Source organism: Brachycentrus maculatus, unplaced genomic scaffold, assembly GCF_059751285.1.
Source record: "Brachycentrus maculatus isolate JH-2025_06_01 unplaced genomic scaffold, ASM5975128v1 h1tg000013l, whole genome shotgun sequence".
NCBI lineage: Eukaryota > Metazoa > Arthropoda > Insecta > Trichoptera > Brachycentridae > Brachycentrus > Brachycentrus maculatus.
Window position 1 is genome coordinate 256,581 of NW_028280767.1, and position 288,358 is coordinate 544,938.

The window sequence follows — 288,358 nt, forward strand, 5'->3', positions numbered from 1 at the left end:
TCTAAAACTTGTATTTTCCTCAAAATTTTAAACTACCAATGGTTATGCAAGTTGAGAGGATGGTATCGTTATTCAATCGTTTATCCTTGTGTATTGATCTCCTAATCCCGCATTCATTGTTTTCCTGCATTCTTAGTTTATTTCAATAGGTCCCTTTATGGTGGGGACTGACCGGAGTGATTTTGTAGTAACGTAACATGTTACGATGTCAGCATTCGTAAAGTCAGTACAGCGAGCCGAGCTTGTTTGGAATACACCATCCGACGTTCGGATGCTCGCCGTGAATGTTACGTTATGCCAGTCAGTTCCCACCATTAAAAACGATAGATAGAGGTTACACTGTATATACTTATATGGTTTTTGTATTTGATTAACTATCCAGTAGATTGAGTTTGATGATTTTGAAGTAGGCTATCGTCCACTCCGGGATAGAATACTGCGTGTATTCGCGGCGGAAGCTGGCAAAGATTTCCAAAAACACGAGACCATCCGCCTGCTTGTGTGACACCCACTTGAGGGCCACAAACATCATATCCACATCACAGAACTTTTGATCTGAAATGTAACAAAAAAATACATATACGTAGATACATGCATTTATTTATTTATTGGATAATTTATACAGAGCTGTTTTTGTGTGAAATCACTATAAGGACGCATTACAATTTTAAACTAACTAACTAACCATCACGCCGCTTCTCCACAGGGGTAGGCAGAGAGAATAGAGCGCCACACCACTCTGTCCTTGCAAACATTCTTCGCCTCTTCCACGTTCATGCATCTCCTCATACATACCCGCCGATTGTTACGACTCCTAACCTGACCACTTTCAAGTATTTGCCATACCTGATCGTGCCATGTTTTTCTCGGTCTTCCTCTGCTTCTTTTCCCACTAACATTCGCCTCATAAATTTGTTTTACCGTTCTTTCCTCACTCATTCGTTCTACATGTCCAAACCATCTCAACACACCTTTCTTAATTTTATCGATAATGCTTATCTTAGCTTTGCATTCCTTCCTTATTTCACTATTCGCACATCTATCATACATCGTTTTATCGCACATTCTTCTGAGAGATCGCATTTCGACTGTGACTGATTGCATTTCGACTGGGACTGAACAATTTTAGCATTTAAAATGATATAACTAAAAACATACCACATTCTTCGCATCAATGTACCATATAAAATTTAATATAATACATCGTAGTCATACAGGAGAAAGTGACCAAGTGCATTTTGTACAAAAACGTGATAATTGACTATTTGATACCTTACAAGCTTTGTATTGCCCTGAAAAAATCCCAAAGCGACTTTAAACTTGGAAGTACAATATTGTAGTGGAAGTATTGACTTGTTAAAAATGACTAGCTGCATTGATTTTTATTTTCTTTCCAAGCAAAACTGACTTAAATGGCCCTTCTGAACTTTTTACGTTTTGGTAGTTGGTCACTTTCTCCTGTACGACTACGATATATACAGTATTATCATATAATAAAATTAAAACAATAAAATAAGAAATAAATCATAAAGAATTAGAGCAAATAGTGGCAAAAAATTTGGAGAGATAATGTGAGAAGATCAGCTCGCTGGCAGTTGCAACACTGCGCTCCAGTGCTGCCATATGTCCAGCCCCCATTTGTGTTCCACAAGCAGTTTTATGATGAGGTTAGAGATCTTCATTAGCCTGCCAGTCTATGTCTTACTAGCCCGTCCCAGTGTGTTACGTGTGCTGAAGCAAACATATTACCCGTGCTACGGTGTCGGGTTGACCTAACGAGGGCCCTGTATCCATTATTATCAATTCGTCAGCAAGAGGGATGAACAACATAAAACTTTCTTCTTCTTCTCCGCCTAAGTCCTCATTACTGAGGGTTGTGACCCTTGTTAAACCAATGACTCTTCTCCAGTTATCCCTTGACTGCACTGCACGTAGCGCTCTAACCACCAGGCGCCTGCTGCTGCCTTAACTTGATCAGTCTATTGTGTGTGTCCGCCTCCGTAGTGTAATGGTCAGCACGCTCGGCTACCGTTCTGGAGGTCCCGGGTTCGATTCCCAAGAGGAGTAAAATAAATATAAGTGATTTTTTCACTGTCATATTTATTCAATATTACCCTGGACTGGTACCTGAAGCGGAGGGCTAATCACCTTTCCTTCATGTGTAAACGATCAAAATAACACTGCGTTTATATGAAGCAGTGCCCTATGCACCACTGGGATGCGGATAAGGGTTTTATTATTATTTATTATTATTTATTATTATTGTGTGAGCATCTTCCTCTCCCTCTCTTTCCCTCCAGGCTACCGATCACAACCAGTCGTTCCAGGCTTCCTCATTTCCACGCGAAATATAAACATACCACTCATAAAACATACTTTAAAAAAAAGAGATAATTGCCCATAAGGTATGTTGTAAATGTTGGGTAGACGCTCGACTGCAAAACTGGTGTCGCGGGTCCGATTCCCGCCAAGTAAGGCAAAATAAATTCAAGAACAATTTATTTTTAATTAGTCTGGGTGTTTGTGATATATTTTTCACATTTACCTTCCCCATCCTTACTATCCTACTTGCAGACAAGCCCTTTAAAATAGAGGCTTTGCGGGTTATTCCTTTTTAAATAATCAAAAATGAAAAAACAGTACGTAGTACACTTGAACAAATATCCAGTGCTGATGCAAATGCAGGGCTTACCTCTTGTGTTAGTACAATGTTAGAAATGGGAGGAAGTTGCTGATGTACCTTCATACTTGAGGAATCGTATCCGCCTGGGGGCTGCCACCTTAATGTCTTCAGGCTGCAAAGCCAGGAGCAGGCGATAGTTTCCAAACTCCGGCTGAGCGAGGTCCGCCTCGAGAATAGACCGAGCAGAACGGGTCAGCAGCCCATTCAGCTCTTTCATGTCATTTTCTGCTACCAGCTGAGTCACCGCAGATATTGCCTTTAAAAGAAATGCGACTGTGAATTGGGTGCTTTGTTGAGGTAGTTATTTTCAATTAAATTCAATTCAATTTATTCAATAATTAATATATACAATACCAACTAACATTTTAGGCGTATACATTAAAAAAACAAATTAAAAGTAAGCAAGAAGACTCTTGTTAAATGTGTAGAAGAATCCCGCTTCGGAAAAATCCTTCGGACACATGGAACAGATCAATATCCAATGTGATATTGTTCAACATAGCGGTAGCTCTTCCTACAGGCATAACCATCGGCAGATTGGTCCTGTGTATAGGAATGTGAAACAATCTATGCCGACGCTGTCTTAGGTAACTATCGGGAACAAACAGACCAATGCTCCGGATAATTATATTCAACCCTTGAGTGCTGAGAATCAATGTACAAAATTTTAGTGAGATAGCAGTGTTTTTGCCTAGATTTTTTTTTAATAACATAAATTGTATACATTTATTTAAATCACAATTTTAAACATATTTAAAACAATTTTTTGCAGAGACCCACCAAGCCAAATTGTGTCTTGGTGGAGTTCTTTTTACATACATTTTTTTTTTGTTTTAACAATTTTAACCTAATATACACAGAAAAAAAGAAAGAAAAATCAGAGTATAAACATTTTACAATTTTCATAGAATTAACTCTTAATCATTCACCCATTCCTTTATTTTGCCTTTGTTTCATATTTTATTTTGACATTTTGACATTTTAACATCGGTCGGCAACAAATTAAAAATGTTCGGAACGATATATTGCAGTGTTCGACTCCCATATTTATTGTTAATTCTTGGGACTATCAAACCTTCGTTGTGTGTAAATCGTGTATCATGGTTGTGTACTTTCACACATGAAATACATTTAATTAATTAATAATTGTCCGCCTCCGCAGTGTAATGGTAAGCACGCTCAGCTACAGGTCTGGAGGTCCCGGGTTCGATTCCCAGGGGGTGTCGAAATAAATATAAGTGATTTTTTCACTCTAATATTTATTCAATATTACCCTGGACTGGTACCTGAAGCGGAGAGCTGATCACCTTTCCTTCATGTGTTAAAAATCAAGAAAACACTGTGTTTACATGATGCTGTGCCTTATGCACCACTGGGCCATATGCGGATAAGGGTCGAAAAAAAAAATTAATAACGTTTTCATTAAAAAAATCTCTTCATATTTAATTTAAATTTCACTTTGAAAATACCCCTTTTTCTTAAAATCTGTTATAACACGTGATTTGATGCATTTCGCATCAGTATACGATGTTTGAAAATGATGCGGGCTGCATTGTAATACTTGTCACAATATATTTTAAAATATAGTGGTATTTACCAACTAAAGTAAAAAAAAATTATGAACGGGTTGAAATATTAGTAATATACCTGTTTGGTGCCTTTTATGAAATCACACTGTTTAAACGTCGGATCCCACGCTTTCTCCAAAATCTTCAGATCAAATTTATTAACCATCCACGTGAACGGATTCTGGAAATAAAATATCCGGGGCAATGGCGGAGTTTCCGGCGTAGACGCGTTCCGGCTGGAATACCTCCTGACATAATGAAAGCGTCTCTTCTTCACAAATATCTCAATGCACTGAAATGTGGGCTTCACGCATTCTGGGTCTGGAGTACAAAGAGGCAGAGATCTTTGAGGTCGTAAGAAGTACGTTTGTTTTGCAAACTGCTTCTGAATGCGATCATTTAGACTTATGATTTGTTTGAGTTGAACATTGTACTTGCCAATGTTTTTGGCAGCCAATAGGAAAGTTAAAGCCATCTGAAACATGGTATCACCATCACATTGAAAGGTATTCTTAAGACAATCATGTTACACGGGTTATATTTTTTATGTTTTGAATATTGAAAGCATTCACTTTGTGGATCATATTGATATATTATTTCGAGAAATAAAAATACTTTGTGTTCTGATCCACTCACATTTTTATTTAACCAACTAGTTTCGGCAACAACCTGTTGCCCTCTTCAGGGTTACATTTATTACTAAATATATATATATAAAAAGAAACAGTGTGCAAGTTGTTGGGTTTCAAAAGGGTAGGGGTGGGGGTAATGGTGTTTTAAGGAGGGGTAAGAGCAAGGAAGGGGATAACTCTGTTTAGGTTGGGTTTGATTTTATGGGAAAAATATTAAAAATGGGACTTTGACTAATGTTTATTTGGTTATTAATTATATTTAATTTTTGTTTAACCGCTTTTTTTATTTCTAACACCTCTAAATTATTAATTTGGCTAGTTCTGTTATTTGGCGAGTTATCCCCTTCCTTGCTCTTACCCCTCCTTAAAACACCATTACCCCCACCCCTACCCTTTTGAAACCCAACAACTTGTACACTGTTTCTTTTTATATATATATATTTAGTAATAAATGTAACCCTGAAGAGGGCAACAGGTTGTTGCCGAAACTAGTTGGTTAAATAAAAATGTGAGTGGATCAGAACACAAAGTATTTTTATTTCTCGAAATAATATATATTTTTTTAATTAATTATTATTTTATCTTTATTTCAAATCTTCAGATGAAGTTAAGGTTGATATGAAATTTATAATCTAAATTTTTCGATTTTAAATTTCTATTTATTCAATAATACTTAACATATCGCAATCATACAGGAGAAGTGACCAAGTGCATTTTTTTACAAAAACGTCATCATTGACTATCAAGAAACAGCTACTACCCCCTCTTCAACCTTCAACGTCCCAAGGGCCCAACTCTAAAATTTAGAATTAGCTTCACAAACGGTGTTTGAAAATGATGCGGAATGCATCGAAACACGTGTCACAGTAGATTGTAAGAAATAGTGGTATTTACTAAGTAAAACATTAATTAAAAATTAATAGATTTTACCACAAAGTGACTGTCAAATCAATTAATGAAATTATTTGATATCTTACTAGTCTAATATTGCCTTGGAAAAATCCCAAAGGATTTTAAATTTGTAAGTATAATATATTGACTTGTTAAAAATGACTAACTGCATTGATGTTTATTTTCTTGCCAAGCAAAAGTGACTTAAATGGCCCTCCTGAACATTTTACATTTGGTTAGTTGGTCACTTTCTCCTGTACGACTACGATATACATTACAAACTAAAATTTAAAGCTATTTAATAAAATTTATCAAAACAAAAATTAGAAAGTAAGAAAGAAAACTCTTGTTAAAGATGTAGAAGAATCCCGCTTCGGAATATCCCCTCAGACACATGGAACACTCTTCCTACAGGCATAACCATCGGCAGGTTAGTCCTGTACATATGAATGGGAAACAATCTATACCGATGCTGTCTTAGCTAACTATCGGGAACATACAGACCAATGCTCCGGATAATTTCAGGATTATCCATCATACCGCGCAACAAACCATAAAAATGTGTAATCAAATACACATAATTATATGAATATAAAATTAATACTTACACTAAAATTTTGTGAACCATTGTTTAGTATTTTGTGATTTTGTTACGAAACGTTCATAATTTTGTGTTTATGTGACATACTGAGCTGTCACTTTCAAAATAAATTTATATTAGTAAAAACAATACCAGTTTATTGTAAATTTGAATAATTTTGAATTCTTTTCAAAAAATATTTTAAGCACCACAAATTAATAAATTTACTGTATTGTATTTACTATGGCTTTGGGCTTCTTCTTGTTATTACTCAATTATCTATAACCAAAGGTGCACAAGGCACTGAAACAGAATAATACTGTGTATTCTTAACAATGAATTGACTTGATTTCATTTCATATACAAATCGCTCACTCCTTTCAAGAACGTCACAAAAAACTAGATTTTTCGGGAGAACGTTTTTAAAGTTTAAAAATATAACACAATGTATTAAAAATAAATATTGAGCCACTTAATAAACTTTTTACTATGCAACAGATTCTTTTAGGTAAAACTCTAAGGTTCTTTCTCCATTTGAAAAATATTTAGTATATTTTAAAAAATAATTAAACAATGCCTTTTCTTCAAAATGCAAAAACAACAGTTTCAACGTCATATATTAAAAAAAAACTTTATTTTTCAGGAGAACGATTTTAAAGTTTAAAAATATAGTGAAATGTTTTAAAAATAAATATCAAGCCACTTATTGAACTTTTTACTGTGCAAGAGATCTTTTTAGGTAAAACCTTAAGGTTTTTTTCTCAATTTGAAAAATATTTAGTTTATTTTAAAAAATAATTAAACAACACCTTTTCTTCAAAATGCAAAAACAACATTTTTTGCCCTGTAGCGGGTAAATATTAAGTTAAAAATATGCCTCTTTTGCTGGGATATAGTACATTTTCTGGGCATTCCGAAAACATGCACAACTGAAAATTTACAATTTTTTATTTATGACGTTCTTGAAAGGAGTGAGCGATATATAAAAATAAAAGCATATAAACTGCATTTAGTCTACTTTCATCCTTCTTTTGCAAACTCCGTGCTTCACTCCTATACATTAGGGACAGTACCAAGACTCCATTGTGTGCTGCCAGTTAAGCTTTCGCTGTTAACACATTGCTAGCGGGAAACGATTAAAAGCGTCTTTTACATACTGTTGGTAGAGAACGGGAAACGTTTATAAGCGTTTGTTTGCTTACTTTAGTAGAGCGCGAGAGATGCCAAAAAACATTGTTCAGATGGAAATTGGGTGTGCGGTTACTTGTGATTAGTATACAGAGGGTCGGGCGGCAGACTGTCTGAGTATGATTAGGGTCGTGTTGATAAAAAACCGCCCTAAAACATTGTCTTCTTCATTTTTTCTGCTTAGCGTTAGCCTTGTGGCCTGTTTTTAAGAGGGATTAGCCTCCTGCGATGTCGATTCCCGGCTGTTGCTCTATCTTGGGGTTGGCCGTACAGTGTGGGGGAGTCTGGATGGTTCCATTCTCCTCACATGCGCATATCATTGTCTCCTTCGTTGCCTTCCCCACCTAACTACATCTTCGATCTCGCATATTTCCCTTATTAGAGAAAATAACAAGCAAATAAAAACAAATAAAAACATATATTTATTTTATTATCAATAATCAACTTACATAATACAAAACATTAACAGAGAAATATGTAAAAATATAAACAGTACATGGACAGTTTTAATCGATATGATAGAATTTTGGACTAAGCAGAGGCGAAGAATAGGCACTGGCAGGAGGTGAATTATAAGGTGAAGAAAGTGGAGAACTCATTTTGTTCTTATCCGAATACGGACTCATCCCATCTTTTGAATAGTATCGATGTTCAATCACCTATGGAATAAAAAAGAAAATTAATTCACAGTAACGAGAATTTAGAATTATTGGAAATCCCTTCTTGCAAAGACACTCATTTTTCATAGCTACAAAACTGTTTAATTTATTCCACAAAGACTACATCGCTCACTCCTTTCAATAACGTCAAATATCAAAAAACTTTTTCAGGAGATCGTTTTTAAAGTTAAAAAATATATTAAAATGTATTAAAAAATCAATATCAAGCCACTTATTGAACTTTTTACTGTGCAACAGATCTTTTTTGGTAAAACCTGAAGGTTTTTTTCCATTTGAAAAATATTTACTATATTTAAAAAAATAATTAAACAAAACCTTTTCTTCAAAATGCAAAAATAACACTTTCTGCCCTGTAGCGCGTAAATATTAAATCAAAAATATGCCGCTTTTGCTGGGATATAGTACATTTTCTGGGCATTTTGAAAACATGCACAACTGAAAATTGTCGATTTTTGATATATGACGTTGTTGAAAGGAGTGAGCGACATGTGTAACATTCACCATTCTACCCATGATTGACGACCACGCTACTCAAATTTTTGGAACTTCTATATATATCATAAATCTCATGACGGTTTTTGTTTGAGTTTGGAGTTCAGTCTGTTTATTACTCATTACTCATTAACTTGCGCTGGATAAACCCCACATGAGATGTTTTAAAAATAATTGCCAATTATTTTTATACAACAGACCTTTAAACCAGTTATACATACCTTATCAAAAAACCGACTTAGTTTTACAGCACTGGAGGTACCAGGGGCCAAAGATCTGTAACAACAAAAAAATCATATATCAATAATCGAGTTCCAAGGACACAACTCTAAAATTTGGACTTAGCTTCACATACGGCGTTTGAAAATGATGCGGAATGCATCGAAACACAAGTCACAATAGATTTTAAGAAATAGTGGTTTTTACCAAGTAAAACTTGAATAAAAAATAGAATAAAGCATAAATACATTCCTTGAAAAAAATAACATGTGTAGGTAGGTACCTGGTCTGGTGGCAATTGACAAATATTTCATCGGCCCCGCATTGCTCCGCGATGCTCCCGGCCATTCTTCGGAACTGGTTATTCCTTTGTTTCTCTTCCGCTAAATCCCATTTTGTTCCAATCACCAGGATCGGAATCTGAAAATATGATATGGATATTTATAGATTTGGCATTTAACTTGTAGAACTCCATTTTAATTTTTGTATTAAATGTTAAATTAAACACTTATTTTTTGAGTCTACTAAGTTGTTAACTTAGTAAACATATGGATTACTATGCTATGCTAATGTTTGCTACATTGATGCAAACATTGATCTCATCAATCGCATTCATTTCATTCTCAATTTTTTTAAAATATAACCATGTATTACCTTCTCGCACTGAACTAAAATGGCTTCACTTCAACCAGCGTAAAAATCTTGAATCTCCACTAATATAATATTCTTCACAACCCTAATGCACCTAAATATCTTGCCGAAAACTTTATATACCTCTCAGATCATGCTCTATCACTCCGTTCTTCCCAAGAAAGAACACTTTCCATTCCTCGCCATAACACATCATTCTTCATCAATTCTTTCTCTGTCCAAGCGGCATGAGTATGGAATGAATTAACTAACTCTCCTTGTAAGAAAATGAACCTTCTCTGATAACTTTTAAGAAACGTCTGAGACAATAACATCTATCATTAGAATCCTTACTGTCCATCAAACCTCATCCCTCAGCTTTTCCCTCTACCTCCTTCCCAAAACTCCCTTTTTCTTTGCCTTCCTTATTATCATCATTTTTGTAATTTTCATTTTCATTTTAATAAAATATAAAGCAGTTGCTTAATTTATAATTTAGGTTTTTTTTTCATGTCTAAGCATTATCTACCATCTGATTGCAAACAGATATATTAGGTATCAAATGTTTTGACCAATATCAATAGTCTGTTTTTTGTTGGTTGTCGCTTTTTTGCAATAAGCCCGCCAATGTACATATCGCTCACTTCTTTCAAGAACATCATTAATCAAAAAACTTGATTTTTCAGGAGAATGTTTTTAAAGTTTAAAAATATAATACAATGTATTAAAAACAAATATCAAGCCACTTACTGAACTTTTTACTGTGCAACAGATCTTTTTAGGTAAAACCTGAAGGTTTTTTCTACCTTTGAAAAATATGAAGTATATTTAAAAAAATAATTAAACAATATCATTTCTTCAAAACGCAAAAACAACACTTTCTGCCCTGTAGCGGGTAAATATTAAGTTTAAAATATGCCTCTTTTGCTGGGATATAGTACATTTTCTGGGCATTCCGAAAACATGCATAACTGAAAATTGACGAATTTTGATTTATGACGTTCTTGAAAGGAGTGAGCGATATGTCTTTTCTGTACATGAAGTTTAAATAGATAAATAATAAAAAACTATGTATAAGTTACTGACTAGATTCACATCTGCTGATATTCATCCGGTAACAATTCAACAAAGCCAAACCTGAGTCGTCCCTACAAATTGTTCAGGGTCCACATCCACATTGGTAGATCTGCCTCCGGACTCCCTGTTCAGGACTTCCGTCAACCATTTCTGCAGGTTTAGCTGGCTCTTTCGATTTGTCAAATCGTGCACCAAAATTATTCCTGCAAAATACCAATTTACTTTAAATAATATTGCCCTGAAAAACATCCCAAAGGATTTTAAACTTGGAAGTATAATATATTGACTTGGTAAAAATGACTAACTGCAATGATGTTTATTTTGTTGCCAAGCAAAAGCGACTTAAATGGCCCTCCCGAACATTTTACGTTTTGGTAGTTGGTCACTTTCTCCTGTACGACTACGATATTACCCAACAAACTAAAAGAAGAGATGGTTTGAACAGATGGTAAAAATGAGTGAGTGATAAAACCAATTTATGGGAGGATGTAGTCAGAAAAAAGCAAAACTGAAACAAAATATCAGGTATTTTCACCATGAGTCGGCTGGTAGAACACCCCCCGGGCGTTCCTGTGACTGCTGAAGCCCCCCACGTCCCAGAGCTCCAGGAAGTAGGTGTTCTGCGCCGGCGTGCCCTCCTTGTACTTGTGCAGGCGCACCTCCACAGAGCACCCAATGGTCCAGCCAGGAGAGGTGAGCGGCTCGTTCTGCGATATCAAGTGGTTGAGCGAAGTCTTGCCGACGCCTAGAATGTGAACAAAATTACCAGATGATCAGTTTTCAAAATTCTGAGCAGAGATCCTTCCTTATTTCACCATTTGAATGTTTATCATACATCAATTTGACACACATTCGTCAGAGAAATCACATTTTTACTGCTTTTTTTGCTAACATCAGAGTTTGTACCAGGACTCAAGTAGATGATTTTGTATTTTTGAGAAGTTTGTTTTCTAGGGATGGAAAGATTGATAACGATATAAAAATGTGAGTGAATGCTGGGAACAGAGTGCACGGTGGACTGAAATTAGTTATAGCATATAAAAAACTATCCGCGAAAGCTAACCTGGCAGTACATAGTCACACATGCCACATGCTCTGCTAGATATAAAGATTACTCAAATCAAACTAAATACTGCCGTGAACTCAGGACATGAAAAGATGTGAACTATATGAAATATATGAGTTCCAAAAATTTTAATAGTGTGATCAATCATGGGTAAAATGGTAAATGTTACACGTGTACAAAGTGATCACTTAAACCAGCCCGAAATGTTGCGAACAAAAATACATATGTCCATTTTAAATCCTGTTGACAAAAAATATATCTAAAAATACACCACTAACACATTTGAAATTATGTATTGGTACCATCCAAATTTATCGAGAGGCGCGGGAAAATTTTAAATCAATTTTTGTTTATATAAAGTGTGTTAAGTTGGTCAGATTGTCTATCTGTCAATTCAATGGTGGCGGTTAGTGATGTCGCGCTGTAATGTTTTGGGAAATTATTAGATAGCACGTGTACGACAGACAAATAATTTATTCAAAGTGTGAAATACATACCAGAATCTCCTACCACTATCACTCTCACTTTGTCAATAGCAGCCATCACATGGTAATTACTTTTTTCATTGTATTTTTGTCTACGAACTCGCTTCGGAAAAGTATCGGCCCCACGACGAATCACCGGAGAACTAACTGTGAATCTCAATTTTGCTATGTTGGTATCTTGTGACAAATATTCTCAATTATTAATTTCTCACTATGCTTCATAATTACTTTAGCACCTTATTATTTTTCATGTGAATTTCTTTCGATTTTTATTTGTAAATATGTTATTATATTTTGTACACAGTGAATAACATTATAATTGTTTATGTTTTCCCATCGCTCGGTGTTGCTAGATGACAATATTTTTTCCCTATTTCAACTTCTGATTTGAGTTTACGTAAGAACTTTTCTCTTTAAACATTTAATTGAATAAAAGATAACGAAATAAATTCAAACCCATTATACGAAATTAAAGATATACACATTTTGAAACTTTTAGTAAATTGTGGCTCTTTTGTATTTACATAAATTTTATGATAAATGTTGTCATGGGTTTTTCCGTACGTATGGCAACACCGTGAAATCAATATCGAAATTATTCCAAATGGCTGGAAGTTTGTTTTGCAAGTCTGCGATCGAAAAATATTAAAACATGACTGTGGATTATAGTATAGATAATCGATGAACATTCTGCCAAGATGCGGGCTTTCGACTACTCAAAAATGTTCGTTTTGTTTGTCACTTTGACCTCTCGGTTTTTAATGTCGACCAGTGAAGAAATCGAATTGACACCGCCCAGCGGATTCTGCTCCCTTTATCGAGGTAACATTTGTAGGAACTATACCACCGGCTCGGTATGGTTCAGCGCCAAAGACGACATGATAGGCGGATTTGAAAACGAAAAGATCACTGTCGGCCTTTGGAAAGAGATGATATCGGGACTCGTGGAGCCGTGTCGGAGCGCCGCGGAGAAAATGCTGTGCGCCTACGCCTTCCCGAAGTGCGCCATCAAGGAAGGCCTCGCGGTCGGGCTGGACCTGTGCTACGAGGACTGTATCGCGGTCAAGATGCAGTTCTGCTACAACGACTGGGCTCTGATAGAAGACAAGAAGCACAGAGGAGTATTTTTCAAATCGAAGGGTCACTTCAGTCTCCCGGATTGCGAAACGCTACCCAAATACCCCGGGAAAGGCAAATATCCCACCTGCTCCTATATCGGACTCACCGAAATGAAAATGGAGGATGTCACGATGGATTGCATTCTCGGGAACGGGAGGTTTTACCAGGGGACGGTGAACGCGACTCAGTCGGGTCGGGCTTGCCAGCGCTGGGAGTCCCAGACTCCTCACCAGCACCTGAAGCCCCCGCTGGTGTTCCCGGAGGTCCAGGACTCGGAGAACTTCTGCCGCAACGCCGGCGGGGAGGTGAACAAGCCCTGGTGCTACACGCTCGACCCCAACGTCAGGTGGGAGTACTGCGACATCCCGTCCTGCGCCAACTCCTCCGAGGACACCGGCGCCAGAGACCGGAACAAAATACAGATGGAGACTTTCTTCACCCCGCTCTTCATCCTGATCGCGTCCTTCACCGGACTGGGGATAATTCTGGTAGTCTTGCTGATCACCCTGCTGTGTCATTACTTGCTGAAGAATCGTTACGCGGTCAACATATCCTCCGGGCGACGGGCAGATGCCGGCATCGATCTGGACAAGCTACCGAGCAACTTGGCGTATCACAGCACCGGCGCGCAGCTCAACCCCAAACTAGAGAAACTCGAGTTCCCCCGAAACAACATAATATACATCAGAGACCTCGGTCAAGGAGCTTTCGGCCGAGTATTCCAAGCCAAAGCCCCCGGACTCATCGCGGAAGAAGAATTCACTTTAGTCGCCGTGAAAATGCTCAAGGAAGAGGCCTCGGACGACCTGCAGGTGGACTTCGAGAGAGAGGCTTGTCTGCTCGCCGATTTCGACCATCCCAACATAGTCAAGCTGCTGGGCGTCTGCGCCATTGGCAAGCCGATGTGCCTGCTCTTCGAGTTCATGGGCCGCGGGGATCTGAACGAGTTCCTCCGCGCCAGCAGCACCGCCGACGGCTACTCCGTGCCCACCGAGCCGCAAGAAGACACCAAACTCCTGAAGAGAGTCCAGCTGTCCCACGTGGACCTGCTGAACATCGCCCGGCAGATAGCGTGCGGGATGGTGTATTTATCTGACCGAAAATTTGTGCATCGCGATCTCGCCACTAGAAACTGCTTGATAAACGACGGTATGGTCGTAAAGATTGCTGATTTTGGCCTGTCGCACAAGATCTATTTGCAGGACTACTATAAAGGAGACGAACACGACGCTATTCCGGTTAGATGGATGCCTCTAGAAAGCATCCTGTACAACAAGTACACGCTTGAATCGGACGTGTGGGCGTACGGCGTGTGTCTATGGGAGATCTTCTCCTTCGCGCTGCAGCCCTACTTCGGCATGACCCACGAGGAAGTGGTGCGCTTCCTGAAGGACGGCAACATGCTGGCGTGCCCCGACAGCACGCCGCGGTGCGTGTACGACCTCATGCGCTCGTGCTGGCACCACCAGCCCTCCGGCCGGCCCAACTTCAGGGACATCCAGCAGGCTCTGGACAAGATACAGCTCCAGATCGAAAGGACTCAGGTTTCCTATTCCGGCGTGTTTCGGTAGACATTTGTCATAAAGTGATTTTAGTGACGTGTGAGCGTACATTTCTAATTCTAAGTACTCATTAGTTTAAATTTTTTTTTCATTCAAACCCTTATCCGCACCCGATGGTGATAAGGCACTGCATCATATTATCTTGATCGTTAACGCATGAAAGAAAGGTGATCAACCCTCCGCTTCAAGTACCACCAGTCCAGGGTAATATTGAATAAATATTCTTCATCATTCTTCAAACCCTAATCTGCACCCAATGGTGCATAAGGGCACTGCATCATATAAACGCAGTGTAACCTTGATTGTTAACCCATGAATGAAAGATGATCAGCCCTTCGCTTCAAGTACCACCAGTCCAGGGTAATATTGAATAAATATTAGAGTGAAAAATCACTTGTATTTATTTGAACCCGGGACCTCCTGTACGGTAGCCGAGCGTGCTGACCATTACGCTACGGAGGCGGACTCGTTAGTTTTACTGGACACATATCACGGGCGTACCCGTTTGTCAAGTTGGCCACGTGTAATGTCGTCTAATTGTTTTTTTTTATGGAAAAAATCATAATTATGCGAGTTCCGACGTTGTTCGCTCCAGTGACTGACAGAATACCGTAATTTTATTAATTTATTTACCGTATGACCCGCTATGTATGACTTTCTATTAATTCAATCATTGCTGGGTGTACGCTTCGCTTTTCCAAGTGTTATGTCCAACAGTGTTATGCTATCGTTATGTGTGATAAAATTCAACAGACTTTAAACGATTCAATGGCAATTTTCGCTCTTTCATACGATTTTAGACTTGGTCAACTTACGTTATTCCAATGATTTCTATCGTTGAGTTATTTTACACCGCAAGATTTATCCCTTACAAATCAGACTATCGCAATGTATCGTGACGGTCTCTTGGAATGTATGTACCAGTGATTGAAAACTGGATTTAACATATGGGTATACTTAGAAAACGTTAACTCTAAAATCCCTGTTTGAATAATCCCTGTTATTTACAGCCCGAATAAATTACCCGCTATTAAACTTAAAAGTTGAATTTACTTTTAAAACCACAAACTACCTAGTGTATTTTTGCAGTTTATAGAATGTTGAAAACTTTATAAAACTGCATCATCAAGTCAAAATTGCATATTTTCGAGTTTATTTTTTTGCCAGTGGACCCACGATATGTAGTTTTAAATACTGATGTGAAAATAAATGCATTCTGTAGATTCTGATCTATGGCTTTCAAGACATTAGCCTATTGTAGTGAGCGACGCTCTATGCGTTTATGTGCTCCCGATACCCAAGATTCAAACCTTTATATCTTGAATCGGAATCAGGGTAGATATATTAATTTTAAGGCTACGAATGTGGCCTCAGATAGTAATAAATATATATGATCTACAAAACAAACATAGATTTGTAAGGGATAGTGCAATATTTTTCTTACGTATGTGAAGATATGATATGAGTATTCATATCATATCTTCACATTGCGAATTGTGTTGTGAAATATTCATGCTTGATATAAAACTAAACCTTTTTCCGTAATATTTTTCCTATTTCTGCATTATATGTTTTATCTCCTACATAATTTACAACTCAACTTCAACAAAATATTATTCTACTGGTCACTCTTCTTTTTATATTTTTATTTATCACTTTTCGTCAAATCATTCTCAAAGGTACATAATGCTGCCATCTTTGTTTTTCTCTATCGCACTCTGTTTTATCGGCAGAACACATTTCAATAAAAAAACAAAGGAATTCAATTCATTACTTCTTCTCCGTCTTATTCCTCATTGCTGAGGGTTGTGACCCTTACAGAAGCAATGACTCTTCTCCAGTTATCCCTTGACTGTGCTGCACGTAGCGCTCCAATCACTGAGGTGCCTGCTGCTGCCTTAATTTGATCGGTCCATCGTGTAGGGGATCTTCTTCTCCCTCTTTCCCTCCAGGCTACCGATCACAACTAGTCGTTCCAGGCTATCCTCAATTCATTACATATGTCAATAATTTAAAGGGTATTTATAATTAGTACCTTGGCATTACTTGTCAAAGAAAATATGACCTTTGATGCACTACTTCCTGATTATTATTTCTTTAATATAACAAATGCAATCAACTCCATTCTTCATCACTTTTTCATTCACCTCATGGAACCGTGTTGCCAAAGAGATAAGATACTATGTGCTTGATGCAACATACAGAAATATACAGTCAAAACCTGGTTAAAAATAAAATAAATATAAAATACAAAGTAAGTACTTTAAACTTTGTCGATACAATTTGTTTTTTATTAAAATACCTTATTATGTGATAAATTAAGAAGACATACTTATCGTATTATTTATAGAATTTAGTATATTTTTTTACTGTAAGCAAATATATGTTTTCATCGAAATCAGACGGAATTTTGTTTTTTTTTTTTAAATATGTTTAATTGTGGATTTATTGTCCACGTTGAATTAAGTTCTTTAATTTTAGTTCGTACTATTATAATTTAAGGTTTTGCTCGTACAAAAATATGTTTGGAAACTTGTGGCTTTGTCCATACTTGCCAAATTTGAGGAATTATAAAATAATTATTAGGGAAAATTGAATCGTATAGTAGAACCCCAGAAATCCGACTTCCGAAAATCCAAAATTCCTGAATATCTGAAGATTTTGAAGGAAAACATTAAGACATTTTCATATAAACGAAGTGTTATCTTGATTATTAACATCAAGGCGATCAGCCCTCCGCTTCAGGTACCAGTCCAGGGTAATATCGAATAAATATTAGAGTGAAAAAATCACTTATATTTATTTGATTCCTCCCCCTGGGAATTGAACCAGGGACCTCAGGTATGGTAGCCGAGCGTGCTGATCATTACACTACGGAGGCAGACAATTGATTTATTACTACATAAAATTATTGTATAATATTGACCTTAATTTTTTTTATTTATTATTGATTAGTTAATAAAGTATACAGTACTCTACCTGTATTGCTACTCAAGTACTATAAATATTAAATGTAAAAGGCATGTACAACATAACTATCATAATGTAAAGTATTATGTATGTACTGTATTACAAATTTTTCAAAATCCGAACAGGCCTCAGCCCCAATTAGTTTGGATTTCTGGGGTTCTACTGTATTCAGAATTTTTATTTTTAAGGAAAAAATTCGCAAATCCTCTATTTTAGAGGCTTGTCCACAGATAGGATAGAAAAAGTAGATGCGTTAAATACATCATGGGCACGCAGAACAATTGATAATGAATATTTCAATTATTATTTTTGATTTGGAGGTAATCGAACCCGCAACGCCTGTATCGCAGTCGAGCGTCTAGCAACTGCTCTACGGCGGCCGTCAAACTACATTCCAAATAGTTCCAAAAAGACAACGAAGACATTTAGTATTTATATGTTATTTTTTGCTCTAATTTAAATTATAACGGGTGATTCATTGTGACCTTTCATTGACAGATCACTCTTGAGTCGTTGTGACCTGTCAGGGTTATTTTGTTCAGTATTTGACATTTCATCATAGAAAGACTTGGGTCGCTTGTCCACTACCCGGAATTTTACGGAATCAGGTTTGCGGTTTCTCGTGATTTGTACGCTGAGGGTCGGGCGGCACACTGTCTCAGTATAATTAGTGTCGTGGTCCATGAAAAAACTGCCCGACAACAATATGTTAAGTCGTATTGAATCACCCTTTATCTTATGAATGTCTAAAATGCATTTTTAAAAGTTTAATTGGTAAATGAAAACTTAAATGGAGTTTTGTGCAATTTTTTTAAATGTATATATTTTTTTTTTCTTTCTAAAGGTGGTTGTGAGAAAGTTACCATGCATTTTTTATTTATTATCATTATTAATAAAAATACTAATAGGAATTCATATTTTCATGTATTTATACTTGTGAATTATGTATGTGTGTAATACTTGTTGCACAATCCGTGTAAATGTAATTTGTAAATACATAATATAAAACAGATGTTTAAGAGACTGAATATTACGCATTCTTACAGCATCGCAAATCTCAACTATGGTCAAGCCCCCATTAACCGAAATGAAGGGGGGACAGCCAGCTGGTTTAGATAACAAATTTTTCAGTTAACCTATCAACCTTCCCATCCCGGTGATATGTATTTACTACAACTCGACTTTTAAAATGAGAATATCAAAATAAAATACAATAGATACGGACTCATTTTTGTATTCCTCCGTAGTATAATATATATAATATATGTATTACATGAAAAGACGTATGAAAAATGTTTTTTTGTGTGCGCGCGTGCCGTTGCTTTGCGTATATTGGCTGTCCAAACTTAAAACACAGTAAGCGACATTTTTTTGTAGTACGTTTTTGTAGTGCATTTTGGACTAAGTAGAATCTACTTAGTCCAAAAATGCAAAAAAACGTACTGCAAAAAAAAATGTCCCTTACTGTGTTTTGAGTTTGGACAGCCGATATGCGCATGTCGTTGCAAGTTTAGTAGTGCACAGACTGTCGTATGCGGTGGTCATGTCGCTACGTTAATTATTGCGGCTACTTGCGATGTATTTTTTGTCGTTTACAGATACTTGCCAGAGCTAACATTGATACAAAATTGTCACATTTCAACATCAACTATGGTCAATGAAAGCAACGTTTAGGAATATTCACACTTTTCCTGTTTTTAAACCACAAAATACATATCACCGGTGCACGCGGAAGTTTTTAGCACCGTAAGGGAAAGGTTAAAATCTATTTAATAACCTACGTATTATACATATGTACTAAAATGATTATATAGGGGAAGTGAATTACAAATGATTTGGAGGAAAAATGAAAAAAAACTCTTTATTTTACATTTTTATTCAGGTACTGAACAAAAGTATTACTTTAATTTAAAAAATGTGTTTTCACATTGTATATGAACAAAACTGAAATATCATTGAATCTCAATTTTGGTAATGAAGCAATTTTCCATTGGGAGCAACTACAAATGTATATATATATATATACAACATTTTGAGTGTGTCCAAAAACTTGTTTACAAATTTGAATTATCTCCAATTAGGAGTTATTTTTTAAATTATTTTTTGACTTGTCGACATAGATGAACCAAGCCTACGATGGTCGTAAGCCCTGTAAATGCCCAGACTTTCATTTTCATATTCATCCATGTTGAGATGGTAAAAAATAATACAAATGTAAAAATACTGTAATTCTATTATATGCCGATGCATTTTAAAACACGTATTGAGTGTTCTGCATTTAAATCCTCACTTTATTCTCTTTCTTTCTTTAATGTGATGTTCCTATTAAACTTTTTTTGAAACGTACTTCTTTGATTGTTTAAAAAGTTTTTTTTTTTGTGTGAATATCATCAAATACATTGTATTTCATACATATTTTTTTGTTGATAATTTTAAGCGGTAAGGTTTTATTTTCTTTCTGCTTTTGATCAACCATCCTTGTGTCAATTACTTTTTTTAACCGCCCTACTTTTACAATATTCAAAAAGTGGACAAGAAATCCTCAGCTGTTTTTTTTTTTCGTAAGACTTCTCGACAACAATACTTATTTACATATGCTTCAAACCCTTATTCGCACCCTATGGTGCATAGGGCACTGCATCATATAAACGCAGTGTTATCTTGATCGCTAATGAATGAAGGTACAAAATCACTTTTATTTATTTGATCCTCCTGGGAATCAAACCCGGGACCTCCAGTACGGTAGCCTAGCATGCTGACCATTACGCTACGGAGGCGGACAATAATCATCATATAAACACAGTATTATCTTGATCGTTGACACACAAAGGAAAAGTGATCAGCCCTCCGCTTCAGGTACCAGTCCGGGGTAGTATTGAATAAATATTAGAGTGAAAAAATCACTTATATTTATTTGACCCCCTCTAGGAGCGAACCCGGGACCTCCAGTACGGTAGCCTAGCGTGGTGACTATTACACTACAAAGGCGGACATATTTACAATTTCTTAAAAAATTCAAGCAATATACCCATTTTGACTCTTTTTTATATCCTATGCCAGTCAGAGGCTCTCACCCCAGATCATTTTTTGAAATAATTTTCTATATAATATTTTGACAAATATATGTTGTATTGAATGTATTACATCAATCAACATATTCTGCAAATGAGGTAGCTAGCAATATTGACCGTGAAATTCTACACCCTTCCGTATGACGTATTGGTATGCGTAAGGTTAGAAGGAACAATTTGACGTATCACTAATGTGACCATACGTCCTGTTTTGAACGGGACTGTTCCGTTTTTAGATTTTTAAGCCTGAACAACATAATTTTTCATATTTATAATATTTATTCCTCAAATTTTCTTTATCAACACTCCTTTTCTTTTTATTATATTATAATTATAAAACCCTTATCCGCACCCCAATGGTGCATAGGGCACTGCGTCATATAAACGCAGTGTTATCTTGATCGTTTACACATGAAGGAAAGGTGATCAGCCCTCCGCTTCAAGTACTAGTCCATGGTAATATTGAATAAATATTACAGTGAAAAAATCACTTATATTTATTTTACCCCCCTTGGGAATCGAACCCGGGACCTCCAGAACGGTAGCCGAGCGTGCTGACCATTACACTACGGAGGCGGACATTTCTTTTTATTAATACATAAAAACTATGAAAAAATACATGTTTTCTTGTATATACATACTATTACTTAAAAATTGGTAGATGTCCCGTTTTGAGGACAGCAACAAAGGTCACGTTACGTATCACCAATGTTTCTATGCTTGCGGGTATACTTTTTTGTACCTGAACGTACAGGATACGGCTTGTTGCGTTTGGGCGATAATATGGAATAGGTATCACTGACGTATGTATGGGTAGGGCGGTTAAAACTGTATAATAACATCTAGAACACCGATTGTCTAGCTGCAAATTTGTACTGACCTTGTGTTTATTGTGAAAAATTAGCAAAATGGTCTTTTCAGTTTGCTTGATACTATGACTAAAGTATGTGTCACATCACAAGAAATGTAACATTGCTCTTAGCTCAGTTTTCAGTTGAATCGATGTAATATATTAAAATTAAAAAAAAAACTGATGAATTAAAAATTATTTCTCATTTTATAACTGTCTTAAGTCATAAATTTTTAAGAACTATTCGATGTAAGATGATTTTTATAATATATTTGATATTTTATAACGTGTTCATTTTTACAATTATCCCTACCCTAAAAAAACATCAAAAAGTACCATTTTAAATGATTTATTATTATTAATTTTTTTAAACCCTTATCCGCACCCCATGGTGCATAGGGTACTGCATCATATAAACGCAGTGTTATCTTAAATGTTAACACATGAGGGAAAGGTGATCAGCCCTGAGGTACCATTCCGGGGTAATATTGAATAAATATTTGAGTGAAAAATCACTTATATTTATTTGACCCCCCCTAGGAATCGAACCCGGGACCTCCAGTCCAGTACAGTAGCCGAGTGTGCTAACCATTACACTACGATGGCAGACAAAAAACATTAGCACAATTTCAAATGATTATTTACCTTGCATGTAATACATAAATACTCAAAAGCAATGGATAATTAATTATGAGAAAAGGGAATTACTTAATGGTAAACCTTTCCAAGGTTGTCTGTCAGTTTCTCCCTCTTGTTCAACACCTGCCGGAAATGTCGGGCAACGGTGTCATTGTAGAGATGGTTGATCCTGTCGTCCTCAGTGGATAGCGAGTGTCGGTAAACTCCGGAACCTCTCCCCATTTAAGCAGGAAGTCCTCGGTGGCAGCAGTTGAGATTGGTTGACTTTTCCTTGTCGGATGAAGCTTCATCGTATTGTTGTAGTTGATGTTATGGTGAGCAAGTGTGTGTTTTGTGACGGAATGCCAGAATAGGAGAATTAAAAGAAATGCGTACTTACAGTTTGTTTATTGATATAAAATTCTTACACTTTGATTACGATTTGATATTAACTTATTATAATTTATCTAATTGATTATTGAACTTTGAATGTAATATGAAGCTAAAATATACGTTCTTTAACAATCAAGCGATGGCAGACGATTCTCGCCCCCGCGCTCCGGTTGGCTGCTTTTGTTGAATCCGCTCAGTGTTGTCAACCTGACAGTAGCAGTATAATTCAGTGTTGTCAACCTGACAACACCAAATGGCGTGGCCGGACGGCTACAATGTGCTTGTAGCTCTTCAGTTGTCAGCTCAATGTTTGTGCAAGTGCATTGACCTTGGAGCGGCAAGATGATATAAGAAACATTCTGCTGTATGAAGTGAGGTTCGTTCGTTGTTGAACGGAAAGTTTATTACAATAATTAAAGAAAACACTTCGTTTTTTACCACTTGAGTTTAATTATAGACTACATGTTTCAGAAGCTAAACTTCCATCATTCAGGTCTGTATAATAACTAAAATATAAAATATAAAATTGTTCTATAAATAAGGATAGGGGGAAAGTAAGGGGAAGGGGTTAGTCAAGGAACGGAGTTTGAAAACAAAGGAAAAATTGAAAGCAATGGCGAAGAATTTTGAAACAATATATTATTTAATAAATTATTATTAGAATTCAGGTTTTTTTGTATTTCTAAATTTTCAAGATAATTCATAATTTGGCCTTTATATGGAACAAGGTGTAATAATTTTAATTTATGGGAGTGAAATGAGTGATTAGTATCTATTATATGATTTGCAAATTCCGAAAAATAATTACTAACAAGACCGCTTTGATGTTCTTTAATTCTAATCTTTAAATTTCTCGCAGTTTGGCCAATATATTTTCTATCACAATCTCCACACGAAATTTCATAAACACCACTTTTTTGTAATAAATCAATTTTAGATTTTGAGTTATCGAGGATTTTATGTAAATTATTATTTGTATAATATGCAGGTTGGATATGGGAGGGTAAGATTTTCGAAATATTTTTAGTTATTGAACCCGTATATAAAATTTTTCGCCAAGATTTATTTTTTATTGAATCATTATTAGGTGCTGAATATATGTATTTTTTGGTAAAATTATTTTTAATTTTATTTTTTAACATTTTATCTATTAGCGCGCTATTATACCCGTTGTTTTTTGCTATTAGTTTAATTGTGTTTAATTCACGATTATAATTTGAGTTACTGAGGGGGATATTAATTAGTCTATTTAATAATGAATGGAAACTGGCCATTTTATGTGAAATGGGATGAATGGAATCAACTGGAATGACTGTGTCAGTGTGTGTTGGTTTACGATATATATTAAAATCTAATTTATTATTTATAACTTTAATCGATAAATCAAGAAAATTTAGGGTATTATCGTCATTTTTTTCCATGGTAAATTTAATATTATTATGTAAAGTGTTGATGTGGGTAAGGAATGAATCTAATTGTCTATCAGTCCCAATAAAAATACAAAAAATGTCATCAACGTACCTAAACCATCTAAAAATACATGTTTTTACAATAGGATGATTAGAATTTAATAATTCTGTCTCAAAATCATTAAGGAACATATCAGCTAATACTGGCGAAAGAGGAGAACCCATTGGGAGTCCGTCTCGTTGTTCATAAATTAAGCTATTAAATTCAAAATAATTTTGAGATGTACAAATATCATAAATTCTAGTCATTTCTTTTACATACAAATCATCTAAATCTGAATCACATAATAGTTTCATAAAAACACTTTTGGCATCATCTATTGGGACGTTTGTGAATAAATTTACAATATCAAATGAAATAATTTTAGCATTAGAAGGAATATTTAAATATTTAGTTTTCTCAATAAATTCCAAAGTATTCTTTATGCTATATGTTGGTGAAAAAATTTTATGACATATAATTAAATGATTTAGTAATTTACAAAGTTTATAATTTGGCGCACTCACGTATGATACAACTGGTCTAATTGGAACATTTATTTTGTGTAATTTAGGTAACCCGTATAATCTTGGAATTTGGGGATTTTTATTAATAATAAAATCTTTAATATTATCAACAATGATAGTAGGGCAACGTTTAAGTACTTCTTTTAATTTCGTTTGATATTTAATCGTTGGGTCTTTTTTCAAAATTTCAAATTTTTCACTATCCAAAAACTCTTTACATTTGTTTATGTAATCAGTTTGATTTAAAATGACAATGCTATTTCCTTTATCTGATCTAGTAAAAATAAGTTCTTTATCATTGTAACCGGCGTGGGTTACGTGCGATGACTCTCAAAAATGTACACGCCTGGTCTTCTTCGGAATCTCCCAACTATGCCACCGTTGTAAGGGGTGACGTTCCAGACGGCCCCGCCGTACCGAGTTACCGAGTAAGCTGGATACGGACGGAGGTGAATGGATGTATGAGCCGGGAAGAGCGGGCACTGGACCGACAAGTCAACCTCAATAGCCCTGATAAGGGCTTTCCGAAACTGGTCCGTGAATCGGTATAATGAGGCGAAGCGGTCCAGGCTGGCGGCGCGGCGAGTAGTCCAAGGAGCGGGAGCGGAGAAATGAAACACAGGTTTCAACAGTCACACCAGAACTAGTTTATTCTCTCAAAATGCGCCCTCTATATACCCGGCCGTGATCGCGTACCGCCCGACAGTGGGAAAGTACAGCCAATCAGCGGCCGGGGGAGAGAGACAGCCATATCTCTGTCTCTCTCTAATGGGCACCGGACGGGCTACACTTTCATACCGTACCGGTGCCGTTCCAACAGTTCGTTATTACATTACAATTTACAAGTCTATTTTATCAGTAATCTATATCAGTAATCTATTTATACTACTTAATATCTAGGCGCATTTATGTATTAACATTGTCTTATTCTTTCTTATATCTAATACATTCTGTAAATACATGAGAAATCGGTAGAATCCATAGAGGCCCTTCTTCGGGCCGCATTCCGACGGGCGACCGTTTCGCTCGCCGCCAGGCGCCTGGAATTCTTTTTCAGGGCCGCCGCACGGGGTGTGCGATCTGTCCGTAACACTCCCCCCGTGCAGCTAGTCTGCACCAAATTTCCTGGGACGGATTGCACGTTCTTCTCCCTTATCACGCCGATGGTGATGATTGTGGCCCGTTCAGCGTGGTCTCTCGGCAGCATCCTCGCGTCACCAGAGACACCAGGCCGCGACTCGCCCTGATGGAGTCGCCTTCCGGGTCACAACGCCAGACTGGAGAAGTCTGGGCTTGAGGTGATGCTTCGCGTCACGTCCAGTGATCAGCATCCTTGTCATCCTTCCAGAGTCATCCGGCCGCATCCATACTCGGGCGGAGACATCTGGCTGCGACTTGTCATCTAAGTCGCCTTGGTTTCCATATTACATTTGCCAGGCTGGCATCGCCTGGGCTTGAGTTGATGCTCCGCGTCATGTGATCACCCGGCAGCATCCTTGTACGGCCAAAGTCATCCGGCCACATCCATAATCGGGCGGAGACGTTTGGCTGCGACTCGTCCTTCGTGAAGTCGCCTTGATTCCCCAGCATCCTTACCAGAGTCATCCGGCCGCAACCTTGTTCGGGCGGAGACGTCCGGCTACGACTTGTCCTAAGTCGCCTAAGTTCCGGAAATTCTCACCGGAACCGCATGTGCCAGGCTGGCGTCGCCTGGGCTTCAATTGATGCTCCGCGTCACATCCTTGTGATCACCCGGCAGCATCTTCGTACGACCAGAGTCGTCCAGCCGCAATCGTTCGGGTGGAGACGTCTGGCTGCGACTTATCCTGAGTTTCCTAAGTCGCCTAAGCTCCGGTATTCCCACCGGAACCGCAGGTGCCAAGCAAGCGTCGCTTGGGCTTGAAATGATGCTCCGCGTCACGTGCATAGTGATCACCCGGCAGCATCCTTGTTCGGCCAGAGTTGCCAGCCGCAATCGTTCGGGTGGAGACGTCTGGCTGCGACTTATCTTAGTTTCCTAAGTCGCCTAAGTTCCGGAATCCTCACCGGAACCGCAAGTGCCAGGCAAGCGTCGCCTGGGCTTGAATTGATGCTCCGCGTCACATCCTTGTGATCACCCGGCAGCATCCTTGCCAGAGTCATCCGGCCGCAACCATTCGGGCGGAGACATCTGGCTGCGACTTGTCTTAAGTTTCCTAAGTCGCCTAAATTCCGCATCGGAACCGCGTCAATTGCCAGGCAAGCGTCGCCTGGGCTTGAGTTGATGCTCCGTGTCACATCCTGTGATCACCCGGCAGCATCCATGTACGACCAGAGTCGTCCAGCCGCAATCGTTCGGGTGGAGACGTCTGGCTGCGACTTATCTTAGTTTCCTAAGTCGCCTAAGTTCCGGAACTCTCATCGGAACCGCAGGTGCCAGGCAAGCGTCGCCTGGGCTTCAGTTGATGCTCCGCGTCACATCCTTGTGATCACCCGGCAGCATCCTTGCCAGAGTCGTCCGGCCGCGACCATTCGGGCGGAGACATCTGGCTGCGACTTGTCTTGAGTTTCCTAAGTCGCCTAAGCTCCGAACTTCCCGTCGGAACCGCATTACATATGCCAGGCTAGAATCGCCTGGGCTTGAAGTGATGCTCCGCGTCACGTGCTTGTGATCACCCGGCAGCATCCATGTGTGGCCATGAGTCATCCAGCCACAATCATTCGGGTGGAGACGTCTGGCCGCGACTTTCCCTTAATGTCGCCTTGGTTCCGAATTTCCCATCGGAACCGCATTAAGCGGGCTACAAGGCCGCGACTCTTCCGAGAGTCGCATTGGTTCCAAACTACCTGTTGGAACCGCATAAGTTTCCTGGCCGTCAGGCCACGACCCCTCTGTGAGTCGCCTTAGTTCCGAACTTTCCGTCGGAACCGTATGAAGTGTGCTACCGGGCCGCGACTTGTCCGAGAGTCGCTCCGGATTTCCCATCGGAACCGCATCAGGCGGCAAATCGTCTCGGGCCCGCAGCGACCCCGCCTTCCCATGATTAGGCGGTTGCTGCGTGGTAGCCTTCGCTGTTCTTGCACGCGTATTCGCCGCGCGGCTTCTTTCCTTTGATACTCCCAAGGAGTCGATTGCGCACATTTGCGCCTGTAGTACTCCGTCCGCGGAGTCATTCCCCTTCACATTGGTGCGTCCGTACGTGACCGGTCCCAGTGCGGTCACTATAGTCAGCTGACCGTCCCTTTGAAGCACTGGGGTGTCGATCGGGAACATTAGAGACGCGTTGTCGAGGCCGATAAGCAACTGCGGCTTGATAACGCCTCCGGTCTGCGCGAGCGCGCCACCTTCACGAACAAGATCCAAGTCCTTAATGGTCCTCGCCCTGATCTCGAATTCCCCGTTTTGTTCATTTTCCAAAGTCACCGTTACACGCTGTGACCTGTATGTGTTGCCTCGTCCACACGCGCCTTTGATCGTCAGATTCCTTGCTATCCCCGTAGCACCTATCGCGCGGGCGACACCCTCCTCGAGGAGGGTCACAGACGCAGCCTCGTCCAACAAGGCGAACACTTTTGCGGTCCCCCGCGGTCCCTTCAAAGTAACCGGCAGCACTTTGAATGTGACCGGGACCTCACAGTCATTTGTCCACAGCACCTGCGCACTGTCCACAGCGTCCTCACTTTCATCTTCCACAACACTGTCCGTGCGGAAGGAGTGCAGGATCCTATTGTGGTGTTTTCCGCATACATCACAACTTCTCGCTTCACAATTTGGCACCTTGTGCCCTGATTCCAAACACTGGTAACACAGTTTGGACGACCGCACAAAGTCCCAGCGGTCATCCACGGTTTTCTTCTCGAACCGTTTGCATCGGCGTATGTTATGCCCGTTGGCCTTACAAAATACGCATTCCTTATCACTTGTTGTGTCGCGCGTCGCAAACACGTGATACCTCGGCTCGACGCGTCGAGCGTTCTCGCGGCGGGCGGGCTCGGCGCACTTGTCGCGCTGACCCGCGCGCTCCTTGTCTCTGTTCCTCGCCACCATTCTGAACAGACCTCCGTGGCGCGTGATGCCGGCGGTGATCTCGTCAAGCCAAGCGGCGAGATCGTAGATACTGCTCCTCGTCTCGCGGCGGCGATCGCGGAACCAATCCCACCGGAGTTGCGTCGGCATCTTGGCAACCATCTCCGCTAGCAGCTGCGGGTTGTCGAGATAGCAAGCGTCCATCCCGTCCACGGTGGTGATGACGTTGCGTATCGAAACCGCAAAATCCACGACTGCTTCGTCCGCGGGGTGGTCGGCGAGACTCGGCATCCTCCGGGCGTCTTCCAGTATCTGCGCGATGATGAGTGTCGGGCTGCCGAAGGCGTCCTCCAGCGTCCGCAATATTTCCGACACGTTGCGCGGATATAGTAGCAGGCCTGCTACCATGTGACGCGCACGCCCTTCCAGTGCGCGCGCCAATCTTCCGATGTTGTCAGCGTCCCCTATCCCCCATCTCTCAGTAGATTGGAGATATGCCGCGTTGAAGCGGCGCCATTCCCTCGGGTCTCCGCTGAACTTGGGCAACTCCGGCGGCTGCCCCGACCATCGAAAGTAGTCCCCACCTCGGGGTGAGGGCTCCGCGTAGATTGCTCTTCCGTCATCTCTGCGGTGCCGTTCGTCCGGTCGAGCTCTGTCGACCCATTCGCGTACCGGGTAGCGATCGCGTTCGTCCGGTGCGCGCCAACGCAAGCCAGAGGTTTCCATACGCCTCGGCTCCGCGTTGCCAGTAGGCGCCGGGCCATGTCCCCCGGGCGCTTCTCCTCTGTGGCCGGTCAGTTCGTCCCGCGATTCCCCAGCGAATCGCGTAGGTTCCGGATCCAACACCGGAACCGGTAGAGCTGCGGCCGATGTCCTGAATTCCCTTCTGGGCTGATTGGCGACGTCGTCCTGCCGCGTTCGTAGGTGGGTGGATTTTTCGACACCCGGTCGTGACTCCTCCATGAGTCTTTCCGTGCGGGGCGCCGAAACTGTGACGCCACCCGCGATAGCCTCCCCCCCTGGGGGGCTTACGTTAGCTGCTGTCCACTGTGACAGGAGCTCACGGAGTTGCTGGAACTGCCTCTCGCTGCTAGCGGCTAGCTCCGCCATCTGGCGGCGCAAGTCGCTACTCGTATCAGTCCGGACTGAACTGACCGAGTCCCGACCCTCCTCACGGCGCTGCTCTTCGGGCTCCATGGTGACGTTGCGTCCCGACCTCAGGGATGCAGGCATCGTAGCTGGAGACTGCGTTGAAGTATCCGGCTCGAAGGACCAAAATGTAACCGGCGTGGGTTACGTGCGATGACTCTCAAAAATGTACACGCCTGGTCTTCTTCGGAATCTCCCAACTATGCCACCGTTGTAAGGGGTGACGTTCCAGACGGCCCCGCCGTACCGAGTTACCGAGTAAGCTGGATACGGACGGAGGTGAATGGATGTATGAGCCGGGAAGAGCGGGCACTGGACCGACAAGTCAACCTCAATAGCCCTGATAAGGGCTTTCCGAAACTGGTCCGTGAATCGGTATAATGAGGCGAAGCGGTCCAGGCTGGCGGCGCGGCGAGTAGTCCAAGGAGCGGGAGCGGAGAAATGAAACACAGGTTTCAACAGTCACACCAGAACTAGTTTATTCTCTCAAAATGCGCCCTCTATATACCCGGCCGTGATCGCGTACCGCCCGACAGTGGGAAAGTACAGCCAATCAGCGGCCGGGGGAGAGAGACAGCCATATCTCTGTCTCTCTCTAATGGGCACCGGACGGGCTACACTTTCATACCGTACCGGTGCCGTTCCAACAGTTCGTTATTACATTACAATTTACAAGTCTATTTTATCAGTAATCTATATCAGTAATCTATTTATACTACTTAATATCTAGGCGCATTTATGTATTAACATTGTCTTATTCTTTCTTATATCTAATACATTCTGTAAATACATGAGAAATCGGTAGAATCCATAGAGGCCCTTCTTCGGGCCGCATTCCGACGGGCGACCGTTTCGCTCGCCGCCAGGCGCCTGGAATTCTTTTTCAGGGCCGCCGCACGGGGTGTGCGATCTGTCCGTAACAATCATTTAAAGTCCGTTTTATATTGTTAACCAAAACACTTTCATTGTTCACATTCTTCTTTACTTTCGGTATGTTCTTAAATAAATCAGCACATCGATGTTTTAGAGATGGAGATTCTTTCCAAAGAGCAGCCTCTGTATCCACTGCTAATTGAATTAAGGGTTTTTCACTTGCATTTTGAATATTGTATTTCAAACCTTTTCTCAAAAGGTTCATTTCGTTATCAGGAAAATTATGTTGCGAAAGATTTACTACACGATCACTAAATTTATGGTTCGATGAATTTACACAGTCAAATTTAGTTTGGGTGGATTGATTTTCAATAAGTAATTTCAGTTTTTTATCTAATTTAATCTTCTTTTGAAATGCTGCAATACTTGCGAAATATCGTACCTTATCATCAAAGATATCCCATTCAATAGGGTGTAATATATGGGTTAATTCACAATGCAGATATTTTAAAAGAATTTTTATATTATTTCGTACAATAAAACAGGATTTCAGTTCTTCTTTTAGCCATGTTTTTTGGGCACTTTTTATTGCTTTTTTAGCAGATACACTATTATTTTTGATATTTACACACACATAATTTGGTATAACATTATTTTTAAGACACTTTTGGTTGAAATATATATTTAAAGAAACAATTCTATATTTAACACTAAGCTTTTTATATTTATTTGCCTTATATGCCGTACTGGCCACTGATATTTTATTTATTGTTTCGGCATTAACTTTGTGGTAAGACATGTTACAATAATTAAAGAAAACACTTCGTTTTTTACCACTTGAGTTTAATTATAGACTACATGTTTCAGAAGCTAAACTTCCATCATTCAGGTCTGTATAATAACTAAAATATAAAATATAAAATTGTTCTATAAATAAGGATAGGGGGAAAGTAAGGGGAAGGGGTTAGTCAAGGAACGGAGTTTGAAAACAAAGGAAAAATTGAAAGCAATGGCGAAGAATTTTGAAACAATATATTATTTAATAAATTATTATTAGAATTCAGGTTTTTTTGTATTTCTAAATTTTCAAGATAATTCATAATTTGGCCTTTATATGGAACAAGGTGTAATAATTTTAATTTATGGGAGTGAAATGAGTGATTAGTATCTATTATATGATTTGCAAATTCCGAAAAATAATTACTAACAAGACCGCTTTGATGTTCTTTAATTCTAATCTTTAAATTTCTCGCAGTTTGGCCAATATATTTTCTATCACAATCTCCACACGAAATTTCATAAACACCACTTTTTTGTAATAAATCAATTTTAGATTTTGAGTTATCGAGGATTTGTCATAAAATTTTATTGTCATAAAATTTTTTCACCAACATATAGCATAAAGAATACTTTGGAATTTATTGAGAAAACTAAATATTTAAATATTCCTTCTAATGCTAAAATTATTTCATTTGATATTGTAAATTTATTCACAAACGTCCCAATAGATGATGCCAAAAGTGTTTTTATGAAACTATTATGTGATTCAGATTTAGATGATTTGTATGTAAAAGAAATGACTAGAATTTATGATATTTGTACATCTCAAAATTATTTTGAATTTAATAGCTTAATTTATGAACAACGAGACGGACTCCCAATGGGTTCTCCTCTTTCGCCAGTATTAGCTGATATGTTCCTTAATGATTTTGAGACAGAATTATTAAATTCTAATCATCCTATTGTAAAAACATGTATTTTTAGATGGTTTAGGTACGTTGATGACATTTTTTGTATTTTTATTGGGACTGATAGACAATTAGATTCATTCCTTACCCACATCAACACTTTACATAATAATATTAAATTTACCATGGAAAAAAATGACGATAATACCCTAAATTTTCTTGATTTATCGATTAAAGTTATAAATAATAAATTAGATTTTAATATATATCGTAAACCAACACACACTGACACAGTCATTCCAGTTGATTCCATTCATCCCATTTCACATAAAATGGCCAGTTTCCATTCATTATTAAATAGACTAATTAATATCCCCCTCAGTAACTCAAATTATAATCGTGAATTAAACACAATTAAACTAATAGCAAAAAACAACGGGTATAATAGCGCGCTAATAGATAAAATGTTAAAAAATAAAATTAAAAATAATTTTACCAAAAAATACATATATTCAGCACCTAATAATGATTCAATAAAAAATAAATCTTGGCGAAAAATTTTATATACGGGTTCAATAACTAAAAATATTTCGAAAATCTTACCCTCCCATATCCAACCTGCATATTATACAAATAATAATTTACATAAAATCCTCGATAACTCAAAATCTAAAATTGATTTATTACAAAAAAGTGGTGTTTATGAAATTTCGTGTGGAGATTGTGATAGAAAATATATTGGCCAAACTGCGAGAAATTTAAAGATTAGAATTAAAGAACATCAAAGCGGTCTTGTTAGTAATTATTTTTCGGAATTTGCAAATCATATAATAGATACTAATCACTCATTTCACTCCCATAAATTAAAATTATTACACCTTGTTCCATATAAAGGCCAAATTATGAATTATCTTGAAAATTTAGAAATACAAAAAAACCTGAATTCTAATAATAATTTATTAAATAATATATTGTTTCAAAATTCTTCGCCATTGCTTTCAATTTTTCCTTTGTTTTCAAACTCCGTTCCTTGACTAACCCCTTCCCCTTACTTTCCCCCTATCCTTATTTATAGAACAATTTTATATTTTATATTTTAGTTATTATACAGACCTGAATGATGGAAGTTTAGCTTCTGAAACATGTAGTCTATAATTAAACTCAAGTGGTAAAAAACGAAGTGTTTTCTTTAATTATTGTAACATGTCTTACCACAAAGTTAATGCCGAAACAATAAATAAAATATCAGTGGCCAGTACGGCATATAAGGCAAATAAATATAAAAAGCTTAGTGTTAAATATAGAATTGTTTCTTTAAATATATATTTCAACCAAAAGTGTCTTAAAAATAATGTTATACCAAATTATGTGTGTGTAAATATCAAAAATAATAGTGTATCTGCTAAAAAAGCAATAAAAAGTGCCCAAAAAACATGGCTAAAAGAAGAACTGAAATCCTGTTTTATTGTACGAAATAATATAAAAATTCTTTTAAAATATCTGCATTGTGAATTAACCCATATATTACACCCTATTGAATGGGATATCTTTGATGATAAGGTACGATATTTCGCAAGTATTGCAGCATTTCAAAAGAAGATTAAATTAGATAAAAAACTGAAATTACTTATTGAAAATCAATCCACCCAAACTAAATTTGACTGTGTAAATTCATCGAACCATAAATTTAGTGATCGTGTAGTAAATCTTTCGCAACATAATTTTCCTGATAACGAAATGAACCTTTTGAGAAAAGGTTTGAAATACAATATTCAAAATGCAAGTGAAAAACCCTTAATTCAATTAGCAGTGGATACAGAGGCTGCTCTTTGGAAAGAATCTCCATCTCTAAAACATCGATGTGCTGATTTATTTAAGAACATACCGAAAGTAAAGAAGAATGTGAACAATGAAAGTGTTTTGGTTAACAATATAAAACGGACTTTAAATGATAAAGAACTTATTTTTACTAGATCAGATAAAGGAAATAGCATTGTCATTTTAAATCAAACTGATTACATAAACAAATGTAAAGAGTTTTTGGATAGTGAAAAATTTGAAATTTTGAAAAAAGACCCAACGATTAAATATCAAACGAAATTAAAAGAAGTACTTAAACGTTGCCCTACTATCATTGTTGATAATATTAAAGATTTTATTATTAATAAAAATCCCCAAATTCCAAGATTATACGGGTTACCTAAATTACACAAAATAAATGTTCCAATTAGACCAGTTGTATCATACGTGAGTGCGCCAAATTATAAACTTTGTAAATTACTAAATCATTTAATTATATGTCATAAAATTTTTTCACCAACATATAGCATAAAGAATACTTTGGAATTTATTGAGAAAACTAAATATTTAAATATTCCTTCTAATGCTAAAATTATTTCATTTGATATTGTAAATTTATTCACAAACGTCCCAATAGATGATGCCAAAAGTGTTTTTATGAAACTATTATGTGATTCAGATTTAGATGATTTGTATGTAAAAGAAATGACTAGAATTTATGATATTTGTACATCTCAAAATTATTTTGAATTTAATAGCTTAATTTATGAACAACGAGACGGACTCCCAATGGGTTCTCCTCTTTCGCCAGTATTAGCTGATATGTTCCTTAATGATTTTGAGACAGAATTATTAAATTCTAATCATCCTATTGTAAAAACATGTATTTTTAGATGGTTTAGGTACGTTGATGACATTTTTTGTATTTTTATTGGGACTGATAGACAATTAGATTCATTCCTTACCCACATCAACACTTTACATAATAATATTAAATTTACCATGGAAAAAAATGACGATAATACCCTAAATTTTCTTGATTTATCGATTAAAGTTATAAATAATAAATTAGATTTTAATATATATCGTAAACCAACACACACTGACACAGTCATTCCAGTTGATTCCATTCATCCCATTTCACATAAAATGGCCAGTTTCCATTCATTATTAAATAGACTAATTAATATCCCCCTCAGTAACTCAAATTATAATCGTGAATTAAACACAATTAAACTAATAGCAAAAAACAACGGGTATAATAGCGCGCTAATAGATAAAATGTTAAAAAATAAAATTAAAAATAATTTTACCAAAAAATACATATATTCAGCACCTAATAATGATTCAATAAAAAATAAATCTTGGCGAAAAATTTTATATACGGGTTCAATAACTAAAAATATTTCGAAAATCTTACCCTCCCATATCCAACCTGCATATTATACAAATAATAATTTACATAAAATCCTCGATAACTCAAAATCTAAAATTGATTTATTACAAAAAAGTGGTGTTTATGAAATTTCGTGTGGAGATTGTGATAGAAAATATATTGGCCAAACTGCGAGAAATTTAAAGATTAGAATTAAAGAACATCAAAGCGGTCTTGTTAGTAATTATTTTTCGGAATTTGCAAATCATATAATAGATACTAATCACTCATTTCACTCCCATAAATTAAAATTATTACACCTTGTTCCATATAAAGGCCAAATTATGAATTATCTTGAAAATTTAGAAATACAAAAAAACCTGAATTCTAATAATAATTTATTAAATAATATATTGTTTCAAAATTCTTCGCCATTGCTTTCAATTTTTCCTTTGTTTTCAAACTCCGTTCCTTGACTAACCCCTTCCCCTTACTTTCCCCCTATCCTTATTTATAGAACAATTTTATATTTTATATTTTAGTTATTATACAGACCTGAATGATGGAAGTTTAGCTTCTGAAACATGTAGTCTATAATTAAACTCAAGTGGTAAAAAACGAAGTGTTTTCTTTAATTATTGTAACATGTCTTACCACAAAGTTAATGCCGAAACAATAAATAAAATGAAAGTTTATTATGCGAGGCATCACTGTATTAACTCTTACCACTCTGTAGGCCAGACATTCTGGCCTGTATGATTCTAGTAGGCAGCTCCGCGGACCACAATATCTGGCCCGGCGCAGGTATAACTTTAATCACTGATTTCTCCATCACCCAAGCATATTCTACCAAAAAATATTTCAGATAAATACAGTTAATCTTAATTAACATGGTCATACGAATTGCCAGACAGATTGTCCCAAAATTAGGGAGCCAAAATATTTATTTTAATGGTAGAAAAATGTCGCATTTTTTTGATTGATTGATGAGTAGCTGATCAGTTATGCGAAAAAATGGTCAGAGCGGAAAGGGTTCAAGTATTTTATAAAACTATAAACCCACAAAGTTGGAGAAGTAAAAACTGGTAAATAAAATGGATGAGATTAGTACAAGGTGATCACAAAGAACAGGGTGCTTTTGAAAAAAATAAAACTCGGTTAATGTTAAAGACAAAAATTATTTATTGACTTTAAAAGATAGTGAAATGAGAAAAAAACTCCCCAGATGCAGTTTTGTCCGCAGAAACTCACTCACGGACTGGTTAAGACCTTGTTTTCTTGGTTCCAATATCAACAGCACTGAAACAGTACAGCAAGCCATACATACGGCCTCTATGGCGGCACTCTAGTGCTAAAGGTTAATGTTGATTAGACACCACTTTTTTTAAACTGTCGCCAAAAAACAACAGTTACTCTTAGAACGCGTTCCTATAGTGTGTTTGAAAGCACAGGATCTTAAGTTTTTTTTTTGAGGTTATTTTAGTGTCAATCATGCCATGGATGAACGAGGAGCGCGCGTTTGACGTGGAGGCCTACTTTTCCTTCGACCGTTCCGTCATCGCAACTCAGCGTGCATTCAGAAAACAATTCAATATCACACCCGCAGATCGTGTGCCTAATAAAATGATTTTTACATCAGGTATCATGCATTATAATGTGGGTGGACACGTTCAGGGATACTGGTAATGTGAAGAAGATACAAAATGGACCTTCCAGAACCATCAGAATACCTGAAAACGTCGACAGTCGAAAACATTGTCATATCTATTTCTTTGAGTTTTTTTATACCCTAACTTGAAGAAAGAGATGTGTGGCTCCAACTGGATGACGCAATGGCTCACACAAGACAAACTTTCATTGTTTTTTTGCGGGAACACCTTCCCAAACGGCGCATCTCTCTTAGGGGCGATCTTCAGAGGCCAGCGTGATCACCAGATATAGCTCCCTGTGACTATTTTCTGCGCGGCTACCTTAAGACATTGATTTGCACCAATCGTCCAAAGCTTGTTTAGCTGAAGGACAATATTCTTGCTTCTATGGTGGACAAAACTTGACAGAAATGTCAAAATTCGCCTATCTTAGCGCATTGACGAGAACAGTAGCAGCTTTCGAGATTTTGTTTTTAAAACTAAGTAAAATAATGTTTAAAATGTGCCCCTGTATATACAAAAAATAATTGAATCCATAGTGACAATACATTTTGTGTTATGCTTTATGTGGTATGCTTTTTGTGGTATGCTTGGCTACAATAGTTTAGAGACTAAAAGGAATGTGTATTTGATTACGCATTTTTATCGATTGTTGCGCAGTATGATCGATAATCCTGAAATCATCCGGAGCATTGGTCTGTATGTTCCCGATAGTTACCCAAGATAGCGTCGGCATAGATTGTTTGACATATACACAGGACCAACCTGCCGATGGTTATGCCTGTAGGAAGAGCTACCGCTATGTTGAAAAATATCTCATTGGATATTGATCTGATCCGTGTGTCTAAAGGAGTTTTCGGAAGCGGGATTCTTCTACACCTTTAGCAATAGTATTCTTGCATATTTTCAATTTTAATGTTAACGCTTTAAATTCTATAGTTTGTAATGTATATGTTAATTGAAAATAAATAAATTGAAATTGAAATTGAATGATCTTTTAAAACAACGACGTGCCTTACGTAAAGTGCTCTAACTACATTTTTGTCAATTTTGAGATATTTAATTTAATTAATTATTTAATTTATTTAATTAATTATGCCTAGTTTTCAGGCGTATAAGACGCTACTGAACTCCTAAAACACTAACTACTTAATTTTGACAAAACATAAAAAATTTCAACGATTGAATACATTATTTCATTGTGTTTTTTAATGTAAAATACTAGTTTCGAATTTCAGATAAAATTAATTAATAAAAAGAATACATTGAAAAAATCTTCTAAGCTCTCTCCTGTAAAGTAACAGATTTGCAGATAGAGTACTTTACGTAGGGGCCGTCGACAAGGATGTGACCATGTCCCACTGTGTATATTTATATTACAAATAGTTTTTTTAAACTTTTCTCAGACTCCACCACACGCTTAGAAGGACAGGAAGATAATGGCGGAAGAAAGGGTCGTCACGGAAGTCCCGAGCAGCCTGAAGCAACTGGCCCGGCTCGTGGTACGAGGATTCTACTGCATCGAGGATGCTCTGATAGTCGATATGCTCGTCCGGAATCCGTGTACGTACATATCAACCTCACCTCATCATGCGCCCCTGGGAAACTAAATGCTTCCTTGATTTATGAAATGAATGAATCTATTGCCAACAGTGTCTAAAATATGTTTTCGTACGCCAACTTTTATTTCCTAAAAATATTAATAAACCTAGCTAAAGAATGAATAATTTACTAGAAATCCCTTTTTGCAAATCCAGACTCGCGCAAAGACACTCGTTTTACATAGCTCCAAATTGTTTAATTCATTCCAGTAAGACTGTATGTTGGACATTAATTACCTAAGTTTATTTCGATTTAAAATATTGCTTAAATTATTTATTAAAAAACAGATCTAAGTACCGTAGAACGGCTACTTGAACTTTGATGTGTTACTTGAGCCCAGTACAAAAAAAAATTAATCTGTATTTGGTCTACAATAATGAACGTTTCGACATGATTCATTGTTTCCCTGACAGGTGACACTTATTGTCACGATACGTTGATCAATACCACGATCTTAATATTTTTTTGTACTGGGTTCAAGTAACACATCAAAGTTCAAGTAGCCCCGTTCTACTGTAGCATCTTCTTTTAAACGTATATAATACATATTTGCTAACTTTTTTCAATTTCATCCTTTTGGTTTTTTTGTTTTCTGTTAAAATCAAATATTTTTCTTCCCGTCCTTAAGCATCAATCAACCGAACGGGTAGAAATACCTTTCCCGTCCTTAGTGTGCTAACTTGATAATGTGGGATACATAAATTTGGAAAAGATCGCATCGTTCGGCCATTTCTAACTTCATTGCATGACCTAGACAAATTACTATTGAAATAATTCATAAATAATAAATAAAATAATAAAACCCTTATCCGCACCCAAATGGTGCATAGGGCACTGTGTCATATAAACGCAGTGTTATCTTGATAGTTTTTACACATGAAGGAAAGGTGATCAGCCCTCCGCTTCAGGTACCAGTCCAGTGTATTGAATAAATATTTCAGTGAAAAAATCACTTATATTTATTTTACCCCCCTTGGGAATCGAACCCGGGACCTCCAGAACGGTAGCCGAGCGTGCTGACCATTACACTACGGAGGCGGACGAAATAAGTATTGTAAAATGTGCCCTCTGCACTAAAAAACCCAGTAAGGAGAGATTATTGTGTTATAATTATGTGTATGTTGAAAAATTAATAAAATAAAACGTATTTAATATATTTGCAGGTATGAAGGAAGACGACATTTGCGAACTGCTCAAATTTGAACGTAAAATGCTGAGGGCGCGAATATCAACGTTACGAAATGATAAATTTATTCAAGTGCGTTTAAAAATGGAAACTGGTAAATATTACAAGACTAACTATCTAACCCCATCCGCCCCGTAGTGTAATGGTCATACCATACTAGGCTACCATACCATACCATACCATACCTCTCCCAGGTTCTATTTCCAGGGGGGGATCAAATAAATATAAGTGATTTTTTCACTCTAATATTTATTCAGTATTACCCTGGACTGGTACCTGAAGCGGAGGCCTGATCACCTTTCCTGCATGTTTTAACGATCGAGATAACACTGTGTTTATATGATGCAGTGCCCTATGCACCATCGGGTGCGGATGAGGGTTTAAAAAAAATCAATTTGATAAATGGACAATATTATGAAAAACAATTTGTCATTGTGTATCGAATGCATAATGAAAAATTGTAAAATGTCAAATACATTGAATTTGACCGCATCACACCCAGTTATAATGAATCAAGTTGTGTGCTTTGTGAATGCTTGTCTTAAATTGTTTGTGTGTCATTGTAGGTCCAGACGGGAAGGCTCAAAAAGTGAACTATTATTTCATAAATTATAAAACGTTTGTAAATGTGGTAAAGTACAAATTAGATCTTATGAGAAAGCGAATGGAGACGGAAGAACGCGACGCCACGAGTCGGGCCAGCTTCAAGTGTCCCGGCTGCTGCAAGACATTCACAGACCTTGAGGTATTTTTTTTTGGTTTTACATTTGGCGTAAGAATGGTTGGGTTATCGGATAATACAGAAAAATACAGGTTTACAGTAAAATAAACAATTTTTTAACTCAAAAATTACTATGTATTGTTCTGTACAATAAAACATTCCAGTAAAACAAACAGTTCCGGATGTTGTAAGAGGTTCACAGACCTTGAGGTATTTTTTTTGGTTTTACATTTGGTGTAAGGAAGGTTGGGTTATCGGATATAACAGAGAAATACAGGTTTACAGTAAAATAAACAATGTTTTTACTCAAAAAATACTATGTTTTGTTCAGTACAATAAAACATTCCAGTAAAACAAACAGTCCCGGATGTTGTAAGAGGTTCACAGACCTTGAAGTATTTTTTTTTGTTTGTTTTTGTTTTTACATTTAGCGGAAGGAGGGTTGGGTTATCAGAAAATACGGAATCGCAGTAAAATAAACAATATTTGAACTCAAAAATTACTGTATGTATTGTTCTCTACATTAAAAACATTGCAATAAACCGCACAAAAACTGTTTAATAATACATACATACATACATAGTAATGAATTTTAGGAAGCCTATAGTAAAAAAATCACTTCGCTAATTTGGTGCAACAATGACATAATTACACCTTTTTTTTAAAAAACCACTGAAATTTGTCAAAATGTGCGGAAAAACTATTTACATGGGGAGAAACATGGACAGAATTGATTTTATGGTGAAATGCAGCGAGATGGCACGAGTGAATTGTAGAATTGAACAAAATGGCGCCATTTCTGTTGCTACAACGTCTATATTGCATCTCCTGTAATATGTATTTCTAAAAAAAAAAATTACGTTAAAGTTACATGTCTGGGTCCCCTTCAACCTCCCTGACACACACTTATCCCAACAGTGATTCCACTTTTGGAAATAGTCCTGGAACGCTTATTTTGTTGTCTTTCAGCTTCTTCGTCGCATTTGCCTTAATGTGACGAAAGAGCTGAAAGATAAAAGAAGTATTCCAGGCTGTTTCCAAAAGTATAGTTGGGATAAGTGTGTGTGTCTGGGAGGGAAATACTTAGAAGGGGACCCAGATATGGCACTTCTAAATAAAGTACATTTTTTCATTAATTGATTCGGCAGTCACTTCATGATAAAAAATCTATTCATTTTTAATTCAAGCTCTCCTTATTAAGTACCACTATTTATTATTTATATTTATTATATTTATTTATATTTACGTCCGCCTCCGTAGTGTAATGGTCAGCACGCTCGGCTACCGTTCTGTAGGTCCCGGGTTCGATTCCCAGGGGGGTCAAATAAATATAAGTGATTTTTTCACTCTAATATTTATTCAATATTACCCTGGACTGGTACCTGAAGCGGAAGGCTGATCACCTTTCCTTCGTGTGTTAACGATCAAGATAACACTGTGTTTATAATGCAGTGCCCTATGCACCATTGGGGTGCGGAAAAGGGTTTGAATGAATGTATTTATTATTTAACCTTTTCATAGCCGCAAATAAATTACGCCGCAGTGCTCAACAGGCCAAGTATTTTTTTGAAAAAAAAAGTTGTTAAAGATTTTTTTTTTGTTGTTTTTATTGAATTATAATTTACTTACCAAATATTATATCCCGCATCGATTGTTAGAGTTTTATTCTTGAAGTTAAACCAGTTTCAAATTTTCAGGGTTGTCACACTAAGTCGCACACGCAAGTTTTTATTAAATTTAATATTAACACACAACTATTATTTATCAATGGAATATTTTAAAATAATAAGAAAAACACAAAAAATGGAGCAAAATAAAAACCCCTGGCGTTCAAAACAATCGATTAAAATAATCAATATTTCAAGTGGTTTGAGTGGTAGCCCTAATGACATCTGTCAACTGTCAGCTGAAAGTCATACCGATAAATCACTTAAAAGTATTTAAAAACTTTATAAAATATTTTGTGACAACTTCAACTGATGGCAATGTATGTTCCGTTTTTGACAGATTGTCAATATGAGTTAAAACTGCGGAGTAATACGTCATCAAAAGTACTGACGAGATATCTCGTCTCTGGCCATACGGGCACTCCGCCATTTGCCGAGATATCTCGTCTCTGGCAACCATCGGGTTAAAACAATGGTTTTGACGTCAGTTAGAGCATGGTAGGATTAACCGCTGTGACCAACCAAATTACTTTGCGTATACATAATTTGATAAATTTTCGCAGGCGGATCAACTGTTTGACTTCATGTCCCAAGAATTCCACTGCACGTTTTGCAACTCGGTGGTGGAAGAAGACCAATCGGCCCTCCCCAAGAAGGACTCCAGGCTGCTTCTGGCCAAATACAACGAACAGCTCGAGCCGCTGTACATATTGCTACGGGAGGTTGAAGGAATCAAGCTGTCGCCGGAGATTCTGGAACCGGAACCCGTGGATATCAACACGATACGAGGGTGAGTCAGTCATTTGTGCAGTGTTGCCAGGCACAGAGATGCAGGCGACGAACGATGCTTGGCGGGAGACGCGTTTGAAGCGTCGTAACCTCAATCAAGTAGTCATGTTATTATTAATATTATTAGGATTTATTTTACGTTTTATATAGGGCCGTTTTTGTGAGAAATCAACTCAAGTGCGCTTTAAAAGTTATAGTTATTTTAACATTTAAAATGATGTAACTAAATACTTATTCTTCACATCAATATACAGATGTAATGTAAGCCCAGTGCATTGACTGGATAGATTGTAGTCGTACAGGAAAAAGTAACCAACTAACAAAACGTAAAATGTTCAGGAGGGCCATTTAAGTCACTTTTTCTTAGCAAGAAAATAAACATCAAGGCAGGTAGTCATTTTTAACAAGTCAATATATTATTCTTCCAAGTTTAAAATCCTTTGAGATTTTTTTCAGGACAATAGTAAGATATCAAATATTCAGTGATCACGATTTTGTAAAAAATGCACTTGGTCACTTTCTCCTGTATGACTACGATATTTGTTTTTTGTTTTTATATTTAAAGTTTTTTTTTTTTTCATTTTTTGCATCTAATTTTATGAATACATATTTTGTAGGTTATAAGTTTATGATAATGGAAATATGTATGTTTGAAAATACTACTAATAATGGGAAATTTTAAAAGTATTATCATTTCAATGAAATCAACAAGTATCGAAATCAATATGTATATGTATTCTAAAATCTTCTTTTCCCCAATTCAATCACAGTAAAGCACCCTTGAGGTAGTATATAAATTATCCAAATTTATTATTTATCATAAAATAATACGGTAAAGCAAGCAAACGGTTAAAATGCTTCAAGTATCCCTTGACTTATTTTATTTTTTTATTTTTTTACTCAGCATCTTGAACAAGCAGTCTGGCATGAAGGCCGGCAGCAATGAGATATGGTCGGGAGAGGCGACGCGTCGCAGCGGCTTCGCCAGCGAGGAGACCCGCGTGGACATCAACATATCGGGCGGCGCCGGAGCGGCGGGGGCCGCGGCCGATGCGGCTCTGCAGCGCAAGGAGCGCCCCGTCTGGATGGTCGAGAGCACCGTCATCGGGGCCGACGCACAGGTATATTCCATCTTGTACCGTAACCTCAACATAATGAAGAAGAATATGGAAGTCTTAACTATTTACAAGGCTTACCTGTACTCCTTAGTGGAAATAATCAGGATTTGTGAGGCATTTGGACACACTCAAAATGTTTTGAACTAACGCATCGTTGTTGGGCGGACCCAATAGATTTTTGTCACGATGTTGCTTAATTGGCTAATAATATGAAAAATCACAAGACTATCGATAACATTCTTATTGAAATCTGTACAGAACTAAGGGAGATATTATGGTTTAAACTTTAGATATTTGAATAAAACGAAAAACGTGCGTTCGCATACGTCATCCAATTTCCGCCATCAAACGTTTTATGACGTCATATGGTTTATTGTCTTCGGTTTATAGAGCTGTAATAATAGTAGTGTGGATTGTGTTATACAAATATGAGGGGAGGGGGTTGGTGGGAGTGTGGGAGGGTGGACCATAGACATCAACAAATAGAGCCGCCAATAATTTAGCAATGTTACCAATATTAAAATAAGTCCATCGTTTCTATGACGTCATTCATTACCAATTTACGAAAACAACGTATTTACGAAGGCGAATTTTCCACAAAAAAATGATGAGTGAAAAGATTGATTATATCGGCTGTTATAAACACAAAACGAGTCTAATACAATCCTTTACAGGTTGAGTATGTTAAATTAGATATTCCTCCCATCTGAAAATGATTCATTCTGATCTATATATTTTTTGGCATCTCTTGCACTCTACCAAAAGTATGCAAATAGAACGCTTGTAAGTGTTTCCCGCTCTCTACCAACAATATGTGTAACGACTTATGGTACTGAAACACTTATGATGAGAATGACGGAAACGCGCAAATGAAGACAATTATTTATTTATCGAAAATTATAAATGTTATAAGGGCGAGAAGAACAAAGCGACGCCAATAGTCAAAGAGCGAGTGCGATGTATATACGTTTGAATTTTAATCTTATCTGAGCACACAAATATTGGTCCTCCACCCTTTATATATGATTTTAAAGGAGTTACATGTGGTAGGGACAATATTGTAAACAAAATAAAAGTCGATGAACTGCGTCTCTCTGTTCTTCTCGCATACATTTATGAATACAATTTTAATACACAAATTCTTATAAAAAATACACAAATTTGGAAGGAAAAATATGTAAAAGACACTTTTAACCCACTGTAACACAAAGCCGGCCAATCGCCGACCAAGGTCAATTTGTCACTGACTCATAAAGCCGGCGATCTTTTTTACATTAAAACTGAATGACAATAACTATTCATAAAAATGACATCACAGTCTGCCGAAACTACCTGGGGATGAGAAATAATGATCTAGCTTACAAACAAACAAATTATGCTTTTATAATCTACCATTTTTATTTTGCGTGTATTTTAAATTTACTCTCAATGTTATTGTAATAACAAAATGTGTCAAAATTAAATAGTGTGTTAACTACCTGCCGGCAGTTAAAAGGTTAATAAACAAGTTTTGTTTTCAGAATGATAGCAACCACTCATCGGACGCGATTTTGGAAAAGGCCGCTTCTAACGCCACGACTCAGAAGAACAGCAACAAGGATAAGACCGACGATATAATGTCTGTTTTACTGGCGCATGAAAAACAAAACTCAGGTTTGCTTATAATTTAAACTAGTTTCCAGTTGCGATCTCTCAGAAGAATGTGCGACAATACGTATGATAGATGTATGATAGATGTACGAATAGTGAAATAAGGAAGGAATGCAAAGCTGAGATAAGCATTATCGATAAAATTAAGAAAGGTGTGTTGAGATGGTTTGGACATGTAGAACGAATGAGTGAGGAAAGAATGGTATAACAAATTTATGAGGCGAATGTTAGCGGGAAAAGAAGCAGAGGAAGACCGAGAAAAATATGGCACGATCAGGTATTCTAAATACTTGAAAGTGGTCAGGTTAGGAGTCGTAACAATCGGCGGGTATGTATGAGGAGATGCATGAACGTGGAAGAGGCGAAGAATGTTTGCAAGGACAGAGTGGTGTGGCGCTCTATTCTCTCTGCCTACCCCTTCGGGGAAGCGGCGTGATGGTTAGTTAGTTAGTTAGTTTCCAGTTTATACTAACTTGTTAACCAATCATCACGCCGCTTTCGGCAGGGGTAGGCAGAGAGAATCCAACGCCACACTGCTGTGTCTTTGCAAACAATCTTTGCCTATATGACATTCATGCATCTCTTCAATTCAATTTATTTACAAGTAACATACACATTACAAACTTAAAATTCAAAGCGTATACATTAAAATCGAAAATGTGCAAGAATACTATTGCTAAAGGTGTAGAAGAATCCCGCTTCGAAAAACTCCTTCAGATACATGGAACAGATACAGATATTGTTCAACATAGCGGTAGTTCTTCTACAGGCATAACCATCGGCAGGTTGGTCCTGTGTATAGGAATGTGAAACAATCTATGCCGACGCTGTCTTAGGTAACTATCGGGAACATACAGATCAATGCTCCGGATAATTTCAGGTTTATCGATCATACCGCGCAACAATCGCTCTTCATACAAAGCTGCCGATTATTCGGACTCCTGATCTGATCACGTCCAAATATTTTAAATAAATCATACCAAGTTTTCTTCTGCTCATATTTCCAACTACATTATTCTTATAAATTAGCACTCAATCGTTCCACGTATCCAAACCATTTCAACACACCTTTTTTAATTTTATCGATAATGCTCATCTCAACCTTGCATTCTTTCCTTATATCACCATTCAAACATCATACATCGTCGCACATTCACCTGATGCATTTCGACTGTCTACTTTCATCCTTCTTTTGCCTACTCCGTGCTTGGTGCCAGGTCTCCATTGTTACTGCTAGTTCACCTTTTGCTGTTAGGTTTTCATTTGCTCAAACTAATTTCAGTGTACCATTCACTCTGTTCCCAGCATTCGCTCTCCCTTCTAAATATCATACCATTCCTAGAAAATAAACTTCCCAAATAGACAAAATCATCTACCTGGTTCAAAATTTCCCCATTTACTACTATTTTACACTCAGATCCACTCTTTCAAAACCATGACTTTGGACTTGCCAACATCCATCAGCAAACACATTATGTATACTCCTTTGTCACCAGCTCCTGCAGGTCTTCTCTACTATCGGCAAGAAGCACAGCATCGCCAATATACAAGAGGCAAAATATATTTTTTTTGCAATTTATATAATATAATATATAATAAAAACCCTTATCCGCACCAAATGGTGCATAGGGCACTGCTTCATATAAATGCAGTGTTATCTTGATCGTATACACATGAAGGAAAGGTGATCAGCCCTCCGCTTCAGGTACCAGTCCAGGGTAATATTAAATAAATATTACAGTGAAAAAATCACTTATATTTATTTTACCCCCCCTGGGAATCGAACCCAGGACCTCCAGAACGGTAGCCAAGCGTGCTGACCATTACACTACGGAGGCGGACAATTTATACTTTCAATTTGCAATTTTGCAATTTATACTTTCTTTATATTTCTATACATGTTCTCATAACAGGTAACAATGCCGCTGATAACCTGAAGGCAGGCGGGCAGGACAGCTCCGACTCCAGTGATGATGAAATGAAAGATCCGTTCAGTCAAAAAGAAGAGGTCGCTACTATAGGTAGGAATATTTCCATCATTCAACTTTGAATTTTAACTTTTTTTATATACATATTTTATTTTGTATTTTTAAAGCGTCATATTATAATTTTGTGGTATGATAATATGTATAACGCTCTCCTTATAATTTATCATTTACTTAAAACTTTACCTCATTAGATCTACATCTATGAAGTAAAATCATAAATAGATGGAACGGCGTTCTGGCACCTTTTTTCATATATAATTTTATTTTTGAATTACAAAATGAATTAGGTGAAATAATGTTTGCGCTTACATAATTACAATATATTCTTACATAATTTGTCAAAATGAGAAAGTATTATACATAATCTATTATAAAGTATTATAATGGAAAAAGCCTGACATAAAGTGAGTTCCGGGACCTTTTTTGTTAAAAATTAAGCCCTGGATGAAGTAATGTTATCTGTAGATCTAGGTCTATGAAATAATGTTATCTGTAGATCTACGTCTATGAAGTAAAGTCATCTGCAGATCTAGGTCTATGAAATAATGTTATCTGTAGATCTACGTCTATGAAGTAAAGTCATCTGCAGATCTAGGTCTATGAAATAATGTTATCTGTAGATCTACGTCTATGAAGTAAAGTCATCTGCAGATCTAGGTCTATGAAATAATGTTATCTGTAGATCTACGTCTATGAAGTAAAGTCATCTGCAGATCTAGGTCTATGAAATAATGTTATCTGTAGATCTACGTCTATGAAGTAAAGTCATCTGCAGATCTAGGTCTATGAAATAATGTTATCTGTAGATCTACGTCTATGAAGTAAAGTCATCTGCAGATCTAGGTCTATGAAATAATGTTATCTGTAGATCTACGTCTATGAAGTAAAGTCATCTGCAGATCTAGGTCTATGAAATAATGTTATCTGTAGATCTACGTCTATGAAGTAAAGTCATCTGCAGATCTAGGTCTATAAAATAATATTATCTGTAGATCTACGTCTATGAAGTAAAGTCATCTGCAGATCTAGGTCTATGAAATAATGTTATCTGTAGATCTACGTCTATGAAGTAAAGTCATCTGCAGATCTAGGTCTATGAAATAATGTTATCTGTAGATCTATGTCTATGAAGTAAAGTCATCTGCAGATCTACACCTATAAAGTAAAGTCATCTATGAAACCCAGATTTGTGAACAAGGATTTGAACACACTCTCATGTTGCGTATATATTTCCTGTCAGATTTTCAAGATTTTACACCTTAATTTATCTAAATTTATGATTTTTTCTAGCTGAAATGGAAAGCAATGATTCTGATTCTGATGACAATGCTCCAACCGTGATGGTCAACGGCAAATCAATTCCTTTGGCGAATGTCGACGATGACATCATCACAAAGATGACGCCGACAGAGAAGGAAACTTACATTCAAGTGTACCAGGAATATTATAGCCATATGTATGATTAAATTATTTCTTTTTAAATTAATGTAGCATGTAAAATAAATATTTTATTAAAAATATACTCTTTTATTACCTACTCTCAGTATCAGGAAGAAAAAAATGCTTTATTTATTATGTGATTGAATCTAAGAATATTATATCAAATAATGATCGATGACGTTTCTGGAGAAATCATGTGGGAAGAGCAAGTTTGGATCGAGTGGTGAGAATAGCAGCATAACAGGTAAAAGGGCCTCAGGAAGACCACCTAAGTGATGGAAAGACAGCTGATCTTCCACCTCCCAGGAGTGGACTCAGAGAATAACAGGACACAGTCCTAGCTAAAGGAGAAAAAGAAAAAGAATAATACATATTTGTATTATACATTATATCAGACACGGGACTATTCACCTTTTTCTTCTTCCTCTTCTTCCTCTTCTTCCTGGCTACATCCCGGCTTATTGTCCTTGTAGACTGCTGGGGTCAGCTCTCATCCTTCTGTTCTGGACAACGTCACCTAGGCCATGCCTTCGAATCATGTTATTTTTTTGCATCACCCATGAATTCTTTGGTCTTCCTCTAGATATTTTTCGAGGAAGATCCATTTCTATTGCCTGGTTAACTACATGATCGGGTTCTCTGCGTCCTATATGCCCATACCATCTCAATTGTTCTCAAATGTATGTCTGACACTGGATTATTCACCCTACGGATGAAATGTCAATATGAAAGAAAATGGAAGTCTGAGTATCCCAGGGTTTACGACCTGGCATTTGGCTGGGTTAAGCGATCACTTAATACACTTGTGTAACCTGATTACGATGGAAGGTAATGGGAGACCTTTGCATGTATGCAGGTTTAAAAATTATTGCAATATGGATGTTTCTAATGGGCAGAACGGTGAACGTTACAGACAAAAATAAAATAAAAATTACTTAAAGGTGGTATGGCCATATGGAGCAAAGGGAAACTTCGAAAACAATTTTTATAAAATAAAACTTAACAATCGAAATTTTGAATGTAATTAGCGAGTAGCCTTAATAAATCACCAGCAATACTGTCAAAATACAATGATTTGGTTTTAATCATATCAGCATCGGTGAAATGAAATGAAGTTTTCTTTATTCCCTAGAATTTTTACTCATGAATTATACGAGATTACAGTAACTTTAATCATACAGAGTAGGCCCACTTTAAGCCATAAAACTTGGAGCATAAGTAGGAAATAATAAATAGTGTTGCATAAGCCGTAGCTAGACGTTAGGTAATCTAAAAAAATGATACTGGGCAAGTGCACATATTTTTTTAGCAATCTACCCCGAATATACGTTATATGGAAAATATATTTTATAATATAGCAACACTCAAATTAGCTGTCAGTGTCATGTCGAAGGGTAAAATAGTTCTCTGCTAAAAGGAAATATTATCTAATGTAGTTCAAATTGCTTTTCACCACTCAATATATTTAGACTCACAGTTTCGAAATGATCATTACATGACCATGAAACGACATGTAAATTAACTTATATAACATGTTTTCTATATTTATCATTCGGTGACCTTAACATTAAAATTATGGCCGTTGTTTATTGTTTGGCGAACAAATTTTCCTATATTTTTCCTTTTCGGCAGACCCTTAAAGGGTCATGCTTCGTGAGTATATCGCGAATAAAAACTCTCTCCAACGAAAACCAATTAGATATTCAAAATGGACCCTCCGAACTGTATTCTAAGAAAATCGAACGAGGCGAGTTGGAGAAAGACGACCATCAAAGAAATGTGATAGCTAATTTGCAACATGTGTACGAGAAACTGCTGACATACTCCCCCGAAAAACCGAAAACCAGTATGTTTGATTTTTTCTCGTCTAAAAAAACAAAAGTTATTGCCCCGAAAGGATTATACATCCACGGCAGCGTCGGAGGAGGCAAAACAATGTTGATGGACCTTTTTTTCGATTGTGTTCAGGTAAATTAGTTTAATACTTCCTCTTCTTCTTTTCTTCTGCTTAGTGTAGGCCTTGTGGCCTGTTTTTAAGAGGGATAAGCCTCCTGCGATGTCGATTCCCAGCTGCTAATCCAACTCTTTGGTGATCTACCTTGGAGTTGGCCGTGCAGTGCAATGTGGGAGAGTCTGGATGGTTCCATTCTCCTCACATGCGCATACCATTGTCTCCTTCGTTGCCTTCCCCACCTAACGACATCTTCAATCTCGCATATTTCCCTTATCCTGGTGTTCTTTATTCTGTCATATAGACTCTTGCCAGATATGCTTCTTAGAGTCTTCATTTCTGACACTCTTAGTGCGTTTTTCTGACTACGGTATTCGCTTTCCTTTCGATCCCATACATCATGATGGGTCGCACACAAGTTTTCATGGTGTAGTGCTATTGGAAAATTAATCTAGCAGTGGTGATCAAAACACGCCGATACCTAAATAAATTTATAATTTTTGTAAAATATCTAAAAAATTCCCACTATTAGCACTAATAAGTGCACAGAATAGACTGAATAGACCATAGTGCTCATGGGGCCAGCTATACAAAATCAGAAAACAAACTCATTCATAATTGATTTTATACATAACACTATATTTTGTACATTAAAAGCATTGTTAACTTTTTGGTAATGTAATATAACACTCTCCTTATCATTCATCGTTTTAAGTGGTATTACACAAAGTACACAATGAATTTTTATTTTTAAATGGAATAACCCGCAAAGCGTCTCTTTTAGATGCTGCAGGTAGGATAGTAAGGATAGGGAAGGTGAATGTTAAAAATACATCACAAACATCAAGACCAATTGAAAATAAATCGTTCTTGAATTCATTTTGCAATTGGCGGGAATCGAACCCGCGACGCCCAGTTTTGCAGTCCACTTTCTACCCAACTACGCCACGGCGCCTGCCGGTAATGATAAGAAGAGTGTTAACAGAGAGTATAGACTGACATAAAGAGTAGTAAATGTTTACTAATTATTTAATTAAAATGTGACTTTGTTTTAAAATCACTATAAATATTTTATTTAAACTTAATTATAATGTCTACCGGTTTCGAAGCTAACCACTTATTTATCAAGACTTAAGCGATTAGCTTCAAAACCTATAATTAATTTATAATAAAATATTTGTACTGATTTTAAAACAAAGTTACATTTTAATCAACAAATGGAAAATCACAAAGTTAGTGCTTCAAATATAAATTATGTTTACTAATTCCTTTATGAAACTATTACTTTATAGACGCACTCAAAAAAGAGAGTTCACTTCAACGCCTTCATGTTGGATGTCCACTCTCGGATACACAGATTGAAGAAGACAGCCGCCATCGATGATATGAGTAAAAAGCCTTCAAGGTTTGATCCCATTCCTCCCGTAGCACAATCCATATTGGAAGAATGCTATCTTATGTGTTTTGATGAATTTCAGGTAAATATCACATTTTAAGTGTTTAGTTCGCTTGTAAGATGAAAGTTCATTTGAAAAATATATGAAAGTGAAGCGTAGAGTTGGCAAAATAAGAATGAAAACAGATGAAACGCGATCTCTCAGTGCGGCAAAACCATGTATGATAGATGTTTGAATGGTGATATAAGGAAGGAATGCAAGGCTAAGATAAGCATTGTCGATAAAATTAAGGTGCATTGAGATGGTTTGGCCATGTGGAACAATTGATTGAAGAAAGAACAGTTAAACAAATTTACGAGGCAAATTTTGTTGGAAATAAGTGCAGTATTTGACATTATAAAGTATGTCGAATACTTGGACGTGGTCAGGTCAGGAGTCGGAATAATCGGCGGGCATGTATGAGGAGATGCATGAATGTGAAAGAGGCAAAGATTGTTTGCAAAGACAGAGTGGCGTGACAATCCATTCTCTCCGCCTATTCCTGCGGGGAAGCGGCGTGGTGGTTAGTTAGTTTTTTTAATGTATTTTTTTAACCCTTACTGTGTTTATATGATGCAGTGTCCTATGCACCCGATGTTGCATAGGGCACTGCATCATATAAACACAGTGTTGATCTTGACCATTAACACATGAAGGAAAGGTGATCAGCCCTCCGCTTCAGAGAAAGAGAAAAATCACTTATATAATATTTATTTGAACCCCTCTGGCAATCCGACCTGGGACCTCCAGTACGGTAGCCAAGCATGCTGACCATTGCACTACAGAGGCGTTAGTTGATTAGTTAGTTTAAAATTTATTTTGCGAGTTTATACTGTAAAACTTTTTTGTATTGTTGCATTTAAACATTCTTTTATATTAAACGAATGCCAAAAAAGTTCGTTTTTTCCTATTTATTATCAGTTCTAATTTGAGGGTATTGCTTTCAGGTGACAGACATCGGTGATGCCATGATTCTGAAGAGGCTTTTCACCGAGCTATTCGACATAGGATGTGTAGTTGTCGCAACGAGCAACAGGGCACCTGATGACTTGTACAAAAATGGACTGCAGCGTTCAAATTTCGTGCCTTTTATACAAATTTTGAAAGATCATTGTGACGTCTTTCCGCTGAATTCCGGAATAGACTATCGTCGAAGAACAGCTGACAACAAACTGGGCGGGACCTATTATGTGTAAGATATCCTTTTTTTTCTTTATACCTACAATCATGTATCAAATGTTAAATCAAACACTGATTTTTTTAATCTACTAAGTTGTATTTTATTGTTAAAAACACATAAAAAATCAATTTTGTGACAATTGTTTCGCCGTTTCAACGAATGTCGTTTAAAAATGCCATTACATACTAGGCAAACAACTGTCACAAAATTTATTTTTAATGTGTTTTTAACAATTTAGTAGACTCAAACATTTAATACACAAATTAAAATGGAGTTCTACAAATTAAACGCAAAATCTTTAAATACCTCCAATCTTTTTGGGTAAAATGTGAGTTTTTCTTATCGTCATACGTTTTACGACAGTCTCGTATTATGATACATCGAAACAAGTCCCGTGGTCTAAGGTTAAGTGGTGTTACACAAAATGAAAGTTGAATGATAAGGAGGGATGATATTACCGTACCACAATGTTAGCAATGCTTTATTTTATTTTAATTTTATAATTTTTATATGGTTACATAAGTTTTTTTTGTAATTTTAATTCATTTTCTAAACTTTTTTACTTATAATTTTGAAATTAAACATTCAGTTTTCTCCAATAAAGAGACTGAGCTCTGATACTTGGAGAGGGACTTAGACTTATTAGTTATGGTTGTTAGTAATACAATTTATTTTAATTAAAATTGATTATTTATTTTTCATTTATTCCTTTCATAGAAACATATATAAAATTCATTTCATTTATTTTTTAGCATTTTAAAATGCAAAGTACACTTTTCAGAGTCAACATGGAAAATATCAATGATAATCCTGTGGATAAACTTTTTAAGTACCTGATATCGATGGAGAATGACGTAGTCCGACCGAGGGTGATCAATATTATGGGCAGGAATGTGGACTTCAAGAAAACCTGTGGTCAAATTTTGGACTCAACATTCTCCGAGTTATGCGAACGAGTAAGAGATTTGTAATAATAAAATAAAATCAATTTTATTCACTCATTGGTAGTAACTTTGTAGTAATATATATATCCATTTTTAATTCAGGTTTTACTTGGTAAATACAACTATTTCGTAAAATCTATTGTGACATGTGTTTTAATGCATTCCGCATCATTTTCTTCCTCTATTTTTATTTATTTTTTTACTTTTCTGGGAGTATGGAGGTAAATAAACGTCGGTGTGAATTTTCCTCAGGAGTATCGATGTTTTTTTTTTTTAAAATAAGAAAAATATTTGTGTTTTTATTATTTACACAAATACTTCAATTTCATACTTTTTCTGTGAGCCTAAGCGGCTCATTATTAGAAATAGGCTCATTATCAAATTGTGGTAGAGTGGGTTCGAACCGAGAAACTCTGACTTAAGAGTCTGCGACACTAACTACGGGACCACAACCCGACACACGACAATGAACGATGTTAATGAACGTCGAAGTCCGTCTGTTAGTTGGTATGATGTAACTTGTATGGCAATGACATCTGTTAATATTTGTCATAAAAGAAAACCTTATGATGGTGAGTTTTATTATTTTACATAACATCATAAAAAAATTAAAGTATAAAGAACCCACTCCCCAAAGAAAGTCGGACATCAATTATAGTACTCCCGGAAAGGTTAATTCTTTTATTTATTTTTTAACAGTGAGAATGTAGACAATAGGAAGGAGGCTTTAGTAATTGTCATGTTTTAAATTATGGGTTTATTTAAATGTTCCATTTCTTATGTGTAAAGGTGGAGACTGACCGGAGCATTTCGTCATAACATCGCTCGCAGTGAGCATCACCGAGCATTCAAAACTATGGATGGAGCGATCGGCTCGGTGTACTGACTGCCTGAATGCTCGCATCGTAACGTGTTACGTTACGACGAAATACTCCGGTCAGTCTCCACCTTAAAAGTCTCACGCATATTAATTTTTTCTTTCGGCTCATAGGCTTTGGGTTCCAGTGACTATCTGATGCTAGGCAGATCTTTCCATACGATCTTCATAAGGGACGTTCCACAGATAAAGGCCAAACTACCTTCCGGCAGACGATTCATAACATTGATCGACAACTTATATGATAATAAAACCAGAGTAAGTATGAATAAAGACAAAAGTACAGGTTTTTCACTTCAAATTGGACACCTTACAAATCGAATTGGATGTTTAACAAATCAAATAGGTTTTACAAAACAAATAGGACGTTTTATTATATTTTATAAAAAAAATATATTTATATGCATATTTTATTTGTTGTTTAACTTGCATTAACTTTGTGGTAAGACATGTTACAATGATTAAAGAAAACACTTGTTTTTTACCACTTGAGTTTTATTATAGACTACATGTTTCAGAAGTTAAACTTCCATAATTCAGGTCTGTATAATAACTAAAATATAAAATATAAAATTGTTCTATAAATAAGGAGAGGGGAAAGTAAGGGGAAGGGGTTAGTCAAGGGGTGGAGTTTGAAAACGAAGGAAAAATGGAAAGCAAAGATGAAGAATTTCAAAACAATTATTTTATTTAATAAATTATTATTAGAATTTAGGTTTTTTTGGATTCCTTATTTATAGAAATATTTTATATTTTAGTTATTATACAGACCTGAATGATGGAAGTTTAACTTCTGAAACATGTAGTCTATAATAAAACTCAAGTGGTAAAAAACAAGTGTTTTCTTTAATCATTATATATAGATTCATATTGGATGGCTTGACTCTGGCCAATGTCTGTACACGACAGATTCTTCAGTTATTTAAGCACGTTCCGCGTGGCAGTGTGGATAGCCTGGAATGACTGGTTGTGATTGGTACTCTGGAAGGGAAGAAAGGGAGAGAAAGATCCCCACACGATGGACCGATCAAGTTAAGGCAGCAGCAGGCACCTCGGTGGTTGGAACGCTATGTGCAGTCAAGGGATAACTGGAGAAGTCATTGCTTCCACAAGGGTCACAACTCTCAGTACTGAGGAATAAGACGGAGAAGAGATATTCATATTAGTGCTACATATACCATCAGTGTGAACACCTGCCCACATCTTATACTAAGACTAAGCAAGTATGTTAGTCATCCAGATAGCAAACCTGCGCGAAGCGCTGTCATAGTCTGTGCGCGTGTGAATACTTGAGTACTATGTGTACTCAAGTTTTCATACAAGATTTTTTAAAGAACGTCTAATTTGATTTGTAAGGCATCAAATTTGAAGTGAAAAACCTGTATTAAAAAAATATAAACATGTAAAGATGGAAGGCGTTGTTATTTTATGTAAATTTTTCACATGTTACTCTATTGCTCAATTATTTTCAGTTGGTCATGTCGTCGGAGGTACCCTTGACAGAATTATTTGTACAGGATGGCAAAGGTGATATCACTGACGATGGAAATGCTCGAATGCTCATGGATGATTTAGGGATTCATAAAAATTCTGTAAGTATTTTTTTTTGACATCTTCATGTGCCCTGTGAGGTCCCTCCAATGTTGGCGATCACTCTGGTAAAGGCTTGGCAGTCCTGCGCCATCCGAAGCAACTGCTCATAAAAGGGAGCTGCTAAATAGAAGCTTTCCCAATCCAACGATAGATGGCTCTAGTGAACTCACATGTAGTGTTATGAGATTGATGATATATGTAGGAGTTTCAAAAATTTGAGTAGTAATCATGAGAATGGGTGTGTAATGTAATCTATTTATTGTAACTGCAGACTGTTGGTAGAATTCCATATTGAATTGTTGAGTAATATATCCAAAATTAAACACGGTTAATGCATTAAATTCTACTTTATTTACATATATGATATGTGACGCGTTTCTTCTTATTGGGACATTATCAAACACTGACCTTATATAATAACAATAATTGCCATATGTACCCCTAGACCTAATAATAAAGTATATATCGGTAGTGTAAAGGCAAAGGGGTATATCTGTCAAATTTTTCATTTTCTAAGTTTTTTCGACAAAATGTCTAAAATAGTGTATTCCATAATCTGGCAAAAGAATAAAGCTGTAGTTGCAACACTTATTTAGTTTTCTTAAGATATGTACATATGAAAATACATAAAACAAATGAGTTATTTAATTTCACAAGTTTTTTTTGACTCTCCTGTAAAATTTGATCTGAGACAGATATACCCCTTTGCCTTTACACTACCGATATGTACCCCTAGACCTAATAAAAGCAATTATTGTTAGTATATAAGGCATTTTATGAATATCGTTGGTGTGTGATAATGTTCTAATAAGACAAAAGGCGTCGCATATCATATATCGCTCACTCCTTTCAAGAACGTCATAAATCAAAAAACTCGATTTTTCAGGAGAATGTTTTTAAAGTTTAAAAATATAATACAATGTATTAAAAATAAATATCAAGCCACTTACTGAACTTTTTACTGTGCAACAGATCTTTTTAAGTAAAACCTGAAGGTTGTTTCTCCATTTGAAAAATATTTAGTTAATTTAAAAAAATAATTAAACAATACCTTTTCTTCAAAATGCAAAAACAACACTTTCTGCCCTGAGGCGGGTAAATATTAAGTTAAAAATATGCCACTTCTGCTGGGATAAAGTAAATTTTTTGGGCATTCCGAAAACATGCACAACTGAAAATTGACAAATTTTGATTTATGACGTTCTTGAAAGGAGTGAGCGATATGTTATTTTTTGACATCTTATCAAAGATGAAGAAGAATATGGAAGTCTGGGCATTTACGGGGCTGACGACCGTCATCGGCTGGTTTAAATGATCACTTTACATTATTGACAACCACACTACTCAAATTCTTGGAAGTTCTTTATACATGAACCAATTTAGAAACCTTGTTCTTGAATCACTAGAACTTCACTAGAGACATCTATTGGTGAGATGTAAAGTAGCTCTTTATTAAGCAGAAACTCTTATATTAAAAAACATATTCTTCTTCATCTTTGATGAGATGTCAAAAAATAATATGAAAATAACTCCTGTAATTGGAGATAATCCAGATTTTGTGAACAAGTATTTGGACACACTCAAAATGTTATCATATATGTAAAAAAAGTAGAATCAATCCATGAACCGTGTTTAATTTCGGATATATTACCCAACAATGTAATGTAATCACTTAACCAGCCTATGACAGGTCACATCCCTGTAAATACCCAGACCTCCATATTCTTCATGTATGTCGAGATGTCAAAAAATGTATTCTATTACGTCTGATCCCATGAGAGGGGCCAACTTGGAATTGTTTAGTTTTACTGGCAAACACTTATTTGGTTTTAGAGGTATTTTTAATCTTTTAATAGTATAACAGGCTATGTCAATTTGATTCATCAATCTTTGTAAACCTTTTATGTTATCAGTTAGAATAGTAGTGTCATCAACTTATCAGTTGAACACATTGTTGTTGGGCAGTTTTTTCACGAAACCTGACCCAAAATATTCAATTTATTTATTTATAATTAACTTACACATTACAAACTGAAAATTTAAAGCGTATATATTAAAAATCGAAAATATGCAAGAATACTATTGCTGAAGGTGTAGAAGAATCCCGCTTCGGAAAACTCCTTCAGACACATGGAACAGATCAATATCCAATGAGATATTGTTCAACAAAGCGGTAGCTCTTCCTACAGGCATAACCATCGGCAAGTTGGTCCTGTGTATAGGAATGTGAAACAATCTATGATGACGCTGTCTTAGGTAACTATCGGGAACATACAGACCAATGCTCCGGATAATTTTAGGATTATCAATCACACCACGCAACAATCGAAAAAAATGCATAATCAAATACACATTCCTTCTAGTCTCTAAACTATTGTAGCCAAGCATACCCTGGAGAAACTGGGTCGGGTAGAGCCAAGGATAATAGCCGTACTCTCTCATGTAGAGATACCTCAGAAACTTCTTTTGGACTTTCTCTACCATAAGAGAGTATACAAATTAGGGTCGTGTACTAATCACAAGTAACCGCAAATCCAACTCCGATCTGTACAATGTTTTTTGGCATCTCGCGCTGTACCGAAAGTAAACAAAAAGAACGCTTTGAAAGCGTCTTCCGCTCTCTACCAACAGTATGTTTAAGACGCTTTTATTCGTTTCCCGCAAACAGTGTGTTAATATTAATCGTCTATATATTTTTCAGGAAAACGCTTCTGCCAGTATTTTTACAGGGGAAGAGGAAATATTCGCCTTTGACCGGTGTCTGTCCAGAATAATTGAAATGCAAACGCAAGAATACTGGAATAAATGGGAGACAAACAAATAATAATCAGACCAGACCTTCGATTTAATAAATAGAAAAGATTTAGAATTTCAATGCTTTAATTATTTTTGTCAGCTGCAGTTTGATTTTTAATTTTTGACCATATTTACAAAGACTATAGGTCCATTCCTTGACTCAAATTGATGGATTGTAAAGTACTTACATTGTCATTGACAATTGAAATTAATAGGAAACCGGTTTAGGTCCACATATAGACTCGCATTTAAAAAAAACACATCTCATGCGGAACCAATCTAGCGTATGTTTATGAGTGACATGGGCGTATTCGGCTCACATAACATATTAATCACGACAGCATATAAAACATCAAAATGTTTTTAATATTTCCGATAATAAAAGAAGATATATAAACACTCTCCAACAGTAGGTATTATGATGTTTTTTTTATGAATTACTTTCTCACATGTACTTAATAATTTTTAAATATATAGTGGAACCTCTCATAACAATAGTATTGACTAGTGAGAGGTTCCACTGTAAACTAAAAGTAATTATTCACTAATAATACATAATGTGTAATAGAAATCAATATTTTAAACCAAAGGTGGTACCTATGCTAAGATTGAACAGTCCCGAGTTATACTCTTATGATAAAGCTTTAACGAAAATTCAACATATCGCTCACTCCTTTCAAGAACGTAATAAATCAATAAACTTGATTTTTCAGGAGAACAGTTTAAAAATATAATACAATGTATTAAAAATAAATATCAAGCCACTTATTGCACTTTTTACTGTGCAACGGATCCTTTTAGGTAAAACCTGAAGGTTTTTTCTCCATTTGAAAAATATTTAGGATATTAAAAAAAATAATAAAACAATACCTTTTTTTCCAATTCTTCGTCCGCCTCCGTAGTGTAATGGTCAACATGCTCGCCTACCGTTCTGGAGGTCCCGGGTTCGATTCCCAGGGGGGTTTAATAAATATAAGTGATTTTTTCACTCTAATATTTATTCAATATTACACTGGACTGGTACCTGAAGTGGAGGGCTGATCACCTTTCCTTCATGTGTAATCGATCGAGATAACACTGCGTTTATATGAAGCAGTGCCCTATGCACCATGGGGGTGCGGTAAGGGATTTATTATTATAATTATTTATTCAAAATGTAAAAACAACACTTTCTGCCCTGTAGCTGGTAAATATTAAGATAAAAATATGCCGCTTTTGCTGGGATATAGTAAATTCCGAAAACATGCACAGTTGAAAATTGTTGATTTTTGATATGACGTTGTTGAAAGGAGTGAGCGATATATAAACACTTACCTAAAGTATTATGATGTTTTTTTTTATGATTTACTTTCTCACATGAACTTAATAATTTTTAAATATATAGTGGAACCTCTCTTAACAAGCATAACTTGCTCCAGAATCTCACTCGCTAAATGAAACATTTTTAGTTTTGACTAGATGCTCACAAGTGAATGTCGTGACAAAGGGACTTGCCCTTTCTCTATAACTCACTATGCGAAATGTCACTCGTTATGAGAGGTTCCACTGTTAACTAAAAGTAATTATACACTAATAATGTGTAGTAAAAATCAGTATTTTATACGAAGTGTGGTATTTTTGCTAAGAATGGGACAGTCCCGAGTTATACTCTTATGATAAAGCTTTAACGAAAATTCAACAGATGTCATTGTAAACCTTAAATATCGCAATATGATGCATATATATGCAAAAAACAGTCTCCTGATTAAAAAATTGGTCATTGTAATTGATCTCCCGCAAACCGCAATTAGCAGACCTCTATGATTCGCCTCCCGCATGAGATGTTTTTATTTTTAAAATACTGCGTACCATTTGACTATATTCACTAAAAATCTCAAAGGTTGTGTTTTCTTTTTCATCTTATATATCGTGGCTATACTGGCAAAAAACATTAACTCTAAAATCCCTGTTATTTAAAGCTTCTATGTATGAAACCCTTATCCGCACCCCAATGGTGCATAGGGCACTGCTTCATATAAACGCAGTGTTATCTTGATCGTTTACATATGAAGGAAAGGTGATCAGCCCTCCGCTTCATGTACCAGTCCAGGGTATTATTAAATAAATATTAGAGTGAAAAAATCACTTATATTTATTTGACCCCCCCTGGGAATCGAACCTGGGACCTCCAGAACGGTAGCCGAGCGTGCTGACCATTACACTACGGAGGCGGACAAAAAAGCTTTAAAGCTTCTAGCCTGAATAAAATACCCGCTATTGAACACAAAGTTGAATTTACTTTTAAAACCACATAAGATAAGTATATGACATTTCTGACTACTTACTGTATTTTGCCAGTTTATAGAACGTTGAAATTTTTGTAATATGCATCATTAAGTCAAAATTGCATATTTTCGAGTTAACGTTTTTTGCCAGTACACCCACAATATGTTCAATACTTTGGTGATCCATAAAATGTTGTGATTTGGAGTAGGATATAAAATTATGTACTTTTAAAAAAAAGTATTAAAATAATATGTTTTATTTTGTTAGGACTTTTTCTAGATTTACTTTGATTGTGATTATAATTTTACTTAAATTATATTTGGCTGTTTTTTTTTTTACAATGTTCTTTCTATTTTAATAAAATGTTTTATTTTTTTAAACAGTTTTTTTTTATTACCTCTTTGATGACCTTTATACTGAAAAATTACCATTTGAAACTTTTTAAAGGGATTCTTTGCTAGAAATAATAATCTGTAATTGACCAAAATTAAACAATAAATACTGGAAGTCCTGAAGAGGAGAAGGTGGACATGGTTGGGACATGTCCTTAGAATGCCCCTCATGTCTCTTCTTCCAACCCCAATAAGGCCGCTGATGACCATTCACCGACAATACTCAGCGGAACTTTGGGATGCCAGACTGACCTGGGAGGAAGCCAAGGAAATGGCGCGTGACAGAGTGACTTGGAGACGTCTCGTGTTAGCCATATGCTCCACCAAGGGAGCGAATATGGAAAAAGAGAAATAAACAATAAATTCTACAATTTACGTTTATTGAAATAAAAATATATAATTTATTCAAACAAAAATATTGTTAAATTTTAAAAGCACCATGGGTCCTATATTTTTTGCACCTCTTGCAATAATTTGTGGAATTAAAACGCGACCAGCAAAATAGGGCACTTTTGAGATTAATAAAACTTGGTTAATTTTGAAGGGAATTTTTTTAGTAATTGACTTTAAAATGTATCTTGGAGTTAACGTCAGTAGCAACGGTGATCTCTATGATGAGCTCTCGCTCCAACATAAACCGAGTTTTATTTTTTTCAAAAGTGCCTTGTTCCTCATGGTCACCTTGTACTAATATCATAAATTTTCACTGCGCAAACTTCACTTAATTAGTGAATGTGCGAATGCAGACTTGCCTACATACATAGCATCGTCTGCAAAGTTCATCACACGTAAAACTGGTAACTAAACACATTGTGACACTAGTAAATTAATATTTGATTCATTTTCTTAGTAAGAATTGGCTTTGTGTTTCGGTAAAAATTGAAAACCGTCGGGTACGGGTCCTACTAGCATCTCGCTCAGCTTGATCCAGTCTGCGCAGTTTGAAGAAGCCATGAGCGTTTCCAAATCATCTCTTCCTCTGTAATACGGCGGTCTCTCGTTGATGTGTTGTGGCGGTCGTTCCAGTAAGCCCACAGGGACGTAGCGATAAAGGAATGATAGCCATTCCAGAAGAAACCTACGCGTGTTTTCTACTCCTTTGTTATCTGATCCCCAATGCTCCAGGCCGTAATTTGTAAATTTCTTCAATATATCAAATCTCTCGGAGCTCCGGATGTCCCAAAGTTTTTGTTCCTTGATTTCTGTAAAGATCCACGGCTTGATGAGCGCCCCGCGGCCTATCATGACGCCGGATATGTGAGGGGCCGTTTCTAGAGAGTTTTTATAGTCCTCGTAAGACATGATGTCGCCGTTTCCGAATACGGGAATGGGGCTAGCGGCCTTGGCACATTTGTCGGCATATTCCCAGTCGGCAAACTTTGTGTAGCGCTGTTCCCTGGACCTCCCGTGGATAGTCATCATCGAAACACCCCAATCGGCAAACTTTGGGGCTAGGTTATGAGCGATCCTCGTGTCTTGGTACACTCCCGTGCGTGTCTTTATAGTGAAAGGTATTTTAAGTATTTTCGAAGCGCATTTTACGGACGTTTCTAAGCTGTTTGCTCTCAGAAGTAAGCCACAGCCTCCTCCTTTCTTATACACAAGATCTATCGGGCAGCCTAAATTTAAATCAATGAAATCCACGGTTATTTCTTGTTGCAGGAGCAAGGCGGCTTTTGATATTGCGTACGGATTGCTGCCGCATATTTGAACCCCGAAAACATCTTCAGATTCGTGGCGTTTCACCAGAGCCCACTCTTGCTTCATCCCTTTCAACAACGAATCGCACAGCGCCATCTCTCCGCACGTTATGTCCGCCCCGAACTCTTTACATATTCGCCTGTAGGGCAAATTGCCTAGGGTAGTTAACGGCGCTAAGTAAAGTTTGTTTTTCCAATCGATCTGTTTTTTCTCACACGCACGAAGAGGTATTGAATCTTCATCAGTAACAACACCGGATGTGCAAGTAGACATGTCTTTACCTTCAACATCCATTGCAATATCATTCCCATTCTTCAAAGTCGTTTCAGTCGAAGCTTTAGTAGATGATTTATCTTTTTTCATCTTGTTCACCATGTTCTCAGCGATCGACAAGTCATATTTCCGTTTCTGTAACTTCGATAGTACGTCAAATGAGACAGAATTCAATTTTATACCGTTCCATCTGGCTAACTTATCATTATCAACGATATTTTGACCTTCGGGGGATATGTGACTAGCGCCGTATCTGCATGACAATCCCCAAGGGCACTCGCCTTTAAGTTCGAAGACATAACAAGTTCCTCCGTTACAAGAAATATCGGGAGTTTTGATTTTCATAAATTCTAAAGGGTCGTGGATAAACTTGCAACCGGAGAAGGTGCAAGGCTTGGGGGAGCCGCCCACTGGAACGTTGATGATCGTAGGACAAGGGCGCAGCTCTAGCGCCTCCCGGACAGGTTTGGGTCGCCCTTTATTTTGTCCCCTGGCTTTCTGTTTCGTCTTGTGATCGGGATTTCCGGCGGCGCTGTCGTCTTCAGCCGATATCTTGATTTTCTTTTCGGGCGGGGCGTCTCCATCGTTAATTGAATCCTCTCGAACAACATCACCATTTTCTATCTGAGAATTGTCAGAAACTTTGGGGCCCAAAGCGCGATTGCGGTCGATAATAACATATTCTTGTTTGATTTCACATATCCCAGCTCCCGCCATTTCACTTTTTTTATGTTTGAACACCTTCAGTAAATGTGAATGTGTGATATTATAAACTAAAAATATCGCTTTTTATACAGTATCTACTCAATGAATTAGGGCCACCCATTATTTTTTTGAATACTCTGAAATCTTTTGGATTATTATATTTATTTTACATAAATACTTTAAGTTTTCTATTGACATCTAATATCATGTATATTACCTTCAATAATATGTAAAATATACCTGGATTATTTAAGCCTTTACAAAATTTAAAACCCTTTTTCTGAGAAAGGTCCCTAATTAGCACAGGTAGACAGATAGTTGAAAGTTCAAAAATTAGTCCTATCTTATTTATTAGTGAAGTTTCTTGAGTTCTGGTTATTGTTTTGTTCAGAGAGGTTATATAGTTATCGTGTCTTGTGAAAAAAACTTAATTTTTAATTTTAGTTCATAAAGTATAATTTTTTTTGTAAACACAAGTGTTTTTTTTGAAAAAGACAAAATGGGAAAAAGTAAAGACATTTCTGAGGAAAAAAAGTCTAGTGTTATAGTGCTACTGAAATTAGGAATACTATCTAATAGAGAAATTTCAAAAAAAGAAAACGTTTCTCATCAAACAGTGGACAGAATTTCAAAATCAATAAAAAATCAGTCACCCGCCTCCAGCAATCGGCGAAAGAACTGTCGTAGGATTAGAAAATCAACACCGAGGACTGATCGAAAAATCGTTCAAAGTGCGTTAAAAAACCGTAGTGCATCAGTTAAAACATTAAAAATAAAATTGGAAGAAGAGGGTATAAATATATCGGTATCAACACTGAGGCGACGTCTTTACGAAGTAAATCTGAAATGCAGGCGCCCTGTAAAAGTACCAAAATTGACACCACGAATGAAAGCGGATAGATTAAAATGGGCCAGGCTACATCGAAATTACTCGGTAGATGATTGGAAAAAGGTATTTATTTAAATTGAATTTTCAACATATCATTTTAGTAAATAAACTTATATATTTGAATTAAACTTAAATTTTCATTATTTTTCAGGTCATCTTTAGTGATGAGTGCCGGTTAGAAGCCGTGACAGAGAGCCGTCGATTCGTCAGGAGAGCACCAATGGAACGTTACAATGAGGCCTGTGTGGTAAAAGTTATCAAACACCCCCCTGCAACAATGATATGGTCATGTATTATTAACAATTTACCTGGGCCGTTGTTTTTCGTGGAAGGAACAATGAACCAAAATTCCTATAAGCAGGTCCTCGAACGAATTTTATTGCCCTTCTACCATACACTCGACCCAACAGAAGGTCCATACACCTTCATGCAGGATGGGGCACCTTGCCACCGGGCTAAATCAATAATAAAAATTTTGTCTAACAAAAATCTGCCTTTGCTCCCCTGGCCTGGAAATTCTCCGGACCTTAATCCTATAGAAAACGTATGGAGCATGTTAAAAAATAAGGTTTACTCATTTACAAATCCGACAGTAGACTGTCAAAAAAAAAATATTCAAAAAAATTGGTCAGAAGACGAAGAAATAAAAAACATAATAAAACAGTGCATTTTAAGTATGCCAAAAAGAATTGAGGCAGTTATTTCTGCCAAAGGTGGAAATACTAAATACTAACTATATTTATATGAAAATATATGCATAATTTAAGCGTAATAAAGTGTTCATGTGTAAATAAAATTCAATGTTGTTTTATTTAAGGTTTTCTCTGAGTTATTCCTGTTTGAATTGAGAAATTGCGTGAAATTCTGCGTGGCCCTAATTCATTGAGTAGATACTGTATGTTGTTATTATTATTATTGCGGCATTTCATAACCTCAAATTCAAACGAGTCAAAAAGAGAGGAATGGTCTAATAATCCATAGATTAGAAAACGTTCGTAAAATCAACTCGAGCAAGTGGCACTAATCAATTGCAGGTACGGTTTTTCATGACACAAAATAAGGCTATGAAAAATAGAATAATAAAAGTATTCGATCAATAAAAGCTGGAGAAAATATTCGAAAATATGCCAGTAAGGGGAATATACATACAAAAAATATAAATCACGGCTAAAAAGCTTGATAAAAAGCTTGACTGGATGAACGAGATCAAAATCTCAATGATTATTGAAAAAGTGTATTTTTAAGAAAGGTTTGACCACTTCCATAGTGTTTCTCAGATTTTATTGTTGTATTATGCACCGGTTTGTACTTTAAATATTTTACGATTTTCATCAAATCAAATCACTCTTCGATTACTTGACAAACGCTGAAAGTATTTAAAATATTTTTGTATTTGCGCAGATAGAAATAATATTATAAAAGTAATTTTTGTTCTTCTACAAACGTATGTGGGCTTCAAAAAAACTGAGCTGAAGGAATATCGTAGTTTTTTGTTTTTGTTTTTTGTTTTTTGTTTGATCAATAATAGACACAATGACGTCCCCAAAAATTGTAAATACAAATAAGATTGTCACGGGGAAATAAAATACTTTTGAAGTTTGGACTTTGCGATAGCTTCACGTCAAACAAACTCGGAACCGTGGAAACAAAACAAATGAAGAATGAACGCTGCTCTGAACATTCAACATTGACATTTATCTTATTCAACCGTGTCATAATATTGATAACAATTTTGACTGATAATACTAGATAATGTTACGAATACGTTTTACAAATTAGTTTGTGGATTTTTTTTATACTATTGTGATAACATTCCGTATTAATGTATTTTTTTAATAAACTTGGTTGTAACCATTAAGTACAATATTAATTTTAAACATTGTATTATTAGTTTACTGTTCTCATCACGTTTTAATTTCACAAAGTATATTTTTCTTCATCTCCCATAAAAAAGGAAAAAAAATTCTAAAGATGGTTAAATCAGATCACGCTACACTTACCTATGGTGAGTAACTCCATGAGCTATCCTTTGAATTAAAATTGCGATAATTTAGGGAGATAAATATGAACCATCAAGTTCTAAGGTAATAAAGTAACTTATAGTGTCGGGCTGTGGTCCCGTGGTTAGTGTCGCGGACTTTCAAGTCAGAGTTTCTCAGTTCGAACCCACTCTACCACAATTTGATACCTATTACTAATAATGAGCCGCTTAGGCTCACAGAAATAGTATGGAATTGAAATATTTGTGTAAATAATAAAAACACAAATATTTCTCTTAAATTTCTTTTTTTTTAAATCATCACGCCGCTTCCGCAGGGGTAGGCAGAGAGAATAGAATGCCACACCACTAGGTTGTTGCTAATATTCTCTGCATCTTCCGCATTAATGCATCTCCTCATATATGCCCACCGATTCAATTGCCTCTACCGTGCTATTGATATCAGTTACAGCCAGGCTTCCACGAATTTGTGAACTCTTTATTTTGTCTCTAAGGGACACTCCAGCTGACCATCTTAGCATTGGCATTTCAGCAGTTTCTAGTTGCCTAGAGTAGGTGTTATACATCGTCCAGCTTTCAGAGCTATAGAGAAGTGCGGGTCTGACAATTGTTTGGTAGACTTTTCCCTTAAGCTTGGCTTGCATTTTTAGGTCACAAAGAACTCCAGTCAACACTCCACAAGGAACTTCATCTACCCCACAATAATTCCCCACAGCCTCCATATTTATGTATTAATGACCCTAGATATTAAAAGGAGTCACAGTTCGGCATTGTTTCTCCATTTAACTATATTAATTAAGGGGATGGCATCATACAGATGCTCCATCTAGAGGTAAAAAATATAAATACAATTTAAACTGTATAAGTTTATAATTTTAACCTGTAGATGGAAGCATCTGTACTTTCCGAAACTAGTTTTTTTTTCTTTTTTTTAAAAACATTTATTTGCTAGCTAAATACATACATGAACTAATTTATTATTAGATTAAAACCAATATTTTTAGCTTTTCCACTTTTTTATTTGACCAGCGACCGGGTTTCGTCGTTACCGACATCATCAGACTGGTGTCGGTAACGACGAAACCCGGTCGCTGGTCAAATAAAAAAGTGGAAAAGCTAAAAATATTGGTTTTAATCTAATAATAAATTAAAAATGCAATTCCATCACGAAGTGTCAGTGGATAATATAAATCTATTAAAAAAACATACATGAACTGTATACATTCATTTAAAAATTTATAAACGTATTTATCTTTTTTTGCTGTTGCAGAAACCGACCAAGCCACCTTGTGTGTCTTGTCGGTGGAGTTCTTTTTTACATGCTTTTTTTATTGTTTTTTTTTTATCTATTTGAACATAATATACTCACAAATAAAGGAAGAAATTTTTTTTTAAATAAAACTATTTCACAATTTTCATGGAAGTAACTCTTGATCATTTACCCATTCCTTTATTTTGCCTTTGTTCCATATTTTATTAAGAGCTCTTACCTCCGTCGGCAACAAATTAAAAATGTCTAGAACGATATATTGAAGTGTTCTACTCCCATATTGATTGTTAATCCTTGGGACCATCAAACCTTCATTGTTCATTATATTTTTTCAGATGCCAAATGGATTGAGAATGTCAGCATCAACTTACACTGCGTCAATAGCGCCGTCAGTGAGATGCTTGCGAGTTATAATATTGTAGATAAAAAAAATCGTGCCGCTTGGCTCCTGAAGGCCGTGACGTGCATCGATCTGACCACCTTGGCTGGAGATGACACCAAGTGCAATGTCCGCAGGCTCTGTTACAAGGTTGATTGGAATATTATCTATATACAGTGAAATCTCTATCTATCGTTTCTAAAGGGACCTATTAACCTTTTAAACGCGTTAACTTTGTTCCTAAGAGACGCTCGTGCGCGGCTGTATTTTGCCGTTTTTTAAATGATTACTTTTATCATGTATTTAGTTATGAAACGATTTATTTTCCTAAACAAAAACATTCAATGGGATTCATTGTGCCTTTTTGGTACTCTATAATACACGTGTGTCACATTATTCTTGAAATATATCGTAATATAAACAAATTAGATCGTAACATAAATAAATCAAAGCACGCATCGTGTGTCACTCTTACCCACTGGCGATGCGTAGCGTCGAGAGTGAGACAGATATAGGGCATGATTATGGTGCGGACTAATTACCGACCGCAAGAAAAATCAGGGCTCTGTTGTTTTATTTATCCTTGTGATGTTACAAATTATTAGTCAGATATTTCAACAGATGTCATAAGGCCGAGGATTGACGTATTATTTTATCCAAAGTTCCACACCATGAAAAAATCCATGAGGTTCGAAACTTGGAGCAAAGTGAAAACACAAACGCTTATGTCAGCCGCGTATGGGGCATGTCTTGTTAAAACACATACGCTTATGCGAGCCGCGTGGATCCGGTTAAAATAAACCATGAATGCGGGATTAAGAAGTCAATACACAAGAAGATACAATCGAGTAAAGATACCGTACTTTCAATCTGCATAACAATGGTTAGGTTAAAATTCTAAGCAGAATACAAATTTCAGATGCAAATAAATGTATAAATTTAAACAGAACCAAAAAAATATTAAAGTTTCTTGCATTCTAATTAATTTTTGATGGACATTTGTCTTTGACTGTTTTATTTCCATAAATCAATAGTATATTTTGGGCTTTGCAAATATTATTTTGGCATCAGTTATTGAATGTGCGTAGTATAAAGCTTTTAAATTTTAAAAGAGTGTGCATGCTTCTGAAAATAAAAGTACAGGCAGCGGCTCCTCTTCATCAATATCGACCTCTGCTGTATCTGTCAACCTTAAGTAACACAAGCTTTATACAGTTTCTATACCACACGTTGGAATATTGTCGTCAATTGTAACAAAATTGAGAAGAATGCAAAAAAAAAACAGACAAAATATGTCAAATGTGCGGCGTGATTCAAACGATGAATGCGGTAAAATGGTAGATAGAAACGATCGATGCGATCTATCTTGTATGAAAAGAATTCGGGATAGAAGAATTAAACGACACATCCGGGAAAACGATTATTCGAGGAACGATAGATAGAGATTTCACTGTACATATATATTTAAATGTCCCGTCTGTTTGTCTGTTTGTACTTGATGCATTGCTTTATTATTGCATTGGTGTTAGTGCTGCGGATTCTTAAGTCAGAGTTTCTCGGTTCGAACCCACTCTACCACAATTTGAAATCTAATAAAAAGCCGCTTAGGCTCACAGAAATAGTATGAAATTGAAATATTTGTGTAAATAATAAAAACACAAATATTTATCTTTTAAAAAAAAAATATATATAAATATTTATTTACAAACATAACATTTTTATTCAAGGCAGCTTCACCTCTTCCCTTGGATTGTTGCAAACAGCTTTTGGGTTTAGAGGAAGACAGCTTATCAACTCTTACGACAGGCGCCGTGTGTGTGTATCCGTCAAGAGTAGCGGATGCTGCCGAGGCTATCAACTCTATGGGTCTGAAAATCCCGATAGCTGCAGGTAAATTATTCTGGTTTTTAACTTTATAAAATATAACTAAAACTTTGTTTTTAACCACTTTTATTTTTAGTACTTATTTTTCTAACTGGTTTCGACAAGCACATTGTCATCTTCAGGGATGCATAAGTACTAAACATAAAACTGCGAAATATTCATAGGTGAGTAAGCGAGATAAAAGAGTGAGTAATAAAGTGAGGTTTGAAGTGAGAGGGGATAAGGCGGTGGAGTTTTTTTTATCATTATTTCTAGGAATAGCAAAAATATTAACATATTTGTTTGCGGGAAACACTTAAAAGCGCATTTTACATACTGTTAGTAGAAAGCAGGAGATGAAGTGTTCTATTTGCTTACTTTCGTAAGAGCGCGAGAGATACCAAAAACATTGTACATTTGGACATTGGGTTTGTGGTTACTTGTGATTATGTAGTATACTGGGGGTCGGGCAGTAGACTGCCCGAGTATAGTTAGGGTCGAAATTGATGAAAAAACCGCCCGAAAACAATGTGTTAATAATAAAGCTATTACTTTAATTCAATTGGTATTTAAATTTTATTTAAATGATCTTTTAATCTCAAAATGACCAAATTATGTGATAAGTTAATTTTTATACCATTAAAATTAAAAGAATGATTATCATTTAATATCCTAAGTGAATTTTGATAAATTATTGTTATTTAGGCATCTCATGTGTTCTTCTGTTCTAACATTAAAATTACGTTTTGTCTTACCAATATTGAATGCTTAACAATCGTAACAAGAAAGGTTGGAGAAAAGTACCAAAAGTAAATGTGGTTAATAACACATTTTTAGGTTTATTTTATAAAGTTTTACAAAGTAAATGTTTTTAATATTAAAATTATTTTGCGTTTCAGTGGCTACTGGATTTCCCACAGGACAATATTGTCTGGAAACGCGACTTGAAGAAATCCAATTCGCTACACGTAGCGGTGCCAGCGAAATTGACGTCGTGATAGATCGCAGCTTAGTATTGACTGGAAATTGGCAGCTGCTCTTCGATGAGCTTGTCCAGATGAGGAAGGCGTGCGGAGACGCCCATATGAAGGTGATCTTGGCCATCGGAGAACTTGGTACCATGACCAATGTAAGTTTCCTTCTCTTCTTTACTTACTTATAACCATCATTCGCACCCAATGGTGCATAGATAAAACCATTATCTGCACCCCAATGATGCATAGGGCACTGCGTCATATAAACGCAGTGTTATCTTGATCGTTTACACATGAAGGAAAGGTGATCAGCCCTCTGCTTCAGTTACCAGTTCAGGGTAATAATATTAAATTAATATTACAGTGAAAAAATCACTCACCCAAGGTGCACCCATATGCACCCAATGGTGCATATATATATATATATATATATATATATATATATATATATATATATATATATATATATATATATATATATATATATATATATATATATATATATTTCTATGCAATGAATAATTTTATATTGTATCAATAAAAAAAGAGGTGAAAACAAAGTTAATTAATTTTAAAATGATATTATAAAGTATCTGCGGAAAACATTCAAGAAAATATGGATGGATATTACCACAAAGTGACTGCCAGATAAATGAATGAAAATATTTGATTGCAATTTGATTTTAGTTTTTCTATAATTGTATTTGGTATGAATATTTAGTTGTTGTATGTTTTTGTTCTTCAGGTTTACAAAGCCGCAATGTTAGCAATGTTTGCCGGCTGTGATTTTATCAAAACGTCAACGGGAAAAGAGGGTGTCAACGCTACTCTGGCTGTTGGACTAGTGATGTGCCGAGCCATCACAGAATTTTATCACCTAACCGGGAAAAAGGTATTAACATACTTATGATGGAAAAAGTATATGCCCGTTCGGTCAATTGATGCTTAAGGACGGGGAGTGTATATTAAGTCAGAAAAGAAGGAATATATGAATTCAGAAGAATGTGCGACAAAACGATGTATGATAGATGTTCGAATCGTGAAATAAGGAAGGAATGCACAGCTGAGACAAGAATTATTGATAAAATTAAGAAAGGTGTGTTAAGATGGTTTGGACATGTAGAACGAATGAGTGAGGAAAGGTAAAAAAAAATTATGAGGCGAATGTAATTGGAAAAAAGAGCAGAGGAAGACCGAGAAAAACTCGGCACGATCAGGTATGCCAAATACTTGAAAGCGATCAGGTTAGGAGTCGAAGCAATCGGCGGGTGTGTATGAGGAAATACATGAACCTGGAAGAGGCGAGGAATGTTTGCAAAGACAGAATGGTGTGGCGTTCTATTCTCTCTGCCTATCCCTGCGGGGAAGCGGCGTGATGGTTAGTTAATTAGTTACTATGAATATTATATACCAATCTCTTTGTTAAGGTCTTAGCTATGCCGGGTCGTAAGCCCTGGGATGCTCAGACCTCCATCTTCTTTCATATAAGAAAGAGATATATATTTCATCTTAAATCGAGTCACCAGGAGAGTATCATATTGATATATCGCTCACTCCTTTCAACACTGTCATATCGCTCACTCCTTTCAAGAACGTCATAAATCAAAATACTTGATTTTTCAGGAGAATGTTTATAAAGTTTAAAAATATAACACAATGTATTGAAAATAAATATCAAGCCACTTATTGAACTTTTTACTGTGCAACAAAACTTTTTAGGTAAAACCTGACCGTTTTTACTCCATTTAAAAAACATTCAGTATATTTAAAAAAAAACAGTTAAACAATACCCTTTCTTTAAAATGCAAAAAAAACAATTTCTGCCCTGTAGCGGGTAAATATTAAGTTAAAAATATGCTGCTTTTGCTGGGATATAGTACATTTTCTGGGCACTCCGAAAACATGCACAACTGAAAATTGTCAATTTTTTATATATGACGTTGTAGAAAGGAGTGAGCGATATCATCCTTAGTGTGAATAATCGAGTGTCTGATGATAAATAATTAAACAAATGAAAATAATACTCTTTTCTTCTTCTTCTTTTTTACCCTAGATTGGCCTGAAGCCCGCGGGTGGACTGAGGACGTGCCAGGACGCCATCAACTGGCTCATCCTCGTCAAAACCCAACTGGGAGACGAGTGGCTCACCCCGGAGCTGTTCCGGATCGGCGCGTCGGGTCTGCTTGGCGATATCGAGAAATGGTTCTACCAATCCGCTAATAATGCCGTGTGCGAAAGTGCCAAATTTTCTTTCATCTGATGAAAGCAAATTTGAAAGATGATTTTCAATGATTGTGATTGTTGAAATTATTTTTGTTACATTTTATAAAATGATTTTATTATGCATATTCATATATTTTTTATAACCCTTTTATGGATGAGTTTTTTTTTAATAAAAAGGAAAATATTTGTCTGTTTTTACTATTCAAAAAAATACTTCAATTTCATACTATTTCTGTGAGCCTAAGCGGATCATTATTAGAAATAGGCAATAGGCTTTTTTTTATATACAAAAAAGGTCCCGGAACTCACTTCGCTCACTCCTTTCAAGAACGTCATAAATCAAAAATTGTAAATTTTCAGTTGTGCATGTTTTCGGAATGCCCAGAAAATGTACTATATCCCAGCAAAAGCGGCATATTTTTAACTTAATGTTTAACCGCTACAGGGCAGAAAGTGTTGTTTTTGCATTTTGAAGAAAAGGCATTGTTTAATTATTTTTTTCAAAAAACTAAATATTTTTCAAATGGAGAAAGAAACTTCAGATTTTACCTAAAAAGATCTGTTGCACAGTAAAAAGTTCAGTAAGTGGCTTGATATTTATTTTTAATACATTGTATTATATTCTTAAACTTTAAAAACGTTCTCCTGAAAAATCAAGTATTTTGATTTATGACGTTCTTGAAAGGAGTGAGCGACTTGTCAAGCTTTTTACAACAAAAAATTAGTAAACAGCCTGCTGTTGCCTTAACTTGATCGGTCTATTGTGTGGGGATCTTCCTCTCCCTTTCTTCCCCTCCAGACTACCAATCACCAGTCGTTCCAGGGTACCCTCATTGCCACGCACAACGTGTCCAAAGAACTGAAGAATCCGTCGTTTACAGACATTGGGCAGAGTCAAGCCGTCCAAGTGTAGTTTCTGGTGAATGGACTCGTTGGTGCGTCTAGCTGTCCAAGATAGGTATTACTTACTAGGGAAGGCAGAAGAGATAGGTAGTATATGTTACCCAGCTAAGTTAGGATAGGCACTGCTTTTCTGCCTATATACGAAGGCACTCCCCTTCCCGTACCATATACGGGCAAATCTGGAAAGGCTTATTTTTGCCCATGTATGTTACGGGCAAATGTTTAAGGAAAGTAGAACCAATCACAGTTAAATTTTTTTAACATAGTTATATTTAAAGGATATTATGAAGACTTACCAAATATATGCACTGTGTGGTGTTAAATATGTACATATGTGTTTTATGTTTTAAATTAATAGAATTTGTTTCTTCCTTTGTCAAGCACTGGGATGAGCGTGTTTACAAGCTATTTTACAAGCGTGTTTACAAGTAAAATAAGACACAAATCACTCAATTCTCAAAATAACACTTTTGCCCTTTCTGATGTCTAGCATCAACACCCCATATTCCACAATCTAATAAAACAACTGTTTTACATTTTTTTGTGTTTATTTTCTAAAAAATATAAATAAAAACGATTTTTCGTTCCATTTTTCACTTCAGTACAGTACAATATAACACTAGAGTTTTAGTATATTATTATTACATAATTATTTTATTACAATATGAAACGTCAGGATCAGGGATTTATGCAAGATTGAAGATGTCGTTAGGTGTGGAAGACAATGGTATGCACATGTGAGGAAAATGGAACCATCCAGACTCCCCCACATCGCACTATACTGCCAACCCCATGGTAGAGGACTCCCGAGCAGACCACCAATGAGATGGATTGATAGCTGGGAATCGACATCGCAGGAGGCTGATCCCTCTTAAAAACAGGCCACAAGGACCACACCAAGAAGAAGATTATTACGTTTTATTGGCGAGTGAATTTACATAAATTTTTGGCCATATTTTCGAGTTTCTCACCTTATGTAAATATATTTAATATTCTATCACAATTACCAAAAATTTTACAGCTGTAGCTGGAGACCATTTTTGCTTATTATATTGCGGTATTTAAGGTTTACAGTGACATCTGTTGAAGTTTCATCAAAGCTTTATTATAAGAGTATAACTGTTGAGGTCCTCACCAAAAAGTTACATTTTCAATATTGCACAAAAAATCCTTTAAATGCAAATCTGTTCTGTTAACTGTATTCTATCGTAATTTAAATTAATGCTGTGACAAAACATGACCAATCCTGTGTTAAACCTATATGAAATAATCAAATCGCACCAAAATTTAACAATTTTACAAGCTAGAATTCCTGATTACTTAAAATCATTTATAATGGAAATGTAACGTTTCGGTGTGGACCTCCACAACTGGTACCTCATAGTAAAACATAGTTTTTTATTACATATTATTTGTGTAAATTACTTTTTTTTTTTAAAAAAAAGATAAATATTTGTGTTTTTATTATTTACACAAATATTTCAATTTCATACTATGTCTGTGAGCCTAAGCGGCTCATTATTAGAAATAGGTATCAAATTGTGGTAGAGTAGGTTCGAACAGAGAAACTCTGACGTAAGAGTCCGCGGCACTAATCACGGGACCACATGCTACTGCACATGTGTGTCTAGCTACGCTAGAACGGTCCTGCATGAGATGTGTTAAGATAATGTTTGCAGGAAACGCTTAAAAGTGTCTTTTACATACTGTTGGTAAAGGGCTGGAGACGCATATAAGCGTTCTGTTTGCTAACTTTTGGTAGAGCGCGAGAGATGCCAAAAAACATTGCACAGATTGGAATTGGATTTGATTAGTATACGACTCAAATTAGTATGCCCTCCGCCTCCGTAGTGTAATGGTAAGCACGCTCGGCTACCGTTCTGGAGGTCCCGAGTTTGATTCCCAGGGGGGGGCAAATAAATAAAATTGATTTTTTCACTCATTTATTCAATTATACCCTGGACTGGTACCTGAACGGAGGGCTGGCACCTTCCCTTCATGTGTTACCGAACAAGATAACACTGTGTTCATATGACGCAGTGCCCTATGCACCATTGGGGTGCGGATGAGGGTTTGAAGAAGAAGAATTAGTGTACTAATTAGGGTCGGGACTGATGTAAAAACCGTCTGACAACAATGTGTTAATAGAAGATGAGTCATTTTAAACGTATCGTCAGTAATTTGGTATGTTGGTGAATCAGTTAGGCTAGTGGAACTGAAGATTTAAAAGCCGGACCATGTCACAATATGTTTCCTGATGAATTGCAACAGTATAATTTATCACTTATGATAATATATTGTGTAAATTTAGACTTTTCCAAACGATCCTTCTGCGTGGAAGCCATGGTCGGGATGGGCATCATAGTTGACTACTTGTAGTTTCCCTTGCTTGTCGTAGAATCCATAATGGCCCTTCACATATCCGTCATTATCTCTTTCTTCATATCTGAACTGACGATTTTTGCTGCAATTTGGAAAAAAGAAACACGTTAGTGATCATTTTGACATCTCAATATCATCTATAGATGAAGATCAAATTAAGTCAGCAGCAGGCGCCTCCGTGGTTGAAGCGCTACGTGCAGCGCAGTCAAGGGATAATTGGAGAAGAGTCATTGCTTCTACTAAGGTCACAACTCTCAGTTATGACGAATAAGACGGAGAATAATATATTTGAAGAAGAATGTGGGTTCTAGGATGCTTAAGTGATCACTTTACACATGTGTAACATTCACCATTCTATCCATAATTGACAATCAAACTTTTCTAATTTTTGGAACTTTATAAAAGTATTGATGACTTTGTGGTATGGTAATAAAACACTCTCCTTATCATCCATTGTTTACTTTGTGTAATACCAAAAAAAAGTGGTATTACATAAAGTAAACAATGGATGGTAAGGAGAGTGTTCTACATATATCATTAATCGCATTACATGTGAGTTCTTTTATATCATGTTTTATAACATCATAATATTCCCGATGAGTAACTTTCATCACTCATTTTGGGACGTGGGATCAAGGTTCACAAGACTGAAAAACAAAGAAATAAAATATGGGGTAAAATATAAAATATAAAGCAATAAAAGGAACAGTAAATAGGCAAATAAAAAAATATAAGGTAAGAAACATGTTTAAAGGAAAAAATGAGAAAATATAACTAATCACCAACACAAATATCATTTATTTGTATAAAGTATTTTTTCAGCTCATTCATTTTGGATCCCTGATTATTGATTCCTGAAAATACCCAGACTTCCATATTCTTCTTCATCTATGTTACTACTTCTACTAAGATAAATGGTTGATAGACATCTCACGCTTTGATCGGCTATAACAACTGCGATGGGCATGTGATTTTACCAGCTCGCAACCAATGCACTAAATTTAGAGAGCGTGCCTTTGTTGTTGCGGAACAGAAGACGTGGAATGCTCTTCCGCCAGTGGTTAGAAATAGTGAGATGATCTTTAGAAACAAATTAAAAACACATTAGTTTGTTTAAATAATTTCCACTATCTTCCATTCCTCAATTCATTCACAGTGAAGCGTCCTTGAGGTAGTATTTTATGAAAATGGCGCTACATATATAAATTATCCAAATTTATTATTACTTTTTACTACCATTACTTGGTTTCTCTGCGGGGGTAGTCAGAGAGGATGGAAAGCCAAACTCTTCTGTCCTGACATACACTACTAACTTTCTTCACATCCATACATGCTTTCCGATTATTATTCATGAAACAAATGTCCACTGTGCAATATTACCCTTTCCCTGTATCATATCCAAACTTGTAGCTGTGCGGGCCGTGTTGGCCGTGCATCTGGAACTCTGTGCGGTCTCCGCCCGCTCCGTGGCCAACGTCGTCCAGTCCGGATGAGGAGTGCTGCTCCGGGGATTCAAAACCGTTATCTGGAAACATGATTACTTATTAGATATCAGTGTACAGTAAAACCTGGACTATCCCGACCTCTAATATCTATTTTTTTGACATCTCAACATAGATGAAGAAGTATATAGAAGTCTGGTTATTAACAGGGCTTAAGACCTGTCATAGGCTGGTTAAGTAATCACTTTACATACATTTTACATTCACCATTTTACCCCACACTACTAAACCACTACTACTTTAGTACTCCTACAGATATTATTAAATCTCATGACGCTTTATGTGTAATTTCACTGGAGCCGTCTATGGTTGGTTTGCGAAAGCTTTTATTTAGCAGAGACCCTTTTAATTGAAAGTATACAAGATCTTAAGTAATATAAGTGATTATAGTAGACATATAGATTATAGTAGATAGATAGTAATATTTATTCAATATGTATTATCCTGAGGACTTGTACCTGAAGCCGAGGGCTGATCACCTCTTCTTCATGTGTCAACAATCAAGATAATATTGCATTTATATGAAGCAAGGCCCTATGCACCATTGGGGTGCGGATGAGGGTTTGAAGAGGGTACAAGATTATATTAGGATTATTTTATTCCCGGCCAGATAAATAAAATTATATCGTTATTTTTCGTATTTTAAAAGATAAGCATTATATACCAGGATATTATACCACTTTTGAAATTTAGCTCCTGGTTTAAACACTTACCAATTCCTTGGTGGTAATTATTAAACCCGGATTCAGAGGCCACTGGTTCGCTGTTGGATCCGGACGCTCTCGCGACTGTCTTGTCTACAAATTGTTGCTGAAAAACAAAAAAACTGGTAAATAAACCAACGTTTCTCTTTTAAGAAAATGATAAACAGTTCTGAAATTTTTTTAGATCATCTAGTGAAATTTATCGACTTGTCTCAGAATCTCTTCTATTATGAGGCTTTAAGACAGGTTAGTAAGGCAGGTGCAATATTGTGGTGGGTAAGAAAAAAAATCTGGAAGAATAAGCACATGAATACTGAGAACAAAGTAAAAATATACAAGACATGTGTAAGACCGATTGCCACATATGGGACAGAGACCAGAGTAGACACAGCTAGAGCCAAATTTCTTCTAAGAACTTCAGAAATGAGGTCATTGAGGTGCATAAAAGGAAACACGTTAAGAGACTAAATAAGGAGCATGGAAATTGGGAAAATGTGTAGTACGAAGGATATAGTCAGATGGGGAAGTCAGCGAAGATGATGCTGGAATGCCCATTTCAATAGAAAACAAGAGAATAGACTGGCCCGAATTGTTCTTCAAGAGAACCCAGACTAAGGAAGACCACCTGTAAGACTTCCAAAGCAATAGCGTGAAAGCTAGCAGACCACGTCATAAGAGGCGGATAATATATAAATAAATTCCAGGAGTGATCAGGTCTTTAAGAACAGTGTCCGTCGATGGTTACTTAACATTGGAAGGGACAAGGTGGAAAGTGAATTAATTAAAGTCCAGGTGTAATTATCACATTGAAAAACCTTAAAACATAAATAATTTTTGTATCTCCTGTATGTTATGTTTATAATCTAATCATTAAAAAAAATATATAAATATTAAAAATTAAAAAAAAAATATATAAACTTTGTATTACCATGTTAGTATTCGGCTCAACACAGGCCATGCCTAAAGAGCCGTAATACGTATAATAAATGTGTATATGAAATGAATATGTATATTGTGAATGTATCTATGTATTATGAAAATAAATTAATAAATAAATAAAAAAAATAAAAAATAGATCAGAAGAACTATAAGAATGAAAAAGATGATGTAGTGATTCGTTTTACTAGATGACTCACATAGGAAAGTACCTCTCAGCAAAGCACACAAATCACAATTAACACCCTTCATGGAAACGTACAAAGAACTACAATATCTAAAACACGTTAAACAAAATCTAACACATAACTCTTTTGGTCAATAGAACTTTGATAATTATGCAATAAAGTTGTATGACCTGCGTCTATTATTCATAAAGTCATTCCAAAAAGAAACTTAGTATAAAGGTAAAGATTGACCGGAGCATTTCATCGTAATGTAACATGTTACAATGCGAGCATTTAGGCAGTCAGTACACCGAGCCGAGTGCTCCATCCATAGTTTCGGATGCTCGGTAATGCTTGCCACGAGCGATGTTACAATGTTATGTTATGTTACAACGAAATGCTCCGATCAGTCTCCACCTTAAAATAGGTATTTACAAATGGATACTGAAAATGGATACCAAATCCAGTGTTTAAGTATAATCAATTTGAGATATTGTCCCAATATCTTCTAGACATTTGATTGCTTCAAGGTAATTTTTATTTGTATTCATATCTGAGGATGCTTTTATTTTATGAAATCCTTTAGCAAATATTTTCTACTGACACTTTTGTTTTATCCAATATATTCTAGACATTAATATTTACCTGTTTTCTGTATTCCTCTTCCTTCTTAGCCTGAATCTTTTTTTGAGCTTCTTCAAACTTATGTCTTTGTTTATCAACCTCGTGTTTCCTCTGATTTTTCTTTTTTTCCTCATGTTCCTGCGATGCCTCAGGACTTAATACGAGTTTCAATGGATGTTTGGAAGCCTGTATTCCTTTATTTATCCTGGGGACATCCACATCTTCGACGAACTCATTTACCGGGATATTTTTTGCCAGTTTCTTTGAAGCGTGATCGTCCACGTTGGAATTATATTTTTTTGGGAAAAATTTGGTCGGTAGCTTTGTGGGTTTGATCGATTCGCTCTTTTCGACTTCAAGTGTATGGGATAATGTTGGGTAAGGAGTCTCTAATGACTTAGACGGGACATTGTAGATGTCCTGATTTTGGGATGTGTAAGGCAATTGCTGTGGGTTGGCATTGAAAGGAACAAACGGTTGAAACAGAGGAAGTTGAAGTTCCGCAGATGGTTTTGGTGGGTTCGCAAAGTTGGTCTTTGGAGCGCTGGGCAATGGGAGATCCAATTGTTTCGATAGGGGGTTTATAGGTATGAAAGAGTCTGCGTTTTGGATAGGTAGATACTTTGGTATATACACAACGGGTGCAGGATTATATGGTTTTCCGATGTATTCAGGGTTTGCGTATGGGTTTGGTTTGTTCTCGTAACTGGAGTACGATTCCAAAGCCTCAGGCCTTGGAGGAAGTAAGATGGAAGACGGAACTGGTGACAGGAAACTAGTGACAGTTGTCTTCGTTTCTTCGCTGACTTCTCTTGGCTCGGAAACATCGAATCCTTGAGGAGAGTAATCCGAGAAGTCTTGTCGTCCATTTCTGAAAATCGGCGCCTGCAGTATCCTTGCAAGTTGCTCCTGGTTGTATTGAACTCCGGTAGAATTGATCTTCTGGCTATCGTAATACTCTTGCGATGTCACAATTGAAGTGGCAGCCAAGAAAACCTGAAAAAACAAATAGCACATTATGTATGGATTTTATTTTATGATACATACATTATATGTCGTAGTCATACAGGAGAAAGTGACAAAGTGCATTTTGTACAAAACGTGATTATTGACTATTTGATATCTTACTAGCTTAATATTGCCCTGAAAAAATCCCAAAGCGATTTTAAACTCGGAAGTATAATATATTGACTTTTAATATATTAATATTGACTTGCTAAAGATGACTAACTGCATAGATCTTTATTTTCTTGCCAAGCAAAAGTGACTTAAATGGCCCTCCTGAACATTTCACCTTTTGTTAGTTGGTCACTTTCTCCTGTAGGACTACGATATATATGTTATATACTACCAGTGACTTCATATGCATTAGATGGTATCTTACATGATAAAAATAGTTAAGGACATTGGTACCATAAACCAAGCTAGGACACAAAATGCTGAACCCTTTTCTAGTGGAACGGAAGGTCTGTTGACGACAGTCAACAGTCTGACTAGTACTGAGGAGTTTTACGTTGTTTCCTCCCAGCAATGAGCAACTGCTGTGGAAGTTCCTGATTGGCCCATACTAGTTTATACCTCCTGTTCCCAACTTGGCTGGTTTTAAGTGATCACTTTACACGCATGTAACATTCACCAATTCTACCCATTATTGACAACCACGCTACTCAAATTCTTGGAAGTTCTAAATATATGAGCCAATTTTGAAGCATTATTCTTGAATCACTAGAAATTCACCGGAGACATTTATTGGTGAGATGAAAACAGATTTTGTGAACAAGGATTTGGACACACTCAAAATGTTGTAATTTACTTTATTTAATTTAAAGGTCAGGACTCGGAATAATCGGCGGGTATGTATGAAGATATATATTGTCCGCCTTCATAGCATAGTTGTTCGCGCGCTAGGCGACCATACTGGAGGTCCCAGGTTCGATTTCCAAGAGGGTCAAAATAAATATTAGTGATTTTTCAATCCAATATTTGTTTAATATGACCCTGGACTGGTACCTGAAGCGCAAGGCTGATCACCTTTCCTTCATGTAAGTAAACAAAAAAATTCATGAACATAAGGATAGAATAAGACTGCCGTTGTTGAAAAAAACCGAGTCACAAAATTGTTTAATGTACAAGGGTTTGAAAATGTAAGATAAGTTACCTGAATGTATGAAGAATGAAAAGAGTCTGAAAGAATTTAAAAATATTTTTTTTGTTTACCGCAAAAAGATGTAAATATAAAAATATGATGTTTTTTTTATATATATTTATATAATATAAGCTAATTAAATAAATAAATAATAAAATTATAAAAAAAAATAATTTAAAGATCAAGATAACACTGCTTCTATATGATGCATATAGTGCCCTATGCATCATTGGGTGCGGATATGGGTTAGAAGAAAAAGATGTATGAGGGAGATGCATGAATAGGCGAAGATTGTTGTCAAAGACGGCGTGATGTGTCGTTCTATTATCTCTGCCTAGCCCGGCGGAAAGCGGCGTGATGGTTATTTATTTATTACGAAAACCTCGCACGGATTTGCAAATAATAATAATTTTAATTGTAGCTAGATATATACAATTTAAATTGATATCGCCAGCAAACGTGCTTGGAAATTATTTATGCAAATTCCCATTAAAACGTGTCATTACATTTAATAACAATCGTAGCGAGTTTTATTTTATTTTTTGTATTTAAAAGAACTACATTATTTTATATAAATCTAGTATTTTTTTTAACACGCTATATTTATTTTTTATCATTGGTTTAATTTTGTTATAAAAAGGTTATATTTTAATTTTTCAACCAGACAGTTCTATATATAACTTTTTTTAAAACCCTTATCCGCACCCCAATGGTGCATAGGGCACTGCGTAATACAAACGCAGTGTTATCTTGATCGTTTACACATGAAGGAAAGGTGATCAGCCCTCCGCTTCAGGTACCAGTCCAGGGTAATTTCGAATAAATAGTACAGTGAAATAAATCACTTATATTTATTTTACCCCCCCTGGGAATCGAACCTGGGACCTCCAGAACGGTAGCCGAGCGTGCTGACCATTACACTACGGAGGCGAACTATAACATATAACATACCTATCTTATAATATAACATTTTGAGTGAATCCAAATATTTATTTCATCTCACCATAGATGTCTAATCTATTCTCTGAAATTCTAGTGTATTCAAGCATTTTGTTTCGAAATTGAGCCATATATATAGAAGTTACAAGAATTGGATTAGTGTTTTTGCCTAGAATTTTCACTCATGAATTACATGAAATTATAGTAACATTAAGCATAAAGAGTAAATCCACTCACAAGTAGGCATAGGCTATGAAACTTATAAAGTTGAAGCCTGAGTAGGGACATGATAAACGGTGTTGCATAAGCCGTAGCTAGATTTCAGAGTTACTTGGACGTTAGGTAATTTAAAAAAAAATGGAGTAGTATGGTTGTCAATCATGGGTAGAAAATTGGTGAATGTTACACGTGTGTAAAGTGATGATTTAAACCAGCCTATGACGGTCGTAAGCCCCGCAAATGTCCAGACTTCCATATTCTTCTTCATCTTTGTTGAGATGTCAAAAATAATATATATTTTACTAGTTGCGCTGTTCTTCTCCAAAAGAGACTTGTGCTTGGAGAGGGACCTAAACTCAATATTTATTTTTATATGTAGGTACTTAAAAGGCGGGATATTCGATAACCTACAACTTGATTTTTTTCCAACTCAGGTAACATTTAGAGCTGTTGTTTTTTTTACTTTAAACACCGTTTTTGTAGTTGTCGTTTGAAGTTGACGTATTCGCTACGCAATGCACAATAAAAACAACATTTAGGAGTTTTTAAATCATATTTTTTAAATCATGTTTTCATATGGAGTACGGAGTGCGTGGAAGTTTTTGGTAAGGGAACTATGAGTATTTCAATGTTTTAGAATTTAGTACATAAACCCTGATGATGGCAAGGTTCTTGTCGAAACCGGTTGAAAAAAATAAAGTGTACCAATAAAAACGTGGTTAAAAAAAAAGTTGTTTAAATTTATTAAGTCAATAAAATGCGCCACAAAGTATCTGCGAAAAACATTCAAAAAACCGTTTTTTTATTGAAAAAATAAGTTTTCCTTTGAAACAAATACTTATGTCTTCAAAATAATATATATTTCAAATAAATCAATCTCCTATTTAGAGACAAAAAGGGTAAATGACAATAAAAAAAGCTGTTTCCGTGTTTTGAAACCATACCGTGGCATGCATTACTCCATTACGGTTAAAGTAGCGAGCTACAAATTACCAAATAGTGATCAATCGATTATTTGCTACTGTCTCGTTTTTATTGGAGCAGATAAAGCAACACTTATTAAAAACATTGGCTAACGACATGTTTTGACACAAAAAAATAGCGAGCGAACGGTGCATTTCCTTTTAATACGTGCCAACTACGAGATAACTCGTAGATTGCGTTCTTTGCTAGGACGCCGACTACGGGTTATCTCGTACTATGTTTACATGCCATATTTTATTTATTTACTTCATGTACAGAAAATGAATAAGTACATAATAAAAATAAAACCCTTATCCGCACCCCAATGGTGCATAGGGCACTGCGTCATATAAACGCAGTGTTATCTTGATCGTTTACACATGAAGGAAAAGTGATCAGCCCTCCGCTTCAGGTACCAGTCCAGGGTAATATTGGATAAATATGACAGTGAAAAAATCACTTATATTTATTTTACCCCCCTTGGGAATCGAACCCGGGACCTCCAGAACGGTAGCCGAGCGTGCTGACCATTACACTACGGAGGCGGACAAAATAAGTACATAGGCGGGCTTATTGCTAAAAAGCAGTATCTTCCAACCAACCAAAAATAGACTAGTAATATTGATCAAAATGTTTGATACCATATATATGTAGCTGTTTGCAATCAGAGGGTAGATAGTACTTGAACATTCAAAAAAACATATGTTACAAATTAACATTAAAAAAACATAAATTACAAAAGATGATTATACGGAGGGCAAAGGAATAAGGGAGTTTAAGGAAGGAGGTAGAGGGAAAAACTAAGGGAGGAGGTTTGATGGACAGATAGGATTCTGTTTTGAATATTGAAAGCATTAACTTTGTGGATCATATTGATATATTATTTTGAGAAATAAAAAGACTTTGTTTTTTGATCCACTCACATTTTTATTAACCAACTAGTTTCGGCAACAACCTGTTGCCCTCTTCAGGGTTTAATTTATGACTAAATTTAGTTTTTATTTTTAGACTTTAGTCATAAATTAAACCCTGAAGAGGGCAACAGGTTGTTGCCGAAACTAGTTGGTTAATAAAAATGTGAGTGGATCAAAAAACAAAGTCTTTTTATTTCTCAAAATAATATAGTTAGGATTCTAATGAAAAATAGTAATTTTTAATAGATTTATATTATCCACTGACACTTCGTGATGGAATTGCATTTTAATATATTATTAGATTAAAACCAATATTTTTAGCTTTTCCACTTTATTTTTATTTGACCAGCGACCGGTTTCGTCGTTACCGACATCATCAGACTGGTCTGATGATGTCGGTAACGACGAAACCCGGTCGCTGGCCAAATAAAAATAAAGTGGAAAAGCTAAATATATTGGTTTTAATCCAATAATAAATAAATAGTAATGTAATGAGATGGTGCATTTTTGCATTGCTGTGGCGTTCTATTCTCTCTGCCTATCCCTGCGTGGTGATTAGACAGTTGGCTAGTTAGTTTTTATTGTAATAACATTCACAAAAACCTTTCTCCTCATAGTATTATTTAAAAAATAAAATGATTGAATATGAGTTAAAATTGCATGCTTAATTTAAATATAGTGGGTGGGTGAATTTCACATTTCACTCGTTTCTTTCACGCCTGATCGAGCGAATATATCATTAAATTCACGTAATACAAATAAACGAAATTGAAGTGAAATGAAAAGTCTCAGGTGAGTGCGCTTCCCGCGTCTTTGGTCGGGTTTACATCGAGCCAGTAGCTGGCTCCAAACGCGAGGCAAGTCAGTGCTGACCAGTGTGGCCATATATACAGATTTATCTGTATTGATACTGATTTTAGGCTGCCGTTACAGATGACAGATTGTACTCTTAGGTAGTACTTTTTGTTTCATACACATTTTTGGAATTGAACATAGTATATGATAAAACAGAAGAATGAAAATATGCATAGATTGGAGCATGATTAAAATTTGATAATTAGTACTGAAACGCTGGAAGGATTATTACTATCAAAACAACTACAAAGATCCATGCTTCAAACTAAAAATGGAAAAGAATTTGATTTCTAAAATAAGTAAAAATGTGTATAAAAATAAATTTTATATTTTGGGTTATTGATTCTATACAGATTTTATACAGATTTCTAGACTGTTTGATTCATATTTTTTGGTTTGGCATATGGCAACACTGGTGCCGACTTCGATTTCAAAGTCGTCTAAACCATTGTTCTGCTGCGTGTGTGCCGCGGCACACTGGTTTACCGCAGTGATTAGTTGGTGTGCCGCGGAAAAAAGTATAGTTTTGTGAAAATAACACGGTTGCTCCAAATTTTGATTGCCTGTGCTCAGTATTTTTTTTTCAATACATTACATATATAAGTCATATATATAATATTCCCGATGAGTAATTTCTATCTCTCATTTTGGGACATGGGATTAAGGTTAAAAAGACTGGAACACAAATAATGAAGTAGGTTACAAAAAAGATTTTTAAAAAATAATGAAAACTAATAATAACAAACAGGTATAATAAATAGGCATAGGAAGCATTTTTAAAAGAAATAAATGAGAAAAACATAAGGTAAGAAGCATATTTAAAATAAACAAATGAGAAAATATAAAAAAACATAAGGTAAAAACAAAATAAGAAAATATGACTAAACACTACATATATATTTTTCCATTAAGTATTTTTTCAGATCATTTATTTTGGATTTGGACCATGGAATAATCATGTGGGGAATTCGTGCTAAATCGGGACTTTGTTTTTCCCCAATTTGGGGAAATTGAACTAGATTTTTGGGGAATTCTGAAAATTGGCATTGACAACGCTGATAATAACAGTGCGAGTCAGTTCTCAGCGCCAGTGCTGGGGCCAGTAACTGGCTCGATGTAAACCTGCCTTTATTCTCGTTACTATATAATGATCTATAATGTCCGTGACTCGGACCACGGTCAAGGCGAGAGGCGTCGAGATAATAGACGTATATTTACGTCAATCTCAGATCCAAGGCGGTGTTATTATTGGCATCATGTTGACAATAAAACTTACAAAGGCATTATCTGAAAACTTTCACAATTGTTTGAAGCGTTGGAACGTGGTCAGGAAAACAGAAGTGAAATTTTCCAACTAACTAAATGTACAGATTATTATTTTTAATAGTTTAATTTGTAGAACTCCATTTTAATTTATGAATTAATTTTTAAATTAAACATAGATTTTTTTGGTCTTTGTATTTTATCAACAACAAAAAAAACACATAAAAATTAATATTGTAACCATTGTTTTTCCTAGTTTTAGCATTTTCAAACGAACGTCACAGTATTCATTTTTATGTGTTTTATAATAAAAAACAACTAAGTAGACTAAAAAAACTGTGTTTGATTTAAAAATTAATACATTTATTATTTTTGTATTTTTTTAGTTAGTCTTTAATTACGTTTCATACAAACAATTATAATCATTTTATTTACATCATGTAATTATCATAAATAGGACCAATTTTTTATTTAATTTTTTTGATAGATAAAGAAGAATATGGAAGTCTGGGCATTGACGGGACTTCCGACCGTCATAGGCTGGTTTAAGTGCTCACTTTACACACGTGTAACAATCACCAATTCTACCCATGATTGACAACCACAATATTCAAACTCTTGGAACTTCTAGATATATTGAATTATCTCGATACATAGTTCTTGAACTGGATAGACTTCACGAGAGGCATCTATGATGGGACGAGGCAAGCTTTTTATTAAGCAGAAACTGTTTCATTTGTATGTGAGGTCTGAATTCTGGATTATATTCACATACTTGAGGAACGCTATCGAGTCTGAGCATACCAGGGCTTACGACCTGGCTTATTTTGTTTTCTGGCTAGCATGTGAAAGGAATCTACCAGCATTGCATATATACAAGTTTAAAAAATAATGCAATATGGATGTTCAATAATGAGCAGATTGGTGAACGTTACACAGGTGTATAAAATGATCGTTTTTACGGCCTCCGTATTGTAATGGTTAGCGTGTTTAGCTATCATGCTGGAGGTCCTGGGTTCGATTCCCAGGGGGGGGGTGAAAATAAATTTTAGTGATGTCACACTCTAATATCACTGGCCAACAATGATTCTGTAACTGAAATTTTGATGACTGATTTGGACTTAGTTAATCGTTCTTATTCAAAGTCTATATGGTGACAAGCTTGTACTACATCAAGTTTTGATGTTACATACATATTATTGTTTGTGTGGACCCCATACGTTGAAACCGTAATAGTGGTTGGTATCTAGACATGTTTTAGCCTAAGGTCTAAGGGATTAAAAAAAAGTATCAATTATTATGGAGTAACAGTGGAAAAATATTAACTTATTAATATTGAATACGATAGCAATTATATGTATATATATATATATATATATATATATATATATATATATATATATATATATATATATATATATATATATATATATATATATATATATATATATATATATATATATATATATATATATATATATATATATATATACATATATATATATATATATATATATATATATATATATATATATATATATATATATATATATATATATATATATATATATATATATATATATATATATATATATATATATATATATGTACATAAATAATAAGATAAACTTTACTTAACTTTACTTTTTAATAGTCTAATCAAGCCAATTACAAAATAAAAGTTGTAAATTGTTGACCAGTGTATTTATTTAATATTACTCTGGATTGGTCAGTGAAACGCAGGAGCGATCACCTTACCTTCATATAAGGTCAAGAAAGCACTGCGTATTGATCTGCCCTATGCACCGCTGGGTGCGAATAAGGGTTAGAAGAAGAATAAAGTGAAATGCCAGGTCGGAAGCCCTGGGATGCCCAGACTTTTATCTTCTTTCATAAAAACGTTAGTTGTTTCATATCAAGTTGAGACACCTATAATATTGATATGTCATCGGTAGGGTGAATAATCCAGTGTCTATATTATTTTTTGACATCTCATCAAAGATGAAGAAGAATATGGAAGTCTGGGCATTCACGGGGCTGACAACCGTCATAGGCTGGTTTAAGTGATCACTTTACACACGTGTAACGTTCACCAATTCTACCCATTCTTGGAAGTTCTATATATATGAACCAATTTCGAAACGTTGTTCTTGAATCATTAGAACTTCACTAGAGACATCTATAGGAGAGATGAAGAGAAGCTTTTTATTGAGCAGAAACTCTTTTATTAGTATGTGAGGTCCTATCCTGGATTATAATCACCCACATGAGAAACGCCAGAATATATCACTTTCATTTTTATTATTTGAGCTTATAATTTTACCAGATACTTTATTTATAACATTTTGAGTATGTCCGAATACTTGTTCACAAAATCTGGATTATCTCCAATTACAGGAGTTGATTTTTTTTTTAAATGTTGTAAGTCCAGCGTCTGATCAAATAATAATGAAAATTCTAAAAAAATATTCTGTCAAATTACCTCATAAACTAAAAAGGCGTTATCTTTGCACTTTCTTTAATTCAGCGCTGTTGGACGTCGTTAGAGAGAAATGTTTTCTAACTGAGAAAAAATGGTAACGGTCGGTATTTCCTACTCAGTAAACCGGAAACAATGGATAAATTTAACGTAAATTATGTTTAAAGAATTGTAATAAAGATAAAACTTGATGGCTTTAATTATAAGGTACGTTAAACGTTACATCATAAGTTTAGTGTTGTGTAAGTATTTTTTTAAACTGCGTTTTGTGCCACTTACCCCAGTTACCCAGTTAGTTGGGAGGGTCCGATACCTTGCGGGAAACCCGCCTGGCACAGCGCGGGTGTAAACTGTGCACCTTCGAGTTAAGCTTAGACTATGATGTTCTCTGCGTTAATCTAACCATGATGTTTGTGTGAAAGCACTAAAATAAAGAATTGAATTACCCCAGTTACCATACATGTGTTATGTAGTTTTATATTAATACTGGTATTACCATTGGTATAAATCGTCTATTAAAATATATTATATAATTTATAAGTTTCGTCCGCCTCCGTAGTATAATGGTCAGCACGCTCGGCTACCGTTCTGGAGGTCCCGGGTTCGATTCCCAGGGGGGTCAAATAAATATAAGTGATTTTTTTCACTCTTATATCTATTCCATATTACCCTGGACTGGTACCTGAAGCAAAAAGCTGATCACCTTTTCTTCATGTGTTAACGATCAAGATAACACTGCGTTTATATGATGTAGTGTCCTATGCACCATCGGGGTGCGGATAAGGGTTTGAATGAATTTATAAGTTTCTTTAAGCAGAAAATATTCCTACATTTTGACATCTCAACATAGATGAAGAAGATGTGTCGGGTTGTGGTCCCGTGGTTAGTGTCGTGGACTCTTAAGTCAGAGTTTCTCGGTTCAAACCCACTCTACCACAATTTTATACATATTTCTCTGATAATGAGTAGCTTAGACTCACAGAAATAGTATGAAATAGAAATATTTTTGTAAATAATAAAAACACAAATATTTCTCTTAAAATAGAAAAATAAATAAAAAACAATATGGATATGACATTTTCATTTTATTCTCCATCTTTGTTGACATGTCAAAAATATAAATCTTTATTTGTTAAAAATTTCAAATTTCTAGTAGGGTTGGGTAAGGATAAGACTTAGTAGGCACTGGTCGTGTTTGTATATGGTACGCGAGTAATCCAGGGTAGGCACTGCTTTTCTGCCCACACGCAATGCACGCCTCTGGTAATATTATGTACATTTCTGTCTTTGTACGTAAAATATCCATGTTCGTTGGTTCAAAATCTTCAATCTCATAAAGTAATCGAGTGATTGCCTTGAAATCTTGACACAGCATTATATTCGAATAAGCGCATAGTTTAAAAAAATAACCAACCAACGCCAAACATTCTTCGCCTCTTCCACATTCATGCATTCTTTCATATATACTCGCCGATTATTTCCACTCCTGACCTGAGCGCTTTCAAACAGTTGAAATACTTGATCATGCCAACTTTTCTTCGGTCTTCCTCCGCTTTTTTTCCCAAATACATTTGCCTTGTAAATTTTGTTTTACCGTTCTTTCCTCACTCATTTGTTCTACATGTCGAAACCATCTCAAGACACCTTTCTTTATTTTGTCGATAATGCTTATCTGAGCCTTGTACCTCTTCCTTATATCACCATCCGAACATCTATCATATCGCTCACTCCTTTCAAGAACGTCATAAATCAAAAACTTGATTTTTCTGGAGAACGTTTTTAAAGTTTACAATGTGTAAAAAATAAATATCAAGGCACTTGTTGAACTTTTTACTGTGCAAGAGATCTTTTACGGTAAAACCTGAAGGTTTTTCTCCATTAAAAAAATATTTAGTACATTTAAAAAAATGATTAAACAATACATTTTCTTCAATATGCAAAAACAACAGTTTCTGTCCTGTAGCGGGTAAATATTAATTTTAAAATATGCCACTTTTGCTGGGATATAGTACATTTTCTGCGCATTCCGAAAACGTAGTCAACTGAAAATTGACGATATTTGATTTATGACGTTCTTGAAAGGAGTGAGCGATATATGGTTTTGCCGCACTGAGAGATCGCATTCCGACTGCATTTAGTCTACTTTCATCTTTCTTGTGCTAACTCCATGCTTCACCATATTTAAGGATTATTTATGTGTAAAAGAAGGTATGCAGTTGACAAAAATCGATGAGGCAATAGGACATAAAGATCAATCAGATATAGTGGTGTCTTATTAAGAAAATATGACAAGTCAAATAAGACGAATAAAAGAGCTATGTCACCTAATCTTGATTGATATGAGATATTGAATCCATTATATCTACTGTATAGTATTGTTTTTAAGGATCAACCTCATTCATTTATTATTAACTACACATATTCACTTTAATTTTTAAGATATATAAACTAAATATGCTTTAAATCCTTGTATATAATAGGCAAGTAGAATTTTCTCAGGCAACTAATAAATATTATAAAAAGGGTTGTTATCAGATCTTCTTTGCATACTACTAGTTTTATAGGTTTTTATTTGCTATACCTGATTTCAGTACACCATTCATTCTATTCCTAGCATTCACTCTCTTTTCGACAACTCTTTGTTTCACTTCCAGACGGAAGTGAAACATAGAGGTGTTCCACCCCTAATGTATATTAGGGGTGAAACCTTAATTAATTGATTCATCCCTGTGAGGACGTATCCGACTTTGAATCCGTAATATTTCATAAGGAACTGTCACGAGAGGTGGTATCATACATGATAAAAATAGTAAAGAACATTGGTAACATAAACCAAGCTAGGACACAAAATGCCGAACCCTCTTCTAGTGGAACGGAAGGTCTGTTGACGACAGTGAATAGTCTGGCTTCTCCTGAGGAGTTTTACGTGGTTTACTGAGCAAATGAGCAAATGCTGACAAGTTCCTGATTGGCCCACACTTGATTATCCCTCCTGTTCCCAACACAGATTAAAAAAAACATCTTTTTAATATACTAGTTCTAATCAGGGCATTTTTTCCCATGTAACGCGGTGAAACGGCGTTCCGGCACCATTTTTACGGTTTTTTTGTTGTTTAAATTTTTTTAAATCAATTAAATGAAACAATGTTTGTGCTTACGTAATTATAATCTATATTTATATAATATTTCAAAATTATAAAATATTGTAATGAATATTTAAATGATATTTGAATATCTTTACATTAATTCCAGGACCTTTATGTTTTTTTTTAAAAAACTCTGGTTCTAATTAAATGGATTTTGTTTCTTCTAAGAATCAAAAATACTATAAACATTGTACATAATAAGTGAGGTAAATAATAAATGCAACTTCCATCTATAAAACAAAAACTAACTCACCAAGCTTCCAAGGAACGTCATTATATATATATTTTTCGCACTGTAGTACACTTCCTTTCACCCCAGCTACCGACTCACTATAAAGTAAAAACCGGGGCTAGTTGTTACTGCGATTCGACCGATGGGGTCTGCACTATACTTTGTCGATTCGGTCGACAACCGAAACGCGCGAACTTGACGGTATCTGCCTTAACAATGGCGGTCCACGAGACGGGTAGCCATTTATATGGAAGGTAATTGTAACTATTGATGGCTGTGAATGATGACCGCTGCCTCACGGGAGTACCTGGCTGTGAAATATATTATTATACATGTATTTCATCGTATACATAATTACAAATTACAAAAATCTGCCTTTACGGAGTTTTCCCGCGCCGAGGGTGCATTCAACAAAACCATAGATGTCTTTCAAGATATCGCTCACTCCTTTCAACAACATCATATATCAAAAAAACTTGATTTTTCAGGAGATCGTTTTTAATGTTTAAGAATATAGTAAAATGTATTGAAAATAAATATAAAGCCACTTGTTGAACTTTTACTGTGCAACATATCTTTTTAGGTAAAACCTGAAGGTTTTTTCTCCATTTGAAAAATATTTAGTACATTTAAAAAATTATTAAACAATACCTTTTCTTCAAAATGCAAAAACAACACTTTCTGCCCTGTAGCGGGTAAATATTAAGTTAAAAATATGCCGCTTTTGCTGGGATATAGTACATTTTCTGGGCATTCTGAAAACATGCACAACTAAAAATTGACGATTTTTGATATATGACGTTGTTGAAAGGAATGAGCGATATGTGACATACATATATGTATAAATGTAGGATTGGAACATAAATAAAAGAATTAATCTCTTATAAATAAATAGTTTATTTCTAAGAAAATTGTTTATATAATCAAATACGTCATGGCCGAATGATGCGATCTCTTTCAGATCTACCCACTACGCGAATATTGATTGCTAAGACAGATAGGTGTGGAGCTTCTTTTCTCTCTGCCTATCCTTGCGGGGACGCCGTATGCTAGTTTGTAAGGAATATTGATGGCTTTAAATGATGCCTGCTGCCTGACTGCAAAATACATTAGTATATATCTTTATAAAACGTATTTATTAAACGCAAGTTGTTTGCAAATCACATTCTCTATTCCTTGTTTGTATTATGAAAAATAAATAAATAAATAAATTTGTTTAGTATTATTATGAACAACCTGTTGGGTTGTTGATTCAATAAAAAATAATAATAAACTATTCAATAAAAAATAATAATATAAAGTATTGATCTCGTACATTTATATAAGGAAAAACAGGTTTTATTGCGATTTTTTCCTCAATACCTAGAGCATCACAAAAGGCACCTACACGACCTCCAAGATCAATTGGAAATGCCCAGATTTTGTTTTGTACTTGGATAACATTTTTGATTGCTTGGGACATTTCGAAGTCAAATTATTATTCAGATATTAGAAATAAATAATCCAAATATGACTTGACTCTGGCCAATATCTGTACCCGACGGATTCTCCAGTTCTTTGGACACGTTGTGATCGGTAGCCTGGAGGGAAAGAGAGGGAGAGGAAGATCCCCACACGATGGACCGATCAAATTAAGGCAGCAGCAGGCACCTCAGTGGTTGGAGCGCTACGTGCAGCGCAGTTAAGGGATAACTGGAGAAGAGTCATTGCTTCTGCAAGGGTCACAGCCCTCAGCAATGAGGATGCGTCTTAACGCAGAAGAATCCAAATATTATATAAAAACTAAAAAACTAAGTAACTATCATGCCGCTTCCCTGTTGGGGTAGGCAGAGAGAATACAATGCCACACCAATCTGTCTTTTTAAATAATCTTCAATTCTGTTTTGAATATTGAAAGCATTAACTTTGTGGATCATCTTGATATATTATTTCGAGAAATAAAAATACTTTGTGTTCTGATCCACTCACATTTTTATTTAACCAACTCAACTCAACAAACTTTTTATTTAAGAAAGTAATAAATGTAACCCTGAAGAGGGCAACAGGTTGTTGCCGAAACTAGTTGGTTAAATTAAAATGTGAGTGGATCAGAACACAAAGTATTTTTATTTCTCGAAATCTTCAATTCATTTGTTTAATGATTTGGCGTTGAATTTGTAGAACTCCATTTTAATTTATGTATGAATTTTTAAATCAAACATAGATTTTTAGAATCTACCATGTTGTATTTTATTAACAAAAACACATGAAAAATTCATATTGTGACAATTGTTTCGCCTAGTTATGGCATTTTCAAACTAAAGCCATAACTAGGCGAAACAATTGTCATAATATTAATTTTTTATGTGTTTTTGTTAAAAAAATACAACTTTGTAGACTGAAAAAATCTGTGTTTGATTTAAAAATAAATACATAAATCTTCGGTTCTTCCACATTCATGCACTTCCTCATACATTCCCACTGATTATTCCAAATCCTGATCTGACCACTTTCAAGTTTTTGACATACTTGATAATGCCTTGGCCTTCTTCAGCTTCTATTACCAATTCCATACGCCTGATAAATTTGTTTTATTGTTTTTTTAGTCATTCGGTTCACATGGCCAAACATCTCAACACACCTTCTTTTATTTAATCGATAGTGCTTTTTTTTAAAGAAAGAGAAATATGTTTTTTTATTATTTACACAAATATTTCAACTTCATACTATTTCTGTGAGCCTAAGCGGCTCATTATTAGAAATAGGTATCAAATTGTGGTAGAGTGGGTTAGAGCCGAGAAACTCTGACTTGAAGAGTCCGCGACACTAACCACGGGACCACAACCCGACAAGCTTATGTCAGCCTTGCATCCTTTCTTATATCACCATTCAAACATCTATCTTACATCGATTTGTCGCACTGAGAGATCGCATATCGACTGCATTCTACCACTGATCCTCGATCCTCCTTTTACCAACTCCATGCTTTACTTTTGTACATTACGGTTAGAAATCGGGATATATCAAAAAACATATTGAGATATTTCATACAAACATTTCTTGTATATTACCTTTTCCACATTTCGCTCACTCCTTTCAAGAACGTCATAAATCAAAAATCGTCAATTTTCTGTTGTGCATGTTTTCGGAATGCCCAGAAAATGTACTATATCCCAGCAAAAAACGCATATTTTTAACTTAATATTTACCCGCTACAGGGCAGAAATTGTTATTTTGCATTTTGAAGAAAAGGTATTGTTTAATTATTTTATTATTTTATTTTATAACGGAGAAACAACCTTCAGGTTTTACCTAAAAAGATCTGCTGCACTATAAAAAGTTCAATTAGTGGCTTGATATTTATTTTTAATACATTGTATCATATTTTTAAACTTTAAAAAATGTTCCCATGAAAAATCAAGTTTTTTGATTTGTGACGTTCTTGAAAGGAGTGAGCGATTTATCACTTTACAATATCGTTTATATGAAGGAAGATGGAAGCCTGAGGAATTATCAAACGCCAGGTCGTAAGCCCTGGAAGTGTTTCGATGTTTCATTTTTGACATCTCAACATAAATGAAGAAGAATATGGAAGCCTGGTAATCATGAACTGGTTTAGTGATCACTTTACGCAAGTGTAACATTCACCATTCCACTCATGATTGACAATTGAATGTATGTCATACATATAGGAGTATAATCAATCCATCTCATGACGTTCCATGATTGAGTTCACAACAGCCATCTATGATTGGATTGCTATTAGTATAAGATCTGAACCCATTTTACATGGTGGGAAACGCCTGAAATGATTGTTAACAAGTATTTGGACACACTCAAAATGTTGTTTATAGATGTTTCATCTCAAGGAGAGACACCTATGATATCAATATATCATCCATAGGGTGAAAAATAAATTGCCTTAAATAAAAAATATATAAAGATAAATTAAAAAGAATTCCAGCGCTTTCAATACTGTGTTAGACGTAATCAATCATTCTCATGATGTGTTATTATTGGCTAATAAATTAAAATGAAAAATCACAAGACTAAAGGTAACATTCTTATTGAAATCTGTAGAGAACTAAGGGAGATAACTAAGGTTTAAACTTTAGCTATTTTAATAAAACGAAAAACGGACAATTCAAATTTTACGTCATCGGGTGTGTTATGGGGCGTATCCCTTTATGTAGCTGATTTATAGAGCTGTAATAGTAGTAGTGTGGATTCCTTTCTGTGACGTAATTCGTTACCAACTTACGAAAACAACGTGTTTACGAAGCGATGAAAGAAAATGATGAATGAAAATATTGATTATATCGGCTGCTACAAACACAAAACGTATCTCACACAATCCTTTATAGGTTGAGTAAGTTAAATCAGATATTCCTCCCAAGTGATAAAACCCTATTCTTGGTTTCAATTTATGCGAATGTTTTAAAGGAATCTTAATGTATTTTGAAACCACTTGAAACATTTTGTCGCTAACGCGTGGGAATAAAGTTTTCCTTCATACGTAAATGTGAAATTGAAAGAAACGATCGATTTATTACGGCCGGGGTTTCGTTTCGGCTAACTCAGTGGTCCCCAACCCTCGGGCCGCGAATATGTAGGTCTTACTTAAAAATCAAAATTACGTTTTAAAAATCAACCATATCCAAAAAAATATGATAACATGTAATGCTTGTTCACTTGTTCATAAATCTCTTTCTTTATCCAATTAGGAGTTATTTTACATTTTTGATATCTCAACATAGATGAAGAAGAATATGGAAGTCTGGGTATTTACTGGGTTACAATAGTAAAATTTTGAAAACCTAGTATAGTAGTAATCATGGGTAGAGTGGTGAATGTTACATGTGTGTCCATACACTAAAAACCAGCCTATGGACGGGTCGTTAGCCCTGTTTTTCAAATATGTTCAGATGCCAAAATGTGAATATACCTAATTCCAGATTTGTGAACAAGGATTTAGACACACAAAAATGTTGTGAATATCACATATTTTCAGTAAATCAGCATAAATATTAACATATTATTTTCCTTCATGTTATTTTTCATCTATGTTGAGAATGGTGTAAAAATTGGGGAATGTTACTCGTATGTAAAGTGATCACTTAACCAAGCCTATGGCAGGTCGGAAGCTCTGTAAACACACCGACTTCCATATTATTGTTCATCAATGTTGAGAGGTCAAACAAATGTATAAAATATTAAAAATCAACGTCCCCCAGCGGGCCGCTTGAAAATTATGAAACTTCGACAGGGGGGCTTCGATAAAAAGGTTGAGTACCACTGGACCTGACTAGCATCCATACCCGAACGTCCAGTACCTACCCAGCGGCGATCCGAGCTCCGCATTACCTCACCGCTCGCCACTGTGCCCACCGAACCGTGCTGCTGTTTGCTATCCACTCGTATCGCCACTGGAAAAACGGCGATACGCCTTTTTGGCTTATTGCACATGTAAGTTTTGCTAAGCAAAAAGCGTTACGTTGACATAATTGGCTTTTTCTCTTGCTATTTTAATCGAATCCGACATCTATTATGACACAAACTCATTTACTTGTGGAGACCTTGTGTTTTCTTTAAAGTCTTAATAAATTAACGCAATTTTTATAAATAAATTGGAAACTGTTGTGAAGAAATCCGGATACAGGTTTGATTTGAGTACCTTTCCAGTCTGTCTCCTTAGTGGTTAGGACTTTGGCTACAATACTGCAGGCCCTGGGTTCGATTCCCAGGGGGGGTCAAACTAAATGCGTATAAGTAAGTCTTTTTTACTCCACCAATATAAAATTGCAACTTAATTATCTTTAAACCCAGATAATTTTTGACGTCATTGTATTTTTTGGTTAAAATACCGTTTTTGTATTGAAACAAGTTTTTCTCCGGAAAAAAATGGTTTTGAAAAAAAAAAAGAGTTATTGAAAGGTAAGGGAGTAAAGTTATGGTTAGTCTGCCTCTGTGATGTAATGGTTAGAGCGTTTACCTACCGTGCTGGAGGTCTTGGGTTCGATTTCCAGGGGGGGGGGTAAAAAAATATTTATGATTTTACACTCTAATATTTATTTAATATTACCTTGAACTAGCCCTCCAAAGTGCAGGAGTGATAATTTCGCCTTCATGTAAGTAGCGATCAAGATAACTCTGCGTCAATACTATTCAGTGCCCTATGCACCATTGGGTGAGAATAATAGCAAGAAAAAGAAAGGAGTTAAAAATTAATGAAAATAATATTTTTTCAATATATTACATATTCTTAAAAAAAAAGTCAATTTTCAACATTTCTTTTTAATCGTGCACAAAGATACGTCCGGCTTCTAGCGCAGCCGATCGCACTCCGAATCATCCAGATTGTGAGTTCCCCCTTATGGCGATATTCGTAAACACAGAATTCGTTCCACCGGAGAGGTCACATGTCTGTTCACGCCCGATTTTTTTAAAGAATGTAAATTGGGTATTTTTGTTACAGTTTTTTTTAATAATATACATATATTCATACATCTATAAAAAAATATCTCCTTACCTTTCAGTAACTCTTTTCTTTTCAAAATCATATAATTATTTCGATGAAAAACTTATTTTTCAGTACAAAAATAGTGTTTTAAGAAAAAATTCAATTGTTACGTTTAATGTTTAAGAAAAATTAAGTTGCGACTTGACGAATACTGGGCGTTAATTCGTTAATTTCCGTGTGTATCAATACACAGGTAGAAGTCACAAAGAAACAGACCACTAGGAAGCTGCCTAGAGCCTAGAGAATGATTTAGACGAGTCGTGTGTTTTGACCCTCACTCTGTGTATAATATAATAACTACAAAACAAAGGGAATCCATCACCCATGACACTTATCTAGGACTAAAGGTCACCCAGCGAACCGGCTCTAGCTGGAGTTGAATCGAATCAGCAGTGTTCATCATCGATAAATTGCTAATTAGGTATTCTCGTGAGAAGAAATACCTCGTAAATAACTCTGTATTAGGCTCAAAATGAAATTACTACCATGTTATGCAGGAATCATAATATTTCATATTGATTTAATACTGTTTGCGTTTGTTTACAAGTTTTCGAATAGGTCTATAATTATTTTTTGTATGAACTCAGATACAAATAAAAAAATAAGTTTCGGGCATAAATTTTCGGAACAGATAAACAATTTCGTATACTTATTTTTTTTTACAAAAATGATAATAATATTAGTATATAACCACTCACCGAGGTTTTTATGTCTACCGGTTTCGAGACGTACCCGTCTCTTCGTCAGGACAATCACTACCACAGCATGCAAACAATACCAATATATACTAATATTATGAACATTTTTGAAAAAAAAATAAACAAGTAAAAATGACTAACCACAAAGTAAATGCTTTAAATATTAATAATATTGAGAATTTCGTATAATTGGAAAGTTGTTTTCTAGGTATGGAAAGATTGATAAAAATAAAGAGAGGGGGTGAATGCTGGGAATATAATGAATAGTGCACATAATGCATTGCGATTTTTTTTAAAAGCTTTTAAAAAAAGTTTCAGCCGTTTTTGACAGACATGAATTTAAATAAGACCAAATGCCAGGTCATAAGCCCTGGGATGCTCAGACTTTTATTTTCTTTTATATAAACGATAGAAGGTGATCATTCCTGCACTTCAGGGACCGGTCCAAAAAAAGACAAAATAAATATTATATTATTGATATTGATCCCCCCTGGGAATCGAATCCGAGACCTCCTAAGCTAAGCACGCTAACCATTACACCACGGAGGCGGACAAATCGCTCACTCCTTTCTAGAACGTCATAAATCAAAAAACTTGATTTTTTAGGAAAACGTTTTTAAAGTTTAAAAATAAAGCACAATGTATTAAAAATAAATATCAAGCCACTTATTGAACTTTTTACTGTGCAACAGATCCTTTTAGGTAAAACCTAAAGGTTTTTTCTCCATTTGAAAAATATTAAGGATAATTAAAAAAAATTTCATAATAATACCCTTTCTTCAAAATGCAAAAACAACACTTTCTACCATGTAGCGGGTAACTATCAAGGTAAAAATATGCCTCTTTTGCTGGGATATAGTACAGTTTCTGGGCGTTCCGAAAACATGCACAATTGAAAATTGACGATTTTTGATTTATGACGTTCTTGAAAGGAGTGAGCGAAATATGAACATACACTCGGTGAAAATTTCAAAACTCATGCAATACTTTGAAATTGCGAAATTTGACTATTATTTTTATGGTATCGTTGTATTATATTATAATATGCACGTATGGAGGTAAATTTAATGTACTCCGAACATTTTGTTTGCGATTTTCAACACTTTCTTGAATCAGTTAGACGCGGTTTTCGAAAGGTAGGTGCCACCAGACATAAAATGAACAGATAAATATACAAAAAATTATATCTTTTATTATATAACATTAAACCACGAGTGTAAGTCCCTCTCCAAGCACAAGAGCACAGACTCTTTTATGGAGAGGCACAGCGAATCGAAATATAAAAGTTCTCCATATGTATAAATGATTCAAATGTATTATGTTATAAATAAAAATGTAAGCATATTAAATGAATAAAAAAATATATAATGGTTTACTTGTTTATTTTTTAATTACTTTTTGTCATGCACACAATTACAATGAACATTAATGTGCCCTCACCGAGTTTTCCCGTGCCGAGGGTACATTTTACAATATTTATTCATAATTAACAATAAATATGGGATTCAAACACTGCAATATATCTTTCCGAACATTTTTAATTCGTTGCCGATGGACGTTAGAGGTCAAAATAAAATATGGAACAAAGGCAAAATAAAGGAATGGAAAAATGATCAAGAGTTAATTTTAAGAAAATTGTAAAATGTCTACATTCTTAATTTTTCTCTCTTTTTTGTGTGTATTAGGTTAAAATGGTTAAAAACAATATAAAATGTATTAAAAAAAGAACTCCACCGACAAGACACACAAGGTGGCTTGGTGGGTCTCTGCATTTTTTAAAAATATGTTTGAAATTGTTACTTAAATAAATGTATATAATTTTATGTTAATAAAAAAATTAAAATAAAATACTATATGGAAGTAAATTGTTTATGATATGCAATGAAATATGATATGGCCGAATGATGTGATCTATTATAATTCAGATCTACCCATTTCCATCATACATTTATGAATAGCTCTTTTATACTTAGTTTCACTATTTAATGACTTTATGGGTAATGGAAGCAGATTATGACGTGTTATAATTTTCCCTACTAAGTTCATTTTGTCCGCCTCCGTAGTGTTATGGCTAACACGCTGCGCTACAGAACTGGAGGTCCCGGTTTCGATTTGCAGGGGGGAGGTTAAATAAATATAAGTGATTTTTCACTATAAAATTTATTCAACATTCCCTGGACTGGTACTTGAAGCAAAGGGCTTATGACCTTTCCCTAGTGTTTTGACGATCAAAATAACACCGTGTTTATGCGATGCAGTGCCATATAAGATAAGAACTTTGTTTAATAACTTAAACAAAGTTCATTTAGATTATTTGAAATACAAAAATTGTCTTTCAGGAAGCGTAGAGATGGGAAGGCGACGACAGCTATAAATGTAAATAAATATAATAATATATAAACTCATTTCTTTGTATCCTAATTGGTCCATTTACCCACTGATTCACCTCTGATGTTGCGTCGTGATTGTCTGAACAATCATAACCGTTCAATCATTATAATGATCGGATTCTAGTCGGCTAGGAAGTTAATTAACACGTGCCGAGAGTTATTACTGGCAAATGTAGATATAATATTATGAATCGTGTACTAATTTGAGCTCATGGGTCAGCAGCATTAAAAATTCAAGATCATTCTTAGAACAATAGAAAACAAAAAAATACTCTTTCGCAGACATTGTTTCAAATATATATATATATATATATATATATATATATATATATATATATATATATATATATATATATATATATATATATATATATATATATATATATATATATATATAGTGTCCGCCTCCGTAGTGTAATGGTCAGCACGCTCGGCTACCGTTCTGGAGGTCCCGGGTTCGATTCCCAAGGGGGGTAAAATAAATATAAGTGATTTTTTCACTGTCATATTTATTCAATATTACCCTGGACTGGTACCTGAACCTGATCACCTTTCCTTCATGTGTAAACGATCAAGATAACACTGCGTTTATATGACGCAGTGCCCTATGCACCATTGGGGTGCGGATAAGGGATTTATTATTATTATTATATATATATATATATATATAAATATATTTTACTCATAATTTTCGAGTTGATACAGTTTTGATTTAGGTGTGCGATATGCTATATATGTAGTTATTTGACTGTTATAAGTTGTATTTTTTATTAAATATTGAGTGTGTGTTTGTCTATGTGTGTGTGTGTGTGTGTGTGTGTATGTGTGTGTGTACCATATTTGTAAGTTGTAATTTTATTAAAAATATATAAATGTGTGTTTGTGTATGTGTGTGTATATGTATACAAAGACTAGGTTTTAGACTATAAAGACCTTTAGAGAAGTATATTTTAAAGACTGGTATTGCTTTTTTTTAATCTATGAATTTATAGGTCCTCGATAAAGGAAGCCTCGTTAGCTGTGAGAAAACTCATTCAATTCACAACATATACATATTGTTTAGCGCAAAATTATAGTAATTATATTATCATCCATTCGACCATGAACATCACCGAATAATAAATATCAACGTGTCGACAAGATAATGGCTCGGTCTTGGATAACAATATCATGTATCTAATTAAGAAATACATATAGGCGTATTGTGCTGAAATATTTATAAAAAATCCAGTGTTTTCATAATGTTTTGTATATAAAAAATCTTTCGTATATGTGAGAACAACGCAACCGGGAATTAATTACAGATTAATTAATATTTTTAAAGTGAGAAAATGATTGTAATTACTGTCAGATATCCTAAACCATGGTCTAAGCCTGATGGATAATGAAGATTGAAGAAAAAAATGAAGATACCAGGAAAAGAACTAATGTAGACGATATCATGGATAAATATTTTTATTTATTGCAAAACCGCATATCGCCCACTCCTTTCAAGAACGTCATAAATCAAAAAACTTGATTTTTCAGGAGAACGTTTTTAAAGTTTAAAAATATAGTACAATGTATTAAAAATACATATCAAGCCACTTATTGAACTTTTTACTGTGCAACAGATCTTTTTAGGTAAAACCTGAAGGTTTTTACTCCATTTGAAAAATATTTAGTATATTTCAAAAAATAGTTAAACAATACCTTTTCTTCAAAATACAAAAACAACACTTTCTGCCCTGTAGCGGGTAAATATTAAGTTAAAAATATGCCGCTTTTGCTGGGATACGGTACATTTTCTGGGCATTCCGAAAGTATGCACAACTTAAAATTGTCGATTTTTGATTTAGGACGTTCTTGAAAGGAGTGAGCGATATGTCATAATTTCTATAAGATTTCGTCATAACCTTTCATTTTAAGTGAACAAATATTTATGATAGCCGTTCTATATATTTGAAACAAAAACAATATTTTTAACACAGCGTGAACACATAACGATTTTACATAAAAATATTATTTTAAAAGTCAATAAACATTCCTCTCAGTTACAAAATTTACAAATGTTACGAGAAATAATATAATAATTGCGTTAAATACAGGCATTTAGAAAGAAATTTGGCACAGATATTGTATTTATTAAAACCGACTTTCTTGAGGATAAAAACAAAAAGCTAATTTTAATATTTCAGGCTTGAACGAGTCGGTAAGAAGGTGCCTAAGCAAAAGACTAAAGGCTTAAAAAACTGAAATTTTATAGGCAGTTTTTATCCAAAAGAAATACCTTATCAAATAATAATGGTTGATAAATTATTAACTACCCACGAATGGTCAGAGACTATTACAATGACTACTACTACCATCACGCCATTTCACTGCAGGGGTAAGCAGAGAGGATTCTTCTCATTTATTTATTTTTCTTTTATGTGCATGAAAATTTTCTTCATATATTGGGTGTAATATTGGATTCAAAATTAACCTGAAATGCAAATTTTTAACATGTTTATTAAAAAATACTAACAAAAAATACTTTGTTAGTAGATAAAGGAATGAGTTAATTAAAAATACTGCAGTTCATTTGATTGGGAAAGTTTTTGATACTTTTGAACAATTGGTGATTTTTTGTGTAAAATTTGTGTTTTTAATGATTAAAGCAGGCCGATCGGAGTTTCCACGTTTCGCGAACACTTTTTACGAATTTGTTTTCGTGTAGACCCAATCAAGACTTTCTAGTTCGTGGTTTTACAATATTACGTCATTATGTCTTTCATTATTGGGCGGTATAAACGTTTATAATAATCAGAATATTTACATAACAGTACGTTAGTTCTGTAATGTATTACATAGTTGCCAATCATACCCTGACACAATGCGTATCCTTGCGGTTAAATATTAAAAACCATGGTGATGGTGGTATTATATATATATATATATATATATATATATATATATATATATATATATATATACATATATATATATATATATACATATATAAATATATATATATATATATATATATATATATATATATATATATATATATATATATATATATATATATATATATATATGTGTGTGTATATATAAACATATATATATCAGGAGCTCATCCCTCTTAAAAACAGGCCACAATGCCTACACCAAGAAGTAGAAAACGGAGAAGATTATTTTATTGTTGTCTGTGAGTTTATTATTTCTAAATATATATATATATATATATATATATATATATATATATATATATATATATATATATATATATATATATATATATATATATATATATATATATATAATAACTAAAAAATCTGAAGTGTTACATTTTTTGTGCTTTCGTTTTTGAATTCATGTATTTTCATGCAAGTTACAAAATAAAAGATGTAAATTGTTGGCCAGTGTAATCTGAAATAATCCGAATTTACTCCGGATATATATCCGGATTTGATTTGAAACCCCTACCGCAGATCGTCAAGTAATGTCCATGAAGACGATCGTGGGATTTGAAACAGAATTACGAGTGTTGATTTCTCTATCAAATTGAGTAAAAGAAACGCGACATTTTGTTGTTGATAAATTGAATCGGTGGTAGTGTTTTTCCAGTCATTCCAATCAAAAAGCTTCGATTTCAATAGCTCGCGATTATTCACGCCGGCTAGTTCAGTAATGAAGTGGACGAATTATGTTCATACTGTAAAATGACATCGAGTCGAGTGAGGCAATCGCGTAACATTGTGTTCTCTCCATATTACGGTAGGTTACGAATTCCATAATAGCGCCTAATTGCAAAACTAAGTACTATACTATATGTCTACTGTTGACAAATCCAAAGTCATGGTTTTTGAAAGAGATGAATGAAGATCTGGATGTAATTAATATACATAGTAGTAAATGGGGAAATTTTGGAACAGGTAGATGATTTCTGTGAGAACACGTCCCGTTTTGAAAGGGACCGTCCCGTTTTTAGATAGTCTGTCCCGTTGTCCCCAAGTAATGTTTCGGGACGTCGAAATGTCCCGTTTTAAGAAAAAAAGAGCAACACACGTAACAACTTTTAAAAAAGTGCAAAAAATCGACGGTGGTTTGTAGTATGGCCGTTTCATATAACTTTGCTGAACAAATCCTAGCTTATATACTTACTTAAGAAAATTTGTTCATCATAAAAATATAAAACAATACAATTTTTTCATATTTATTCCTATTATTTTCTTTATCAACATTCCTTTTCTTCTTATAAATACATAAAACTATGAATTTACATACTATTACGTAAAAATTGGTAGATGTCCTGTTTTAAGAACCAAAATAAATGGTCAGTTTAATGATTTCGTATAATAAGGGGAATGAAAGTTTGATAAAGATATTGGAAGCAGAGTGAATGCTAAGAACAGTGTGAATGGTGCACTGAAATCAGTTATAGCAAAAAAAAACCTTTCAAAGAAATCTAAACTGGCAGTACACACGAGTCCTGGTCCCAAACTCAATGTATTTAAGTAATGCATGGAGTTGGTAAAATAATTATGAAATCAGACTGAATTTAGTCGAAACACGATCTCTCACTGCGGCAAAACGATATATGAATGGTGAAATAAGGAAAGAATGCAAGAATGAGAAAAGTATTATCGATATTCCAACATCTATCATACAGCGCACGTTTAGCCGCAGATTCGTCTGAAAGAATATTGATCTACGTTTTGGACGTATACATTAAATAAGGTATTGCATTCAAAACAGTTTTAATAAATCAAATCCGATTTTTATATTTAAAATTCGTATTTTTCTAACTCCGAATAGCGATTTCAGTTTGCATAGATTTTTCAAATGTCAGAAAAAAAATACAGAAAATTACAAGTGGAAACGAATAATTTACTGGTCGTGTATAGAACCCAGTCAGGGATCCAAAATGAATGAACAGAAAAAAAAATTATGGAAAGATTTTTGTGTTAGTTCTATTTTCTCATTTCTTCTTACCTTATGTTTTTTTTTATATATATTTACTATACCCGTTTATTGTTTCATATTTTACGTTTTGTCCTGTGTTAGTTGGGTTTATTTTTTTTCAAATCTTTTTTCAAATTTCTTATTTGTGTTACAGTCTTGTTAACCTTAATCCCAAAATGAGTAATCGAAATTACCCATCGTGAATAATATATATCGCTCACTCCTTTCAAGAATGTCATAAATCAAAAAACTTGATTTTTCAGGAGAGCGTTTTTAAAGTTTAAAAATATAACACAATGTATTAAAAATAAATGTCAACCACTTATTTAACTTTTTACTGTGCAACAGATCTTTTTAGGTAAAACCTGAAGGTTTTTTCTCCATTTGAAAAATGTTTATTATATTTTAAAAACTAATGAAACAATACCTTTTCTTCAAAATGCAAAAACAACACTTTCTGCCCTGTAGCGGGTAAATATTAAGTTAAAAATATGCCTCTTTTACTGGGATAAAGTACATTTTCTGGGCATTCTGAAAACATTTAAATTGTAACTGTAAATTGTCAATTTTTGATTTATGACGTTCTTGAAAGGAGTGAGCGATATGTGACAGAAGGACCTATAACCTGAGAACGAGGAGAGCTGACCCCAGCAGTCTACAAGGACAATAAGCTGGGATGTACCCAGGAAGAAGAAGATGTTTGTAATATGTTTTAAAATACAAAAATTAATATTTTTAAAACAATCGTGAATACGTTTCGTTATATTTGATCACTGCTCTGTGGCAAATGAACGGAAAATGCGAAATGTTTTTAGAAAGAAATTATGACATTTTTAAACGCTTTAAATGTGCATAATTATATAATAGGCATGGTAATAATCTTATTTTAAAATTGCCAGACGAAAAAAACTCGGCTCAGCGGTTAGCCATAGCGGTTAGCGCCTACTCGTGAGTGGCGAATTGAAGGAATTTAATGCGTTTCGGCTTAGCAAGAAAAACAAATACTACTACCTTTGATTTAAAAAAATAATACTTATTAGTTTCCTTAGAAATGTCTCCTTGCCTATTATATACAAGGATTTAAAGCATATTTGTGTATAATGTCTTAAAAATGATAGTGGAAGAGTATAGTTCATAATAAAATAATAAAGTTCATTCCTAAAAACAATACAAAAGATACAACAATACGATAGACACAATGGATTCAATATCTTATATCAATCAAGATTTGTCTTTTTCATTCATCATTGAAAAACAAACATCTTAAGAATGATATTATTTCTTGACATCTCAACACAGATGAAGAAGAATATGGAATTCAGGGCATTTACGGGGAATACGGGGCTGACGATCGTCATAGGCTGGTTTAAGTAATCATACGTGTAAAATTCATCAATTCTACCCACGATTAACAACCAAACTACTCAAATTCTTGAAATTTCTAGATATATTGATCAAACTCGAAATACAATACTTGACTTCACTAGAGACATCTATGGTCAGATGAGAGAAACTTTTATTAAGCAGAAACTCTTTTATTTGTATGTGAAGTCCGAATCCTGTGTTATATTCTATTTTTATATATAACATGTGAAAAATAACTACATTTTGGAGATAATCCAGATCTGTGTACAAGTATTTGTACACACTCAAAATGTTTGAAGTTTCTGTTCAAAATACATTGAAACAAGTGCGGATTAAAACGAAGATTACATTCACACATTAGACATGTATACATAATGGATACCTTTATTCAGACATTGGAAAATACAGATATTAATTTCAGGTTATGTGCATAAGGTAGGTACCACAGATATACTGTTACAGATAGATAATGAAAGCGAGTAGAATTATCGTTCGAAAGTGAAACGGTACCTACCAATGAGTTTTCCGTTTCACTTTCCGGTTTTAAATGTAGACAATAATTGGATGAAAGATGAAAGTTAAGTACTGTTCTTATCACCTAGTTCACAGTGGGGAAGAAAAAGCGTCACCTTCATAGGGCGGCAAACGTCAAAAAAACACATAAAAAACAATAATTTAAATAAAATCCTCGAAAAATCCCCAAATCAAAAATAGATTTACTGCAAAAAAGTGGTATTTATGAAATTCCGGGTGGAGATTGCGATACAAAATATAGGTATAGGCCAAACCACGAGAAAATTCAAAGATTAGAATTAAAGAATATCGTAGCGGTCTTGTTAGTAATTATTTTTCGGAATTTTCAAATCACATATTAGATACAAATCACTCATTCCACTCACATAAACTAAAATTATTACACCTAGTACCACACTAAGGCCAAATTATGAATTATTTAGAAAATTTTAAAATTAAAAAAATTTTAACTATAAGAATTCTGAAACAGTAATAAAAAATATATCTTTTCAAAATTCTTCACCTTTGCTTACCATTTTTCCTTTATTTTCAAACTCCGCCCCCTTGACTAATCCCCCTCCCCCTAACTTACCCCTCTCCTTATTTATAGAACAGTTAATTATTTATTATGTTTTAGTTTACATTTAGACCTGAAGATGGAAGCTAAGCTTCCGAAACTAGTCATAAAAGAAACTCAAGTGTTTTTCTTTAATAATGAAAAAAATAATATCTTATATTTTTGAATGGCGCCTACCGACCGATTTCAAACAAAACTATTTCAAACGCAACCGCCTCCTATTGTTCCATATTCAAATGATAACAAATGACGACAGATGTCGTTTTCTATGGCTTGCGTAATGGGCGCGAATATGCGATATTTATCGATAAAATAAAATGGTATTTTTTTAAACCGAATATTAATAAATAATTCAGAAAAGGGTAAATAAATCGAAGTAAATAAGTGATTGGACTTTTATTAACAAAGTATTTTGGCTAAAAACGTATTTTTAAAATGATATATCACGTCAAAACATTACATTTAAACAGTAATCATCTTCTCTACTTGAATGATTTTGTCAAAAATTTAGTTTTTTTAGCATCTTGGCATATTTTTTGTTAGTATTTTCTGTAGCCTCTGGAATCGCATCCGGAAGTCATCAAAGGAGACCATTCGAGTTACAGCATAGCGGATACAATCCCGGATATATACACAGTGGAAGAGATTGATGTCGAATAAAATAATAGTGGGAAAACTATAAAATTGTTGTTTTATTTCATGAATATATGGTGTGTCATACAAACCTTAGAGGCTTTGTCATACCATCTTAAGGTTTTGAATAAGAAAATGAAGCAAAGAAGCTTTTTACATTCTTGACATCTCAACATAGATGAAAAATGATATGGAAGTCTGGGTATTACAGGGTATATGACCTATCACAGGCTGGTCAAGTGATCACTTACACTTAGTACACACATGTAACATTCTACCTGTGTACCATACTACTACCCCACACCGTTTCTCCGGAGGGGTAAGAAGAAAGGATTGAACGCCACACTCTTCTATCCTGACAAACACACCTCGTTTTCTTCACGTCCATACATACATGCCTTCCGATTACGAAGACTGAAAACCATCATATTTTATGTTCTGATTGATCTGATCATGCCAAGTTTTTTTTCGGCCGTCCTCGTTCTGTTCTCCCTCTCACATTCATGAGATTGATTGTATATGTATGACTCCCAAAAATTTGAGTAGTGTGGTTGTCAATCATGGGTAGAATGGTTAATGTTACATGTCGCTCACTCCTTTCAACGTCATATATAAAAAAACTTGATTTTTCAGGAGATCATTTTTAAAGTTTAAAAATATAATACAATGTATTAAAAATAAATATCAAGCCACTTATTGAACTTTTTACTGTGCAACAGATCTTTTTAGTTAAAACCTGAATGTTTTTTCTCCATTTGAAAAAAATATTTTGTATATAAAAAAAAATGCAAAAACAACGCTTTCTGCCCTGTAGCGGGTAAATATTAAGCTATAAATATACCACTTTTGCTGGGATATAGTACTTTTTCTGGGCATTCCGTAAACATGCACAATTGAAAAATTTCAATTTTTGATATATGACGTTTTTGAAAGGAGTGAGCAATGTGTGTAAAGTGTAACATTCAACATTAGTTTGTTTTGTAGTTGGTAATAAATAAACAAAAGGTCAAGAGATAAGAAATACATGTCTTTATTAAATTTTAAAACTTATCAGGGTGTAACTTTATTTCTTCCATTATGCGTTTCTCTATGGTCGGAGTTGTGAACTGGTCAAGTGGGATATTACAGCTGACGAAGACTTGCTTGTCCAACTTCTTGGACAGGCGACTGGACATGTTGAGAGATCCTACCTCCAGAGCAGATCCGACTACTTTAGATGCCAAAGGAGACTTTTGGAAAGGTGACATCATCGCTAGAGATAAATCTGTAAAGCTAGGATCCAAGCCTTTCCCAATCCATATGAATAAAGACTTATCCATCGAAATAACATGGACACTAACAATCAATTCATTACTGTCTATGTGAAATGAATATAAGTCCAGGTTAGATTTGACATACTTTATATCAAATTTTGAAGTCTTTTTTATCGGCGAAAGTCTAAATTCTTCTGTTTGTTGTTCAGGAATTATATTATTTTCAGTATTGACGTCCATTTTTCAAGAGTGTGTCTTGGGATTCTGTAACAAAACATTTATTTGAAGCAAAACAATTTTATATAATTTAAAATGATACAGGTTTGTTTAACTACGCAAACTTCTCGCCAAAACATATGTATTTAATTTATTGTTTCGGCATTCACTTTGCGATAAAACATGTTAAAATGGTAAATTGAAACACTCGAATTTTAGCACTCAGACCGCCCACGCCGCGAATATCTTTGCAACTTGTACGCGGATATGGGCTGTTCAACGTATGAGGAGCTGAAGACGGTGGCGCATGAAAGACAGGAATGGCGAAGGTGTCATATTTTGCTGCAAACCAATCCACAAGATTGAGACCACAAAATATTTTTTTAACAACTATTCGAACATAACAAACATTTGTTGTAGTTGCTGAGATAAAACATGTATTTTCTTCTTTTACTGAAAGTTATATACGACACTGCTACAGATCATCGCAGTGTAAAATTAATTATTAAAAATTTAACACTGAGCTAACCTAACAAACCTATGAATCACCACTATCAAATTCGTAAATAACTGACTTAAAATAAAGCAACAAAGGGGAAAACTTACCTTTGAAATTGGATTCACAGTAAAATGAACATATGTATCCAAATTTATTTAAAATATTAAAATCACAATCTCGATATTCAGCAAATCACTCAAAACAATTTTTGACATAAATATGTAATGTTGCAAGTAGTCAAATTGTAAATATTCAGTATTGCAATTAGTAAATTTTAAGTCGGCATAATATTGCCATTTTCCAGAAAATATTTATCTCAATATATGTATTTACTGACATCTGTCGCACAAAATAAGAAACATGAAGCGTTTGGATGATGATATGGTAAAATCAGTACTCAATAGATGGCGTTGAAAAGCGAATTTCGGGTACATACTTGTAAAATATGGTGCCCATAATAAATTTCGTATGTGATCTATTTATTACAATGAAGACTGTCAATAAATCAATTGTTAAATATTTGGGGGCACGTATACCGTTAAAATTTCACCTAGTAGCGAAAAGTCCATCCAAAAACACTGTTAGGCCAGTCCTTACCCTTTGCATCCAATCCTTCCCAGTAAAAATCATCATACTCTCTCTAGTAGGTAAGTATATTTACCGGCGTTCAACACCCATTTGTTAAAAAACCCAAAGCCAGCGTAACCGCCTTTGTTAAACAACGATTTAACGAGGTTATTAATTTTAATTTAAAAATAAAACACTTGTATAAGACCACTTTTATTTTTACATCGCAACATCGGTAGGTATATGAAGAAGAATATGGAAGTCTGCGTATTTACAGGGCGTACGACCCGTCATAGGCTTGTTTAAGTAATCACTTTATATAGTGTGACAAACACATTATTAAAATTTTTGGAACTCTTTTTATTACGTCGTTTCATTTGTGAGTTCACCGCAGTATCTATTGTTGATTTGAGTTAGCTATTATTTAGCACAGGCCCTTTTATTTTAAATGTAAGCAAGATCCTTACCGAATTATTTTACATTCTGAGAGACACCTTAAAACTATTCTTTGAGTTTATTGATGTAAACAAGACATCACGAAATCAACAAATGAAACTTTTTAAAACTTCATTTTTGTGTTTCATTTTTCTTGTTAATATTATTTTCATATTTTAATCATCATGTTATTCCACAACTTAAAACATAAGATTTTCAATGATAATATATATCCGTATTTAGGTACTTGCGTAATATTTTATGCATTGTCTATGGTGTATTTGCTTTTTGAGTGGTCGATTCAAGAGTTACGTCACTTTACGCATGACTATACCTTCATTGTATAAGAGTATGATAATAATAACTGCCAAACTGTATATAACAGCTAGATCATAAAAAAAAACGATTTAATGCTAGCTATTGTTTCGGTAGTAGGTATAATTAATTTATTATCCCTAGACCATGGGACTTGTTCAATGTACCTACATTAATACATTGACCAATATTTTACTTAAAACGTTTACTAAAAATATTTTAAAAAAATAAGTGCATTTTACCTATGAAATATGAACGTAAAATATGGGGAAATATTAATTAAGACACATGCTACTTGTCACTACATTCTTTACATGTGTTACCTCGGTGCTCTCCTTACATGTGATATCCGTCGTAAATTTTACGAATGTCCTGTAATCTAGGGTTAAGAAAAATAGCTACCACCCAGACTAATGTGTGGCAAAATAGATAAATGTTCGAGGTGATAAGAAAAAAAAGATGATCGAATGGTGATATATAAGGAAGGAATGCAAGGCTGAGATAAGCGTTATCGATAAAATTAAGAATGGTGTGTTGATATGGTTTGGGCATGTGGATCGAATGAGCGAATAGAGAAGATTAAAACAAATTTGTGATGTGAATGTGTTTGGTTATAGAAGCGAAGGAAAACTTGGAATGATCAACTAACTAACAAACCATCGCGTCGGATGGTATAACCGCTCACCTCCTCATGTTCTCCTGATACAATCCCGATCATTTCATCACAATAGGTGCTTTATAAGACAAGATAATCATGCTATATAAGTAACTAACCATCATGCCCGCAGGGGTAGCCAGAGAGAATAGAACGCCACACCACTCTGTCTTTGCAAACATTCTTCGCCACTTCCACGTTCATGCATCTCCTCATGCATACCCGCCAATTAGTATTATTATTTTTTTTAAACATGTTTCTATAAATGTGGAGGTCCTCACAAAAACATTACGTTTGTATTATAAATGATTTTAAGTAATTAGGAAGTCTAGCTTGTAAAATTGTTACGTTTTGGTGCGATTCAATGATTTCATATTAGTTTAACATAGGATTGGTCACGTTTTTTTAATTGAGACATCGATAGAATACAGTAAACAGAACAGATTTGCATTAAAAGGATTTTTTGTGCAATAAATTTAACTTTTTGGTGAGGACCTCCACAAATTGTAGGGTAGGTTTTAAAAATCCTTCTTTTGGGGAAAATTTCGTAATATAATCGGATGTAGGTTCTCGCAGTGCGGAGTCGGTTTGAAGGTTCCATTGATTTTTCTAACAAAGGGCGGGTGACAAGAGCCCAGGGGTGGAAATCTGGCGGTTGGGCGGGGTGGGGCGGCGGAGGGGAGACAAATGGCTGGCATCGTCGCTCAATTTCCCCTGACAAGGGTCTTGATGACACTCATTTTGAAACTCATCGTTGCGTTAAGAATAAGCTTTCCACTTTCAGACTTTGAGCCCAGGGATGTACTCACTCGATTCACGCAACTCTCCGATAATTTTCGTTAGTAACTATGACTGTTTTACACCATTTTCGAAGGCTTCGAGGTTTCTATATTGTCAAAAAATAACTGGTCAAATCAAAAGCTTCATTGAAAACTATGTTTTTAGGCGTTTCCTAGTAGATAAGTGAAATTATTTGCGGAGGACCTTGCATACATCTAAAATAAAAAGTTCTCATATTATTTTCATCTCAACAAAGATATAGAAGAATACGGAATTTCACTAATTGATTTGGCAGTCACTTTGTGGCAAAATCTATCCATTTTTAATTAATGTTTTACTTAGTAATATAAAAATAAAAATTAAATTAATAAATAAAAATAAGAAACAGCTACTACCCCCTCTTCAACCTTCAACGTCCCAAGGACCCAACTCTAAAATTTAGAATTGGCTTCACATACGGTGTTTGAAAATGATGCGGAATGCATCGAAACACGTGCCACAGCAGATTTTAAGAAATAGTGGTATTTACTAAGTAAAACATTAATTTAAAAAAAAATACGGAAGTCTAATCCCGTCGTAGGCTGGTTTAAAGTGATCACTTTACACACGTGTAACATTCATCAATTCTACCCATGATTGACAACCACACTATTCAAATTCTTGGAACTTCTTTATGTATGATCCAATTTCAAAACATTGTTCTTGAATTACTAGAATTTTACTAGACACATCTATTGGTGAGATGAAAAGAAGCTTTATATTGAGCAGAAACTCTTTCCTTTTTATGTGAGGTCCGCATCCTGGATTATAATCACATACATGAGAAACGATAGAAAACATCATTTTCATTTTTATAATTTGATTAGGATTCGGACCTTACATACAAATGAAAGAGTTTCTGCTAAAAGAAGCTTCATTTCATCTTACCAATAGATACTTGTGAAACTCTAGTGATTCAAGAACAATGTTTCAAAACTGGATCATATATATATAGGACTTCCAAGAATTAGAGTAGCGTAGTTGTCAATCATGAGTAGAATCACCTAAACCAGCCTATGATGGTCCCGTTTATGCCCAGACTTCCATATTCTTCTTCATCTATGTTGAGATGTCAAAAAATAATACGAAATAATAACTCCTGTAATTTGAGATAATCCTGATTTTTGCATAAGTATTTGGACACACTCTTATTCTTCTTCCTGTTTAGTTAGGACTAAGTCCTATTATTCTCCGGTCCGCTCTTGGGAGATGGAAGTCCAGCTGTCTCTCCATCGTTTAGGCGGTCTTCCTGGGGTCTTTTACCTCGTCTATCTGCTGCTATCCTCACCATTCGATCTGAACTTGCTCTTCCCACATGATTTCTCCGGAAACGTATTCTTAGCGAGCTTGCGCACTACACGGAATTTTACTGTCCGGTTTTGAAAAATAAAAGCGACTACGACAGTTATGCGTGATCGAATTTATGCGAAACCGATCAAGAGCACCGATCCGAGGAAAGATGGACAAAAGCACAAGCCAATCCGAGCCAATCATCCGTTTTATATGCTAACTAAAATGCCGGACGGTAAAATTCCGCGTAGTGCACAAACGCCCTAACTCTTTCCCATCGCACAACATCTTAGACATCGCGGATATTTATTTTATTTTTTGTAATTGGACACTTTTTTATTTTATTTTTGGACATTTTATTTATTTTATTATTTTTCAGTCTTTCCCATTTCGGCACTGGACCAATATCAGGCAGAATATTAAAGCATGGAAATTCTAGAAACGGTTCCTTCTCGAACTTCTCTTACTCCCCTTTTCTCTCCCGTACCTACATTCTATGTTATATTGTCGTCAAATTTACATTTGTCAATTTCACTCACTTTTACTATAATCAGATTTTCAAGTGAAACTTCATGGGTGAATCGAGAGATAAATTTCAAGGACTTGTTTTTTGACATCTCAACATACATGAAGAAAAATATGAAAGTCTGGGCATTAAGAATAAGTCCTTGAAAAACAACATTTGGAGTGTGATCAAATACTTGTGCACAAAACTGGATTATCACCAATTATAGTATTTTTGACATCACTCATAGATGAAGAAGAATATGAACGTCTGGGCATTTACGGTATATTACATTTATTAGTCTCACCAATAGAAGGCAATAGCGAAAATTCTGGTGATTCTTGTACAATATTGTAAAATTGGATCATATATATGAAACTTCCAAGAATTTGAACCGTGTGTTTGTCAATCATGGGTAGAATTGGCTAAAGATTACACGTATGTAAAGTGATTACCTAAACCAGCTTATGACGGTCGTAAGCCCCGTAAATGCCCAGACTTATATATTATTTTTCATCTATATTGAGAAGTCAAAATAATAATATGAAAAATTGGTCCTGGTTATAATAATTATAAGATGTAAATAATTTATAGAACTCCATTTTAATTTATGTATTAACTGTTAATAAATCAAACACAGACTTTTTGAGTATACAAAGTTGTATTTTATTGTAATAAAACACATAAAAATCAATATTGTAACCATTGTTTCGCCTAGTTATGGTATTTTTCAAACGAATGCAAATGTTATGGCATTTTCAAACATTCTTGTTTCAAATTTGCGTTTGATTTGACAATAATTACATAATTTCGGTTTCTAACGATAGATAATTGTGTCTCAGACGTTGAGATGTCAAAAAAAGATAAGTAACTCTTGTAATTGGAGATAATCCAGATTTGTGAACAAGTATTTGTACACACTCAAAATGTTGTGTCTAAAATATGTTGGGTAATATATCCAAAATAAAACAAGGTTTTTGTTGGATTGAATTCTACATTTATTTATGTACCTATATCTTAATACGTGACGCGTTTCGTCTTCTTAGGACATTATCAAACACGGACTAAAAATATTTACATAATGTCCTTATATACTAACAATAATTGCTATTATTAGGTCTAGGAGTACATATAATGCTGGGTATTTCGGTGGGTAATGTGGATATCAAAACATTCATAGAAATCCACATTACCTACCCACCGAAATACCCACCATTATATGTATTCCTAGACCTAATAATAGCATTTATAATTAATGTTTTACTTAGTAAATACCACTATATATACAGTGGTATTTACTTGGTAAAACATTAATTAATAATGGATAGATTTTATCACAAAGTGACTGCCGAATCAATTATTGAAACTAATAATGGCAATTATCTATTGTCAGTGTTTGATAATGTCCTAGGAAGACGAAACGCGTCACGTATTAAGATATACCTACATAAATAAATGTAGAATTACATAAATAAATACAGAAAAACCTTGTTTTATTTTGGATATATTACCCAACAATTCAGTATGGAATTCTACCAACTGTCTGCAGTCACAATAAATAAATCTAAAATATGTTTTGAATATTGAAAGCATTAACTTTGTGGATCATATTGATATATTATTTCGAGAAATAAAAATACTTTGTGTTTTCATCCACTCACATTTTTATCAACCAACTAGTTTCGGCAACAACCTGTTGCCCTCTTCAGGGTTTAATTAATGACTATAATTTATGACTATAGTAGTCATAAATTAAACCCTGAAGAGGGTAACAGGTTGTTGCCGAAACTAGTTGGTTAATAAAAATGTGAGTGAATCAAAACACAAAGTATTTTTTTTTCTCGAAATAGTATACTAAAATATGTATTAAAAAAATCATACAATTAATATAATCTTCAAAATTTGCTTTGTTACTGAATTTTCGTAACGACTTATTCAGGAGTTTTCCTTGTTTGCGGTGTTCCCGACTTACCCGCGGTGGCAATGCAGCGAAGGAAGCGAGGTGAGTCGACAGGATAGGAGGAAAAGGGGGAATAATCCGGGGAGAATTATGAATAAGATGAAACCACTTTTGTCGGGAGTCTTGGTGGAAAATTCGGCCATTATTAGGGTCGAGTTACTTGTGATTAGCGCACGAGATTGACAAAGAAGAGAAATATAATCGAGTTGTCAATTATCGCCGTTCTAGAAGTTTCATCGAAGTATTTTTTATCATTTTTTAAATTATAACAGGTATCTTGAAATTTCTTTATATATTTTACCGACATCTGAAAGGTTCCAAGATAATATGTAAGTACAAGGGTTTCAAGAATTAATGCAATATGGATGTTCAATAATGGGCAGAATGGTGAACGTTACACAAGAGTATGAAGTGATCGCTTAAGCCAGCCAAATACCAGGTCGTAAGCCCTGGGATGCACAGACTTCCATCCTCTTTCAAATAAAGAGGTACTTTAAATGGTTTATATCATGTTGAGACAACTATAATAATCGAAAAGATTAAGAAAACTTTTTTATAACATTTTGAGTGTGCCCAAATACTTGTTCACACATCGCTCACTCCTTTCAAGAACGTCATAAATCAAAAAACTTGATTTTTCAGGAGATCGTTTTTAAAGTTTAAAAATATAACACAATGTTTTAAAAATAAATATCAACCCACTTATTGAAGTTTTTACTGTGCAACAAATCTTTTAAGGTAAAACCTGAAGGTTTTTTCTCCATTTGAAAGAAATTTAGAATATTGAAAAAATAATTAAACAATACCTTTTCTTCAAAATGCTAAAACAACACTTTCTGCCCTGTAGCGGGTAAATATTAAGTTAAAAATATGCCGCTTTTGCTGGGATATAGTACATTTTCTGGGCATTCCGAAAACATGCTGTTACGGACAGATCGCACACCCCGTGCGGCGGCCCTGAAAAAGAATTCCAGGCGCCTGGCGGCGAGCGAAACGGTCGCCCGTCGGAATGCGGCCCGAAGAAGGGCCTCTATGGATTCTACCGATTTCTCATGTATTTACAGAATGTATTAGATATAAGAAAGAATAAGACAATGTTAATACATAAATGCGCCTAGATGTTAAGTTGTATAAATAGATTACTGATATAGATTACTGATAAAATAAACTTGTAAATTGTAAATTGTAATGTAATAACGAACTGTTGGAACGGCACCGGTACGGTATGAAAGTGTAGCCCGTCCGGTGCCCATTAGAGAGAGACAGAGATATGGCTGTCTCTCTCCCCCGGCCGCTGATTGGCTGTACTTTCCCACTGTCGGGCGGTACGCGATCACGGCCGGGTATATAGAGGGCGCATTTTTTGATAATAAACCAGTTCTGGTGTGACTGTTGAAACCTGTGTTTCATTTCTCCGCTCCCGCTCCTTGGACTACTCGCCGCGCCGCCAGCCTGGACCGCTTCGCCTCATTATACCGATTCACGGACCAGTTTCGGAAAGCCCTTATCAGGGCTATTGAGGTTGACTTGTCGGTTCAGTGCCCGCTCTTCCCGGCTCATACATCCATTCACCTCCATCCGTATCCAGCTTACTCGGTAACTCGGTACGGCGGGGCCGTCTGGAACGTCACCCCTTACAACGGTGGCATAGTTGGGAGATTCCGAAGAAGGCCAGGCGTGTACATTTTTGAGAGTCATCGCACGTAACCCACACCGGTTACATTTTGGTCCTTCGAGCCGGATCCTTCAACGCAGTCTCCAGCTACGATGCCTGCATCCCTGAGGTCGGGACGCAACGTCGCCATGGAGCCCGAAGAGCAGCGCCGTGAGGAGGGTCGGGACTCGGTCAGTTCAGTCCGAACTGATGCGAGTAGCGACTTGCGCCGCCAGATGGCGGAGCTAGCCGCTAGCAGCGAGAGGCAGTTCCAGCAACTCCGTGAGCTCCTTTCACAGTGGACAGCAGCTAACGTAAGCTCCCCAGGGGGGGAGGTTATCGCGGGTGTCGAACAATCCACCCACCTACGAACGCGGCAGGACGACGCCGCCAATCAGCCCAGAACGGGATTCAGGACATCGGCCGCAGCTCTACCGGTTCCGGTGTTGGATCCGGAACCTACGCGATTCGCTGGGGAATCGCGGGACGAACTGACCGGCCACAGAGGAGAAGCGCCCGGGGGACATGGCCCGGCGCCTACTGGCAACGCGGAGCCGAGGCGTATGGAAACCTCTGGCTTGCGTTGGCGCGCACCGGACGAACGCGATCGCTACCCGGTACGCGAATGGGTCGACAGAGCTCGACCGGACGAACGGCACCGCAGAGATGACGGAAGAGCAATCTACGCGGAGCCCTCACCCCGAGGCGGGGACTACTTTCGATGGTCGGGGCAGCCGCCGGAGTTGCCTAAGTTCAGCGGAGACCCGAGGGAATGGCGCCGCTTCAACGCGGCATATCTCCAATCTACTGAGAGATGGGGGATAGGGGACGCTGACAACATCGGAAGATTGGCGCGCGCACTGGAAGGGCGTGCGCGTCACATGGTAGCAGGCCTGCTACTGTATCCGCGCAACGTGTCGGAAATATTGCGGACGCTGGAGGACGCCTTCGGCAGCCCGACACTCATCATCGCGCAGATACTGGAAGACGCCCGGAGGATGCCGAGTCTCGCCGACCACCCCGCGGATGAAGCAGTCGTGGATTTTGCGGTTTCGATACGCAACGTCATCACCACCGTGGACGGGATGGACGCTTGCTATCTCGACAACCCGCAGCTGCTAGCGGAGATGGTTGCCAAGATGCCGACGCAACTCCGGTGGGATTGGTTCCGCGATCGCCGCCGCGAAACGAGGAGCAGTATCTACGATCTCGCCGCTTGGCTTGACGAGATCACCGCCGGCATCACGCGCCACGGAGGTCTGTTCAGAATGGTGGCGAGGAACAGAGACAAGGAGCGCGTGGGTCAGCGCGACAAGTGCGCCGAGCCCGCCCGCCGCGAGAACGCTCGACGCGTCGAGCCGAGGTATCACGTGTTTGCGACGCGCGACACAACAAGTGAAAAGGAATGCGTATTTTGTAAGGCCAACGGGCATAACATACGCCGATGCAAACGGTTCGAGAAGAAAACCGTGGATGACCGCTGGGACTTTGTGCGGTCGTCCAAACTGTGTTACCAGTGTTTGGAATCAGGGCACAAGGTGCCAAATTGTGAAGCGAGAAGTTGTGATGTATGCGGAAAACACCACAATAGGATCCTGCACTCCTTCCGCACGGACAGTGTTGTGGAAGATGAAAGTGAGGACGCTGTGGACAGTGCGCAGGTGTTGTGGATAAATGACGGTGAGGTCCCGGTCACCTTCAAAGTGTTGCCGATCACTCTGAAGGGACCACGGGGGACCGCAAAAGTGTTCGCCTTGATGGACGAGGCTGCATCTGTAACCCTCCTGGAGGAGGGCGTCGCCCGCGCAATTGGTGCTACAGGGATAGCCGAGAATCTGATAATCAAAGGCGCGTGTGGACGAGGCAACACATACAGGTCACAGCGTGTAACGGTGACTTTGGAAAGTGAACAAAACGGGGAATTCGAGATCAGGGCGAGGACCATTAAGGACTTGGATCTTGTTCGTGAAGGTGGCGCGCTCGCGCAGACCGGAGGCGTTATCAAGCCGCAGTTGCTTATCGGCCTCGACAACGCGTCTCTAATGTTCCCGATCGACACCCCAGTGCTTCAAAGGGACGGTCAGCTGACTATAGTGACCGCACTGGGACCGGTCACGTACGGACGCCCCAAAGTGAAGGGGAATGACTCCGCGAGCGGAGTACTACAGGCGCAAATGTGCGCAATCGACTCCTTGGGAGTATCAAAGGAAAGAAGCCGCGCGGCGAATACGCGTGCAAGAACGGCGAAGGCTACCACGCAGCAACCGCCTAATCATGGGAAGGCGGGGTCGCTGCGGGCCCGAGACGATTTGCCGCCTGATGCGGTTCCGATGGGAAATCCGGAGCGACTCTCGGACAAGTCGCGGCCCGGTAGCACACTTCATACGGTTCCGACGGGAAGTTCGGAACCAAGGCGACTCACAGAAGGGTCGTGGCCTGACGGCCAGGAAACTTATGCAGTTCCGACGGGTAGTTCGGAACCAATGCGACTCGCAGAGGGGTCGTGGCCTGACGGCCAGGAAACTTATGCGGTTCCGACGGGTAGTTCGGAACCAAGGCGACATTAAGGAAAAGTCGCGGCCAGATGTCTCCACCTGAATGATTGCGGCTGGATGACTCATGGCCACACATGGATGCTGCCGGGTGATCACAAGCACGTGACGCGGAGCATCACTTCAAGCCCAGGCGATTCTAGCCTGGCATATGTAATGCGGTTCCGACGGGAAGTTCGGAGCTTAGGCGACTTAGGAAACTCAAGACAAGTCGCAGCCAGATGTCTCCGCCCGAATGGTTGCGGCCGGACGACTCTGGCAAGGATGCTGCCGGGTGATCACAAAGATGTGACGCGGAGCATCAATTCAAGCCCAGGTGACGCTTGCCTGGCACTCGCGGTTCCGGTGAGGATTCTGGAACTTAGGCGACTTAGGACAAGTCGTAGCCGGACGTCTCCGCCCGAACAAGGTTGCGGCCGGATGACTCTGGTAAGGATGCTGGGGAATCAAGGCGACTTCACGAAGGACGAGTCGCAGCCAAACGTCTCCGCCCGATTATGGATGTGGCCGGATGACTTTGGCCGTACAAGGATGCTGCCGGGTGATCACATGATGTGACGCGGAGCATCAACTCAAGCCCAGGCGATGCCAGCCTGGCAAATGTAATATGGAAACCAAGGCGACTTAGATGACAAGTCGCAGAAAGATGTCTCCGCCCGAGTATGCCCCTTACAACGGTGGCATAGTTGGGAGATTCCGAAGAAGGCCAGGCGTGTACATTTTTGAGAGTCATCGCACGTAACCCACGCCGGTTACACATGCACAACTGAAAATTGAAGATTTTTGATTTATGACGTTCTTGAAATGAGTGAGCGACATCTGGATTATCTCCAATTATAGCAGTTATTTTTTTATTATTTTTTGAAGTTCATGAAAATTCTAGTGATTCTTGTACAATGTTTCGAAATTGGATGATATATATAGAACTTCCGAGAATTTGAGTAATGTGGTTGTTAATCATGGGTAGAAATGGTGAATGTTACACGTGTGTAAAGTAATCACTTAACCAAGCCTATGACGGCCGTAAGCCGCGTAAATGCTCAGACTTCCATATTCTTCTTCATCTATGTTGAGTTGTCAAAAATGTATAAAATAACTCCTAAGCGGAGATAATCCAGATTTGCGAACAAGTATTTCGACACTCAAAATGTTGTAAGTAAGAAATATGTACCCAAGAGTTTTTAAAATATCATCGAATTTTCGCAGGATTTGATCCAAGAGTGGAGAGATGCAGAGACGTGCATTCTATATAGGCAGAAAAGCAGTGCATACCCTGGATTATTCGCGATCCATATAGAAACACGACCAGTGTCTACTATGCCTTATCCTAACCCAAGATCTTACATTATCGGATCTAGCTGACGAACTGAGCTTACTAACTACTAAGCTCCTTCACTGCCTACACTGGGGCACTTGTATCTACAAACGTGTTTCTATTTAGATTGGCAGTGATAGAGGAATATTGAAAGCTTTTAAATCTAAATTCACAGTGAAATCGCGATTTTTTTGAATTACCTAACGTCCAAGTGACTCTGAAATCTAGCTACGGCTTATGCAACACCGTTTATCATGTCCCTACTCAGGCTTCAACTTTAAAAGTTTCATAGCCTATGCCTACTTGTGAGTGGATTTACTCTTTATGTTTAAAGTTACTATAATTTCATGTAATTCATGAGTGAAAATTCTAGGTAAAAACACTTGAAGGTGAAATCGCGATACAACTTTGTTTCATATTTTCTATAAATTTCGTAACTTTCTTTATAAAAAAATCCTTTGCAAAAGAAGGTCTTCCAGGAAGCCTAGTGCTTCTGTATCAGATCAGGAAATGCGATGGGACGGCTATCAGTACCAACATTTAAAATTTACGTACGCTTACATTTCAAATGTTTCTTTAAATTAGAAAGACTTGTTTTAAAGGATAGTTTTGTTTGCATATTATGCGCACTGCTAATTTGTTTGCTTAAGAAAGCACATAACAATATCTCCAAACTTCACTTGTACGCGCTTCATTTTGATGTTTCGACAGAGCGGGAAATAAACGGGAATGTTTCAAAAAATATCTGTTTACCAAACGATATCGGAATATCTGTGATAGGTATGTACTTTGTATCTCCGGTGAGTCCTGAGCCGAGCGATATTTAACACGCCATGATTGACATCGACATGTATATTTGTCTCTTTTCATCATTTGTATATAATAATCCAATAGACCAGGGGTTCCCAATCTTTTTCAGCCACTTACAAGCTTAGTATTTTTTTACGGCGCCCTACGTTAGTAAGCTATTTGGAATAGATATAGTGACTATATATATAGGATCTTTCAATAAAGACTTTCAAACTTTCATAGTTAATAGCAACCATATTGTTGATGCTACATTTCTGACGCTCACTTTGTATTATTAAAATTTAAAGATAGGAAGCACTTAATGAAAGATCCTGTATATATTATAGTCGAAAGAAATAGGTACCTTCAATAAAAGTAGCTGGGTAGATAGGCACAAAAATGAAAACATCCACAATATGAAATTGAGTTATATCATATTTATAAAAACACAGAATTGAAACAGAGAACAACAAAAAAGAGAATATTTGTGGTTTCGGATAATGATAGAGGATCGACTCACGGCGCGGCGCCCCTCTTTACTTTCTACGGCGCACCAGGGCGTCGCGGCGCACACTTTGGGAACCCCTGGCATGGACTAAGAAAAAGAAAGCTTTACAATATACAATGCAAAACGACTGACCGGCAAATCATTGATAAGCTAAAATTAGTTTTATGTTTTATGAGTGACAATGTTATCGCTAGTTATATTCATTTAAAGTGAGATTTGACTAGTGGCTAGTGGCTAGTGGCACGTATTACAGCTCCATACAACTATCATGATATAATGATATCTTGTATTTGTACCTGTGATTGATAAACTAGGAACACCTCCCATCATAGTCCGGGTCTGTGTCGGGTATTTGAGATATGGCGTCGGATGAGTTCTGCACTGCATTCCTCAAATCGCCAGTAGAGACAAACCGACATGCCGCGTCGTGATGTATCTGAGATAATGGATGTTCTTCTAAACTACACGCCGAATTTTTCCACTTCTTAGCGCACATTACATGTCACTTAGTACCTTCCAGTGTCGAGACGCGTGCTAGACATGCGAGGCATTCGCATCTACCTACCGCATGGTATGATGATCGTATTTAGATGATTAATCTGCCAATTCCGGAGATATTCGGAGTCTAGTGCCAAATCTGCGACGTAAATCTCCTTGAGATCTGTACTTTCTCAGCATTTCTTCTCCATGTTATAATGGATAAATTTAAATTTAATTCTCTTATGGTAGAGAAAGTCCAAAAGAAGTTTTTGAGGTATCTCTACATGAGAGAGTACGGCTATTATCCTTGGCTCTACCCGACCCAGTTTCTCCAGGGTATGCTTGGCTACAATAGTTTAGAGACTAGAAGGAATGTGTATTTGGTTACGCATTTTTATCGATTGTTGCGCGGTATGATCGATAATCCTGAAATTATCCAGAGCATTGGTCTGTATGTTCCCGATAGTTACCTAAGACAGCGTCGGCATAGATTGTTTCACATTCCTATACACAGGACCAACCTGCCGATGGTTATGTCTGTAGGAAGAGCTACCGCTATGTTGAGCAATATCACATTGGATATTGATCTGTTCCATGTGTCCGAAGGAGTTTTCCGAAGCGAGATTCTTCTACACATTTAACAAGAGTCTTCTTGCGTAATTTTTAATTGTTTTTTTTTAATGTATACGCCTTAAATGTTTGATTGTAATGTATATATTAATTATTGAATAAATTGAATTGAATTGAATTGAATTGAATAAACGTTGTGTTTCACTCTCTCTCGCTGCTGGCTGACAGTGTTTGAAGGAGACGTGTATTTACCAGTGCTTACTATTTGTTATTTTATTATGATTTTATGTTATAAGACTTTTTGTTTCTCTATTAGTGTATTTTTATATTAGATACTGTATATATGTATGTATTATCTTAAAGGCTTCAGCCGTTCAATAAATAAGTAAAACAATATTAACTGGGCAACCTTCGAGTTATTATCTAAAACTAGCTAACCTCACGCCGCTTTCCGCAGGGGTAGGCAGAGAGAAAATAACGCCATACCACCCTGTCTTTGTTAACATTTTGCGCTTCTTTCACATTCGTGCATCTCCTCGTATATACCCGCCGATTATATCGACTCCTGACCCGACCGCTGTCGAGAATTTGAAGTATTTGATCATGCCAAGTTTTCCTCGGTCTTCCTCTGTTTCTATTACCAAACAAATTCGGCTCGTAAATTTATTTTACTATTCTATCTTCACTCATTCCATTCACGTTCCCAAACCATTTATATTAGTTTCTGTGAGTACCTACCTAGTTTGGTAGCTACTTGCTTCCCTGCTTTGCGCCTAATTTAAGTAGGTACCTGCATATTAAGGTAGGTACCTATTAAAATAGGTGCCTAATTAAGTTGGTACCTGCTAAAGTAGATAGGTACCTACCAACGCAAGTAGCTACTCGCCTAGGAAAAACGCGGTGTGAGGTGGATATAGGCACGGATATAAGTACTTACGTAACGGAGGCATAGCTCTCAAACTCCTGGTATGAGGTTTCAAATGGCCAAGTCAAAAATGGCGACAAATGTTGAAAAAGTAGGTACTTGTCTTACAAATTTGTGATGAATTTAGGATGTTACGTACGATTTTAAAACTGTAAGTAAGATTTCTCAGTTTGTTTTTGTAGCACGTTTTTTTTTGCATTTTTGGACCAAGTAGATTCTACTTCAGTATTATTATGATGTATGATACCACCTCTCGTGAGAGTTCCTTATGAACTAACACGGATCCAAAGTCGGATAGGTCCTAACCCAGGCTCCTGCAACGCGCCACTAGCTGTTGTCTTTGAAAACTGAAAAGAGGACAAAAAAATATCACCAAAACTCCATATTCTTCTTCATCTGTGTTGAGCTGTCAAAATATAAAGACAACTCCTAAAATGAAGAAACCCAGTCCAAAAATGCGAAAAAAACGTACTACTGAAAAATGTCCCTTGGTGTGTTTTAAGTTTGGACAGCCGAAGTAGCTACTAGCCTAGGAAAAACGCGGTGTGTGGTGGATGTAGGCACGGATATAAGTACGTAACGGAGGCATAGCTCTCAAAGGTTGGTCCGCGTAAATTGTTTAACCCTCTCCTGCATGAACTCCTGGTATGAGGTCTCAAATGGCCAAGTCAAAAATGGCGACAAATTGTTGAAAAAGCATTTGTCTTATGTGATGAATTTAGGATGTTACGTATGGTTTTAAAGGTGAAAGTACCTACCTACCTAAGACTTTTCAGTGTTTTTTTAGTATTTTCAGTTTTTTTCCTATTTGTATACCTAAATGTTTTATGTTTTCTAATTTTGTTGATTATCTGTGCTAGAAATACCATCATGGTAACTTATTTAAAAAAATTCCAATTGATAGATGAATCTTGAAATTTCTTACAATATAATATACCTATTCATATATTTTTCTACCTACATTTAAATAATTAATTGAATTTACTTATAAATGTTTTTCTTCTGTGTTTAATTACCTCCTAAATAAATCCCTTAGTAGATTTTTTACACCTATTTAAAAAAAAATACGAGAATTAATACTGTCATTATGTCTTGTGTAATTTCATCGAAAGAAAACATAATTAAAAAAACGAAGGTACTTAACTACATATTTGGTGTTTTGAACATGTAAAATATTTCGACACCAGAATTTCGTTTCGATAACATTTTCGATAGCATCGAAGGATTTATTGTGTACCTACCTAAGGGTGGTGACTGACCGGAGCCATTTCGTCGTAACGTAACATGTTACAATGCGAGCATTCAGGCAGTCAGTTCAGCGAGCCATCCATAGGTTTCGGATGCTCGGTGATGCTCGCCGCGAGCGATGTTACGACGTCACCTAATATTTGAGCTAAATGGAAGTGTCGAAAATTAACTGGTCTAACAGATAACAAGGTTCATTAAAAAATGATAATCACGTTTTTAGGCATAGTCTCCAAGTATGTGAAATAATTCGGCGATAATCTTACTAAAATAAAAATAAAATACTAAAATCAACCATATATGCTGCCGTGAACTCATACACGAAATAACGTGTCAAGTAGGTATATGGTATATACTTATTTTATTAATTGTTTCGGCATTCACTTTGTGGTAAGACATGTCGAAATCATTAAAGAAAACACTTGTTTTTTATCATTATTGAGATTATTTTATTATGACGACTAATTTTGGAAGCTATGCTTCCATCTTCAGGTGTAAATATAAACTAAAACATAATAAATAATTATCTATTCTATAAATAAGCAGAAGGGTTAGTCAAGGGGGTGGAGTTTGTAAATAAAGAAAAAATGGAAAGCAAAGGTGAAGAATTTTGGAACGATATATTATTTATTAAATTATTATTAGATTAAAAGTAAAAAATAATTTAAGTTTATGAAGTAGAATGAATGATTTGAATACATTATTATCTACTTATATACATATCGTAGTCATAGGTAGGTACAGGAGAAAGTGACCAAGTGCATTTTTTACAAAAACGTGATCATTGACCATATGATATCTTACTAGCTTAATATTACCCTGAAAAAAATCCCATAGGATTTCAAACTTGAGAGTATGATATATTGACTTGTTAAAAATGACTAACTGCATTGATGTTTATTTTCTCGCCAAGCAAAAGTGACTTAAATGGCCCTCCTGAACATTTTACGTTTTGTTAGTTGGTCACTTTTTCCTGTACGACTACGATAAAACTATTTGCTGTTTTGAACTAGTACAATATTCGATGCCAGAGTGTTACAAATGCCCTACGCGAGGGATAAAGATGTAAATAAATAACAGTGGCCCAAGTATAAACAAGTCCTGTCGCAATAAAGCTCCCGTTGACGCAAAAACTTCATCTCTCTACCTATACCGGCGCTCTGCTCCGGACAGCCGCTCCGCCGCCGCCGGGGGCGGGGCCCGCGGCTCCGGCGCCCGGCCATTGGCGCCCCTGCCCGGGCGGCGCCCACCCCGGGGCGGGGCCACGGGGGGCGGGGTTACGAGGGTGGGGCGACGTCCGGTTTCGAGGGGACTGGAATGCCAGTCGAGCGGTATCTGTTGGCGCAGGTAGATAATGCGCGTGCGTCGGTCGCGCGAATTTCGAACGGCGCGTGTTTCGACTACCGGGTGTACAGTGAATTACGCGGTTTTTTGCTTCCAAAGTGACAGAGGTGTTCTGGGGACTGTATCCACTCGTCTTACAAAGCAATATCAGTGACTAGAGACTATATGATGAACAGTTCTTAGGTAACGATCATACATTGTGTTTTTTGCTTCCAAAGTGCCAGAAGTTCTCTGGGGACCGTATCCACTAGTCTTCCGAAGCAATGTCACTGACTAGATGCTATAGGATGAACAGTTCTTAGGATTTGACGCATTTTCAAATGCGCGTTGTGTTTTTTGCTTCCAAAGAGGTTTTCTGAATACTGTATCCACTTGTCTTCCGAAGCAATATCATTGACTAGATGCTATAGGATGAACAGTTCTTAGGTAACGATCACAAATTTGACCCATTTTCAAATCTTCGTATTGTTGTCGGGACACGTATAAAAACGTCTTTATTAATTGTGCGTAGGAACGGGAGACACGTATAAATAAGTTTTCTTCTCGATTGGTTGTTTGCTGTATGTACTTATACGTGTTTTTTTTTTTACATTTATTATTTACCTTGCTTATTATGTAAGTAGGTACAATGTTTATAGATCATTAAGTACCTAAAAATATGTTTTGTTTTAATCTGTGATGGGAACAGGAGGGATAATCTACTGTGGGCCAATCAGGAACTTGTCAGCATTTGAGGAAACCACTTAAAACTCCTCAGGAGAAGGCGGACTGTCGACTGTCGTCAGCAGACCTTCCGTTCCACTAGAAGAGGGTTCGGCATTTTGTGTCCTAACTTGGTTTATGGTACCAATGTCCTTGGCAATTTTTATTGTGTATGATACCACCTCTCTTACAAACTATCACGGAAATATGTGGAAGGGTTCGAATGTGAGAGCAAAATACTACATCACTATTAAAGATACAAGTGATTTTCCAATGGAAACTCAATGGAAACACTCTACACCATGCAGGGATCAGACTGTCAATAGCATCATAAGACATTGCTAATATAAACCAAGCTAGGACACAAAATGCCGAACCCTCTTCTAGTGGAACGGAAGGTCTGCTGATAACAGTCTACAGTCCGCCTTCTCCCGAGGAGTGCAACGTGGTTTCCTCCCAGCAATGAGCAAATGCTGAAAAAATCCTGATTGGCCCACACTAGATTATCCCTCCTGTTCTCAACACAGATTTAAAGAAAAACATATTTATTTAGTTAGAAGAAACAAAAATCCACTTAATGAACTATGAACCTTGTGCATAATAAGCAGGGTTAATAATAAATGCAATTCCCATCTAAAAAATACATTACATATCATAAATATTGAAACTCAATGAGGGTAGTCCAATTGGCAAATTTCAACAAACGTTTGAAGCCAAATTGCCTTCTGGGTTACTTTAGTCAGATTTCGGACGTCCTGCGTGAGAGATTATCGTTTTAAACTGCTATTTGCCATACTATTTTATTCTTAGTATTATATATTGTACCTATAATAAGATATTTTCCCCATATAAATGTCTTGGGAAAGTAATGATTGTGACCAGTGGCGTGCACAGAGTTTTTAATTAAGTTAGGCAGTAGGGTTAGGCAAGGATAAGGCATGGTAGGCACTGGTCATGTTTCTATATGGATAGCGAGTAATCCAGGGTAGGCACTGCTTTTCCGCCTATATATAATAGAATACACCCCTCTGATTGCGACGATGAAATGATTGGAGACACTTTATCAGATTTTTCTTACGATAATGATGGTGAAATGCTATTGGAAACATAATCCAGTAGCGATGATAAGGACATACCGATACCTACACGAATTTATAATTTATTTCTTTACTTATTTAAACATATTACACGCGTAATTCACATATAAAAAAATATAATATAAATAAATTAAAATAATGCCGATAGCAGAGAAGACCTGCAGGCGCTGGTGACAAAAATGTCATATGAAAAAAACCTAGAAAGACTTCTAGATTGGCGCAATAAAAATAAACTCTATTTTAACAAAAATGCCAAATTATGAGATGCTATAAAAACAAGAAACCACTATTTATATTAAACAAAGTAATTATATTCGATTAACAAAGTATAGGTACCTAGAATCTGTATGAATAAAAGATCTAGGTACCTATAACCCTCGACACCAAACTCAGTTTTTTATCGCACAAAAACAAAATAACCTACAAAAGTATGAGAATGCTCGGTTTCATAAAAAGCATTACACATGGACAGTATAAATACACTCAAAGGGCGTTTGTCCACTACCCGGAATCCCGTGTAATTTGACAGTCCGGCACGTCAGTTAGCGTTTTAAAACGACGATTAGCTTGTGATTTTTCCATCTCTCTTCGAATCGGTGCGTGAACACGTTGCCCGTAAATTCGATCACGCCAAACTGTCGCATTCGCTTTCATTTTTCAAAACCGGACTGCCGGACGGTAAAATTCCGTGCAGTGCACAAGCGGCTAAACTCTTGTATACAGCGTTAGTCAGGAGTCAATTGGAATACCTACAATTCATCGGTTTGGGCACCAAACTACTGGATTCATTTATTCTTCTTCTAATCCAATGGTGCATAGGGCACTGCATCGTATAGAAGCAGTGTTATCTTCAGGTACCAGTCCAGGGTAATATTAAATAAATATTAGACTGAAAAAAAGAATCACTAATATTTATTTTGACCCTCTCGGGAATCGAACCCGGGACCTCCAGCATGGTAGCATGGATTCATTTACCATCAACAAAAGGGTACAAAATGAATTTTTGGAGTATGTATGTCTGTTAAGTACAAAATAAATTCACCAGGGGATTATTTGCATATTATAAATACTATTCTGAAGAATTTTCATTCTTATAAAATATTTTTTCAATGACTCGAGTGTCCCGGATAATCCGCTTCCCAGTTAATCAGACCCCGGAAAATCGGGAGTATACTCACTATATGAAAACTCCCGAGTATAATAGGTACATTTGTTACGTCAGCTTTAATGTCGGGAATGCCTACCTAAATTTTCAAGTACCTACCTACCTAGGCAGAAAGCTAATAACAAATATGCAAGAAAAAATTGTTATAAATATATTATGCAGGTACTTATAATATTTATGTGGGTAGATATTTTCTTTTCTTTTATTAGCGGCCGTAGCCAGTTTCAGTGACGGTACTTCCCTAGAAGCCCAAAAGCCCGGCTTGCCTAACAACTCCAAATAAAAATGACTAAATCTAGACCAAATGATTAAAAATACATAATTAATGTATGACTATTTTTAAATTATCGCGCGCTTACATGATTATTAAACACTATGCATGCCATTATATGGTGATGGTACTTATTGGTTATGGTTAATATCTGAGGAAGATATTTTATTATAGTGAACATTTTCTTTATTTCAAGGTGATGGCTATACCTTACAAAAGTTACATGTTAGCATATTTTTACAATGATTACAATACATTGTTTATATTTATAATACTTTCTGGGTGCTTACTATACTGGGATTGATATGAGGTAAAGAAATTAAAGGTAGGTACATCATGTATTCACGAATGTGAAAAATAATGGGCTTGCCTTACTGGTAAACCCTAGGCACGCCACTGGCCAATTTGTACTTACATAATATAGAACATGTAAAAATAAAATATATTGGCCAAACTGCGAGAAGTCTAAGAATTAGAATTAGAGAACATCGTCGTGGACTAACAAGTAATTATTTTTCGGAATTTGCAAATCATATCATGGAAACTAACCACTCATTTGACTCTCATACACTTAAATTATTACACTCTGTTACGAATAATGGTCAAGTCATGAATAATTTAGAAAATTTAGAAATACATAAAAATTTAAATTCAGATAAAACAACAATTAATAATACACTGTTTCAAAATACGTCACTATTATTATCAATGTTTCCATTTACAAAAAACGTTTTTCCTTAACCCCCCTACCTATATTTATTAACCTATATATACACCTAAATATATTTTTATTCGTTAGTTTTAATTTGTACCAGAAGATGAAAACAATTGTCGTTTTCGAAACTAGTCGTAAATAAAATAAAATTTCAGTGATTTTTTCAAGTGTTTAATTATAATAAAATAATCATGTCATTCAACAAAGTTAATGCCGAATCAATAAATAATATATTACATGTCGCTCACTCCTTTCAAGAACGTCATAAATCAAAAATTGACGATTTTCAGTTGTGCATGTTTTCGGAATACCCAGAAAATGTACTATATCCCAGAAAAAGAGGCATATTTTTAACTTAATATTTACCCGCTACAGGGTAGAGAGTGTTGTTTTTGCATTTTAAAGAAAAGGTGTTGTTTTATTATGTTTTAAAATATACTAAATATTTTTCAAATGGAGAAAAAACCTTCAGGTTTTACCTAAAAAGGTCTGTTGCACAGTAAAAAGTTCAAAAAGTGGCTTGATATTTATTTTTAATACATATCATATTTTTAAACTTTAAAAACGTTCTCCTGAAAAATCAGGTTTTTTGATTTATGACGTTCTTGAAAGGAGTGAGCGATGTATACTTTATGATAAAATAACATGTTTTTCCTTTTTAAATAGGTATATTACTGGTTCGAAAAGAACTTATCTAAACAAGGATGAACATATAAAAAAAAAACAAGGAATTACGCATTAGCCTGAAATATTGTAATTATTATCGCTTTATAGGTAGGAAGTGACATATTCCAGATGTCGATATGGTCCGCGAAATCATTGCCGAGGTTTTGCATTCGGTGTATAGGAGTTTCTCGTGTTTCTGGCTGGGGCATAAATATTTATCCTTCCATATGTAAATAATTTTAAAATAATTACGATGAAAAAATGTATACATTTTATTTTATCAATTTTTTTATTGATAAGTATCTTAATATGTGCGAAGAAATCTATTGAGAAGGGGAAATAACTTTGGCCATTTATGAGGATTAAGAACTGTCATTACTATGCATATTCACCTGATTGACAACATTGTATATTACTTAAATTCGGATATTATAGGGGTCTTAACTTAAAATGAAACATCTATCCGTCCTCGTCCTGTTCTCACATGCGCCACACATATATTAGTCATTCTCTCGCTATCCATTCGCTCCACATGTCCATACCACCTAAAAGAACTCTCCTTAATCTTTTCAATCCCTAGTTCAGCCTGACATTCCTTTCATATCGCTCCTTTCAAGAACGTCATAAATCAAAAATCGTCAATTTGCAGTTGTGCATGTTTTCGAGTGCCCAGAAAATCTACTATATCCCAGCAAAAGCGGCATATTTTTAACTTAATATTTACCCGCTACAGGCCAGAAAGTGTTGTTTTTGCATTTTGAAGAAAAGGTATTGTTTGATTATTTTTTTTAATACTTACACTAAATATTTTTCAAATTGAGAAAATACCTTCAGGTTTTACCTAAAAAGTTCTGTTGTACAGTAAAAAGTTCAATAAATGGCTTCATATCTATTTTAAATACATTGTATTATCTTTTTAAACTTTAAAAACATTCTCCTGAAAAATCTTTTTATTTTATTTATGACGTTCTTGAAAGGAGTGAGCGATATATCTTCGCTTTTAATTCTGTCATACATTCGTTTGAGGGAGCGCATTTCAACAGCGTTCACTCAGCTTTTATCCTTCCTTTGCCAGTTCCATGTTTCGCTTCCATACATCAGTGTCGGTACCAGCACTCCGTTGCGAACCGCCAGTTTGGCTTCCAAGGACACATTTTTGTTTGCAATCACTCTGTTTGAAGCATCATATACCCATCAACCGAAATGATCTAGAAGCTGGGATGAGTTTGCAGTTCGAGGACAATTCATTCCTTATCGTCAAATGAATGCGACGAATGGGGACATCGCCGGAATAGCTCTGCGATGTCCCGTGTTCGAGTCCCGCGTCGGCATCTTTGAGACCAAGATAATTATTAGGGATTGATTCGAAGCAGATAACACCGGTACCTACTAGCTGACTGATGATACAACTCGAGAATGCTCCTCTTCAAACAATAAATTATCAAAACTAACTAAATAAACATCGCTTCCCCGCAGGGGTAGGCAGAGAGAATAGTGGAAGCAGGTTGTACAACTTTAATGCATTACAATCAAAGCGATGTTATTTATTTACAACATTTGAGTGTGTCCAAATACTTGTTCGCAAATCTGGATTATCTCCAATTATTTGAACACACTTAAAATGTTTTAACTGGTCAAATTATAAGCTAAAACAATAAAAATGAAAATGATTCTCATATCGCTTACTCCTTTCAACAACGTCATATTTAAAAAATCGTCAAGTTTCAGTTGTCCATGTTTTCGGGATGCCCATAAAATGTACTATATCCCAGTAAAAGCGGCATATTTTTAACTTAATATTTACCCGCTACAGTGCAGAAAGCGTTGTTTTTTGCATTTTGAAGAAAAGGTATTGTTTAATTATTTTTTTTAGCATAGTAAATATTTTTCAAATTGAGAAAAAAACATTCAGGTTTTACCTAAAAAGATCTGGTGCACAGTAAAAAGTTCAATAAGTGGCTTGATATTTATTTTGAATACATTTCATTATATTTTTACACTTTAAAAACAAGTTTTTTCTCTCCTCTTTTTTATCTCCTGAAAAATCACGTTGTTGAAAGGAGTGAGCGATGTATTTGGACACACTCAAAATGTTGTAAAATAATTATGTTACTTAACTAATTCATATTTTTTTGGTTTATTTCAGGAAGGGAATTCTTCGTGACAAACACAAACCGAATACTGGTTGAGTGTTAAAAATAAACTTTTTAAGTAATTCAAGTAATTAAAAAAATCAAGCTATTTTAAGTAATTCGTGTAAAAATAAGAGTGAATTACCTCAGTTATAATAATATATTAAAAGTGATATTTAAATTCAGTGATAAAAAAAATGTCGCTATAAAACAGAATGATCACTTGTGAAGCTACGCTTGTTTCAAATCGTTAATAAAAAATAATAAAAATAAAAACTATCTAAATAATTTTTTTATTTATCTCAACTTTAATAATAAATTAAAAGTGATATTTAAATACAGTGTAGTTAAAAAAAAACATCAATAAAAAATTGAAAAACTTCATATTTTTTTTAGCATTTAAGTGAATCTTTTCAATTATAATAAAAGATATATTAAAAGTGGTGTTTAAATACAGTGTCAAAAAAAATGTCGCGATAAAACAGAATGATCACTGATTGTGAATCTACGCCAGTTTCAAATCGCCGATAAAAAATATTTGAAAAATAATTCATTTAAATTAAAAAGGTGAAGATCGTTTCGGTTCACCCGGCTGGTGTGGTGTCCGGCAGCGGGCCGTGGCGGCGGGCAGCGTGGGCGGCTGGGCGGGCGGGCGCGCGCGCCACGAGGCCCGCCCCGAGCTGGCGATGGGCTGCCCGGAGGTGGTGTACGGGGCCTACTACCCCTACCTGTACGGGCGCGCGGGGCCGCGCCCGGGGCCGGCCTTCGCGTCCCCGTTTAGCGCGCACCAGTATGACAGGGTGAGTGCACGAACGTGACGAGTATTTTAAAGCTAACAATAATAAGAACCTTTATTATTATTATTATTGTTAGTAAGAACCTTCTTACAAAGCTTTTAATCAGGGTAGGGAGTAGGTTTGGGTAAGGATATTTGAAATTGAAAGCTGTCCCACCGCATGCCCAGATCTGATACAGAAGCATCTAGACTTCCTGACAGATCTGCTCTTGCTAAGCAATTTTTTTTAACTAAGTCACGAAATTTATTGAAAATGTGAAACAATATAAAATTGTATCCCGATTTTACTGTGAATTTACATTTAAAAGCTTTCAATATACCTGTCACTGCCAATCTAAATAAATACAATATTGTAAGTCCATCGCCAATTTTTTTGTAGAAGTACCCCGGTGTAGGCAGTGAAAGGGATTTGTGTTTAGTTCAATTAGTCAGCTAGATCCGATTCCGATTTCTCGACGTTGGCCTGTACATAGACGCCCACAACCCCGACCAGCACAGCAGACAGACACGGAACAGTAAGGTACAGTGGGTAAGGATAAGGCATAGTAAGCACTTGTCGTGTTTCTATATGGAACGCGAGTTATGCAGGGATGGCACTGCTTTTCTGCCTATAAAGAATGCACGCCTCAGGCTATATGTATACCTATACTCGTTGATTGCGAGCTGGTAAGATCACTTTGCCCATTGCAGATGTTGTAGCCGATCGAAGCGCGAGACGTCCATCGACCAATTCATCCAGAATACACAGCTCTTTTAGATAGGTACTCTGGAGCCATATTGTGTATTGATTTATACATGAGTAGGCAGAGTTTATACTCAACCCTTTCGGGAAAGCGTAACCAGTGGAGTTTGCGAAGTAGTGGGGTGACATGATTTTGTTGAACTGGACTATCCATCGCAGCGGGCCATAGTAATGTGTGCGGTGTCTGTGTGTGGCAGGACGAGGCGCTGTACCCTGCCGAGCAGGCGTCGCTGCTGGGCCCCGCGTGGCCGCGCCCCCCGAGGGTCTCGGTGGAGGACCTCCTGGGCCCCGCGATGGTGAGTCCTTTTTACAATTGGCCCTCCCAATTGACCGGCGCTCGAGTGAAATGCGAGGACTGTACTTCACATGATCATTTCTGTAGTACCATACTTCCTCCCTCGAGTGAAATGCGATCACTGAACCCTTTCTGCATTTTTTGCACTGCTATGTGTCTGTTAGCTGTGCTGGTCAGGGTTGTACAGGCGTCCGTGTACCGGCTACCAGATCTAGCTGACTAACTGAGCCACTAACTACAGATCTATTTTGTATTTTTTATTTATTTCAAATCATATAACATACATAAATCATATATACATATAATATTCCCGATGAGTAATTTCTATTTCTCATTTTGGGACATGGGAACACACATAATAATGTAACAATTTTTTAAATAACCAAAACTAATACTAACATATGGCAAAATATAAAAAAAAAACAATAAACAGGTATAATAAATAGGCACAAGAAGCATATTTAAAAGAAATAAATGAGAAAACACAAGGTAAGAAGCATATTTAATATAAACAAATGAGAAAATATAAAAAACATAAGGTAAAAACAAAATAAGAAAATATGACTTATCACTATTAACAGCATTGTCAACATTGTGATATGGTAATATAACAGTCTCCTTATCATTCATCGTTCACTTTGTGTAATACTAATTAAAAACACTAATTCATTACTAGTACCGGTTTTGGAATATCCATTTCATCATCGGGTCACATGTAGACTGCATTTAAACTTCTTTTTTTAAAGTGTAGTCTACATTTGAACTGGTAGTGGTATTACACAAACTGAACGATGAATGATAAGGAGAGTGTTTTAAAACCCAACGCCATCATAATAAGATCAGTAGCGGACATAGACATTCAAGGGTATACTCTCAAAAATAAAATTCAGCACACGACCGTCTGTGCGTGAAGCCATACGCGTCGCCGAACATTATTTTTTTTAAATATACGTTTAAAAAATATTTTTTATATTTTTTTACTCCTTACATTTTTCAGCTCTTTTCTTTTCAAAATCATATATTTATTTAGAATAAAAACTTATTTTTCAATACGAAAACCGTGTTTTAAGCAACAACAAAAAATATAATTTTTTGACAGTATTTTTGAATTTTTTTTCAATCTTAATATTGTTTTATTTTTATTTTTAGAATATATCTACATATGTTGAAAATATATGTATTTTTTATTATTTTTTGACATCTCATCAAAGATGAAGCATTCCATGAATATGGATGTCTGGGCATTTACGGGGCTGACGACCGTCGTAGGCTAGTTTAAGTGATCATTTTACACACGTGTAACATTCACCAATTCTACTCATTATTGACAACCACACTACTCAAATTCTTGGAAGTTCTGTATATATGAACCAATTTTGAGACATCATTTTTGAATCCCTAGAACTTCACTAAAGACATCTATTGGTGAGATGAAAAGAAGCTTTTTACTAAGCAGAAACTCTTTTATTAGTATTTGAGGTCCGAATCCTGTATTATAATCACACACATGAGAAACGCCAGAAAATATAATTTTCAATATTATTATTTAAAATGAAAATGAAAATAACTCCTGTGATTGCAGATAATCCAGATTTTGTGAACAAGTATTTTGACACACTCAAAATGTTGTTCATCAAAAAAATGCGTGAAATGTTACCTAGGTTTAAAGAAAATTATGTTTCGGGATATTGATTATCCCGCTTTGAAGCCCAATTAGCCCGTAACGAAATTGCCAGGCCATGCCTTTGTATGTAATTTTTTTGTAAAAATGTTGTATATTTTTTGCACTTGTTAGTATAATATATTGTAAAATGCAAAAGAATCTAAAATAAAGAGAGAAAAATGGAAATGTATCGTTTTGGTGCGGACCTCCACATTTACCTACTAACTTGTGTCAATGTGTGGAACATTATAAATGTGTATTTATTACAGTTGTACGGAAATAGTTGCGGTGTGTCATTGTCTCCTTGTGTTAAGATCCTCGCGAGCACATCTCTGGGAAGAAGTAAAATTTAATATACCTATTTCAAATTATACATAGATTGCCTTTTCTTCCATAATGTGGCATTCTTCAACGGCTACAAAACGTAATGGCTCCGAATTCCATCTCATTCTGCGACTAAATTTAACTAAATAGTATCGGGATCGACTTCCACTCCGACAATAGTGGGTGCGGTATTATTATAGAACCAATTGACGCGTTTAAAACCGGAGGAAGATGTTTAACAACTGTTTTTCTTTTACTTTTGTTTAGTCTGCATCTTCCCGCATTGGTTTACTGGGTCCTGAAGACTGATTGACAGCTCGGCTCGTCGAAGGGTTCTTCATTTGTCAGACAGGATATTTCCTTTCCTTTAAAATATTAGGGTGGTTTAACGGCCGCACTAAACACTAACACTTTAAGTCCTATTTATTATGCAATTAAGAGAGTATTCACTTCACTCGTATTAAACCGATTTGACGTCATTTTATGGTGTGTTTAAAAGTTATAATCAGAGTTGGAACATTAGTTATAAAAATAAAGCACTAAATACAAACCAAACCAAAAACACAAATAAAAACCGTAGTCAAAAAATTTTGTAACATCAATAGTCAGTAATAAGGCAAAACATTTGTCACAAATTTTATTTTGATGTGTTTTTCATAATAAATAGTGTAATGCCTCTGTAGTGTAATTGTCAGCACGCTCGGCTACCGTTCTGGAGGTCCCGGGTTCGATTCCCAGGGGGGGTCAAATAAATATAAGTGATTTTTTCACTGTAATATTTATTCAATATTACCCTGGACTGGTACCTGAAGCGGAGGGCTGATCACCTTTCCTTCGTGTGTAAACGATCAAGATAACACTGTGTTCATATGAAGCAGTGCCCTATGCACCATTGGGGTGCGGATAAGGGTTTTATTATTATTATTATTAGACTTTAAAAAATCTGTGTTTCATTTTAATATTAAATATATGTAAATTCAAATAAAAACCAATCGCCAAAGCTAAACTGAAGTGAAGCAAGGAGTTGGCAAAAGAAGGATGAAAGTAGTCTAAATGTAATATCTCAGTTCGTCAAAACCATGATAGATTTTATTTATAGATATGACGTTTAATTTGTGGAACTCTAATTTAATTTATATTTGAAATGTTAAAATCAAAACTAGTTTTTTGAGTCTACTGTATTTTATTGTTAAAAAAATACATAAAAATTAATTTGTGACAATTGTTCTTATGAAAGAATGTCAACCCGTTTGAAAATGCCTGAAAATGTAAAAAAAATCGTTTAAAAATGCCATAATAAGGCGAAACCATTGACACTAATCGATATTTATGTGTTTTTTGAAACAATAAAACACAAACAAAAAAAAAATGTTGAGATGATTTGGGCATGTGGAACGAATGAGTGAGGAAAGTACGGTAAAACAAATTTATAAGACGAATGTAGTTGAAAAAAGGAGCAGAGGAAGACAGAGGAAAACTCGGCATGATCGGGTATGTCAAATACTTGAAAGCGGTCAGGTCAGGAGTCAAAATAGTCGGCGGGTACGTGTGAGGAGGCTAGAATGTTTGCAATGACAGAAAGGTGTGGCGTTCTATCCTCTCTAGTCTAGAATTTTTACACGTGAATTACATGAAATTATAGTAACTTTAAACATAAAGAGTAAATCCTCTCACGAGTAGGTATAGGCTATAAAAATTATAATGTTGAAGCCTAAGTAGGGCTATAATAAGCGGTGTTGCATAAGCCGTATCTAGATTTCAGCGTCACTTAAAAAACTTTATAAAAAGAAGCTACCTCAAACCAACCATGGATGGCTCCCGTAAACTCAAATATAAAGCGTCATGAGATTTATAATATATTATTAGATTAAAACCAATATTTTTAGCTTTTCGTCGTTACCGACATCATCAGACCAGTCTGATGATGTCGGTAACGACGAAACCCGGTCGCTGGTCAAATAAAAAAGTGGAAAAGCTAAAAATATTGGTTTTAATCTAATAATAAATTAAAAATGCAATTCCATCACGAAGTGTCAGTGGATAATATAAATCTATTAAAAAGATTTATAACGTAACGACGAAACCCGGTCGCTGGTCAAATAAAAAAGTGGAAAAGCTAAAAATATTGGTTTTAATCTAATAATAAATTAAAAATGCAATTCCATCACGAAGTGTCAGTGGATAATATAAATCTATTAAAAAGATTTATAATATACATATGTAGGAGTTTCAAAAATTTGGTTGTCAATCATGGGTGGAATGGTGAATGTTACACCCTTGTAAAGTGATCACTTAACCAGTCTAACACATGTCGTAAGCCCTGTAAATACCCAGACTTCCATATTAGGTCCACTTCATCTTTGCTGAGATGCCAACATGTAATTATTTCTCACAACAATATATGTATTTAATTTATTGTTTCGGCATTAACTTTGTGGTAAGACATGTTACAATGATTTAAGAAAACACTTGTGATAGAAAATATATTGGCCAAACTGCGAGAAATTTAAAGATTAGAATTAAAGAACATCATAGCGGTCTTGTTAGTAATTATTTTTCGGAATTTGCAAATCATATAATAGATACTAATCACTCATTTCACTCTCATAAATTAAAATTATTACACCTTGTTCCATATAAAGGCCAAATTATGAATTATCTTGAAAATTTAGAAATACAAAAAAACCTGAATTCTAATAATAATTTATTAAATAATATATTGTTTCAAAATTCTTCGTCATTGCTTTCCATTTTTCCTTTGTTTTCAAACTCCGTTCCTTGACTAACCCCTTCCCCTTACTTTCCCCTCTCCTTATTTATAGAACAATTTTATATTTTATATTTTAGTTATTATACAGACCTGAATGATGGAAGTTTAACTTCTGAAACATGTAGTCTATAATAAAACTCAAGTGTTTTTCTTTAATAATGAAAAAAACAATATCTTATATTTCTGAATGGCGCCTACCGACCGATTTTAAATAAAACTATTTCAAACGCAACCGCCTCCTATTGTTCCATATTCAAATGATAACAAATGACGACAGATGTCGTTTTCTATGGCTTGCGTAATGGTAAAAAACGAAGTGTTTTCTTTAATCATTACAATATATGTATTTACAAATTAATACGTATATTGATAGATAGGTACATAAAACTCATTTGCTCGTGTGGCAAGGTAGGTACCTGCCTGAATTGAATTTTATTTCATACTTCAGATAATATTTTCGAATGAAAAATGTAAACACGTTTCATTAACTTAATTACAATACGTTTTCATATTTTTAATCACGTTGCTCGGTCACGCGACACGCTTAGTTGGGAAAAATTGCTAGTCGCATTCAATTTTGCCAATAGATATTTCCACCTTACTTAGTACTACGTAGGTACCTATTCTTTACAAAAATAAACTAACAAACTGTCAAGCAGCTTCCCCGCAGAGCTAGGCGGAGAGAATAAAACGCCACACCGATCTGTCTTTGCGAGCAATAATAGGTATGCTCATACCAGTGGCGTGCCTAGGGTTTACCAGTAAGGCGAGCCCATTATTTTTCACATTCGTGAATACATGATGTACCTTTAATTTCTTTACCTCATATCAATCCCAGTATAGTAAGCACCCAGAAAGTATTATAAATATAAACAATGTATTGTAATCATTGTAAAAATAATAATTAAAGAAAACACTTCGTTTTTTACCACTTGAGTTTAATTATAGACTACATGTTTCAGAAGCTAAACTTCCATCATTACGGGTTCAATAACTAAAAATATTTCGAAAATCTTACCCTCCCATATCCAACCTGCATATTATACAAATAATAATTTACATAAAATCCTCGATAACTCAAAATCTAAAATTGATTTATTACAAAAAAGTGGTGTTTATGAAATTTCGTGTGGAGATTGTGATAGAAAATATATTGGCCAAACTGCGAGAAATTTAAAGATTAGAATTAAAGAACATCAAAGCGGTCTTGTTAGTAATTATTTTTCGGAATTTGCAAATCATATAATAGATACTAATCACTCATTTCACTCCCATAAATTAAAATTATTACACCTTGTTCCATATAAAGGCCAAATTATGAATTATCTTGAAAATTTAGAAATACAAAAAAACCTGAATTCTAATAATAATTTATTAAATAATATATTGTTTCAAAATTCTTCGCCATTGCATTCAATTTTTCCTTTGTTTTCAAACTCCGTTCCTTGACTAACCCCTTCCCCTTACTTTCCCCCTATCCTTATTTATAGAACAATTTTATATTTTATATTTTAGTTATTATACAGACCTGAATGATGGAAGTTTAGCTTCTGAAACATGTAGTCTATAATTAAACTCAAGTGGTAAAAAACGAAGTGTTTTCTTTAATTATTGTAACATGTCTTACCACAAAGTTAATGCCGAAACAATAAATAAAATATTGTAAAAATATGCTAACATGTAACTTTTGTAAGGTATAGCCATCACCTTGAAATAAAGAAAATGTTCACTTTAATAAAATATCTTCCTCAGATAGTAACCATAACCAATAAGTACCATCACCATATAATGGCATGCATAGTGTTTAATAATCATGTAAGCGCGCGATAATTTAAAAATAGTCATACATTAATTATGTATTTTTAATCATTTGGTCAAGATTCAGTCATTTTTATTTGGAGTTGTTAGGCAAGCCGGGCTTTTGGGCTTCTAGGGAAGTACCGCCACTGGCTCATACATACCCGCCGATTATTCCAACTCCTAACTCGACTAGTATTTGAATTACTTGATAGTGGCGAGTTTTCCTTGGTCTTCTTCAGCTCCTAAATTTGTTTGAGTGTTCTTTCTTTTCTCGTTTCAAAATTTTTCGGAAAATCTGGGGAGTTGTGTACAAAGCGATCAATTAAGTTAGCTAAATGCTGGGTCGTAAGCTCTGGGATGCTCAGACTTCCATCGTTTTCCGTATAAAATAATGTTTTGAACTGACATTTCTTGGTGGAACTGCATTTTATAGAATAAAATAACAATTATGTACCTATATATGTAGTTTCTTCCACATAATTTTTTTTGACCAGCAACCGGGATTCATCGTAACCAACATCACCAATCTGATGATGTTAATTATGACTAAACCCGGTCGCTGGTCAATAAAATTTATGTGGAAAAAATCAGAGCTTTTTATCCATGTCACGCGGTGGAATTGCGTTCCGGCACCTTTTTTCAGGGATATTTATATTTATTTTTTAACTTTTAAAATCAATAAGACGAAATATTGTTTGCGCTTACGTTATTACAATCTATATTTATATATTTTCTTGAATGTTTTTCGCCGATACTTTGTGGTACATTTTATTAATTATATAAACTGGACTGGTACCTGAAGCGGAGGGCTGATCATCTTTCCTTCATGTGTAAACGATCAAGATAACACTGCATTTATATGACGCAGTGCCCTATGCACCATTGGGGTGCGGATAAGGGTTTTTATTTTTATTATTATTATTAAAAAGGTTGACATGAAGTGAGTTGTGGGACCTTTTTTTTTTTAAAAAAAAAAGCCCTGTAAAAACTATATATTATGTAGTCATTATTTTATTATATGATTTACTTTTGTATTTAAAAAAATGATAATATGGATGTTCCCATGCCACACCTTGTACAATTGAAAAACGAAACTTTGATATAACAGAGAAGTTCGCGAATCACTCAGCTGTAGGAATATTTAGTTCGTACAGGAGTCACCAATATGGCTAACAGTAGTATGTACGTAGTGGCACCATGCGTTTGCAGCCGTCAGGCGTATTCGCTCCAACAGCTGCGCGTAATGTATTCCTTGTTTTTGCTATATTTGTCAGCGGTAGCATGAGGAGGGTAAGCTGAATGGGGTCGGTAGGGAAGGTGGAGGGTGGAGAATGGGGAAGAGGAGGTGAGAGGTGATACACAACACTCATCCATCTTAACAGGTTAGCTTCTACGCTCACTTCAACGTTTATAGAAGAAAAAACACCCAGACAAAAAAAAAACAAGGATAATAGTAGTAGTATAAAATGGTCCATTGAAATCAATAATAGCAAATAAAAAAACCACTAGAGAAAGCAAAACTGATAGTACACAATGGATTCATGTTCTTCTTCTTCTTCTTCGTCTTCTTCTGTCCTCCACTGCTGGATATAGGCCTCTTCCCCTTCTTTCCATTTGCTCTGGTCGGTTGCTGCTTGCAGCCAGTTTCTCCCCCGCACAGCGACCATGTAGTTTCTCCCCCGCACAGCGACCATCTCTTTTGGGGTCTTCTGACATCTCTTTTGTTCTCCCGAGGTCTCCATCGTAAAATTATTCAGGTCCATCTTGTGGGGTCCTGTCTTGCAATATGTCCTGCCCATTGCCATTTGAGTTTTACCACGCAATCCATGATATCCCTTTGTTCTTTTCCCGGTATCTTCGTTTTGTATTTCATCCATTTAAATGAAACCAAGCATGGGTTTTTCCATGGATCGCTGTGTGCACTTGAGTTTCTCTGCATTTCTCTTTATCAGAGTCATAGCCTCTAGTGCATATCGCTCACTCCTTTCAAGAACGTCATAAATAAAAAAACTTGATTTTTAAAGATAACGTTTTTAAAGTTTAAAAATATAACACAGTATATTAAAAAATAAATATCAAGCCACTTATTGAACTTTTCACTGTGCAACAAAACTTTTTAGGTAAAACCTGAAGGTTTTTTCTCCATTTAAAAAATATTTAGTTTATTTTAAAAAATAAGTAAACAATAAATCTTCTTCAAAATGCAAAAACAACATTTTCTGCCCTGTAGCGGGTAAATATTAAGTTAAAAATATGTCGCTTTTGCTGGGATATAGTACATTTTCTGGGTGTTCTGAAAATATGCACAACTGAAAATTGTTGATTTTTTAATTATGACGTTCTTGAAAGGAGTGGGCGATATGTGTTCACTGGCAGTATGCAGGATTCGTACACATTTCTTTTTAGACAGGTCGGAATCTCCTTAATTTGCAGAATCTGTTTGAGTTTGACCAAGCATGGATTCATGGAGTCATGTTAATAACCCTTAAATATGGAAGTGCAATATGGAGTTAATACAAGAAGAATGAAAGTAGACTGATTGCAGTCAAAATGCGAACTCTCAGTACGTCAAAACGACGTATGATAGATGTTCGAATGGTGATATGTTAGGAAAGAATGTAATTCTGAGATGATCTTTATTGATAAAATTTTGAAAGGTGGGTTGGGGTGGTTTAGACATGGGAACAAATGAGTGAGGAAAGAATAGTAAAACAAATCTATGAGGCAAATGCAGTTGGAAACAGGAGCAGAGGAAGATCGAGGTAAACGTCTTCGACATGATCAAGTATTTCAAATACTTGGGTGTGGTCAGATCAGGAGTCAAGAGGCGTGGAGTCAGCCAAAAAAGGATGAAAGTAGACTGAATGCAGTTGAAATGTGATCGCTCAGACGAATGTGCGACAAAATATCGTGTGATAGATGTTCAACCAGTGATATATTAGGAGATAATGCAATTTTGAGATGATCATTATCATATTATTTTTGACATCTCATTAGAGATGAAGAAAAATATGGAAGTCTGGGCATTTACGGGGCTGACGACCGTCATAGGCTGGTTTAAGTGATCACTTTACGCACGTGTAACATTCACTAATTCTACCCGATTATTGACAACCACACTACTCAAATTCATGGAAGTTCTATAAATATGAACCAATTTTGAAACATTATTTTTGAATCACTAGAAATTCAGTAGAAAAATGATCATTATCGATAAAATATAGAAGGTGTGTTGAGATGGTATGGGCATGTGGAACGTACGAATGAAGAAAGAACAGTAAAACGAAACTATGAGGCGAATGTAGCTGGAAATACAAGCAATATTTAAGATGATCAAGTATGTCAAACGGTTGCAAGTGATCATGTCAGGAGTCGGCGGGTATATAATAATCGGCGGGTAGGTATGTATGAAGAGATGCGTGAATGTGTAAGAGGCTAAGATCGATTAGAAAGACAGATTTGTATGGCGTTCTTTTCGCTCTGTCTACCCCTGCGGGAAGCGACGTGATGGTTCATTATTTAGTCAGTTTATACGTGATCTTGATTAGGTCCAAACACCATATTTTTTACCTTTTTTGTAAACCTTCTGGAACTTTTGTGTTAATTAAATCAATCAGATGTGTATCTTCTAGGTAAGACGTGAAAAGGACAAATGATGTAATTTTTCCCTGTCGCGCGTTTCACTTAAAAAACAGGGAAAATTGAAACACGGGGTGGGACCGCTAATTTTTCATTCGCTCCAGTGTTTCACTAAACTCGGATACTTTCGGATTTCGTGGAACAGGAGACGTTTTTAGTTAATTGAGGTAATTTACAAAGAGCATCCCTCTCCTATGATAAGCCCTTGAATAAGTTCTTAAAAATAGCCAAGTCAAAATTGCCGCCAAACACTTCAAAGAGTACAACTTTCACATCTCAACATAGATGAAGAATAATATGGAAATTGACAACATTTTGAGTGTGTCCAAATACCATTATTTATTGATTCAGCATTAACTTTGTGGAATGACATGTAGATTATTTAAAAAAAAGTAAGCACTTGTATAAAATACCACTTTAAAATACCACTGTTATGTTGAAATGTCAAAATGTTAGAATATGGGAGTCTTTGTATTTTTTTCAGGCTTTGTTTCATTTTACACACGTGTCTTTGATTTTTATTTTACAATAATATATACAATACTATATTAATTTTTTCACAATATAATTTTTAATGCACGGCTCACTATATGTAAACAAAATTATATAAATTTATATAAATACACATAAATAGTAACTGTCTGCTTTTGACTGTATCTATTTTGGTGGGGTTACCAACTTTATGCAACGCTTTAGTTCCATATTGAGAAGCCATTTCTTTACTTGTTTCATTAGATGATTATAGTTTATTTATAAATTGATATAATGTTACAACGTGTGTTGATATTTGTGCCGGAGCCGCACTTAAAAGGTCAAATCGCTCACTCCTTACAAAAACGTCATAAATAAAAAATATTTTTTTCAGGAGAACGTTTTAAAAGTTTAAAAATATAGCACAATGTATTAAAAATAGATATCAAGCAACTTATTTAACTTTTTACTGTGCAACAGATCTTTTTAGGTAAAACCTGAATGTTCTTTCTCCATTTGAAAAATATTTACTATGAAAAAAAAATAATTAAACAATACCTTTTCTTCAAAATGCAAGAACATCATTTTCAGCATGTGGCGGGTAAATATTAAGTTAAAAATATGCTTCTTTTGCTGGGATATAGTACATTTTCTGGGCATTCCGAAAACACGCACAACTGAAAATTGACGATTTTTGATTCATGACGTTCTTGAAAGGAGTGAGCGAAATAGGGTTCCTGAACCACATTTTACGGAACCATGCTTTAGTTCTGACTTGGATCGAGCGATGTAACTTATCTCAGCCGCTCTGTCGACCGACTCCCGTTCCCAGTGGTAGGCTAGTCAAATTCGTGAATAATTTACCCCGAATCATGATAAATGTGGGAGATCCGAAACATGCCGACAGTCTATTGAGTCTGTAATATCTACGGAATTTTAGGAATTTTCGCATCATTTCAACTCTCGTACGTATTACTTAAATAATAAATACTACATAACAAATCTACAGTGTGGAATCTATGTATGTAGACAATTAGATACAGAAGCGGAATATATATATTTTTGCTATTAATTAATGGTCCAGTATTCGATAAATCGCTACTTAATTTTATATAACCCCAGGTAACATTTGACGTAATTGATTTCATTATTACTTCGTTTTTGTATTGAAAAAAATAGTTTTTCTTCGAAATAAATATATGGTTTTGAAAAGAAAAGAGTTATTGAAAAGTACGGAGTTAAAAAAATAAATTTAAAACATTTTGAGTGTGTCTTAATACTTGTTCACAAAATCTGGATTATCTCTAATTAATTGGAGATAATACAGGTTTTATGGACAAGTATTTGGAAACACTAAACATGTTGTAAATAAATTATCTGGTCAAATAATAAGCTTAAATAATAAAAACGAAAATTATATTTTCTGGCGATTCTCATGTGTGTGATAATAATCCAGGATTCGGACCTCACATACTAATATAAAAGTTTCTGCTCAATAAAAAGCTTCTTTTCATCTCACCAATAGATATCTCGAGTAAGGTTCTAGTAATTCAAAAATAATGTTTCAAAATTGGTTTCATATATCGCTCACTCCTTTCAAGAACGTCATAAATCAAAAATCGTCAATTTCCATTTGTGCATGTTTTCGGAATGCCCATAAAATGTACTATATCCCACCAAAAGAAGCATATTTTCAACTTAATATTTACCTGCTACAGGGCAGAAAGTGTTGTTTTTGCATTTTGAAGAAAAGGTATTGTTTAATTATTTTGTTAAATATTTTTCTAATGGAGAAAAAACCTTCAGGTTTTACCTAAAAAGATCTGTTGCACAGTAAAAAGTTTAATAAGTGGCTTGATATTTATTTTTCATACATTGTATTATATTTTTAAACTTTAAAAACGTTCTCCTGAAAAATAAAGTTTTTTGGTTTATGACGTTCTTGAAAGGAGTGAGCGATATATAGAACTTCCAAGTATTTTAGTAGTGTGTTGTCAATAATGGGTAGAATTGGTGAATGTTACACGTGTGTAAAGTGATCACCAGCTTAAACCAGCCTATGTCGGTCGTCAGCCCCGTAAATGCCCAGACTTTCATTATCTTCTTCATATTTGATGAGATGTCAAAAAATAATAAAAAAATATATTTTCAACATATGTAGGTATATTCTAAAAATAAAAATAAAACAATATTAATTAAAAAAAAATATTGGGCGTGACCTGATGTCCAGCTCTCTGCGTTGCCGGACATTAACTGAATTATACTATTGTGAGTAATGCCTTGAAAGGAAAATAGAAATTTCAGAGGGGCCTCATATGTGAATATTTTTATTTGAGCGATTATAATATGGGATTGTAACATTTTTTTAAATAATAATATTAATTAGGCTATAATACATTGCACGTACATCTCAACATAGACGAAGAAGATAATGGGAGTGTGGGTATTTACAGGGCTTAGGACCCGTCCTAAGCTCGTTTGAGTGACCATTTTATACACTTGTGGCATTTACCATTTTACTCATGATTGACAACAACACTAATCAAATTTTTGGGAAACATTTTTATTTAATATTTAAAATGATGTTTCCTGGCGTCTCCCAGTTTGTAAAAAAAATCTGGTTGGGATCTTGCATACATCTAAATCTAAATGCTAACAAGTTGTAAAACACGTGTGTAAAGTCTTCTTCTTCTTCTTCTTTTTCTAGATCCTAAGGATCGGTTTGTCCCTCCACTTGTAGCCCTTGGGATGTTGACTCCCAGCTCGGCTGTCCAAACTAAAAACACAGTAAGGGACATTTTTTTTGAAAATACGTTTTTTTTCATCTTTGGACTAAGTAGATTCTACTTAGTCCAAAAATGCAAAAAAACGTGCTACAAAAAAATGTCCCTTACTGTGTTTTAAGTTTGGACAGCCGAACTGGCTTTCCACCTTCTTGGAGGTCTGCCTGGGGGTCTGCGTCCTTCAGGGATTCCTTGAAAGGCGATACGTGGAAGTCTGTCATCCGATATTCTGTTTACATGATCATTCCAGTATCTTCTTCGCTGTCGTCTGTCACTACGTGTGTAAAATGATCACTTAAAACAAGCCTATGAGGTCGTAAGCCCTGTAAATGCCCAGACTTCCATATTCTTCTTCACACCTTTCACATGCTGCTTCTCAGCGCCATCTACGGTCGAGTTGAGTAAACACACACTTATCATGGTGATTAATTAGTTTGCTGAAGGTCTATTGTGACTTGCACTCGTATCATATATCATATTTTATGATCTGTGGAAATTTATAACATTCATAAAAAATAATTAGTCAACTACTAGGAATATAATTTATAGAGCAATGAAAGCACGCTTGGTTTTATTGCGGCAACTAACCCGAAATGGGTGTATTGATAAAAGGCTGCTTTGAATCTGATAGTGTTCATTTTATAACACACCGTTTAATTTATAGACTGAGCTTTAAGCTCTCTAAAAGCTTTATAACTAAATCCGACTCGTTAGGCAATTTAGGCACAATTATGACGGGAGGATGTAGAGTATTAAAAATTTTACGCTTATAAACTTTGAACAATATCTACGTAACTACTCAGCATAATACACACTATCGTCTTCATTTTTGAATGAGATCATTATTAAATTATTTATATATTGTGGAAAAATATACATTAAGAAATTAAAAAGGTACATAGAATTTTTTTTTGATATCACCTACTAGACATATCTCGTTTTTGTTTTTAAAAAATCTCATTTTGTGGTAATATCAATTTTTCTTATTAAAATTTCGGGTTGTGGTCCCGCGGTTAGTGACGCGGACTTTTAAGTCTATAAAATGATCACTTAAATCAACCAATGACTAATCGTGACCATGTCCAGACATCCACAATCTTCAACATGTATGTTGTAAATCAATTAATATCTGGTCGAAAATTTGTTGAAAATGTTGAAAATCAATTAATATCTGGTGTGTCGGGTTGTGGTCCCGTGGTTAATGTCGCAGACTTTTACGTCAGAGTTTCTCGGTTCGAGCCCACTATATCACAATTTGATACATATTTCTAATATTGAGCTGCTTAGGCTCACAGTAATAGTATGAAATTGAAATATTTGTGTAAATAATAAAAACACAAATATTTTTCTTTAAAAAAATAATAAATTAATAAATCTTATTTTGTGGTTATATCAACTTATCCATTTTTAATTAAAATTAAAAATGGACAAGTTTTTAATTAAAATAACCCGCAAAGCTTTAAGAGGCTTGTCTGAAAGAAAAACTTTAAGAGGCTTGTCTGCAGATAGAATAGTGAAGGAAGATGTGAAAAATGCATCACAAAAACCCAGACCGATTGAAAACAAATCGGGAATCGAGCCTTGGCGCCGGTATCGCAGCCGAGCGTCTGCCTAACTAAGCCACAACTATAATATGTAGGTACTCGTATATGTTTATAAATAAAATAAAAATTGTTTGGTCAAAATCATCATTGGAAACAATTACGTATGTATATGTAGTAATAAAATACCTACTTAAGACTGGCAGATAATTTAGGGACGGAAGTCCGTAGCGACATGTGACAAGCCTCTACGAATGTGTAGACCTTAAAAATGGCATTCCACGCCGAAGAATGTGTTGCCATTAATATTTACACATCGTGTTTATGGAGATGTGTAATGTGCAAAAAGTATCCTGCATAATTGTTAGAGGGCATCGCCCATCTATACATGCTTCATTTACAGTCCGACCAGAGCGGGATTTATAATAGATACAAGCTAAATAAGCTTTTTCGTCTGCCTCCGTGGTGTAATGGTAAGCGTGTTCAAGCTCCGTGCTGGAGGTTCCGGGTTCGATTCCGAGGGGGAGAGGGCGAAAATAAATATTGGTGATTTTACATTATGATATTTATTTCATTTTACCCTGGACTGGTCCCTGAAGCGCGGAAATGATCACCTTGCCTGTATGTTAGAAATGATCGTGATAACACTGCGCCAATACGATTTCATTTTTTTTCTATTTGTCGGCAGTGCATTGGATGCGGATAAGGGTTAGAAAGAAATGAAAAATATGCTGTAGGCCAGAAAATTGTTGTCCGTAATATTTTTTATTTCAAATTTTATCGCCTCCGTTCAAATGATCTAGTATTTCTATTAGATGATTTGAATTAGAAATTTTGTGGTTTTTTATATAAAATAATCACATATTAATATGCCGCATTCATATTTTAGCTTAGAGTTCCATTACCTACTCCGGCACTGCGTCGACTCCATGCGATGGTCTTGTACTTTCTTTAGTGTTCCCATTATTGCTTTTTCCCTTAATATAAAGTACCTGCTTAATGAAGATTTTTTTCACAGTACCTACTTATTTCAAGGGTTCCTTAACTGTTTACATAAGATATTGGCGTTGAGGGGTTCGGGGTGTTGAAAATGACTTAAACAAGCAAGTAATTTCATAAATATTATCCATATTTAGCAATCTCCTTAAAGAAAACAATTATTTTTATTTTATTCATTCAAATATATAATAGTTACAATAAAATATTATGATTTAATTTATTTGATACACATTTCTACCTTTTACATATTTAAATACTTATCTTGTCTAGTTTTGTCTAGCCTCCCATCAGTTTGAAGATATTTTTTATTAAAAACGATAAAAATTTGTGTTTTTTATTATTATTTACAAAAATACTCAAATTTCATACTATATCTGTGAGCCAAAGCGGCGCATTATTAGAAATAGGTATCAAATTGTGGTGGAGTGGGTTCGAACCGCGAAACTCTGACTCAAGAGTTACTACTTGCGACACTGATCACTAACCCGTATCACACATCAAAATATAATAAAATGTTTTTAAAATAAATATCAAGCCACTTATTGAACTTTTTACTGTGCAACAGATCTTTTTAGGTAAAACCTGAATGTTTTTTCTCCATTTGAAAAATATTTAGTATATTTAAAAAAATAATTAAACAGTACCTTTTCTTCAAAATGCAAAAACAACACTTTCTGACCTGTAGCGGGTAAATATTAAGTTAAAAATATGCTGCTTTTGCTGGGATATAGTACATTTTCTAGGCATTCCGAAAACATGCATAACTGAAAATTGACGATTTTTGATTTATGACGTTGTTGAAAGGAGTGAGCGACATCTGTAACGACGAAACCCGGTCACTGGTCAAATAAAACGAATGTGTAAAAAACTACATATGTACATAGTTGTTATTTTATTACACTTATTTTGTAATATTAAAAAATAAAAGCACATAGGAATTGTGTTAAATTTGAAACATACATCTCCATTTATAAAAATGTGAGGAATGTGAATTTAACGTATCCAAAGCATGCTACAGTCGTTTGAAGTCATAATTAATTATTCAAACCGTTCGCATATTTGAGTGTGCTTTATTTTTAGATAATATGTGGTATGTTCCGAGATAAAATATGACGATAGTAAAATGTGATATAAATGGGTCATTGCCTTCTAAATTACCTCTAAGAACAGCGGAAAATGGTGCAAATCGTATTTTAATAAGAGAGGGAACGATCGAGAGAAAAAACGCCATAGAACGCCCACGCCGATAATATCTTTGCGACTTGTACGAAGACGTGGGCTGTTCAACAAATGAGGAGCTGAAGAAGGTGATAGGCACATGATAGACCGGAAAGACGAAGGAGATGTCATTTGTTTCTTCAAACCAATCCAAAAGATTAAGACAACATGATACAACATGGACAACCATGATACACGATTTACACACAACGAAGGTTTGATGGTCCCAATAGTTAACAATAAATATGGGAGTCGAACACTGCAATATATCGTTCCGAACATTTTTAATCTGTTGCCGACGGATGTTAGAGGTCAAAATAAAATATGGAACAAAGGCAAAATAAAGGAATGGGTGAATGATCAAGAGTTCATTTTAAGAAAATTGTAAAATGCTTATATTCTTAATTTTTCTCTCTTCTTTGTGTGTATACTAGGTTAAAATGGTTAAAAACAATAAAAAATGTATTCAAAAAGAACTCCACCGACAAGACACACAAGGTGGCTTGGTGGGTCTGCAAAAAAAGTTTAAAATTGTGATAGAAATAAATGTATACAATTTACGTTAATAAAAAAAAGAAAAAAAAGACCATAGTAGAATAAGTATTATACTCAAAAGCACACAGCGATCCATGGAAAGATGCTTGGTATAAGCCTAAGAGACAGAATAAGGAATGAGGAAATTAGGAGGCAGAACCAGGATTGTGGGTATCGTGGATCGCGTAGCAAGACTCAAGTGCCAATGGGCAGGACATGTTGCGAGACAACATGGACTCCTAAAATTTTAAGATGGATACCTTGGGATAATAATAGAGGCGTCGGAAGACCCCAAAAAGATGGTGCGATAGTCGCTATGGGGGGTAGAAACTAGCTGCAAGCAGCAACCGACCGATAGAAATGGAAGTATACGGAAGATGCCTATATCCAGCGGTGGAGGACAGAAGGCTGAAGAAGAAGAAGAAGAAGAAAAATATAATGAAGAAGATGAATAAGAACAAGAAAAGAATAAGAAAAGAAGAATATTACTAACGAATACTACACAAGCAGTATGAATTTATTGCCATGTGGTAGGTATCTATGTAAAACGAACGACTTAAGTTTTAATCTTAATTGATTATCAGTATTAATTAAGCATGATCGATACATTTAAGAAAGGTGTGTTGAGATGGTTTGGGTATATGAATCGAATGAGTGTTAAGAAAAGAAAGTTATGAAAGGAATGTGGTTGGTAGTAGAAGCACAATAGGGTTGAGGAAAACTTGGCATGATCAAGTATATGAAATAATTCGCGAAGAATCTTGCATCATTCTTGAATTAGGATCTCTGCCAAATAAAATGCATCATAAACCCACCATGAAAGAGTCCATTAAACGATGTACCTACATAAAAATTTCGAAAAATTATATAGCAGTATAGGAGTGTATGCAGTAAATTATATGTAGTATGTTACACGTGTCTATTACATCAGCCTATGACAGATCACAAGCTCTGTGAGTATATGTTCTTCTCCATCTATGTTGAGATGTCAATAAAAATAACTCAAAAATTACAGAATCAAAATGTTGTGACTATTATATCCTAACACTCAGTTCTTATAACTAGCTAGCGTCCTGGGCGGAAAGTATACTCAAGTTTGTTTGCATAAAAGGGCAATTATCATTTTATACAACGTCCCTTTTCAGTTTCTGGATTAACTTTCGGGAATTCGGGACACACCTCCAATTACAATAATGAAATCTACTCCACAGTCCTGTAACAAAAGTATAAAATTCCCGAAATATTTTTGTAATCAACTTTTATTTTTTAATTAATATATAAGGGCTATTGAATAAATTAATCTGCTTTTTAATTACATATATTTTATATTTTAATTCTGACAATTCATAGGCATTCATTTCCAGTCGCAAGCAAACTTATTGTACAGTAAACTCCCCTATAACGTAGAGATAGGTACCATGTAATCGGAGGAAACGTTGTAGGGTGTTATTTAAAAAAATGTATTTTTACATTTAAACCGGAAAAACATTAACCCCTTTTTACTTTTTATCCAATAACGCGGTTCTTGTCTCAGAGTTTTAGGGGGGTTTACTAAAATTAAATGAGATTCAAAAATGAATTAAATGGCTAAAATTTTCATACAATTCGAGGATATGCAAACGTTGTCTTTTTAATATTAAAATGATGGATTGAAATGCTGAAGCATGGAGTTGGCAATGGAAGAATGAATGTAGACTGGATGCATTCGTAATGCGATCTCTCAGATGAAAGTGCGGCAAAGTAACATATAAAAGATGTTTGAATTGTATTTAAGGAAATAATGCAGGGCTGAGATAAGCATTATCGATACAATTAAGAAAGGTGTGTATAGATGGTTTGGATATGTTATTTAAAAAATATTTTCTTCAGTGCCTAACTATAATTCATATTTGAAGAACTAACTTTGTGATTTTCCATTTTATAATTAAAATGTAACTTTGTTTTAAAAACATTTTAAAATTATAGTGATTTTAAAACAAAGTTACATTTAAATTATATTCTTCAATAACTCTTTTCTTTTCTAAACCATATATTTATTACGAAGAAAAACGTATTTTTCAATATGAAAACGGCGCTTAAATAAAAAAATTCATTCACGATAAATGTTACCTGGGTTTAAAGAAAACCAAGTTGCGGGCTATCGATTATCCTGCCTTAAGGCAACGAAATCAAAATAATAAATAAATATTCATGCCTATTATTTTTTGACATCTCATCAAAGATGAAGAAGAATATGAAAATCTGGGCATTTACGGGGCTGACGACCGCCAGAGGGTGGTTTAAGTGATCTCTTTACACACGTGTAACATTCACCAATTCTACCCATTATTGACACAACCACACTACTCAAATTCTTGGAAGCTCTATATATATAAACCAATTTTAGAAACATTGTTCTTGAATCACTAGAACTTTACTAGAGACATTTATTGGTGAGATGAAAATAAGCTTTTTACTGAGCAGAAACTCTTATATTAGTATGTAAGGTCTGAATCCTGGATTATAATCACACACATGAGAAATGCCAGAAAATATCATTATCATTTGAATGCTTTTAGCTTATAATTTGAACAGTTTTACTTTTAGCTTACAATTTATTTACAAAATTTCAAGTGTGTCCTCCAAATACTTGATAACATATCAGGGTTTTAGCATCTCATCTTTGATGAGATGTCAAAAATTAATATGAAAAATAACTCCTATAATTGGATATAATCCAGATTTGCGCACAAGTATTTGGACACACTCAAAATGTTGTAAATAAATATTCAAATCGGTAGAGCCACATTCAATTTTTCGAGATACTAACGCATGACAATTGATTTTAATATAACATATATAGATGGTGGACATTAACGCCAATTGTTTTCATCGCAAAAAGTGCCGCTCGAAGGATGCGCGGAATGCCTTTATGGGACCGATACTGGCTAGCAGCCTTCTGCATGTATAGCGGTCCTTTTGAAGACCCCTTCAAAAGAGAATCTATGTTTTTGTCCTAGCGAATGTTAGCCGGGTGTCCGAAATATAAACTCCATTGATACATATACCTAACTCTTTTTTTTTTTTTTTGCATTTCACAATATATTATAATTTCAAGTACAAAATACATTATATATAAATATATATATATATATATATATATATATATATATATATATATATATATATATATATATATATATATATATACATATATACATATATATATATAAATATATATATATATATATATATATATATATATATATATATATATATATATATATATATATATATATATAAACATATATATATATATATATATATATATATATATATATATATATATATATATATATATATATATATATATATATATATATATATATGTAAATATATGTGTATATATATATATATATATATATATATATATATATATATATATATATATATATATATATATATATATATATATATATATATATATATATATATATATATATATATAGGGAGTCGGAATATTCTTTCTAGGGATGGAAAGATTGATAATGACATAGAAAGGAGAGTGAATGCTGGGAACAAAGTGAATGGTGCACTGAAATCAGTTATAGCAAATACAAACCTATCAGTGGAAGCTAAACTCTAATGTATGGTAGTGAAACATGGAGTTGGCAAAAGAAGGATGAAAGTAGACAGAATGGAGTCGAAATGCGATCTCTCAGAATAATGTGCGACAAAACGATGTATGATAGATGTGCGAATAGTGAAATAAGGAAGGAATGCAAAGCTGAGATAAGCACTATCGATAAAATTAAGAAAGGTGTGTTGAGATGGTTTGGACATGTGGAACGAATGAGTGAGGAAAGAACGGTAAAACAAATTTATGAGGCGAATGTTAGCGGGAAAAGAAGCAGAGGAAGACCGAGAAAAATATGGCACGATCAGGTATGCCAAATACTTGAAAGTGGTCAGGTTAAGTCGTAACAATCGGCGGGTATGTATGAGGAGATGCATGAACGTGGAAGAGGCGAAGAATGTTTGCAAGGACAGAGTGGTGTGGCGCTCTATTCTCTCTGCCTACCCCTGCGGGGAAGCGGTGTGATGGTTAGTTAGTTAGTTAGTTAGAGTCGGAATAATCGGCGAGTATGTATCAAAAATCCATGATTATGAAAGAGGCGAAGATTGCGTGCAAAGACAGATTAATGTGGTGTTCTTTTCTCCCTGCCTACCTGGTGGTTAGTAAGATACTAAACTTACTGAAGTTTTAGAAATTATCACAGAGATAAATCGATTTATGAAATTCAGTAAAAGCTTTTCGCGGCTCTTCATTTCTCCAGTTCGCTTAAGAACCAGCTTTAAGTCGTAACTTAATTTTCTCTAAATCCAAGTAACATTTTACGTATTTGATTATTTATTAAAACACCGTTTTTGTATTGAAAACATTAGTTTTCCTTCGAAATAATTATATGGTTTTGAAAAGAGAATTCTTATTGAGAGGTAAGGAGTAAAAAATATTTTTAATATTCAAAAAAATTTTCAACATACATTCTTTGTAAAATCGGGCGTGAGCAGATATAGCTCACTCCTTTCAACAACGTCAAAAATCGTCAATTTTCAGTTTTGCATGTTTTCGGAATGTCCTGAAAATCTACTGCAGCAAAAGCGGCATATTTTTAACTTAATATTTACCCACAATAGGGTAAAAAGTGTTGTTTTTGCATTTTGAATAAAAGGTATTGTTTAATTATTTTTTAAAATAAACTATTATTTTTTAAATGGAAAAAAAAACATTCAGGTTTTACCTAAAAAGATCTGTTGCACAGTAAAAAGTTCAATAAGCGGCTTGATATTTTTAAAAACGTTAAATTATATTTTTAATTTTTAAAAACGATCTCCTGAATAATCAAGTTTTTTGATATATGACGTTGTTGAAAGGAGTGAGCGATATGTGACCTCTCCGGTGGTCTCCGGTGGAGTGAATGCGACTTAGCGAGTGCTAGGCCTTAAAATTAGAGCATAGACAGATACCCCTCTCGTGTCTAATAAGCCAGAGTAGGTAGGTACTTGTACGATTTCTTAGTACATAGGTAGGCAAACAATTGTTCCGCTTCCATTCTGACGTCTCATTGTATCAGATTAGCAAAGTGGCTACGAGACCAGGCTACATCCGGTAAACGTGCGCTTCCGGGAAATGGACAAGACATGTGGTCTGCTTTTAATACGGAAAACTCGATAATGGAGCTCCAATGATACCAAGATTGTGGGATAATACACAAACTATAGGGGAAATATCATCGATCATACTATCAACGTATTGTTAGCATTGTGGTATGGTACTATAACACTCTCCTTATAAACTTTATAAAATAAAAACATCTTTGTTTTAACCACTCTTTTGGCACACTTTTTCCAACCGGTTTAGACAAGAACCTTGTCATCATCTGGGTTTATATAAACAAGTGTAAATAATAGTTTATATAAGTGCAATATCAGCTAGCTGAAGAAATAAGAAAAGAAAAGAAGAAAAAATAAATCTAAAACATTTCAAACTTTTAAAATTAGTGCATAAACCCTGAGGATAACAAGGTTCTTGTCGAAACCGGTTTGGAAAAAGTGTACCAATAAAGTGGTATAAACAAAGTTGTTTAATTTTATAAAGTTTATAAAATGTGCCACAAAGTATCTGAAAAAACATTTCAGAAACTCTCCTTATAATTCATCGTTCACTTTGTGCAAAACTGGTAACACAAAGTGAACACACTTTCTTCCCGAATTATTTCACACGCTGGGAGACGCCTGACCAATTGAGTAGATATTGACTAGTATTTCACAACACTTTGTAATAAAAACTCGTCAGGAGAAACCCAGATTTGCCAACAAGTATTTGGACACATTAGTTGTGTATAGTATGTTAAAATAGATAAGAAACAAAATAAAAACAACGTATGGATGAAGAATTCCACCGACAAGACAAATAAGGTGGCTTGGTGGGTCTCTGCTACAAAATGTTGATTAGGTTTATGGATTTTTAAATAAATGCATATATATCGCTCAGTCCTTTCAAGAACGTCATAAATCAAAAAACTTGATTTTTCAGGAGAATGTTTTTAAAGTTTAAAAATATAATACAATGTATAAAAAATAAAAATCAAGCCACTTATTGAACTTTTTACTGTGCAACAGATCTTTTTAGGTAAAACCTGAAGGTTTTTTCTCCATTTGAAAAATATTTAATATATTTAAAAAAAAAATTAAGCTTTTACCTTTTTTCAAAATGCAAACACAACAATTTCTAACCTGTAGTGTGTAAAAAATATTGAGTTTAAAATATGCCTCTTTTGCTGGGATATAGTACATTTTCTGGGCATTCCGAAAACACGAACAAATGAAATTTGTCGATTTTAGATTTATGACGTTTTTGAAAGGAGTGAGCGATATATGTCTAAGAAAAAACACTAAAAATGTGAAGAATATGGAAATCTGGATGCTTACAGGGCGTACGATCTGTGTCAGTCGCCTTGGTGATTTTACTGGAAACTCATAAACATATACACCTTCCAGCAATTCAATCCGAATGACTCCGGCGAGTCAATAAGTCCAAGTCTCACGTATCGCTTTTGTGTTTCAGTTCAACGTGCAGTCGCAGCCGCTGTCGCAGGACGTGTACGGCTCCGGCGGCGTGGGGGTCGGGCTGGCGGGCGGCTCCGGCGGCTCCGTGAGCTCCGGCGGCGGCCCCTCGCCGGCGGGCAGCCCCCCGCGCCCTGCGCCGCGCCTGCGCGCCAAGGAGGAGGACCTCAGCCTCCACGGCCGCGCGAGCGCCGAAGGTAACTCCAAATACCCCTCAAGTACGTAACAGACCACCTCAACTACTAGCTAACTAACTAACCGTCACAGCACTATCAAGTTTAACCTAAAAAACTGGGTCATGGACAAGAGCCAAGAAATCTGGTCCAACAGCTTAGGGTGAAGACTGACCGGTGCAGGCCCGCCACTTTTCTAATGTCATCGGACCATCTTGTCTGGGGTCTACCCAAACTTCTAGGCCTCCAGTCAAGCACCTGCTCGTCCATCTATCCTCAGACATACGTGCCACATGACCTACCCAGTTTCACTTTACAGTCAACAGTCCGCCTTCACCTGAGTAGTGCAACGTGGTTTCCTCCCAGCAATCAGCAAATGCTGAGAAGTTCCTGTTTGGCCCGCACTAGATTATCCCTCCTGTTCCTACAGATTCAAATAAAACATATTTAATCAGCTAGAAGAAACAAAAATCCAGTAAATGATAATTAAATTCCCACCTAAAAAACAAAAAAAAAACAGTTTCACTTTTGTTCCGCTATTCTTTGAGCCACATCCGTTACCTTAGTCTTAAGTATAAGCCAACTAACTAATCGCAAACATTATTCACCTCTACATTATTTCGATTCCTGACTCCCAAAAATTTTAAATACTTGATCATCCCAAATTTTCCTCGGGCGTCCTAAAATAGTAAGGTGGAGAAAAGGAAATTTTGGCGGCTGGAGTATCTCTTAGAGACAAAATGAAGTGTTTGCGCATTCATGGAAGCCTGGCTGTAACAGGCATCAATAGTAAGGTAGAGGTAAGGCAATTGTGGTGGATGGGCACATAGGACGCAGAGAACCTGATAAATTGTGAACTAGGCAATTGCCGTGGATTTTTTTGACTCATTAGATCATGCCAAGTTTTCCTCGGTGTTCCTCTGATCTGATCCAAAAAAAAACGCCTCAAAAATTAGTTTTGTCTTGTATTCACCATTCAAACATCTATCATACATGGTTTTGCGGCACCGGGAGATCGCATTTTGCCTGCATCCAGTCTTTCATCATTCTTCTGCCAAGTCATACATTAAGATTAGCCAGTTAAGATTTCGCTGATTGATTTTTCATTACTATAACTGGTTTTAGTTCACCATTCATTCATTAGTCAATAAGTAATTCTCGTATAATAATCGATAATGCTTATAACAGCCTTGCATTCTTTTCTTAAATCACATATAACATACATGGTTTTGCGGCACTGAGAGATCCCATTTCGACTATATTCAGTCAACTTTCATCCCTCTTTTGCCAACTCCATGCTTTACTTTCATACATAACGGTTGGAACCAGGACTCCGTTGTGTACTGCCAGTTTATCTTTTGCTGATAGGTTTTCTTTACTATAACTGATTTCAGTGCACCATTCACTCTGTTCAATAAATAATATAAGAAAAATATATTTAAAAATAAATTGCTAGGCCTCAGTGCTTGCGAGTGAATTAATTGGACATTGCTGTACTTAAAGACGTTTGAAAAACACTTGCCACTTCACATTATAACACATTAAATTAGCATTCTTGTATTACTCCGACTGCGAGCACTCGCAGAACTAGTTTTTCTACTTATGGATTACCTTCACATTAAAGGTTCTTACAGCTGGTACAAAACTGACACAAATATATCGAGACAAAGGAAATATGAAACTGCAAAAAAATAACAAACTAGATATTTATTGTTTCTAATGCGTTTACTTCTTAAATTCAATTTTTTTTTGGTTGGGAATCACATTTAATATTTACCTCGCTAATATTGTGCAAGATCATTAAATGGATTTTCGTTTCTTCTAGCTAAAAAATGTTTAATTTTAATCTGTGTTGGGAATATCTAGTGAAGACCAACCAGGAACTTCTCAGCATTTGCTCATTGCTAGGATAAAACCACGTAAAACTCTCCAGAAGATGCTGGTCTGTTGACTGTCGTCAGCAGACTTTCCGTTCCAATAGAAGATGGTTCGGCATTTTGTGTCCTAGCTTGGTTTACGGTACTAATGCCCTTCACTATTCTTTATCATGTATGAACCCACCTTTTAGTAAGAGTTCCTTATGATCTATCAGTATTACATTTTTCTTACTGTAAGTTAGAGATCCGGAAAGGGTTAGTTATATCAAAAGTTTCGTTCAAAATTTGACAGAAAAGATCAGATCTGAATCAAACGGTAAAACCCTACCGTACCCCTAAAATCACAGATTAAAAATAAATAAATTTGGGTACCGGTCTGCTGATAGCTGATGTGCCTAGCGATAAAATGATTGCCTATCTTCCGTTGACTCTCTCAAAAAAACTGTTAGATATATAAACACGGTCCAGCAAATATTGAATGTTATTCTTTCTGGACACTTCTGGAAGTTATATTATTATTTTTTTAAATCCTTATCTGCACCCCAATGGTGCATAGGGCAGGCTGGTTTAAGTAATCATTTTACACACGTGTAACATAGTATTTGGACACACTCAAAATGTTGTAAATAAAATGTCTGGTCAAATTATAAGCTTAAATGATAAAAATGGAAATGATATTTTCTGGCGTTTCTCATGTGTGTGATTATAATCCAGGATTCGTACCTCACATACTAATAAAAAAGTTTCTGCTTAGTAAAAAGCTTCTTTTCATCTCACCAATAGATGTCTCCAGTGAAGTTCTAGTGATTCAAGAATAATATTACAAAATTGGTTCATATATATACTATATATATAGAACTTCCAAGAATTTGAGTAGTGTGGTTGTCAATAATGGGTAGAATTGGCGAATGTTACACGTGTGTAAAGTAATCACTTAAACCAGCCTATGACGGTCGTTAGCACCGTAAATGCCCAGACTTTCATATTCTTCTTCATCTTTGATGAGATGTCAAAAAAAATGAAATGCTGACAGTTCCTGATTGGCTCACAGTAGTTAATAAAAATACAAAATGTTTTTTTAGCTAGTTTTTTTTTAGCTAAGAAACGAATATCCACATACTGATCAATTTTATAAACCTATTATAATTATAATTATAATTTTATAACCTATTTTATAAACCTAAGACATAAAAAGCACTAAAACGACCCTACCAAGCATTTCTTAAACATGAAGTTTAGCTAGTTGGAGGTTACATCTGTGTTCTATGATTGTCCCCAGCATCCGGCACCGCGGAGGACGACGAGGACGACAGCAGCTGCCCGGGCGCGGGCGGGTCGCGCGCGCAGTACGTGTCCGCCAACTGCGTCGTGTTCACGCACTACTCGGGCGACGTGGCCAGCGTGGTGGACGAGCACTTCACGCGCGCGCTCGGCTGCGCCGACAAGGGCGCGCCGGGGCCCAGCAAGGGTGAGTTGCCATACCGCTTTACTAAGACAATTAGGTGATATTCAATGGAAACTGATCAAATCGTAATTTGAACCACTAGTAAACGTTAAATACAAATCTAAACAAACATACCTCGTAAGTTCTAGAATTAGGTAACGTTCGATTGAAACTGATCAAATAATGATTTGAACCACTAACAAACGTTGTATACAAACCCAGACAAATACACTTCGTAATTGGTTTAATCCAGGGGTTCCAAATCTTTTTCAGCCCGCGGAGCCCTTACAAGTTTAATATTTTGTCACGGAGCCCTACTTTAGTTAGCTTTTTGGAAAAGACAATGTGACTATATTTGCATATACATATATTTTAGTCGAAAGAAATAGGTAGGTACCAACAATAATAGTAACAGGGTAAAAAGATGCTAGCTTTCAAAAAAGAAATAGTTGCTTTAAAGGTACCCGAGAATATTTGTGGATTCGGATAATGATAGAGGATCGACTCACGGCGCCCCTCTTTACTTTCTACGGCGCACCAGGGCGCCGCGGCGCACACTTTGGGAACCCTTGGTTTAATCTATATAGGTTAGTGAGTTGCCATACTATTTTCCAATGAAAATTGGTTAATATTTAATAGAAAATGATTAAATAATGATATAAATTAAACGGATCTTCTTCTTTTTTGCACGTTTCATGCCAGGTCTGCCGTAATTGACTTGAGAGTATGTGTGTCTATCTTGGGCAGCTGTAAACAGCGCCTTAAATGTTCTGATCCCCTTTCAATCGTGTATTCTGGAGCCAAGAGATTTGCCTTCTGCCCACACCTCGTCGACCTTCTATTAGGCGCTATAGCTTTACAGGGAGATGAAGCTATTAGAAAACATACGGTTCGGTGTAATAAACTGTCAAAATGCTGTTACCCGAATGTGCTCTAGTTGGCACTGAGCTCCAAATGGATTCAGGACATCTATATGATAAAAAAATAATGGACCAAGAATTACAGGGAAAAATTATGAAGCTATAGGAAAAAGATTATTTAAGTATACACAAAGTTAGAGAATTAGAACAACTAAAAGAGCGTTTAAGGGAGTATTCTCAATATTGGAAGTTATTATATAAGTATGTAGAAGACTCAAAAAATCAGTGTTTGACTTAACATTTAATACGTAAAATGGAAGTTATTATTACCATTCATTACAAAATTGAGGAAGATTGCAAACCCTCGCTAGGTACAGCGCGATAAGACTTTAGAAAACCAACAATTCGTAGTAATACATCGTCAAAATGCTGTCTTTTGAAACTGCACCGGTTAGCATTGAACCCCAAATGAAACCAGGATATTCATGGCATGACGTTTAAAGATAGGATGGACCAAGATTTAACAGTCACGAGATCATACAGATAAAGATGATTTGGATATGGGCAAAGTTAGGGAATCGGAACAATCTAGAAAGCGTTCTGATGGAATATTCTGAAATTTGGAAGTTATTATCATTAATTATCTACCTATATAGAGCAATACCCTCGCGATGGGTGTTCATTAGTTGTGAACTCGTTCAAAACTAATTAAATTATACGTGGAAACGGGGAATTTAATTACGTCTTAGGAACTTGCCACCCTTACCCCTTTAAGACTTAGTTACACGGCTACACAGCTTCCCGGAATTAATTAATTTGATTCCACTTGCTGAAGAGGAAACGCTTACTGAATTAACTCCAAGAAAACTCACGAGTTAAGGACTGTCTCCCCATCTTTGAAGATCAGACTTTGAGAAAAAATAACCTGCAGGCTCGATACAAGAGATTTTTTTGTTTAAATCTGTGTCCTAGGTGCTCAGACTTCCCTCTTAACTAACTATCTAAGCATCATACCACTTCCCTGGAGGGTTAGGGTGAGAGAACAGAATGCCATATAAATGTGTATTTGCAAAACAATCTTCATAGTTTTATCTTCTTAGCATTTAAAAATAAATTATGGAAAATATAACCTGCAGGTTGAAAGTAATTGACATGTGAATATTAAAAATTAAAATTGAACTCTAGGATGCTCAGATTTCCTTCCTAACTAACTAACCTTCACGTCGCTTCTCCGCAGGAATCAGATACGTAAAATGTTACCTGGATTTAGAAAAAATTACGATGCGACTTAACGAAAGCTGGGTCTTAAGCGAACTGGAGAAATGAAGAGCCGCTAACAGCTTTTACTGAATTTCAGTAATCGATTTATCTCTATGTGATTATTTCTAAAACTAACTAATCTTACTAACCTTCACGTCGCTTCTCCGCAGGGGTAGCCAGAGAGAACAAAACGCCACACCATTTTGTCTTTGCAAACGATATTCGGGTATTCCGCTTTCGTGCATCTCCTCATACATTACTGCCGATTATTTAAACTCCTAACCTGATCGCTTTCAAGTTTTTGAAATACTTGAATATGACAGGTTTTCTTCGGTCTCCTGCTGTTTTTATTACTAAAAACACTGGTCTCTCAAATTTGTTTAACTATTCTTTCTTCACTCATTCGATTCACATGGCAAAGTCATATCAACTCACCTTTCTTAATTTTATCAAAAATGCTTATCTCAGCCTTACATTCTTTCTTTATATCACCATCCAAACAACTATCATACATCGATTTGAGAGATATTGCATTCAGTCTACTTTGGTCCAATCTCATATTATACGGAGCCAGACTAGTTAACCCTCTATTAGGTGCAATAGCTCGCACTTGTCTCCTCTAAGCACATGCCCCAGATAGGACACCTTCCGGACTTTGATATCAGCTATCAACTGTCTCCCAACTCTTGCTATTTGGAGCATATACGTTGCTGACCATATCAGTCCATAGAATGCGTAGCATCCTACGATGTAGCCACTAACACCGTTCAAAAATGCGTGTAAGGCAATCGTGTGATCATAAATATTTATATAAAAAGCAATCAATCTTTTGTTTTATCCTCACTTTTCAGACGGGTGATTAATAAAATTGGTAAGCTTGCTAAACGATGAGCCGATAAGGCACCTGAATAATTATATAGTCTAAAATTGTCTAAAAACCCGACAGTCTAAAATCCTGTAACTGGGTAGAGTGAGTCTAAATTGGCTGAGGGCAAAAACAACCAAGGTTTATTAAATATATCAGATAGTAATTTTTTTATGAACGAGATATAAATCTTTGTGAATTAATATAAATTATGAAGCCATAATTGAAAAGATTAAGAAAAGTTCTTTGAAAAGGTCGTATGGACACGTGGAGCAAATGGACAACGAGAGAATGACTAAGATAGTATGTTTGTCAAATGTGAATGAGAAACAGAACGAGGATGGCCAAAAAAGACAACCAGATCAATCAGAACCTAGAATCTGGTGGTGTCAAAAGTCTGCATGATCAGAGGGCATATGTGACTAGATGTATGGATGTGAAGGAAGCTAGGGAGTGTATGTCATGACAGAAGAATATGGCGTTCCATCCCGTGGAGATCTGAAATAGATCGCATCATTCGCCCAGTATTCATTTAATTCCATTTAAAAAAATCGTTTTTTAATTTTCTGAAAACAAATTAAATATTTCTGACAAGACAAGACAATAAGGGTAGGCAGAGTAAAAGTGATCACTTAACGCCTAGTATTCGTTAAATCGCAACTTAATTTTCTCTAACACCGTTGTTTACACCGTTTTTGCATTAAAAACAGAAGTTTCTCTTCGAAATAATATAAGGTTTTGAAAAGAACAGTTTTTGAAAGACTTGTCTTGAAAAGACTTGCTTCTTGAAGTAAAAAAAAAAAGAAAATATTTTTCCAAATAAATATATATTTATATGGAAATATATTTTTATATAAAAAAATGTAATTTTATTATTTACACAAATATTTCAATTTCATACTATTTCTGTGAGCCTAAGCGGCGCATTATTAGAAATAGGTATCAAATTGTGGTAAAGTGGGTTCGAACCGAGAAACTCTTAGACTTAAGAGTCCGCGACAAAGACTAACCACGGGACCACAACCCGACACCATACTTATATATTAAAAAAAACAATATGCGTTTTTTAAAACAATGGGGCGTGAAAAAATGAGTGACTACTCCAGCGGTCGGCCGGTGATGAATTTCTGTGTTTGCGAATGTCCCCTTCACCAGCCTATGCTTAGCTTCCCATATTCTTCTTCATCTATATTGGAATGTCAACAAAAAAAGTTTCAATGATATTCCTCGATTGTAGCCTCACCTTCCCCTGGCTTCAAACATTGAATTCACAGTCGGGTCCACATTAGGATTAAATATTCAAATTTAATAGCCTGTTTGAGATAGCGAGATCGGTCCGCGGTGCCGTCCAAACAAGTCACGTCACCCAACCTCACCTGGCGGGCTCCATTCATCCTCTTTATCACGAATATAAAAATATCACAACGGCTATTAAAATTATATTACCCTGTATAGAACTGCGTGTGGAGTCTGACGTTATCTTGGCGAGTGCTACCGGAACATTTCATTCATGCTTTTGAATCGAGGACTGACCCGATAGTCATTAAAAGAGGCGTAGTATTCTGGTCATAGGTTGGTGACGTTACGTCATGTATCGTAATATATAGGCAGAGAGGATTGAACACCACACTCTTCTGTCCTGACATATACGTACACTCCTCGCTTCTTCACATCCATACATCTAGTACTATTTCGCTCACTCCTTTCAACAACGTCATAAATCAAAAAATTTGATTTTTCAGGATATCGTTTTTAAAGTTTAATAATATATGGGAACATCCATATTTTCATTAAAGACAAAATTAAATTAGGTATATAATAAAATAATGACCACATATCGCTCACTCCTTTAACAACGTCATATATAAAAAAAAAAGATTTTTCAGGAAATCGTTTTTAATGTTTAAAAATATAAAAAAATTATTAAAAATAAATATCAAGCCACGTATCAAGATCGTTTTTAATGTTTAAGAATATAATAAAATGTATTGAAAATAAATATCAAGCCACTTATTGAATTTTTTTGCTGTGCAACAGATCTTTTTAGGTAAAACCTAAATGTTTTTTCTCCATTTGAAAATTATTTAGGATATTTTAAAAAATAATAAAACAATACTTTTTCTTCAAATGCAAAAACAACACATTCTGCCCTGTAGCGCGTAAATATTAAGCTAAAAATATGCCGCTTTTGCTGGGATATAGTACATTTCTGGGCATTCCAAAAACACGCACAGCTAAAAATCGACGATTTTTGATATATGACGTTGTTGAAAGGAGTGAGCGATATATAAATAGAATACACTTCAAATCCTTGTGCATAATAGGTAAGGATAATTTTTTTATGAAAATAATAAATATTACTAAATAAACTAAATTTGCCTCATAAATGTTACACCATTATTAATTCACTCATTCGTTCCACGTGTTCAAACCATCTCAACAAACCTTTTTTGAAATTTTATCGAAAACGCTTATTTCAGCTTAGCATTCTTTCCTTATTTCGCCATTCGAACATCTATCATCCATCATTTTGCCGCACACAAGTCCGTGAGATCGCGTTTCCACTGCGTTCAGTCTATTTTTATTCCCGTCCTTTGCCATCTCCATGCTTCACATCCATAGGGTTGGAACCAGGACTCCGTTGTATACTAATCAGTTAAGCTCTAAGATTTTTGTCAAAACAGATTTCAGTGCACCATTCACTCTACTTTTTATATCTTCATCAATCTTTCCATCCCTAGAAAACATACATACTCGTACATCCCAAATTCCAAAAAAATAAATAAATACCACTTTATATATTATTGAATATTATAGAAAAAGTGGTATTAACCAAGTAGAACCTAAATCAAAAATGGACAGATATTACCACAAAGCGACTGCAGAATCAATTAATTAAATTAAATTTGCAAAACATCTTAGGCTGTTAGATGCATTAGAATCACAAAAATTAACTGGTTATTTATCTTATAGTAATAAATTTAGATTAAATATCTCTTGAAATATACTACCTAGACTAAATATGTCAATCAGCACATGTCGTGTTTACATTATAATGCGCTCATATAATTTGCTATTCATGATATGTGTTCCGTTGGGTTTGATATACACGATTAAATTATTTGAATCAGTTAATATTTTAAGAATATTAATATAAAAACTGAAAGAAATCCCCCTCCGTAGTGTAATGGTCAGCATGCTCGGCTACCGCTCTGGAGGTCCCGGGTTCGATTCCCAAGGGGGGTAAAATAAATATAAGTGATTTTTTTCACTGTCATATTTATTCAATATTACCATGGACTGGTACCTGAAGTGGAGGGCTGATCACCTTTCCTTCATGTGTAAACGATCAAGATGACACTGCGTTTATATGACGCAGTGCCCTATGCACCATTGGGGTGCGGATAAGGGTTTTATTATTATAATATAAAAACTTAGAGAGATGTCTCATTTTTTAATAAACTATTTATTTCCTTTTTTTTAAACCTTTTTTTTTTAAATAATGTATGATAGATGTTCGAATGGTGATATAAGGAAAAAATGCAAGGCTGAGATGAGCATTATCGATAAAATTAAGAAAGGTGTGTTGAGATAGTTTGGACATGTGGAACGAATGAGTGTGGAAAGAACAGTATACCATTTTTAATTCATGAAGCATTTTATTTCAAAACCCTTACCATATTTAATTTGTAATTATCACTATAATACGCGACTTCAATTCATTAAAATAAAAATTATTTTGTTCCGAAAATAATGTAAAATTATAATTTTTAAACCCCTGGCTTGTTGTCTATATAAAATTTTTTAAATTTTGTCTAGACTCCGTCAGTCTGATGATGTCATTAGCAAAGAAACCTGGTCATTTTAAAAATAAAATTAAAGTGGAAAAAGCTATGTAGTTAATAACACTCTCCTTATCATTTATTGTTCACGTTGTGTAATACAAGTTTAAAAAATAAATATCATGTTTTCAGGCGTTTTCCAGAATGTAAAAATAAAACAGCGTTCAGATCTTGTATACATACATCCAAATAAAGGGTTTCTGCTAAGTAAAAGCTTTCTCAATCCAACACAGATAGCTGTTGTGAATTCATATGTACTGTGCGATGAGATTAAAGCCAAGTATTTGTTCGCAATTTAATTTTTTTCTAAATTCAGGTAACATTTTACTAAAAGGTTTTTTTTTAACATCGTTTCTGCACTGAAAAAAGTTTTTTTTCCAAATAGTTATATGGTTTTGAAAAGAAAAGAGTTATTGAAAGGTTAGGAGTTAAACAAAATAATAATATTTTTTCGATAAATATTCTTAAAAACGTGCAATTCACATTGAAAAAAAAATTAAGCGTGAGCACACGACTAGCCCTGCTCACTGCTGCCATATCGCTCACTCCTTCCAAGAATTTGAGTAGTGTGGTTGTCAATAATGGGTAGAATTGGTGAATGTTACACGTGTGTAAAGTGATCACTTAAACCAGCCTATGACGGTCGTCAGCCCCGTAAATGCGCAGACTTCCATATTCTTCTTCATTTTTGATGAGACGTTAAAAAATAATATGTATTTAACCTGTGCTTTTATTAATTCTTTTTAAACGATATGTATAGCACTGCATTTTATTCAAGTTTATGCGTTTTTCATTGAGTGGGAACCATAAATAAATAAATAAATCCTTATGGCAGTTTGTGTGTGTGCTGGTTCCACATTAATATCGGTGTTACAGTAATATTAGCCAGTGCAATGTTGATATAGTCATTAGGCAAATTCTTGGCTAGGCGCAAGGCGCCAAATTTGTGGTTATATACGAAGCTGCATCTTCAGTGGTCACGGGAACATCTTTATTGCAGATAATTATTAAATTGAGAATTCTATTCAGCAAAGATATCGCTCACTCCTTTTAACAGCGTCATATATCAAAAATCATCAATTTTCAGTTGTGCATGTTTACGGAATGCCCAAAAATGTGCTATATCATAGCAAAAGAGGCATATTTTTAACTTTATATTTACCCGCTACAAGGCAGAAAGTATTTTTTTGCATTTTGAAGAAAAGGTATTGTTTATATATATATTTTTTTAAATATTATAAATATTTTTCAAATGGAGAAAAAACCTTCAAGTTTTACCTAAAAAGATCTGTTGCACAATAAAAAGTTCAATCAGTGGCTTGATATTCATTTCTAATACATTTCATTATATTCTTAAACTTTAAAAACGATCTCCTGAAAAATCAAGTTTTTTTTATATATGACGTTGTTGAAAGGAGTAAGCGATGTCTTGTAGGTTTATTTTTACTTGGTTTTGTTTTTTTTTTTTGAATAACCACTGCTAAAAATTGTCAGTACCTACTCGTAAAACAGACTTTTAGAATGATTTTCGAATATTATCCTCTTGGTTAGTTAAATCAAAATTTTCCCTCTATTTTTCTCTCTGCTACCAAATTGACTTCGTGTAAATCTGGCCACCCTATATTAATCATCGTTTTGATATAGCATACAGCATTTTAATTGTTGATTTACAGCCAGTTGACTCCAATGGATGTAGTGTGAAGTGTCTACCGACTGATGCAGTTAATTATTCTCGCGTTCAATTCGTTCAAAAATAGCAAAACACAGATAAAAATAACAACTATGTAGTTTAACCAGAGGAATTTTACTCACCAGACTGGTCTGATAATGTCAGTGAAATGAAAACATGCTTTTTATTTTTATGCACCTTAAAATTTGTTATTTTTTTTAAAAACGTAACAATTCCTTGAATTTTGTATCAATTGGACTGATTTATATTGTGTCTACAGCTTTAAGTAGTATGGTGATTAAAGGTATACATAATAATCGAGTGTAATTCAAATTAAGTCTTGCTAAGCATTACTTACGTGCCATTCTGATCGTCTCTCGAGAGTCCGACTTAAATTTATTGCTCTTAGATAATACCATTACCGACGCTGTTCGCTTAGCGTAAATTATTTATGTGGTCCCTGAATAAATTCTAAATCTTGGTCTGCAATGCGTATGAAAATTCTTAGAAATCCTACTGCTACATTAAAATGAACTATATTATTTTTGACATCTCAACCTAGAAGAATATGGAAGTCGTGAGCTTCTTTCATCTCACCAATAGATGTCTCTTGTAAAATTCCAGTGATTCAAGCACAATGCTTCGAAATTGGATCATATATATATAAATTAGCTGATCAAATTGTAAACTAAAATAATAAAATAAAAATGATATTTTCTGGCGTTTCTCATGTATGTGAATTAAATCCAGGATTCGGATCTCACACTCAAATAAAAGAGTTTCTGCTAAATAAAAAAAAAAACCTTCTCCCTTCTCACCAATAGATGTCTCTTGTGAAATTCTACTGATTCAAGCACAATGTTTCGAAATTGGATCATTTATATAGAACTTCCAAGAATTTGAGTAGTGCTGTTGTCAATCATGAGTAGAATTGGTGAATGTTACACGTGTATAAAGTGATCACTTAAACCAGCCTGTGGCGGTCGTAAGCCCGGTAAATGCCCTGATTTACATATTCTTCTTCTTATTAAAGGAATGGGTAAATGATGAAGAGTTAATACTGTGAAAATTATAAAAAAAAAAATTTTTTATTTCTTTGTTTGTATATTATGTTAGAAAAAAAAACAAAAAACGTATATTAAAAGAACTTGTTAATACACATAACAAACATAAGGATTTTGTTAAAAACATTTCAAAATATTTTTAAGCTCATCAAAAGGTAGCTACCTAATACTAATGTTTTTGCGTATTTTTTTCTAAAGTGAAAATCACAAAATGGTCCTTAATACCTTTTAGTCATCCAGCGTCCAAAATGATATTAAATAATTCTGATTCCTGGCAGATTTCCAAGGAATCAATGCTTTGTTTCCCGAAAATATGTTTGGAGAATAATAAATTTAATATTTTGGCTAACATTCTGTCAAGTTTTAACATTTTTCTCACATTATCTTGGTGATATATTGACTTTGAAGATATATTTTCTTCTGTTGGTCTCTTGTTTTCAAACTACAGCATGATTGAGTGTTTAAAATGTTTAGTTTTAAAAGTGGTCGGGTCAGAAGTCGGTATGAGGAGATACATGAATGTAGAACGGGCGTAGAATGTTTGCAAATGCAGAGGGATGTGGCGTTCAATTCTCTCTTGCTACCACTGCGATGAAGCGACAAGATGGTTAGTTGGTTATTCATAAACAATATTCAAAATAAAATTTTATTTATTTATATGTAATATTTTTGTAATCAAAGTACAGTAACACTCATAAAATCTGTCAGCTTTGGAGGTATGGTTAAAATGCAAAAAAAAAAACCAACATCAATAATGACCTAATGTATTGTATGTATAATAAATCAACAGCTATATAGTTTTTTTTCCACTTTTATTTTATTTGACTAGTGACCGGGTTTCATCGCTACCGACATCATCAGACTGGTAGAAGGCTACACAAAATTAAATGTAAATATACACTACAAAGCGGGGTTTGAAAACCATGATTTTATGTCATTTTCTGAGGAAAATTATTTTAAATCGAATGAATTAAAATAGATACCTATTAGAGTAAGTGCGAGCTTTTTTGCTCAAAAATTTCACACTTGAATTATATATGAAATGACCAATTTTTGTAATTTAAGAGGTAATTATAAAAAAGCTTTAAAAAAATTATAAAAAAACATGAAAAGTTCGAATAAAGCTTGATTTTTTTTCAAAGCAGGATTACAGAAAGCAAGGGCGTCGATAACAAACAACGTCCGAAGACAATGAATAATTTTTTTGTGGTTTGTAATGTTTGCTTGTATCTTAATACAGAGTTCACATTTATTTTAAACCTTTTTTAAATGAAGGACTTTCGGCTTTAAGGGACACCCCCTCCCTGCAATTAGTCCGTGATATCGAGGTTTTACTGCATTGTAAAATATGCCACGGGAAAACTTAGGAAGACACATTTTAATACTTTGTAATTTGTAATTGTGTGTATGATGAAAAATAACTGAATCACGTGTTTGCCAAAAGACAGATACTTTTGTGAATTTTGCCAAATTTCACAAAAGTATCTGTCTATGAATTAGCAACTCTAATGTGTAAAAGCAACTAGCCATAACTCAAGTTGCGGCTGTTTAGCGTAACACGGTTTAAAGCATTCTTATAACTGGCCTCTATCATACACAACCACAGATTTTGTTCTATCTCTATCCTTTACCGAGATATTCACTATCCAAATGGCCGCAAAATTATATTAATTTGATACATCGCTCACTCCTTCAACGTCATATATAAAAAAAAACTTGATTTTTCAGGAGATCGTTTTTAAAGTTTAAAAATAATATATTATATATCAAGCCACTTATTAAACTTTTTACTGTGCAACAGATCTTTTTATGTAAAACCTGAATATTTTTTCTCAATTTGAAAAATATTTAGTACCTATATTTAAAAAAATAATTAAACAATACATTTTCTTCAAAATGCAAAAACAACACTTTCTGCCCTGTAGCGGGTAAATATTTTGTTAAAAATATGCCAATTTTGCTTGAATATAGTACATTTTCTGGGCATTCCGAAAACATGCACAACTGGAAATTGACGATTTTTGATATATGACGTTGTTGAAAGGAGTGAGCGATAATTTTGGAAAAAGCATAATTTTAAGTTAACTATAAATTCGTTTATCTCGAAACTACTGTTTTTGACTTGCGGCTATTTGCCTTTGCACATTAGAACTCTCTCTCTTTTCTCTCCTTAATTGAACGGACTATAAAGCCCTCAAAGGAATCACACACATTTAGTCGCGTTAAAGCAAGTTAGGGGTGTCTAAACAAGCGACGACTCCGTAATTCAAATATTAAACGTTTCAAGTGACACTTTGATAATATTTCATTTGCCTAACTGGTTCATTTAACGTCTGCCGCGGATGGAAACTGGATTCGAGAAACATTGAAACGTATAGCGAGGATAAATCAAATCCGGGCGTCACGCAGTGCTGGAATATCAAAATATAACCATATATTCCTTTTTTTGACATCTCATCAAAGATGAAGAAGAATATGGAAGTCTGGGCATTTACGGGGCTTACGACCGTCATAGGCTGGTTTAAGTGATCACTTTACACACGTGTAACATTCACCAATTCTACCCATTATTGACATTAAATTACAGTTGAATTACAGTGATTGTCATTAATGGGTAGAATTGATGAATGTTACACGTGTGTAAAGTGATCACTTAAACCAGCCTATGACGGTCGTAAGCCCCGTAAATGCCCAGACTTCCATATTCTTCTTCATCTTTGATGAGATGTCAAAAAAAATAATATGAAAATAACTCCTGTAATTGGAGATAATCCAGATTTTGTGAACAAGTATTTGGACACACTCAAAATGTTGTAAAATATAACCATTTTTAAACTATTTATTAATTCGGCATTAACTTTGTGGAATGACAAGTTGATTATTTTTTTAAAATTAAACACTTGAATATACCACTTTATGAGTTTTATTTATATATACGACTAGTTTTATAAAACTTTAAAAAATTAAAATGAGGTTTTAATTTTTACCAGAAGATGAAAACATCTGTAAATTTTCGAAACTAGTCGTATATATACATAAAACTCATAAAGTGGGATTTTCAAGTGTTTAATTTTTAAAAAATAATTTATAAATTAGTTTTTTTTCTTCTTGTTGAACTCAAAATGTTGTAAATATATTTCATTTCATCATACACATAATTACACTTACTCGTGAGTGGACTGTTTATGTTTAAAGTTACTATAACTACATGTAATTCGTGAGTAAACATTCCATACAAAAACGCTTGCTTCATCTGTGTTGAGTCAATACTATATTTGAATACTCCAGCACTGGGCGTCGCGCGTCGGTCGCGTCTGCGGCTTCGCGTCACACCGTCTTATACCGCTAAACTCGTACTCTGGTAACACAAAATTAGATGCCTTCTCTCTGTTTGACTTACAACTCACTTTTCCCTCCTTCCTGCCGACATGACGAGGCTATATTGGCCTGTCACTACGAGCGTTGGCACCATTGTGTTCACAATTAATACTTTTTCAACGTTTCGTCTAGAATTTTAACGAAACAATTCATTTTGTGAATCGTTCAATATGTAAATAGTCGGAATAATCTAATAACGTATTATGTAGCTCGTAAACAAACATGAGTGGTCAGAATTTTTGTATTTTTAAACGATTTTATTCTTATCTAAGGAAACCATTAAAAAAAACTTTTTAATTTAAATTATACTTAGTGAGTATCACTAATTCATAAAACTAATTTTTAAGGAGATCGTTTTTAATGTTCAAATATTATAAAATGTATTAAAAATAAATATCAAGCCACTTATTAAACTTTTTACTGTGCAACAGATCTTTTCAGGAAGAACCTGACTTTTTTCTCCATTTGAAAATATTTAGTAAATTAAAACAAAAATTAACAATAAACATGGTTATATTAATATATACATATATATATATATATATATATATATATATATATATATATATATATATATATATATATATATATATGTATATATATATATATATATATATAAATATATATATATATATATATATATATATATATATATATATATATATATATATATATATATATATATATATATATATATATATATATATATATATATATATATATATATATATATATATATATATATATATATATATATATATATATATATATATATATATATATATATGTATATATATATATATATATATATATATATTATATATATATATATATATATTTATATATATATATATATATATATATATATATATATATATATATATATATATATATATATTTATATATATATATATATAATATATATATATATATATATATATATATATATATATATATATATATGTCCGCCTCTGTAGTGTAATGGTCAGCACGCTCGGCTACCGTTCTGGAGGTCCCGGGTTCGATTCCCAGGGGGGTCAAATAAATATAAGTGATTTTTTCACTGTAATATTTATTCAATATTACCCTGGACTGGTACCTGAAGCGGAGGGCTGATCACCTTTCCTTCGTGTGTAAACGATCAAGATAACACTGCGTTCATATGAAGCAGTGCCCTATGCACCATTGGGGTCCGGATAAGGGTTTTATTATTTATTGTATATAGATATATATATAAATATATACATATACATTTTGATGTATCCCATTAGCGAAACAACCCACAGCCTTCTTTGATATTAAGCACGCTTAAAAAAGCTTAATAGTGACGTGTGTGAATAAGCATACGTGTGTGTTTTAATTAAACGAATAAAGCGTTTTAATTTCCCATCGGTTGGCTTTGCGTTCGGCGTAATTATATCGCGAGAAGTACCCGGGCCGCAGGAACGACGAGTAGGTGCCGCGTTCATAAATAATATCCTTTTTTGTTTGTTCGCTCGCATTAGCTCGAGGAGGACTATAATTTTGTCTACTTGCACTAGCGTTGCACTCATTGTGTCTCATTAAAAATGCTTTATTGCCGCCACTGTAGATAAGTGTTCGCCGGAGATTTATCACCGGCATTGTCATGTGTCCCGTGTCAATTTATTATTTGAGAAAATACTATCAGCCTACGAGCGTTCTTGCGGCTTGCGACGATTACATTTCTCGATTTGTAGGCGCCTCCCGACTGGACGATAATTGCAAATTAATTCTATTTTATTTGGGAAATTAACATAATAGTTTCATCGAGTCATTAACATACTTATACTGTCTTAATTACAAAATTGCACATTTCCCTCACTCCTTTCAAGAACGTCATAAATCAAAAAACTTGATTTTTCAGGAGAACGTTTTTAATGTTTCAAAATATAACACAATGTATTTAAAATAAATATAAAGCCACTTATTGAACTTTTTACTGTGCAACAGATCTTTTTAGGTAAAACCTGAAGGTTTTTTCTCCATTTAAAAAATATTTTGTATATTTTAAAAAATAATTAAACAATGCCTTTTCTTCAAAATGCAAAAACAACATTTTGTGCCCTGTAGCGGGTAAATATTAAGTTAAAAATATGCCGCTTTTGCTGGTATAGTACATTTTCTGGGCATTCCGAGAACATTCACAACTGAAAATTGTCGATTTTTGATTTATGACGTTCTTGAAAGGAGTGAGCGATTTGTCAATTTGTCAAAATACTTGTAATAGATCAGAGCTCAAGTTAAAGGCAATTGTACGAAACGAGGGACACACCACGATCAAAGTCGATTAACAATATTTAATGATCTCAGCGCTGAAAATGTCGAGTTGAACATCCTCATCAAAATCCTCATATTCATGGAAAGAATGCAAGGCTGAGATGAGCATTATGGATACAATTAAGAAAGGTGTCTTGAGATGGTTTGGGCGTGTGAAACGAATGAATGAGCAGAGAAAACCCGGGGAAAATTCGTCATGATCAAGTATTTAAAATACTTGAATGTAGTCAAGTCAGAAGTCGGAATAATCGGCGGCTATGTATGAGGAGATGCATGAATGTGGAAGCGGCGAAGATTGTTTACAAAGACAGTGGTTGATGGCTAGTTATTTTATTGAAAATTTTATGAAATACTCGGGAATTATATAAGTTCTGGCAATCTCATATCAATTCATTAGACTGACGATCTCATTTACAACTGATGAGGAAAAACGTATTCTGTTCGTATTTTTAGTTCCCGCTTTTCTCCTCATAGGTAAACGTCTATTCGTACAATTTAACTTTAGAAAAAAATCGTAATTAAATTCTGAATTTCTTTGAAACGAAACGTACCTAGGAGTAAGTAATTCATGCAAATGATATAAACCCAGAGCTGGAAGCGAGTAGCGAGTAGACATCAAAGGAACGGTCCGCAACAAAGGAACTGCGGTTGGAATACACGCCCGAACTGGTAAAGCTCGCAGCTTGTTAGGACTTAACCTCTGCAACGAGAGGGGGAGTAACTAATAGTACCTACCCAAAGGCGGGTTTACATCGAGTCAGTAACTGGCGTCAATACTGGCGACGAGATGACTTTCACTGTTTGTTGTTGTCTGTTTGTTTAGCTTTCTTATAAGTCAGTTTGAAGTTGTTTGCATAGAAATACGAGTAATGCAACAATTCAATCCAGAGTCCAGCTGACCATCGCTACCGGTGCAATTCTCAAGACCCGTTGTTTACGCTAATGCTTGGAATAGTCAATGGTGCACTCAAATTAGTTACTTCAGCCTTCTTCTTGGGTCCAGTGTTGAACAAATTCCCCCCTCTTGGACTTCCACAGTTGTCTGTTGGACGCGACTCTCTTCCAGTGCAGGCCTGCCACTTTGATAATGTCATCGGACCATCTTGTCTGGGGCCTACCCACGCTTCTATGTCCTGTTATAGGCCTCCAGTCAAGTCCTTTTTTATTCATCTATCCTCAGACATACGTGCCACATGACCTGCCCATTCCCAATTTTCTTTTGCGATTCTTTGAGACACGTCTGTTACCTTGGTCTTTGCCTTTTTCCAAACATTCGCTTTTTGGTCCCTGAGGGACATGTTTAGCACCCTTCAAAAACGTTGTTGAGCTGTTGTGTTTATTTCGATTGGCAGTGACAGAGACATTGAAGAAGACATTCACAGTAAAATCAGGAAATAATTTTGTTTCACAATTTCTATAATTTTCGCAACTTGGTTCATAAAACAAAAACAACAAAAAAAATGCTTAGCAAAAGAGGACCTGTCAGGAAGCCTAGACGCTTCTGTATCAGTTCCAAAATGCGGTTGGGACAACTTTCAATGTAGTACAGAATACCGAATCAGCATTGACTTGCCTTGCGTTTGAAGCCAGCTACTGGCTCGATGTAAACCTGGCCTAACTCCAGACTTTAGAACACAAGGTACTCATCTACCTACTGGATACTACAGGCAAGTTCCGGCCGAAAGAGATGTTCCCGAGGGATGAGTGCGAGCGCGGGAGAGAAAATGAATAAATTCCCGACAGGAGCGACAAAATATTTTCCCATCAGGCTTGACCTCTATCCTTGGGATCAAGACGGATCTCGCGTGTACCTACAGAGCATATGTAAAATGCTTCAGTAGTCTTAACATTGATTTATACACATTCTTTTAAAATACAAAGTTGTTTATTTAAAGATTATTTTGTGCGGCAAAAAGTTGCATGATAGATGTTCGAATGGTGATACAAGGAATGAATGCAAGGTGTTACCGATAAAATTAAGACCCAATATACGATAAATCGCAACTTAATTTAATTTAAACCCAGGTAACATTTGACGTAATTTAATTTTTTGCTTAAAAACTTATATTTTTATCAAAAAATAAGTTTTTCATCTTTTTAAATGCGTTATGATCCGTTGGACACATTTATACCACAAAAATCAATCTGTTTAGTGCGTGCTATCTTTTTTGCAATTAAAGATTATTTCTGTGTTTTTTCTAGTTTTATCAAGTGCAAAATATTAGCGCGTCATTGACAAACCATGTTCCCTCCCTTCCGGACGGGCAACTTTTTTACTTTCGGGAATATATTCAATAAGGATATTTGTGTACATATTTAAAAAAATACGGATATGGGGATGGGTTGATTCCTAAATAAAATGCAGCAGGACCTCTATAATCCAAGCGCCGAAAATTTACCCTTAAATTCGGACTTGTGGAGCTTTCGGATTACAGTACTTACAGAGAATCTGTGGGGTATTTTTATCAAATAAAACAACATATCGCTCACTCCTTTCAAGAACGTCATAAATCAAAAATCGTCAATTTCCAGTTGTGCATGTTTTCGGAATGCCCAGAAAATGTACTATATCCCAGCAAAAGCGGCATATTTAAAACTTACTATTTACCCGCTACAGGGCAGAAAGTGTTGTTTTTGCACTTTGAAGAAAAGGTACTTACTGTTTAATATATTTTTAAATATATTAAATATTTTTCTAATGGAAAAAAAACATTCAGATTTTACCTTAAAAGATCTGTTGCACAGTAAAAATTTCAATAAGTCGCTTGATATTTATTTTTTAAAACATTTTATTACATTTTTAAACTTTAAATACGATCTCCTGAAAAATCATGTTTTTTTTATATATGACGTTGTTGAAAGGAGTAAGAAAAATTCATTATTTTTGGATCCCTGACTGGGTTCTATTTTATATAATATATACATATTATGTCAGGCAGCTGGTTAATTTGGGTATGGGCAATATAATATAGGCTTTATTATTAAGATTTAAGAAGTGCAGGAGGGATGAATAGGCGTTCGGATTACAGAGGTGGTCGGATTAGTGTGGGTTCGGATTAAAGAGGTCCTGCTGAAATATAAAAAAATTAAAGTTTCACGCATTTTGGCATCTTTTACTTGCCATTACTTCATAACGAGTGTGCTGTCACATTTATAATACCGTGTCATGCCTTGCGCTCCTGGTCGCCGAAAGAATGCCAAGATTTCATGTAAGTATGTAAATGGTCTCTGGCCAATCGCCATCCTCGCCGCAAGACCTAGCGGCGGGGGTGGGTGGGGGGCGGGGGCCGGTAGGGAATAGGTGGGGAGTTGCGGAGGAATGCGCGGCGATTATTGACTTCTCAATCTAGGCAGACCTATTCATTAGGTACACTGAAGATAAAATAAAACAAACTGTTTAAAAAAAGAAAATTGTATGAAAATTATTTTAATATCTGACAAATTGAAATCAAATGAAGAAAGAAATAAGTCTGATTTCACGTCGCTACACTGCAGGGTAGGTAGTGAGAATACAGTGGTGTAATGGTTAGCGTGTTTAGCTACCGTGATGGAGGTCCCGGGTTCGATTTATAGGGGGGGGGGGTAAAAATAAATAATATTGATATTTATTATAATAAAATAAATATCATTATAATCCAGGATTCGGACCTCACATATTAATATAAGAGTTTCTGCTTAGTAAAAAGCTACTTTACATCTCACCAATAGATGTCTCTAGTGAAGTTCTAGTCATTCAAGAACAACGTTTCGAAATTGGTTTATATATATATAGAACTTCCAAGAATTTGAGTAGTGTGGTTGTCAATAATGGGGAGAATCGGTGAATGTTACACGTATGTAAAATGATCACTTAAACCAGCTTATGACGGTCGTCAGCCCCGTAAATGCCCATTCTTCTTCATCTTTGATGAGACGTCAAAATTAAAAAAATTATACATAAAATGTGCCCTGGGCACGGGAAAACTCAGAGAAGGTCTATGTTTGTAATTTGTAATTATCTGTACGATGAAATAAAAATATATAAACCAAACACCTTTTCCCAGATTCGAGTGTATCACATCTCTCGCATCTCGACAGCCATTAAAATAAATGTTGGTTTTATTAATGTCAATTACTGCTATCTACCAAGCCGGGCTATTTAGCATGTCGGCCGAACAAAGCGATAAGTAGTCCTAATTTAATGTGTCCAGCTATTGGTCGGGTCTTGGTTCTGGCCAACGCATTAATATCGTACAAGAAATAAATTAGTGCTGTCGCCATATTGGTCGTTCTTGGATGCTAGATAGTTTGTAGCACACAGTGCCTGATTCAGAGCTGCGGCGGCTCCAAACTAAATTTCATAATAAATAAGTTTTCGCTCAATAAAAAGCTTCTTAAATCTCACAATAGATGTCTCCAGTAAAATTCTAGTCAATTAAATTGAACAATATATTTAGAAGAAGGTACAAAATCACATACAAATAAAAGAGTTTCCGCTCAGTAAAAAAAGTTTCTTTATCTCACAAATAGATGTCTTTAGTGATCCAGTGATAATTCTAGTGATTCAAATACAATGATTTGAAATTGGATCATATATATACATATATTAATAATAAATCCCTTACCGCACCCCAATGGTGCATAGGGCACTGCTTCATATAAACGCAGTGTTATCTCGATCAATTACACATGAAGGAAAGGTGATCAGCCCTCCACTTACATATATATATATACATATATATATATATATATATATATATATATATATATATATATATATATATATATATATATATATATATATATATATATATATATATATATGTGTATATATATATATATATATATATATATATATATTATATATATATATATATATATATATTTATATATATATATATATATATATATATATATATATATATATATATATATATATATATGTGTATATAATATATATATATATATGTGTATATATATATATATATATATATATATATATATATATATATATATATATATATATATATATATATATATATATATATATATATATATATATATATATATATATGAATCATGGGAAGAATTGGTGAATGTTACACGTGTGTAAAGTGATCATTTAACCCAACCTACGACGGTCGTTAGACCCTTAGATTTCCAGACTTAGATATTTTTCTTCATCCATGTTGAGATGTCAAAAAATAATTAAAAAATAACTCATAACTAATTGGAGAAAATAATACAGTTTTTTTAGCTTGTATATAAATCCAGCCCTGCCCTTAATACGGGGGCATATTTCACAGCCGTTGTGGGAACTTATTGGACCCTTTCGGTGGTCGAAACGTATCATTGAACTGATCCTAATGTCAAATGTCAATCTTTTCTCGGAACTACAGGATTCGTTATCTGATTGTTTCTTTCATCGGCGATTTTATATATTTATTTATTTTATTCAGCCAAATTTTCGACAAATACACTTTTTAACCCTTCGCTGCATAGTGTATCAAATTTGTTACATACCCAAAAGTTAGTGTTAAAACGTCCTTTAAAATATATAAGTAACCATTCTTTGTTGTTACTGATTAGATACATTCATAATTTACGTATATAGTTTATAATTTAGCTAAAAGACTTAATAATAATAATAATAACTTCACTTGACACTCGAAGACGAACTGTCAATTGGTACATATCGGCGATTTGAGATTCGTGTTTTCGACTTTTTTGGAGGGATTTTGATGGAGAATAAAATATTTAGAGGTAGTCATGTAAGTGTTTTATCATTTATAATATTAAAAAATATATTATTTTGTTTTTTTTTTTGTCACCGGAATTCGCATTCAATAAAAGAGCAAACGATATGTAATACTCATTAACTACATATATGGTGTAAATACTAACTAATTAACCATCATGCCACTTCTCCGCAGGGGTAGGTATAGAGAGAATAGAACGCCATACTGTCTTTGCAAATATTCTTCCTCATTCATGCAACTCCTCATATGTACATACCCGTCAGATATTTCAACTTGTGACCTTACCACATTAATATATTTGAAATACTTGACCATGCCAAGTTTTCCATGTTTCCTATTTTCAACTAAATTCGCTTCATAAATTTGTTTTATTGTTCTTTCCTCGCTCATTTGTTCCACATGTCCAAACCATCTCAACATACCTTTCTTAATTTTATCGATAATGCTTAGATATTTATCTCAGCATTGCATTCATTCCTTATTCCACTATTTGAATATGAATGTGATACATGGTTTTGCTTTTGCTTTTTGATCCTATTTCGACTGTATTCAGTCTGATTTCATACTTCTTTTGCCAAATCCATGCTATTACTTCCATATAAAAGCTTAGTACCATGACTCCATTGGTTAAGCTTTCATTGATTGATTTACGGCAGGAATTATTTATCCCATGATATTTTTTATAGAAATTCAACCCATAACAATTTAGTAATTTAGAAGCAAGGCCACTCGACTACCGGCGTTGGTTGTGGTCTGAAATGGTGGTATTCAGAATGACATTCTTATTGGTCGGCTTGAAGCTGTTTGCATAGAAATAATGTAACAAATCAATCTAGGGTCCGGCTGACCATCGCTACCGGTGCGATTCTCAAAACCCCTTGTTTATACTTATTCTAAAAACATTGAAAACTGTCCCACCGCATTCTCAGATCTGATACAGAAGCATCTAAGCTTCCTGACGGACCTTCAAAATTGCAAAATTTATTGAAAATTTTAAACGAAATTGGATCCCGAACAGTGAACTCACATTTAAAAGCTTTCAATATCCCTGTCACTGTCAATCAAAATAAATACAAGTTTGTGAATCTACCACCAAATTCTCTAGTAGTACCCTGTGTAGGCAGTGAAAGGGATTAATATTTAGTTAGTTCAGTTAGCTAGATCCCATACCATCTCCATAACTCCGACCATCACAGCAGACAGACACGGAACAGCGCAAAGACATTCACAAAAATGGTCAGAATATTCTATTCTTTGTGTGTCTTGTTAGGTCTCTCTAACGTTGGCGATTACTGTGGCACTGTGGTCCTGTGTCGTCCGGAACAACATCTCCACTCCTCTCATCCCGGTCCAGTGGCGAATGTTTTCGAAATGACGAAGTTCGCTTTCTGCTAGGTCCTCGGCGACCTTCTATTTTTCCCATCATTATAAGTCGCCACTCCATAGATTTTCTTCCCAACCTGTTATCATCTCGTCTGGACTGTATGACTTGTGTAGCATGTTCGCTTTCTGCTAGCTCCTCACAGTCCTTCTATTTTCCCCATCATTGCAGAATGCAGTTTTTCTGCACGAAATACGTAACCCAGAACCTTAATATTAGACAAGAGTTTTCTGTGAATAATACTGTCCAGAATAGCCCCTTGCAATGGACCATCCACACTCTACACCCACATAAATCTGCTTTATCTCCCATCTCCGCCAACTCCTAAGGCAGGGGAAATTCCTTTGATTATTACCTTGAGCTTTTTTGGGATACATGTATAAACACGGTAGAATCTGTTTTTATTTGGTAAAATCATCGACCTTTCATTTTCGGTGAAACGCTACCAGTGATCATTTTCCACCTAAATCAATATACCCTTACGAGGCGCGTTCGAACAGTTTTTATGTTCATTAATCGCATCACGAAATGAAATAGATCATCAGAAAAAAAACTTAAGGAAAGCGTAAAAAGTACCATATTATAAGATATATACCCATATTCTATTTAAAATAGGGATTAAGTTGGTGAAGCATATAGTTGGCAAAAAAAGAATGAAAGTAGACTCTAAATGCAAGAAAAATGCAATCTCTCGGTACGGCAAAACCACTTTTTTTAAAGTTTTGTACTCACATACCTTCTTGGCGGAACTGCTTTATAGTTTTTCCCATATAAATTTTATTTTACCAGCGACCGGGTTTCGTGGTAACCGACATCACCAGTCTCTTCAGTTATTTTATCGTTTAAAACCATATATGATAGATTTTCGAATGGTGAAAAAGAGATAGAATGCAGGGCTGAGATAAGTATTGTCGATAAAATTAAGCAAGATGTTTTGAGGTGGTTTGGGGGTGTGAATTGAATGAGTGAAGAAAATAAAGGAAAACAAGTTTGTAAGACAAATTTGGTTGGGTCAGCAGAGGAAGTTCGAGGAAAACATGGCATGATCAGGTATGTCAAATACTTGAAAGCTGTCTGGTCAGAAGTCGAAATGATCGGGCATGTATGATGAGGTGCATGAATGTGTAAGAGGCTAATAATGTTTATAAAGACAGCGGTGTGTCGTTATATTATCTCATGATGGTTAGTTAGTTTTCTTAGATGAGTACAAGGTTTATTGATCATTAAGTACATTTTGATTTCTTCTAACTAAATAAATATATTTGATTTAAATCTGTGTTGTGAACGGGAAGGATAATCTAGAGTGGAGCAATCAGGAACTTCTCAGCATTTGCTCATTGCTAGAAGGAAACCACTTAAAACTCCTCAGGAGAAGCCGGACTATTGACTGTCGTCAACAGACCTTCCGTTTCACTAGAAGAGGGTTCATTATTGCGTGTCCTAGCTTGGTTTATGGTGCCAATGTCTTGCACTATTTTTATCATGTATGATACCACCTCGTGACAGTTTCTTATGGACTATCACGGATCCTATATCGGATAGGTCCTTTGGAACGCTAAAAAGCATTTGTCTAGCAGTTGTCTTTGAATGCTGGGGGGAAAAGCATTAACAGGAGCGGGATATCTGAGGTGTCTCATCATCACAATTACAGCTGTCCTTCTCGGAGGTCTTGAAACGATGCAGGTAGCTCATGAACCCACCGTGACCCGTAAGGATTTATGGTAAGGAATGGTTGGTTAGTTAGTTATCAATACAAGAAAAATAAGTGTATGATGAAAAATGGTTATGAAACACATGTCTCTTTTGTAGAGAGTGCTGAATCATCGATTATTATTATTTGATGTCAAATCACTTGGCCGTATTCCCGATACTGCCCGAGTGAGATGTGTGGACCGATAAGGTTTTGATTTAGTCCGAATGTCGCCGGTCGCGATCGGCTGTCGTCGGTGAAACATTCGGCTCCTTTATAGCGCCGCTACATCGTAAAAAATAAAACGACAAAGGTTGCGGCTAGGAGGGACGAAAAAATATCGTTTCATTAGTGTGGGAACCCTGGGCCGACATTCTTGGAGGATGCCTTCCTCGTACAACCTCTGCTGAATGTTAGGGTCTGTTTCTTAGGATCTGCTCCTTAGGATCTGTTCTTTAGCATAAGTTAATCAATTCGTTAGGATCTGTTTCTTGAGATCTGTTCTTAATAACTTGTTCCTTAGGATCTGTTCTTAAGGTTCTGTTCCTAAGGATCTGTTCGTAGGGCTATAAGGTGAAGATTGATAACATCTTAATAAAATGACATACATAACTTTGTTATAACCACTTTTTTATTAATAAAATTTAACCTACCGGTTTCAACAAGAACCTTGTCATCATCAGGGTTTATATTAATTCAAAAACATTAAAAACATTATAATACTCTCACCGAAAAACTTCCACACACTCCGTAAATATCCTAAATGTTAATTTTATAAAAAAAATGGTGCTTCATATAAACGCAGTGTTATCTTGATCGTTTACTCGCTTACATTAAGGAAAGGTGATCATCCCTCTACTTCAGGTACAAGTCCAGGGTAATATAGAATAAATATTACCGTGAAAAAATCGCTTATATGGTATATTTTGACCCCCCCTGGGAAGCGAACTCGGGACCTCCAGAACGGTAGCCGAGCGTGCTGACCATTGCACTACGGAGGCGGAGTATTATAATAGGTTAGTGTTATTTGACTCGTAAATATAAAATCTCTTTCCACCGATATTTTCATACCAGCATATCACTCACTCCTTTCAAGAACGTCATAAATAAAAAAACTTGATTTTTCAGGAAAACGTTTTTAAAGTTTAAAAATATAACACAATGTATAAAAAAATATATCAAGCCACTTATTGAACTTTTTACTGTGCAACAGATCATTTTAGGTAAAACCTGAAGGTTTTTTTCCATTTGAAAAATCTTTAGTATATTTAAAAAAATAATAAACCAATACCTTTTCTTCAAAATGCAAAAACAACATTTTATGCCCTGTAGCGGGTAAATATTAAGTTAAAAATATGCCTCTTTTGCTGGGATATAGTACATTTTCTGGGCATTCCGAAAACATGCACAACTGAAAATTGAGGATTTTTGATTAATGACGTTCTTGAAAAGAGTGAGCGATATGGGTCGTGTACATTTGTGGCTGATTCGCAGGCGGCCCGCGAGTCGCAGTTTGTCGACCACTGTCTTGAACAGTCCAGCTCTTCGTTAGTTCAACAGGACATGCTTAGTAGACCTTAGAGCGAGATGGCGAGCCATTCCGTCCGATGCAAATTACACACCGTGTGAAACAAAGACTCGGCTCATTTATCAATTGGCCCGCGATGACCGAATTTATTGGCCGTGTTACCTGTTCTAAATCATGTACCCGACTGAAGACTAGAGCTGGCCTCTACTGAAAATGGTCAACGGATATTTTATTTAATTTCATTTGAGTTTTTTTAAATTAAACACTTGAATATACCACTTTAATGAGTTTTATATATATATATACGACTAGTTTCGAAAACGACAGATGTTTTCATCTTCTGGTACAAATCAAAACTAACCTCCCTTCCCTATATTTATTAACCTATATTTACACCTAAATATATTTTTAGTTCGTTAGTTTTAATTTGTACCAGAAGATGAAAACATCTGTCAAATCAAGAAATGATATTTAATAAATATGAGAGTGTAAAATCACCAATATTTATTTTCACCAAGACCTTCCCGCCTAAGAATCGAACCCGGAACCTCCAGAACGGTAGTTTAACAACCGTGTTACCGTACTATCATACCACGGAGGCGTATAAATGTTTAACCAATAAAAAGATGGGTTGGACGATTTGATACTTACAATTTTTTAAAGTATCCACTTCCTGACCAAAGAATGTTCAGAGAGGACAGTTATATTTATAGATTCGATTAATTCTCAAAATATTCAGTATAATTCGAGTGCAATAAAACCCGATCATATCTTGGGGCAAGAGCCCCGAATTACGTATTCCTCAAAGTCAAGTTGGCACCTCGGAATGCGACACGGTCGGGTCGCTCGTCCACGTGTCGCAGGAGTCCCCTGACCGGTGACAAGCCCCGGCAGCTGTCAGCGGACCCGCGGGAGGGACCTTATCTGGCGGCTACCAATTCCATTCCCGCGGAATCCTCAATTCCCGAATTCCACACAAATTCCCGGTAATATCTAAATTAGAAGAAAAAACTCTGGAGTTGGTCGATCGGGCAGGTGGAGATTCCGAAACGCCGCGTGTTCTAATCCTGGTCATATCGAGTCTTGTTATAAATGAGGAACAATTAATCGAATGTAAATAACTAACGCTACTAAATGATGGCACAGGTCCTTCGATATCCGTTATTACTAGAGGCTAATTACTGAATTTGTCCGCAGTGTTTTTCACTCAGATGCTTGTACCATATCAGGAGAAAGTGACCAAGTGCATTTTTTTTACAAAACCGTGATCATTGACTATTTGATATCTTACTAGCTTAATATTGCCCTGAAAACATCCCAAAGGATTTTTAACTTGGAAATATAATATATTGACTTGGCTAAAATGACTAACTGCATTGTATTTATTTTCTTGCCAAGCAAAAGTGACTTAAATGGCCCTCCTGAACATTTTACATTTCACTTTCTGCTGTACGACTACGATATCCTCCTTCAATTTTGTGAAGTGAAACTTCGATAATAACACTGGCCAACAATTTACAACTTGAATTTTGTAACTGACATGAAAATACCTGATCTTTATGCACTTTACATAGCTGAATTCAAAAAGGAAAGAAAAAAAATGTAGCACGTCTAATTCTTTAGTTATGGATATTTTTAATTCTGATATTGACTAAAGTTTATGTTATTATTTATGTATAAATATAAAAAATATAATGCTTTCGTATTCAATATTAATAAGTTAATATATTTTCACTGTTACTCCATAATTATGGATACTTTTTTTTAATCCCTTAGACCTTAGACTAAAACATGTCTAGATACCAACCACTATTACGGTTTCAACGTATGGGGTCCATACAAACAATTATATGACTGTAACATCAAAACTTGACGTGATACAAGCTTGTCACCATATACACTTTGAATAAGAACAATTAACTGAGTCTAAATCAGTCATCAAAAACATTGTTGGCCAGTGTAATCGATGATTAGAGGAGAATTAAGGGTGAAATTTCAGAGAAATGACACAGGAGATATAAACCATATATTTAATTCGAAGAAAAACTTATTTTTTCAATACAAAAACGATGATTTAAGGGAAAAATAACATTTTTGTCAAAAGTTACCTGGGTTTAAAGAAAGTTAAGTTGCTATTTAACGTACGTAGGGCTTTAAGGCCCAGTATTCGTTACAAACCCAGGTAGCATTGACGTAATAGATTTTTTTTCTTAAACATCGTTCAAATAAAAGATTTTTTAAAAGGTCGGGAGTTAAAAAAATCCAAAATACCGAGGTTCTTTGAAAAAGTCGGCCGTGGAAAGAAGTGATATCTCTCCGGTGGTCGGCCGTTTATTGATTTCTGTGTTTGTTAGTATGGTCTTAAGCTATTTAGAAAGTTCTCCTAGAAGAAGTTGATTGAATCTCCAATAAACGTCATCTTTTAAAAAGGCGTAAATCACAAAATGTCTCTTGTTGGTACGATGTTGAATGTCTCCTGTTTGTTCCAGAATGTCTCTTGTTGTTGCGATGTTGAATGTCTCTTGTTTGTTCCAGAAACGTCCCCGATGTCCTCGCGCAACTTCCCGCCCTCGTTCTGGAACAGCCAGTACCAGGCGGCGCCCTCAGCCAGCGAGCTGTACGCGGACCCGTACCACGCGCACGCCGCGCACGCTGCGCACGCCGCGCACGCGCACGACCCCTGGGCCTCGCACTACCAGCAGTACACGGCCGCCGCCCACCACCATAGGTTCGTCATTCTTCAAACTCTTATCCGCACCTCAATGGTGCATGGTGCACTGCATCATATAAACACAGTGTTTTCTTGATCGTTAGCATATGAAAGAAAGGTGATCGACCCTCCGGTTCATGTACTAGTCCAGGGTAATATTGAATAAATATTAGAGTGAAAAAATCACTATTATTTATTTGATCCCCCCCTGGGAATCGAACTCGGGACCTCCAGAACGGTCCATTAGGCTACGGAGGCAGACAAAGTACATCATAAAATAGGTACATCATGTAATAATAATGATATTCAGAACAACAAAAAAATAGTTCAATACTTCAGTTCCTTGGATCTCAAATCAGGAATAAAGGAACTTGCCGAGGAGAGATCAGACGTCGTATCGCCATCGCCAAAAGTGTCATGTCTAAGCTAGACAGAATCTGAAAAGACTGGGGTGTGAGTAATAACACCAAGATGAAGCTTGTCAGGAGCTTGGTCCACTCCATTTTTCTCTATGCTGCTGAAACATGGACTATAAAAGCAGCAGTAAGGAGAAAACTTGACGCTTTCGAAAAGTTGGAGGCGCATGCTCCAAATCCTATGGACAGCTAGACTGACCAACGAGTCCATTCGTTAGGAGTTACACTTGGATGGCTTGACTCTGGGGATGTCTGTACACGACGGATTCTCCAGTTCTTTGGACACGTTGTGCATATCAATGAAGATAGTCTGGAATGACTGGTTGTGATCGGTAGCCTGGGGGGAAAAGAGGGAGAGAAAGATCCCACACGATGAACCGATCAAGTTAAGGTGGTGGGAGCGATACGTGCAGCGCAGTCAAGAGATAACTGGAGAAGAGTTGATGGAGAAGAGATTGCTTCGACAAGGGTCACAACCATCAGTAATGAGGAGTAAGAGAAAATAGGTGTCTTACTTTGAGATGAAGCATCTATTTGGTTTGTAGTATCTAGAGTCGATTATTGTAACCATATATGGCATCCAGAAGATTGCTTCAATTGAAGCCTATATCAGGAAATCAGAAAAATAGCTAGATGAGTCGATTAATTTGTGTTGTTTTTTTTCCAGAGCTGTTCATGAATACCACCACCACCACAACACGATGGCACAGTACGGGGGACTGTTACTTCCCACAAGATTACCTCACCACGCTCAGTACAAACCCCCTGTAGACTGGTCAGCATCACACACCTCCAGGTAACTCCTGCTCTCCTGGTATTCTCGATGTAAAATACAATATTTATTTAGTCATTTTATATGGAAGTGAAGCATGGAGTTGGCAAAGGAAGGATGAAAGTAGACTGGATGCAGTTAAAATGCGATCTCTTAAATGAAAGAGTGGCAAAATGATGTATGATAGATGTTTGAATGGTGAAATGAGGAAAGAATGCAAGGCAATCGATTATATTAAGAAAAGTGCGTTGATTAATTTATTATTAGATTAAAACCAATATTTTTAGCTTTTCCACTTTTTTATTTGACCAGCGACCGGGTTTCGTCGTTACCGACATCACCAGTCTGATGATGTCGGTAACGACGAAACCCGGTCGCTGGTCAAATAAAAAAGTGGAAAAGCTAAAAATATTGGTTTTAATATAATAAATTAAAAATGCAATTCCATAACGAAGTGTCAGTGGATAATATAAATCTATTAAAAAGTGCGTTGAGATGGTTTGGGGATGTGAATCGAATGAGTAAAGAAAAGGGAACGTAGTTGGTAATAGAAGCATTTTAAAACTGAAGAACACTGCAAGGAAAGAAGCCTGTCTTTGTGATTATGCCATGTTTTGCAATTTTTCCTTATATCACCATTCGAACATCTATCATATCCTATGAATCATAGAACATCCTCATTTTTCTGAGGGATCGCATTTCGGCTGCTTTTAGTGTACTCCATGTTTTAATTCCATACATAGGCAAAAAGTTGCAAATAATTTACATATAGACCTACGTTAAAAGAAACAACGTCATATAGTACATACTTCATTATAAATATAGCCGAATGAGCAAGAAAAATCTCAAATAGGAGTACTAACACAGCACTAGTGTAGTGTAAAGTACTACGTATATCGCTCACTCATTTCAAGAACGTCATAAATCAAAAATCGTCAATTTTCAGTAGTGCATGTTTTCGGAATGCCCAGAAAATGTACTATATCCCAGTAAAAGAGGCATATTTTAAACTTAATATTTACCTGCTACAGGGCAGAAAGTATTGTTTTTGGATATTGAAGAAAAAGTTTTGTTTTATAATTTTTTTTAAATATACTTAATATTTTTCAAATGGAGAAAAAACCTTCAGGTTTTACCTAAAAACATCTGTTGCACAGTAAAAAGTTCAATAAGTGGCTTAATATTTATTTTGAATACATTGTATTATATTTTTAAACTTTAAAAACGTTCTCCTGAAAAATCAAGTTTCTTGATATTTGACGTTTTTGAAAGGAGTGAGCGATATAGTCTTTGTGGAATGAATTGAACAGTTTCGGAGCTATGAAAACTATGTGTCTTTGCTCGAGTCTGGATTCGCAAAAAGGGATTTCAGTAAATTATTCATACTTTGTCTAGATCTATTAATATTTTTAGGAAATAAATGCTGTCGAATACATATTGACAATAGAATCATTAATAAGAATCATTTCCCAGTAAATGTTTCGTGAAAATGTACTGAATTTTCTTGTTTTCAGATTGCACGACCAGGCGAGCAGCGCCCACCACGGGCACACGCATGCGCTCGACACAGCCGCATACTCCGGCTACCCTTCCATGGCTGGTAAGACACCCTTCATAGCTGTCATTAACTTCCCCCACAGGCTTTATGACCCTGCGCCATTTTGTACGTGACGGAACCACTTGGATGTGCGTACCGACGACGCGACATTCGTTCAGTCGACGAGATATTCAAATTTATTCATTTCGCTCACTCCTTTCAAAAATCAAAAATCGTCAATTTTCATTTGTACACGTTTTCGGAAAGACCAGAAAATGTACTATATCCCAGCAAAAGAGGCATATTTTTAACTTAATATTTACCCGCTACAGGGCAGAAAATGTTGTTTTTACATTTTGTAGAAAAGGTATTGTTTAATTATTTTTTTTAAATTTTCTAAATATTTTTCAAATGGAGAAAATACCTTCAGGTTTTACCTTAAAAGATCTGTTGCACAGTAAAAAGTTCAAAAAGTGGCTTGATATTTATTTTTAATACGTTGTGTTGTATTTTTAAACCTTAGAAACGTTCTCCTGAAAAATCAAGTATTTTGATTTATGACGTTCTTGAAAGGAGTGAGCGATTTGTTTACGTACATACAGGGTGGCGCAAAAAGAATCACTCTATCGGAAGATGCTATACTTTAAGCAAATGGGGTCTTACATCAATCGTATCCGACATTTGTGAACAAGACCGCTTTAATATACAAACAAATTGATAAGACACTGGCGGCAGCCACTTTGCGGATATCATCTTTTCCGCTTATTATCTATATTATCCACATAAAAAAATATTTTTTTCCATGTAGTAAAAAAGTTATACAAAAACAAAATTGGATTATTAATTTTGCGTCATACTAAATTTGTTTGAATACTGTCTAGTTCACAAATGTCAAATACTACAGTTTATAAACAAATTTAAAGTGGCGCAAAACAAATCATCCTATTTTGTGTTTGTATAACTTTTTTATTTAACAAAAAAAATGTATTTCGAGTAATGAAAATCTCTACTTAAACTTTTACAATTTTTTTGTTAAGTGAAAAAGATGACATCCTTCAAGTGGCTTCTGCCAGTGTTGATACACATTTATGTCCGTTTTAAAAAAAATTGGGTAGACGCGTTACTTTTTCTGCCTTTTCCTTCGGAATCTACGTGATGGTAAGTTAGCTAGTCTTACAAAATGGACTATAATTTATAATTTTGTATAATTAAATGCGTTTTTTTTTCTTCTTAGAAATTCATTATCGGTAGACGCGTTCCATTCTCTGTTTTTCCCTTCCGAATATACGTGATGGTTACTTAGCTAGTCTTACAAAATGGACCATAATTTCGAATGTGATATAATTAAATGCGTTTTTTTCTTAGAAATTCAGTATGGGTAGACGCGGTTCGACACAAAGACTTTGTTTTTGCGTCAGCGAGGCGGCGAGCTGGACTGGCAGTGCCACATATTTCGGCGTACGACTGGCCGCCAGTTTTTACTTTCTTCGCCGATCCCCGGACGGATATAATTGATGGCAACCTAATTAAAGTGTGCGTCCTGGAAGTGGGCCGCGAAATCGCGTCTAGTCGATGGTTTGTCCGTTTTTACGCGGTGGCTATAATGTGATAATAACATGCGTGATATGACGTACAGTGGTCGCAAACTCATAAGTCTGTAGAGCTAAATAACCATAATATCTTCCAAGATTTAGGCCAAATGTCTTCAACTCAAAACCACATCATTTTTATTTATTTATTTGACCATATTCACTCCCTATGTAGAACATATCACTCCTTTCAACAACGTCATATATCAAAAATCGTCAATTTTCAGTTGTGCATTTTTTCGGAATGCCCAGAAAATGTACGATATCCCAGCAAAAGCGGCATATTTTAAATTTAATATTTACCCGATACAGGGCAGAAAGTGTTGTTTTTGCATTTTGAAGAAAGGGTATTGTTTAATTATTTTTTTTAAATATACCAAACATTTTTCAAATGGAGAAAAAACCTCCAGGTTTTACCTAAAAAGATCTGTTGCACAGTAAAAAGTTCAATAAGTGGCTTGATAAGTCCACAAACTCATATATCTCCAGAATTTTCTGTTGGCTATCAGCTCCCTTGCATCCTTCCGAGTCAGGTCCGCGTCACGAAGTTCAGACGAGGGCTGCCGCCAAATTGTTAGCAGTGGTTGTTTTAGGTGGAGCGAACCTGATGCCTTGTAAAAGAGCCAAGCTTGATGGTGGCTCTCGGGAGACATGCGGAGTACCTACATGGCCTGGCCAACTAAATCACATTTTCTTGACGACAGCTGTGACCAAGATTTGCTCAAAATACCACATAGCGTAGGTATTTAAAAAAAACAGCAATAGGTATAATATTTAGAAGAACGGTAAAATAAATTTATGAAGCGAATGTAGTTGGAAAAAGGCGCAGAAAAACCCGATGAAAACTTGGCATGCAACGCAAATGTGCTCGAAAGAGCAAGAGTAGGTGGACAATTGCTGTCTGATATCACCGCTTAGATGAAAGAAGTATGAGCTATTGGACTTGATAACAAAAGGCAAAATAGAAACTCGACGAGGTATTGGCAGAAGGTAAATCTCCTGGCTCCGGAATATATGAGATTGGACGAGGATCAGGACCGTCGAGGCACTGTTTAGAGCTGTCCAAGACAAGACATCAAGGGACCTGAGATGACACGCACCGAATAAGAAAATACCACCAGAGAGTTCCTTATGAACAACACGGATCCGATGTCGGATTACGAATCTAGGGTTTAAAAATCATAATGTCTTCCATGCAGTCAGTCAGACTAAACCGTGCTCAAAATGTCAAAGAGACTTATGTCTCTCGCAAGCCATGGTTTGCCTACCACTGACTTACAGAATCCTCATCTTTTGGTCCTCAACAACTGCCAAGATGGATTTCAGTACTTCTACAAAAAACGGTTGATCGCCACTGATACTGATCTCCAAATTTAATGTGTAGGGTTTATAATTTGACTCATATTAACTCGTCTGTGTCTAATACATAATCTGTACCAGCTAAAAATCAGTTCATAAGATTAATTGACGTCTTTTTAAAAGTTTTGCGCCTGTAATTAACTGGTCATTCAAGTATGTGTTAGGTATTTAAGTAACTTACTAAATAATTTACCATCACGGCGCTTCTCCGCTGGGGTAGGCGGAGTGAATAGAACGCCACACAAGTGTTTGCAAGCCTCGCCCCTTTCACTTTCTTGCATATTTTCATGCATACTCGCCTATTATTCCGACTCAGGTACCTATTAAAAATACTTGACCATGCCAACCTTTCCTCTGTCTTCCTCTGCTTAAATCGTTTCTGTTCTTCCTTCACTCATTCGATTTACTTGCCCAAACCATCTCACACCTTTCTTAATTTTAATGATAATGCTTATCTCAGCGTTGCATTCATTCCTTGTGTCACCATTTGAACATCTATCATGCAACGTTTTGACGCAAATTTTTCTGGGAGAACGCTTTTCTGTGTACTTTCATCCTTCTTTTGATAACTTCATGTTTCACTTTCATACATTAGGGTTAGACCAAGACTTTATTGTGCACTGCCAGATTAACTTTCGTTCAAAGATTTTGTAGTTTGGCAAATGCAGGTTATCTTTGGAAAAAGCGATTTCGTTTCTAATCACCCCAACATTCGCCAACAAATCGGGTCAGTACAAAAAATCTAATCAAATGAAATGAAAAGTAGGTAGGTACTTCAAATGTTAAAAAATATTTGATTATGATTACTTATAGGTATACGTAGGTAGCTAATAATACTCGTATATATATATATATATATATATATATATATATATATATATATATATATATATATATATATATATATATATATACATATATATATACATATATATATATATATATATATATATATATTTATATATATATATATATATATATATATATATATATATATATATATATATATATATATATATATATATATATATATATATATATATATATATATATATATATATATGTATATATATATATACATATATATATATATATATATATATATATATATATATATATATATATATATCCGTCTGCTAGATCTATCAAGAGCGTCGTTATTTTACATGTTGGCAAATGTTGGGGTGACTAGAAACGAAATCGCTTTATCTAAATGTAGGCTACCTTTAGATAAAGCGATTCCGTTTCTAATCACCCCAGCGTTCGCCAACAAATCGGGTTACATTATCATCCTCCCGCTGCACACCGCAGGGCAGTGGGTAGCTGGTAGTGGGAAATGCAGACTAACGAGGACTGAATGGGTAGCGTTTGATTCTATTTTTATTAGGTTCGCAGCTTTGAATACTAAACGGTGATCCGCGCCTCGCTTTGTGACAATTCCGACCTTTTTGTCAAGGCGTCCGCCGCGAAATGGCCATTTTCCGATGGCTGATAAAAACGTCTCTTTGCCGTAAACAGCTTTAACTTGCTAATTTAATTTATAGGCAAGAAGATGCGCGGGTAGGTACTTGATTGTATTCGACTTGTTTGCGTCATTAACACCTATATCACAGCACGTCAGACGCAAGATAAAATCACAAATAAATATCAAACAGCGATAGCTAATCTTGTAGTACATAATGGAGTCCTAATGTATGGAAGTGAAGCACGAAAAAAGGATGAGAGTAGACTGAGAATGTTAAATTCACTAAGTGCAGTCGAAATGCGATCTCTCAAGACATAAGTTAGAATGATGAAATGAGAAATGAATCCAAGCATATGGATTAAATTTATAAAATTGGGGTTTGGATATGTGGAACGAATGAATGAGGAAAGAACGATATGAGGCGAATGTAGTTGGAAATAAGAGCAGACAAAGACTTGGCATGATCAAGAATGTCAAATACTTGAATGCGGCCAGGTTAGAGAAAATTTAAACAAATTAGAAATTATACAAAATAAAGCGATGAGAATAGGAATAATAAGGGTTTGAAAATGTATGATGAAATGCCTGAATGTATGAAGAATGAAAAGAGACTGAAAGAATTTATATATTTATATATATATATATATATATATATATATATATATATATATATATATATATATATATATATATATATATATATATATATATATATATATATATATATATATATATATATATATATGATATTTTATTTATTGTTTCGGCATTTACTTTATGGTAAGACATGTTACAATGATTGAAGAAAACACTTGTTTTTTTACCACTTGAGTTTTGTTATAGACTACATGTTTCAGAAGTTAAACTTCCATCATTCAGGTTTGTATAATAACTAAAATATAAAATATTAAATTATTCCATAAATAAGGAGAGGGGAAAGTTAGGGGGAGGGGGTTAGTTAAGGGGCGGAGTTTGAAAACAAGGGAAAAATGGAAAGCAAAGGTGAAGAATTTTGAAACAATATATTATTTAATAAATTATTATTAGAATTTAGGTTTTTTTGGATTTCTAAATTTTCAAGATAATTCATAATTTAGCCTTTATATGGAACAAGGTGTAATAATTTTAATTTATGAGAGTGAAATGAGTGATTATATATATGATAATAATAATAAAATTGGATAACTTATATAGCGCCATTTTCGTAAAAAAATACCTCAAGGGCGCTTCACGGTGAATGAATTGGGGAAAATATTATGGTGGAAATGATTTAGCAAACAAATGTGTTTTTAGTCTTTTTCTAAAGATCATCTCACTCTCACTATTTCTAACCATTGGTGGAAGAGCATTCCACGCCGTCGGTCCTGCAACAGCAAAGGCACGCTCGCCAAATTATGATGTACATAATAGTTTATATTAGTGTAATATAAGGTAATTAAAGAAAAAAAGTGGTATTCCACAATGTGAACAATGGATGACGAGGAGAGTGCTTTATTTTAATGACGTGTTCTATCAGTCAAAATTGATGAATAACGTAAAGTAATATAAAGTCACCAGGCACCCATCAATAAAAGCATTTAATGAAATAATTGTCCCGTAACGTCTCGAATGGTCCCTTATAATGGGTAACAAAACGAGGGTTCCTCTCCTGCGACGTGAAAAGCGAGAAAAGGCCTATTGTGTGCCCATCGCGTTTCCATTCACCCCTGGCGTTTCCATTCACCCCTGTACTTAATACCAGCCATTACCTCGAGGAGGGGACGCTGATTTTATTCATTTACAAGAAAATTCGACGTAATTTCCGGAAAATATTTTCCGCCAGGTCTTCTTTGTACACTTCTTCACTTTCCTCGCTAAGTAACTCCGCGAGTCTGCTGTTTTCTTCCAACTTTTTTAAGGGAAACGGAAATCTTTCGGGCAAAGTTTTGCGCAGTTTATAAAGAAGGAAAAGATTTAATCTTCTACCGCTTTAGACAATATATTCTAATAATTTTGAAATACTAAATCATGCCAGTTTACCTCAGTCTTCGTCTGCTCCTATTTCAACTACATTCGCATCATATGTAAGTTTGTTTTACAGTTCTTTCCTCACTCATTCGTTCCACATATCTAAACCATTTTAAGACATTCAGTCTAGGTACTTTCTTCGTTGATTTTTTTTAGTTTATAACGATGAAAAATATTTAATTTTCTACTGCTTTACACAATATATTCTAAAAAATCGAACTACAAAACGATTAGGATCTAAATTTCCTTATATTTTTATTGTAGGCATATAGTTAGACTACCTATGTCTTGTGGTATTTTATTTTTCTTGATTGCAAACAATAGCGTGAAGTGTGCAAGCCTCTAAGATCATTCTTAAAATATACCAATATATTTTGTAAAAATATATTTTCTATAAAATATTTTCTTATTTCAGAGTTTCTTAGTCACTCGCGAAGTGTTCGGCCTGCAATGGGTCGTAGAGTCTTCATTTCAGATGTCCTAAGAAGGCTTTTAGTTCTCGCGGTGTGGGCTCTTGTTTCTGTGCCGTATGTCAGAAAAAAATAATGATATAAATACCATAGATCTATTTTTTTGCAGATAGGTGGACATCGGTCGACCAATTATTATAATTAATTACGATAGCCAAGATTTTTTTAGTACCTAAATACATACCAACGATGTACATTCAAATTAGTTATTGACTTAGGTAGGCACCATTCAGGTTCATTACTTATCTGTTTTTCATCATACCCATGATTACAAATTATAATTGTTATATAATTACATATGTCTAGAACAGGTGACTGAGTACCTACCTAGGTACCTAGTTGACTGTTCGCTTTATTGGGACACATCGGGGCAGTGACATTCGGTCAAAGTTAAAGATCCCTTTTAAAAACATTATGAGTATGTCCAAATACTGGATTATCTCCAAGTAGGAGTCATTTTTTTAATAATTTTAATATTGTTATTGGTACATGGAGTCCTAGTTCCCACTCTAATGTATGGAAGTGAAACATGGAGTTGGCAAAAGAAGGATGAAAGTAGACTGAATGCAGTCGAAATGCGATCTCTCAGAAGAATGTGCGACAAAACGATGTATGATAGATGTACGAATAGTGAAATAAGGAAGGAATGCAAAGCTGAGATAAGCATTATCGATAAAATTAAGAAAGGTGTGTTGAGATGGTTTGGACATGTAGAACGAATGAGTGAGGAAAGAACGGTAAAACAAATTTATGAGGCGAATGTTAGCGGGAAAAGAAGCAGAGGAAGACCGAGAAAAACATGGCACGATCAGGTATGCCAAATACTTGAAAGTGGTCAGGTTAGGAGTCGTAACAATCGGCGGGTATGTATGAGGAGATGCATGGACGTGGAAGAGGCGAAGAATGTTTGCAAGGACAGAGTGGTGTGGCGCTCTATTCTCTCTGCCTACCCCTGCGGGGAAGCGGCGTGATGGTTAGTTAGTTAGTTAGTTAGTTAGTACATGTAAGAACAAAATATACTTGTATGTAGGATGAATATAGTTATAACTGATCAAATGTGTAACTTGTTATTTCTTATTTAATCTATTGTATGTATCTGTGTAAAAAAAATTGTATTTTTACGTTTATCGGATATATTTGTAAGCAGATCATCTCTAATTTTGGTAATTTACCAACAAAAGTATCATTAATAAAAGTGGTCGTTTAAATTTACACCGAAAATCGTAATTATATCAGAATTTCACATTAAATTATACGTGAAAAAAAATCTAATTGATTATTCAATACTTTTTTGAGTTTCAAGGATTGAAAAATGAAGACAGCATAAATAAAGAGCAATTAATACTAGAATCACCTTATTCAATAAGTTTATTTACGTTTTGAGTGTGTCCAAATACTTATTCACAAATCTGGATTATCTTCAATTGGGAGTTATTTTTATATTATTTTTTGACATCTCAACATAGATGAAGAAAAACATGGAAGTCTGGGCATTTACGGGGCTTGCAACCGTCGTAGGCTGGTTTAAGTTAAAAAAAGAGTAAAAAAATTAGGTAAGTATATATTTTTAGTTTTTGCTTTTAATTAGTTGAACTCCTTTTTAATTTATATATTAAATGCTAAAATCAAATACATACTGATTTTCTGAGTCTATCAAGTTGTATTTTATTGTTGAAAAAAACGGAAAAAAATAATTATGATACAATTGTTTTGCCTAGTCATAGCATTTTAAGGCGAAACGATTGTCACAAAATGTATTGACCCGATGAGGGAATGGTTATTGCGAAACCGGTAGATTTAAAGTATTACACAAAGTGTTCGATGAATGATAAGAATAGTGTTATATTAGCATACCATGATTATAATTTACAACCGCAAAAAAGTTTTTTTAAATCATCCATTTTAAAACCCGATTTTAAGGTTTTGTCTGTTTGTATACCTACCTAAATATTTTATAAATATTTATAAATATTTTATACTCAAATTTAGTAAAATCACTTAGTTTATATAACTAGTCGGCGTATCGGGGTTAACACGGTCAGGTGCAGTCCATCCCGGTTATAAAGCAGACTATTTCCTAGGTAGCGCGCAGTGGGTGTATCGAGCAGGGGGCGGGGCCGGGGAGTGGTCAGCTCGGCGCTGATTGGTCGCCCGGCAGATCGATCGGCGGCCGCACGTTCGGAAACGGAACTCGAAAAAACGTCGTAATGACAGCGATTACGCGGGAAGAATGGTTTCATTACATGCCCTCTTTGAATTTCGCCCGTGGCTTTTTCTCAAAGGACTTTTGCGTTATTATTTCCGACCCTATTAAAAATTCAATCAATTATGTTACATATGTATATATTATACTGTAAGAAATATCAAGAAACTGCTTTGGACGACATCATTTTTATTCTATTGGGTTGATGCAAAAGTTTTGACCGTTTTTTACATATATTTTTATTTTTATTTTTTTTCTTGTGTATTATTTATTTAATAAATTATATAATTTCCATCAGTTCTTATAACCTTCTCCCATCTTTCTATCAACTTATTAGTACCAGTAGTATAAAATTCCGTGGATATCAATGCGAAAAATGAAGTAAGGGATGTTTCTACCTGCTCTATTAAATAATTTTTTTCTTCATTTAATTTTTTTTGCAGTGTTCGGAATAAATAAAAATCAGAAAGAGCAAGATCTGGAGAATACAGTGGATGCTTGATAACATCCCAATTTAACTCAATTAGCTTGTGTTGGGTCATCATAGCCACATGTGGTCGCGCGTTGTCGTGATGAAACACTGCCCCTTTTCTGTTTACCAATTCTGGTCTATCCTTTTGAAGGTCCATGTTCAATTTGGATAATTGCTGACAATATCGTTCCGCTGTACTTGTCTTATCATGTTCCAAGAGTTCAAAATACACAATACTCTTATTATTCCACCAAACACAAAGTATAACCTTTTTTTATGGATTTCGGCCTTCGAAGTTGTTAATGGGGCTTGTACAGGTATATCCCAATGTCTTTTTCTTGTCACGTTGTTGTACACGACCCATTTCTCATCTCCCGTCACCAAACGATGCAAAAAAGGTTCATGTTTTTGTCTCGCACTCAAAGCAACGCACGTTGAAACACGATCCAATAAATTGGCAGCCGACAATTGATGAGGTATCCAAACGTCGTACCGCGAAACCATTTCCATACGCTTCAAATGTCTTAATACGGTTGTTTGGTTAACTCCCATCATTGACAAAATCTCCCTGATGGTTAGACGTGGATTGGTGTCAATTATGACTTTTAACTTGTCGTCATCAGACTTCAATGGCCGCCCGATACGTGGTTTATCAATGAGTGAAAAATCTCCAGATCGGAATTTTGTAAACCATCTTCGTACCTGTCGAACTTTGATAAAATCTGCTCCAAACACTTCACAAATGTTTTTGGTTGCCACACTCGCGGTATTGTCTTTACGGAATTCATAAAGTAAACAATGGCGTAAATGCACTTTATCGAGCGACATTTTGATAAAATACAAGGGGTCATAACTGTACTCTGGCTAGGCCAAAACTGAACAGAAAGTAGAGGGAAAGCATCCTTTATACAATGAAATCATAAAAAAGAAGATACTATTCGTAATTTATGAAAAAAAATTTTTTTACCTGGGATCATAAAAAACGGTCATTACTTTTGCATCAACCCAATATATATCGTAGTCATACAGGAGAAAGTGACCAAGTGCATTTTTACAAAAACGTGGTTATCGACTATTTGATATCTTACTAGCTTAATACTCCCCTGAAAAAAAAATCTAAAGGATTTTAAACTTGGTAGCATAATATATTGACTTGTCAAAAATGACTGACTGCATTGATGCTTATTTTCTTGCCAAGCAAAAGTGACTTAAATGGCCCTCTTGAACATTTTACGTTTTGTTAGTTGGTCACTTTCTCCCTTTTCTCCACGACTACGATAGGTATATCAAATGTTAAAATCAAGCACTGATTCTTTGAGCCTACTAACTTATATTTTGTTTTAAAAAAAAAACACATTAAAATCAATATTGCGTCAATTGATTCGCCTAGTTATGGCATTTCGATTGAGAATGCCATTATTAGGCGAAACCATTGTCACAATATCAATTTTAATGTGTTTTTTAATAATAAAATACAACTTAGCAGATTCGAAAAATCTGTATTTGATTTAACAATTTATACTTACATAAAATATGTATATACTTATACATACATTTTTTTAAACAAATAATTGAAATAATTCTTAATAAATCCGTGTCTAAGGGTAGGTACTTAGTACCTACCATAAGTGCTAAGGTAAATATCGTAGAGTCAGGTAGAGATCGTCATATTCTGGAGTGGTTATTTATGCTTCCCTATATTTTTCATTGCGTCCCGTCATACCGGGAATCATAAACTGTAATCGAGTGAGGGTCGGCATCCCGAATTCTCCCTCCAGAACCTCTGTTTCGCATTCCTGGCGCAGGTTGCCTCCTTCGTTTCCCGACCCCCGGCTGTTGGGCCATTTCGGAGTCCGCTCCCCTCTTCTTCCGCGTTTTCCCCTCTTCTCCCTATCGTTCTTCCGACCCCTAGTGCTTTCCGGAGTGATCACTCAAACAAGGAAGTTTTCAAGAGGCAAGAGCTTTTCGGACGAGTGTTATACTTGTGAAATAAATAAGCTTTACTTTATGTTATATAAATGTTGTGTAAAAATATCATGTAAAGATATCTATTTATGTTTTTTGTGCGCATCTAAGTGGTGCATAGGGTACTGGAAGTAAATTACCTGGCAGTTACTAGATCTTGATTATATGAAGGCACATGATCTTTCTTTACACTTGCGATCCAGATTCATATATCGCTCATTCCTTTCAACAACGTCATATATCAAAAAACTTGATTTTTCAAGGGAACGTTTTTAAAGTTTAAAATGTATTAAAAATATATATCAAGTCACTCATTGAACTTTTTATTGTGCAACAGATCTTATTAGATAAAACCTGAATGTTTTTTCTCCATTCGAAAAATATTTAATATATTAAAAAATATATATTAAACAGTATGTATCTTTTCTTCAAAATGCAAAGACAACACTTTCAGTCATGTAGCGGGTAAATATTAAGTTTAAAATATGCCACTTTTGCTAGGATATAGTACATTTTTCGGGCATTCCGTAAACATGCACAACTGAAAATTGCCCATTTTTAAACATAACGTTGTTGAAAGGAGAGCGATATGGTATATATATATATTTATATATATATATATATATATATATATATATATATATATATATATATATATATATATATATATATATATATATATATATATATATATATATATATATATATATATATATATATATATATATATATATATATGTAGGTAGGTACCTACATTTGTACATTGTATGAATTAATATATCCACAATATTTTTAACGTGTCCAAATCTTAATAATATATGTTATTATAGGGGATTTATATTAAAATTCTGATATTATTATTGATTCGGCATAAACTTTGTGAAACGACATGTTGATTATTATTTTTTTAATTAAACACTTGAATATACTACTTAATGAGTTTTATTTATATTATATATACGACTAGTTTCGAAAACTTACAGATGTTTTCGTACAGTCGTTTGTTACAGTCGTATATATAAATAAAACTCATTAAGTGGTATATTCAAGGGTTTAATTTTAAAAAAATAATTAAAATTCTTGTTGTACAAATATTGTTTTAGTGCTAGAAATTTTTTTTCGAATTGGGTGCTAGAAAAATTACTTTATTCGCATCAAAAGCCTGCAAAAAATCTAAAACAAGGGAGAAGAAAGGCACATAAGTCGCAGAAAACCTGATCATATTGTGCACATATCGCCGCGACAGGATGACCAAATAATTCATGGATGCTTTAGAAATATCACATTATTCGAAGGCATGGTCTAGGTGACGTTATATCGCTCACTCCTTTCAAGAACGTCATAAGTCAAAAATCGTAAATTTTCATTTGTGCGTGTTTTCGGAATGTCCAAAAAATGTACTATATCCCAGAAAAAGTGGCATATTTTTAACTTTATATTTACCTACCCGTTACAGGGCAGAAAGTGTTGTTTTTGCATTTTGAAGAAAAGGTATTGTTTAATTATTTTTTTAAAACATACTTTGTATTTTTCAAATGGAGAAAAAACCTTCAGGTTTTACCTAAAAAGATCTGTTGCACAGTAAAAAGTTCAATAGGTGGGTTGATATTTATTTTTAATACATTGTATTATATTTTCAAACTTTAAAAACGTTCTCCTGAAAAATCATGTTTTTTTTATTTATGACGTTCTTGAAAGGAGTGAGCGATATAGGACCTACAACCTGAAGACGAGGAGAGCTGACTCCAGCAGTCTAAAGAGACGAGTTGGGTTGGGGCCAGTAAGAAGAAGAGGTAGTGAACAATTCAAACTGAACTATTTTGACAACGGGATATATATCGACAAATACCGCAAATGTTTAATATGCAATTGTTAGTTGATGAATATTCTTGGTCGAGTCTCGCTCCCCTTCTCTGCCCTTCTGCTCCCCGCGTCGCTGTCATCCCTTGTCCCATCCCTTGGAGATTCCTGTCTCTGGGTTCCCGGATTAATAACGGGAGGCCGGACACCCCCTGTAATAAATAACCTGTCCATGTGTACGTACCTTGCTATCCGCGCTGCTAGATTTTGGCACCAGTGCTGGCTTTATGTTTTGAATCGCTTTTCAAAGTTTCGTTAGCGGTGAAATGCATAGATGGAGAACAATATGGAAGTATGGGTATTACACACAGGGCTTACGAACTGTCATAGGCTAATAATTTTGAAACCTACAGATGTTTTCATCAACAGGTGAACAGTAAAACTGTAAGATCTTAGTCTCTGTATCGGAGAGAAACACTTAAATAATATTTCTAGCCAATTATTGAAATTTAAAAAAGTATCTAAGTGCATTTGTGGGAAGAAATATTTGTGTCTTAATTTTTGCCATATAAGTAATACTATATATTTATGCATACATACATATTCATCTATATGTATATATATATAAATATATATATTTATATATATATATATATATATATATATATATATATATATATATATATATATATATATATATATATATATATATATATATATATATATATGTATTTATATATATTTATATATATTTATATCTCGCAGCCGCCCCTGTGCTTCCCTTCAGAGACCCCCACGGATGAAATAATATTTCAATAACCTGTGTCTTTTGTCACAAAACATATTAAAATTCCGCCTGGACGTCGCGTCGCACGCGGGGCCCGACGCACACGTGCTCTTTTAGCGGCGAAACGGGAAATCATAGGGGGAGGGATGGAACTGCCATTCTTCCCTTACCATGCACGGCTAAGTACCTGGCACTCGGCGCCTACTCACTGCCCCTCACACCGTGACACAGTGATATAGTGTTTTTCGCTTGACGCATCCAACACCATGTATCACTTTCCACACCATTCTAGTTGAAGATAGAATCCCAATATATATATTTTATTTAGTTCTTTAATTAGCTTATATTACACTAATTTAACCTATTATTTGCACTTAATTTACGTTAAACATATATTAACGTGTCCTTACAGTAAACAAAACATTTATTTTAAAATTATTTCAGACTCTTTTCATTCTTCATAAGTACATTCAGGCATCTCATCATACATTTTCAAACCCTTATACATTAAACAAATTTGTTACTCGTTTTTTTCAAACAATGGCAGTCTTATTTTATCCTTATTTCTAGTAATAGGTTCATGACAATTTTTGTTTAAAACTATTTTATCCTTAAAATATTTGGGTAATTAATTGTTTAAAAATTTATTTATAAAATCAGCATATTTAATTTTAGTCTCTTTTTTAAAGACAACCAGTTGAGGTTCTTTTCCCATTTTTTCTATATTATTATATCTATTTTTCTTGAACACCATTCTAATCGCTATATATATATATATATATGTAGATGAAAATGACATTATACCATCGTATATCATACTTTTATTCTAACCATCGCGCCGCATCTCCGCAGGGGTAGGTGAAGACAATTCATCGCAACATTTTGACTGTGTCCAAATACTTGTTACAAATCTGCATTATCTCCAATTACAGGAGTTATTTTTCATAATATTTTTTGACATCTCAACACAGATGAAGAAGAATATGGAACTCTGGGCATTTACGGGGTTTACGATCGTCATAAGGTCATCGTAAGCCCCGTAAATGCCAAGATTTCCATATGTTTCAAATTTCTTCATCTTTGTTGAGATGTCAAAAAAAATCGAAAAATAACTCCTATAATTGGAGATAATCCACATTTGTGAACAAGTATTTGGGCACACTCAAAATGTTTTAAATAAATTAACTGGCTAAATTATAAGCTTTAATAAATTACACCCTGTCATAAGTTACACCCTGAAGAGGGCAACAGGTTGTTGCCGAAACTAGTTGGTTAATAAAAATATGAGTGGATCAAAACACAATGTCTTTTTATTTCTCAAAATAATATATCAAAATAATATATGATCCACAAAGTTAATGCTTTCAATATTCAAAACATAAAATAATGTAATGAAAAGGATGTTTTCTAGCGTTTCTCATGTATGTGATTATAATCCAGGATTCGGACCACACGTTAAAATGAAGGTGTTTCTGCTCAATAATAAGCTTCTCACCAATAGATGTCTCTAGTGAAATTCTAGTGATTCAAGCACTATGTTTAGAAATTTAACCATATATATAGAACCTAATAGTGTGGTTGTCAATCGTGGATAGAATTGGCGAATGTTACACGTGTGTTAAGTGATCACTTGACCAGCCTATGACAAGCCGTTAGGCCTGTATATACCTAGACTTCCATATTCTTCGTCATCCAAATTGAGATGTCATAATTTATATTTTATTTATTTTCATATTTTACTTTATAAAATAAAACAACTTTGTTTTAAACACTTTTAATTGGTACACTTTATCCAACCGGTTTTAACAAGAACCTTGTCATCATCAGGGTTTATGTACTAAATTCTAAAACGTCAAAATATAATGTTTTAAAATTTAGTACATAAACTCTGATGATGACAAGGTTCTTGTCGAAACCGGTTGGATAAAGTGTACCAATAAAAGTGGTTAAAACAAAGTTGTTTTATTTTGTAAAGCTTATAAAATGTGCCTCAAAGTATCTGCGAAAAACGTTCAAGAAATTTTTATATTTGTTTTTCGTAGAATGGCCCCACCACTTTTTTCATATCTTAAAATGAATTTCACCTTTCAACTTTTTGTCACATTGTAATTGATTGTAATCTGTGCATTCTCTATTGTTCCAGGTCTGGAAGCGCAGGTTCAAGAGTCTTCAAAGGATCTCTACTGGTTTTGAGTCTAACTCATCAATTAACCCATTTGTGGACATTTTTGGGTCTGTTGGTACGAGAAGCATTGTGCGCAGAATCCCTGCAAGTGTTAGATATTCCAAATTTTATTAATAACAAAGTGAGACACGTTAAATCGGTTTCTGTGATTCGAAAACTGTGGGCGTTATTAGACAATTATTTAGGTACAATACTTTTAAACCAGTGATAGATGTTATTGTAGTGAAAAGACAATAATTATAAATGTAAATATACTAGGCAATTGGATAAGTGTACATAATAAATATCTATGTAAAAACAGTACCAATAATGTTTTACCTTATTATAACGAATATAAAATAATTGACATACACATCACTTTCATTTTAAAAAGAACCTAAATATCATCAAATTTGTGGGTAGAGGAAAAGGCCTGCGAAGTGTAATGGTCAGCACGCTTGGCTACCGTTCTGGAGGTCCCGGGTTCCATTCCCAGAGGGGGGTCCAAAAAATATACGTAGTTATTTCACTCTAATGTTTATTCAATATTACCCTGGACTGGTACCTGGAGTGGAGGGCTGATCACCTTTCCTTTGGTGTTGACGATCATGATAACACTGCGTTTATATGACGTAGTGCCCTATGCACCATTGGGGTGCGGATAAGGGTTTTATTATTATTATTAATGTTTATTCAATATTACCCTGGACTGGTACCTGGAGTGGAGGGCTGATCACCTTTCCTTTGGTGTTAACGATCATGATAACACTGCGTTTATATGATGCAGTGCCCTATGCACCAATGGGGTGCGGTAAGGGTTCGAATGAGAAGGAAAGGCAATTGAGATTATATAAAACCCGAACAAATTGTGAACCAAGCAACCGCCATGGATCTTACTCGAAAGATATCTAGAGGAAGACCAAAAATATTATGGATGCTGCAGAAAGATAACATGATTCGAAGGCATGGTTTAGCTGACGTTGTCCATGATAGAAGGACTTACGACCTGGGACGAGGAGAGCTGACCCGAACAGTCTACAAAGACGATTAGTTGCTATGGAGCCAGGTAGAAGAAGACAGCTTAATAAGATTTTAAGAAAAAGCGTTATTTACCAAATGAAATTATAATAATTAATACATATAATATAGTACATATATAATTTATACTGTCAACTCTAAGGTAATGTAACAAAAGGTAACATTCGAATATTTAGAATACTTATTGATATTTTTTTACTTAAAAAAAAAACTACAAATTTTTGTTAATAAATTTTATAAATTGATACAAATCTTTTTATGCACAGTTAGAGCATTTCAACATATGCACTTTTATACAATTAAGTCATTTATGTTAACGACATATCGGTGAATATTTGGGGGTCGTTACGTTAGAAGTTGTGAGTAGGTAACCATCGAAACAAATCTATTGTTCATGGTTTTACGATTCATAGTTTTACTGTTGATGGTTTTAGTTTTCATAGTTTTACTGCTAATGATTTTACTGTTTTTCATTAAATTTGCCATGTTTCTCTCCTAATATTTAGTAAGAGATACCTCAAGTAAAAACTTAAGGCATTAGGAGATGAACATGGTGAAATTAAATGAAGATCAGTAAAATCATTGACAGTAAAATTATGAAAAGTAAAGTTGTTACGATAAACAAGAACGGTGGAGAAGGAGAGTCCCACCTCCAAGAAGAACTCCTAGAATCCCTAAGGACGGCACACGACTATTCCAGATAGACAACAAACAAGGATACCACGAAACAGAAGAAAAATAAATAGTTAGATTTAAAGCTAAACTGGCAGCAGACAATGAAGTCATGGTATTAACTAAAATGCATATGGAAGTGAAGCATGATATTGGCAAAAGAAAGATGAAAGTCGTAAGCTCCTTAAATGCCCAGCTTGCATATTGTTCTTCATCTTTGTTGAGATGTTAAAAAATAAGATATGAATGAATATGGAAAAAGCGAAGATTGTTTGCCAAGACAAATTGGAAAGCAGCTTGACGTTTAGTCAGTCAGTCAGTCAGTTAGTTAGTATAAGTACGTCGCAAACAGATGGCAGTAGATGATTAATCTTCGCACCAAATCGTAAACGCCGATTTAAGACGAATGAAAGACCCATTACTGTGATTAGCGAACGCAGATTAAAGACGCCGCCATTTCAAGTGATGGAGCCACTTGTCGGAGACATGTGGCGACATATTAACACTTGCTGCTTCAATTCTAAACTCGGAACTTACTTATTTATAGATGAGATGATACGTCTAGGTATTTCAAAAGCGGTATATATGTAGGTAGTCCATAGGAAATCCACAGTACCCTCGGTCAACAAAAGTAAGCACTCAAATAAGAAAGATATATTTACAACATTTTGAGTGTGTCCAAATAATTGTTCACAAATCTTTGTTGAGATGTCAAAAAATCATTTGAAAAATAACTCCTTTAATTGGAGATAATACAGATTTGTGAACAAGTATTTGGACACACTCAAAAATATTGTAAATAAATGAACTGGTCAAATTATAAGCTAAAATAATAAAAATGAAGATGATATTTTCTGGCGTTTCTCATGTAAGTATGTACGTATAATCTAGGATTCGGACTTCACATACTAATAAAAGAGTTTCTGCTCAATAAAAAGCTTCTTTTCATCTCACCAATAGATGTCTCCAGTGAAGTTCTAGTGATTCAAGAGTAATGTTTCAAAAATGGTTCATTTATATAGAACTTCCAATGATTTAAGTAGTGTGGTTGTCAATAATGGGTAGAATTGTTGAATATTACACGTGTGTAAAGTGATCACTTAAACCAGCCTATGACGGTCGTCAGCCCCGTAAATGCCCAGACTTCCATATTCTTCTTCATATTTGGTGAGATGTTAAAAAGAATATTTAGGCTATACTTAATATATATTTTATAATTTTATGTAATATTAAATTTGTCCTTAAGACTTAGCATATTTTTTTTTAAAAGATTTTCCTACAAATATTTTTCCATTAAAACATTGTTCAGATTTTCTGGAATTTTTATTTCTGGGATTGTATCGACACTTATATCGAGTGAAGATGATCTTTTAAATATTTTTCACAATTGTGGAGGTCCACACCAAAACGTCACGTTCCCATTTAAAATGATTTTAAGTTATCAGCCATCCTAGCTTGTAAAATTCCAACGTTTTGGTGCGATTTAATGATTTAATATTGGTTTAACACAGGATTGATCACGTTTTATCGCAACTTTAATTAAGATTACGAAAGAATACAGTTAAAAGAACAGATTGGCATTTAAAATAAGTTTTGTGCAATATTGGAAATGTAACTTTTCGGTGAGGACCTCCACAAGTATTGATACAGGGTCAAAAAATGTCAAATATTGGTAAAAGTTGGTACAACTCGACAACAAAGCTTTGCCCTGAGCACCTAAGTATAGAATAATGGGATGAACAGTGTTCCCATGCCTCTCACACACGCACATCTCAGCATCCAGGAGTAGGATAAATCTTGTAACAGAAGAAATAAAGCGGACAAAAGGAAAACATTATTGCAGTCAAATTTATTTCTGTCCGGAATCACTCACGGCAATTCGGATACATGTGATTTAAATTTAGACGCGCATGTCGCGAGTAGCAAAAGGAAGAGCTCGAATCGTTCGAACGCCTTCGGGCCATTGTGCTTTTTTTTAAATGTAAAAATAGTGAAAGCTCTCGAGCTTTTTTCCGCAAGCTTGTTTATTCAGATTTTATCTGTTCGGGGTGTCTTGTGGACTAATCGGCTCTCTATACGATATTGAGACGTTGGGTTTCTGCATTTGAATTACCTTCAGACAAGGGTTGGAAAGCTGCGTCCTTATCGATATTTTGATTCGTATCTCAACATCGACGAAGAAGAATATGGAATTTCTGGAATGTTTTTTTCAGATACTTTGTGGTACATTTTATGAAACAAAAGCTATTACACTGTTTTTAACCAATGTTATTTTTGTCCGCCTCCGTGGTGTGTTTGGCTACCGTGATGGATGTCCCGGGTTCGAATACCAGAGGGGGGGTGAAAATAAATATAAGTGATTTTACACTGTATTTTATTAAAAATTAAACACTTGAATAATCAACTTAATTGGGTTTTATTTTTATTAACGACTAGTTTCGAAAACGGCAATTGTTTTCATCCTCTGGTACAAAATAAGACAATTATTTTACACTGTAATATTTATTTAATATTACCCTAGGCTGGTTAGAAAAGTTGTTTTTGGCACTTTTCTACAACCGGTTTTGACAACCACTTTGTGATCATCAGGGATGGGTATAAACCATATGGATTAGTACATAATACGACTAAAACATTGTTTTTAACCCACTTTTATTTATACTTATTTTCTTTTAAATGTTAATATTATTAGTATATAACCGCTCACCGAGATTTTTATGTCTACCGGTTTCGAGACGTACCCGTCTCTTCGTCAGGACAATCACTACCACAGCATGCAAACAATACTACCCTTCACTACCATTGCACTATTTACACACTTAAAACTACACAAAATGTTTAACACATGCGATTTTTGGTCGACCCGAATACCAACATGCACTAAAGGTTTCAGCACAAACATGCGTTACGAGCCGAGGTTAAACATGCACAGTTATTTTTGGTACTTTTCTCCAACCGGTTTCGACAAGCACCTTGTGATCTTGGGATGGATATGTATTATGTAATATATTCATATTGTGTATATTCATGTATAGTACATATCCCTCCCTGAAGATGACAAGGTGCCCGTCACAATCGGTGGGAGAAAAGTAGGTAGCAAAAATAAAAGTGGTTAAAAACAAAATGTATTTTATAATGAAAATGTTACATAGTTTTAAAATCACTTTAAATATTTTATTATAACTTAATTATAATGTCTACCGGTTTCAAAGGTAACCGCTTCTTTATCAAGACTGATTAATAAAAGTATTAATGTGTTTTAAAACATAGTTACATTTTAATTATTAAGTGGAAAATCTAATCTAATATAAATTATATAAAATGTATTTTGTTTATGGGGCTTATGTGTGTCAAGGTTTACGTTGAATCAGATAAATGAATGTGTCCTTTAGATATGAAAAGGTTCCCCATCCCTGACAACCCATGGGAGCCCTGTTGTAGACATTAAGTTAGAACTAACAAGAGCAGGTGGTAACGTAGGTAAACCTTACTAAAAAAATCATAAATAATAACTTGTCAAGATTCAATTAATGTCTCAGTATAGAATGAGTGAAGAAAGGATAGCAAAACAAATTTATGAGGCGAATGTGGTTGGTAGTAGAAGCAAAGGAAGACCCAGGAAACTTTTAGCGATCTAGTATTTCAAATGCTTATAGTGGTCAGATCAGGAGTCGGAATGTATGAGGAGATGCATGAACGTTGAAGAAGCGAAGATTGTTTGCAAAGACGGGTTGGTGCGGCGTTCTATTCTCTCGGCTCATTGGCTAATAAGTATGCGTGCGACCACTTGTTATTCCTTGTTCCATCCCAACTTATCGTCGTTGTAGACTGTAAGGGTCAGCTCTACAACGTCACCTAGGTCATGCCTTCGAATCATGTTTACTTTCTGCAGCATCTATGAAGTTTTTCGTTTTCCTCTAGATATGTTCAGGTTGCCCATACCATCTCAATTGTATATATATATATATATATATATATATATATATATATATATATATATATATATATATATATATATATATATATATATATTATATATATATATATATATATATATATATATATGTATATATATAAATATATATATATATATATATATATATATATATATATATATATATATGTATATATATATATATATATGTATATATATATATATATATATATATATATATATATATATATATATATATATATATATATATATATATATATATATATATATATATATATATATATATATATATATATATATATATATATATATATATATATATATATGTATATATATATAAACATATAAATATAAATATATATATATATATATATATATTGAGCAGAAACTCTTTTATTAGTATGTGAAGTCCGAATCCTAGATTATACGTACATACTTACATGAGAAACGCCAGAAAATATCATCTTCATTTTTATTATTTTAGCTTATAATTTGACCAGTTCATTTATTTACAATATTTTTGAGTGTGTCCAAATACTTGTTCACAAATCTGTATTATCTCCAATTAAAGGAGTTATTTTTCAAATGATTTTTTGACATCTCAACAAAGATTTGTGAACAATTATTTGGACACACTCAAAATGTTGTAAATATATCTTTCTTATTTGAGTGCTTACTTTTGTTGACCGAGGGTACTGTGGATTTCCTATGGACTACCTACATATATACCGCTTTTGAAATACCTAGACGTATCATCTCATCTATAAATAAGTAAGTTCCGAGTAGAATTGAAGCAGCAAGTGTTAATATGTCGCCACATGTCTCCGACAAGTGGCTCCATCACTTGAAATGGCGGCGTCTTTAATCTGCGTTCGCTAATCACAGTAATGGGTCTTTCATTCGTCTTAAATCGGCGTTTACGATTTGGTGCGAAGATTAATCATCTACTGCCATCTGTTTGCGACGTACTTATACTAACTAACTGACTGACTGACTGACTAAACGTCAAGCTGCTTTCCAATTTGTCTTGGCAAACAATCTTCGCTTTTTCCATATTCATTCATATCTTATTTTTTAACATCTCAACAAAGATGAAGAACAATATGCAAGCTGGGCATTTAAGGAGCTTACGACTTTCATCTTTCTTTTGCCAATATCATGCTTCACTTCCATATGCATTTTAGTTAATACCATGACATAAGGGTCAGCTCTACAACGTCACCTAGGTCATGCCTTCGAATCATGTTTACTTTCTGCAGCATCTATGAAGTTTTTCGTTTTCCTCTAGATATGTTCAGGTTGCCCATACCATCTCAATTGTATATATATATATATATATATATATATATATATATATATATATATATATATATATATATATATATATATATATATATATATATATATATATATATATATATATATATATATATATATATATATATGTATATATATATATATATATATATATATATATATATATATATATATATATATTTATATTTATATGTTTATATATATATACATATATATATATATATATATATATATATATATATATATATATATATATATATATATATATATATATATATATATATATATATATATATATATATATATATATATATATATATATATATATATATATATATATATATATATATATATATATATATATATATACTGATATATATATATATCGTGGGTATACTGGCAAAAAACATTGACTATTAAATCCCTGTTTGAATAATCCCTGTTATTTAAAGCTTTTAGCCTGAATAAAATACCCGCATTAAACTTAAAGTTGAAATTACTTTTAAAACCACATAAATATGATATTTAAAACTACTTAGTATATTTTGACGGTTTATAGAACGTTGAAAACTTTATAATAGGCGTCATTACGTAAAATTGCATACTTTCGAGATAACGTTTTTAACCCACGATATCGCTCACTCCTTTCAACAACGTCATATATCAAAAAACTTGATTTTTCAGGAGTTCGTTTTTAATGTTTAAAAATATAATAAATTATATTAAAAATAAATATCAAGCCATTTATTGAGCTTTTTACTGTGCAACAGATCTTTTTAGGTAAAACCTGAATGTTTTTTCTCCATTTAAAATTATTAAACAATACCTTTTCTTCAAAATGCAAAAACTACACGTTCTGTCCTGTAGCGGGTAAATATTAAGTTAAAAGAATGCCGCTTTTGCTGGGATATAGTACATTTTCTGGGCATTCCGATAACATGCAGAACTGAAAATTGTCGATTTTTGATATTAAAAAACTTGATTTTTCAGGAGATCGTTTTTAAAGTTTAAAAATATAATAAAATGTTTTAAAAATAAATATCAAATCACTTTTTACTGTAAAACAGATCTTTATAGGTAAAACTAAATGTTTATTCTGCATTTGAAAAATATTTAGTAAGTATATTAAAAAAAAATATACACAATACCTTTTCTTCAAAATGCAAAAACAACACTTTCTGTCCTGTATTTGACGATTTTTGATATTATATTTTTGATAAAGGAGTGAGCGATATGTATCTTTATCTGATTCCAGAGTATACTAATAAATGGTCCACAAGCTAGATGCAGGAGCGATGTTGTACTTCCTCCTTTCTCCTTCCTCCTTCCCGCTTCCCAGGTCGCAAGTGCCCTAATGAAGTATCCTTGTAGTTAAGGAAGCGATCTGTAAACACACCCGCCCCAGGGAACAATAAAATGACACTTCTCCTCACCGCATCCGCATTCAGAGCCGCCGCAAACCTCGGCGCTTTGTTTTCCACTTAAATGCTCCCGTTAATTCGGTTTTATGGCCTTTTTTGCCTATTTCAGTGCCCCGATGCATGCGCGTAACTCAGCTCAATTTACGGCCCACCGCTGTACCTACTTTATTTTTAAAGGTAGCTTGCTCGACGACAAATATTTCACTTATCCTGCTATTTTAAAGAATTTTACTGTGGCCTATGTGATTACCATATTGACGGAGCGTTCGACTGATATTTTTTGGTGCAAATGCATATTTAACAATATTAATAGATAATAAAAATAATAATTATAATTCATATTATTTTTCGACATCTCATCAAAGATGAAGAAGAATATAGAAGTCTCTCCATAGAGATCACTTTACACACGTGTAACATTCGCCAATTTTACCCATTATTGACAACCACACTACTCAAATTCTTTGAAGTTCTATATATATATATATATATATATATATATATATATATATATATATATATATATATATATATATATGTATATATATATATATATATATATATATATATATATATATATATACATATATATATATATATAGAATATATATATAGAGCAGAAACTCTGTTATTCGTATGTATGAACGGTTGGTTCATATATATATTCTATATATATGAACCAATTTAGAAACCTTGTTCATGAATCACTAGAACTTCACTAGAGACATCTATTGGTGAGATATAAAGAAGCTTTTTATTAAGCAGAAACTCTTATATTAGTATGTGAGGTCCGAATCCTGGATTATAATGACATACATGAGAAACGCCAGAAAATATCATTTTCAGTTTTTATTATTTTAGCTTATAATTTGACCAGTTAATTTATTTACAACATTTTGAGTGTGTCCAAATTCTTGTTAAAAATCTGGATTATCTTCAATTATAGGAGTTATAATGTAAGAGGTTAGTATTTAGTCGACTATCAGCTGCGGTTATTTGACTGAGGACTATTTTGAATGAGTGTTTTTTTGTTTGTTGTGGAGTTATAAATGTCACCAATCCATTAGAGCTTCTGCGGAGAAGAACTGAATGGTACAGGAGTGATGGAAAGGGGAGGCTGGAAAGAAAGTCGTAAACTAAAATTTACTGTATTGGGTAAATCATTCTTAACAACCAATATATATCGCTCACTCCTTTCAACAACGTCATATATAAAAAAAACTTGATTTTTCAGTAGATCGTTTTTAAAGTTTAAAAATATAATCAAATGTATTAAAAATATCAAGCCACTTATTGAACTTTCTACTGTGCAACAGATCTTTTTAGGTAAAACATGAAGGTTTTTTCTCCATTAGAAAAATATTTAGTAAATTAAAAAAAAATAATTAAGCAATACCTTTTCTTCAAAATGCAAAAACAACACTTTCTGCCCTGTAGCTGGTAAATATTAAGTTAAAAATATGCCTCTTTTTCTGGGATATGCACAACTGAAAATTGACGATTTTTGATATATGACGTTCTTGAAAGGAGTGAGCGATATGTGTGGAGGGAATCTGTTGTCGACTAATGTTTAAGACTAATCTTTGTGGTGTAGAATATTACATACTTATATGCTGGGTTTTTTTAACAAAAAAGGTCCCGGAACTCACTGCATGTCAAGTTTTTAACTAAAAATATATTTAATTTTTTGACATCTCACCAAAGATGAAGAAGAATATGGAAGTCTGGGCATTTACGGGGCTGACGACCGTCATAGGCTGGTTTATATAATATATATTTACATAATTATTCAAAATGATAAACTGTGGTATTGTAATGAATATTTAAATGACTTTTGAATATTATTTTGTATTCAACATTTTGAACATCATGAATGTGTCCAAATACTTCAAATACAATATCTGGATTATCTCAAATTACAGGATTTATTTTTCATATTATTTTTTGACATCTCAACAAAGATGAAGCAGAATATGGAAGTCTGGGTATTTACAAAGGCTGTCATAGACTGGTTTAAGTGATCACTGTACACACGTGTAACGTTCACCAATTCTACCCATGAATTGTCAACCACACTACTCAAATTCTTAAAACTTCTAGATATATTGATTAAACTCAAAAAATGTGTTTAAATTCACTAGAATTTCATAAGAGAAATCTATGGTTGAATGATAAAATGGTTGAAAGCTTTTTATTAAGCAGAAACTCTTTCTTTTGTATGTGAGGTTTGAATCCTGGATTTTATTCACATACATACATGAGAAACGCCAGAAAATATCGTTTTGATTTTTTTTATTTTAGCTTTTAATTTGACCAGTTAATTGATCTATTTTGAGTGTGTCCAAATACTTATCCACAAATCTGAATTATCTCCAATTAGAGTTATGATCTGATAGAATCAGTTATATAAAATTGTTTATATTAAATCCCTGGACTATCAAACGTGCTCACCACTGTATTACGGAGTCGAACAAATAAATCTAGGTTAAAATAATAATTATTTCATTAAATTCATATAACTACGATGTTATGTTTTCATAACTTTTATGTCGTTATAAGTTTCTTAGGTAATAATAAATATAAATACAATATATATGATCTTGCCTTTTTAGTAAACTAATGTTCCATATTGGATAAACATGGTACTATTAATATTATAGTCAGAGGAATTTGGTTCAAATTTACTATCACGCCGCTTCTCCACAGGGGTAGGCAGAGAGAATATAACTCCACACCAATCCATCTTTGCAAACATTATTTGACTCTTTGACCACACTCAAGTATTTAATCTACTTAATCGTGCAAAGTTTTTCTCGATTTTGCTCTGCTCCTATTTCTAACTACATTCGCCTATTAAATTTGTTTAACTATTCTTTTTGTCCGCCTCCGAAGTGTAATGGTCAGCACGCTTGGCTACCGTTCTGGAGGTCCCGGGTTCAATTATCAGGGGAGGAGGATCAAATAAATACAAAAAGTTATTTTTTCACTATAATAATTATTCAAGTTTACCCTGGACTGGTACCTGAATCAGAGGGCTGACCACCTTTCCTTCGTGTGTTAACGATCAAGATAACACTGCGTTTATATGATACAGTACCCTATGCACCATTGGGGTGCGGATAAGACAGACTTCCCAGACTTCCATCACATTCTTCTTTACCTTTATTGAGAGTTCAAAAATATTGTTTTAAAAAAACATATATCTGATTTACGAGTCTTACCTTTTTTTTAAATATATTATTTTGAGTAGTAAAAAGACTTTTTTTGATCCACTCACATTTTTATTAACAACCAACTAGTTTCGGCAACAACCTGTTGCCCTCTTCAGGGTTTATTTTATGACTCATATATGAGTCATAAAATAAACCCTGAAGAGGGCAACAGGTTGTTGCCGAAACTAGTTGGTTGTTAATAAAAATGTGAGTGGATCGAAAAACAAAGTCTTTTTATTTCTCAAAATAAAATATCGCTATGCTCCACAAAGTGTATACTTTCAATACTCAAAATAGAATAATAATATCTTCATACATAACTTCGTTAAGGTACAACGTATTAATATATAAACAGCTTTTTTAATTACCTTAAAAACACGTTGATTGAAGCATTTCTTAACGAATTACGTACTTAAATGCTTAGATAAATAAGTTCTTCTACGCGTAAGGTAAAAGGTATTATAGAAAGTAGACATTAATTAACAGCATTCCACTTTAATATATATCTTAATACTGGTCTGTTTAATTAATACATAGACCAACGTCATAAAATAAAATGTATTTCCTACATTTTGAGTGTGTCCAAATCTGAATTATCTCCAATTATTTGGTTTTTTTTTTTTTGACATCTCATCAAAGATGAAGAAGAATATGGAAGTATTTATGGGGCTGACGACGGTCATAGGCTCCATAAATAACTCCTATAATTGGAGATAATCCATCATCGTATGTGATTATAATCCTGGATTCGGACCTCACATACTAATATAAGAGTTTCCGCTTAGTAAAACGCTTCTTTACATCTCACCAACAGATGTTTCTAGTGAAGTTCTAGTCATTCAAGAACAAGGTTTCTAAATTATTTCATATATATATAGAACTTTCAAGTATTTGTGTAGTGTGGCTGTCAATAATGGGTGAATTTTACACGTGTGTAAAGTGATCACTTAAACCAGCCTTTGACGGTCGTCAGCCCCGTAAATACCCAGACTTCCATATTCTTCTTGATCTTTGATGAGACGCACACACTTAACCCAACGGTGTTTTCACTTTTGGGAACAGTCCTGGAACACTTCTTTTGTGATGTAGGTACTTCAGCTCCTTCGTCGCATTTGTATCTATCAATCTCGGGAATCATCTCGAATCTCCTTCTTTTCAAAGGGCTTTTGAGTTTGTGGAACAAAAAGTCAGAAAGGGCAAGACCAGGTGAGTAGGAGCTGGGAGTCAACGCCCATTCGGTTACAGAACTGGGCTTTTGACTAAGCACTCGATCACTGTTCTTCCCCATCCTCACTACTTACCTGATCTCGCTCTTTCTGACTTCTTCTTGTTCCCCAAGCTCAAATGACATTTGAAAAAAAGAATATTTGAGACAATTCCTAAGATTGAAGCAAAGCCAAAGGAGCTGAAGAACATCACAAAATTCAGATGAATCATGAGATCAATGATCTTAGTAGGAGTTACAAAAATATGAGTAGTGTGGTTGTCAATGATGGATAGAAAGGTGAATGTTGCACGTGTGTAAAGTAATCATTTAACCAGCATATCTACCCATTTTTTACACCACACTACTCAAATTTTTGGAAGTTCTATATATATGAACCAATTTTGAAACATTGTTCTTGAATCACTAGAACTTCACTAGAGACATCTACTGGTGAGATGAAAAGAAGCTATTTATTAAGCAACTCTTTTATTATTATGTGAGGTCCGAATCCTGGATTATAATCACATACATGAGAAACGCCAGAAAATATCATTTTCATTTTTTATTATTTTAGCTTATAATTTGACCATTTAATTTATTTACAACATTTTGAGTGTGTCCAAATTCTTTTTGCAAAAATCTGGATAATCTTCAATTATAGGAGTTATAATGTAAGAGGTAAGTATTTAGTCGACTATCAGCTGTGGTTATTTGACTGCATTATCTTTAATTAAAGGAGTTATTTTTCATATTAATTTTTGACATCTCATCAAAGATGAAGAAAAATTATTATTTTCTTATTACAAGAACAAGTATTTGGACACACTCAAAATGTTGTACATATAAATATATATATATATATATATATATATATATATATATATATATATATATATATATATATATATATATATATATATATATATATATATATATATATATATATATATATATATATATATATATATATATATATATATATATATATATATATATATATATATATATATATATATATATATATATATATATATATATATATATATATATATATATATATATATATATATATATATATATATATACATATATATATATGGTTCATACTTAGACATGTAGAAAACAACTTTTCTCGAGCGCATACCTTTCTTATAATAACTACATGCGTTTAATACGCGGGTCTCTAGAAAAGAAATTTATCATTTCCTAACCCTTTCATGTTAGAATCCTACAATTAATCAAAATGGTTTTCCGTTCATGTTAGTTTCATCGTGAAACGCTACCAATTTTTTAATTTTTCAGAGAATTTAATCTGTTTCCGGTGTTATTTATCACCCACTCATTAACAAGAAAAAAATGATCGTTTTCCGTATTTTATTAATGAATAAGTAAATAAACCTATTTGATATAAGGAGTAGCATTAATTGCATGAATTCAATCAAAATTTTATATTTTAAATAAAAAATATATGATTTATATTTGAAGCACTAGTTTTGTGACTTAATGTAACATTAATATTCTCAATATTATTAATATTTAAAGCATTTACTTTGTGGTTAGTCATTTTTACTTATTTACTTTTTTACAAAAATGTTAATAAAATTAGTATATAACCACTCACCGAGATTTTTACGTCTACCGGTTTCGAGACGTACTCGTCTCGAAACTTTTGGTCTTCGGTTTCTTTCTCGAAATTTTTGGTCTTCGGGTCGACCAAAAATCGCATGTGTTAGACATTTTGTGTAGTTTTGAGTGTGTAAATGGTGCTATGGTGGTGAAGGGTAGTATTGTTTGCATGCTGTTTTAGTGATTGTCCTGACGAAGAGACGGGTACGTCTCGAAACCGGTAGACGTAAAAATCTCGGTGAGTGGTTATATACTAATTTTATTAACATTTTTGAAAAAAAAAATAATGTAACTTTGTTTTACAATCACTATAAACTTATTAAAACATAATTATAATGTCTTCCGGTTTCGAACTGATTAATACTAACAGTATAGACATTATAATTAAGTTATTACAATAAACAATACATAGTGATTTTAAAGCTAAGTTACATTTAATTATTTAATTGTTTTTTATTCCGATATCCGGCCGAATGTTACCTTATTATCCTAGTCAAAAAACTACATCTTTAAAAAAAATATATAAATTTTGTTTTTTTTTTAAATTCAATAGCCCATGTTTCGTAATACACATGACTTACTTTAGTGATATATTATTTTGAAATATTTCAAATTATTTTTCTAGGAATGGTCGCTTGGTCGTGTGTCTTTTGATTAAGTATGAACTGAAGTAGATGGCGCCAATGCAGTCGATATGTGTATTTGTAATATGTTGTAGGCAGGGGTGGCCAATCGTGGCACATAAGATGATTTTAAAGGTAGCATTGCATCATTGCACCCTTTAATTTTTTAATGGGATTCATGTATGGTCGCTCTCCTCTATGGTTTTAAATGCTGGACGATGTATAACACCTACTCTAGGCAACTAGAAACTGCTGAAATGCGATAGCTTAGATGGTCAACTGGAGTGTCCCTTAGAGATAAAATAAAGAGTTCACGCATTCGTGGAAGAGTGGGTGTAACATACGTCAATAGTAAAGTAGAGTAAAGCAATTGAGATAGTATGGGCACATAGGACGTTTCGATATTCCTCGAAAGACATCTAGAGTAAGACCATAAAATAGATTCTACAGAAAGATAACATGATTCGAGGCAGGCCCTAGTTGACGTTGTATATGACAGAAGGACCTGAGTACGAGGAAAGCTGATCCTAACAGTCTACAAAGAAGATAAGTTATGATGAGGCCAGGAAGAAGCAATGTATGGTCGTAGGAAGAGAGGAATTGAAGACAAAGATTGTAGGTACTTGATGTGAGTAAAAATATCAAACAAATAAAGGAATATGTTTATTTGGGCAGCAAAATTACTCAGGATGGTCGATCAAAATCTGAAATAGTCAGCCGGATAAAACAAGCAAGAAGAGGTTTCAATGAGAAATCTAATATCATCAATAATAAAATAATAAAATCAAAATATTGACTGTAAAACATTGTCATCACATAACACAAGCATGGCTGCAGTGTTGGTAATATTAAAAATTAGTAATAATTGAACCAGTGTCTTATTATCTGTTGTTACTTTGAAATAGGTCAGCAATAGGGGCTAGGTCAGTATTATAGACACTTACCTTATGTAGGTTTAAAACAAGAAAACCCTACTTATAACTCTAGTCTGGAGTATGCGCGTATGGAAGCGAATCGTGGACTATCGGGCTACATAATTTATATAATATGATGGACTATTCTTTCGACTCGCTGTTTTGCTATTTTATTTAGTAAGCATCTAGACTTGATACCTTGCTGTTCCTTACGTGTTACGACCGATAAATCTCTAACTTGCGCCTACAGCATCACATCCCAAACACCTCCAAATATCCCCGTTCTGCCTGCCTGATAGCCTATGTTGAAAGTAAGAAGCTACAAAATCGCGCTTGAGTTGAACGGTGCATCTGAGTTTTGGGTTGGCCGCGACTGTACTAGGACATTTATAATATCGTAGACCGGTCCTTTGGGGTCCTCCGTTTGATTCCTTATCAGCGATGTGATATATTATGTAGATACAACAGTAATAATATCAAGCAGCTAGCCGCTCGGTGAGGGACAGACCTGTATCCTCTCCCAAAGATGGCGGGTCACGACCGTGATACCCTTATTACTTATGTGTGCCGCGATCGATGGCCATGTGATATTTTGTGTTAATTTATGATTCCCGGATAAGATTGTATCTCTCGCCATCCGAAGACGCCGCGTGGAGCGTCTCAATTTTATTATAGACTCAATTTACATACGTGAAATAAGTCAAATTTCTACCATTTTGACATCTCAACATAGGATGATGAAGAATATGGAAGTCTATGTTAGGTTTTAACAGGGTTTATAACCTATGTAAGTATATATAAATAAATAAATATATATATAAATATAAACATATATATATATATATATATATATATATATATATATATATATATATATATATATATATATATATATATATATATATATATATATATATAAATGTGTATATATATATAGTACAGTATTTTTGCCTAGAATTATGGGGCCTAGGGTCATGATAAGCGCTTGTTGCATAAGCCGTAGCGAGATATCAGAGTCACTTGAACGTTAGGTAATTAAAAAAAACTACAATTAAACTTACAACATTTTGAGTGTGTCCAAATACTTGTTCATAAATCTGGATTATTTCCAATAATAGGGGTTATTTTTCAATAAAAAAAGTTTCTTCATCTCACTGATAGATGTCCTTAGTGAAATTCTAGTGATTCAAGTGCGATCATTAAAAATTGGATCATATATGTAAAAAGAAATTCGAAGAATTGGAGTAGTGTGGTTGTCAATAATTGGTAGGATTGGTAAATGTTACACGTCTGTAAAGTAATCACTTAAACCCGCCTATGACGGTCGTCAGCCCCGTTAATGCCTAGACTTCCGTATTCTTCTTCATCTTTGATGAAAGATGTCAAAAAATAAAATGAAAAAAAAAACCTGTTGTTATTGGTGTCTACCATGTATCTGCGTGGGGATGCAGTGATCTCGGCTTCCGCTATATTAAACCAATGCCTTTTCTCAAAATGAGATTGTATAGAATAATAATAAAAGTCCTTTGAAATCACGACTTGAAAACACATTAAGGACAACCCATTTTCTATAAGGGAGGACCGAAAGGTCAGCTTAAGGGTCAGGCAAGACAATGAGCGGCAGAAGGACTTGCACAGTCTACGTTTGTTAGACTTGTCACTTGAAAAATGTCCTACGTCATCATATGTCATCTTATCTTTAGGTCTCAATTCGATAGCTATAATATATCAACGTAGATACATAGATTTTCTCGAGATGGGAATTGCATTCATTATTTACTTTGCTTATTATGTACAAGGTTTTTAAATCAATTAGTAGATTTTTTATTTCATTGATTAATTTTTTTAACTAGCCAAAATATGTAATTCTTAAAATACTTAAAATATAGATATGACCCTAAATAATGATATCGCTGATCACTTGAACCAGCCGACGACGGTCGTAAGGCCTGTAAATGCCCAGACTTCCATATTCTTCTTCATCTTTGTTGAGATGTTTAAGAAAATAAATCATTGAAATTGCATATATATATATATATATATATATATATATATATATATATATATATATATATATATATATATATATATATATATATATATATATATATATATATATATATATATATATATATATATATATATATATATATATATATATATATATATATATATATATATATATATATATATATATATATATATATATATATATATATATATATATATATATATATATATATATATATATATATATATATATATATATATATATATATATATATATATATACTACTACTACTACTACTACTACCATCACGCCGTTTCCCCGCAGGGGTAGGCAGAGAGGATGGAACGCCACACTCTTCTGTCCTGACATACACTCCTAGCCTCCTTCACATCCATACATCTAGTCATACATGCCCTCCGATTACGCAGACTTTTGACACCGCCAGATTTTAGGTTCTGATTGATCTGATCGTGCCAAGTCTTTTTCGGTCGTCCACGTTCTGTTTTCCCTCTCACATTCGCCACATATATTTTCTTAGTCATTTTCTCGCTATCCATTCGCTCCACATGTCCATACCACCGCAAAGAGCTCTTTCTAATCTTTTCAATTATTCCTCGTTCAGCCTTACATTCCTTTCTTATATCATCGTTTTTAATTCTGTCATACAATGATTTTCCACACATTCGTCTGAGGGAGCGCATTTCAACAGCATTCACTCTGCTTTCATCCTTCTTTTGCCAGTTCCATGTTTCGCTTCCATACATTAGTGTCGGTACTAGCACGCCGTTGTGAACCGCTAGCTTGGCTTCCATGGACATACTCTTATTCCCAATCACTCTGTTAAAAGCACCATTTATTCTATTCCCTGCATTCACTCTTCTCTCAATATCCTTATCCACTTTTCCATCCCTTGTGAACATGCTTCCTAGATATAAAAATTCTTGCACCTGTTCTAGGGATTCATTGTGCACGATAATCTTGCATTCTGTCAAATCTTTCTCTCTTTCAAACACCATGACCTTTGACTTACCTTCATTCATTGCCAGATCATTTTCCATACATACATCGTACATTCTTGACACTATTAGTTGCAAGTCCTCCGCGCTGCTCGCTAGCAGTACGGCGTCATCCGCATACAGCAAGCAACTAACAGTTATATTCATCATTTTCGCTCCGACTCCCATACTTTCAATCTCTTTCATACAATGGTCCATATAGAGATTAAACAACCATGGTGACATTACACATCCCTGCTTTACGCCTTTGGATATTGCAAACCATGATGTAATGTCCCCATTCACTCTTATACTAGCTGTGCTGCCCTCGTAGAGGGAAGCAACTGCTTGTATAAGTTTATCGTCTACTCCATATTTTTCCAGCACGCTCCATAATTTTATCCTATCAACCTTATCATACGCTTTCTGCAAATCCACGAAAGCACAGAAGAGTTTCTGATTTTTAGCCAAAAACTTTTCCGTCAGCATTCGTAGTGCAAAAATTTGATCTGTGCAACCTCTTCCACTCATAAAAGCACCTTGCACATCCCAAATCCGTTCTTTCGTCACCATTCTAACTTTTTCAATTATAATCTTACTATAGAGTTTACCGACAGAGCTTAGCAGGCTTATCGCCCTATAATTCCCACACTCTGCGCGAGATCCCTTTCCCTTGAATAGAGGCATGATTACTGCCCGTCTCCAATCCAGAGGTGTGTATCCTTCCTCAAGACACAGGTTAAATAGTCTGTGAATCCATGTGAGGGTGGTCAGTCCACCACATTTTACAAACTCTATAGCAATATTATCATACCCAACAGCCTTACCGTTCCTCATTAATTTTAAGGCATTCGTTATTTCTGACATACTTATCTCACATACCATACCCTCACTCACCCTTGCCTCTATGGTTGTCTCGGTGGAGACATTGCCGTTACTTTCATAAATTTCCATAAAGTATTCTTTCCATCTTTCTTTCACTTCACTTTCGTCAATATTTTACCATCATTTGATTTGATAACTTTCATACCTCCATTTTCAGTCTCATTTTTTGCGTTCTTTACCTCTTTCCAGAAAAGCTTAATGTTTTCTTGAAAGTGGGTTGACATTTTCATACCTTCTTCTCTCTTTAGACGATCTTTCCGTTCTTTTACTCCCATTTTCACTTTTCTCTTACATTCTTTATACCGATCTTTCATTATTTTAAAAAGTTCACTCTTAACATCGTTAACTGCTAACATATTTAGCCAAGCATTCTTCTTCTCAGAGACAAGTCCTTTCATGCCCTCATCCCACCATGCATCTCCTTTTTTTCTACCTTGGATCGCAACTCCACATACACTCTTTGCTGACTCATACATACACGATTTGATGTGCTCCCAGGTATCGTCTACATTCATATCCATATTCCTTACATTCAATCTTTCATTCACATTCCTTTCATATGACTTACTTACATTCTCGACTTGTAGTTTTTCAACTTTGACTCTAGATGAAACCGGAACAGTTTTGTTCCTGGACCGCCATCCACGGAACAGAATTACTCTCGATACGACGAGGAAATGGTCCGACTCCATTTCAGCCCCTCTAAATACTCTCGTATCGATTGTATTTCTCCTCAATCTCGAGTCAACAACAACATAATCGATTATGGTCCTTTCATTCCCTCTCTACCACGTATACTGATGGATCCCCTTATGATCGAAAAAAGTATTCGAAATAAAGAGGTTCCATTCCAGACACAACTCGAGCAGACTATTCCCATTACCATTCGTTCTGTTATCACCAAACATACCTAAGGCTGATTCGAAGCCATCCCTCCGAGTGCCTACCCATCCGTTAAAATCACCTGCTAGAATCACTCTTTCATTCGATCTTCTATTTGTCAGCACTTCTCTTACACTCTCCCAGAACTCTCGTTTCACATCCTCAGAAGATGAGTTCACAGGAGCATACCCTATTATGATAAGGATACTCGTGACTCCAATCTTGAAGGAGATCCACATGAGCCTGGCACTTATACATTTGTATTCTTTCATACACTCTACCATTCTCGGGGATAGTAGCGCCGCGACGCCCTGACTCGCCCGCTCTGTGTCCTGTACTCCAGACCACAGAACAAGCGTGTCATTATGCTCCAACGTACCACTTCCCCTTTTCATGCATTCGCTTACACACACAATGTCTAGAGCTTTGCTCTTCATACTTTCGCACAACTCATTCATCTTCTTATCCATTCCTCCTCGGATATTCCAAGCGCCTATGCGGCATTCCATCCTCCTCTTTGCACCCCCATTTGCATATATATATAAATATATATATATATATATATATATATATAAATATATATATATATAAATATATATATATATATATATATATATATATATATATATATATATATATATATATATATATATATATATATATATATATATATATATATATATATATATATATATATATATATATATATATATATATATATATATATATATATATATATATATATATATATATATATATATATATATATATATAAATACACAAATCCGTTTTTCATAAAAGTTTTACTTAGTATATGCCACTTAGTCACAATTTTAGAGTTGATAGTTTGAGACAATATGACAATAACTGAAGCCTCCCCCTAATGTCTGCGTTCTCACCGATAAGAAATTAAAATAAAAAAATAAACATATTATTGTGGCGTTATATTCTTTCTGTCTACTCCTGCGAGAATGCAGAGAGTTGGTAGGTTAGTTAGTTTTTATAACCATCAAACGTGATATTAAAATACGTCACTCGAACGCCAAAGAAAAGAGCGACGCGAGGAGCTCTCTCGGTTCAATATTCAGCCGAGATGGAAGGGAAATGGAGGGGGATATTCAAGCAGAGGTAGGTACCGCGATCATTCTTATTTTGTGATTGTACCCATTAAAGTCTGCGCGCCGCTACATATCAAACGGCCGCCAGGGAAGTCCAATCTAGGGACTGGAAAGAAAAACAATAATTCAAATATGGGTTCGACATATTTACATTTTGATATCTCAGCATAGATGATGAAGATTATAGAAGTCTGAGTATTTACAGGGCTTGTGACCCATCATATGCTGGTTTAAGTGATCGCTTTGTAGGGATTATGACCTGCCATAGGTTGGTTAAATGATAGCTTTATACGCGTGTAGCGTTCGCCATTCTACCCATGATGGACAACTAAACCACTTCAATTTTCGGAACTCCTAGATATATTGAACAATTCCATGACAGTCTTGGATGTAACCCAGACTTCCTTCTTCTTCTTCTTCTATGTTGAGATGACAAATTGTAAAAATAACTTCTAAGTGGAGAAACCCCAGATTTGTGAACAAGTATTTGCACATACTCTAAATGCCGTGAATAAAAATAACTGGTCAAATTGTAAGTTATAAAAAAATGGAAAGTCATGTTTTCTGACGGACCTCACGTACTCGTATAATTACTCGTTAATTCAATCTGAATAAATTGAACACTCATTTTATTCGAATAATGGTGAATGCTAAAAAGCCTGCCAAATTCCAGTTCGTAGCATACCTAGAATTACTATAATAATTAATAATACATGCTTTGTCTCACTTGAAACACCAACAATATATAATTTTGGTTAATGGGTTCCAAAACGCATTGAACCGGCTATGAAACTTTCTCTATGAAAAATCTCTCAACGCGTGGATATATAAATTGTAGGGAAATATATCCATAATTAAACATGGTTATTGGATTGAGTTCACTTTTAAATACTTACATATATATGATAATATACGCGTTTCGTCTTATTACATTATCAAATCTTGAGTGTTTGATAATGTCTTAATAAGACGAAACGTGTCACATATTATCATATATACGTAAATAAAAGTAGAATTCAATCCAATTACCTTGTTTCATTTTGGATATAATACCCAACCATTCAATATGGAATTCTACCAACTGTCTGCAGTTACAATAAATGTGTGGATATATATTTTTATGGACACGGATCGACAGAACGTGTTTATATATTACACGTCTTTTTGGCGACTTCGGTCCCAGATTGGGCTTCCCCGAAGATCCAAGCATCCACTGTGAATTCGCCGCCTCGCGTAGGAATGCTTGTAATTGGTGGACGACGAAGCGCGGGAACGGCTTACTCCTTTCATCTCGTCCAACTCACCGCAGGTTGCAGGGGGGGATGCTTTATTGCAGAATACTGCATCTGCCATTCTGCGAAACAGTACCATCCCGCTGGCATTACTATCAATTAAGTGGGTGGCTACTTTTTAGATGAGAGAAACCAATCTTCCATTATTGTCGTCTTGTATTTTTGAGACGCGAAAATGTATTATAGCGATTTCAAGGACTCTCTCTACATTGGTCTTTCAGTAATTTACGCCTGCGACTTTAGTTTTGTTTATAGGATACCTTATGGCATTGGCAGACAACCAGAGGTAGACAGCCAGGTTTTGCTTTTAAAGACAGTTGCAGGAGCCTGGATGAGGACATATTTGTGTAAGTTTATAAGGAAGTCTTATAGTCAGAAACTACGCTTGGATGGCTTGTCTCTGGCCAATATCTGTACTCGACGGATTCTCCAGTTCTTTGGACACGTTGCGCGTGGCAACGAGGATAGCCTGGAACGACTAGTTGTGATCGGTAGCCTGGAGGGAAAGAGAGGGAGAGGAAGATCCCCCACACGATGGACCGATCAAATTAAGGCAGCAGCAGGCACCTCAGTGGTTGGAGCGCTACGTGCAGCGCAGTCAAGGGATAACTGGAAAAGAGTCATTGCTTCTGCAAGGGTCACAACCCTCAGCAATGAGGATTAAGACGGAGAAGAATAAGGAAGTCTCACGAAAGGTGGTATCATACATTGATTTGTATCATAGATTGGTAGTATAAACCAAGCTAGGACACAAAATGCAGAACCTTCTTCTAGTGGAACGGAAGGCCCGCTAACGAGTCAACAGTCCGGCTTCTCCTAGAAGAGTTTGACGTGGTTTCCTCCCAACAATCAGCAAATGCTGACAAGTTCCTGATTGCTCCACACTAGATTATTCTTCCTTTTCCCTACATAGAATAAATTTAAATGTGTTTTTAGCTAGAAGTGACCAAAACCCTATAATTGATCTATAAACCTTGTTCATAAAAAGCAAGGTAAAAGAATAAATGCAACCACCATCTAAAAAATCCTCTCTGCCTTTTCAGGATTGCATTTCGACCCCATTCAGTCAACTTCCATCTTTATTTTGCCAACTTTATACATCAGGGTTAGAGTCAGGACTTCGTTGTGAACACCGAGTTTAGCTTTCGCTGTTAGGGTTATTATTTCACATAACTGATTTCAGTGCACCATTCATTCTCCTTTTTTATCTATCTTTCCATCCATAGAAAACACACTTCCCAAATATACAAAATCATCTACCTGTTCTAAAATTTCCCCATTCACTACTATTTTACACCCATCTATTCGAAAGCCATGACTTTGAATTCTCCAACATTCATGAGCAAATCACTTTCCTTGGACACAAAAAACCAATTTAACTAACTAACTAATCGTTACACCGTTTCCCCGCTGGGATAGGCTAAGCGAATAGAACGCCACACCAATCTGACTTTGCAAATAATCTTCGCCTCTTTCGCATTCCTTAGACAATAGCGATTGAATGTCGCAGTAACGAGCGTAATGGACCGTAAAGAAAAGAATGAAACTGTAGTGCTGCCAGAATGGTCGGATAAACATATTAATTGCAAAATGTACCATCTGCAGACGGGACGGTCCGAATGCCTGAAGTTTGTGACGGTTAGGTAATGATTGAATATTGGTTCCAATGATAATTGATTGATACAGTAGAATACCGCAGGTGCTCGCTGCGAGTACTGGTTTAAAATGCTCATTCACTATATTCGATGAGGTTAAACTTCGATATTCGTACAGAGATTGTTTCGGACGCTGTCTGAAATAATACCGAAACAGTTTTCAAAATTGTTGACGTTAATTTTTGGAACTTATATGTACCTACAGCCAACAATATAAAGGTTGAGGAAAATAAATTGTGATTGTATGGGCACATATCGCTCACTCCTTTCAACAACGTCATATATAAAAAAAATCGTTAATTTTCAGTTGCGCATGTTTACGGGATGCCCAGAAAACGCTCTATATCCCAGCAAAAGCGGCATATTTTTAACTATTTATTTATCAGCCACAGGGCAGAATGCGTTGTTTTTGCATTTTGAAGAAAAGGTATTGTTTATTTTTTTTCAATACAAAATATTTTTCAAATGGAGAAAAAACTTTCACGTTTTACTTAAAAAGATCTGTTACACAGAAAAAAAAATCAAAATGTGGCTTGATATGTATTTTAAATACATTTTATTATATTCTTAAACATTAAAAACGATCTCCTGAAAAATCAAGTTTTTTGATAAATGACGTTGTTGAAAGGAGTGAGCGATATGACGCAGAAAACCTGGTCATATTGTGAACCAGGCAATCATCATGGATCTTCCTCGAGAGACATGTAGAGGAAGACTAAAAAAATCATGGATGCTACAGAAAGATGAATGATTCGAAGGCATAGCCTAGATGACATTGTCCATGATAGAAGGACCTACAACCTGAGGACGAGGAGAGCTAGCCCCAATGGTTTACAAAGACGATAAGTTGGGATGAAGCCAGGAAGAAGAGAACTTGTATACAAGACATGGATTCATTTCACATGTTAGTAGCGATTCAGTAGGTTTGGAAGTATGGCTGATTGTGGCGCAACTAGTTGAGAAATTTTTAGACTTCCATCTTCTTTCGCATTTGCATTAGGCTGGCTGAGACGCTCTATTTTCTCTGCCTTCTTTATAATGTTTAAATTTAGTAACTGCTTTTAAATCTTATCTCAGATACAAGAAGGTTTTCTATTTAGTATAGTCCAACTCCTTACCTTTCAATAACTCTTTTTTTTCAGAATAACATATTTGATTCGATGAAAATTTAATTTTGTTCAATATAAAAACGGTATTTTAAGCAAAAATTCATTTACGTCAAATGCTACCTGGGTTTCAAGAAAATAAAGATGCAATTTTACTTTGTTGGACTGTATCTGTTTGCGCAGCGTTTCTAATCGACGCCAAGTCAAGTTGAATAGAACAGATCAAACGAATATCGAGTGGTACGAATAGAGAGACGGACGAATGGCGGGGTTTCACTCTAATCCATCTCTATCCAGCCTACGACGGCAGAACGATCATAGATCACTATCTAAGTCCGTCGCGGAGCGGCTTCCTTATGATCTTCATAAATAATTCTTAGTTTGGTAGTTGCGCAATATTCAATATTGAATGCCTGCCTTTATCTATGGTAAGTAGAGTAATTTATTATTCTAGTCTACAGGAGATAAAAACGGCTTCTATGAAATAAATGGATAAGTTTTTGAACGATTTAAACTATGGGAATATATTCTCAATATTATTAATATTTAAAGCATTTAGCATACTTTGTGGTTAGACATTTTTACAAAAATTTTAATCAGATAATTATTCGATCAGATCAATAAAATCTGGCGGTGTCAAAAGTCTGCGTAATCGGAGGGCATGTATGACTAGATGTATGGATGTGAAGGAGGCGAGGAGTGTATGTCAGGATAGAAGAGTGTGGCGTTCCATCCTCTCTGCCTACCCCTGCGGGGAAACGGCGTGATGGTAGTAGTAGTAGTAGTAGTAAAGCATTTAGCATACTTTGTGACTGGTTATATACTAAAATTATTGACATTTTTACAAAAATGTTAATAATTTTAGTATATAACCAGTCACTGAGATTTTTTATGTCTACCGGTTTCGAGACGTAACCATCTCTTCGTCAGGACAATCACTACCACAGCATGCAAACAATACTACCCTTCACTACCATTGCACTATTTACACACTTAAAACTACACAAAATGTTTAACACATGCGATTTTTGGTCGACCCGAAGTTCTATGTATACGATCCAATTTTTTAACATTGTTCTTAAACCACGAGAATTTCGCTAGAGACATCTATTGGAGAGGTCAAAAGAAGCTTTATTTATTAAGCAGAAATGTTTTTTATTAGTAAATGAGGTCCAAATCCTGGATTATAATCACATACATGAGAAACGCCAGAAAATATCATTTTCATTTTTATTATTATAATTTGACCAGTTGATTTATTTACAACATTTTGAGTGTGTCCAAATCTCCTATTAGAAGTTATATTTTCAGATTATTTTTTTGAAATCTCAACAAAGATGAAGAAGAATGTGGAAGTCTGGCCAATATCAGGGCTTATTATATTTTTTAAATTTAATTTGCCAAATAAAAGCATTCTCAAACCTACCATACATGGCTCCAGTGAACACAAACATCGTGAGATTTGCGATATATGTATGAGTTCCAAAAAGTTCATCAGTATGGTTGTCAATCATCGGTAGAATGGTGAATTTTACACGTATATAAAGCCCAGTAAATACCCAGACTTTTAATTTTTTCTACATCTATGTTAAGATTTCAAAATGTTAAAAAACCTACTTCCTATTTTCATCCCACACGTTATTATGTTTTCTGATTATGGAAGAGTGGGTTATCGTTATCAGTTTACAGAAATCCCCTTATTTTGTAAAACAAATTAATTTTAATGTTTTTTTAACGGTGTTTTGAATATGCCATAAAACAGATATAAAAATACCGACCACACACTTGAAGCCGAGATCAAACCGATGCGAGATACTTGCACACCTTCATGATTCGATATTCAGGAAAAAAAAGGAATTTCAACATATTATGTGTGTCCAAATCCTTGTTCACAAATATGGGTTTTCTCTATGGGGAGCTATTTTTACATTATTTGTTGATTCGGAGTTTAATTTGTGAATTGTAAATTCATGTGTTAAATGTTAAATCAAAGACTGATTTTTTAAATTCTACTCAGTTGTATTTTATCGTTTAAAAAATGTTCGTTAGAAAGCGCCGAACGTCACTAAATTTATGCACATTTTTGGTTTACAATATTTTCTAGTTTTTTTTGTACAGGGTTTTTTTATAAAATTATTTATCATCTTTTGTTTTACAATATTATTTATTTTTTGATGAATACCTCACTAAGCGTAGCCCGTGACGAGACGTTCATTACATTCTTTAAAAAAAAATAAAAAGAGTATATTTACGCTGGGCTACCGTTCTGGAGGATCCGGGTTCGATTCCCAGGGGGGGCAAAATAAATATGAGTGATTTTTTCACTGTAGTATTTATTCAATATTACCCTGGACTGGTACCTGAAGCGGAGGGCTGATCACCTTTCCTTCATGTGTAAACGATCAAGATAACACTGCGTTTATATGACGCAGTGCCCTATGCACCATTGGGGTGCGGATAAGGGTTTTATTATTATATATATATATATATATATATATATATATATATATATATATATATATATATATATATATATATATATATATATATATATATATATATATATATATATATATATATATATATATATATATATATATATATATATATATATATATATATATATATATATATATATATATATATATATATATATATATGTATATATATGTATATATGTGTGTGTATTTTAGCAGTACAAAACAAAACAAAGTAAATTGATAGAAACAAAATTATCAAAGTTTATATGAACAAAACTGTCCTCTGTTTGCTGTCTCTATGTCGGTGGGGAATTGTACGAATGTGGAAGGGGTGCAGAAGGCAGAGTGGCGTGGCGTTCCATCCTCTCTGCCCACCGGTCTCTGTTGTGGGTCGAAGCGATCAGAAGCGAGATATCGGGCCGATTTCCTCGGCTTATCGGCCGAGCCGGATCGAAATTAATTTTATATTTTATTGGGGCGTCATCGTGCTACCTGCCTTTTTATGATTTTTGTGAAACCTAAAACAATAATAGGCGCTTTAATGGGTGGACAGGAATCCCAGAAATGTCAATTGATTACTATCACAGCTGAATGGCGGTCGGGGCCCCACAAACCGCCTCGATATACGACTATAATACACATATTCAAAGGGCAAAACAAAAAAAGCTCTGAGCAATAAATAATAGGTAATTAGAAATCATTATCTTGCAATACCCCTACGCATGCGATATCATTCAAAAGACATATTTATTTTAATCCATATGGCCTTTAACCGTACGCAATGGTGCATAGGGCACTATATATAATTGATGCCATGTATTTTTCTTTTGAAAAATACACGGCATCAATTAGCGAAACATGGAACTGGCAAAGGAAGGATGAAAGCAGAGTGAACGCTGTTGAAATGCGCTCCCTCAGACGAATGTGTGGAAAATCATTGTATGACAGAATTAAAAACGACTATATAAGAAAGGAATGTAAGGCTGAACGAGGAATAATTGAAAAGATTAGGAAGAGCTCTTTGCGGTGGTATGGACATGTGGAGCGAATGGATAGCGAGAGAATGACTAAGAAAATATATGTGGCGAATGTGAGAGGGAAAACAGAACGTGGACGACCGAAAAAGACTTGGCACGATCAGATCAATCAGAACATAAAATCTGGCGGTGTCAAAAGTCTGCGTAATCGGAGGGCATGTATGACTAGATGTATGGATGTGAAGGAGGCTAGGAGTGTATGTCAGGACAGAAGAGTGTGGCGTTCCATCCTCTCTGCCTACCCCTGCGGGGAAACGGCGTGATGGTAGTAGTAGTAGTAGTAGTAGTAGTATTTTTCTTTTATTTGGTAATTTTAGAAAACAGTTACATAAGTACATTGACATTAATAAGTAGGTAACAAGAAACAGATATTTGTACCATTCCATTTAATAAAAATATATATATTATAAAAAAAGAATAAATAATTTTTTTTTTTTGACATCTCATCAAAGATGAAGAAGAATATGGAAGTCTGGGCATTTACGGGGCTTACGACCATGCATGCCTTCTTGATATATTTAGCAGCTGCATGACGATTCAATATTATTTTTAGTGGACATCCGACCGACAGGACAATCGACGTATGTAGCATGCGAAGAGCCATCTACACATCGCCCTCGCCTCGGAATGCTGACGGAATTCCTTTATCTGTTCATCACATGTAACCTATATCCACATGAGCGTATTCCCACTCACTTTACTTCATTTCAAAAGTCTACACCCTGGAACTTACCGTTTTTTCGCTGCAACAGCTCAAATTACATAATATTATCATTAATCAACAACTATATACTAAAACAATCCTTACATATCGCTCACTCCTTTCAACAACGTCATTTTATATGAAATATCGTAAATTTTCAGTTGTGCATGTTTTCGGAATTCCCAGAAAATGTACTATGTTCTAGCAAAAGCGGCATATTTTTAACTTAATATTTACCCGCTACAGGGCAGAAAGTGTTGTGTTTGCATTTTGAAGAAAAGGTAATGTTTAATTATTTTTTAAATATACTAGATATTTTTTCTGAACCTAATTCTATTGTAGAATTGTGGCCATAATTTCTAAAATGATAAAGCTAAACGCAATTAAACTATGAAATTTTGTATTAATTGCTTTTTTTATTATGTAATTTTATTTAATTTTATTTTTATTATCTATTATTTTTTTGTTTGTAAATAAAAATAATACTTGACACTGGCAGAAACATCCTTTCACTGGGTGACTGCCAAACAAATAATAGTAAAAAAATTAATAACCTTCATATCATATTCATTCCAGAAAAAGTCATACTATTTTCTCATTTATAATTTTTGCTTCTGAGTCTAATTACCTACATAAATTCCACACTAGAGATTTTTAAACATATTTTTTAATGTACGAGAGAATTTAAAAAAATTCTTAAAATTCAGTTCTAAATTCTAAGTGTGCGGCTATAATTTCGCTTGTTTTATATTTGGACCGGTCATTGAATGAATCATAAAATTCATTTCGTGGTGTAGGAATATTAAAATAATGTAGTTAGATACGAATTTAATTAAGGGAGAACACGCAGTTTAACCTTTCCCGTACTGATCATACGAAATATACGGTCCGAAGGGGGTACCAACAGACCCAGTTCATATTTGTATGGAAATCGTAGTACGCAGCTCGCAGCAAGTACCAACTCGCCGCACGTTCGTCCTAACGCGCCGTCAGGAGGCGACTGAATGCGGCCATCCGAAAAGTGAGAGCCAGCCGACTTAGTTTAGTTGTCTCATTCTATCGTTATGGTAGTACCACATTTATTAGAGTGAGGGAAGTTGTTATATTCCCTAGCAGACCAAAAAATACGTTCTGATATATATGTAAGTAGAATAGATCTCGCGACACTGACTGATTGTGCTTTTTATCAAAAAAAAATTTTTTAGCATTTAACAATTTGAAATTATAAAAATAAGAAACGGGAATATTTTCTTTAATATTACGTTAAAGAATACAAAAAAAATGGATTAAGTAGCCCTTATAATACTAAAGCTTTTGCTAAGCTTCTTCTCGTTACGAGTGATTTTGAAATACTAAAGTTATTGAATTAAAATTCATATATACTTCTTACTTAAGTAAGTACTTCAACATTCTTCTTGTGTCTAGTATTGAATAAAGGCCTCCCTCTTAGACTTCCACAGTTGTCTGTTGGACGCGACTCTCTTCCAGTGTAGACCCGCCTCTTTCCTAATGCCATCGGACCATCTTGTCTGAGGCCTACCCACGCTTCTGCGCCCTGTTCTAGGCCTCCACTCGAGCACCATCTATCCTCAGACACACGTGCCACATAACCTGCTTAGTTCAACATTTGTTTTATCCTGGGAATACGTGGCCAAAGTATGTGGCTTTTCGTCTTTTGAAAGTACCTACCCTCCAGCGTGAGGACCATCGCTCAGTAAGGCATCCTGCCCAACACCTTGGCCATTTTCCAGCCCATGGGATCAAGAGGAAGGCGTTTTAATTTGTCGGCTCATCTTTTCCCCGCTCCAGACTCGACGGCCCGAGACCGATTGACAACGTTTTATTCCATTTATTTTTTGTATTTCATTATCATCATCATCATTATTATTATTCATGTCTTTTTAAACGCCCTTGAGGTAGTATTTTACGAAAATGGCGCTATATGAATCATACAAGTTATTATTATTTTTATATGGGGTATTTCAATCCCCCTGATGGAGTCGGCTGAGTTAAGGCGGGTAACGCGAGTGCTCGATGCTACCGGTAAAGCGCGTTAGGGAATATTTCGGCGTTGTTATCTCCAAGCCTTATCGGAGAGCCATAATTCAGCTTGTTTATTCCCAGGCAAGGTTCACCACGGCCCGAGACGTGTATGCGTACAGCTAGCTTGCCGACATCTCCCTAGCGGCTCGGCCCGCGGAGGCCAGCCTGCAGCGAGTCCTACCTGCTAATTTATTACACCGATGTGAGATAAGCAATCCATCCTAAAACTGGGAGAATTTACAAACATTCAGTGAACATAAATGCTTCAATGGACCCGATAAAGCATATTTATTCATTTAATATTTTTAGTCTGTCCATTTGGATTATTCATTGAATTATTTATTTATTCACAAATTCAAGCACTTTCAAGTTATTTTTATTGGTATCTCTACATAAATGAAGTTAATTTTTTATTTCTTAAAGGAATAACCCGCACAACACTACTTTTAGGGGCTTGTTTGCAGGTACAGATAGCAGGTAAAGATAGGGATAAATGTGAAAAACACATCACAAACACCCAGACCAACTGAAAATAAATCTTTATTGAATTTATTTTGCAATTGGTGGGAATCGAACCCGCGACGCCAGTTTTGCAGTGGAGCATCTGCCCAACTACGTCACGGCGCTTGTCTGTAGTACAAAATGGATGTCTGGGCATTTACAGGTCTAACAACCTATCATTAATGGATTCGTTAAAAATTATATATTTTGTATTTCAAAAGCATTGATAACTTTATGGTAATATAGAACTCTCCTTATCATTCATCGTTCACTTTTTGTAATACCACTTTTATTTTTTTTTAGTTATCACATGTATTTGGACACACTCAATATGTTTTCAATAAAAATAACTGATCTGTCAAATTATAAGCTACTGTCAAATTATAAGCTACGTATAAATTTGAAAATCATGTTTTTATTTATTTATTGATTTGGCGTTTAATTTGTAAGACTCCATAATAATTTATGTATTAGTCAAGCATTCGTTCGATAATGCCATAACTAGGCGAAACATTTGTCACATTTTTGTTAATAAAATACAACTTAGTAGACTCAAAAAATCTGTGTTTAATTTAAAAATTAATACATTTGTGTTTGATTTAAAACATGTTTTTAGGCGTTTCCCAGTGTACAAAAATAATCCGGAGCTTGGATCTTGCATACATCCAAAATAAAAGGGTCTCTGCTAAATAAAAGCTTTCTCAATCTAACACAGACGGTTGTTGTGAACTTACATGTACTGTGTCATGAGATTCATCACATATCTAGGACTTCTAAAACATTGAGTATTGTGTAATGTTGTCAATCATGTGTAGAATGATGAATGATGCACGTGTATAGAGGATCACTTAACCAGACTATGACAGGTCATAAGTTCTGTAAATACCCAGACTTCCATATTCTTCTCCATCTATGTTGAGATGTCATAAAAATGTAAAAAGTAACTCCTTGTATAAAAGTAAGTGAAGAAAACTCAGATATGTGAACAAGTATTTTGACACACTCAAAATATTGTGAAATAAATCTATAGTAAGTGAATGAACACAGATTTGTGAGCGAATATTTGCACACACTCGAAATATTGTAAACATGACAGTTGTTCAAACAGATACAAAAAGCATATCAATTGTTTTATTGTATTCAGTTTTTGGAGATCGATAAATTCACATTGACGTCACAATATCCTTCACCCCTCTCTTCCGCCAAAGGGTGGTTCTGTTGAGGGTTGAAATACGACCAGGAAGTGGTCAGATATCATCTTGGTGACAAATGTTCGAAGGGCAATTGTCGGACGCGCATATATTACCCAAGATGTGTTGTCATAATATATTAATATATTGCATATTCAGTTTAGTCCAGCCGATGGCTAACGTCCAGTATGTCGGACGATCTGAAAGGACAATGGACAATTTCGCACCTGCCTTTATATTTTACATAATGTTATTTTAAGAACCACCCATCAGCTGGTAGTATGCCATCCTACAACTGGTCATCAAAGGGAAGATCGATTTTTGCAGAGGGGTTGAAAGAAGGCAGCTTTCCTGGCAACGGAACATTCCACAGTGGACCGGGATGAGAGGTGGTAAGGAGATATTTGCTGACAGTCAAAGTTTCTCGTCAACGTCACATAAAGAAGAAGAGATGTTAAGAACGAGATATGGAAGGTGTCATCTGAGTATGGAGCAAGCAGTAAACTTATCCAAGGCATTGCATCTTTGTACGATGATAGCACTGCATGTATTTGGGTAAGTGGTTTATTTTCATCGTGGTTTAACATATCTAAAGGTTTACTAGAGACATCTATTGGTGAGATGAAAAGAAGCTTTTTATTGAGCAGAAACTCTTTTATTAGTATCCACATACCAATAAAACAGTTTCTGCTCAGTAAAAAGAAGCTTTTCATCTCACCAATAGATGTATCTAGATACATGTGAAGTTCACTAGTGAAGTTCTAGTGATTCAAGAACAATGTTTCAAAAATTGGTTTATTTATATAGAACTTCCAATAATTTGAGTGGTGTGGTTGTCAATAATGGTTAGATTTGGTGAATGTTACACGTGTGTAAAGTGATCACTTAAACCAGCCTATGACGGTCGTCAGCCCCGTAAATGCCCAGACCATTTTCTTCGTCATCTCTGATAAGATGTCAAAAAATATAAAAATAGCTCTTGTAATTGGAGATAATCCAGATTTTGTGAACAAGTATTTGGACACACTCAAAATGTTGTGAATAAATTATCTGTTTAAATTATAAGCTTAAATAATAAAAAATGAAAATGGTATTTTCTGGCGTTTCTCATGTGAGCGATTATAATCCAGGATTCGGACCTCACGTCTCTAAAGGTGTCAAACAGGGATGTGTAATGTCGCCTTGGATGTTTAATCTATACATGGATAAGTGCATGAAAGAACTGAAAGGTTGGAGCTAAAATGAATAATTTGACAGTCAGATGCCTTTTGAAACTGTTCTTCTTGACGATAGCAGAGAAGACCTGTAGACGCTGGTGACTAAGGTGTACAACGTGTGCAAGGAAAGAAATTTATTGATGAAAGTAAGAAAATCCAAAATTATGGTTATTGAAAGAAACTAATGACATCTGCGATCTCAGACAAATGATAAAAGTTTGAATGGTGATATGAGGAAAAAATGCATGACTGAGATGCATTATCGACGAAATTAAGAAAGGTGTGTTGAGATAATTTGGGCATGTGAATTGAATGAGTGAAAAAAGAACGGCAAAATTAATTTACTAGGAGAATTTAGTTGACAATAGAAGCAGAGCAAGACCGAGGAAAGCTCAATATTTCAAATACTCGGCGGGTATGTATGTATAAGGAGATGAATGGATTTGTAAGAGGCGAATATTGTTTGCAAAGAAATATTGGTGTGGCGTTCTATTATCTCTGTCTACCCCTGCGAGGAAGCGGCGTGAAGGTTAGTTATTCTTATATCTAGATATCAGTTAAAAAATTTAACGAACCCTAATAAAATAATAATGTTTTTCTCAATAATATTAATATTTAAAGCATTTACTTGTGGTTAGTAATTTTTACTTATTTATTTTTTACAAAAATCATAGTAACCTACTCCTTTCAACCTACGAGTATGTTAGCTCGTTGAATAATAATTTTTATCCCTAGTGCATGTATGACCTCGGCTCTTAACGCATGTTTGTGCTGCAACCCTTAGTGCACGTTGGTCTTCGGGTAGACCAAAAATCGCATGTGTTAATCATTTTGTTTAGTTTTAAGTGTGTAAATAGTGCTATATGGTAGTGAGGGTAGTATTGTTTGCATGCTGTGGTAGTGATCGTCCTGACGAAGAGACGGGTACGTCTCGAAATCGGCAGACATAAAAATCTCGGTGATATACTAATATTACTAACATTTTTCTGAAAGAAATATTAATAATAATAATAGTGTATTGAACGCAAAACCTCATTTTATTAACTTCTGATACTTGTGTGTTTGAATGAGACTATTAAATCATGTATCAAAGACATGGGCCCCTCAAAATTAAAGACCCAGGCTGTATTCTATAATATCAATAATAGTTTTAAAAGAAAAAATATTGTCGAAAACATACATAAACAAAATTTTTATCTTATAAATACAATCTTTCATTAATCGAGAAGCTTACCGCCAAAGTTAAAGCGTGTTTTTTTTGTCCTCTAATTTTATACGAATTTAATTCGCACGAATAAAATAATTTACCTGGTTAAACATTCGATCCCGCTTATACAAAAAAGATAATGTCGACGACGTCATTAAGATAAAAAATAAATAAATATTATCAATTTTATTAGCATTAACACAAGGCGTAGAGGCGGTTTATAAAATTTGGTAGAGGCATCTGGGCTTGGAGGTGTGCGTGTAATGTGTGGTGACTAGAATACTGCCCACACGACAAATGTGCACAAGACAAATACTCGTCAACAAATTAAAATGCGCACAAGACGAATATTCGCCAGCAAGGATTAATGCGCACAAGACAAATATTCGCCAGAAAGGACAAATGCGCAGAAGACAAATACTCGCCAGTATTGACAATTGCGCACGAGACAAATACTCGTCAGCTAGGACAAATGCGCACAAGACGAATATTCGCCAGCAAGGACTAATGCGCACAAGACAAATACTCGCCAGAAAGGACAAATGCGCACAAGGCGAAAAACCGCCAGCAAGGATAAATGCGCACAAAGACAATTGTATCCAAATTTATTAAATAATTCTAGATGGGAATTTTCAGGAAGTGAAGCACGGAGTTGGCAAAAGAAGAATGAAAATAGACTGAATGCAGTCGAGATGCGATCTCACAGACAAATGTGCTTCAAAACGACGAATGGTAGATGTTCGATTGGTGCAATAAGGAAAGTAAGGCTGAGATAAGCATTGTCGATAAAATAAATTAAGGTATGTTGAGATGTGGAAAAATGAGTGAGTAGAGAAAGGTAAAATAAATTTTATGAGGTGAATGAAATTGGAAATAGAGGCATAGGAAGACCGAGGAAAACTTGGCATGATCAGGTAGGTATGTCAAATCCATAGCCTCGTTTTTTTTATAATACAATACAATGTTACGGGTGTCTCAACTTGTGATATAATATCAATTCATTTTTTATTTAAGTTTTACTTAGTTAATACCACTATTTTTTAAAATCTATTGTGACACGTGTTTCAACGCATTCCGCATCATTTTCAGACACCGTATTTGAAAACACGGTGTTTGAAAATTATACGGAAAGCATCGAACACGTGTCACAGTAGATTTGAAGAAATAGTGGTATTTACTTAGTGAAACTTTAAAATTAAAATTAAAAAGAATGAAGTCTTTTTTTACTAGCATATATAAAAATTCCAAAAATTATTACGAGTATTTCGCTCACTCCTTTCAAGAACGTCATAAATCAAAAAACCTGATTTTACAGGAGAACGTTTTTAAAGTTTAAAAATATAACACAATGTATTAAAAATAAATATAAGCCACTTATTGAACTTTTTACTGTGCAACAGATCTTTTTAGGTAAAACCTGAAGGTTTTTTCTCCATTTGAAAAATATTTGGTATATTTCAAAAAATAATTAAACAATACCTTTTCTGCAAAATGTAAAAACAATATTTTCTGCCCTGTAGCGGGTAAATATTAAGTTAAAAATATGCCTCTTTTGCTCGGATATAGTACATTTTCTGGGCATTCCGAAAACATGCACAACTAAAAATTGACGATTTTTGATTTGTGACGTTCTTGAAAGGAGTGAGCGATTTGTCTTGTGCGCATATGTGTCCTGTGCGCAAATGTCTTGTGCGCAATTTTATGTGACCGGGTGGTGTGCGTTCGGCAGTCGCGCAGATGTTGGGTTGGGCGCATTTGCATAACTCGATTTATTGAAAATAAAAGCGCGTCTTTAAGATCTAATTTGTAAACAGTTTATCGCGGAATTGGCCGCTTTTATTTTTAACAGAACACACATTTAATTACCCCCGTTCGCGGAGAGCTGTCAGATTGGGAGATATATGGGGCGGATGAACAAAAAGAAAAGAAAAAAAAGCAAAAGATGTATGTTGTCTTGATAAAATGATACATAGGTGGCTCTGTCGTTGCGAAAAATGCTACTTAAACTTTTTTTAGTTGTGAGAAATATGTGATGAGTAAAACTAAACTAAGCAAATAACCGTCACGCCACTTTTCCGCAGGGGTAGGCAGAGGTAACAGAGCGCCACACTGATATCGCTTACTCCTTTCAAGATCGTCATAAATCCAAAATCGACAATTTTTAGTTGTGCATGTTTTCGGAATGCCCAGAAAATGTACTATATCCCAGCAAAAGAGTCATATTTTTAACTTAATTTTTACCCGCTACAGGGCAGAAAGTATTGCTTTTGCATTTTGAAGAATAGGTATTCTTTAATAATTTTTTTAAATATACTAAATATTTTTCAAATATAGAAAAAACCTTCAGGTTTTACCTAAAAAGATGTGTGGCATAGTAAAAAGTTAAAAAAAGTGGCTTGATATTTATTTTTAATACATTGCATTATATTTTTAAAACTTTAAAAACGCTCTCCTGAAAAATCATGTTTTTTGATTTATGAGGTTCTTGAAAGGAGTGAGCGAAATGTCTTTCAAACAATCCTTGCCTCTTTCACATTCATGCATCATCTCATACATACCCGCCAATTATTCTGACTCCTGACTTGACCACATTCTTGGCATGATTTGAAATACTTGATCATGCTATGTTTTTCAACCACATTCTTCTTCTTCCTCTTCTTGGTATAGTCCTTGTGAGCTGTTTTTAAGAGGGATTAGCCTCCTGCGATATCGATTCCCATCTGTCAATCCATCTCTTTGGTGGTCTACCTTGGGCTTAGCCGTGCAGTACAATGTGGGGCAGTAGTCTGGATGGTTCCATCCTCCTCACATGCGCATACCATTGTCTTCTTCGTTGCCTTCCCCATCTAACGACATCTTCGATCTCTCATATTTATCTTATCCTTGTGTTCCTACCACATTGGCCCCATAAATTTATTTTACAAAAAATTGTTTTACTGGTAATTGAAGCAGAAGAAGACCAAAGAAAACTTGACGTGATCAAATATGTTTGTAGTAGAAAGTGGTCAGGTCAGGAGTCGGAACAATCGGCGGGTATGTATGAGGAGATGCATGAATGTGGAAGACGGGAAGATTGTTGATTAAACGGATTGGCGTGGCGTTCTATTCTCTCTGCCTACCCCTTCGGAAGGCAGCGTGATGGTTAGTTAGTCAAACGTTATTACTTTACGTAATTTTAGGTCATAAATTGACACAGCAGACTAAATAACGTTCGTCTTTCGGGCGCATGGTGGGAAAAGGAAACAATAAATTCAAGTTTATTATTATTTATTAAGCGTGTGGCTGCCCGAAATTAATTTAATGAATTTTTACGAGCAGTAAAACTAATCGCTACAAGCAAACAAATCGTAAAATTCCTCAAAAACTAGGCGGGGCTGACGCCAAAAACGAAATATGGAAGAATGCTTGGTGCCTTTTGACCATTAAGGGATGATATCACATTTCGCGGGCGGTAATTATGGTAAAATCAAAATGATGAACCGTTATGTGTTCAAACTCCGTTATTGGTAATACGATACTCTCAATAAAGGGTGACCTCCGACCCTTGCGTTTCGAGAAATGACGCAAAAAACAGCGAAAGCGCTTTCCTGTCGAAACATCCACAGATTTCAAATGGCTCAGCATCTTAATTAGTCACGTTCGCACGTTCTGGACCAGTCGTTCAGAACCTTTTCGAAGTCAGAGAACACTTTTGATCATAAGGAAAATTCGCGGTACCTACACCATAACCAAAAATTTAAATTTTTTAAAAATTTATCATTTATGTATTAAATGTTTGAAAATGCCATAAATAGGCGAAACAATTGTCATAAATTAGATTTTTTGTGTTTTTTTTTAATTAAATTTAAAAGAGAAATATTTGTGTTTTTATTATTTACACAAATGTTTCAATTTCACACTATTTCTGTGAGCCTAAGCGGCTCATAGAAATAGGTATCAAATTGTGGTAGAGTGGGATCGAACCGAAAAACTCTGACTTAAGAGTCCGCGACACTAACCGCGGGACCACAACCCGACACTAACAATAAAATGCAACTTAGTAGACTCAAAAAATCTGTGTTTGATTTGACATTTAATACATAAATTAAAATGGAGCTCTACAAATTAAACGACAAATCTATAAATAAGTTAGTTTTGTTAACAATAAAGTGATTATTTTATTACATATAAGTTAAAAATTACATTAATTTTAAAAAAATACATTCAATTATAAAAACTCCATTGAAACCTTTCGCAGCGAAAATTATTTAATGTGACACTTGAGGCTGTCAGCTTTTACGAATTTCTGCGATATTAGTTCTAATATTTCACACAGCTACTCTCATTTCCTCGTCCAAATTGCTAAGCCAAGGTTCACAAATCCGTTCAATGAACCTACCATTGATGGAGCACCGTCCGTACAAATTTCCACACATAACTCCTATGATCTTTTAAATTGTATTAAGTATGATGATATAGAATCAAAGATATATTGACCGCTGTCGTGAGGTGAGCGTACACAACTTCACTTTCAAAGGTGCTGCCATCTAGCCATTAAATTTTGGTTTTGCTCAGTAACTTTAGAAGTCCTTCATTTAGTGTTGGTATTTCAATTTTTTTAAAGAAATATTTAAATTGGAAACAGAATATGTAAAAGAAGGTATACGGTTGACAAAAATTGATGAGGCAATAGGACATATCGCTCACTCCTTTCAAGAACGTCATAAATCAAAAATCGACAATTTTCAGTTGTGCATGCTTTCGAAATGCCCAAAAAATGTACTTTATCCTAGAAAATGAGGCAAATTTCAAACTTAATATTTACCCGCTACAGGACAGCAAGTGTTGTTTTTGCATTTTGAAGAAAAGTTTTTGTTTAATTATTTTTTTAATGTACCTACTCAATATTTATCAAATGGAGAAAAAACCTTCAGATTTTACCTAAAAAGATCTGTTGCACAGTAAAAAGTTCAATAAGTGCCTTGATATTTATTTTAATGCATTGTATTATATTTTTAAACTTTAAAAACGTTCTGTTGAAAATTAAAGTTTTTTGATTTATGACATTCTTGAAAGGAGTGAGCGATTTAGATCTATCAGACAAATAAAGACAAACAAATAAGCTATGCGACAAAACTTGATTGATATAAGATATGGAATCCATTGTATTGTTGTATCAATTGTATTGTTTTTAGGGATCAACCTTATTAATCTATTATTAACTAAACACATCCACTAGAATTTTCAAGACATAAAAACTAAATGTGCTTTAAATCCCTGTACTTAAAAAAATCTTGAAAGCCAAATCTGTTTGCGATTCTAGTACACCTTTATATTATAAAAGTTACATATCCCTGATAAGATGAGAAATACGACAATACTTTAAGTGTGTCCAAATTTTTGTTTGCAGCGCTGGGTTTGTTCACATAGGAGATTTCTATATATTGATGCTACATATCAATATATTGATACTACTTATCAATATATGAATAGTAAGTCTGCCTATTAATTTTCTTAACATTTGTCTATATTTTATTCTTGCTGTTTACTTTTAGCTCAATAAACATTTCGCTCACTCCTTTCAAGAACGTCATGAATCAAAAAACTTGATTTTTCAGGAGAACATTTTTAAAATTTTAAAATATTATACAATGTTTTAAAAATAAATATCAAGCCACTTATTGAACCTTTTACTGTGCAACATATCGTTTAAGGTAAAACCTGAAGGTTTTTTCTTCATTTGAAAAATATTTAGTACATTTAAAAAAACAATTGAACAATACATTTTCTTCAAAATGCAAAAACAACACTTTCTGCCCTGTAGCGGGTAAATATTAAGTTAAAAATATGCCTCTTTTGCTGGGATAAAGTACATTTTTTCGGCATTCGGAAAACATGCACAACTGAAAATTGACGATTTTTTATTTATGACGTTATTGAAAGGAATCAATCGATTTGTGAAATGTTGTATTGTAATTGTAATGCTACAATCACCAGTTTTATTTGTTATTTATTATTGTAAATGTATTTATGTTAATGTTCTGTTAAATTTCTAAACAAATAAAAAATTAAAATAAAATTTTAATTTTAGACCTTCCTTGCCAAATCTAATTCTGCATGGAGAATTTTTTAAGGCAATTAATAAATGTTATAAACAATACTTAGTACCTTACATTAACATAGGTCTGAAATTTTAATAAATGTGTACTAGAATTGCAAATAGATTTGATTCTCAGGAAAAATTTTAATAATTTCAATGTATGTACTTGTCCGCCTCCGTAGTGTAATGGTCACCACGCTCGGCTACCGTTCTGGAGGTCCCGGGTTCGATTCCCAAGTGGGGTAAAATAAATATAAGTGATTTTTTCACTGTAATATTTATTCGATATTACTCTGGACTGGTACCTGAAGCGGAGGGCTGATCACCCTTCCTTCTTGTGTAAACGATCAAGATAACACTGCGTTTATATGACGCAGTGCCCTATGCACCATTGGGGTGCGGATAAGGGTTTAAAAAAAAATGTATTTGGTTCTTAGGATAATAAGTTTGTCGACCACTGATCGAGACGCAATTTCTAAACAGTATCGCGAAACGCCAGCTCGTCGATATCTGGGCAAACAGACACTGTGTCTGGGAGTGCCCCAAGGAAACGTCGGAGGCTGAAAAAAGGTCATTTGGAATATTTAATGAGAAGCGACACGTGTTGAACACATCTCTATACGGCCGAATGAGTTTTACTTCTGATAAATAGGTTTATGTTCCTGTCGCACGGATACCTTTCATAAAAACGGGAGCCGCTTCCTAGCTACCTAGGCATTAAATAAAATAAGTATGTAAATAATAATAATAAATTTGGATAACTTATATAGCGCCATTTTCGTAAAAAAAATACCTCAAGGGCGCTTCACTGTGAATGAATTGGAGAAAATATTATGGTGGAAATGATTTAGCAAACAAATGTGTTTTTAGTCTTTTTCTAAAGATCATCTCACTCTCACTATTTCTAACCATTGGTGGAAGAGTATTCCACGCCGTCGGTCCTGCAACAGCAAAGGCCGCTCGCCAAATTTAGTGCGTTGGTTGCGAGCTGGTAAGATCACTTTGCCCGTTGCAGATGTTGTAGCCGATCGAAGCGTGAGACGTCTATCAACCAATTCATCTGGAATACACAGCTCCTTTTATTTTTATTTTATTTTTTATGTGTGAATAATTGTTTTGCTTAGCAAGTAAGATTCTGGCTGACGAATTATTATCGTTATGAGAGTTCCACAATAATAATAGGAGTGAGTGTTCCCGTTTTCAACCTCTAGGAATGGACCCATTGATTTTCTGTGGGAAGTATTGTATCGCTTAACGAGTAAGATTCCATCTAACGAATTATTCTCGTTATGAGAGGTTCCACGGTAAAAACAGGAGTGAGTGTTCCAGCATCTCACCTCTGGTCCGTAGCGAGGCTAATAGTAATCCATTCCATGTCGTTCCAAATCATTACTCTCTTATGATGTATGGAATCGCTCTGACAGCGAGAGCAACTCTTCTACGCGGTCCATTAATGCAACGCAGACGCTGTGGAACCAAGTCTCGCGTCTCTAGTCTGACGTCCCATTTAGTTGGAAGAAGAGGGTGAATTATGTACCGTACCGAAAGACCAAAAACAAAATTCAGACCAAAAACATTCGAACGAATGAACCGACGTTCATATCTTCTTCTTCTAGCCCTTATCAGCATGTTCATCAAACAATGGTGCATAGGGCACTGCATCATATGAACGCAGTGTTATCTTGATCATGTTGACATATGATGGAAAAGTGATCAGCCCTCCGCTTCAGGTACCGGTCCAGGGTAGTATTGAATAAATATTAGAGTGATAAAATCACCTTTATTTATTTGACCCTCCCTGGGAATCGATCCCGGCACCCGCACTATGGTAGCCGAGCCATGACACTACGGAGACGGACAATTATTATTACAATACTCAAATGTATTCGATTTCATATTCCTCGTACTTTTGACATGCTTCTCTATCTCTCCCTACCTCTCATATAAAATTTCTATTAGTCTTTATATTATTATGATGCTTCATTTCTATAACTTGTACCTTTTTATTAATCTTTTTTTTAATTTTGCTTTATTTTGATTATTTTCAACTTTTTTACTTCAGCCTTCTTTTTATGCCCAGTATTGAACAAAGTCCCTCTTGGACTTCCACAGTTCTCTTTTGGACGCCACTTTCTTCCAGTGTTCAATGTACGTATTTTAAATTAATTGTATGCATATTAAAAGGCATAATCTGCCGAATATATAAAAATAAAAAAAATATATAAAAATTATCGTAATAGAGCAACATATTTGTATAAAAATAAACGCCTTTGTTTTAACCACTTTTTTTATTATCAGTAAACTTTAACCTACCGGTTTCGACAAGAACCTTGTCATCATCAGGGTTTATCAAACACTAAAACATTAAAGTACTCATAATTAATTATATTCCCTTACCAAAAACAGCATAAACATTGTTTTTGGTAAGGGAATGTAATTACTTATGAGTATTTTAATGTTTACCGGCTACCGTTCTGGAGGTCCCGGGTTCGATTCCCAGGGGGGTCAAATAAATATTAGTGATTTTATTTTTCACTGTAATATTTATTCAATATTACCCTGGACTGGTACCTGAATCGGAGGGCTGATCACCTTTCCTTCATGTGTAAACGATCAAGATAACACTGCGTTTATATGACGCAGTGCCCTATGCACCATTGGGGTGCGGATAAGGGTTTTATTTTTATTATTATTATTATTTTAATGTTTTAGAATTTTATAAACCCTGATGATGACAAGGTTCTTGTCGAAACCGGTAGGTTAAAGTGCACTAATAATAAAACAGTGGTTAAAACAAAGTTGTTTAATTTTATAAAGTTTATAAAATGTGCCACAAAGTATCTGCGAAAAACATTCAAGAAAACAACATATCTGTCCCTACTATGCTTCTAACTAAGGATCGATACAGCTAATCAACTTCAAAGAGTCTTAAAAACCCCTTTTCCTAATTATTTTAAAATCTAAACTGTTGACTTTCTCGACAGAAGTCGGGTGACAAGTAAATTGAAAAAGCTTTTATTTTCTTGTTCGCGCTTTTTCTTCCCGAACGCTCTGCTGTCATATCGTTTTGCCGATAGCGATTTTTCATCTCCCGCGTCAATGCGACTCCAGGCTAGGGTTGTCACACGTCCAAAAAGGTCACCAGTTAAAAAACTATGTCCCTTTTTGTTTAGATGGGTGTTGCATTTATTTTTTAAAACAATGCTTATTATGTACAAGGTTATAGATTGTTAACTTTTGTTATCTCCCGTAAATTATTACTGCACAAGATAAAACTATTACTTTAGTAACTACAATTGTATAGCTACATAAAGATCATCAGTCCATCATTTAATATTCACATTGGTTTGAAAATGTCATAAAAAGGCGAAACAATTGTCGCAACTTTTATATTTGATGTGTTTTCAACAAAAAAATACACAAAATTTTGAGTGTATCGAAATACTTGTTCACAAATCTGGATTATCTCCAATTATAGAAGTTATTTTTTATTTTATTTTTTGACATCTCAATAAAGATGTAGAAGAATATGGGCTCGTTTAAGTGATCACTGAACACACGTGTGACATTTACTATTTCTACCCATGATTGACAACCACACTACTCAAATTCTTGTAGGTTCTATATATGTATGTATATGATCCAATTTCGAAACATTGTGCTTTAATCACTAGAATTTCACTTTTGATTTCAAAGATGTTTGGTTTTAGCTGTCTGCTCTGGTCTCTATCCCATATATGGCAATCTGCCTTACACGTGTCTTCATTTATTTTATTTTGCTTTTAATGTTCATGTATTTATTCTTCCAGATTTTTTTCTTTCCAGGCACCCCGATATAACAGCCGATTTATTGACCTGTCATAGACGTTGCTTGTGGTACTGATTTCACTATTTTTTTATGAAGCTTTTAATTTTGGTAATTTATATAGCGCCATTTTTGTAAAATACCACCCCAAGAGCTCTTAAATAGACGTGAATAACGATAAGAAAATGATAATGATGGACATTTTTTTTAATCTTCGTCAAACGATTCTGAGTAAAGGGAAGGTGGAGCAGTCATATTATTGCACCTTCTGCTTGGTGAATTGGATCACGATGTTGGGCAGGATGCCTTCCTGAGAGATGGTCGCGCCAGAGAGCAGCTTGCGGAGCTCCTTGTCATTGTGTATGGCCAACTGCAGATGGCGGGGGATCATCTTGATATTCTTGTTGTCTCTGGCTATCATTTCATTCACAACACTTTCAGTGTCTATTGTAACTGCAAACAGTTGTTAGAATTCCATATTGAATTGTTGGATAATATAACCAAAATTAAAAAAAGGTTTATTGGATTTAAATTGTTTATTTACTTATGTATATGTTAATACGTGACGCGTTTCGTCTTTTTAAGATATTATCAAACACTGACTAAAAATATTTATAAAATGTCCTTATATACTAACAATAATTGCCAATATTAGGTCTAGGAGTAAATATAACTAACCATCACGCCGCTTCCCCGCAGGGGTAGGCAGAGAGAATCGAACGCCACACCACTCTGTCTTTGCAAACATTCTTTGCCTCTTCTACATTCATGCATCTCCTCATACATACCCGACGATTATTACGACTCCTGACCCGGCCGCTTTCAAGTATTTGACATACCTGATTGTGCCAAGTTTTCCTCGGTCGTCCTCTGCTTCTTTTTCCAACTACATTCGCTCCATAAATTTGTTTAACCGTTCTTTCTTCGCTCATACGCTCCACATGTCCAAACCATCTCAACACACCTTTCTTAATTTTATCGATAATGCTTATCTCAGCCTTACATTCTTTCCTTATTTCATCATTCGAACATCTATCAAACATCGTTTTGCCACACATTCGTCTGAGGGATCGCATTTCGACTGCATTCAGTCTGCTTTCATCCTTCTTTTGCCAACTCCATGCTTCGCTTCCATACATAAGGGTTGGAACCAGAACTCCATTGTGTACTGCCAGTTTAGCTTCCGCTGATAGATTTTTATTTGCTAAAACTGATTTTAGTGCACCATTCACTCTGTTCCCAGCATTCACTCTCCTTTCTATGTCTTTATCAATCTAATTAGGAGTAAATATAATGATGGGTATTTCGGTGGGTAATGTGGATTTCTATGAATGTTAAGATAAGCAATGAAGTTAAATGTCAATTAGGATTATGTCATTAAGGATGTCCAAATCCTTGTTTATCTACCACTCTGCAAGTACTTTTCTCGAATTTTGATTGGAGGCATATACCATTTTGGCAACCCTACTCTTTGCAGAGGGCGCTGACAGTCACTTGTCATTACAGACTCATCTCGCCCGTGAAATATTCCTTGGCGATATTGCCTATCTCCTATCTTCCTCTTCCAGCCTCTCGCTTCTCGTCAGTCACCAGTCAGTCACCAGGACGGAGGTATGCCTGACGTGTGCAGGCACCGCGTGACTTCTTAACTCTTTCGTCGATCTACCATTACACGCTACACGGGGAGTAATTCGAGCGCTAAATGATGCGTCGTACGAAAAATTACTATGGAACTAGCTTAGTTTAGCTAAAGCAAACCTGAGAAAAAAAAATAAACAAATTTATGAGGCAAATATAGTTGGTAATACAAGCAGAGAAAGACCGAGGAAGACTTGGCATGATCAAGCATTTTAAATATTTGAAAGTGGTAAGGAACGCATGGCGTTAGCGTCGCTATATTGACCTTACTACCATTTGATTCGTTCGAAATCACAAATCCTAAATTCTAAATTTAAATCTGTTAATAATCAGACATGGTGCGAGTAAAAAAGAACTAGATTTTGAGTTGTACTTTCAAGGTCATTCGATTTTGCAAGGCTGAGATGAGCATTATCGATAAAATTAAGAATAGTGTGTTGAGATGGTTCGGGCATATGAATTGAAAGGATAGTAAAACAAATTTATGAAGCGAATGTGGTTGTTAATAGGAGCAGAGGAAGATCAGGGAAAAGTTGGCAAGATCGAGTATTTCAAGTACTTAAAAGTGGTCAAGTCAAAAATCGAAATAATCGGCGGGTACGTATGAATAGAAAAAGAGGCTAGGATTTTTTGCAAAGACAGCAATCTGTCACACCAATGTGTGGTAACATTTTGAGTGTGTCCAAATACTTGTTCACAAAATCTGGATTATCTCCAATTACAGGAGTTATTTTCATATTATTTTTTGACATCTCATCAAAGATGAAGAAGAATATGGAAGTCTGGGCATTTACGGGGCTGACGACCGTCATCGGCTGGTTTAAGTGATCACTTTACACATGTTTAACATTCACCAATTCTACCCATTATTGACAACCACACTACTCATATTCTTGGAAGTTCTATATATACCAATGTGTGGTGTTATATTCTCTCTGCCTACCCCTTCGGAAAAGTAGAGTGACGGTTAATCAGCCAGTTAGTTAGTTGGTTCACGGTATGATTATTTCATTAAAATTACACGCGTTTATAAATACATCTCGTATTCAGAATCCGTCATTGTTAGAGCGGTCCTAAATTACACCGAGGTAATAAAGACTTTGGGTGTCATAACGCGTCAGTTGCCGTGAAATTGTCTTAGCTCTCAAGAATGCCACGGCAAGGGGACGTCATATTAAACGTATTATTATTTATTTATATACGCACTTTTAACTTATCTCGAAATATAACGCCGCGACCTGGCGTAGCTCAAAAGAGGGTGAAAAAAGTTTTATGAAATATGTGGTAGCAAGTCGCCCGTTTGCGTCTCATTCACAGAGCCGTCATATAAATCACACGGTAGATATAAACAAAACATAAATTTAGACGGTGCGTTATGGGTTCATAAGCATTGATAAAGAACTGTTTCTCCTAATGAAGCAATCACCATAACTCATCGGATAATATTATGGATTCGTCGATTTTAATCTGACTTATTTGATTGATCTCAGATATAAATCAAACACGTGGAAAACAGTTTATGAAACATATCTAAACCATGTAAAAAATGGCTTCAAAACTAATTAAATAACTTAACCATAACGACGCATCCTGTTTGGTGTAGGCAGAAAGAATGGAACGCCATACCAATATGTCTTAGCAAAAAATTTCGCCTTATAGTTCAAATGTAACTTTGTTTTAAAATCACTTTAAATATTTTTTTATAACTTGATTATAATGTAAACCGGTTTCGAAGCTAATCGTTAGACATTATTTTTAAGTTATATTAAAATATTTGCAATGATTTTAAAACAAAGTTACATTTTAATTATTAAATGAAAATCACAATGTTTGTGCTTCAAATATAAATGAAATTTTCGCCTTTTCCAAATTTATCTCCTCGTACATAACATACATTCCTTCCGATTATATCGACTTCAGTCTTGACCGCTTTCAAGTATTTGAAATATGTACTTTATATGGCCAAGTTTTCCCTGGTCTTTATCTGCTCCTATTACCAACTACATTCACCTCATACATTTGTTTTACTACGCGTCTAAACCGTCTCAATACACCTTTCATATATTTTTTAAATATGCTTCTTATCTCAGCATTGCGTTCTTTCCTAATTCCACCAACTCTTCTTTTGCTAATTCCATGTTACTGTCAGTTTTGATCACGCTGTCAGGCTTTCATTTGATGTATATTTTGTTCAAAATTTATGAGACGAATGTAATTGGAAAAATAAGCACATTAAGACCGAGAAAAACTTAGGTATGTCTATAAGTCTATGTATTTAAGAAATATTAGGTATGTCAAATACTTGAAAGCGGTCAGGTTAGGAGTCGAAATTATGGACGGGTAAGGAGATGCATATATATATATATATATATATATATATATATATATATATATATATATATATATATATATATATATATATATATATATATATATATATATATATATATATATATATATATATATATATATATATATATATATATATATATATATATATATATATATATATATATATATATATATATATATATATATATATATACATTTCCTCATAGTAAACGACACATTTATTTTTAAATTCTTTCAGACTCTTTTCATTCTTCATACATTCAGGCTTCTCATCAGACATTTTTAAACCCCTCATACTTTAAACAATTTTGCGACTCTGTTTTTTTCATAAATCGCAGTCGTATTTTATTCTTATTTCTAGTAATATGTATGTTCATGACATTTTTTAAAAAACTATTTGATCCATAAAATATTTTGGTAATTTATCGTTAGTTTTTTTTTGTATAAAGAACAGTATGTTAAATTTAATCGCTTTTTTATAGATAACCAGTTTAGTTCTTTTCTAATTTTTTTTTCTATATTATTAGGTATATTTATTTTTCTTATGTGTAAGAGGCAAAGAATGTTTACGAAGACAGACTGGTATGCGTTCTATCCTCTCTGCCTACGTATGGTAAGTAAGTTGATTGGTTAGCTAAATTTAACTTAAATTGTGTATCTAGAATTTTTATCATATTCTCACGCCCAGAAAGATAATTTCTATTTGCAGTCTGCAATGCACCTGGGAATCGCAACAACGGCTATTATAGCACAAGGCATGTGACGTAGTAGGTACGTAGGGATGTAGGTAGGTAGGGAGATAGGTAGGAAGGTATGTAGGTAGGTGAGGTATTCCCGATGTGTGCTCTAGAGCCGGTAGTATGTCAGCTTGTCCGGGAGTACCAGGCGAGCAGAAGTTGCGAGGAGGTAGACGGGAGACTTATCCGAAAAGGAAATGTCACTGCAACTTCCTGCGGGTTGATTTATCGGCTAGTCACCATGTGCGCCGTGCGCGCTTCTCTCCCGTACAATACGAATACCCCACATCTTGTACTGCGCTCCTGGTAATTTATTTTTATAAAACTGAACCCTATATCAACAATAATCATTTACCCGTACGATTTAGATGTAATCCCTATAAGTCGGGGATTTCGATATTTATAAATTACTAGCTGTAACCGACCAGGCGTTGCTATAGTTCAGTCTGGTTAAATACAAAGAAAAGAAAACTTTTATATATTTTTTTACAAAAATGTCAGTTATATTAGTATCTAATCACTCACCGAGATTTTTTAATGTCTACCGGCTTTGAGACGTACCCGTCTCTTCGTCAGGACAATCACTACCAAAGCATGCAAACAATACAACCCGTCACCACGATAGCACCTATTTACACACTTAAAACTAATTTATTATTATATTAAAACCAATATTTTTAGCTTTTCCACTTTTTTATTTGACCAGCGACCGGGTTTCGTCGTTACCGACATCATCAGACTGGTGATGTCGGTAACGACGAAACCCGGTCGCTGGTCAAATAAAAAAGTGGAAAAGCTAAAAATATTGGTTTTAATCTAATAATAAATTAAAAATGCAATTCCATCACGAAGTGTCAGTGGATAATATAAATCACTTAAAACTACACAAAATGGTAGTGACAGCTATGGGAGTGACGGGTAGTATTGTTTGCGTGCTGTGGTAGTATTGTCCTGACGAAGAGACGGGTACATCTCGAAACTGGTAGACTTAAAAATCTCGGTGAGTGGTTATTTACTAATATTGCTAAAAAATTTGTAAAAAAAAAATGACGAACCACAAAGTAAATGCTTTAAATATTAAAAATAAAAAATATATACATATACTTAGCTTATACTTAACTTAGCCCGCAACTTAATATTCTATAAAACCAGGTAACATTAAATGATATTAATTCTTTGCGTAAATATACGGTTTTGAAAAAAAAAAGTTACAGATAATTTTTTTTTTTTAATGCATATTAACGAAAATTGGTCCCTGGCGCAACCGGTCACTATTGAGTCTGTACCTACGTTTGAAAGTACACCCTTAAAAGCATTGTTAACTTTGTGGTATAGTAATATAATACACTTCCTATCATTCATCGTTCACTTTGTGTTAAACCGTTTAAAAACATAACTTCATGACTCGGGTTTCGGAATAACTATTCTATCATCGGGTCAAATGTAGTCTACACCAGTGTTCCGCAAGCTTTTTCTGCTTAAGGTGCACCTGCCAAATCAAGAAGTTTTAGAGGTACACCAAAGATAAAAACAAAGTTTATTTAATATTAATTAGTTTTTAAAATTAATGTAATGCTTCTTCTTCTTCTTCTTCTTTTAGGACTAGGTTCTGTCATTCTCGGGTCGATCCTGGGAGGTGGAAGACCAGCTATCCTTCCATCGTTTAGGTGGTCTTCCTGGGGGTCTGATCCCGCCTATGCTGCTGTCCGCTGCCACCCTCACTACTCGGTCCGAACTCGCTCTTCTCACATGATCTTTCCAGAAACGTCTTCTTTCTCTTCCCCATTGCACAAATATCTTCAACATCGCAGATTTTTCTTATATCTGAGTTTCTTACTCTGTCGCGAAGTGTTAGGCCTGCAATGGGTTGTAGAGTCTTCATTTCGGATGTCCTAAGAAGGCTTTTTGTTCTCGCGGTGTCGGCTCTTGTTTCCGTGCCGTATGTCAGGATCGGATAATGTAATGCGAAAATATATATTACATGTTATGTTTAATGAAAAATCTCAGCTTAGCTGGGCACAGGCGATAAAAATTGTGAGCAACTGTTGATAAGGCTGCCCTCATCTCTTCATTGATCGTCCACAGGCGTTCTCTTTATTTTTTAAAGCAGTTATTGTCGAAAATCCCAATTCACACAAGAAAGTGGCAAATGGTAAACGAGAAAGTGGCAAATGGCACGCTTTGAAAGTAGTGGATATTATTTTTTTTATATGCAGCCAAAAAAAATTTATTTTTATTTTCCGATTAGTTTTTAGCTACGTGAATTCTTCTTGCTCGTTTATCGGTAAGTGACTTTTTCCGCGGCACACCAAGTAATCACTACTGCGGAACACTGGTCTACGCTATACGGCTGTCCAAACTCAAAACACAGTATGGGACATTTTTTTATAGTACGTTTTTTTTGCATTTTTGGACTGAGTAGAATCTACTAAGTTCAAAAATGCAAAAAAAAACGTACCACAAAAAAATGTCCCTAACTTTGTTTTAAGTTTGGACAGTCGTATACCTGTTGACATTATCTACAATTATAATTGGAGATAATCCAGATTTGGGAACAAGTATTTGGACACACTCGAAATGTTAGCTTACCTTATAATGTGTGGGAAGTTGAATTATTGCCTGTATTAAGCTGTTTATGAAGATCTCTCTCTCTCTCTCTCTCTCTCTGTAACGTAAAGTTGACAATCCTTTGAATACACAATAAATTAATATTTCGTTAAATTAGAATAAAAACGTTTATTTAGTCCGTTCTTTAATGCAATTTCTAGTGACACGGATACCCGCATGATAAAATAATAAAGACTTTTATATCATGAAATTTAATTTTTCTAATTGGCTCGATATCGCAAATATGGAAGCGAAACCGGTTGCAGGGCGATATTATTAGAGGATATGGGAATTTGCATTACGCGGGTATTTTACTCTACATATGTAGGTACTGTAGTGCATGTGTGCATTTGATATGGGTCAACCGTTTGTTGAAAGCAAGATCAAAAGGAATTTATTAAAAAAATATTGTACAGGGTGGCACAAAATTAATCACCCTATCGGAAAATGTTTTATTTTTTGCAAATGGCGTATTTGACATTTCGCTCACTCCTTTCGGGAACGTCATAAATCGAAAATCGTCAATTTTCAGTTGGGCATGTTTTCGAATTGCCCAGAAAATGTACTATATCCCAGCAAAAGAGGCATATTTGTAACATAATATTTACCCGCTACTGGGCAGAAAGTGTTGTTTTTGCATTTTGAAGAAAAGGTATTGTTTCATTATTTTTTTAAATATACTAAATATTTTTCAAATGGAGAAAAAACCTTCAGGTTTTATCTAAAAAGATCTGTTGCACAGTAAAAAGTTCAATGAGTGGCTTGATATTTATTTTTTATACATTGTATTATATTTTTAAACTTTAAAAACGTTCTCCTGAAAAATCAAGTTTTTTGATTTATGACGTTCTTGAAAGGAATGAGCGATTTGTGAACTAGACACGTGCAGTATGCAAACATATTGTTAAAATAGGCAAAACTAAGTATCAAAACTGGCGGCGCCACTTGAAGGATATCATATTTTCACTTTACAAAAAAATAAGGTCCAAATAAAGATTCCCATCACTAAATTTTTTATTTTTTTTTAAAAAAAAAATAAAAAATAAAAACGAAATTGAATGATTAATTTTACGCCACCTTGAATCTGTTTGAATACTACAGCTGTCTAGTTCACAAATCGCTCACTATTTTCAAGAACGTCATAAATGAAAAAAACTTGATTTTTCAGAACATTTTTAAAGTTTAAAAATATAATGCAATGTTTTAAAAATAAATATCAAGCCACTAATTGAACTTTTTACTGTGCAACAGATCTTTTAAGAGTTAACCTGAAGGTTTTTATTCCATTTGAAAAATATTTAGGATATTAAAAAAAAAATATTAAACAATACCTTTTCTTCAAAATGCAAAAACAACACTTTCTGCCCTGTAGCGGGTAAATATTTAATTAAAAATATGCCTGTTTTGCTGGGATATAGTACATTTTATAGGCATTCCGAAAACATGAATAACTGAAAATTAAGGATTTTTGATTTATGATGTTCTTGAAAGGAGTGAGCGATATGTATCTTTATCTGATTCCAGAGTATACCAACAAATGGTCCACATATGTCAAATATGATTGACATACGACATCTTTGCAAAAAAAATCCGATAAGGTGATTAATTTTGCGCGCATGTAAGTATTGTATTGATTTCCTGTTCGAAATACATAATTTATTTTACATATTCTGTTATTAATATTTCAACATACACACAATTACAAAATACAATAGGGTTGACTTAAGTCTGACCTGATGCTGGAATCATTGCGAAACCGGTAGTCGTGAAGTAGGTATAGTTTTTCAGTGGTATTACACAAAGTGAGGAAAAAAAATTTGAGACAAGCGGAACGAATGAGTAAGAAATAAGATGAAGAAAAATATAGAAGTCTGGACATTTACGGGGTTGACGACCGTCATAGGATGGTTTAAGTGATCAAATGAAAAACATTCACCAATTCTAACCATTATTGACAACCACACTACTCAAATTCTTGGAGGCTCTAAATAAATGACCCAATTTCGAAACATTGTTCTTGAATCACTAAATCAAATGCCCATATTCTGGTTGATCTTTGATGAGATGTCAAAAAATAATATGAAAAATAGCTCTTATAATTGGAGAAAATCCAGATTTGTGAACAAGTATTTGGACACACTCAAAATTTCGTAAGCAAGGAATAACTTTAAAGTTTAGACTTCTGACATGACCACTTGATTGTGCCAAGTTTTCCTCGTTTTCTTCAGCTATTTTCTATTTGGGAACGAATATCATTGGTAAGTACAAAAATATAAGATAAATTTGGTGAAAATCTACAATGTTCACGTAGTTGGACTGTTAAATTATAAAAAATAGCATTAAATGTTTTTTAGTACCTACATTTGATTGATAACTTAATTGGGAAAGTGTTAGAAATAATTGATCATACCAAATTCTCCAAATTTATCCGCCTCCGTAGTGTAATGGTCAGCACGCTCGGCTACCGTTCTGGAGGTCCCGGGTTCGATTCCCAAGGGGGGTAAAAATAAATATAAGTGATTTTTTCACTGTAATATTTATTCAATATTATTACACTGGACTGGTACCTGAAGCGGAGGGCTGATCACCTTTCCTTCATGTGTAAACGATCAAGATAACACTGCGTTTATATGACGCAGTGCCCTATCATTGGGGTGCGGTTAAGGGTTTTATTATTAATTCTCCTGAGTCTTCCTCCGCTTCTATTTCCGATGACATTCACCTCATAAATTTGTTTTTACTGTTTTATATACTTCTTAATTTATATTCAGTACATATTTCGAATATATTATAGGTTGATATTTAAAAGTACGTGTATGCACAATTAGATTCTGCATTCACTTGGCTATCAATAGTTTATTTCATTTATAGTAATAATTGAGTAATCCTCGTACGCATTGAGCGACAAATCGAAATACAGTATAACCTCGATATAACGGACTAATTGAAAAGAGGGGTGACCATTAAAGCCGAAAGTACATTACATTTATAAAAATAAAAATATAAACACTGTATTTAGATTGGAGCATGTGTAAGACGGAGGATATGGTGAGGTGGGGACGACAACGAAGGCGATACTGGAATGATCATGTAAACAGAATGTCAGATGATAGACTTCCACGTATCGCCCTTCAAGGAATCCCTGAAGGACGAAGACCCCCAGGCAGACCTCTAAAAAGGTGGAAAGACAGCTGGGAGTCAACATCCCAAGAGCTACAAGCGAAGGCACAAACAAATCCTCAGGATCTAGAAAAAGAAAAATACGAAGAAGAAGAATAAGTATTTAGATTAAAATGAACAATACAAAACGCAAACGATATTCTATTTATTTCTATTCTTGTTTTACTTAGTAAATACCACTATTTCGTAAATCTATTGTGACACGTATTTCGATTATTTTCAAACAATTAAAACTTGAATTAAATACACAGGTTTTTCCACTAAGTGACTGCCGAATCAATTAATGAAAATTTTATATTTTCAATATTATTTATATTTATAGCATTTACTTTGTGGTTAGTCATTTTAACTTATTGTTTTTTACAAAAAATGTTAAAAATATTATATATAATTTTAATAATATATTTGTTAATAATTCCTAATTCGGGTCGACAAAAAATCGCATGTGTTAAACATTTTGTGTAGTTTTGAGTGTGTAAATAGTGCTATGGTAGTGAAGGGTATCTAGTATTGTTTGCATGCTGTGTTAGTGATTGTCCTGACGAAGAGACGGGTACGTCTCAAAACCGGTAGACATAAAAATCTCGGTGAGAGGTTATATACTAATATTATTAACATTTTAGTAAAAAAATTAAAATGTGAAAATATTATATTTATTTTCTTCGGACACTCGTCGTGAAGTGGCGTTGCTGTTTGATATCGACGCGCTTGCTGTCGATAATTCTGCTTTAAAAAGAAATCAAGTTTTGATGGCACTTTTAAAGTTTGCTGTGTTTTAATATAGTTAACTCTCAAAAATTACGAAAATTGGTATAATATATCGCTCACTCCTTTCAAGAACGTCTTAAATAAAAAAACTAGATTTTTCAGGAGAACGTTTTTTAAGTTTAAAAATATAATAGAATGTATTAAAAATCAGTATCAAGCCACGTATTGACTGTGCAACAGATCTCTTTAGGTAAAACCTGAAGTTTTTTTCTCCATTTGAAAAATATTTAGTGTGTTTAAAAAAATAATTAAACAATACCTTTTCTTCAAAATGCAAAAACAATACTTTCTGCCCTGTAGCGGGTAAATATTAAGTTGAAATATGCCTCTTCGCTGTGGGATATAGTACATTTTTTGGGCATTCCGAAAACACGCACAACTGAAAATTAACGATTTTTGATTAATGACGTTCTTGAAAGGAGTGAGCGATAAATGAACTTTGTTATCCGGCGAACAGTCGATAAATGCTATTAGATCGTCGAGATGTGATCTTACCACTGATAACTTCATTTTTGGCACTGTTGTTGTTGCTCCAGTTAGGTGCAGTCTATGAGCAGGACAACATTATGTCTCAAATTCTAGTGCTAGATGTATGACGTGATTATCATGGCCGGTAAGCTAAATTGTTTACTTGCAGAGACACGTGAATTTAAGCATGTAAAATATTAACTACATATAGGACTGGAGGTCCCGGGTTCCATTCCCTAGTGGGGGTCAAATAAATATCAAAATCTCTTATCTGCACCCGAAGGTGCATAGGGCACTGCATCGTACAAACGCAGTATTATCTCGATCGTTAACACATAAAGGCCCTCCGCTTCAGGTACCAATCCAAGGTGATATATAATCAATATTAGAGTGAAAAGATCACTCTTATTTATTTGATTTATTTTACAGGTTTTTACACTCCAATATTTTTTCATTATTACCCCGGACTGGTACCTGAAGCGGAGGGCTAATCACCTTTCCTTCGTGTGTTAATGATCAAGATAACACTGCGTTAATATGATGCCTTATGCAACATCGAGTGCGGATGAGTGTTTAAGAAGAAATATTAACAGGACGTTTTTAATTTAAAAAAATATTTGATTCGCTTTTTTGTCCGTTATATCGATGGTTTACTGTACTGATATAAATCTAACGCGGAATGACTAATAAAGGAGTTACTCCATAAATCAGCAAATCGATACTAAAGAGATAAATGAATTGATAAAGTATGGGTACTGCAACTGCGTGCAGACCATATTAACATGTAAGTGAGGCAACACATCATCTAGGTCAGTGGTAGCCAACCTTAAGAATACCATGCGCCATTTTTTATAGAAGTTTTTAGATTGCAGCCATGCAAATGTCCAGACTTCCATATTCTTCTTCATCTATGTTGAGATGTCAATAACTCAATAAATTTATTTACGCATTTTCAAAAGACACAGATTTAGGAGCATCAATCTTCAATAGTTAGAAATCGATCACCTCCAGTTTATATAATTTATTGATATATTTTAAAATTAAGTTTTACTTGGTAAAAATCACTATTTGTTAAAATCTATTGTGACCGTGTTGCAATGCGTTCCGTATATTTTTTAGATTTTAAGAAATATGGTAGTAAAACTATAATAAAAAACGAATAGATCATACTAGAAAGTGACTGCCGAATCAATTAATGAAATTTGTTGATACAATCTATGTACCAAATTTTTTTAAAGGGCTTGTTCATTCAGTTAATTTTGTAGATCGTACTCTATTTTATGTTGCATATATATAAATTATATTATTTTTTGACATCTCATCAAAGATGAAGAAGAATATGGAAGTCTGGGCATTTACGGGGCTTACGAGGCTGGTTTAAGTGATCACTTTACACACGTGTAACATTCACCAATTCTACCCATTATTGACAACCACACTACTCAAATTCTTGGAAGTTCTATTTATGTGAACTAATTTAGAAACCTTGTTGATGAATCACTAAAACTTCACTAGAGACATCTATTGGTGAGATGTAAAGAAGCTTTTTATGAAGCTGAAACTCTTATATTAGTATGTGAGATCCGAATCCTGGATTATAATCACACACATGAGAAACGCCAGAAAATACCATTTTCATTTTTATTATTAAGCTTATAATTTGACCAGATAATTTATTTACAACATTTTGAGTGTGTCCAAATACTTGTTCACAAAATCTGGATTATCTCCAATTACAGGAGTTATTTTCATATTATTTTTTGACATCTCATCAAAGATGAAGAAGAATATGGAAGTCTGGGCATTTAAAAATAATATGAAAATAACTCCTGTAATTGGAGATAATCCAGATTTTGTGAACAAGTATTGTGAACAAGTAAAAAATAATATGAAAGAGAATTTGAGTAGTGTGGTTGTCAATAATGGGTAGAATTGGTGAATGTTACACGTGTGTAAAGTGATCACTTAAACCAGCCTATGACGGTCGTAAGCCCCGTAAATGCCCAGACTTCCATATTCTTCTTCATCTTTGATGAGATGTCAAAAAATAATATGAAAATAACTCCTGTAATTGGAGATAATCCAGATTTTGTGAACAAGTATTTGGACACACTCAAAATGTTGTATATAAATTATAATTACAATTTATAATTTACATGTATGCATTTTTCATAATATTAAAAAAAGTAATAAATAATTTAGTAGTCGAACAAACAATAACAAACATACAAAAACGAAAAGGTTTCTACCAAATTTGCATAAAACACCTTTTAGAACACTTTTTAGAATAGTGATTTTTGAAGTTTGTGATATCGCACCCCTGGCTTTTAAAATCATAAGACAAGTGACCTTTTTTTAAAATCAGGAAAACATATAATGTACTCCGATTAATAATCGATATAAAAATAATCAATCATTTTAAAATAGACAAAATTTCAACATTTTCAGTCTCTCCTTATTTATAGAACAGTTTTTTTTTTAAATTTTATATTTTAATTATTATTCAGACCTGACGATGGAGGTTACGCTTGCGAAACTAATATTACCCTTATCCGCACCCCAATGGTGCATAGGGCACTGCGTCATATAAACGCAGTGTTATCTTGATCGTTTACACATGTAGGAAAGGTGATCAGCCCTTCGCTTCAGGTACCAGTCCAGGGTAAGATGGAATAAATATTTCAGTGAAAAAAATACTTATATTTCTTTGACCTCCCGCTGAGAATCGAACCCGGGACCTCCATAACGGTAGCCAAGCGTGCTGACCATTACATTACGGAGCTTCCGAAACTAGTAGTCATTAATAAAAAGTGGTATAAAAACAAGTGTTTCCTTAATCATTTAAACATGTCTTACCACAAAGTAAATGCCGAAACAATAAATAAAATAATTCGTTCCACATGCTCAAACCATCTCAACACACCATTCTCAATTTTATCGACAATGCTTATCTCAGCCATGCATTCATTCCGATAGCTATTCGATCATTGACGATCAGATAAATCATATGATATTCTATGTATCCAGAGCACAACATGACTGATCACCCTCCATTTACATAATCACCATAGAGTAATAATTGTGTCGAACTAACGCGGTGCCTTATGCCCACTTGAGAGCGGGTAAGAATTGAGAGAAAAATAATGCTTCTAGGAGGCATTGGATGCTGTGCGAACAATGCTAAAAATCCGGGGCAACTGCCTATTCTCCAGTAGGTACAAGCAGATCGAGAAGAAGGCGTAATAATACGTCTGTAATCCTTTCCCACCCCTAGACTCCGCCTACTCGACGCCCTAAGACCAATTAACTATATTTTATTATTAATAATAATAATAAACATGGATAATTTAATTTTAAATACTACCTCAAGGGCGCCTCACTGTGATTGAATTGGGAAAAAAGAAATGATTTGACAAACAAATGCGATTTTATTTTATTTTCTCTAAAAATCATCTCATTATCACTATTTCTAACTACTGGTGGAAGAGCATTCTACTCCATCGGTCCCGCAACAGCAATAGCACGCTCGCCTAATTTAAGGCGCTGATTGTGAGCTTTTAAGATCACTTTACTCATAGCAGATGTAGTTGCCGATTGAAGCATGAGATGTATATTAACTATATTTTGACATCTCATCAAAGATGAAGAAGAATATGGAAGTCTGGGCATTTACGGGGCTGACGACCGTCATAAGCTGGTTTAAGTGATCACTTTGAACACGTGTAACATTCACCAATTCTACCCATTATTGACAACCACACTACTCAAATTCTTGGAAGTTCTATATATATGAACCAATTTTGAAACATTATTCTTGAATCACTTTAACTTCACTAGAGACATCTACTATTGGTGAGTAGAAAAGAAGCTTTTTATTAAGCAGAAACTCTTTTATTAACTAATTCGTCTGGAATTCACAGATCTTTTAGATACTTTGAAGCCATATTATGTGAGTAGATATAATGGATGGCTTGACTTTGGCCAGTGTCTGCACACGTTCTTTGGATACGTTGCGCGTGGCATAAGGATAGCCTGGAACGACTGGTTGTGATCGGTAGCCTGGAGGGAAAAAGACGGAGAGGAAGATTCCCACACGATGGACCGATCAAGTTAAGTTAAGGCAGCAGCAGGCACCTCGGTGGTTGGAGCGCTACGTGTAGCGCAGTCAAGGGATAACTGGAGAAGAGGCATTGCTTCCGAAAGGGTCACAACCCTCACTAATGAGGAGTAAGACGAAGAAAAGACAGAGTTCACAGAGTAACAGATTTAATTGACGAAGTTTTATTTTTTTATCTGTCGTTATCGTCATCATATTATTATCCACGTCTGTAAAAGCGCCCTTGAGGTAGTATTTTACGAAAATGGCGCTATATAAATTATCCAAAGTTATTATTATAAACTTGGAATATGTAAAACTTCATAACCCGCAGAGTTGATTTGCATTTTCTGACAGTTTCTCATAGAAGAGAAATAAAAAATAAGAATAATGCACTACAGGTGACACATACCGGTGTAGCCTGCTGTTTTACGGACCAATTATTAATGTCAGTATTGTCCTGCGCTGGAAACTGTATGGTTAATAATTATATGTGACAGGTTTATATTCAAATAGACATATCAACATCAGGCAAATATTATTTCTAAGTTTTAAAATTGAGTTATTCTAAAAAAATATTTTCTAGAAGCGTCCGTAAAAATGGGCAGAAAATGGCATTATGAATTTCAATGTTGTATTTTAGGTCGATTCATTAAAAGTTGTTTTTTTGTGTAGGCCTTGTGGCCTGTTTTTAAGAGGGATTAGCATCCTATGCCAATCCAACTCTTCGATGGTCTGCCAGAGAGTCGTCTACCTTGGGGTTGCATTGCGTCTGCCGTGCAGTCAAAGTGGGGGAGTCTGCATGGCTCCATTGTCCTCACACGCACATATACCATTGTATTCTTCGTTGCCTTCCCAACCTAACGACATCTTCGATCTCAGATATTTCTCTTATCCTGGTGTTCCTTATTCTATCTCGTAGACACTTGACAGATATGCTCCATAGAGTCTTCATTTCTGACACTCTTGGCGCGTTTTTTGATACGACGGTTTCCGCTCTGCATTCGATCCTATATGTCATGATGGGCATTTTATATAAATATTTTAATTTTGCTGTCAACCTTCATGACAGGGTTTTTCCATATAGAATTTTTTAGGCATCCTGTAAATATTCGATTGATTAAAACGTTAAAAATGAAATGTGAAAAGCGTGTACAACGTAACTACTGTATTGTAAAGTACCATGTATGTGCTGTATTTCAAATAACAGCTAATCCGAACTTTTCCAAATCCGAACAGGCCACAGCCCCAATTTTTTCGGATTTGGGAGATCCACTGGATTCTGAAAATTTTCTATTTGGTAAAGGTTGTCATGGGTAGGACAGGTACAAAAATTCATAGAAATCAACAATTTCTAGGTAAATTTACAGTTGGACTTTTAAGCTCCAAAATCAACCGTTTTTTTTGTTGTTTGTACATTTGGTTGATCACTTAATTAAGGAAAATGCCACACGACCAGCAGACGATCGTGTTTTTGTGGCTGAAATAAGGTTGACATTATAATATTATGGTGATGGCGATAAACGCGATAGGTTTTTTGTTGCAGGCGCCATCTGTCAGCTCCCCGCGGCGCGCTGAGGACTGCCGAGCGTGCTGAGGTCGCGGTCGCCCCGCTATTAAATGATTCGCGTGTCTGCTGTCCCTTTAAACCGTGTTCACATGGTTATTGTACACGACTCACTACTTCTGTACTCCCGGAAATTCAAACATTAAAATATAACTGTTCAAAGTAATAGAAGCAGAGGAAAATTTGAAAGTATTAAGGAAAACTTGGTATAATGAAGTGTTTCAAATACTTGAATGTAAGGTTAAGATTTGGAACAATCGGCGGGTATGTATGAGGAGTTACACGAATGTTCACATGGTTATTGTACACCGCTCGCTACTTCTGTACTCCTGGTAATTCAAGCATTAATATGACCGTAAAAGTAACACATATTAATGAGACGAATGTAATAGAAGCAGAGGAAGATCGAGGAAAACTTTATACAATCAAGTATTTCAAATACTTGAAAGGTACCACTTTAAGAAGTCAGAGCTGTCGGCGGGCATGTATGAGGAGATACGTGAATGTGGATGTCGCGTGTCTACTATTCCTTTAACTATGTTCATATAGTTATTGTACACTACTCACTTCTTCTGTACTCCTGGTAATTCAAACATTAAATGTGACTGTTTTAAGTGATTTATGGTCCTGGTTCCAACCCTAATGCATTGAGTAGGTAAGCGAAGGTTAAATGTAGACTGAATTCAGTCAAAAATCGATCTCTCAGATGGATGTGCGGCAAAATGATGTATGATAGATGTTCGAATGGTATCATAAAAATAATGCAAGCCTGAGATAAGAATTTTCGATAAGATTTGGAAAGGTGTGTTGAGATGGTTTTGGGTACTTTTTACTGTGCAACAGATCTTTTTAGTTTATTTATTGATTTGGCGTTTAATTTGTAGAACTCCATTTTAATTTATGTATTAATTTTAAATCAAACACAGATTTTTTGAGTCTACTAAGTTGTATTTTATTAACAAAAACACATAAAAAAATATACTGTGACAATTTTTTCGCCTTGTTAGGGCATTATCAAACGAATGTTAGGGCATTATCAAACGAACGGCATTCGTTTGATAATGCCCTAACAAGGCGAAACAAATGTCACAATATAATTTTTTAAGTGTTTTTGTTAATAAAATACAACTTAGTAGACTCAAAAAAACTGTGTTTGATTTAAAATTAAAACATTGATCTTTTTAGGTAATTCCAGAAGGTTTTTTCTCCATTTGAAAAATATTTAGTTTATTTAAAAAAATAATTAAACAATACCTTTTCTTCAAAATGCAAAAACAACACTTTCTGCCCTGTAGCGGGTAAATATTATGTTAAAAATATGCCTCTTTTGCTGGGACATAGTACATTTTCTGGGCATTCCGAAAACACGCACAACTGAAAATTGTCGATTTTTTATTTATGACGTTCTTGAAAGGAGTTAGCGATATGTTTATAATATATATTTTTAATGATTTTACACAGTTTATGAAAAAAATATTTTAAAATCTATGAAGAGATCAAAATTGATGAGTATTATTTTGTGTGGAAAACCATCAGCCAGTTCTACCGCGAGTACTCGGATAGTCGGACAGTGAGTAATGGGCCTCCGTTTGATCTGTCTACGGCGTGTTGTCATGGGACCGCTCAGTAGGGTGCTCCGTGCCTCGACTGTCCTCGCGTCTCGGCCGGCGACCCGCTGGTTGTCTACTCTCGAACTCATCCATCGATATATGGTACAGACGCTAGTATCGTCGCCCCTCGTTTGTCAATATAGCTCGGACAATATTGGATACCAGCAACGGGTTACAAACAAAATTGTGTTATACATTTGATCTACTGGCGCTGGTGACAAAAGCGTATATTTTGTTCCTCTTTTTTTTCTTCATATCACCAACAGATGTCTCTAGTGAAATTCTAGTGATTCAAGCATTATATTTCGAAATCGAACTATATATATATATCGTAGTCGTACAGGAGAAAGTGACCAACTACCAAAACGTAAAATGTTCAGGAGGGTCATTTATGTCACTTTTGCTTGGTAAGAAAATAAACACCAATGCAGTTAAACATTTTCAACAAATCAATATACTATACTTCCAAGTTTAAAATCCCTTGGGATTTTTTTCATGACAATATTAAGCTAGTAAGACATTAAAAAGTCAGTGATCACGTTTTTGTATAAAATACACTTGGTAACTTTCTCCTGTATGACTACGATAAATATATATATATATATATTTATATATATATATATATATATATATATATATATATATATATATATATATATATATATATATATATATATATATAAATATATATATTTATATATGTATATTAAGTTCCAAGAAATTGAATAGTGTTGGAATATATTCGTTTTTGCCTAGAATTTTCACTCATGAACTACATAAAATTATAGCAAAATTTAAACATACAGAGTAAGTCCACTCACGAGTGGGCAAAGGCTATGAAACTTAAAAAGTTGATGCTTGAGTAGGGTCATGATAAGCGATGTTGCATAAGCCGTAGCTAGATTTCACTTGGACGTTAGATAATTAAAAAAAAATCATAGTGTAGTTGTGAAATTGGATCATTTATATAGAACTTCTAAGAATTTGAGTATGTAGTGTGGTCGTCAATCATGGGTAGAATTGGTGAAGTTACACTTGTGTAAAATGATCACTTAAACCAGCCTGTGACGGTCGTGAGCCCGGTAAATGCCCATACTTGAATTCCAATACTCCATGATCTTCATATATGTTGAGATGTCAAAAAATAATATATCGCTCACTCCTTTCAACAACGTCATATATGTATCAAATATCGACAATTTTTAGTTGTGCATGTTTTTGGAATGCCCAAAAAATGTACTATATCCCAGCAAAAGCGGCATATTTTAAACTTAATATTTACCCGCTACATGGGCAGAAAGTGTTTTTCTTGCATTTTGAAGAAAAGGTATTGTTTAATGATTTTTTTAAACATACTAAACTTTTTTCAAATGGAGAAAAAACCTCCAGGTTTCACCTAAAAAGATCTGTAGCACGTTAAAAAGTTCAATAAGTGGCTTGATATTTATTTTTAATACATTTTATTATATTCTTAAACTTTAAAAACGATCTCATGAAAAAATAGGTTTTTTGATATATGATGTTGTTAAAAGGAGTGAGCGATATGTGATTTTAATGTTTGGAAGTGAGGCATGGAGATGGCTAAAGAAGAATGAATGTAGACTGAATGCAATCTTTACATATATTTTGATATCTCAACATAGATGAAGAAGTATATCGAGACTGCGTATTTACAGGACCTGGTGTCGACTGGTTAAGAGATCATGATTGACAACCACACTACTCAAATTTTCGGAACCCCCGGATATCGCTCACTCCTTTCAAGAACGTCATAAATAAAAAAAACCTGATTTTTCAGGAGAACGTTTTTAAAGTTTAAAAATAAAATACAATGTATTTAAAATAAATATCAAGTCACTTATTAAACTTTTTACTGTGCCACAGGTCTTTTGAGGTAAAACCTGAAGGTTTTTTCTCCATTTGAAAAATATTTAGGATATTGAAAAAAATAATAAAACAATACATTTTCTTCAAAATGCAAAAACAACACTTTCTGCCCTGAAGCGGATAAATATTTAGTTAAAAATATGCCACTTTTGCTGGGATATAGTACATTTTCTGGGCATTCCGAAAACAACTGAAAATTGACGATTTTTGATTTATGACGTTCTTGAAAGGAGTGAGCGATATATTAATCAATCTCATGACGCATTACGTATAAGTAAGCAACTGCCATCAATGCTGAGTTGAGATAGGCTTCTCCTTCTGACTCCTGACTCCTAACCTCCTGACCACTTTTAACTATTTGAATTACTTGATTATGCCAAGTTAACAAGATGATACTGCGTCAATACGATGTAGTATCCTATGCACCATTAGTATATATATATACATCTACATACTTGAGTTATATATGTTGGTATTAAGTAAACATCTCAAATTTTGCACCAAAGGTATCCTACACTTTCTCTAGATTATTTATTTTTAAAAAAATGTATTGAATTTGGAATCATTCTGGAATTCAGCACATAAGATGAACCCATTCATCAAAAAGTTATTTTAGTTTTCTTTTCAAATCACGTGATTAGTTGAAATGAGATGTGCCTTTTGCAGTCGTGGTTTTACTGTTGTTCGCTGGACCGCTCCAGGATGTGACTTTATCGATACATCGAGGGTGGGAACCGAAAATACAGAGATCAGGTGACATTCTCCGTCTCTCTGCTTTGGCATTCCGACACAATGGCGATGGCGTTTCGGCCGGGTACTTTATTGGACATCGGAACCCGATCAGTGATCAGTGATCAGTGATCAGTTATCACTGCTCACTTTTCAACCCTCTGTGACCCCTTAATTTCATAGATGCGATCTCTTTTCGGATCTCCTAACAATATTTTTTTTTAAATATTGTTTTTTTACAAAATACATATCGTAGGCGTACAGGAGAAAGTCACTAACTAACAGAACGTAAAATGTTCAATGCATCTCCTCATACATACGTATTTGACATACTTGATTGCGCCAAGTTTTCCTAGGTCTTCCTCTGCATAAAAGAATAATTAAATTTTCCCCAAAAAAAATATTAAATGTATTAATGTAACTGTTGTGTAAAATATCCAAAATAAAATAAAATAAATGAATAAAGCTCGAAGGGGTATTGGAGTGGTTGGGGGAAGAGGGTAGAGAATGTGGTCGAGGTCGCCCATAGGTGGTGACATACAAAAAGACAAACGTCTTTTTGAGAGGACGGCTCCCCGCGGCTACCGTAATTAATTGCTCTCCCAACTCCATGGGAATATAATGCGCTGCGACACCGCCCTGGATCCGAAAAGCCATAAAACTCCAACTCCGGATCAGGACAAATGACCACAAAACCGCCATTATGTAGATACCAGATTCCCTTGCGCTCCTGGGACACTCTGAAGGACTTTGTTAGCCCGAAGTTTGCAGGACATTTTTATTTGTATCCATTTTTTATCTCGGTTTGTTTCCTATGTCGTAAAAACAATATAGCTTCTTGTTAGCTTTGATTTGTGCTAGGGTTCAAAGTGGTGGATATTTTGGTTACAAAATATACCCACTCGACTGACATTTATTTATCGATTCATTAGTGACACACATTCGTAATATACACGTTTAAATTGTAGACTACAAAATAACATTTAAAGCGACAATGTAACTTATAGAATAACGAGAGAATGACCAAGTATTTTTTGATATTTTTTGTTTATTTAATATACTTAATGATGAATGAAACCCTTATCCGCACCCCAATGGTGCATAGGGCACTGCGTCATATCAACGCAGTGTTATCTTGATCGTTTACATATGAAGGAAAGGTGATCAGTCCTCCGCTTCAGGTACCAGTCCAGGGTAATATTGAATAAATATTACAGTGAAAAAAATCACTTATATTTATTTAACCCCCCTTGGGAATCGAACCCAGGACCTCCAGAACGGTAGCCGAGAGTGCTGACCATTACACTACGGAGGCGGACAGAATATACTTAGTTAAAAAAATATCTCAAGGAATTTATTTTATGTTTTAGAAATTTAATATTTTCAATCAATCAATTCAAATTTAACAATTTTTACAACATTTTGAGTGTGTCCAAATACTTGTTCACAAAATCTGGATTATCTCCAATTACAGGAGTTACTTTTATATTCTTTTTTGACATCTCATCAAAGATGAAGAAGAATATGGAAGTCTGGGCATTTACGGGGCTGACGACCGTCATAGGCTGGTTTAAGTGATCACTTTACACACGTGTAACATTCACCAATTCTACCCATTTTTTACAACCACACTACTCAAATTCTGCAAAAAATAATATAATAATTTTTACATCTGTAGGAAGGATGTTGAAATATTTGGTTCTTTTGGAATTGTTTGGCAAACATTTGCCTTTGTAAAATCGTTTTGGAATCTCGAAGATAAACTTTTCTTTGGATTCAAATATTTATCACCCTTAATTAGTTAAAAAGTTAGTTTAAAAAAAAAATATTTTCTACATTTGAGACATGGATTTTTGAAAATAATAATTTGGTTGAATTTTTTTTTCAAATGACCTTAATGATTGTTATTTATTATAGTGATTCAAGAACAATATTCTCGAATCACTATAACGCTCGGTGATGTGTCTGGCCTCTAGCGCTGCCAGTCGCGTTCTGAATTTGTACGTTTTAGATCTGTTGCTGCCTTAACTTGATCAGTCCATCGTGTGAGGAATCTTCTTCTCCTTCTCTTCCCCTCCAGGCTACCGATCACAACCAGTCACTAGTTCTAGTGATTCAAGAATAATGTTTCAAAATTGGTTCATATACATAGAACTTTTAAGAATTTGAGTAGTGTAATTGACAATAATGGGTAGAATTGGTGAATGTTACACGTGTTCAAAGTGATCAAAGTGTGTAAAGTGCTCACTTAAACCAGCCTATGACGGTCGTCAGTCCCGTAAATGCCCAGACTTCCATATTTTTCTTCATCTTCGATGAGATGTCAAAAAATGTTTTATTACCATACCACAATGTTAACAATGCTTTTACTATACACAATATATGTAAATTTATACTAATATGCGTTGCTTACCAAGATATATGGATGAATACAAATTTGACTACAAAATACACAAAAGACGGTACCATTTTCGTAATAAAAAATCAAATTATTGAATAATGTATGTCACCCCACAAAATGGCGAGGAATGTCAGCTATGTGTTATATTGGGTTAGATGTTCCCTCTTCCCTACGCTTGACGCTCTCCATATTACATTGTGTGTAAAGTAAAACCTTGATACAACGGACCCCTATTTAACGAACCTCGGATACAACGGACAAAAAATCTATTCAATATAAATACACTTCGCGACGAGTGTCCGAAGACAATAAATAGAATTTTGTTTTTTTTTATATTTATTTAAACTTATTTTTATATGGAGTTTTGTATGCCTCCGTAGTGCTCTGGAGATCCCGAGTTCGATTCTCAGGAGGCAAATAAATATAAGTGATTTTTTCACTATAATATTTATTCAATATTACCCTGACCTGGACCTAAAGCGGAGGGCTGATCACCTTTCCTTCATGTGTTAAAGACCAAGATAACACTGCGTCAATATGATGCAGTGTCCTATGCACCAATGAGTGCGGATAAGGGTAAGGAGGACAGTGTTCATTTTTTAAATGTTTTAAAATGTATTTTAAACCTATTTTTCTATAACACACTTCCAGCTTTAACGGATACCTCGTCCCCGGAATTAGTCCGTTATATCGAGGTTTTACTGTACTATACATATACCTACATAGCAGGTACATATGTGGTATGCAGAATTCGTGACGTAGGTAGTTTCCAGTACATACGTACCTACCTACTTTAAAACGGGTCTTTGATCTTGTGTTACTCTATATCTGAACCAAAGTACTATCCTCGAATTAAGATATAATTTGAAGATTTTAGTGACATCTCAACAAAGATCAAAAGGTTTATAAGATGCGAATATAATATGCCATTTGTTGGTGTAAGTGATCATTTTATATGCTGTCAAACGTTCACAATGGTGAATGCTAGACATTTTTGAAATCCACTTTGTCCATGTTTATACGAATATGTATATTAAAAGGTATATATATTATATAAAGATAAAAAAAATCTCCTGAATAAGAAGAAAATCCAAGATTAATTTGATCGAAAGTCGAAATGCGATCTCTCAAACAAATGCGCGGCAAAAACAATGTATGATAGGAGTTAGCATGGTGAAATAAGGAAAGAATGCAAGGCTGAGATAAGCATTATCGATCAAATTAAAAAAGGTGTGTTGAGGTGTTCGAACGAACAGTAACAATTTATGAGGCGAATATGGTTGGAAATAGGAGCAGAATAAAACCGTGAAAAACTAAGTCAAGTGCGTCAAATACCTGAAAGCGGTCAGAATAATCGGCGGTTATGTATGAGGAGATTCGTGA

At 34.9% G+C, this 288,358-nt stretch overlaps 9 protein-coding genes and 1 non-coding gene across 14 annotated transcripts; 5 read left to right on the forward strand and 5 right to left on the reverse strand.

The window, feature by feature from the left end:
- Positions 1-219: 219 nt before the first annotated feature.
- LOC148313375 (m-AAA protease-interacting protein 1, mitochondrial-like) lies at positions 220-6,440 on the reverse strand. The gene is made up of 4 exons (XM_088263489.1): positions 6,383-6,440; positions 4,331-4,726; positions 2,741-2,939; positions 220-555 (listed from the first exon to the last, which is right to left on the reverse strand). The coding sequence occupies exons 2-4, from the start codon at positions 4,724-4,726 to the stop codon at positions 371-373; spliced, it is 780 nt and encodes a 259-aa protein (XP_088119615.1). The 5' UTR covers positions 6,383-6,440; the 3' UTR covers positions 220-370.
- Positions 6,441-7,955: 1,515 nt separating this feature from the next.
- LOC148313376 (rab-like protein 3) lies at positions 7,956-12,525 on the reverse strand. The gene is made up of 6 exons (XM_088263501.1): positions 12,204-12,525; positions 11,176-11,385; positions 10,701-10,843; positions 9,217-9,353; positions 8,936-8,990; positions 7,956-8,201 (listed from the first exon to the last, which is right to left on the reverse strand). The coding sequence occupies exons 1-6, from the start codon at positions 12,247-12,249 to the stop codon at positions 8,049-8,051; spliced, it is 744 nt and encodes a 247-aa protein (XP_088119627.1). The 5' UTR covers positions 12,250-12,525; the 3' UTR covers positions 7,956-8,048.
- Positions 12,082-49,529, forward strand: TfIIEalpha (transcription factor IIEalpha). Its single transcript, XM_088263478.1, has 9 exons — positions 12,082-12,255; positions 38,697-38,853; positions 40,056-40,172; positions 40,645-40,823; positions 43,030-43,256; positions 44,160-44,376; positions 45,894-46,026; positions 47,937-48,044; positions 49,302-49,529. Exons 2-9 carry the CDS (start codon positions 38,730-38,732, stop codon positions 49,475-49,477), a joined length of 1,281 nt encoding a protein of 426 aa, XP_088119604.1. The 5' UTR covers positions 12,082-12,255; positions 38,697-38,729; the 3' UTR covers positions 49,478-49,529.
- Positions 12,783-17,120, forward strand: Nrk (Neurospecific receptor kinase). The gene has a single exon (XM_088263468.1). The coding sequence runs from the start codon at positions 12,890-12,892 to the stop codon at positions 14,879-14,881; it is 1,992 nt and encodes a 663-aa protein (XP_088119594.1). The 5' UTR covers positions 12,783-12,889; the 3' UTR covers positions 14,882-17,120.
- TRNAG-ACC (transfer RNA glycine (anticodon ACC)) lies at positions 47,789-47,861 on the reverse strand. The gene has a single exon. It is a non-coding gene; the product is annotated as a tRNA-Gly (tRNA).
- Positions 49,530-50,810: 1,281 nt separating the features above from the next.
- Positions 50,811-61,092, forward strand: LOC148313380 (putative ATPase N2B). Its single transcript, XM_088263513.1, has 7 exons — positions 50,811-51,419; positions 52,695-52,880; positions 53,786-54,030; positions 54,800-54,974; positions 55,954-56,097; positions 57,312-57,431; positions 60,134-61,092. Exons 1-7 carry the CDS (start codon positions 51,027-51,029, stop codon positions 60,254-60,256), a joined length of 1,386 nt encoding a protein of 461 aa, XP_088119639.1. The 5' UTR covers positions 50,811-51,026; the 3' UTR covers positions 60,257-61,092.
- A 2,005-nt stretch (positions 61,093-63,097) lies between these two features.
- On the reverse strand, positions 63,098-65,647 carry Dus3 (Dihydrouridine synthase 3). Its single transcript, XM_088263704.1, has one exon. It carries the CDS (start codon positions 65,574-65,576, stop codon positions 63,732-63,734), a length of 1,845 nt encoding a protein of 614 aa, XP_088119830.1. The 5' UTR covers positions 65,577-65,647; the 3' UTR covers positions 63,098-63,731.
- A 2,502-nt stretch (positions 65,648-68,149) lies between these two features.
- Dera (deoxyribose-phosphate aldolase) lies at positions 68,150-75,347 on the forward strand. Its single transcript, XM_088263525.1, has 6 exons — positions 68,150-68,458; positions 70,058-70,251; positions 71,829-71,991; positions 72,864-73,093; positions 73,684-73,830; positions 74,992-75,347. Exons 1-6 carry the CDS (start codon positions 68,425-68,427, stop codon positions 75,196-75,198), a joined length of 975 nt encoding a protein of 324 aa, XP_088119651.1. The 5' UTR covers positions 68,150-68,424; the 3' UTR covers positions 75,199-75,347.
- A 1,309-nt stretch (positions 75,348-76,656) lies between these two features.
- On the reverse strand, positions 76,657-95,653 carry LOC148313383 (uncharacterized). The gene is made up of 5 exons (XM_088263716.1): positions 95,557-95,653; positions 82,401-83,375; positions 80,662-80,758; positions 79,827-79,971; positions 76,657-78,528 (listed from the first exon to the last, which is right to left on the reverse strand). Exons 1-5 carry the CDS (start codon positions 95,575-95,577, stop codon positions 78,372-78,374), a joined length of 1,395 nt encoding a protein of 464 aa, XP_088119842.1. The 5' UTR covers positions 95,578-95,653; the 3' UTR covers positions 76,657-78,371.
- A 37,381-nt stretch (positions 95,654-133,034) lies between these two features.
- LOC148313384 (protein vestigial-like) lies at positions 133,035-217,109 on the forward strand. Of its 5 annotated transcripts, none has more exons than XM_088263545.1 (9): positions 133,035-133,458; positions 139,795-140,580; positions 141,516-141,614; positions 165,963-166,179; positions 169,291-169,479; positions 197,564-197,756; positions 198,822-198,950; positions 200,441-200,526; positions 216,724-217,109. In XM_088263545.1, exons 2-9 carry the CDS (start codon positions 140,467-140,469, stop codon positions 216,771-216,773), a joined length of 1,077 nt encoding a protein of 358 aa, XP_088119671.1. In that variant the 5' UTR covers positions 133,035-133,458; positions 139,795-140,466; the 3' UTR covers positions 216,774-217,109. The 5 variants fall into 5 exon arrangements, with proteins under 5 accessions (XP_088119671.1, XP_088119662.1, XP_088119679.1 ...); XM_088263536.1 differs by having other exon boundaries at positions 133,035-133,215; XM_088263553.1 differs by having other exon boundaries at positions 133,035-133,215; positions 165,963-166,158.
- Positions 217,110-288,358: the final 71,249 nt, after the last annotated feature.

Coding starts and splice junctions, on each gene's coding strand:
- LOC148313375 (XM_088263489.1), bottom strand. CDS start 4,726: ATGGCTTTAACTTTCCTATTGGCTGCCAAAAACATTGGCAAGTACAAT. Junction 2,940..4,330: donor TCATAAAAGGCACCAAACAG/GTATATTACTAA, acceptor TTTCTTTTAAAG/GCAATATCTGCGGTGACTCA. Junction 556..2,740: donor ACGATTCCTCAAGTATGAAG/GTACATCAGCAA, acceptor GTTACATTTCAG/ATCAAAAGTTCTGTGATGTG.
- LOC148313376 (XM_088263501.1), bottom strand. CDS start 12,249: ATGGCTGCTATTGACAAAGTGAGAGTGATAGTGGTAGGAGATTCTG. Junction 11,386..12,203: donor GATAGTGGTAGGAGATTCTG/GTATGTATTTCA, acceptor TTCACATTCTAG/GCGTCGGCAAGACTTCGCTC. Junction 8,991..9,216: donor GTCAATTGCCACCAGACCAG/GTACCTACCTAC, acceptor TTGTTGTTACAG/ATCTTTGGCCCCTGGTACCT.
- Nrk (XM_088263468.1), top strand. CDS start 12,890: ATGCGGGCTTTCGACTACTCAAAAATGTTCGTTTTGTTTGTCACTTTG.
- TfIIEalpha (XM_088263478.1), top strand. CDS start 38,730: ATGGCGGAAGAAAGGGTCGTCACGGAAGTCCCGAGCAGCCTGAAGCAA. Junction 38,854..40,055: donor TATGCTCGTCCGGAATCCGT/GTACGTACATAT, acceptor ATATATTTGCAG/GTATGAAGGAAGACGACATT. Junction 40,173..40,644: donor GCGTTTAAAAATGGAAACTG/GTAAATATTACA, acceptor GTGTCATTGTAG/GTCCAGACGGGAAGGCTCAA.
- LOC148313380 (XM_088263513.1), top strand. CDS start 51,027: ATGGCCGTTGTTTATTGTTTGGCGAACAAATTTTCCTATATTTTTCCT. Junction 54,975..55,953: donor TCTCCGAGTTATGCGAACGA/GTAAGAGATTTG, acceptor TTCGGCTCATAG/GCTTTGGGTTCCAGTGACTA. Junction 56,098..57,311: donor TATATGATAATAAAACCAGA/GTAAGTATGAAT, acceptor AATTATTTTCAG/TTGGTCATGTCGTCGGAGGT.
- Dus3 (XM_088263704.1), bottom strand. CDS start 65,576: ATGGCGGGAGCTGGGATATGTGAAATCAAACAAGAATATGTTATTATC.
- Dera (XM_088263525.1), top strand. CDS start 68,425: ATGGTTAAATCAGATCACGCTACACTTACCTATG. Junction 71,992..72,863: donor GAAAATCCCGATAGCTGCAG/GTAAATTATTCT, acceptor TTTGCGTTTCAG/TGGCTACTGGATTTCCCACA. Junction 73,831..74,991: donor ATCACCTAACCGGGAAAAAG/GTATTAACATAC, acceptor TTTTTACCCTAG/ATTGGCCTGAAGCCCGCGGG.
- LOC148313383 (XM_088263716.1), bottom strand. CDS start 95,577: ATGACGTTCCTTGGAAGCTTG. Junction 83,376..95,556: donor TGACGTTCCTTGGAAGCTTG/GTGAGTTAGTTT, acceptor TTGTTTTTTCAG/GTTTTCTTGGCTGCCACTTC. Junction 78,529..79,826: donor GGATATGATACAGGGAAAGG/GTAATATTGCAC, acceptor TCCAAATTGCAG/CAAAAATCGTCAGTTCAGAT.
- LOC148313384 (XM_088263545.1), top strand. CDS start 140,467: ATGGGCTGCCCGGAGGTGGTGTACGGGGCCTACTACCCCTACCTGTAC. Junction 140,581..141,515: donor GCGCGCACCAGTATGACAGG/GTGAGTGCACGA, acceptor TGTGTGTGGCAG/GACGAGGCGCTGTACCCTGC. Junction 200,527..216,723: donor CGGCTACCCTTCCATGGCTG/GTAAGACACCCT, acceptor CTATTGTTCCAG/GTCTGGAAGCGCAGGTTCAA.